At 43.4% G+C, this 251,791-nt stretch overlaps 5 protein-coding genes across 7 annotated transcripts; 1 reads left to right on the forward strand and 4 right to left on the reverse strand.

Moving 5' to 3' along the window:
- Positions 1-811: 811 nt before the first annotated feature.
- On the forward strand, positions 812-10,309 carry LOC139383843 (synapse differentiation-inducing gene protein 1-like). Its single transcript, XM_071128419.1, has 4 exons — positions 812-1,244; positions 3,135-3,630; positions 8,418-8,555; positions 9,408-10,309. Exons 2-4 carry the CDS (start codon positions 3,199-3,201, stop codon positions 9,567-9,569), a joined length of 732 nt encoding a protein of 243 aa, XP_070984520.1. The 5' UTR covers positions 812-1,244; positions 3,135-3,198; the 3' UTR covers positions 9,570-10,309.
- Positions 10,310-25,933: 15,624 nt separating this feature from the next.
- Positions 25,934-32,400, reverse strand: LOC139383716 (visual system homeobox 2-like). 2 transcript variants are annotated; one of them, XM_071128271.1, is made up of 5 exons: positions 31,794-32,400; positions 31,305-31,389; positions 30,056-30,179; positions 27,371-27,551; positions 25,934-26,957 (listed from the first exon to the last, which is right to left on the reverse strand). In XM_071128271.1, the coding sequence occupies exons 1-5, from the start codon at positions 32,206-32,208 to the stop codon at positions 26,644-26,646; spliced, it is 1,119 nt and encodes a 372-aa protein (XP_070984372.1). In that variant the 5' UTR covers positions 32,209-32,400; the 3' UTR covers positions 25,934-26,643. The 2 variants fall into 2 exon arrangements, with proteins under 2 accessions (XP_070984372.1, XP_070984371.1); XM_071128270.1 differs by having other exon boundaries at positions 25,934-27,020.
- Positions 32,401-37,694: 5,294 nt separating this feature from the next.
- LOC139383486 (protein lin-52 homolog) lies at positions 37,695-57,084 on the reverse strand. The gene is made up of 7 exons (XM_071128044.1): positions 57,053-57,084; positions 56,593-56,683; positions 54,594-54,668; positions 54,451-54,488; positions 54,286-54,352; positions 54,115-54,198; positions 37,695-38,295 (listed from the first exon to the last, which is right to left on the reverse strand). Exons 1-7 carry the CDS (start codon positions 57,053-57,055, stop codon positions 38,240-38,242), a joined length of 414 nt encoding a protein of 137 aa, XP_070984145.1. The 5' UTR covers positions 57,056-57,084; the 3' UTR covers positions 37,695-38,239.
- A 400-nt stretch (positions 57,085-57,484) lies between these two features.
- LOC139383850 (protein-O-mannosyltransferase 2) lies at positions 57,485-66,337 on the reverse strand. 2 transcript variants are annotated; one of them, XM_071128430.1, is made up of 20 exons: positions 65,359-66,279; positions 65,179-65,263; positions 64,931-65,035; positions 64,724-64,832; positions 64,403-64,511; positions 64,119-64,278; positions 63,909-64,015; positions 63,703-63,785; positions 63,342-63,518; positions 63,179-63,239; positions 62,969-63,047; positions 62,697-62,848; positions 62,497-62,588; positions 62,295-62,371; positions 62,138-62,209; positions 61,982-62,041; positions 61,798-61,903; positions 61,575-61,715; positions 58,730-58,841; positions 57,485-58,508 (listed from the first exon to the last, which is right to left on the reverse strand). In XM_071128430.1, the coding sequence occupies exons 1-20, from the start codon at positions 65,652-65,654 to the stop codon at positions 58,403-58,405; spliced, it is 2,289 nt and encodes a 762-aa protein (XP_070984531.1). In that variant the 5' UTR covers positions 65,655-66,279; the 3' UTR covers positions 57,485-58,402. The 2 variants fall into 2 exon arrangements, with proteins under 2 accessions (XP_070984531.1, XP_070984532.1); XM_071128431.1 differs by having other exon boundaries at positions 57,663-58,508; positions 66,198-66,337.
- A 4,173-nt stretch (positions 66,338-70,510) lies between these two features.
- On the reverse strand, positions 70,511-216,786 carry LOC139384042 (latent-transforming growth factor beta-binding protein 2-like). Its single transcript, XM_071128676.1, has 41 exons — positions 215,913-216,786; positions 210,798-210,871; positions 185,505-185,781; positions 146,946-147,160; positions 145,782-145,958; positions 137,348-137,551; positions 135,999-136,240; positions 134,345-134,447; positions 113,419-113,493; positions 104,556-104,678; positions 104,280-104,444; positions 101,293-101,769; positions 100,565-100,584; positions 100,395-100,431; positions 99,666-99,764; positions 98,590-98,715; positions 97,957-98,085; positions 97,457-97,576; positions 97,007-97,126; positions 93,934-94,056; positions 93,619-93,741; positions 93,385-93,507; positions 93,121-93,246; positions 92,799-92,924; positions 92,588-92,713; positions 91,833-91,958; positions 90,438-90,563; positions 89,816-89,935; positions 89,514-89,648; positions 86,381-86,503; positions 85,585-85,713; positions 77,208-77,342; positions 76,784-76,918; positions 75,503-75,694; positions 75,249-75,335; positions 74,482-74,610; positions 74,233-74,373; positions 73,877-74,050; positions 73,442-73,759; positions 73,177-73,326; positions 70,511-72,088 (listed from the first exon to the last, which is right to left on the reverse strand). Exons 1-41 carry the CDS (start codon positions 216,374-216,376, stop codon positions 71,907-71,909), a joined length of 6,396 nt encoding a protein of 2,131 aa, XP_070984777.1. The 5' UTR covers positions 216,377-216,786; the 3' UTR covers positions 70,511-71,906.
- Positions 216,787-251,791: the final 35,005 nt, after the last annotated feature.

Below are 251,791 nucleotides of genomic sequence, written 5' to 3' on the forward strand. Positions count from 1 at the left end.
GTGTGGGGCCAATTATTACATGTCGTTCAGAATTGTATTTACTGGCACTAAACAACTGTTGGTGCTGATGTGGTTGGATTTAGCGATTTGCATACTGTAAATGGTTAAGTCATTGCCTAATAGATTCTCCTGGTGACATGTCAAAAGTATCAAAGCTTAATTCCAGTGTGTGGAATTTGTCACAGTCAGTATTTTGCTGTGCTTGCATTAAAATCGCATCTATATTAATGTTATGTAAACACTATTTACAATGATAAATTGAAGGCATGAAATCTTAAGCAGCTTAGGAGGGCATTAAGGTCAACCAAACTGGCAGACTTATAATAAATTCATGAGCTTCATCTGAAATATTAACCAAATGTAAATGCAAGGATATTAACAATGTTAATTCGTTTCTGATGTGATGCGGCACCTGAATAGTAGGGTTGATTTATTCTAGGTTTGATCATGTCCTCGAGCTCAGACTCAGACATAGACCATTTTGAATAGTAGCTCATGAAAGTCACAGTAATAAAAACAGAGACAATTGAAAAGACTCCACAAATTCTATAATGAAAATGGTAAATAATAATGTCACGTCATTGTTAAGAACTAAAAAGGGTAAAGGGACGTTATACACAGAAGTAAAATGAGTACTGATCCTACAAACGTCATGCTCACCAGACCAGGGATAAGAACATGGAAGGCTGTGTCAGTCTGTAGGACATCAAGATCTATCTTCTTCAAGAGGAGTGTGTGTATACGATGACGCTGGACATAGTCATCCGCACCTCGCCGTGTAACATAGATGAGCGGTGGTGATTCTACCATCAAGAACGCTCTGTAGACTAGGCTACAACAGACTTTGTGTCGCAAAGTGGATGGAAGATATATCTTCGATGTACTTTATATGAGCTATAGCTATTACTGATAGTCATTTAGAGAGTGATTGAGGAAGTGAACCTAAGCGGTGAGTGTGCGTAAAATCTAGACTTTCTCTCCAGACTGGGTTCAATACGCAGCGGTCTGTCTTCTCAGCAAGCGGCACACAACATAGAGCGTGCCGTCAGTTCATGTTTCAACAGAGAACGAAAGTGACCTGCAAATTGGTCCTCGTTTTGTTTTATCAATTTTTCAAAATTTATGATGTGAACTTATATGAGGTACAGGGGTATGATTGTGAGCCCAATTCGCTTTCCATCGACTCTTGGACAACTGTAAAGGGAATGCTATTGAGGCAGTCTGTGGCAGGATCTTATACAAAGGTAAGATCGATGGACTCAATTGATTACCTTGAATTGTTTTGATTTGCAGTGCATACTGTCATGGATTTTCACTTTGTATGTCATTGATTGTTCATCTAAGTTTCCCTATAATTCATGATTTGTAAATGTATCTTGAGATTCTGATTAAACATTAAGTGTAAATGCCATTAGATATAAATAATGAATGTAAAATGTATAGAGACCGACTGCTATTGATGAATATGTGGAATAGGAATGTGACATTTCCGAATTGGCCATTCAATTAGCCATAGTTTTATTCCAAAATGGACTAAGCACTGTAAAATATTGTTAGAAGTGATTTATCATTTCAGATAGTTGTCACCTCTCAAAAATGTATTATATGATATTAATCAGAGAGAGAGCAAGAGAGAGACAGAGACAGAGAGAGAGAACAGCTCATGAGCCCTCCTCATACACACACCAAACTGTGCTCTCTAACCACAGACTCATACAAACATAAGTGCATGTCACTGTCTGTCTGATAAATTATTAGTGGAGATGAAATGTGCTTTTTGTTGTGTAATGTACTGTGAAATGGAATTTCCTCTATTCTGAAAAGCAGCAAAGATGCATCCTCAAAGGCATATGAGAATCACTTTGTAATTCCATATAAATATCCTCTGGAGATACTTATATAAAGGGAATGCAAATCTTAATTGATACTTTGCTTTGATGTGTAGAGGAGAAGGAACTTGTCTGCTGTGGGAATCTTCCCTAATGGACATGATTTTTCATAGAGTTAAAGGTCCACGCTGAATTAACAAGTATTGCTACAGCCCTTAGATAAGCTTCTTACTGTACATTATCTGTGATATTGCTCCTGGGTGAATCCCCAAAAACATATTCCTAGAAGGAAGGATAAACTATTACTCAGAATTCCGTCCCACTATGCCTTCTTCCACACATAAACCTCTACATGACGACTAATCTGACATAGCCACCTTAATGCCATCATTCCATAGTAGACCTATAGAATGCTATGACTATGCTATAGGATGCAGGATATAGGCAACTCACTGGGTTTTTCCATTGCATGCCATGCGAGACAGAAAATATCCCATCACGTACCAGGATTAAGCTGATAGGTTCTCCTTTCATCAGAACCTCAGTGAGTAGGCTTGGGTGGAAAGATTAAGAAGGTATTTTCATAAACTTCCTCTGGGACTGACCTGGTCCGCTTCTATTGGCTACGAGTTTTATTTATGCTAATTTCCCTGTCTGATAGTGATAGAGGGAATTGTGGTGAGTTTTGCCAGCTCTTCAGAGCATGTGAATCATACTGCTTAAAACAACAAACTAGCTCACAGGAAAACATGTTACCCTGGTGACACGCTCCCCTGATGGTGTTATTGTCATTATTGAAATAGCCTCTTGAGAATACACTTACCGTAGCATGAAAATACCTTTGCTATTTGCTTTTGGTGCTTTGTTTTGCTTGATTTCATAGAGCTAAAGTGACTACAGTCAACATCACTGGAGCTTATTCATGACCTATGAGAGGCTTTCCCCCTCTTCTAGAGCAAGGTACTCCAACGATGCAGTGATGAGTGTAGCTCAGCACTCTGATCAGTATGCATTGCAAAATCCTTAAACATTTGTCTTCATCTTACTTGGTTGGAGGGAGCTTGGAAAATGATGAATGACTTTTTACCACCGTTTTTATATGAATTTAGGGGCATGAAATGTGCAACAGTGACAGATGGTGATTTGGTGGTTTAGGTGTGGGTGAATGCCATTAGTTTAATACCGTGTGAAGAATATAGCAGATTCTATTGTCATTGCATTGGCAAGAGTTTCATACAAATTAATGTCATTACATATCATACCTCATCCCACTTTCCGTAACTCTACCTGTCTTTTCCCTTCCAGCTCGTTATCAGTGTTTGCTGTCTATCCACTCTGATCTCCCTGAAGTCCCTCTCTGTCTCCCACCATGGAGAGTCTGAGTGAGCTGCAGAACCCTCTTCTAGATAAGACCAGCAGTAGACACGTGGTCCACAACGACTACCAGGCGTACCAGAGTGACTACCCCAACCACCAGTACCAGGAGAACATCATTGGTTACTTTGTCACAGGCAGCAACGGCAAGACTCAGGCCCAGCAGTTCCTGGATGCTACCTCTCTGCACTTAGCAGTGGAGGCCTTCTATAGGCCCAACTTTATCCTGTATAAGGACAATGTCAGCCTCCAGAGCAAGGACTCTAAGAGTGAGAGCTCCGAGACCACGTTCACAGAGAACAAGGACAGTGTGTTGGGAGTGGATGGAGCCCCCATAGAGGACCCTCAGGACAAACTAATGGGAGAGAAGGATGTGACGATCCAAACTGTGTCCTATGAGGTGGAGGAGGAAGGACACGAGTATGAGGTGAGAGATCACACAGAGGGCAACTATAAATTACCAACTACAACTTTGGATTTGGGATGTGTTGATGCTCATACAGGCTAAACAATGAGCATTGTTCAAATCAAAAGGTTCTTTTTTTATTAGTAGAGAGCAGTTGGACATAAATTAATAGGACGATTAAAATAAAAAGGTTACATGTACCTCAAATTGTGTGGATTATAATAGTGAGTTGCAGAAATCAATCACAGAATAATGGGTCACGGCACTCAATGCTTTTCATGATAACTATTTCATTTCCAACAAATCTCCCTACCTCTTTCTAATAGGCTGCTAAAGCAGCCAGCATGATTCATGCCTATTTATTCCACCTAACTGTCTGCTCACTAAATGGCCAATTTGGTGTATTTTATAGCAATCTTACAAATCAAATACAGGGGTAATTGTGCTGTTTTTCTCTTCCATAATTGTTGGCAAATCTCCCTGTTCATCTTTGATCATATCACTCCAGTCCTTTTGTTATGTTAGGACAAAACTGTGACTAAGCACTCCAAACTAAAACGGTGACAGTGGGAGAGCACCTTCTTTTGAAAAGTGGAACAATCTCATTTCATGCAGCAAGGGTTGTAAAATACCCATTGTCGTGAGTTGGCAGCGGGGGGAGTGCATAGATCCCTAACTGGACTTACGATCAGTCCAGCTCCTGTCACTAGGAGCTCAGCAGATGGATAGATTCACAGCAGAGACGGCCATTAATGCCATAGCTAATGCAGTGCTTTGAGAGTATTAGAGACTGGGCTGAAGCATGGCCCGACACAAAATGGCCAGCAGATCAATTATTCCAGGTAGATTCAAAGAACAAATGAATCTGATTAACACACAGGAGATGAAAGTTGGGCTTCCAGTTGGAACTTGAGAGCTGGTTCTCTTGGTTAACCCTCTGTCTAGCATTTGTGTGCATGTGTGTGTGTGAGTGCGCGTGTGTGTGTCGGTAGATCATTTCATTCTTGGATGTAGTTCCAAGAATTGGAGATGAAGTGAGTGTGCCAGCCAGGTGTGTGTTGATGTGATACAGCTCTCTACAGCTGGAGATCAAAGCTCTGTAGAAGGCTTTTAAAGTGAACATGCTCTCAACACACTTAGACAAGAGGGAAAACGCTGGACGATAATTCTTACACGTCAAAGTCAGTATCTGCTGTTAGTTCTTCTATACATGTTGTTGTGTTTATCATAAGTTATGGAATTTCTCTTGGACAGATCTACAAGAAAACGAGCAGCTGTAGTTCAGGTGTTTGTGTTTTTCCTCACTGGCTTTTTGGACAAATCACGATTTTGCAGGTGTTAGCATCTTTCGAATTTCAGAAGGGGACTGCCCGTAACTGCACAGAGAGAGGGTGGAGCTCCTCGTTCCAGTTCCGCTCTTTGCTCTAGCATCTCTTCATCTCTTCTCTTAACACGTATGGAGCCGAAACTTAATCGCTCAGCTGACCAATTACTTGAGACATTAGTTCTGTGTTAACCAAGATAAAAGATTATGTTGAAAACCCTGCATCTGTATGCTGACAACATGGTTCTCAGTAGGCATATGATGGCATTAACTGTTCCACACAATAACACATGACTGGACCATGTCCTCAATGACACCCATCTAAATTCTTTACTCAGTATTTATTTTTTGTTTTGGTGAGCTCTGTGCAATGTTTAATATCCATATTTGTAGATGAAAAGCAAGTTTTTCCAAAATGCCAACAGTTTAGTCCCTCTGCCAGCGTTTCCCACCAGATGTGATGGGGAATCAGGATACTGCTGGTGTGTAAGGGGTAAAACAAGACTCAGACCTGGGTGTGGGTGAATATCCATTCCCTAGTGACTGGGGCCATGGCTGTCTGTGTGACCTGTGGGTGTGCCCAGTGTCCCCTGCCGTCATTAACGAGCCCTCTGGGAGTGCAGTCTGAGGATAATTAACAGACCAGTGCAGTGGAGGAGTCTCATCAATTACACTGGCCTCAAAATGCCTGCCGCTACTGGCTGACTGGCTAACTCTCAGATTGGCTTTAGTGTAATGCACCACTCTCTGTCCATATTCCCATACCAAGTCTAGAAATCTATCCACAGCGACATGGGCATTCATTAGAAATGTGGTTGGATGTAGAGAATCTCACCTGCTGCTACAGGTGTCCACCAGGAATTATTTCACAAGTCCATTGTGGGCCAAAATCTCTTGGCCATTGGTCATGCATGTGGGTCTCTGTGTGCAACTTCATACAAAATTGACATAGCTTCTGTAGCTATATAATCGTATGGATGTAAAGTATTATGTAATAGATTTTAGATCCTCTGTTACTTTGTTCTCTCTACAAGCACAGTACTTGTGGCATTTAATGCACAATGCAAGAGCACATCAATATGTTTATCACTCTCTCTAACATGTTTGCCAATGGGTGAGAAGGTGATATGAGGGTTTTGCCGCTATGTCCACTTTGTCTACATGCTGTATAATTGGCTGGAGAGCTTTGACAGACACTCCCTCTGCCCGCCTCTCCGCCTCTCCTCTCGTCCTCTTTAAATTGGCTCATTTATTTTCGGCCCTGAACATCCATTTCCATTTCCTCTCTTCCCTCAGTCGCCCAGGTTTGTTTGATCCCTGTGAGTAACAAGACTAACAAATGAATCCGGTCCTGATGGAGGGCCATTCATTTAATCAAACAGCAGCTCCCTCTCTGGGAGAACTGCAAAGGTGAGGCTTTCTCTTCTTAAAGGTCATCCCAGAGATGTGGCTCTTTGTGTTTGGCTCTCAACTTTTGTCCCCGTACCAGAGTGCCCACAGCAGCGTCAGACTTTTCCATTCATTAGTCCCTCAGCTACCCAGGGGCCTCTGAGGAGGATCAAGGCACAGCATGAGTAGAGACCACACAAGCCCTCAGAACATTCACAGCCTCTCAAGCAAACAGATGAGAGTTGATGGCACCTTAATTGTGGAGGACAGGCTTGTGGTAATGGTTGGAGCAGGATAGTATCAAATACATGGTTTCTATGTGTTTGGTGCCATTCCATTTGCTCCATTCCAGCCATTATATATATATTTATTTTATTTATTTAACTAGGCAAGTGAGTTAATAACAAATTCTTATTTATAATGACAGCCTACCGGGGAACAGTAGGTTGTTCAGGGGCAGGACGACAGATTTGTACCTTGTCAGCTCAGGGATTCGATCCAGCAACATTTCGGTTACTGGCCCAATGCTCTAACCATTAGGCTACCTGTCGCCCCATTATGAGCCATCCTCCCCTCAGCAGCTTCCTGTGGTGGAGGTGCACATGAAGGATGGGGGAAGGGTCTTTCTCGTGCTGTAGAGGCAATTTAGCACATAAATTACACTGTCTTTTTCCCGTTTCCGCTGTCACCTGGTGATGATGAAACAGTCCGTTAATCCAGCGGTATCTGTCAGGTCGCTTATGGGTGTTGACAGAAATACAAATCCTCTCTGCCTGGCTGAGCCCATCATGTCCTACATGTAAGCAGAACAAGGGCAGAAATGCCTGGGGGTGTTTGTCATCAACTATCACACTGTTCACAGTATGTCACAGTGTGTCACATTATGTCTGCAGTGCAGAGTGACTTGCCTGACAAGTTCAGATCCATGGAACAATGTTGTAGAATCTGACCCTATAATCTTGCAGATGTTTGTGTTAGAAACAGCTTTGAGGTACACATATTGATTTAAAAATGCATTAAAATGTGTAAGTAGATAATCTAGCATGAGTAGCTCATCGACAATTAACTATTGGCGGGAGGATGGGGAGGGCCCTGGCGATGGTGAGGCCCCTAGTGGAGCCAGGAAAATAACCTCTCCCTCAACGTCAACAAAATGAAGGACCTGATCATGGACTTCATGAAACAGCAGAGGGAGCACACCCCTATCCATATCGACGGTCCACCCACACAGACAGTGTGGTGAGAAGGCGCAACAGTGCCTCTTCAACTTCAGGAGGCTAAAGAAATTTGGCTTGGCACCTAAAACCCTCACACACTTTTACAGATGCACAATTGAGACCATCCTGTCGGGCTGTATCACTGCCCAGTACAGCAACTGCACCGCCCGCAACCGCAGGGCTCTCCGGAGGGTGGTGCAGTCTGCCCAACGCATCACCAAAAGCACACTGCCTGCCCTCCTGGACACCTACAGCACTCGATGTCACAGGAAGGCAAAAAGTTAATCAAGGACATCAACCATACGAGCCATGGCCTGTTCATTCCACTATCATCCAGAAGACGAGGTCAGTGTGGGTACATCAAAGCTGGGACCAAGAGACTGAAAAACAGCTTCTATCTCAAGGCCATCAGACTGTTAAATAACCATCTTTAGCCGGCTACCACCCCGTTACTCAACCCTGCACCTAGAGGCTGCTGTCGTATGTACATAGACATGGAATCACTGGTCACTTTAATAATGGAACACTAGTCACTATAATAATGTGTACATACTGCTTTACTCATCTCATATGTATATACAGTATTCTATTATACTGTATTTTAGTCAGTGCTCATCCTAATATGTATATATTTCTTAATTCCATTCATTTACTTTTAGATTTGTGTGTATTGTTGTGAATTGTTAGATACTACTGCACTGTTGGAGCTAGGAACACAAGCATTACGCTACACCCGCAATAACATCTGCTAAATATATGTATGTGACCAATCAAATTTGATTTGATTTGGCGTCACCATAATGTAGTTGTTCAGACGTACACCAACCGTGACTATCCCAACTGACTGGCTCTTTCCTGTGCCCTTCCCTCCCTCCCAGAGTGACAGCTCCAGTGACAGTGAGAGTGAGGACAACTTCATCATGCTACCCCCCAGGGACCACCTGGGCCTGGCCATCTTCTCCATGCTCTGCTGCTTTTGGCCCCTAGGGATCGCAGCCTTCTACTTTTCCCAGAGGGTGAGACCAGGACCAGTACACTTTTACACCTACTACCCTGTTATTAATGCTAATTACCCCCAGAACACTCTGCAAGTTCAGTAGGCACAAGTGCTCTCTCACAAGTGTAACGCAGCTCATTTTCTACATCCATCGGCCCATACCAATTCTTACAGACCATTTACTGCTTAAACTGTATAGGTACCCGCCCCTATTTACTCGTGTGATCACAAGCAACCATACAGCAGAGAGCAAAGGAAACTGAGTACAGCTCAAACTAAAGGATGATTGTGCCGCTACATATTCAGTATATTTTATTTTCAATTATGGTCACATTTAGCCAATCAAATACCTCAACAATAAATGTTATTTTATGTTAGCAATACATTTCCCAAGGGAGTATCTAGCTGATACTATTTACATGTCTTTTTCAGTAGATAATGAATAGACAGGATAGCTGCTGCCCCCAGGACTGTCTCACCATTACAGTGATTATACTGAACCCCAGGTCTATCTATAAATAGCAGCACTTTAGTGAGCAGGTTCTGAATGCAGCAGGTCCCCTCCCTGCCCCCTAATCCAACTACAATTTATCTCAGTGGTTCGCAACATCTCTCAAACTAATTGCAAAGACAATTACATTGTAAAATGACCCAAATAAATGTGTCAAAAGGACAAATGGGTTATGTGAGGGTCCTTTCGGAGGGATACAAAAACATCCAAACAGCACATTAGTCACTTTCAAAACGGTAGTGACATAATTGCCATAGCAACTAATGTCTTGTTTTCTCGCTCTACAGTAAATGTACACCTACTCACATTTTTCTCAGTCATATTTAATCATGACTCATTTCTCTATCTTTTGTCTCTCAGACTAGCAAGGCCATTGCTAAGGGAGACTTCTCCAGGGCAAGCAGTAGCTCCAGAAAAGCCCTGTTCCTTGCTGTTCTCTCCATCACCATCGGGGCAGGGATGTACGTGGGGGTGGTGGTGGCCCTCGTAGCCTACCTGTCCACGTCTGGAGGACATGTATAGCAGCAGAACCACGGCCACAGGGGAGTGCTTAGGAAGCTGTCCCTTCTATGGCAACCCTGAAGCACCATCCCCTATAGATGTGGCTCTGTCTGGATGTTTGGGTTGAGGAGCAGCAGAGAGGATAGAGGAGGAGAGGAAGGAACAGAGTCAGTGTTTTGAAATGTTTACCCTGACCAAACAATGTAAACCACAGACGTATCCATCTGGATTACACCCATGTCTATTTCCCAGCCTCTTCTCTCTAGGTTTATCAGCCTGATAATGATGTTCGAGGTTCACAAAGTAATGAGGAAAACATCAATGGAAAGAGGAAAATGCTATTTTCCCCCAATGACTGTTCTGCTCCTAGTAAAATTAAAGTGATGATACTAATTCCAGAGCTAACCTCCTCCACTGATCTTCATCATTATCATGGAGGCCCCCATCCATAATTTTTGCGGTTCTCTGTAAATACTTCATGTGCAAATGATGTTTTTGTTCTTATTGATTTCCATGCCACAGGGAGTCATAGTGAGCCAGTCATTGTGTCTGAAATGCTACATCAAGAAGGCTTACTTTACTGATTATTCATCAAACTGCTCGCCAGTCCAGGTTCTGGGAAATTAATCTGCCATCATCAGTCAATCGACTCTCAACACAGAAACCTATCGGAGAATGTAGATAAAACTGGTGAGCAGTGATCAAGAGGAAAATGTGTTTATTGTGCACTGTATCTCCTGTCAGAATAAATACATTTGGCATGAATAATTTTCCTGTTGCCTGTCTTTCTCACTTATTCATTGTTTCCTTGAGGAGTGTGGAGAGGGGCATTTCTGACCGTATAATAGAGGGATGTCAGAATGCATTGTTGGCCACTGTGAGTTATATTGACAATTTGCTCGCCTCCTGGCTTCTCCCCTCACTGGCACTGCTTCTCTGTTCTCTGTGTTTGGCATCACTCATGGTCTCGCCTTGAGGTGACTTTAACTGCCAGCAAGCTGAAAGCTCAGGAACAAAGCATACATTTTGGAGTCAGGATGGCAGAACGAAACGAGTGCAGTCTTTCATTCACCTCGAGACTGTAGAGCCATCAAGTCCATCTCTCGCCCTCTCCCTCCCTCCCCCTCTCTCCCCCTTCTTTGTCTGGCATCTCATCAGCACCACTCAAAGCCAGCAGAATGACTCAAATACACAGGGAGACGTTTGTTGTGACTTGACGTTTAACATTAATCTGAAGACTGTTATTTATCTAATTACTAACTATGTTTAATTGTTACCCGTAACAATGACTCCTGTAACAATGAACTCATTAGGATCTGGGGCACCACGAGAGCGGTTCTTTAAAGAGTTACCATTTCCTGAATGAAACTCTAAAGTTCTTTACCTATTGCATCTATTAATCATAACCTTGTATCATATCATCATTCTGAACAGTCGTAACGTCCTGCATCTGCAAAAAACCCAGCCTTACTTATGATTCAGTACTACACAAATTGGTTTAATAATTTATTTACTAGCTTAAATAAATGGTAACACAAGATAAACATACAGACTTAATACATTAGAAACAGATCCCTAGCGGACCGACAACAATATGGCTGCTTGTTACAAAATACATGGAGAGGGCGAAAGAGAGAGAGGGACAGAGACAGTTAACATTGTTACATTTAAAAACTACTCTCAATTACACTACTCCTATACTTGGAGTAAGAAATATGGATATATTTATGTAGAAATGCCTTGGTTTGCCGCGGTTTATGCCTTTTCATGGTGAGCTCTAACACCAATGTCCTTGAGTTCCCTCTGTGTTTTTGAATAACAACATGAACCATAGGAAATTATATAATCTTTGAACTCAAGGATGAATAGAAATGACGTGTGCATACAGTATACCTCTTACTCAAGGTTGGAAGTAGATACAGATCTGGTATATGGTTAAGGGAAGGGAAGGTTGCTGGTATTACAGTGACCTCATCTGTTCCCTTTTCAGCTCCCCTCCCGTTTCAGTATTTTAGGCCTCTAATGGATGGAATGGTCCAGTGGGGAGGATGGGGGCGAAAGAGCTCATCAATGAAAGCTGTATAGGGTAGTGAAGTGTGTGAGAATGAGTGAGTGCAGCATGTGTTCCCTGTGTCTGTTCAATAGGGAGGAAAGTTCACCCACGCTCTCAGCATCCGCAGCTGAGCTCAGACCACCCGAAGCAAACTGGAGTCATATTAGTCATCCACCACCCTGGGAATAAAACTTTGTAAATTACTGCAGGATCTATCTGAACTGTGGGAAATCATTTATGTATTTTGTCAATTCCTATATTTTGAGGAGAATAAATATGTAGAATATAACTCATATTTATTCAAAAAATCATAGATTTGTCTGTATTTGTATTCACTTTGTTTTGCATATTTAGTCTAAAACATGTCAAGCCAAGGCATTGTGAAGTTGTTTGATTCAGACAGAATCCTATCACTGCTGCTTAACTGTTTGATTGCATGAAAATGAGTGTGTAACATCCAAAGACCTTTCATTTCCCTCTAGAAAATGACAGGGAGGAAATTGAATGGGGCATATCCACATGTGACTGAGGGAAGAAAATCAGAGTGATAAATGGAAGAGAACAAAATGGATAAGCAACTGTATAGGAGTGGAATGACAAAAGGTCATTAGAAAGCCACTATGTACATTAATAGTTGACCGTTCATACATCCGGGACCCATTTTCACTGTGTGTCATGACTGTGATTGAATACCTGTCATAATTGCCTGCATGCGGACAACATTGGCCTGCAAATGCCATCCTCTGTTGCTAGCATGTTCCTGATATCAGTTACTCTCACAATAGTTAGCTGTGTTGATGAATTTCACTATGTATTTACATGATTGACCATGTCTTATTCTTCACAGTGCTAAAAGCCTTAAAATATCACCTGCAGTGAAGCTAATTGGTTTTGAGTTCACGGAAGAGTCTCATTTTTTTCATCTAAATTATACAATTGCCAAGTATAGCTCTGAATTCTGCAGTTTTGACCTTCGCAATGTTGGCTGAGAGAGTCAATGTTCTCACGTCTGTTTTATCAGCTATTACAGAAGCATAGGTCATTCTGTGGAATTCTTTCTTCAGACACAATTTTTTATTGCCTGAGGCATATTACATTACCAAGGATGGTTTCAGCAACATTGGGAAAACCTAATGAGCCTCATCATTAACAAACTGTAGCAGCTAACTCTTCATCTCTGTGGCAACAGTATAACGACAGATATCTTGTGAAAACATCCTCCTAAAAAAGGGTGAATTGTGAAATACTGTCTTATTAGTGTGATAACTGCAAACTTCACAACAAGCTATTCTGTGAAAATGTAGTTGTATAGATTACAGACACTGTAATGCTGTTTGATGTTTATCCAGAGATGATTATTTTATGCTAGTGTCATTTAATGTATATTTAATTATTACATTAATGTTACACAGTGATACATTCAAGGTCCATTGCAGTGGCGACCCGTCATTCAGGGCAGAGCCCCACCTGTTTTGAGCCCCGCATTTTTAGCAAAAGCAAATTTATAAAAAAATATATATAAACTACCGTTCAAAAGTTTGGGGTCACAAAACAGAGCAAACTGTCTCTAACCAGAATAGAAAGAGGAGTGGGAGGCCCGGTGCACAACTGAGCAAGAGGACAAGTACATTAGTGTGTCTAGTTTGAGAAACAGATGCCTCACAAGTCGTTAACTGGCAGCTTCATTAAAAAGTACCCGCAAAACACCGGTATCAATGTCAACAGTGAGGAAGCGACTCCGGGATGCTGGCCTTCCGTCTGTGTTCTTTTGCCCATCTTAATCTTTTTTTGGCCAGTCTGAGATATGGCTTTTTCTTTGCAACTCTGCCTAGAAGGCCAGAATCCCGGAGTCGCCTCTTCAATGTTGACGTTGAGACTGGTGTTTTGTGGGTACTGTTTAATGAAGCTGCCAGTTGAGGACTTGTGAGGCATCTGCTCCTCAAACTAGACACTCTAATGTACTTGTCCTCTTGCTCAGTTGTGCACCAGGGCCTCCCACTCCTCTTTCTATTCTATTCAATCACAAGGACAGGTGAAACACATTGACACTCTTTTTTTTGTTTGAGTAAGGCAGCTCCAAAATGCAGGTTTTTCTACCTAGCTCAGTGCTTTATGTGGTGGTGGGTCGATCCAGCAGAAAAAAGGAGCATTACGCCGTTATAGGCTCAGTGTTCTGTCACTCATGGGAACAGTACTTAGTCGCCAAGTTTAAGTGCTTAGTAAGGGTAGACACCCAAATTTCAGCCCTTTGGGTCCTGCCATAGTTATATTACAAGTGCCCTTCCAAGGAGGCTCAAGGTCATTGGCCACAAATAAAATTACGTCAAATCACGTTATATGTACAGTAGCTTTGATTGGACTGATCATGTCAACATCTTACTTTCAAAGTCTTAGCTAGCAGTCTTCATCATGAATCAAGTCGACAATCTACTGGCAAATCCTTTTTAATCCTTGTCATATGAAGAGAAATAATGAAGAGAAATTATAGATAAAACGTGTCGGTGCTCCATTGGACATAAAGATTACACAACAAGTTGGAAATGGCAAATTCAACAATTAATCTTTTAGAAAGAATCCGTGGCTAACTGCAAGCATTGCAACACAACCACTAACATTAGTCTGCTACTCCAATGTCGATATTCAAGTAATAATAAGGAATTCCCCTCGACCACGACCACAAATTGGGGAACAAGCAATCTTTCCCATTGACCCCCATTGAGCCAACTTCGCTGTCAATTCTGAGTTACACAGAAATACAGAAAAGCTGCTGTGTTGTTCAATGCACATGTAACCAGGCCAAAAATCCCAACCTAGAGTTTGCATTGCTCCCACATAAGGAAATAGAGCCCATGAGAAGAGCCCTGTGGCTTCAGGCTACACACCTAGTATACCAAACATTAGGAACACCTTCATGGTATTGAGTGGCACCCACCCCTTTTGCCCTCAGAACAGACTCAAATCGTCGGGGCATGGACTCTACAAGATGTCGAAAGTGTTCCCCAGGGATGATGGCCCATTTTGACTCCAATGCTTCCCACAGTTGTGTCAACTTGGCTGGATGTTCTTTGGGTGGTGGCCCATTCTTGATACACCCGGGAAACTGTTGAGCGTGAAAAACTCAGTAGCTTTGCAGTTCTTGACACAAATCGGTGTACCTGGCACATACTCCCATACCCTGTTCAAAGGCACTTAAATATTTTGTCTTTCACCCTCTGAATGACACACACACAATCCATGTCTCAATTGTCTCAAGGCTTAAAAATCCTTCTTTAACCTCCAATTCATCTACACCAGTGGTTCCCAAACTTTTTATAGTCCCGTACCCCTTCAAACATTCAACCTCTTGCTGCGTACTCCCTCTAGCACCAGGGTCAGCTCACTCTCAAATGTTGTTTTTTGCCATCATTGTCAGCCTGCCACACACACACTATGCAATACATTTATTAAACATAAGAATAAGTTTGTGGGAAGTGACAAAGAGCTCGTATAGGACCAGGGCACAAATAATAATATAATAATAATCAATAATTTTGCTCTTTATTTAACAAATAAAACCGTATTTGTTCATCAAAAATTATGAATAACTCACCACAGGTTAATGAGAAGATTGTGCTTGAAATGATCCACATAACTCTGCAATGTTGGGTTGTATTGGAGAGAGTCTCAGTCTTAAATCATTTTCCACACACAGTCTGTGCCTGTATTTAGTTTTGATGCTAGTGAGGGCCGAGAATCCACTCTCACATAGGTACGTGGTTGCAAAGGGCATCAGTGTCTTAACAGCGCGATTTTCCAAGGCAGGATACTCTGAGCGCAGCCCAATTCAGAAATCTGCCAGTGGCTTCTGATTAAATTCAATTTTCACAGAACTGCTTGTTGCAACTTCGATGAGGCTCTCTTGTTCAGATATCGGTAAGTGGACTGGAGGCAGGGCATGAAAGGGATAATGAATCCAGTTGTTTGTGTCATCCGTTTTGGGAAAGTACCTGCATAATTGCGCACCAAACTCACTCAGGTGCTTCGCTATATCACATTTGACAATGTCCATAAGTTTGAGTTAATTTGCACACAAAAAATCATACAATGATGGAAAGACCTGTGTGTTGTCCTTGTTAAATGCAGACAGAGAAGAGCTCCAACTTCTTAATCATAGCCTCAATTTTGCCCGCACATTGAATATAGTTGCAGAGAGTCTCTGTAATTCTAGATTCAGATAATTCAGGTGTGAAAAAACATCACCCACATAGGCCAGTCGTGTGAGAAACTCGTCATCATGCGAGCGGTCAGACAAGTGAAAATTATGGTCAGTAAAGAAAACTTTAAGCTCGTCTCTCAATTTAAAAAAAATGTGTCAATACTTTGCTCCTTGATAACTAGCGCACTGTTGTAAAAGTGTTACATGGTCGCTGCCCATATCATTGCATAGTGCAGATAATACACAAGAGTTCAGGGGCCTTGCTTTAACAAAGTTAACCATTTTCACTGTAGTGTCAAAAATGTATTTCAAGCTGTCAGGTATTCCCTTGGCAGCAAGAACCCCTCAGTGGATGCTGCAGTGTACCCAAGTGGCGTAGGGAGCAACTGCTTGCACGCGCTTTACCACTCCACTATGTCTCCCTGTCTTGGTTTTTGCACCATCAGTACAGATACCAACACATCTTGACCAGCAAAGTCCATTTGATGTCACAAAGCTGTCCAGTACTTTAAAAATATCCTCTCCTGTTGTCGTGGTTTCCAGTGGTTTGCAGAAGAGGATGTCTTCCATAATTGACCCCCCATAAACATAACAGACATATACCAGGAGCTGTGCCAGGCCCGCCACGTCTGTTGACTCATCCAGCTGTAACGCATATAATTCACTGGCTTGTATGAGAAGCAGTAATTGTTTCAAAACATCTCCTGCCATGTCACTGATGCGTCATGAAACAGTGTTGTTATTTGTCACATTTGACTGTGTAAAACTTAGCAGTACTACTTATATCTCTGAGAGTGAGGTGAATATATAGCCTTCTGCAACAAAACATGATTATTTGTCTCTCTGAAAAGAAACCATCAAGTGATGGATTTGAACCAAATACATAAACAACCCCATGTCATGATTAGATTGTGAAAAAACACACCAATTTCTTTCATAAGTTCTTTAAACTGTAAAAGCTAATTGACCACAATTTCTGAAAATGTATGTTTAGCGTTTTGGAATTAAAATGTTCAATTATATGATGTTTTCTTCACACATTCAACATTATTATTGAACTGTTTTATGATGTTATTTCCAGATAAACTGGGGCTGAGCAGACCAAATACAATGTTAAAGCATTGTATGCAATGTTAAAGCATGCATCCATGTTCATGGTTTGGAGAGCAGTCATATTATATTTAAATAATGTTATCATTGAGGATACAATGAAGGTTCTATTGTCAAATGGGTGGATAGACAGCATATTGAAAATATAAACTACTGCAGCCCTATTCTCTACACATCAATCTAATTATGACTTAAATCCAGCAACATGACACCCTTACCACCCCAATGCGTTTAGTTATCAACCAACTATTTTCAACCAGCCAGACTCAAAGAAAAAGTAACCCTCTTTCTTACGTTACGATTTAAAATTCATAAAATGTCACATTTGGATTTATTCAATTAGTTTAGGTCTTGGAAACTCCTTGGCAGCTCCTATTGCTGGCCTCCTAATGACAGAAATCTAAATAAAATGGAAATTTGCATGGCACTGTACTGTGGCCCCAGTATTTGCTTTATCTTTGTGAGACACACAACTCAAGAATTCTCTTTGGTTTTGAAGCCAATCAGTACTCCCCAAACACTCCATCCTCTTTAGAAAGAAGGAAACAAAGACATGCAGATTCAGCAGCCCAGCTATCAGCATCAGTCTCTAATAAAGCCCGCTTCTTGTGAGAGCCACAGCTTCACTTCAGAGTCCAGTGCGTCTTTGAACATGTTCACGTGCATGCTTATCTGCCCTCACACCTTTGTCGCACAGCAACATGTTCCTCTCCATGGCGACAGCATTAGCCGGGACACTCTCTGGGCAGATAACAGGCTAGCAGCACATCTTGGGCTTTACTTATCTCTCCCAGGCAACAAGGAAACTCTGTCTATCTCTTTTAGCTTTTTATCCTTTCCATGATAAGCAGAGACTGGACACTTTTGTGCTCTGAGCGTCCCCCCAAACTGCTGTCTTATGCCAGCTGTGGAGGGATGAGAGTCTAACGCAGCCGAGAGATAAGAGGGACAGAGGAATGGGAAGGTTTCTGATTACCTGCTACTATTACTATGATTGAGTTAGCAGCACACATCATGTCAAAATGAGGCTGGCATGGTGGATCAGGTTTTGGGTGATTTATTCTTATAAGGTATTATTGAAGTGAACTGGAACTAACACTCTTTTAGTCTGGCAGATGACACAAACTGGCTCTCAGAACTGCCCACAGATGGCCTGCTGAAAATACCCAGCTCAGAGGGTTTTTGCTGGGGGAGGGAAAGGAGGGCTGCTGGTGTCTTGCCACACATCATAAATCTTTCTAGGCCATGCTGTCAATGCTAACTGTACAAGATATTTTCATGATTCAAGTAGTGGTAGCTGAGCTGTGTAGTGGAGGTGGAAGTTATCCAGGGACAGAAGCCCTACTTTCAATTCAAACATGATTAGATTACTGTCATCTTATCCATTCACCATATTCTCACATCCATAGTGTGACAATTAGAAGGTAACATCAAGTACCACTGCCTGGGAAGCTTATGGCTACATAAGTAGACTAAAGTGAACCTTCACTCTGTCTCTTGACACTAGTTAGGGTTACTCACTTGTTTGATTACTGTATGTCCCTGTTCCTTCCCCTTTTATAAACAGTCACCTCTGTCATAGACTCTAATTGAAAGTACTGAAAGGCTAAATGTTAAAAAATACATAAAAAATAATTAAAGTGTTAAAGCTGACAACAAACTCTGAATATTAAATTCAGTGTATGGAAAATGTGGATTGTAATACAAAAAGTGTCCTTATTCAGATATCATTGTCTGATCCTGTCTCCATGTCTTGGTAAAATAACCCCTGGAAATTAAGACAGCCCTGATCTCAGACAACTCAATAGTTATCCACATGATCTCAGACAACGCATTAGTTATCCCCCTGATCTCTGACCTCTACGGACTACTATGACACGAGGAACACTAACCCTAACTTCATGTCCACACCCCAGCTCAAACCTAACCCTAGCTTCATGTCCACACCCCAGCTCAGCCCTAACCTTAGCTCCATGTCCACACCTCAGCTCAAGCCTAACCCTAGCTTCATGTCTAAACCCCAGCTCAAACCTAACCCTAGCTTCATGTCCACACCCCAGCTCAGTCCTAACCTTAGCTCCATGTCCACACCTCAGCTCAAACCTAACCCTAGCTTCATGTCTAAACCCCAGCTCAAACCTAACCCTAGCTTCATGTCCACAACTCAGCTCAAACCTAACCCTAGCTCCATGTCCAAACCACACCTCAAGCCTAACCCTAGCTTCATGTCCACACCCCTGCTCATCCCTAACCTTAGCTCCATGTCCAAACCACACCTCAAGCCTAACCCTAGCTTCCTGTCCACACCCCAGCTCAGCCCTAACCTTAGCTCCATGTCCAAACCACACCTCAACCCTAATCCTAGCTTCATGTCCAATCCCCAGCTCAGCCCTAACCCTAACCCTAGCTTCATGTCCACACCCCAGCTCAAACCTAACCCTAGCTTCATGTCCCCACCCCAGCTCAGCCCTAACCCTAACCCTAGCTTCATGTCCAATTCCCAGCTCAGCTCAGCCCTAACCCTAACCCTAGCTTCATGTCCAATTCCCAGCTCAGCCCTAACCCTAGATTCATGTCCAATTCCCAGCTCAGCCCTAACCCTAGATGCATGTCTAAACCCCAGCTCAAACCTAGCCCTAACCCTAGCTTCATGTCCACATCCCAGCTCAGCCCTAACCCTAGCATCATGTCCAAACCTCCGCTCAGCCCTAACCCTAACCCTAGCATAACCCTAACCCTAGTCTTATGTCCACACCCATGCTCAACCCTCACTTTAGCCATAACTCTAAACCTAATCCTAACCTTAACCCTAGCTTCATGGAGTACCTGGTTCATTAATTCATTAGAACATGAGTATCAATGTATGGCTCAACCCTTACCCTACAGTGTGGCAAAGTAAATACACAGAACAAACATATAAACACAACATGTAAAGTGTTGGTTCCATGTTTCATGAGCTGAAATAAAAGATCCCAGAAATGTTCCAAACACACAAAAAGCTTAATTCTCTAAAATGTTGTGCACAAATTTGTTTACATCCCTGTTAGTGAACTTCTTTCCTTTGCCAAGACAATCCATCCACCTGACATGTGTGGCATATCAAGAAGCTGATTCAACAGGATGATCATTACACAGGTGCACTTTGTGCTGGGGACAATAAAAAGCCACTCTAAAATGTGCAGTTTTGTCACACAACACAATGCCACAGATGTCTCAAGTTTTGAGGGAGCATGCAATTGGCATGCTGACTATAGGAATGTCCAGCAGAGCTGTTGTAAGATAATTTAATGTTACATTCTCTACCATAAGCCACATCTAGCATGGTTTTAGAGAATTTGGCAGTAAGTCCAACCAGCCTCACAACTGCAGACCGGTTTGCTGATGCCAAACGTTGTGAACAGAGTGCCCCATGGTGACCGGTGAGGTTATGGAATGGGTAGGCATGAGCTACAGACAACAAACACAATTCATTTTTTTATCGATGGCCATTTTAATTTTATCAATGGCAATTTGAATGCACAGAGGTACCGTGACGAGATCGTAAGGCCCATTGTCGTGCCATTCATCCGCCACCATCGCCTCATGTTTCAGCATGATAATGCACAGCCCCATGTTGCAAGGATCTGCACACAATTCCTGGAAGCTGAAAATGTCCCAGTTCTTCCATGCCAGCATACTCACCAGACATTGAGCATGTTTGGAATGTTTGGCTCAACGTGTACGACAGCGTGTTCCAGTTCCTGCCAATATCCAGCAACTTGAAAAGGAGTGGGACAACATTCCACAGGCCACAGTCAACAGCCTGATCAACATCAACTCTATGCAAAGGAAATGTGTTGCGCTGCATGAAGCAAATGAGGATCACACCAGATACTGACTGGTTTTCTGATCCATGCCCCTACCTTTTATTTCAGGTATCTTTTTCCAACAGATGCGTATCTGTATTCACGGTCATGTGAAATCAATAGATTAGGGCCTAATGCATTTATTTAAATTGACTGATTTCCATATATGAACTACAACTCGGTAAAATTGGTGAAATTGTTGCATGTTGTGTTTTTGTTCAGTATAAAATACTTTTTATGTATTATGCAATTTACATAAATAATTTCCAAAGACAGGTTCTCAAATGTTTACTGTTTTATGTAATTAATTCCATTTTCCTTTTGAATGTCATATTTAGCTCAAGATGACCACCTTGTGGTCAATGCCACATATTTAACCCTTCCTTTCTAGGATCCATTTTCTCAAGCTTCTCTTTCCACCTGATGGACAGCATTTTTTAAAACTAGGCAAGTCAGTAAAGGACAAATTCTTATTTCAATGATTTCCTAGGAACAGTGGGTTAACTGCCTTTTTCAGGGGCAGAAGGACAGATTTTTACCTTGTCAGCTCAGGGATTCCATCTTGCAACCTTTCGGTTCCAAGTCCAATGCTCTAACTACTAGGCTACCTGCCGCCTCACATTGTAACATATGAGGAAAACAATCATACATTAAAAAGTGTGATTAATCTCAACAGTGTTGAAAACAACAAGCAAACAAAGAACAGCAAGCTTAGGTAGAATTCATACCTAGCCGGACATATGCATGAGGTTGAATGTTTAGCTGGACTTGATTATTTTGCTCCCTCTGGAGCATATTGACCACAAACAGACATATATTATAAGAGTATAAGAACTGTAGTCCTCCAAACCCTTCATCCTACCATCAGTGAAACACTGTTTAGATGCATGCCTTCCCCAAAGTACCCAACAGAGGGCAGAATAACATTACATTTAATTCCATTGGCATATAGGGCTGCGGTCACATTATGTCAACTCACAAGAAACTGCATATAATATAATATAATATAAATATAATTCACAGATATAGCAATGATTTTATGAAGTTTACATTAGTTTATGAAGTCAATTCACTTCAACCAACCATAAAAGGGCTTTCTGAAGTTCCAGCTGCTGACTATAAGGCCAGTGATAGACAGATAGTGAAGTCTGAATTGCTCTTGTGATGAACAGGGGTCCAGAATGTTTAACCCTCTCTTTGCAGTGCAGTTTATCTCCTAAATGAACAAACTGATGGAATGAGATGGTGGACTGGAAATGGGTTATTGACATATATAATGATTTTGTAACAGTCACTTTCACATGCTGCTGTTCTGAGCTGCTATGTGCAGAGCTGTTGCCATAGGAAATGATGTTGGTTTCATCTCCATTCAACCCTAATGTGCCATTTGTAACATGGTTTATGAGCCTTTTCTCATTGATTAACTCCACTTTTTTTCTTGTACTTGACAAAGACAATCACTCAGAAGAAATTGTGTTTTTAATGTTGTGTTAAGAAGACTATTTTTACATAAAACCTCTTATCTTACAGTTTAAAGAACTGGAGTTTCATCTTTCCATCAGGAGAAATATGATAAATGACATATCTAATATAAACAGCTTTCTCGTCAACAAACATGATCCCTCATAAGCATCCATTGCACTTTCAAAGGATTAAATAGCTTTACACTTAAATGAATAATCTTCACTCTGCGTATCTCTTAGCCCAAGTCATTTAATTTGTGAGTTTATGTATCCTGGCTAAGGGTCCAGTTCACTATTTGCTATACAGTATTATAGGATTCTGAGGATCCACAACGTGTCATTGCACTATTTTGTAAACTGTCTTTACAGTTTAGAGGGACAAAACAGTGCAATGACACGTTGTGGATCCTCAGAATCCTGTAATACTGTTGGAAGAGCCTTATAGCAAATAGTGAACTGGACCCTCAACAACAAGCTGTTCACATAACGTTTATGACAGACAAATATCCTCTCAAATAGCTAATGGTAAATCTCAGCTCCACAGCAGATGTACAAACAAAGTGATGAAACTTTTATCCATTCACTTTTTTGCCTAGTTTTAAAATGCAGGATGCCAACTTCATTTTGTTTATCTCTCTGAGTGTTTTCATTTAGATCCAGCAAACAGAAACCAGAGTGGATATTAAGATTCCAAATATTCCAAAGGTTTAGATGTGTATAAAATATAATTTGTTGGATGTGATCTGAAGTTTCTGGCATTTCTAATAAACTGATCCACTGAATCAAGAGTGACACATATGAATGAAAGGGATGTTTCCTAAAACATAATTTTGTTAACACAATCCAGGCATTATCACACCAGATGTCATTGAATTGATTACACTGATGCTAAGTAAATTGATGTAAATTAGGGTTGAATTTACAGTGTAAATTTAATGAGTGTCACTATATACGGTACACCATATTTTCCCTCTCCTGTGACATGATGACTGCATTTAGGCAGCCAATTCTGATATTTTTCAACTAGTTGGTCTTGACCAATCAAATCAGCTATTTTGTTAATAATTGGGGGGGGGGGGGGGGGGGGGGGGGGGGGCATATGGGAAGCATCCAGTGTGCAAATGTCATGATGCCTACTGACAGCCTACTCATCTGCCTGTTGCTCAATGGAAATGTTCTATATTTGCTATGAATGGCTTGGAATGGTTCATTTCATAAAGGAAGTAATAAAAGATCCACCCAAGAGATACAAAAAGGCTTGAAATATTCAAACCTCTGGTTTAGAATAGTATACAGTAATAGATCATTTAATAGATCATTCGGAGTGAATCTTAATCAACATGCAATCTGTGGGATTCTGTCTTGCATCCAAATCTATTCTAAACTGAAATCATGTTGACCTAATATGAACCAATGAATGTAAGACAGCTCAGCATTTCAGCTAGCAGTATGTGCATACTTAAAAAAGCTGGATGGATAAGTGATCTAAACATCTAGAATAACAGGATAAAACAGCATTAATGGAGACAGATATGGTTCTGGCTAAGTAACAGAGCAGGTGCCTTTAATACAGGCTGAGAGCACCTCATCTGAGCTACTCTCACTGGCTCCCCTCTCCGATATGACCCTTATGCACTGGCCCCATACTTTAATCTGAGAGATTGAAGCCTCTCTACTTCAATGGATTACAGGCAGCAGAACAAAATACTGCACTTGGCTTCCCTGGGAACAGGCAGAGCATGCAGGTATAGGACCAGCTAGCCACCTTCTAATCAGCATGACCAACGGAGCATCTTGCACAGGGAATGACAAGGACAAAACGGCAAATGGTACCAACAGGCTCCGAGACAGATTCTACCCCCAATCCATTAGACTGCTAAACAGCCATAAGACTGCTAAATAGCTAATTAAATGGTTACCCAAACTATTTGCATTGACCCTATCTTACACTGAGTCTATGCACACTTACAATACTATATATACACCATATGTATACACTCTCACACACTACACTGACACTCACACAAACCCACACACATTCACATACACTACATACGCACACACACGCATGTAGGCATGCATGCACACACACACACATCATAAGCTGCTCCTACTCTGTTCTTTATTTTACTATTTCTTATTATTTATCCTGCTGCCTAGTCACTATACCCTGCCTTTATGTACATATCTACCTCATATTCTGTACCTCGTACCCCTACACAGTGACATGGTACTCCCAGCTAGCACATTTGGTTCCTTGGAAGTTGTGGGTTTGGGTTTCCCATTGGTTCTGGGAATAAAGCCATATGTTTTCTGACCGATAAAATATAACGTTTTTTAAACGTTCTGAGAATGGAAGTGAACATTTTGCCTGTTATGGGAATGTACATTTTTAGTTGAAGGCAGGTCCTGAGGACATTTTACTACAATTACCTGAAAGTTCTACTGGGAGGTTTTATCAACGGAAATTATAGGTTATTTTGAGTTTTTTAATAACTTCCTTAAAACATTCACCGAATATTTCAATAAGACTTTTAATAACACTGCTGGCTTAGTTTAGCTCCAAGCACAGATAGGACACATGGAAATTAATTTGCTTAGGCATTAATCATGCAAACATTGCAGCATAGCATCAATGAGATTCAAACCTATGATCTTCTGTTCTATATCTATGGAATAAGACCACTGAGCCACCTGGATGGACCTAGTATACTATGTTTTTTTTTACTCATGCGAAACTGTTCATTTTGGTCTATTCAAACGGACCCCATTTCAAAGTCAACTGTTATACTGAAGTACTGAAAATCCCACAAAATAATGTTTTTTTTAACGTTCTCTGAACCTACTGAGAACATGTCTTTAAAGAACCACGAGAAAAAAATTGCAGGAAATGTTATGCTTAAAAGATGCACTATGCAGAAATCGCTCTGCCATTTCCTGGTTGCTAAAATTCGAATAGTTCGCATAATTTCAGTTTATGTGACAAAACATGCATGTAGAGTGTAGAGTGTAGAGAATCATTGTACCATCTAAACTGCTGTGAAATATATTACATTCCCAATGTCAAACCAGTTGGAAAACGTTCCTAGAACATGACCAAAAATGTAATTAAATGGAACCATGTTTGAAATGTTAGGAAACTGTATTTTAAAGTAATGAAATACCAAGGAAAGAACATGATTTTGTCCAGCTCTCGCCAAGTTCTAAGAAATGTATGGTTCTGTATATAACTTAATCTTTGTGTATTTTATTCCCCTTTTCTTACTATTTTTGTATTACATTTTTTTGCATTAACTCTGCACCTTTGGGAAGGACTCGTAAGCAAGCATTTCATGATAAAGTTTACACCCATTGTATGTGACAAATAAAATTTGATTTGATTTGAACTCTGGTCGTTTTTAGAGCCTCCATTGTCTGGTACAGCAGTCCAGGACTTACTACTACTTACTGAAGACAGAAATAGCATAAGTATGCCCAGGTAGTGGACAGGAGAAAAGACAAATATAGTGAAGAATATACTGTAGATAATTATTTGAGCTACAGCTTCTCTCTTGCAGGTCCACCTGGCCACTTGGCTTTGTGTTTAGGTAAAACACTAAATCAAGCAACAGCAGACCTCATCAACAAAACTAATTATACTCTGTATTGCATATTATTCAGACTATGAAACAAAAACGCAAACATTTAAAGACCACATAAAATGATGTTTTAACAGTGCCTTTGTGAGCTATCTTTCTTTATCTTTATTATATACAGCATAATAACAAGGTAAGATAACTTTTTAATTGTCGTGTTCCTAATAATTAAGAGAAAATTGTTTTCCCTCTCATACATCATCATCCCAAAGAAAAATCTTGAATATGAGTCTTCAGGGAGCGACTATACAAGAAACATAGTCAGCATCAATATTATGGATGCTGTGAATTCAATGTACAGTATACTTTCAAAGATTGGCTACTTATATATCAACAAATGTCCTAATTGGCTCATTCTAACAAACACAAGTATGCACTTTGCATACTGAATGAGTAGTTTAAGAATATTCAATGAGAGACATGTGTAAAGTGGGTATCTTCTAGTTATAGGGGTTGTCAGCAATATACATATGTATGTAGTGTTAACCCCCATATTAAACACGTTTTAACAATATATAAGCAACAATATATGTATGAATGTCGGGGAGTAAGAAAGACAGAAAGTGCATTGGTGTTTTTCTTAGTCAATAAGAGACAAATTCAGTTATCTTATCTCTCCAATAGGAAGACCAGTTTAAATAAGGTCATTTTAAAACAGCATAATAGAGATCTAGGATGAGTTCAACATGTAAAAACCTCAGGGAACACTGAATAAAACTGATAGATCTAGTTGAGTCCATACAGACGTTTAGAGAACAGTCAAGAGAACTGCAAAGTCTTTACAAAGTGAGGGTCTATGGACTCTTGGGCTCTTCCACTGGACTCAAAGGGCCACTAGATTTTTCCTCTGCTGCCTGTCTCTCCACTTTGCTCTCTGGTCTCTCACATGTAACAGTCCCGAGCACCTTGGCACTGTGCTCCTGTGCTTTTGCCCTGAGTGCTGCGATGCTGTTCTCCCTCAGTTCCTCTTTGGAGATGGGTGACTTGCCCTCCGGCCTCTTCTCCTCCACGTCACATTCTTCTCCTCTCTGAATGGCTGGCTGCTGGGGTATGTCGAACTTCCCTGTTGGCTGGACGACCGTGGTCTCCATGGACTTTTTGTGCATCCCTGTAAAGAATTGGGGGTATTCGGATTTAGAAAAGCGTCTGCTGATTGGAAAGCCATCTTCAACTGAAAATATTAAACAAAGAAATAGTTCTGATTTAGCTATAGGAATATGATCTTCAAATTGAGGATGCATAATAAATGTAGACCAATAGTCAATACTTGCTGTATAGTTTTTTCCCCCACTACGCAAGAAGTAAGCCTACCAAATATAAATGATGATATCTTGATAATTTCAGAGCCATTTGATGAAAGGATGAAACCAATAATAAAGTATTTTCCCTCTGTCCTGAATGACGAGGAACACACCCCACCATCACAAGTAGAAAAGTAGAATGTGGAGAATATATGAGAGCAAGAATTAATTCAAAGCATGGAGGATGAAACCTGCTGTAGATTGAACATTAGTCTCATACCAAGCAGCCATGGGGCACAAGAGTCCATGATGCCATCCTTGGCAGACTTGAGGATGGAATCCGGTAGGGGGATGGAGTGACGGACCATGGCTCCATACAGCCCATACTCTGCCATCACACTGCTGCGTCCCCAGCACTTCTCCCTCTTCCTCCATTTGGCCCTGCGGTTCTGAAACCAGACCTTTAACCCAGGAGGAGTCATTAAGTACCACCTATCAACACTGAATCTAGCAATATTCAGACACACTGACACTAGCAGCATCAATGAGTCTTCTGACAGACACCACCACCTTAAAAGGCTTTAGCACTACCATCACATTGCGCCACAGTGTTCCAACTCTTGAAAAATTGTTTGTATCATTTTTGTTGTTTTATTGGTTGTATATCGTTGTATTCTACATTTGTGTGACTGTCCTTGTCTATCAATGTATCAGTGTTTGTTACTTGTTATGTTTTTTTTTTTTGTGGACGCCAGCTGCTGCTTTTGGAAACGCTAATGAGATTCCAAATAAAGACCCAATGGCCCTTCATGCCAATTCTGTTCTATAATTTGTGAAAACAACATAACTAAATCTGGTTTTATTTCAGTCACTCTAGTGTTGTGTTGTTTTGAGAACTCTGTAAGACCCCTTATACAATGTTTGGCTATCTCCACCCAGTCTGAGGTAGTGTGGAAGAATATTCAGTGAAACATCAACTTGCCCAATGCCAAATGTGGAACTCCATGACCACTGGTTGGGGCCCCATGCTATATGTCAGCTCAGTGAGAGGCCAAATTGATTTCATAGCACAACACAGAGCTGTTAAACAGCCTACTTGGCCACATCTGATGGCTGTGTGTAAAGTGCAAAAAACAAAAGAGGAGGTGCAAGCACAGAGATGTCTCGACTGTGGAGGGGAACCAGACATTAAATTGAAAATTAACAAAACCATTTCAAACCTTTTTCTGTTCATTCTAATGATAGCCCTTATTTCATACAATATACTTTTTTTATAAGAAATTGCTTCTCTGGCCCTCAAAGGAAGCTGAGGGGGAAGCTGCGAGCAGAAGCGACCCCTAGGGCACGCCAAGACTGATTGAAAACTAAGTTAATTTCAAGCTCAATCGATGGTGGACAGGCGGGCAAATATCACGGGAAATTAAACGAGCGGGACTCCGGGGAGCGGCACTATTGACCCGTGCTAATAAATTCAATGTAGTTATATCATTTGAACTCCCCGCGTCTCGAGCCAGCTTCCCCCTGGAACAAGGCATGCTCATCTGATTCAACTAATTAGACTGTATGAGAAAATTGGATGTTAATTTTATTTAGGATTGGAATACAGTTTTTTTTCCTTATTATTTATTCGCGGCGAAGAGCCATAATGAGAACGAAATTAAACGCCGCTCGGGCAGATGGATGGTCCAGGTCACACCGCAATCTTCTTCTGCCTTGATAGCTTGATTAGGTCGTTAGTGCTCCTGTCCGAGAACAAATTGTTTCACATCCAACTACACCTAATGAGAGATTATCTGGCGAGGATGCTACTAGAGGTGTCTTTGTTCAGACAGGTAGAGAGGCATTATTGTTCGATTTATGTGGGCTCACTTTGCCTCCTCCGTAAAACATTAAGGAGCTAACTATTTCGTCAAGTGCAGAGTAAGCCTATATCACTTTACTTTTCATTTTCCACGCCATTCATTGGTTATTAGACGCCTGCTTTATAACCTAGGCCCAGGCTATTTAAATGTCAAGGTTAAAGCAACAAAGGTAGACCTGCCTATAGGTCTACACAGCATAAACCTATTCAGGTACCAATGTCCTTTATTCTGGCCGGGGACGCAAAAAACACCTGATACCATAGGCCTTCTTTGTGAATGACTGAAATTGTTTGTAAGAGACTTTATCTGAATTATTATAATACATATCAAACGCAGATTATGGTCCCAATGTACAGTGGCAGATGTCAGTATTGGTTTAAAGGGCTACTTCGGGATTATGACAATGAATGTTGGACCTTTATCTACTTGCCCAGAGTCAGATGAACTCGGATACCATTTTGATGTCTCGCCATCCAGTATGAAGGAAGTTAGAGGTAGTTTCGCAAGCCATTGCTAACTAGCGTCAGTGCAATGACAATTGATAACTAGCGTTAGCGCAATGACTGGAAGTATTTGGTATCCACTAGCATTCGCTAACGCTAGTTAGCAATTGCACTAATGCAGGTTAGCAATTTACCTTCAAACTACATGCAGAGACATAAAAATGGTATCCACCAGTTCATCTGACTCAGGGAAAGTAGATAAAGGGCTTAATTTACAAAATCCTGAAGTATCCCTTTAGTAGTGCTTGCTCCAAAATAAATGCAGAAAAGGTGTTTAAAAAAACTATTGTGTCACTGATAATCACATCTCATTGGAGAAATACATTTTACAATTAGCACAGGTTCTCCTGTAGGAAATATTTTGGAGAGTAACATAATAAGTACATTTGAGTTTCTTGCAAGGGACAATGCGAATTATATAAAAAACTATATTTGACATGATATTCCAATCAAATAAAAAATATTATTAACATGAAGAATGCTGTTTTGAGACATTTAAATGCTATTTAGGGGAGGAAGAACTGCAGTTACAAAATACATTTCCCCTGACATGATACAATAACAACAGTGCCAACAATAGGCTATAACCTGTAGTCATACCTGTATTCTGTCCTCAGGAAGCTCTGTTTTCATAGCCAGCATCTCCCGTGCATACACATCAGGGTAGTGGGCTTCGTTAAAGGCCTTCTCCAATTCCTCGAGCTGGTAAGATGTGAATATGGTTCTGTAGGAATATGAAATATGTGTAAATTGTGGACATTGAAAAATGTTCGAAAGGCGACTAATAGGCAAGCTCGGTTGGCTATTATTTATTTCAAACAGATCAGATGCACAAATGCACACCTTCATTTGTATGGTGGCAATGCATTCCATTACATCTTATCTATCCAAGGTGTCTGTATGCATTTCATCTTAGGTACATTAACAACAATGGTGCATTTTAGAAATAGACCTACAGTAGACTAACTCACATGGCCTCCAAAAGCAGCTGCTAGATTTGATGATTTATTCTCTTATTATTTGTTTACAATAATTTTAAAAAGGCCTATTCAGTAGCCGATTTGAGGCAGTGCATGTATCCCAGAAGCCAATGTGTAGGACTATAAACATGCATTCAGTGAGTAGGCTACAAAAAATAAGGGGATTCATTAAAAAGGTTAGCAAAACATTTTTTTGCAGGGTCTATTCCTTTATAGGGATATATGCTGGTATAAAGGGAATCATATTTTTCCATTTCAATGTCTGATCACCCTTATTGAATAAGAGTATTCACAGACTAAGCCTATCTCCATGAAAGGTTTTGACATAGCCTACTTGTAGGCCTACACTCGATGGTTAAAATAGGCCAATGTTTTCACACCCCAAAACAAATATACATAAAAATATATGAAAAAAGACGGACATGTTAGAGTAGGCTAGCCTGCAAATTCACGCTTGAAATAAAATACGAGGTGTAAATATTATGTATTTGCTATGAAACATGTCAAACATTTGAAACCAAGGGCTATTGGGAAATAAGGCAATGCGTTGCCTAATTGCGTTTAATTAACTTGAATTTCAAACATATAGGCCTAGACCCTATTCGATTTAATTCCATGTTTGTTAGGTATATACGGTTATTGATAGCCTAATGGCCACTGACAACCTGTAAATCATCTCAGTAATTAGCACAGGCTACTATTTCAAATTATATCCTAGTCTAATCTTGTTGTTGAATTAAGACAGTTCAAAATGCCTAAACAATGTAATATTAAAAAGGAGTGTTAGGCCACACCAAAAATTATGAAACATGCGAGCTTCAGAAATTCTGATAAAACAATAATATAATGTGTTGGAATGCAACGCTTACCGGTGCCGTCTTTTCTTCCGTTTCTTGCTCTGGCTTAATGAGGTCTTTGAGAGTTTTCGTTCGTTTGACGAAAAATCTTCCGAGTCTGTGAATATTAGAAAACGTGACAACGTGAATGACTCGTTTGAGACATTAGATAATTTCCAATGTGTTATCACAATTGTTAGTGATGACATTGAGTACAATTTCTCCAACACAAATGTTATCGTTGTATTTTGTTACTGTTATATTTTTTAAAACTATGTTTTATTTATTTTACCTTTATTTAACTAGGCAAGTCAGTTAAGAACAAATTCTTATTTACAATGACGGCCTACTTACTGACATAAGTAGCCTATTGCTATTATTGTATATTATTATTAGCCAATGGTTATCCATTGTCCCTTTATAGCTCAGCCTAATAATAATATTACAATTATTATTCGAATAAATACAAGCATATATTTTAAGTCCTTATTTCAGGCTAATGACAACGACTGAAATTCCTACCCGAACTGGCGGACTGGCTGTGGTCCAGAGGTCCCACAGTTCTATTGTGGGGCTGCAAGTGAACGTTCTGCGCGTCCTGCAGGACCTCCAAAAACGCTGGTTGGCTGTAGAACGACGGAATCCCTCCAGGCCCGATTAATCCCATCCCAACTCCGACACCAGCGGTACCAAGCATTGACCTGGCGGCAAGCAGGTGCGCCCCAGATGGCAGAGACTGCAGGGTGCTCCTCGGGACCGCCGAAGAGTCTTTATTCAGCCCTAAAATCTCCTGGATCCCGAATCCCGTGCATCTGGGAGGGTGCGTGGCGCTGTTCTTTGATTGTTGGTGCAGACTGTTACCTCCGTTAGCACCGAGAGTGGACGTTTTGGATATATTCAGCGTTTCAGATAGCACAGCTCCTTGTTTACCTGTCATGGTGTCTTCGATAGTATTCCCTATTTTTAGCGGCTCGCAGGTCGGTCCCCAGTGCACGAACCACTCTGTATTACTCCAGACTCTTGAAAATGGTTATTTTATCAAACAGGTCCACCCCAACAAGAGTCAGAGCCCAGCAGCCAATCAACTACTAGGGATTTTTCGGGATTCCTGCGCATCAAGCATTACGCGCCTTTGGAAATGGTTTATTCGCTAAGAACTGATATATTAAGGCTATGGGCACAAAACCGAGAGTGTGAGGATACCCAAAACGCCTGCGGATAAAGAGAATGAAACAGGTGCACGTAGTTAAAGCCATGCTATTCATCCAATCTATTGAAAACAATTGCATCAATGCAGCCACAGGCCTTTTGAAATGTTTTTCGTTTGTGGGCTAGCGTGTGTACTCGTTTATACTGTATATTGACTATAAAAATGATTCTGGTATTTAAACGTGATCTCGATATTATAATGCCATGCAGAATTAAAACTATATGAAGCGGATTGAATGAATCCGGGCCTGGATTTAGTTACCATAAAAATAGTTTAGTTTCATAAAAATAAAACGCATGTTTCAGTCCATCTTTTTTTTACCTATATTTAACTAGGCAAGTCAGTTAAGAATGAATTATTATTTACAATGACGGCCTTGGACCAGTGGGTTAACTGCCTTGTTCAGGGGCAGAACGACAGATTCTTACCTTGTCAGCTCGGGGATTCGATCTAGCAACCTTTCGGTTACCCAATGCTCTAACCACTAGGCTAACTGCCGCCTCTTCTAGTGCTATTTCCATCTTCTATGATCGCTATGTCCATCCCTTGCCTCACACATGGACGGATAATTGATCCGAGGCAAGGAAACCATCACATGGACATCAAAGCCTCTCCATAACGACAGCTGGACGCGAAAACACATCCCTGCTTCGCTAGAGACTGATCTCACAGCAGCATACAAGACGGAGATGGGCATTTCGCAAAATAAATGGAAAATTAGGAAAGAATCTGGGCTACCAACGTGTAGGCATTAGAAGCTATTTACTAAACAACGTTCACAAATTAATTAATGCGAACAAAAACAGCATTAGGCCTAGCCTATATCACTCTTAATCGTTTAGAAAAGGATAGTTATTGATGCATGGGGTCATTTGGGGAGCATGCCAAGCATGTTCATAAAGTGCAATGACATTAATAAAGATGATTACCATTATCAAACATTGCACCATTTTATCGGATGTTTAATGTGTTACATCATTTTCTTTAGGCCCTATTTGTCTTGCTAATGGGTTTTATCCAATCCACATTTTAATCCCCGTTGCAATCCTAAACAATTTAACTCTGTGTGGAGGCTTTGTAGTTTATCTTTCTATATGCACAAGTCGCTTAGTTTAGATAGTCAGTTTATGTTTCATATTTTAATGGGGAGAACATATAGCCTATTGTATTTTAATGTAAAAATGATCTATTTCGATTTTTTTCCCCTATATCTTATCGAATTTGCCTATTTGAAAAACATTGATTTGGTATAATTAAATTGACGTTTTTCTTATAATTTAAAATGTTCATCAAGGAATTATATATAGCCACCCTTTTATACTTCCAATATACTTCTTTATCCTAAATATTAGGAGTCTTTTCCGCTAAATAAAATAACAATAAGGCCTACATTTGGTGCAATTTACAAAGTAGCCTATACTTGGTTAGTTTTGAATATAATGAATAAATAATTAAATAGTTTGACATGTTTAATCACATTCTATTGGGCATTTGCAGAGTACCAGAATAATGTTCAAATGTAAACAACAATTTGGAAAATATTTAGATATGGCAGCCTTCTTTTGTCAATACTGCCTTGGACACAAATAAATGCCCTAATGAGGAGCATATTTACGATTAGGCCTACTTGTGAACAGCTCCATGGGTCAAGAAATTAATACAAACATTTTACGCATAGAGACTGGGTGAGTTTTGAGGTGTGTGTGGCACAATTTGAACATCTGCACAGATAATTACACCAAGATCATTTATGGAAATGGCCTGAAACTATTTGAGGGGGACAAAGCAAACTCAGATCTTATCTAAGTGCCATGTGGTAACAGATGAATACATGTCCTGGTTTAAAGGGGACGGGCAGAGAATCAGGCGGGCCAGAGGAAGAAAGCAATGTTGGCGCGTGGCAAAAACAGTTGATAAAAATCTAAAATCACGTGACTGACAAGGTTTTAGCCAATGAAACACAATGGACAATTAGTATGCCTACTTAGTTATTCCACAACAAGAAATTACATGCTGATTCTATGGGAACTTGTTATTGTGGATGTGAAATTTACGTATGATGTCCAGCCATGACTATTGACAGAGAGATAACCCACACCAGGCATCAACGGGATTATCAGATTTATAAGCAAGACATTACAGACTGTATCTGTTTTGTGTCATGCTAGGACTACATCTTACACATTTGAGGAAAACACCCTTTCGATGTAGATAAATAGGCCTAGCAATTAGGGTGTTGCAATTTGTGCGCCAGAATGCATACTTCTAGTGAAATGGCAATTCTGACATCCTATTTTGTTGTTGAGTTAATCTACAGACCATTTAGATTTCGTTCATATCTGATCTAGTCGATAGGGTGAGAGACACAGAGGTTAAAACAAAATAAATATTGTAAACTATAGCCCAGACCTAAAACGAATCTGTTCAGCAAAATCATATTTTACATCAAACAGTAAAAATTGAGCCACAGATTAAGAGGGAGAAAAAAATTACCGACACAATTACTCGATGACCAGTTGAAACTAATTAGGAGGCTATTAAGTCAAAATTTCATTACGGGTAATGAAGAAATCAATGTTATCGGGAATATGCTAATGACGCATCAGCCAGTAGAGATAAACCCATCTATTCACATGGAACCGTGAGTCAGGATGACCTGTCAATTATACCGCGGGTTCCTGCCCTCACTCCACCACCACTTCTGTTGCAATCTATCACGGCTTTGTTGTTTATTGTTGCTGGAGACCCTCTCTCTCTCACTAGGCTTTAATAACCCATCTCCATATCAAAATGACTCCACCCTGATTTGCATGCAGATGAGCGAACGGTCTAATAGGGTTCTAGATTAAAGGCAGTTTTAGTTCACTCATTCGTGTATATTGGGTTTCCCATCAAAGACCACAACATCCAAAGGCTGCAGATTAAATGGTAAACAAACAGCTGTTGCAAAAATGTGTTTATCTGTTGTTTCCCCCTGTTCCCCCTGTTTCCATCTTGCTGTGGGCGAGTTGTCATGTTGTGTAAACCAGATTGCCCTCAAACAATGGTATGAGAAACACTTCTATAGTTCAAGATCCCAACTCAAGTGGATGGCCTGAGGATGATATAAGGCTGAAAAGTGGAATAAATAAACAAATGTGGGCTTTAGCTTTAAAACACATTACATATCCATTCCAAACATGATTTTCTAGTGTGTCCGACAAACTGATGTCCTGCGGTAAAAAAAAAAGAAGTATTGACCTCTATAGGCTAGAGGTCAAAGCAGAGGGTGTTAAACTGCATCTTCCCATTTCCCCAGGCATCTAAATGTTGCAAATTAAAACCTCCCCCTTTGAATAAATACCAGTTGAGTCTTCAGTCTGCAGTCATTTTGATTGGAAAGGCTTGAAGTCTATTTGTAATAATGAATAAGTAAATAACTTTCAATCCACAGGAAGGTCACTAGATAATGGGCTATGTGATGGGCTGTATCAGTAACATAACTATGCATTAGCCCAACCCCTGCAGATTGCTTGAGCTTGATATTTCATACTATGCAATCAAAATGAAGGATCACCGACGCTCCCCAAGCACACATCTGCAGTCGCGCTATACTGTGCAGCAGATATGAATGAAAGCAGCATTTTTCTACTCTAAGACTGCCAGCAGGTAAATCCAACACATTTTGTGATTCAGCCTGTTATAGTGCTGAATCAAGCCCGGGCCCCTAACTCTATAGCTGTGTTGAAACAGTGAGCCAGTACTGATGACAGCACACATCTTGTGCCGAGTCAGAGGAAAACTAAAACACTGCAAGAAGGTCTGCTTTTTTTCTTTCCCCAAAGCGCTGTCGAGGGCTTGATGACCCCCTGATGCAAAGTGAGTTTGCTAGTTCCAGTTCTCATGGCTCCTCTACAATGGCGTGTTTGGGAGCTGCCTGCCGGCATTGCTTAACTAGGCGAGGAGTTGATTAATTTGCACTAATTGACAGCTAATTAAAGGCCTGAGGGAACATCGAATTGACGTTTGTCTGGGCAGTGAGGCTCGGTGAGGCCAGGGCGATGTATTGTTGACGGATGGAGGAGTTTGTTCTCTCTGAATAGACGACCCCTCCATGGGGAATGACCCGTTTCTCGAGGAGCATCCAACGGACCGGAAGCCTCGCATGAGATACAGCCACCAGTGATTGCACCATATTGTGAACGCCAGGTCACTTACTGTGTCAACACTCAGTAGACTGATCAATGTACATCAGTCAATATCAACAAGTGTTAACCAGCCAACACAGCAATAGGCCATGTCAACCAGTCAGCTCTACACTACCTGAGCTACATACTCACTTTTCACCCCTAAAATGATATAAAACTTGTGTTATAAGGTACAGTAGTGGTTCAATTTGACAGAAAATAAACACTGTACACTAGACTAGAGCAGATAAATTAAACAGACTACAGGAGACTATAATAAACCCTGATGCAGTGGGGGTAAAATAAGTAGCTTGCCCTCCTCCGCCAACTTACATTCCTGCCCATCAGGCCATGCTGTACTTCCACTCCCCACACCCAACCCGTCACAGGAATCTCCAGCACACACAGGAAAACACACACGCTGTCTGGGAACGGGGAAATTATATAAATAATCTGTATTTTGCAAGAGGTGAAGCTGGGTACGTGCGAGAGGCAGGGGGTGCAGCCACTTGGGCAGTGGCTGCCTCTGTCCGTGTGACTCGGAAAGACAATTAGGGGCTTATTAGCGGCCTGTGGAGATGTGTAACTTGTGGAGAGTGAGCGCTCCCCAGCGCGGCCAGAGCCCCTGCGACATCTCCAGCCGGGAACAGTCTGAGGCATTGTCTCACCTAATTATGTTGGACGGACTTCTTTTTGTTTCCCATTCAGCATGCCTGTCTGATTTCCTTTTTGCCTGGCCGCTAGCTCCGACGTCGCTGGAAGTGTGCTAATTAGAAAAGAAATGGTCCTAGTAATTATGTCAACTCTCATTAAAAGGGATGACAATGAGAAATATTATTTTTACGCAACGTTTTGTGTAGGGCCTCTACTTCCTCATTAAATGAAAAAATGCCCTTGTAGCAGGGAAGCACTCTCATGTCACAGCTCCTTACATGTCCAAAGCCAGAGAGGTGCTCTAACAGAAAGCGTCTATGGAGTGGCACAGGCATGAAGTTATTGCCCTAATTAAAAGTTCGAATCCCCCCAAAAAACTGTTGCATCATGGAACCAGTTTCTGAAGTGAATTTAATTGTATCCTAAACCATTGAAAGATGAAATTGTATCCATAGATGCACACTGAGGGTAATTACCAATTACAAGGACAATTAATAAACATGTTATAGCCTAAAAGAGGGAGCAATTTATTCCATTTTTTAAAGAATTACACAATTTTCTTTGACAAATTGCACTTTTTTTTTTTAGAATGCTCCAAATAGAAAAATAATAAATACAGAATATACACATTTCAAAACAGTCCTGCAAGCTAGCTAAACAGGAAAGTAATTCACCATTTCAAATCATTATAAAAGTAAATGGAACTGCCTTTGAGGACAAAAGAAATGTACAGGTCAAGGGGTGAAAAGTGTTGCAGCCCTTTGACTCGAGGGGAACTCCGCAGTGAATGAATTTAGTGTCAATATTCAAATCCAGGGACTTGATGGTGGTAGTAGTAGTATGAGTGTATACATAAAGGCATAGGTCTGATTCCTCTTCTGTCTCAAGTCAGTCGTCTGGGTGTTGTATTACTCTCTGTGCAGACACATCCTGGGTCTTCACTTTTTGGGTCTCTCCAGGATGTTCAGGAACTTTCCCCTGGTCATCTCCCTGGCTGGAGAATGAACAAATGATACGATGTAAATATCAACTGTACCTTTCAGAAATCAAACCTTTTTGAGCACCTCTTACTCAAGGATGCTTGAGGTAACCTACCTAAAAACAATTGATTAATTGAAAGTATTTCCACTGACTTCTGTATAGTAAACGTCTGGGTACACTACAACCTACAGTGGCAAGAAAAAGTATGCAAACATTTTGGAAATAAACTCAGCAAAAAAAGAAACGCCCTCTCACTGTCAACTGCATTTATTTTCAGCAAACTTGTGTAAATATGTGAAAATATTTGTATGAACATAGCAAGATTCAACAACTGAGACGTAAACTGAACAAGTTCCACAGACATGTGACTAACAGAAATGTAATAATGTGTCCCTGAACAAAGGGGGGGGTCAAAATCAAAAGTAACAGTATCTGGTGTGGCCACCAGCTGCATTAAGTACGGCAGTGTATCTCCTCATGGACTGCACCATATTTGCCAGTTCTTACTGTGAGATGTTACCCCACTCTTCTACTAAGGCACCTGCGAGTTCCCTGCCATACAACAGACCTACAAGCCCTCAGTCCAGCCTCTCTCAGCCTATTGCGGACAGTCTGAGCAGGAGGGATTGTGTGTTTCTGGTGTAACTCGGGCAGTTGTTGCTGCCATCCTGTACCTATCCCGCAGGTGTGATGTTCGGATGTACCAATCCTGTGAAGGTGTTGCTACACGTGGTCTGCGACTGCGAGGACGATCAGCTGTCCATCCTGTTTCCCTGTAGCGCTGTCCTAGGCGTCTCACAGTACGGACATTGCAGTTAATTGCCCTGGCCACATCTGCAGTCCTCATGCCTCCTTGCAGCATGCTTAATCCACTTTCATGCAGATGAGCAGGGATCCTGGGCATTTTGTCCCCCAGAGTCAGTAGAAAGGTCTCTTTAGTGTCTTAAGTTTTCATAACTTTGACCTTAATTGCCTTCCGTCTGTAAGCTGTTAGTGTCTTAACGACTGTTCCAGAGGTGCATGTACATGAATTGTTTATGGTTCATTGAACAAGCATGGGAAACAGTGTTTAAACCCTTTACAATGAAGATCTGTGAAGTTATTTGGATTTTTACGAATTATCTTTGAAGACAGGGTCCTGAAAAAGGGACGTTTCTTTTTTTGCTGAGTTTACCTGGATTTCTGCATAAATTGGTCATAAAATTTCATCTGATCTTCATCTAGGTCACAACAATAGACAAACACAGTCTGCTTAAACTAATAACACACAAACAATTATACGTTTTGATGTCTTTATTGAATAAGCAGCCCCAAACCATGATGCTCCCGCCACCATACTTTACAGTTGAGATGAGGTTTTGATGTTGGTGTGCTGTGCCTTTTTTTCTCCACACATAGTGTTGTGTTCCTTCCAAACAACTCAACTGTAGTTTCATCTGTCCACAGAATATTTTGCCAGTAGCGCTGTGGAACATCCAGGTGCACTTTTTCAAACTTGCAGAAATGTTTTTTTTTTGGCTTCTTCTGTGGTGTCCTCCCATGAACACCATTCTTGTTTAGTGTTTAACGTATCGAAGACTTGTCAACAGAGATGTTAGCATGTTCCAGAGATTTCTGTAAGTCTTTAGCTGACACTCTAGATTCTTCTTAACCTCATTGAGCATTCTGCACTGTGCTCTTGCAGTCATCTTTGCAGGACGGCCACTCCTAGGGAGAGTAGCAACAGTGCTGAACTTTCTCCATTTATAGACCATTTGTCATACTGTGGACTGATGCACATCAAGGCTTTTAGAGATACTTTTATAACCTTTTGCAGCTTTATGCAAGTCATCAATTCTTAAGCTTAGGTCTTCTGAGATCTCTTTTGTTCGAGGCATGGTTCACATCAGGCAATGCTTCTTGTATATAGCAAACTCATATTTTGTGAGTGTTTTTTATAGGGAAAGGCACCTCTAACCAACATCTCCAATCTAATCTCATTGACTGGATTCCAGGTTAGCTGACTCCTGACTCCAATTAGCTTTTGGAGAAGTCATTAGCCTAGGGGTTTACATACTTTTCCCAACCTACACTGTGAATGTTTAAATAATGTATTCACTATAGACAAGAATAATACAATAATTTGTGTGTTATTAGTTTAAGCACACTATGTTTGTCTATTATTGTGACTTAGATGAAGATTTGATGACCAATTTATGCAGATATCCAGGTAATTCCAAAGGGTTCACATCATTTTTATTGCCACTGCATGCTGTCAAAACTTATGCTTCAACCATGGATTTAGACTCAAACAAGCTACAGCACTCCATCACCCAGTCCCTCACTTCAGAGCAGAATCACTTATCAATGCAAAGCATGCATTTCATTTGTGAAACATCTAACGGGGAGGTAATTTATCCAAACATCTGTTCATTCTGGACACGGAAAACAACATAAGACGCAAACTAGCTACTAAAGAGACACACACCCCTTGTGATTGCCTTATCAAGGCAGCCAGATACATGTATTCAAGCATCTCAGTATGTGCATGTATAACTGTGTTAAAGAAAAAGATGGGGGGAGTGAAAGGGGGATGTTGTCTGAGAGATACCGTTCTCTGGAACGCAAACTAATCAATCCACAACTTTCCATGGTGCCTTATGTCTAAGAGACTATGGCCATAACCACATGTCTTCTCACTGAATACACTTAGCTACCACTGAATGACCGTCGTAAGAACCGAAGACACTGATCAGATAGCACTCACAACATAAACCATGAAGGTTAGCTAGGAAAGCCCATGAAAATGGGAGATGTACTGTACGGAGACATAATGAAGAGCACTTGGTGGGGGTCTACAAAACAAGCTCTGCACAATAGTTCTGGATCTGTGCCAACCCCATTGCGTCGAAAACAGATTGGCCCCAACTGAACGCCTTGTCACCTTGCTTCTATCTGGTAAGGAGCGTATTCCAGGAGGTTTTCAGTCAACAACAGCCAGGTTGTGTCACAAGGGAAGCTACAGGGATGTTCCTCCAGCATCAGAGCCACCCTGGAGAGGCCTCATCCAGGTCCAGTAATTACACTTTGTTCCTGATAATAGGAGGAGCAGGCTCTTAGCATCAGTACAGAATCAAAGCTCAGGGCCAAGAGGGGAGCTGGGACCACCTCTTTAAACGTACACAAAAACACCAGCTTCATACAGTTGATAAACATACCCACCAGGACACGAAGAGCATTACAGGCCACACTGACAATTCTTGTAGATTTTTGGAAAAACATGCAAACACATGAGTGTGTCTGACTGTCCCAAGCCTTCCCACCCACACAGAAGGTTTACAGTTGTACAACTGTCTCTCTCTGCTTGTTGAACCAGACACTAGAGCTGATGAGCTGCCTAGGTGTTTGTTGGGCTGTGCAAAGCGGTGAAGAGGTTAGCGGCACCACGGCGGCTAATGAAAAAGCAGGGTGAATTGTAATTTAGATGAGCCGCCCTCCCTGGAATGATAATGCCCCGGCTGGGCACGGGCCGCTTCACCTTGAGGCGTCCATCATCAGGTTCAACATGATGCTAATTGGATTGGGATTGATTAATTTTGCGCGGTGCTGTGGTCTCTTCGAATAACACTAAACAAAATAATTAGTGCCCCCGGACAGACCGACATACAGGGTCTTAGATGGAATGAAACCATCAGAATCACGTGGGATGTAATGAATTAAGATGACACAAAACTACTGGTGCACAAATATCATTTCCCTATTAGGAGGAGTTGGGTTTAGTGAGCCAAAGGCTATCACAACAGTGCTCTATATATCTAGTTAGACCTATACTCAATCTTGGGGCATGGAGAAAGAGAGATCTACATGTTAAATAGAGAAGAGCATAATTAAATGTCTGCTTTGACCTTGCATTTGATACTAAATGAAAAGACAAGACTGTAGATAAAACTATAACATAAAATGATGGAATTATCGCTGTATCGCGTTCCCAAATACAAATGGCATTCTCTCCAAACGTTATGCTGATGGAGACAGGACCTTTAGAGAATCCTATTGAGTCATTGGTCTCCTAATCCCAGGTTTGTCTTTCTGATCTCTCTGCTAAGGGCTTGTTAAATGGACCACTGGTTTCTGGAGAGGCCTGCTAAATGGGACAGACTGGTGTCTCTTCCTCTGTATCTCTCCATCCCCCAACAATAAAGTAGAGCAGCCTGGTCTGTGGCTGTGCCCCTCACCTCCCCCAGAGACCCCCTCCATCAGGACTCACCCCTCTGAGCCACTCATTAATTAGAGTTCCGTTTAGCCTCCCCCTCTGTCTGACAGATAGAAACTCATACGATTTGCATTGTAAGAGAAATATTAAAAGTGGGAAGAGAAAGGACCAGCAAGCCAGCCCCCCTCAGGCAACTGGACTCACACACACGGACTGAAAGACACCCACATAGATCTCTGTCAATGAGGTCTGCCTCGTGCACACAACAGTCCACCCCCCCCCCCACCTCAGAGCACACACAGATGTGAGTGCACATGCCCACACATACATGTTGTTACAGGCCAGGAGTGATCAATACTGATTAGAGGGAGTGAGAGATGTGTTTAGTTGATTAGAAAGGTCAATCCCTAATTCTGTACTTTGTTAATCAGCGACTTGTTACAGCTGCCATTATACTAAATGACACATTTGGCTTATGGATTGTGAGGGCCTTGTCTTAACCCTGTTGATTAGTTGCTCTCTAATTATCATTGAGCCCTGGCTGGTCTGGGGATGATATCACAACCTGATGTACACAGGAAAATACAATTACACAATGTCCCCCTCAACCAGATGAATATCCAAAACTGAATACAATATTCATTCACCGGCACTTCTCAAAATGATACTCTCAAAATGTAAATATATAGCCTAAATGTGTGACATCACCTTCCTACCGTTTGGAGTGAGTGATCTGGGTGTCAGTCACATCATCTTGTTTCCCCCTGCGCCCCCTCCCGTGTGTGGAATGGTAGTAATCATGGTGAGGTCGCTTCACCACTCCAGGCACACGCCAGAGGAGCCAGCCAGACCCCTGTTAGCCCCAGAGACAGATGACCACCTGGGTTAACTGGTGTCCCAGCCTCCAGCCCTGACTGCCCCAATTCACTTTCATTAAGAGTCAAGCATACTAATCTGACCCCCACTGCCCATCTTCAAGTGCCACTCAGCTATTACTGTCTGTAAGCTTTATTTAATGGATTTAACATCCATTCTCACTGCCCACTTCCCCAGGGACTGGAGAGGCACAGAGGAGATGACACCCCCCCCCCACACACCCCTCCTCCTTCTGCCATCAACACATTCACCCCCCCCCCCCCCCATATAACCCCCCGCCTCACAACACATACACCTGACGCTCATGTTTGTGTTCAAAATTCAATTACCCACTTATTGATACTTCACAGGGATATTTAAGATGCAGACACGACCAGTGATTTCCCAGGGGAGCCACTGGTTCCTCTTTATGTCCCAACCGAGCGCGCTCCTCTCCTCCCCCCTCTTCTCTCCCTCCAATGTCTTCCTGCCTGCTGCCTGTGTGCACTGACACACACACACAAGCTTGCGCGCACAAACAAACATCTACACCGCCTCACCCCTGCCACAGCCTATCCCTGCTCAAGAGGTGTCCTTATTAATAGGCAATCAGTCAAAATTCATTCATTAAAAAGCCTAAAAGGTTTTACACCGCCAAAATGATTAGCTGGGAAATAAAAAAATCCAATGAATTCTTAATGCATTTATGGAAATGAGGTGTCATTTCCGATCTGATCAGGGAGGCGGAAGGCAGGCAGGGCTGAGAAACAGGCGGTGTGTGCAGCTCTCCCTCCCTCTACCATGATACACACATAATACTGATGCAGAAGATACAGCTCCACTGCTACTGGGTGATCAATTGACTTGTTTAGACAATCTTGATGAAACTCAATTATGATTGTTCGTACGATTGCGATTCAGCAACAACTGTTGCTTCATGCTGCAACAGCTACACTAAACCAACAGTCAGGAACCTATTCTGCGATAACCATGCAACACTGGTTTGAGGCTTCTGGAATAACTTGATACATATTTGGCTGAACAAACAAGCTTTTCGGGGACAATTTTCTCATACCAGCGATTTCATCTCTTCAAGCCACACAATATTTCCCCCAAAACATGCATCTCAAATCACACACAAAAAAACAACAAGTTCCAACACACAATAATAATTTGATACAGAAAACTGATCAACACATACACAGCATCGTTGATGTCCTATTTCAGTTTCCCTTCATGCCAATCCTAACAACTCTCTGGCGAAGGGGAGCTGCCATTCGTCTCCACTATGAGCCCATAAAGCAGGCCGGTGCAGAGAGAAGAGGAGGACAGAGGAGGAGGGTCCCCTGTTCCTCATTCAGAGGCTGTCAGGGAGCAGCACTTCATAACGGCCCGCCCCGCGGTCACTCAGGTCGCCCTGGATGGATTGATGGAAGCACATTAGCACTGTGGGCCAGTGTGAATGCAATCATATTCAGCAGCACAGGCCTGTTTATAGGCAGGAGATTGATGCTGAGGAGGAGAGGAGGCTGTGAATGTTGGGCCATTAAGAGCTGTCTGCGCTGACCTTCAGCTTCACCTCCACATAGACAAGGATGTGGGTGTCATCCTGGTTCTACTCTGGTGGTGGCGGCACAGTGGAGTACATGCCAGCTCTGTGCCACTGCCAGCCAATACTGAGCAGGACTGGTCTTGACTGGCATTCCTTCGTATCAAACCAAACCTGGATGATCATGACAGCCTCATTCTATTTCCAACAATAAATCCATTGCAGTGAATAATCAGGAGGCTCAGTCGGTACAGTTCTTTTCATAATCTAACTGAATAATTATTTTAAAAAATACTATCACTACACTTAATGGTCTCTGCATAGGGCTGCTTTTGCAGTGACACAAAGGGCTGCCTTTGCAGTGATACAAAGGTATCACTGCATTACCAACGAGCCAAGGCCCAGTCAGTCAGTCAGCCAGTCAGTCAGTGGTGGTGGTGATCAGTGAAACCTACAAGTGTGTTAGAGCAGCAGCCTGAGACATGTCCCTCAGGACCACTCTCCTTTCAATTACCTCCAATAACATCACTTATCACAGTAGTCAGTGCTCCCCTAGGACCCAGGGCCTGATGCCGGGCTCAGCGGCCCACGACAGGGGCATTCATCACAGGGTGGGGAAGCAGCTGGGGTCTGGGGAGGAGGCACACGCCAGGCCCCCGCTGGGACCCACCCGGGCAGCGTCACACAGCCATGGGGATGTGGAGCCCCCTCCCCAGGGGACAGCCTGCCACACACTTATACTAACACATAGGCATATATAAATACACATCTACACAAAGTGCTGTCCCACATGCCTTCTAGTCTTGGGGTCTATGATCTACAGGCATAATCTGCCTCAATCTCCAAACGTTACATTGTCATTTCACATTAGGCCCATCTTCATATTTATATGTTTTAGTCATTTAATTTAAAAAAAAATTCTGAATGGCATCTATAATATTGCCATGGTAGTGTTCCAAGTCCTCCTGAAGGGCTAGGTGAAATCAGTGTCCTCTAGGTGAGAGGTGTCTACCTCTGGCCAGTCCCCTTCCTCCTCGGGCCGCAGGGCGGTGTGTTTTCACTGGCTGATTGTGCTCTTCCCATTAAACAACCCACAGTTCAATGGGCCACATGTTTAAGGGGGATAGTAAATCCTGTCCCCTGCCTTCATGCTCTCTCTCTCTCTCCGCTTCTCTCTCAGGTGGCTTGTTTACGGGGCACTGAAGAGCGCACAAACATGATGAAAAAGTAGCTGAGATTTACAAGGCCTCCCCTGACAGCGGGAAAAGGAGAAAATTAAACCAGAGCACATTAAAGAGGCTCCAGTACAAGCTGCTCTGAGACCTATAATAACCATCATTGTGTTGCGTCATCCCGAGGTACATGACATGGTGGCAAAAACAACGTCCCTTCCTTTATGCCAGATAACAGCTTTATAAGAACCAGCTACAACACGTTCTTGACTAATAAATACGTGGTATGGTAGACAACATGAAGCATTGAATTAAAGCTCATTAACAGACCAGTGCATGCTCAGGCCATGAGTCGAGCTGATCTGAAAAATGTGAGGGACATCAGATAGCTTCATTTGGCCATAAATGCCTGTAAATGAAGATTATCACGTTTGGGTGAGATTGGTCCCACAGACCCTGGATCAGACTGTATGATCAGTCTGTTTCATTTTGTATTTAGCAGGAATAATATGCTAAAATGTGTGTGGTAGACAGAGGATCCTGACCTGTAAATATGAGCCTGAAATAAGCAGATAACACATTTCATCTATGCTGAAGTCAATTACACTAATCTGAGCTTTCATAATGCCTGCGACATAATATGTGGGACATTCGATAGAGCAGTGTCATCCCCACCAAGTCTACACGCATTTTGAGGCAATTCAAAGTCATTCAAGCTGTCAAGTCATACTCTATATCTTGGTGGCAATATTCTGACGTGGCATGCCTCCTTGATCTACTCAAAAGTTGCCATTAAATAAAAATATATTTCTCATTTTTCTGAGTGAGCGGGGCAAAGCCCAGACAAATCATGTTTGGCATAATCCTCTCCAGAATGAGCCTACTTTAATCATCCCGTCTTTATGGAATTTGACAAATCAGCGTGGTGCTCGCTGTGGCACGGGACGTATCAGCCCTGTACCAACTCTGCATAGCAACATGCTCTACATCTCTAAGGATCGCAAAGAGGGGCAGAGGGTTCTTGGTCCCCATCGTACAATATTACAGTTTCTGTTTTAAGCATTGTATGGAGACTAAATCCACTCCAGATTTAAGGGAGAACTCCCACCACAAAGCATATATATATAAATCTGATTGTCAGGGAGTGCGTTACTCTACAAGCGCAAAACAATTGAAAAGGAAAGTGCAGTCAACATTAAAAGCATGCAGTGTGTCAGAATTTTACAATACTGTTATTTTGGAAGCAACCATACAATTTTGAGAGGAAACATTTCAGTCTGTATCAAATCGCTCTTTCTGGGTTTGTGTATGGTGTGCTTTGTCCATAGTAAGCCAAGTACCCATCTTCCTCTTAGGAAAAATATGAGCACTTAGCTATATCTCTCTAATCCACATGTTAAGGATTAGGACAACAGATGCAGAAAATATGTCAGACCACATTTTGCATCCATCACATGCTTCAATCGTTGATGTGTTATGCTTATGTGAGACCTTCCCCCACTTCACAAGGCTTCTAAATGCACTCTCGAAATGCTGTTGTTTTACGCTGAATTACCAAACCATAATCAACACAATGAAAATAATAGATTCATACGTGCAGTGCTCCAACTGTTTTATACACCCGATTAGACAACAAGATAGTACCAGTACCAGTCAAAATTTGACACACTCATTGAAGGGTTTTTCTTTATTTTTACTATTTTCTACATTGTAGAATAATAGTGAAGACATCAAAACTATGAAATCATGTAAATCACATTTTATTTGTCACGTACTCATGGTTAGCAAATGTTAATGCAAGTGTAGCAAAATGCTTGTGCTTCTAGTTCTGACCATGCAGTAATATCTAACAAGTAACCTAACAATTTCACAACAACTACCTTATACACACAAGTGTAAAGGAATGAATAAGAATATGTACATAAAAATATATGGTTGAGCGATGGCCGAACGGCATAGGCAATATGCAGTAGATGGTATAGAGTACAGTATATACATATGAGATGAGTAATGTAGGGTATGTAAACATATAAAGTGGCATTGTTTAAAGTGTCTAGTGATACATTTATTAGATCCAATTTTTAATTATTAAAGTGGCTAGAGATGAGTCAGTATGTTGGCAGCAGCCACTCAATGTTAGTGATGGCTGTTTAACAGTCTCATGGCCTTGAGATAGTCTTGGTCCCAGCTTTGATGCACCTGTACTGAACTCGCCTTCTGGAGGTTAGTGGGGTGAACAGGCAGTGGCTCGGGTGGTTGTTGTCCTTGATGATCTTTTTGGCCTTCCTGTGACATCATCAGGTGGTGTAGGTGTCCTGGAGGGCAGGTAGTTTGCCCCCAGTGATGTGTTGTGCAGACCTCACTACCCTCTGGAGAGCCTTATGGTTGTGGGCGGAGCAGTTGCCGTTCCAGGCAGTGATACAGCCGGACAGGATGCTCTTGATTGTACATCTGTAAAAGTTTGTGAGTGTTTTTGGTGACAAGACAAATTTCTTCAGCCTCCTGAACTCTCTGTGGGTGGACCATTTCAGTTTGTCCGTGATGTGTATGCAGAGGAACTTAAAACTTTGCATCTTCTCCACTACTGAACCATCGATGTGGAGAGGGGGCTGCTCCCTCTGCTGTTTCCTGAAGTCCATGATCATCTCCTTTGTTTTGTTGACATTGAGTGTGAGGTTATTTTCCTGACACCACACTCCGAGGGCCCTCACCTCCTCCTGCAGGCCGTCTCGTCGTTGTTGGTAATCAAGACTACCACTGCAGTGTCGTCTGCAAACTTGATGATTGAGTTGGTGTGCATGGCCACGCAGTCATGGGTGAATAGGGAGTACAGGAGAGGGCTGAGAATGCACCCTTGTGAGGCCCCAGTATTGCGGATCAGCGGGGTGGATATGTTTCCTACCCTCACCACCTGGTGGCGGCCCGTCAGGAAGTCCAGGGTCTCGAGCTTGATGACGAGTTTGGAGGGTACGATGGTGTTAAATGCTGAGCTGTAGTCGATGAACAGCATTCTTACATAGGCATTCCTCTTGTCCAGATGGGTTAGGGCAGTGTGCAGTGTGATTGCGATTGCGTCGTCTGTGGACCTATTGGGGCGGTAAGCAAATTGGAGTGGGTCTAGGGTGTCAGGTAGGGTGGAGGTGACATGGTCTTTGACTAGTCTCTCAAAGTATGATGACGGAAGTGAGTGCTACAGGGCGATAGCTAAGGTAACTGAGCTAAATGACTTTCTTGGGAACAGGAACAATGGTGGCCCTCTTGAAGCATGTGGGAACAGCAGACTGGGATAAGGATTGATTGAATATGTCCGTAAACAAACCAATCAGCTGATTAAAAATCCTACAATGTGATTTTCTGGATTTTTTTTCTCATTTTGTTTGTCATAGTTGAAGTGTACCTATGATGAAAGTTACAGGCCTCTCATCTTTTTAAGTGGGAGAACTTGCACAATTGGTGGCTGACTAAATACTTTTTTGCCCCACTGTACCTCTCGTATCTGAGCCGTTGAATTGCAACTCTACTTTGTCTCTATACTGACGCTAAGCTTGTTTGATTGCCTTGTGGAGGGAATAGCTACACGGTTTGTATTCGGTCATGTTTCTGGTCGCCTTGCCATGATTAAAAGTCGTGGTTCGAGCTTTCAGTTTTGCGCGAATGCTGCCATCAATCCACGTTTTCTGGTTGGGGAAGGTTAACAGCCGATGCAAGGTTAACACCGATGCACTTGCTAATAAACTCTCTCACCAAATCAGCGTATTCATCAATGTTATTGTCCGACGCTATGCGGTACATATCCCAGTCCACGTGATCGAAGCAATCTTGAAGCGTAGAATCCGATTGGTCGGACCAGCATTTAACAGACCTGAGCACGGGCAAAACCTGTTTTAGTTTCTGTCTATAGGCTGGGAGCAACAAAATGGAGTCGTGGTCAGATTTTCCAAAAGGAGGGCGGGGGAGGGCTTGTATGCATCGTGGAAGTTAGAATAACAATGATCCAGTGTTTTGCCAGCCCGGGTCGCGCATTAGATGTGCTGATAGAATTTAGGGAGCCTTGTTTTCAGATTAGCCTTGTTAAAATCCCCAGCTACAATAAATGCAGCCTCGGGATATGTGGTTTCCAGTTTACATAGAGTCCAATGAAGTTCTTTCAGGGCCGTTGATGTGTCTGCTTGGGGGGGAAAAACATGATGGTGATTAGATTCAAAGAGAATTCTCTTGGTAGATAATGCGGTCGGCATTTGATTGTAAGGAATTCTAGGTCAGGTGAACAAAAGGACTTGTTCACACACACGTCTCGTTAATCATAAGGCATACACCTCCGCCCTTCTTCTTACAAGAAAGATGTTTGTTTCTTTCGGCGCAATGCGTGAAGAAACCAGGTGGCTGTACCGAATCTGATAACATATCCCGAGTGAGCCATGTTTCCGTGAAACAAAGAACGTCACAATCTCTGATGTCTCTCTGGAAGGCAACCCTTGCTCGGATTTCGTCTACCTTGTTGTCAAGAGACTGGACATTGGCGAGTAGTATATTCGGGAGCGGTGTGCGATGTGCCAGTCTACGGAGCCTGTCCAGAAGACCGCTCCATCTGCGGCGCCGTTGTTTTGGATCTGATCCATTGTCCTGGGTGGTGGACCAAACAGAGGTTCCGCTTCGGGAAAGTCGTATTCCTGGAGTTGACGTTGCTCTTATATCCAATAGTTCTTCCTGGCTGTATGTAATAAAACTTAAGATTTCCTGGGGTAACAATGTAATAAATATTAAATAAAAAAAACAAAATACTGCATAGTTTCCTAGGGACGTTAAGCAAGGCGGCCATCTCTGTCGGCGCTGGAAGCGAACCAAAAAAGTGTTAAACATATCTAAATATATGTTATATTTGCCTTGAAGACAGATTTGCACACTCTTGGCATTCTCTCAATCAGCTTTATGAGGTAGTTGCCTGGAATGCATTTCAATTAAAAGGTGTGCCTTGTTAAAAGTTAATTTGTGGAATTATTTTCCATCTTAATACATTTGAGCCAATCAGTTGTGTTGTGACAAGGTAGCCCTATTTGGTAAAAGACCAAGTCCACACAAGAACAGCTCAAATAAAGCAGAGAGAAATGACAGTCCATTATTACTTTAAAGACATGAAGGTCAGTCAATCCGGAACAGTTCAAGAACTTTGAAAGTTTCTTAAAGTGCAGTTGCAAATTCCATCAAGCGGTATGATGAAACTGCCTCTCATGAGGACCGCGACAGGAAAGGAAGATCCAAAGTTACCTCTGCTGCAGAGAATAAGTTCATTAGAGTTAACTGCACCTCAGATTGCATCCCACATAAATGCTTCACAGAGTTCAAGTAAAAGACACATCTCAACATCAACTGTTCAGAAGAGACTGCGTGAATCAGGCCTTCATGGTCGAATTGCTTCAAAGAAACCATTACCAAAGGTCACCGATAAGAAGAAGAAACTTGCTTGGGGCCAAGAAACACAAGCAATAGACATTCGACCGGTAGAAAGCTGTCCTTTGGTCTGACGAGTCCAGATTTGAGAGACGCAGAGTAGGTGAACGGATGATCTCTGCACGTGTGGTTCCCAACTTGAAGCCTGGAGGTGGTGCGATGGTGCTTTGCTGGTGACACTGTCTGGGATTTATTTTAAATTCAAGGCACACACCAACATGGCTACCACAGCATTCTGCAGCGATACGCCGTCCAATCTGGTTTGCGCTTAGTGGGACTATCATTTGTATTTCAACAGGATAATGACCCAACACACCTCCAGGTTGTTTAAGAGTTATTTGACCAAGAAGGAGAGTGATGGAGTGCTGCAAATCAAATCACATTTATTTATATAGCCCTTCGTACATCAGCTGATATCTCAAAGTGCTGTACAGAAACCCAGCTTAAAACCCCAAACAGCAAGCAATGCAGGTGTAGAAGCACGGATGACCTGGCCTCCACAATCACCCGCCTCAACCCAATTGAGATGGTTTGGGATGAGTTGACCGCAGAGTGAAGGAAAAGCAGCCAACAAGTGCTCAGCAAATGTGGGAACTCCTTCAAGACTGTTGGAAAATTATTCCAGGTGAAGCTGGTTGAGAGAATGCCAAGAGTGTGCAAAGCTGTCATCAAGGCAAAGGGTGGCTACTTTGAAGAATCTAAAATATATCTTGATTTGTTTTACACTTTTTTGGTTAATACATGATTCCATGTGTGTTATTTCATAGTGTTGATCTCTTCACTATTATTCCCACAATGTAGGAAAAAAAAACTTTAATGAGTAGGTGTGTCCAAACTTTTGACTGGTACTGTATATAAATTCAGCAAAAAAAGAAACAGCCTTTCACTGTCAACTGTGTTGATTTTCAACAAACTTAACATGTGTAAATATTTGTATGAACATAACAAGATTCAACAACAGACATAAACTGAACAAGTTCCACAGACATGTGACTAACAGAAATTGAATAATGTGTCCCTGAACAAAGGGGGGGTCAAAATCAAAAGTAACAGTTCGTATCTGGTGTGGCCACCAGCTGCATCCCTGCAGTGCATCTCCTCATGGACTGCACCAGATTTGCCCGTTCTTGCTGTGAGATGTTACCCCACTCTTCCACCAAGGCACCTGCGAGTTCCCGGACATTTCTGGGGGGGGGGGTGGGGAATGGCCCTAGCCCTCCGATCCAACAGGTCCCAGACGTGCTCAATGGGATTGAGATCCGGGCTCTTAGCTGGCCATGGCAGAACACTGACATCCCTGCCTTGCAGGAAATCACGCACAGAACGAGCAGTATGGCTGGTGGCATTGTCTTGCTGGAGGGTCATGTCAGGATGAGCCTGCAGGAAGGGTACCACATGAGGTAGGAGGATGTCTTCCCTGTAACGCACAGCGTTGAGATTGCCTGCAATGACAACAAGCTCAGTCCGAGGATGCTGTGACACACCGCCCCAGACCATGACTGACCCTCATCCTCCAAATCGATCCTGCTCCAGAATACAGGCCTCGGTGTAACGCTATTTCCTTTGACAATAAACGAAAATCCGACCATCAACCCTGGTGAGACAAAACTGCAACTTGTCAGTGAAAGAGCACTTTTTGCCAGTCCTGCCTGGTCCAGCGACGGTGGGTTTGTACCCATAGGTAACGTTGTTGCCGGTGATGTCTGGTGAGGATCTGCCTTACAAGCCCTCAGTCCAGCCTCTCTCAGCCTATTGCGGACAGTCTGAGCACTGATGGAGGGATTGTGTGTTTCTGGTGTAACTCGGGCAGTTGTTGCTGCCATCCTGTACCTGTCCAGCAGGTGTGATGTTCGGATGTACCAATCCTGTGCAGGTGTTGCTACACATGGTCTGCCACTGCGAGGACGATCAGCTGTCCATCCTGTCTCCCTGTAGCGCTGTCGTAGGCGTCTCACAGTACGGACATTGCAATTTATTGCCCTGGCCACATCTGCAGTCCTCATGCCTCCCTGCAGCATGCCTAAGGCACCCTGGGCATCTTTCTGATGGTGTTTTTCAGAGTCAGTAGAAAGGCCTCTTTAGTGTCCTAAGTTTTCATAATGTGTGACCTTAATTGTCTACCGTCTCTTTAAGCTGTTAGTGTCTTAACGACCGTTCCACAGGTGCATGTTCATTAATTGTTTATGGTTCATCGAACAAGCATGGGAAACAGTGTTAAAAACCTTTACAATGAAGATCTGTGAAGTTATTTGTATTTCTACGAATTATCTTTGAAAGACAGGGTCCTGAAAAAGGAAAGTTTCTTTTTTTGCTGAGTTATACTCCATTTACAATCTATTGATGTCTTATTCATAACAAAAATATTCAGAAAGATTGAATTAGAAATACATTGAATCTTACTAAGAGGTGTCTGTTGCGTGAAATATAAATGAGTAGAATTACTATCACCAAATACTTGAGATGTTCCTTGACTGTTCAGACATAAATTAGCCATAAGGCTAGCAGCACCATCTAGAGGTAGTGTACGGAATGACAACCTAGACCAAATAAGTGGTGAGTGCGGGTGTCGTTCTTGTGTGTGTTGTTCATGTGTGTGTTTCTCAGGTAAATACTTACACTCCTCAAGGCCCAGCTGGTAGGCCAAGTTCTGTAGCCCTTTGACCTTCTCCATCAGGTTGGCTGTGGTCAGGCTCCCCAGCTCTGTTGGAGGAATACAGTTAGTCAAAACATTGCCTACCTGTGAAAAGACTACGCTCAACAGTGTAATATGATGCTACTGTAATTTACCTTTTAACATTTCAATGTCCTCACTCTCCAGTTCAGCCATCCATTTGGGTGGAGAATTGGTAATTGGCTGCAATGCAAAACAAGTAAATAAGATTGTGCATTCTCTCTAACATTGTAGGTCAATTCATTTATCAATGCTATAGATCTTTTTTTTTTTTTACTTACATTTTTGCATGATGCAGCAAAATCTGCGACTCCTGGCACTGTGTGAGGGATGACAGCATGAAACAGGCAAACCAATCAAAACCAGGAATGAGTCAATTGCAATGATAGTCTTTATGAGGCTAACACAGAGAAGACACACTTACATTGCTCTGGCCATAGGTCAGGAGATGCTCTATCCAGCTTCTCAAAACTCAGCAGAGATGATTCAAAATCATCACCTTACAAAGTTGAAATGGAGATTTTAGTCATCATCAACAGATTGAACACTATTAAATATGAAAGTGTGCTGTACAAACTAAGTCAGAGCTTGCTAGCTACATCAACAGGGCTCATCTACAATACCTTGCTAGTGGTAATTGGATTTGAATTGAAAATAATGTTATGAAAGGGGTCATGATCCTTTCTTCTCAATATACAGTGAGATTGCATGTAGACTATTGCTTAAGGAACTAACGTTAGCTAGTAGCTACCTAGTACCATAGTTAGACAGCTAGCTAGAAATATAGTTATTGTCAGATGTTTGACAGTATGGAAGTTATTTTTACTGTATTTCTAACATTAAATAGCTAGATATCAGTTATTTTTCACCCATCCCTTGTTATGTCACAACGCATTAGCTAGTTGGCTACGTTAACATTAGCTCACATTAATTAGTTAGAGCTACTGTTCCTTTGCTGGCCACCTAGCTAGGTCAGTGTCCATTTAAATGCACTTCAATTTATTGTTAAATTGGATAGGCCTAGCTAGCTAATGGTTGACAACCGGCATAGCTACACTACATGGCCAACATGTTTGTATACACTTGCTTGTCAAACATCTCATTCCAAAATCATGGGCATTAATATGGAGTTGGTCCCCACTTTGATGCTATAACAGCCTCCAGTCTTCTGGGAAGGCTTTCCACTAGATGTTGGAACATCGCTGCGGGGACTTGCTTCCATTCAGCCACAAGAGCATTACTGATGTTTGGCGATTAGGCCTAGCTCACAGTCGGGATTCCAATTCATTCCAAACGTGCTAGATGGGGTTGAGGTCAGGGCTCTGTGGAGGCCAGTCAAGTTCTTCCACACCGATCTCATCAAACCACTTCTGTATGGACCTCGCTTTGTGCACAGGGGCATTGTCATGCTAAAACAGGATAGGGGCATTCCCCAAACTGTTGCCACAAAGTTGGAAGCATATAATCATCTAGAATGTCATTGTATGCTGTAGCGTTAAGATTTCCCTTCATTGGAAATAAGGAGCTGAGCCAGAACCATGAAAAACAGCCCCAGACCATTATTCCTCCTCCACCAAACTATACAGTTGGCACTATGCATTTGGGAAGGTAGCGTTCTCCTGGCATCCTTCAAACCCAGATTAGTCTGTTGGACTGTCAGATGGTGAAGCGTGATTCATCACTCCAGATAGTCCTATGGCAGCGAGCTTTACACCACTCCAGCCGACGCTTGGCATTGGGATCTTAGGCTTGTGTGCGGCTGCTCAGCCATGGAAACCCATTTCATGGAGCTCCTGATTATTTTTTTTACGCTCTACGCACTTCAGCACTCAGTAGTCCCGTTCTGTGAACTTTTGTGGCCTACCACTTTGTGGCTGAGCCTTTGTTGCGCCTAGTTTCCACTTTACATTAACAGCACTTACAGTTGACTGGGGCAGCTATAGCAGTGCAGGGCAGAAACTTGAAAAAAAGACTTGTTGGAAAGGTGCCACATTGCAAGTCACTGAGCTCTTCAGTGACGCCATTCTGACAATGTTTGTCTCTGGGGATCGCAAGGCTGTGTGCTCGATTTTATACACCTGTCAGCAACGGGTGTGGCTGAAATAGCCGAATCCAGTAATTTGAAGGTCCACATAATTTTGTATATATTGTGTACCTTACCAAGTAGCTAGCTAACTAGCTCATTAACTGTTAGTTAGCTACTGTAGCTAATGTAAGCTGTGTTATTTTGGTTTGGCAGACAAAAACATTTGTGTGAGCAAAGCCTGGTAAAAACAAACGTGATGCATTATTTGTACAAAATATAAACTTATCAACTCAGAATGTTTCAGCAAATAGATAGGAAACATACACGTTGAATTAGCACCTCGCTCTCAAAATGTACATTTATACACCCAACAACAGAGTAAAGAATTAGAATTTACCTCCATTTGGAGACGCCATCTTTCGATCCACACACGTGATATAATGCAACCAATGGGTTGACGTGTCCGCACCAAGCTGCACTGCAAACTTCTGTCAACAGGTGGCACATGTATCACAGTGCCACATAAATTGCATCAAATATTCTTATCGATAAATCCGTCTCTAAGAAAAAAAGCTTTCCTACCTCCATCTGTGACTGTATGCTCAATTTCTTGAAAAAAAATCTAGATGAACCTCTGGGTGATTACATAGCAGTAATATTGATTCTACAATATCAGCCTGTTTCTATCTAGCCCTTGATAACGACTCTCAGTTCCATTACATTACACACAAGAGTCCTTGGACAAAGGCAACTTCTGTACGGGGGATTTTGTTAAGACCCCCGACTCTCAAATCTTTACATTAACACGCGACGCTTGCAGAACCGTTTTTGAATCATTAGGACCTTATCAAACATACCATGAAGAAAAATGTTTGTGTTCCCACACGGCCATGTGTTACAGCGCTTGTTTAAGGAAAAATAGACAAGACCAGAGGCGACCACCTGTGCTAATTAGCTATCTAAATGAGTGTCCCCCGAACACTTGTGTAACTCGGAAGTGTAGTTTCGTCAGATGGCGGTACGCATAGCTGTATCTATCTGTGCAAAACTGCTACAGTCTGTGTATCTTTTTTATTTGAAGGATTCTTTCTCGCTGATGAAAGACAAGGTCCATATGTTTCGAAAGCGATGATAATTATATAGTTTCTAAACGTTAAAACACAGTATTGTAGTTCACATGAGCCAGTCGTGGGCAAAGCTAACGGCTGAAAACTGTAGCGAGAAGGCAACATTTCTCAGAGTTTGAGAGATTGTTTCGACCTAGAAATAAATATGCATGCATGACATTGTGGTGCTTTTCTGTATTTGAGAAGTATGACGATCATGTCTGTAAACTTGTCACAAATGCAAAAAAAACTAATTATTAAAATCATACCCACACATGAAATAAGATCACACATTGCAAAAAATATATATAGGACACTGCAGGAGAAACAAAAGGCAATGAATGTGCACTATATACAAAGGTTGTTTTGGAGAGTTGTATTGAAAAGTAACAGATTCCTTTCTTTGAGAAAGCAAAATGCGGAACAGACAGTCATTGAAAGCACTGTATCTTGCCAAAGATGTATACAATACTGTGCACACTAAGATCGAGAAAACATTACAAGATAATTTGATATAATGTAACGGAAACAGGTTAACTCATTCCCATCATAAAACTTTTAATTAGAATATTAGATTCTCATAAGTATTTAAAATTGATTTAGTCCCTAGGCACTTAGCTCATTATTGCAACTCAGTCAAGAAAAAACTAAAACATGTTAAGGCAGTACAATAGACATCATTAGACGTCACTAACGGTCTCAATTAAATAAACACATCATTCACACATTTCAACATCCACCTAATGCATTTATCACGTTTATTTATCACGTTTTTATCTCCCAACACAAAAAGAGTAGGCTATGATTGTTAACAGTATATTCTGTTCTTAGTATTGTTTCACAATGCACTGCTGCGCAATTCAAGTGTAGAAAGTCACTAAAATATTCAGTTTTCAATGTTGAATTAAAACACTTAGAAATATTTGGACGTAACTGACTATAAAATACTTTAATGTTAAATATTTAACAATCCATAGCTATGCACATTATGAAAAATACTGAAGTTCACATAGTGTATAAGAAACAGACACTTGCATGTCTGCTAAAATACCACTGATACATCACTATGTCAGTCAGAACTCTCCCTGACTGTTCACCTGCCTAAAACTCCCAGGAGTCCATCCACTTCAGGCCAGCCATGGTACTATCAGGGTCATGGGCAAGCGGCCCTCTCATACCATAGGACAGAGGGTGAAACATGTAAAAGCTGCATGGTTTAGAAAGGCAGAGAGAGAAACAGATGTAAACTGAAGATGAGAAGAGAGAACAACCAATTTCAAAATTCTTTTTTGGGTGTAGATGAACTATTGCGCCAATGACATACAGTGAATGTGAGATATATATAGCCAATAAAGCCAACAGAAAACTTCTATGTTTACAATTTAAATCAGGTTCAAAGGCACAGAAGAGGTCTCATGTTTATCTCACCTATCAAGGATGGCCAGGAATAGCATTGCCTGTCCTCCTCTGAGCAGCCAGTGAGAATAGGGTGGGCGGAGCCATAGGTCAGCACTCTGCAGCAGGGTGTCCAAAGTAATCCCTGAGACAGAGATGACAATTCAAGATCTTTATAAATATAACTGGATTTTTATTTATTTCACCTTTATTTAACCAGGTAGGCTAGTTGAGAACAAGTTCTCATTTGCAACTGCGACCTGGCCAAGATAAAGCAAAGCAGTGTGACACAAGACAACAACACAGAGTTACACATGGAGTAAACAATAAACAAGCCAATAACACAAACAAGTCAATGACACAGTAGAGAAAATAAAGTCTTATACAGTGTGTGCAAAAGGCATGAGGAGGTAGGCAATAAATAGGCCATAGGAGCGAATAATTACAATTTAGCAGATTAACACTGGAGTGATAAATGAGCAGATGATGATGTGCAAGTAGAGATACTGGTGTGCAAAAGAGCAGAAAAGTAAATTAAAAAAAAACAGTATGGGGATGTGGTAGGTAGATTGGGTGGGCTATTTACAGATGGACTAAGTACAGCTGCAGCGATCGGTTAGCTGCTCAGATAGTTGATGTTTAAAGTTGGTGAGGGAAATAAGTCTCCAACTTCAGCGATTTTTGCAATTTGTTCCAGTCACTGGCAGCAGAGAACTGGAAGGAAAGGCGGCCAAATGAGGTGTTGGCTTTGGGGATGATCAATGAGATATACAAGGCTTTGCGACCTTTTGCCACATTTCAGGCTTCAAACATAAAGATATAAAACTGTAGAATCAACAACAAGTGGGACACCAAATGATTGGATATTCCAAACTTTTTTAACAAATCAAAAACTGAAAAATTGGGCGTGCCCCCTTAAGTTAATACTTTGTTGCACATCGAGAGACTGACATTTTTTCCCATTCCTCCTTGCAAAACAGCTCGAGCTCAGTGAGGTTGGATGGAGAGCATTTGTGAACAGCAGTTTTCAGTTCTTTCCACAGATTCTCGATTGGATTCAGGTCTGGACTTTGACTTGGCCATTCTAACACCTGGATATGTTTATTTTTGAACCATTCCATTGTAGATTTTGCTTTATGTTTTGGATCATTGTCTTGTTGGGGATGACTCCATCATCAAAATGGTCCTGAGATATACCTGCTGGAACGTGTGCTACGGGTGGGTGTTTTTATCGTGACCAGTGAACTGAGATTATGCTAGGTAAAGCTCCGCCTTGACTTATAGATGACCTGGTACCTGTGGGTCTGGCGACGAATATGTAGCGAGGGCCAGCTGACTAGAGCATACAGGTCGCAGTGGTGGGTGGTAGAAGGTGATTTGGTAACAAAACGGATGGCACTGTGATAGACTGCATCCAGTTTGCTGAGTAGAGTGTTGGAAGCTATTTTGTAGATAACATCGCTGGCAACGAAGTCGAGGATCGGTAGGATAGTCAGTTTTCCAGTTTGCTAGAGGTAAGTTTGGCGGCGTGAGTGAAGTAGGCTTTGTTGCAAAATAGAAAGCCGATTCTAGATTTGATTTTGGATTGGAGATGTTTAATATGAGCCTGGAAGGAGAGTTTACCTAGGTATGTATAGTTGTCCACATAGGTCGGAACCGTCCAGGGTGGTGATGCTAGTCGGGCGGGCGGGTGCGGGTAGCGAACGGTTGAAAAGCATGTATTTGGTTTTACTAGCGTTTAAGAGCAGTCGGAGGCCATGGAAGGAGTGTTGTATGGCATTGAAGCTTGTTTGGAGGTTAGTTAGCACAGTGTCCAAGGAAGGGCCAGAAGTATACAGAATGGTGTCGTCTGCGTAGAGGTGGATCAGGGAATCGCCCGCAGAAAGAGCGACATCATTGATATATACAGAGAAAAGAGTCGGCCCGAGAATTGAACCCTGTGGTACCCCCAGAGACTGCCAGAGGTCCGGACAACATGCCCTCCGATTTGACACACTGAACTATGTCTGCAAAGTAGTTAGTGAACCAGGCGAGGCAGTCGCCAGAAAAACCAAAGCTATTGAGTCTGCCGATAAGAATACGGTGATTGACAGAGTCGAAAGCCTTGGCCAGGTCAATGAAGACGGCTGCACAGTACTGTCTTTTATCGATGGCGGTTATGATATCGTTTAGTACCTTGAGCGTGGCTGAGGTGCACCCGTGACCGGCTCGGAAGCCGGATTGCACAGCGGAGAAGGTACAGTGGGACTCGAAATGGTCAGTGATCTGTTTATTAAGTTGGCTTTCGAAGACTTTAAATAGGCAGGACAGGATGGATATAAGTCTGTAACAGTTTGGGTCTAGGGTGTCACCACCTTTGAAGAGGGGGATGACCGCGGCAGCTTTCCAATTTTTAGGGATCCCGGACGATACGAAAAAAAGAGGTTGAACAGGCTGGTAATAGGGGTTGCAACAATGGGGGCGGATAGTTTTAGAAAGAGAGGGTCCAGATTGTCTAGCCCATCTGATTTGTACTGGTCCAGGTTTTGCAGCTCTTTCAGAACATCTGCTGTCTGGATATGGGTGAAGGAGAAGCTGGGGATGCTTGGGCGGAGCTGTTGGCCGAGGTTGGAGTAGCCAGGAGGAAGGCATGGCCAGCCGTTGAGAAATGCTTATTGAAATTTTCGATTATCATGAATTTATCAGTGGTGACCGTGTTACCTAGCCTCAGTGCAGTGGGCAGCTGGGAGGAGGTACTCTTGTTCTCCATCGACTTTACAGTGTCCCAAAACCTTTTGGAGTTAGAGCTGACTGCGTGTATTGGTTCCTGATGCGATTTCATGTATTCTGTCTGTAATGTGCGAAAAATGAGCATGTGTTTGGGGTAGACCCACTTTACCTGTTAGCATGCTGCTGAAGAGCATGGCAGGGAAGTAGTGGTGGTAGTAGAGGATGCGGCCCATGGTGTAGAAGGGTACGTAGTGCAGCAACCAGCCCAGGAGCAGCAGCCCTCCACCTTCCATCAGCACGCGACAATGCTCTGCACACACACATCACTGTTAGAATCAAGTACTCAAACGAGTTACTCATGAAACTGACAGGGAAGTTCTAAAAGCTCCTACCAATTCTTCTCTTGTCCAGCTGGACTCCTCTGCGGAGGGCCAGAGAGGCCACTGCCACCATAACCACATACAGGCCCAGACTGACCAGGTTCAGCCACCAGATCACCTGCAGAAGAAGTAGATTTAACTATATTGTAGCAGTGTTATGTGTTAGCATACTCAGTGAGTGGAGAGAGGTACTTACAGGGTTCCCTAACAGGTAGACACGGTATTCAGTCTCATTCACTCCAGAGAACCTCAATCCCTTTGCAAAAACAGAACAAAGGCACAGTAATAAGAGACTATTTCATTTTGTGACTGTCCAACCACATTGAAGTCATGGGGTATTCAACATGCAAACCTGGTAGTTGATTGGCCAATGCCAGGGTTTAGAGTTCATTTCATTGTCTTTGGGCTTCAACCCACTGTTACCCTGTAAAAAGAGACACATTTAGTTGTAATCAATACAATAAGTGTGTGGGAGAATTTGGCACACTTGTGTTGTCTTGTTCTCTCACCCTGATCATAACGATGTGGGACTCCAGCAATATCTCCAGGAAGTGGGGCTTCAGCACTGAAAGGCTAATGTTGGGCACTATCAATGCACACACACAAACAAAAACACACACCTTTAGGTATTAAGTAAACACACAACACCATCACATATCAAGCAGTGGGCCATGGGAACACATTTTTTTAAATGCAGGAATGGAGGCGTACATTTGGTATTGATATGATCCTCAATATTCCATTGAGAGTTTGGGGTCTCCTTCAGATATGGGCTACATGTAATCTCCACCTGTTCCCAGCCCCTGAACAGAGAAGACACAATTTGACACTGTCATCATCGGTAATGTTAACGTTTGTAAATAAAGATATTAGAAAACTTTAGAAGAGTAGATCATTCCTCCATTTCTTACCATTTGGGGAGAGTCTTGCCAGAGGAGTAGAGCACACAGCCAGTTGCTCGGTGCAGGAAGCGTACTTTGCTGCGTAACACCTTGACCAGGTCGCCCTTCCGACCCCCACACACCTCCACCTGCCACAGGTCATTAGGGTCACCTGTTCCATTCTGAAAGCACCAGAAAGGAATGATACTGATCAACATTTAGGCTGAAGAATGAAACCTCTCTCACACACAACCTATCAATAACTTCGGAGAACCGTGCAAGCATTGTATATGCTTACTCACGATGCCATAGCCTGTGACCTGGAAGTGTTTTTTAGTGAGAGGTGCCTCGTGGAGGTGACTGTGAAGGTTACGGGTAGTCCTGGTGGACACAAGAGAATCAACCATTATTGCATTGAAGAATTTGTTGTAATGTCAAAACAGGTACAGCATGGGTGCAGTACAATGATACGCTTTCAAACAGATGAGGGGTGTCACTGTCAAACCACTTACTCTTTGTGCTCCAATTGAATAATGTCACCATGACGAACAAGGTCAGGTTCTCCTGATTGTGCTGGACAAAAAAAAAGAAGAACAAAATACATCATAATAAGTATGTTGCAATTAACCTTTATGAGTGACATATTCTGACTGCACAACAAGACTGTCCTCTCACCATCACTGTCATTGGATCTATGCACCAGCCACATGTTGTTATAGTCCTTATGGAGGTATGCTGTGACCTGCTGCTGCTTTGCTCCGACACCCTCTGGGTACAGATGCCAGTGAGAGTGGAGGTATCCTCCAGCGATACGCAGGTTCTTCACAGTGATGATAGAGCCATATGCCAGGTCTGTAGGAGAGCACAGGCCACCATCATAGTAGAACAAGGAGGACAGATCAGCATTATTAGAAGCAAGGGGTTACTTAGGACATTATTTGAATACACGTCATTCAAACTGACAAGTGGAAATATACTGTAAGGCACCACTATGGTAAAGACAAAAACGTAGAAGATGCTATTTAAATCAACTCACACTCAGGCATGGATGCATTGTGTAGGTTGTTTCCAATCAGACGGGACTGAAAAGCAGAGCTGAAGAAGCCATCTCCTGGACCGCTGGAGACAAGGGACAATGGAAACACATTGTGTAAATGTGATTAGACATTATTTAGGGGCGAATCAATTTAAAGCTTTCCAATAACCCCACTATAACAAAAGCATAGCCAATAATCACCTTACCTTTTGTTCAGGACAGCAAAGTGGACTGCAAATATTGTAACATACAGGAACAGGGGAAGCAGGATAAGCCCAAACACCCTGGACAACACGTGCTTCCCAAAATCAATCTGGTAGAACGAAGAAAAGGGAGAAGGAGTCAGTGTTGGCCTCCAATGTAAGTCAGTTTGGTACATCAATATCATAAGTGATTCATAATCAGTTGATGAGTACCAGAGAGAGGTGCAGATCCCCCAGCAAACTCCACAGGTCCCAGGCTGTGTTCATTCCCACCAGCAGGATGACAAACAGCCCCACAAACTTAACCCCCAGAGCCCCAGACAGGTTCACCCCTGTCAATACCAGCCAGAACCACCAGGGTGTGCTAAAGGGCCTGAATACCATAGGAGAGAGCATAGCAGCATCACTATGTACAAATAACAAGTCCCTTTAATCTGATTCTAATGACTTAACTGACAATTCAGATGTAGGTTTGCTCTGCTCTGGAGGTTCCTTACCTATATCTCTGTCGATTAAACTTGACCATGCTGAGCACTGCTCCCATTATAAAGAACATGAGAATGGGGTCGAGAAGGATGTACTGAGAGATGGTTATGCAGCCAGTGTCTGAATGGGGGGGGGGGCACAATCCAAGGTACAAGTTATTTAGATTGTGATATAACACAATACACATCTTAAACTTCACCACAGTTATAACATAAGAATGGTTGACCAGTCCATACTCAAGTCTGTTTGGCAAGGTAATTGGCTAAAGTAAATCCAGACTCTCCCCCAGGCTGTCTCTGGTTACTTTGTTAGTGCTGGTGGTACATACTCACCAAAGGCCAGCACTGCAGCAGTGATGAGGGCAGCTGTCGGGGACTGGGACAACTCCAGCACTGTGAGGTAGGCAAAGGGGGGCAGACAGGAGCCCAGAGATGCACAGAACTGCACAGAGGCAAAGCACGTTCACAGGTCAAACTAGTACTGTGGAGCATGACATTATTCACACAACATAAAAACCATTCTGTCTTTGTAGGCCTTACCCCTCTCATCCCCCAGTAGTTGTGGTGCTCATATCTGTCCCCAGGTTTAAGGAAAGGGTAGGTGCCATCGTAGCCAGTCATGTACCCAGCTAGCCCAATCAGCATCTGGCATAGGGGGAATGGTTACTTAAAAACACATACACATTATGTAAATCAAGATACTTATCAAGTTATGGAAGTAATGATGACTGTAGAAAGAGATATTCTAAGAATGTTTAGAATGCTAAAAGACATTGGCATTGTCTTACTTTGCCAAGTGGTGGGTGGACATCAAAGAAGAAGGTCCTGTTAATGTAGTAACTCCCCATTTTCCCAAAGTGGGTTTCATCCCAGCTAAAACAGATAGGACCACACAATGAGATGATACATAAACACACAGTGACTTCATGAGGGAGCCTTACAACGTCTCTTGGGGCACCATCACTCACCATACATGAGGGGGTTCCATGATTTTGTAAAGGCGTGTGGAAAAAGAGAGCAACACCACCAACAGAAAGAAAGCTGTGCTTTGTGCCTCATTATTTGGAGAGTAAATGCCCTGGTCATGTTGTGCTGATGTCCCATTTAAGGATTGGCTGTCACCTTCAGACAGTCTATCATCCTCCTGGGTCGACTCATGATGGGTTGAAACAGGGCTCTGCTCCCCTGTATTCATCTGGCCTCTCCGATTTCGTAGCATTGAGCATTCTTCGTTGTATTGTGCAACACATTTTTTCTTTGCCATTAGTTAAAACTTAAACAAAGTTTTTCAATTTAATTGGTATTCTTAGAACAGCCCACAATGTCCATTGAAAGCTTAAGAAATAGGAATATTTTGTCAGTGGAATGTTTGTGACAGACTGCTACAACAAAGTAGCTAACAAGCAGCAGCAAAACAAGTCCCGTTACATTGTAGATTGGTCTATGCAGGGAATAGCTAGCTAGTAACAATGTCGCATAACAACGTTGCAATTAATATATATATATATTGTAATGTTATCCGTACACTAGCTAGCATTGTAGCTAGCTCGCAGTAGCAGCTGTCAGACAGCTTTGTGAATTTCCAACCAAAATTATTATCAAACTAATCATTCCTGTTTTCACCTGATATTCCGTAGGTAACGTAATGCATTAAAAGCAGGACTTTGCTGGTTACATTTTACGCATTTGGAAAACAAGCATTTCTAAAATTAAACTACTACTCTGGCATACACTCCTGACGGAATTTACGGTGCACAGATTTCAAAGCATCTACGGGTATTATTGTAAAATAAAACAAAACATTTACCCGATGTGCTTCATGAAATATCTGCAAAAAGTGCGCAGCACGCGCACAATGTAGTCGAATCTCAACAATCCATTTTTAGCCAGGCACGTTGCGTGGTTTCTGGGATCTGTATGCTTTTCCATTCTTCATTAAATCTATGACACGGGAATACGGACACAATTTCCCAGTATACAACTGAAATTCAGGACAAGGCTGGGGATCAGTGGGAAACGCCTTCCACAATGTGGTTGTGCTGTACGCATAGACATTACGGCCACTGGGTGGCGAGAGAGCACAATAAATCACAGGCTCGCACACCACACATGCTCACAACACGTAAAATCCTCTCTGGTATGGAGGGTGATAAGTGCCAGTTCGAAAATTCAATGCTTAAATGCTGAATAAGAATGTAAAAATGATCAATGTATTTTTATTTTCATATCAGTGTGCATGATTCATTCCACGATAAATTGCAAAGTTAAAATGAAAATAGAAAAATTTGAAATTATACAAATTTGAAATAAAAATGGTAATGATCAATGAAAAAAGCCAAATGGTAAACAGAAAATCGCTAAATATTATTTGAAATTGAAAGTGGCTGTTTTAATTTTCCATCTACCCAATTAAGCGTTTTCTATTTCAATTTGCATTAGAATTTTCAAAGTGTATGCAAATTGATTTTTGGAGGCGTGGACCTGGAGAGCAACACAACACCCCCATGTAGTGGTACATCTCTCTGTACATTGATTTTAAACTAGTGTAACCAACCCAGGTCTCCTGCACACCAGAAAAGCATAGGCCAGCTTAGCTGAAGCCAAGGCTCTGGGAGCCAATGCAACTCTTCAGGTATCAGACAAGGTTACTCATTATGTGAACAGCTAACCAATGTGACCACGCACATATGAGGAATAACTTTGCCTAGTGTTGAGTAACTTTGCTAAGACCAGAAAAATTGCATTGGCTCCCCAAGCTACATTTCCTAGGCTTTGGCTAAGCTGTTCTTCTGGTGTACAGGACACCAGGTTCAAACCCTGTCAGTTACACTAGTCTAAAATGAATGCACAGAAAACATGGCATGGCTAGGATGTATCACTGCATGGTGGTATTGTGTTGCTCTCCTGGTTCATGCCTCCGGGAAGCAATTTGCATACACTTTGAAAATGAAAAGAGTAAGTACTAAATTGGGCAGTTGGAAAATGTAGACATCCACTTTGCACATAGCATTTACCATTATCTGTAAACCATTTGTCATGTTGTGTTTACCATTTTCATTTATAATTTCTATTTACCATTTCCAATTTTCAATTAGCCATTTTCGATTTTCAGTTTAACATAGCATTTTCACTAGGTCATGAATCATGCGCGCTGATATATTATATTTCTCAAACTGGCATTGATCACCCTCCATACTCATGCAAGTGCTCCATTTGAGTCGAAAGTATATTTGCATTATAAACATTTGGTTTCGAAATTAGGATATTATTGTATCGTGATGAAATGTATTACTGTGTAATGTGTGTAGAATATTCCACAGATTAGGGAGACAAATAAATATTGATATTTTCAAAGTTTATTTTGATGACAGATAGTGACTACAGTCAAGAGGTAAACAAAAGGAATGAACATGATATTTTCATTGACCACAGCATACATCACATCCTACACCACAACTTGTGGTTTACAAAGCTTTAAATAATATAAAATACATGTTCACAATTTGTTTAACCTCAATGTAAGACTTGTGGAGGGATGAATCATACAGTATAGATAGACTGATAAAGAGTACAGTGAACATCTCTTTGAATGCAGGTCAAGGGCATCAGTCATTGAAAAAAGGCATCCTCCAAATATGTGTAAGATAGGTGCTGGCAAGATACGCATTTCTCTTAATGGAAAATTTGAAAACATGACTAATCAGCAATCATATGTTTCTAGAGTTGAATGTGAAAGGACAACAATGTTAAATGACGAATAGTGTTCACTATATTGATTTTAAAAAAAGGTCACCAGAATGACATACTGTTCCCAGTAACATTATTTGAAAGGCAAAAAAGTTGTGTTTTAATGGCACAAAGAATAATGCTTGCATTTCAGAAGGCATTCTTCTTTGTATTGTACTTGTAGGATCAATGGCACCACATTGTGTTTAAAAAAGTACTGCCATTCCCCAACATTACATTTCAATGTCTGCTCCACAGGGCAGGATACATACACTTTCTCTGGTACAGTGTAAACCACTTTTCTCATACATAAAGATATGTTTTTTTTTAGTTTTTATTTTACAGAAATATATAAATCTAAATGGCTAAACTGTAATGCTGGATTTTTTAGATTTTTTTTTGTCAAACAAAAATATTGGCTGCACTATATGCATTATTAGAATGTAACAAAAACATTAATACATAGTACTAGATCTGTACAAAATATCCTAAACCTCGTCAACAAAGCCTTTACTCACAATCAGAGATGCATTAATGGGAATGTTCTTACATGGGATCTGAAGTCAATTGTGAATGTGAATGTGATTGAATGTAAACATAAAAAAATTGCTATGGGACAATATGTTTGCTTAACTACTCTCTTGACTAGTGGGAGAAGGCTAGTGGAATCTATACAAACATATTACATATTTAATCATATACAGTACCAGTCAAACGTTTGGACACACCTACTCCTTTAAAGGTTTTTCTTTATTTTTACTATTTTCTACATTGTAGAATAATAGTGAAGACATCAACACTATGAAATAACACACATGGCATTATGCAGTAACCAAAAACAGTGTTAAACAAATCTAAATATATATCATATTTTTGATTCTTCAAAGTAGCCACCCTTTGCCTTGATGACAGCTTTGCACACTCTTGGCATTCCCTCAACCATCTTAAACCTGGAATGCTTTTCCAACCATCTTGAAGGAGTTCCCATATATGCTGAGCACTTGTTGGCTGCTTTTCCTTCACTCTGCGGTCCAACTCATCCCAAACCATCTCAATTGGGTTGAGGTCGGGTGATTGTGGAGGCCAGGTCATCTGATGCAGCAATCCATCACTCTCCTTCTTGGTCAAATTGCCCTTACACATCCTGGAGGTGTGTTGGGTATTGGTCCTGTTGAAAAACAAATGATAGTCCCACTAAGTGCAAACCAGATGGGATGGCGTATTGCTGCAGAATGCTGTGGTGGCCATGCTGGTTAAGTGTGCTTTGAATTCTAAATAAATCACCGACAGTTTCGCCAGCAAAGCACCCCAACACCATCACACCTCCTTTATGCTTCACGGTGGGAACTAAATCAAATCAAATCAAATTTTATTGGTCGCATACACATATTTAGCAGATGTTGTTGCGGGTGTAGTGAAATGCTTGTGTTCAGAGCTCCAACAGTGCAGTAGTATCTAACAATTCACAACAATACACACAAATCTAAAAGTAAAATAATGGAATTAAGAAATCTATAAGTACAGTAATGTATTTCTACTATGTATTTTTTTATAACTACACATGTGGAGATCATCCGTTCACCTACTCAGCACCTCACAAAGACTCGGCGGTTGGAACCAAAAATCTCAACTTTGGACTTATTGGGCCAAAGGACAGATTTCCACTGGTCTAATGTCCATTGCTTGTGTTTCTTGGCCCAAGCAAGTCTCTTCTTGTTATTGGTGTCCTTTAGTAGCAATTTGACCATGAAGGCCTGATTCACGCAGCGTCCTCTTTTTATTTATTTTACTGTTATTTTACCAGGTAAGTTGACTGAGAACACATTCTCATTTACAGCAACGACCTGGGGAATAGTTACAGGGGAGAAGAGGGGGATGAATGAGCCAACTGTAAGCTGGGGATGATTAGGTGGCCATGATGGTTTGAGGGCCAGATTGGGAATTTAGCCAGGACACCGGGGTTAACACCCCTACTCTTACGATAAGTGCCATGGGATCTTTAATGACCTCAGAGAGTCTGAACAGTTAATGTTGAGATGTGTCCACCCCTACCTTGTAACAACACAACTGACTGGCTCAAAAATAAATTGCACAATTTAACTTTTAACAAGGCATACCTGTTAATTGAAATGCATTCCAGGTGACTACCTCATGAAGCAGGTTGAGAGAATGCCAAGAGTGTGCAAAGCTGTCATCAAGGCAAAGGGTGGCAACTTTGAAGAATCTCAAATATAAAATATATTTCGATTTTATTAACACTTTTTTTGGTTACTACATGATTCCATATGTGTTATTTAATAGTTTTGATGTCTTCACTATTATTCTACAATGTAGAAAGTAGTAAAAATAAAGAAAACCCCTGGAATGAGTAGGTGTCCAAACTTATTATTATTATTTTTTTTAAAAATTTTACCCCTTTTTCTCCCCAATTTCGTAGTATCCAATTGTTGTAGTAGCTACTATCTTGTCTCATCGCTACAACTCCCGTACGGGCTCGGGAGAGACGAAGGTTGAAAGTCATGCGTCCTCCGATACACAACCAACCAAGCCGCTGCTTCTTTAACACAGCGCACATCCAACCCGGAAGCCAGCCGCACCAATGTGTCGGAGGGAACACCGTGCACCTGGCAATCTTGGCTAGCGTACACTGCGCCCAGCCCGCCACAGGAGTCGCTGGTGCGCGATGAGACAAGGACACCCCTACTGACCAAGCCCTCCCTAACCCGGGCGACGCTAGGCCAATTGTGCGTCGCCCCACGGACCTCCCGGTCGCGGCCGGTTACGACAGAGCCTGGAGGTGTCCAAACTTTTGACTGGTACTGTACATTTATAGCCTTTCCAAGCCCATATTCAATTCTCTCTCTCTCTCTCTCTCTCTCTCTCTCTCTCTCTCTCTCTCTCTCTCTCGCTCTCTCTCTTTGTACTGGCAGCAGGTCAAAGCAACATTGTGATAGCATATGAATCTGGTCTGGACCTTGTTTGATCGTAGTTATTGCTCTTGAGACAACCTTGCCAACAGAGGAGCCTCTTTGTCTCGAGGATGAGGACTGTAGGATTGCACTGTTATAAGAAACACAGAAGACCAGTGGAAGGGGTGGTTGGTCCTTTTAAAGGCCTTGCTGACAACAGAAGCATCCCAAATACTAGTAAAAAGTGGTTTGAAAGTAACTTTCCCTGTATAGCAATGTGATTATTATGTTATAATATGAATATAACATGTGGCATGCTTACGACAATAAGCTTCCTCCAGGCTTAGTTACCAAACTTCAAAAACTATTCACACTGTTTCCCCTCATCGTTAGTAAAGTATATTGGTCTGACAAATAAGACAATATACATCCTATGCCCTCTTACTTTACAGAGCCTTGTCATGTACATGAAATAAATAATCAACCAAAAAGACACATGGAGAAAAACAATGCAGAAAAAAATGTATGTATGCATACCAAACTGCCTGGGATCACTGAATAAAAGGTCACTCCTCAGAAAATCCCTTTAGGCAAAATATAAATGTTAAGAAATAGGATATCCCATGGAATACATTCACTGGATAGCTCCTGGTCCCCTGTGGAAATGTGAATGAGTATGTGTGTGATAGAGAGAGAGAAAATATGAAAGAGTCAATAAGAGTATGTGTGTATGTGTGTTGGTGTGTGTGTGTTTAGGGGACAAGCGTGGACGTTTCAGTGTTTTTTGATGGAGGTTTAGTGCCAGGCCCTGTGAGAGGGCGGGGGGGGTAAGGGTGTGGGGTGGTGGGGGGAGGAGAGAAAAAGCTCCAACAGGCACACCCTCATTTCCCTGCCACTCTCTCTCTAAAGCCAGCCACTGGGACCTCTGGGATGCATTCATGGGGCTTGGCAGAGGCCTGGAAGCCAGGCAGGCAGGTGCACTTGTACGACCCCTCGGTGTTGGTACAGGCCCCGTTCTTACACAGCGCCACGTTGTCACTGATATCCTCACACTCGTTTATGTCTGCAGGAAAAGGAGACACGCAGAGTTAACTGAGGAGACCGATTTCACAGCAAATGCAGCTGTTCATGCCACACGTCCTGTGTCAGAAGTCCCACATAGTGGCCTGGTCAGTATGGGTGGTAGGATGGCTCCACAGTCAGGTGCAGTAGATGTCTGGTGACAGTGGAGGCTAGAGGGATGCCTAACTCTCAGTACTTGAAGTAAAAACTGCTTTCATCGCTCTCTCTCTCTCTCTCTCTCTCTCTCTCTCTCTCTCTCTCTCTCTCTCTCTCTCTCTCTCTCTCTCTCTCTCTCTCTCTCTCTCTCTCTCTCTCTCTCTCTCTCTCTCTCTCTCTCTCTCTCTCTCTCTCTCTCTCTCTCTCTCTCTCTCTCTCTCTCTCTCTCTCTCTCTCTCTCAATATTATTTGGAAGGCAGCAGCCAAATGTCCTTTCATTGTTTGCCTTCAAGTGGTTTCTATTTTCTATTATAAACTGGGTGTTTCGAGCCCTGAATGCTGGTGTTTCGAGCCCTGCACAGTTGTGGTCTATCAGACCGTATACCACGGGTATGACAAAACATTTATTTTTACTGCTCTAATTACATTGGTAACCAGTTTATAATAGCAATAAGGTACCTCAGGGGTTTGTGGTATATGGCCAATATACCACAGCTAAGGGCAGTATCCAGGAACTCCGCGTTGCGTCGTGCCTAAGAACAGCCCTTAGCAGTGGCATATTGGCCATATACCACACCCCCTTGGGCCTTATTGCTTAAATCTGACATGGGAGGTTTGATTGTAATTTCTCTGCAGCCAAACTCTGCGTGATATTGCATGGCGAGTTACCTCACTAAAGAGAACCCCAAGACCTGTCTCCAAAAGGCACAAACCTAGGGAATGCTTCCTCATTCTGAAGTAGGGTTTGATCTTAGCCCCAAACCATATATCATTTTTAAATGTGGAAAATGGAACTGATCAAAAGGTTATCTGAATTGACTCATTTCTTTCTAGGAATTCCAAAAGGAAATTATATATCTGGTAAGAACACAGAGAGGAGAGTCTGACTCTGACTGCAGGTGGACATTATGAGACACTGGGAGAGGAACCTACCAATGCAGGCCATTTTGGTGAGGTCAAGCTCGTATCCATCAAAGCAGTCACAGGTGTAACCTTCCCTCACGCGGACACACCGGCCATTCTCACAGCCGTTCAGGATGCCACACTCCTCTGCTCGCAGGCCCTCGAAGCCATCAAAGCGGTCTTATTGGAAACAGAATATGAATGAAGAAGGAGTCCCTACAGAGGTAGCATTTCACCATGCATTAGCAATAATATTAATTGATGTGTATTTTTTGAATGATTCTTATGAGCTTACCATTATATGAGTCTACAGGGCGAGGCTGGAACTCTCTTGGCCGGTGGACAGGGACACGTAGTGGCGGCTCTATGTCTCCCTCTCGGGAGCCATAGTCGTTGGTGTTGTCTGTGAACAGGGGGATGCCCTGGGTGTCCTCTGGGTTGTAGTAGGTACCCCCAGGCCCAGTGATGGGCCCTCCTCCATAGTTGTCCCAGTAGGGGGGGACATAGGGCCCATCAGGACCCTCAACCCCAGGACCGTACTCATAGCCTGGCCTCTCTCGTAGACTGTCAGACCCCCCTCTCCTTGGCAGGTTACACACTGCTGCGTAGTCATCTGATCGAACACAAACAAACACACAGGTCAGTGTTTTAGTGAGATATGTATCACATGTCACTTCTACATTTCAACTGAATAATAACAGCATGAATGTTGACTAGCTGTGTCCCTTACCAGAGTCCCTCATGGGGCAAAAGGCACACTGTTCGCTCCAGGCCACTCCATAGAGACAGCAGCACTCCGTGTAGGTGGTCCTCCTGCCGATGAGGGGCTGGGCACACATACGCTCATCTACCAGGCCCTGCCAGCAGATGTCCAGGTGGATGTCCTCCTCAGGCTCATGAGTCTCTGTGGTTCAGGGAAGGGAGAAGAGAGGGAAGGAAGGAGAAGGGAAGAGTGATTCACAAAAGAGGAAAGGAGGGAGTTTCTACTAATTCTATGTTGTTAATGTTGGACAGCTGAATCAATAATCTGGCTGGTAACGGTTTCATCTGGATAAACTCTGAGATGTAGGAGTGTGTGAGTCTCACCCTCGGTGGTGTTGACGCTGACGCAACGACGGCGGGTGGTGTCCAGGACCAGAGGGGGACTGCAGAAACAGTCGAAAGAGCCGGCAGTGTTCACACACACCCCATCCACACACTCCTTCTCTGTCAGGCACTCGTCATAATCTGGAACACACACACACACACGCATACGTCAACGACTGAGTCCCATAGTTGAGAGTTGGAGCAGGTTTGGTGGAACTGATTAAAGCAGAGACAGTGGGCGGCCCTTACCCACACACTCCAGACGGATGTTGTCGTAGTAGAAGCCTGTACGGCAGAAGCAGGAGTACGAGGAGAAGTTGTTAGCGCAACGGCCATTCTTACAGATATCTGGCCCAAACATCTTACACTCGTCCACATCTGGTGAGAGAGAGAGAGAGAGAGAGAGAGAGAGAGAGAGAGAGAGAGAGAGAGAGAGAGAGAGAGAGAGAGAGAAAGAAAGAAAGAAAGAAAGAAAGAAAGAAAGAAAGAAAGAAAGAAAGAAAGAAAGAAAGAAAGAAAGGTGACATCGGTTGATAAATTCACATACCATTCATCCAAATCACCTTGTCTTTAATATATCACCTCTAGAATCAGCCTAAACTTTGTGAAGGCCTACTGTGTCTGTAGAATCTCAATATAACCCCTCCATGTGCTGTAGCTAGCTAGACCCCTCAAATCCTGGCCCCTACTGTAAAATGAGCACAGCACCTTGCTTGAGACAGCCTTCTCTATAAGGTCAAGCTGGTTAGTGCACAACACTTGTGCTTAATTAGCTAGGTATGCAGGTATCCCGTCACGGTGTAAAGAGCTAGCTTTAAAGAGAACCATAAATTTGGTAGGAAATTACGCAGGACTTTTTTAACGGCTGCCATGGGTGTAAATAAAAGGGGAGCTGAAACAGCCATTTTCTTTGTGTTGGTACAAAGTTATGGGAGAAGGAAAAACTGTGAAACCTCAGGTATACCGACTCTTAACAGTAGCCAGTGGGTTGAGGAGACAACATGGGAGTAAAGTACCTTTGAAACTCTGCTGTTCCAGGCTGTGGGAGAAAACAGCTTGGGGCAGAAGACCACTTCCATGTGGACACAACTGGTCATACTCCTCTGGAGAAACAAATAAGAATGAATGGACAAACATACTTTCTCCTTACTGTAATAATGTATTATACATCGTGAAGCAAAAAGGAGTGAGTATATGTGAACAGTTGTATCTGAATATCTGTCTCCTAAAGGTTGATCATTCAATCCCTCTTGGGAATCTCACAGCTTACCTCTCCCTGGGACTGGGCAGGGGTGGATCTCACAGTCGTCCCCCCAGCCGGCCCCCACCGTGCAGCAGCACTCCTGCTTGGTGGTGTTGCGAGACAGCACGTTGTCACAGAAGTTAGCATCGTTCAGGTTGTAGTAACACTCCTTCCTCTGTTCCTCAGTGGGTGAGGCTGGCTTAGGAGGAGCATCTTCACCTGTAGAACACGTAGGGAAATCACACCTCTCATGTGGAGAAATAGATGCAGAGGGGAATAAATGGAGGGGATTTGCAGAACAAATTGTGATACTAGTTGCTACTTTCAGGGTTGAATTACTACAATAAAGACTACAGCCATTACCACTACGAATAATATTTATTGCCATCATGATATCAGTAAGAATCAGTCTACTGGCCCCATGTCTATTAGCATAGTGAGTGCCACTGTGTTTCCCTGGGTCAGGAGCTCCACAACATACAGTAGGGCAGGCAGTAGGCCTGAGTACCTTCAGCTGACACTGCTGAGGCTGCTCTTTTATCCACAGACATGGTCTCAGGCATTCACAGTTAAGCAGCGGGCTTAGCCAAATGGAAACACTGGCATGTGAGTCAACACACCATTCATTCTCACATGATTGATTACCACACGTCAAAAGCAAACAGCGGAATGGGGTCAAAGTACACAAGGCATACTTGGGGTTTAATACAGAACGAGAACAAAAACATCCCCGTCGAGAGCATGCTGCTTATTAATGTAAATATGGCTCGCTTGTGTGTACATGCCCATGTCAAGCTAAAGACAAGCCAATGCCACAGACTCAAGGTAAGTTTGACATTGTATTTCAGTAATCTGTTTACAGTGAACACTGTTAGTGTTTCTGAGAGAGATCTTTCCATGGCAGTTTTGCCAATAGCTATACCTTATCCTTGTTTGTCTTTGGGGGGAATTTGACTTGGGGAGATTTGACTGGGGAGATTTGACCATGAGCGAGAGCTTGGAGTTGTGCTCTGAGCACAGCAATGGCTGGAATAGTTTTTCTGCAATTTGTTTTTTGCAGACTTGAACTGCAATGCATTTATCCTTGTAGGGATAAAACATGACTCTCCATTCATCCAATAGCATGGAGTCAAACTCAGCAGAAAGGTTGTCCAATAGAAACATCTACTACAGGGAACATGCAAACCACTCGCTAGTTCCCCAGATGTCATGATAATATGAGATGCCTCATTAAGACAGTGAAAACTCAATCTCGCATAGACAGAATGAACCCTTAAGTCCCATAAGTCCCTGTGTGTGGTGTGTTACCCTGCGGGCGGCACTGGCTGGTGATGGGATCAAATTCCTCATTGTCGCTGGGGCAGATGCACAGGAAGCTGCCATCCACATTCTCACACAGGGCCTCTCCACACAGCGCCGTGCTCATCTCACACTCGTTCACGTCTGCACAGGACGGGACGGGACGGGGATGGGGGGGTAAATTTACACACACCGATGCACAGCACGTACATATGCACACTGACAGGCACGAGTGGGCTTACACACACACACACACACACACACACACACACACACACACACACACACACACACACACACACACACACACACACACACACACACACACACACACACACACACACACACACACACAATACAGTACATACTGCACATTGGTATACAGTCACTGACCATGCTAACCAGTGAAGTTTATAATTTAACAGTTACTTACCCACACAGCTATGGGCCCTGGCATCACCAGGGGGGTTGCTGTAGCCCTGGTCACACTGACAACGGTAGGAGCCATCTGTGTTCTCACAGAAGCCATGGTCCCCACAGATGGTCTCATTCACACACTCATCAATATCTAAACAAGAGAGCACCCAAAGGTGAGCATAACATAATGCATTCCAATGTTTATCTTCTACGCATGTATAACTGTACTATTTCAAGACTGGCTTGCTAATGACCGTGTGTTGTAATACTAAAATAAACACTACTACCGCTACGACTTACAATAACAATAACCATCATCATAACATGTCAAACAGAGAAAATGAATACAGGAAGAGAATGGGATAGTTTACAGCTTCGTGGGGACCCAGATCATTTGATGGAACCCATTCTGCTGACCCCGATGGCAATCAATTAAAGAGGTGAAAGGTCTGTAAGGGCTGCCTCTCAGCATGTCTACTCTAAGGTTTCCTCTGTTCTAAGGGTTCCTCTGTTCTAAGGGTTCCTCTGTTCTAAGGGTTCCTCTGTTCTAAGGGTTCCTCTGCTCTAAGGGTTCCTCTACTCTCTGCTCTAAGGGTTCCTCTGCTCTAAGGGTTCCTCTGCTCTAAGGGTTCCTCTACTCTCTGCTCTAAGGGTTCCTCTGTTCTAAGGGTTCCTCTGCTCTAAGGGTTCCTCTGCTCTAAGGGTTTCTCTGACACACACACACACACACACGCACACACACGCACACACACGCACACACACACACACACACACACACACACACACACACACACACACACACACACACACACACACACACACACACACACACACACACACACACACACACACACACACACACACACACACACACACACAGATCACAATTGCTGCTACCAGATTCTTATTTACTATTGTTAATACTGTACAATTTAAACACTTGCACCCCCTTCCCTGATACATGTGTACATATTGGACTATAACTTGTGCCTTCCTGTATTTTACTTATGCTAAAATGCCTATTCTATTCTACTGAGCCATTTACTTCATGTTCGTATTCTTATCTTTTATTATTTATTTTTGTTGTTTCATTGTTGAGAAGGAATTTGCAAGTAAGCATTTAGTTAGAAAGTGTATACCATGTGTATCAGTGGAGGCTGCTGAGTGGAGGACGGCTCTGAAATAATGTCTGGAATTGAGCTGTGGAATGGCATCCAACACATTGAAACCATTTGTTTGATGTATTTGATACCATTCCACCTATTCCGCTCCAGCCATTACCATACGCCCGTCCTCCCCAATTAAGGTGCCACCAACCAGCACAAGCATTTCGCTACACTCGCATTAACATCTGCTAACCATGTGTATATGACAAATAAAATTTGATTTGATTTGATTTGACCTCCTGTGATGTGTATCCTGTACATACAGTACGACTAATAAAACTTTAAACTTGCTGGGGTCTATGGAGTGAGAAGTTCTTGTCACCCACTTACTGGTCCAGTGAGGTCTGAGATGATGTAACAACATGGGACTGACTGGCTTCCACATCCACATAAGCCACTTGAGAGATATTTTGTCCAAATGGCTAGGATAGGATTTCCATTTGGCTTGAATGAATGTACAATTTGTCCAACAACTCTGACTGGTCCACATTGTTTCCTATTTTAATCAGTTAACCTATTTTGACTTATTTTACATCTTACTTTTGTAATTCCAAAAATGTGTCGCATGCAACAAATCTAAGCAGGAGGGCTGATCTGGACTCATTCAGAAGATGTTTTGGTTTAAAAGGAGGAAGAGGCCGATACCTGGAAACCATGTGCAGCCGCTCGCATGCACAGCCATATATCATAAAGCATGTTTAATGAAGTCAGGGGAAAGCCTTGTTATGTGTACATTTGGATGCGTGAGGAGAGGTAAAGCACAGAACTTAGAGATGGTTAACACTGAACCATGTAACACTGATTGATTCCCAACCACCCTCTGTTTAAATGTAACATTTGTTAGCAATTTCTTACAGACATAATTTAGTATTCATTGGAGTATGGTGCATGGTGCAGAGGTCAACGACAGACAATGTTAGAGAGGCCAGGCTGATTATAATTGTTTAAAAAAACATATGGTTTGATCACACTTCAGTCATCTACGGTTGTTCTCTGGTCAATCACATAAACCGCTGGTCAACTTTAACCTGCTTGTGCACTGACCACCTTCCAATTCACCAGGTTCTGTGACACACAAACAACCATTATTATGTTCCTACATCATCGCTTATGTTATCGCGTGCTTCCTCCAGAGATCACAGAAAGGTAAAATGCGCACAAAAGCCACATTCAGCAGTGTTCTCTTTTTTTTTTGGAAGGGCACCTTTGTTGCGGAATTTGAGGGAAGTTTGCCAAGTTCTCCTTTGTTAGAGACTCCATGCTGTGTGTGTTCTTTTCTAATTAGAATGAAAATGGCTGAATCAGCGAAAGAGAATATTTTACAGGACATTTGCAGTCGTGGGGAAATGGAGGAGTATTTGGTATTATTTTCTCTATATGTTGCAAAGTTATGGGCATGACATAATGACAGGAACAGTAGACAGTAAAGTATAAATCACCTTCATGGCATCTAATAGCCCTGTATGTCTTATTAAACATGCTAACACATCAATTGGAATCAAATGGAAATACAGTTGTGCCAATGATTCATAACGTTAGTCGATTTGCTAAGGAAAAAAGAACTGACATTCACATATTGTCTAGCAGCAATTTATTCTGTCTCCTAGCTCTCGTAAATGCTCCATCATTCGGGGAAGGAGAAGAGGCAGCCAGAATGACTGGGCTTGGCTTGGGCCCTTGCTGTACAGTTACATTACAGACAACTGCATTCTGGGAGACCTGACTGTCCAGCCACCCCGAAGATGGTCCAAAATAGTGCTTCTAGTGATGTCAGCCAAATGGCTCTGACACGATGAAGACAAAAGTTGACGTGGGGACATGAGCCACCAAAATACAAACGTTGTGTTTACAAACTCAGTAGAAGGGGCCGTTATCAAAAACATGTAGTTGTTTCCCCATTAAAATGTTCACTTATTTAAATGTTTTAAGTAGCTATAGTCCCTCTGCACCGTCTGGATTCTGAGGACTTGCTACAGACTAATAGTAATGGGAGGTGTATACTGTAACACTGAAGAACATTTTAGCATGTGTGAAAAGCTGAAGTGGGGTTTGGGATTGTCAGTGTGAGTAAAGCAGACAGTTGGGAGGTCTCTCAGGAAGGTCATCTAAACTCTCAGCTGCCCCGCGATTTTCATCCATCTGAAACATGGAAGCAATGTTTCTTTTTCCACATGTGTAGCGGCATATATGACGCTATCAAACCATCATCCCAGAAAGGAAGGGGACATTGCTTTAATGGTCTTTCCATGGATGTTCTGAAGCACTGGGACTGACAGCCTTACTAAACTCTTCAATTAATCTGTCCAGCCAGACCGTGAGCATGTTAATCACATGCTAAATGGCCTGTGGGAAATGCATAATGTATGCTCTAACTCTAATAATACAGGCACTGTCAGTAACATACAGCAACATGAACACTGACACAGTACAGCAGGAAGCTGAAACCCCTCTCCTACACTTTCCAAGTCATGATCACCATAGTAACAACAGGAAGCATGTGAGACGGAATTGCTCGAGGGGGTGGATTTGAGGTGGGGTGAGAAGTTAACTTTAGATGGGAGTTTCTGAGCGGATGGGCCATCTCCTCCATTACCCACACCCCACCCCCGTCTCTCATAATGGTCTGACCCAGGAGCCCCTTCCTGAGTGTAAATCAGCCTGGGCCGGTAATGGTTCAGGCCAGATAAGGTGAGCATGTTAAGTGAAGGTCTCGGTGCCGTGTTGTAATGTGGAGCACATGGTGGGCCTGTGTGGCTAGCTGACTGTTGGCACACCCTCCACACTTCTCCCCTGTGTTCCCTGGGCAACCCATGGCCTGATTGGACCCATATGCAGGCCAGGGTTATTTGACACATAGGATTAGCCAGGGATGAGGAGGGATATTTATTTTACAGGAGCGTTTTTCTCTGTTTCATCTGTTGTTTCATTCCCCAGCCGAGCCCGGCCACCTCCAAGATGAAGCCGTGTTTTATAACCTGTGTGTACTATGCCCATTCCCCAACATAACCCTACATCTGGACAACAGTGTGCTAAATGTCTTTTCAAACACATCACATTTCCATACATTCGTGTAGGAGCTTGAAGAGAGTTTAATAAAGACAAGTTGTAGCCACACAAAATGTATAGCCAAAACGCCGATCTGCAGCTGGATCAAAATGAGATACGTGTTTCTTTTCCAACACAAACACATTGACACGCACACACTGTTTTTCCCCATACAGTACCCACAGTTTGTCTCTATAGGCTGGCGTAGCAGGGATGAGTGAACAACTGAAATGGGCGGAGGTAGAGCGCATTTGCAGCTTAAGACTGTTTCCCCCTTTTGTATTATGACCACAAAATGAGTTTGGCGAGCAGAGCCAAAGACAACCGCCACCCCATCGGAGTAAAAATAAAACAACGCCCCTCGAAGAAATGGCAAATTACAGTGTCTGGCCTCATATTTGATGATTTTTACAAGCAGACATAAACGCCTCAGAGTAATTGAGCTCCCTCCCCAGACACTTTATTGGGGTGACGGCAGCATCTCTCATAACCTCCCATAATGCCCTGGAACAAGTGGCCATTGTGCTGAGATGCTGAGCTGTGGAGGGGAGAGAGAGAGGCGAGAGGGCTTGGTCCTCAGATCAGCGGGGGATGGAGGGGAGAAGTTCTGAGTCAACATCTGTGCTGCTTTGTGTGGATGTACCGAATATATGTCCCAGGAAGATGCTGGGGAGCCTGGAAGAGAGGAGGAGAGGCACCAGAAAAGAAGTGAGGAGAGAACGGGTCAGAGATGGCCATGGCTGGCTGCACCACTGGACTGGACCAGAGAGGCTGGAGCTATTTTGACTTGGACTTGGGCTGTTGCCTTTGAACAGGTTCAGCCTAAAGCGTGTGTGGGTCATGGCCCACAATGTGTGACCTCTATGGTCAAACTGTTGTGAAAAAAACCTTGTTGGTGGTTAGATAAGTGAGAGGAGACAGTTACACAACAACATGGCTATTGTGGGCGCCTAATGCAATAACCAGCAGCACCTATTTACATCACACAACTTATTCAGACTATATTGAACTGAGCCTATGCGAGCAGGAGACAGGCCAAGTTGATGGTAAATGGTAAAACAGGGGAGGCTGTGAGCAGCTGTTATGGATCTGGCCAGCTCTCACAACAGGCCCTCCACACTGGGATCCAGCCACACAACATCATGCAGAAGAGAGAGGGACACACCAAGCCAGGCTCTGTCATCGGCCAGGGTGCTGACGCTCAGCTAGGCTCTGCTCTCCACTGTGAGTCAAATAAAGAGGCATGGCGATGAGAATATAACAGGCTGCTCGACGTTCACCACATCTCAACACCCTCTCTCTCTCTTTCAGGCCGCCCCATCTGGGGCTCTTTCCACTAGATCACAACTCTCTCCCCTTCAGGGCTGGCCCTGCCGGCTTGGAAGCCATTTTGATATGAGCAAATACTTGGCCTGTATGTTTGTTGAATGTCAGATATGCCTCATATAAAACCAACTTAATCATGTAAGCGGTAAGCGAGAAGTTTACGGTAAGCGAGAAGTTACGGTAAGCGAGAAGCTCACCGGCAAAGGCGAACAACAGCGCCAGCCATGGCCTATTCAACCTGCTTGGAAAACGGGTGTGCACCAGCATTAATCAAACACTTTTCTGTATATAGTAAAATGATGTTCATCTCTCATGGACACACATACACAAACTGATGGTCTGTCCTTGCCAGTAAACACATAGGCGCTCTTGTTTTCAATTGTCATAGAGACGGTGCTCTTCTGTTGTTTTTGGACTGATGTTATAAACTGTCAAAATAAAAAACTTGCACATTCCATGTATAATCTCCCAGCAATTTAATTGGTATTTACCAATGTTTGGGCATCACTGTGTCTTCCTCAGGGTAATGTCATGAATACTTGTACCAGGATATGTAGACACACAGTGCAATTAGTGTAACCAATGACATTAGTGAGGGGTGTGTCATAATGATTAAGTTAATTAAAATTAATTAGTGAAAATTTAAAAAAAAATTGTATATGGCACATTAAATATACAGTCGTGGCCAAAAGTTTTAAGAATGACACAAATATTAATTTTCACAAAGTCTGCTGCCTCAGTTTGTATGACGGCAATTTGCATATACTCGAGAATGTTATGAAGAGTGATCAGATGAATTGCAATTAATTGCAAAGTCCCTATTTGCCATGCAAATGGACTGAATCCCCCAAAAAACATTTCAGCTCTGCCACAAAAGGACCAGCTGACATCATGTCAGTGATTTCTCGTTAACACAGGTGTGAGTGTTGACGAGGACAAGGCTGGAGATCACTCTGTCATGCTGATTGAGTTCGAATAACAGACTGGAAGCTTCAAAAGGAGGATGGTGCTTGGAATCATTGTGCTTCCTCTGTCAACCATTGTTATCTTCAAGGAAACATGTGCCGTCATCATTGCTTTGCAGGCAAGGATATTGCTGCCAGTAAGATTGCACCTAAATCAACAATTTATCGGATCATCAAGAACTTAAAGGAGAGCGGTTCAATTGTTGTGAAGAAGGCTTCAGGGCGCCCAAGAAAGTCCAGCAAGCGCCAGGACCGTCTCCTAAAGTTGATTCAGCTGCGGGATCGGGGCACCACCAGTACAGAGCGTGCTCAGGAATGGCAGCAGGCAGGTGTGAGTGCATCTGCACGCACAGTGAGGCAAAGACCTTTGGAGGATGGCCTGGCGTCAAGATCGTTTGGGGCATCCGGAAAAAGCTTGTCCGGAGAAGACAAGGTGAGTGCTACCATCAGTCCTGTGTCATGCCAACATTAAAGCATCCTGAGACCATTCATGCATGGGGTTGCTTCTCAGCCAAGGGAGTGGGCTCACTCACAATTTTGCCTAAGAACACAGCCATGAATAAAGAATGGTACCAACACATCCTCCGAGAGCAACTTCTCGCAACCATCCAGGAACAGATTGGTGATGAACAATGCCTTTTCCAGCATGATGGAGCACCTTGCCATAAGGCAAAAGTGATAACTAAGTGGCTCGGGGAACAAAACATCAATATTTTGGGTCCATGGCCAGGAAACTTCCCAGACCATAATCCCATTGAGAACTTGTGGTCAATCCTCAAGAGGAGGGTGGACAAACAAAAACCCACAAATTCTGACAAACTCCAAGCATTGATTATGCAAGAATGGGCTGCCATCAGTCAGGATGTGGCCCAGAAGTTAATTGACAGCATGCCAGGGCGTATTGCAGAGGTCTTGAAAAAGAAGGGTCAACACTGCAAATATTGACTCTTTGCATCAACTTCATGTTTTTGTCAATAAAAGCCTTTGACATTGATGAAATACTTGTAATTATACTTCAGTATTCCATAGTAACATTTGACAAAAATATCTAAAGACACTGAAGCAGCAAACTTTGTGGAAATTAATATTTGTGTCATTCTCAAAACTTTTGGCCACGACTGTATTATGCTATTGTTATCATATAGAAATATAATGGAATATTGTACATCGTATTAGCATCAACGTACATTATTGTTTCATTCAATTTCACATAATAATTTTGTATTTCATTACATGTAATCTTTTGGTTCAACCTTACAGATGTTAGACACAGATTTATCGGTCATCTACACTCATCCCGGACCAGGTGACCACCAGAACGGGTGTCTCAAGTTGCAGAGACCTGAGGAGGTTGAGGGCCGGAGCGGGTGGCTGGATGGGAGGGGTAGGGTGCACCGTACGTCCCATCAAACGACAGCCTTGCCCCACTTAGAGAGGGGAACAGCTGGGATCAGGTTACACCCCTGGCCCCTGCCAATAGGGCTCCATTAGCCCCATTGTCTGGAGGATGAGACCTGGCCCTATTATCAGACGGGCCTCAAACACTGCCTCGGATGACACTGCTGCTCCCTTTCTAAATGGCCCAATTTCAGGGTCCATTTCCCCTTTCTATGCTCCCCTGGCCAGGAAGGCCCAGTGCACTTGATAGCGTTTGATTCACACGAGCCTCTTTGTGTATGCGTGCCAGAGTGATATCAGTATCTCTGTATGGTGGGGGTGAGCTGGGAGGCTATCGAGACAATGCAGAGTGCTTCTTTCAGACCACTGCCCTGTCCTCTCCCGCCCCAAGGTAAATGAGCAGTGAGGCTGATACTCGGGTGCCTTCAGCTATCCATTAAGTAAGTACATTACCTGTTGACTAAGCACAGTGCCTGTGTGTCCACTGACTTACCACAGTCTGGGTTGTCCTGTCCATACAGGCCAGGCTGGCAGCCCATGAAGCATCGGTATGAGCCAATGGTGTTCTCACAGCGCCAGGTGCCACACACTGAGCTACCAAACTCCTTACACTCATTCTGATCTGTGGAGAGAGACAGAAGGTGTTCTAATGTCATACACATATCAATCCTATCCTCCACCTCTCACAGCAGCATGGATCTCCAGCATGAGTAGGGCCGGCCAGGAGCCCTGAGATAAACATGTGCTTATGTCATACATGCATGCACACGCACACATGCACTGACACACAGCAACCCCACTCCTCACAGGCAGCACAATAGCTCCCCCAGCATGAGTAGGAGGCCTGTGGTGCTGCTCAGCAGCAGCATGGCCAAGAGCAATATTTTGGAGCAACTGAAAAACGTGTGAAGGAGCAAAGGGAGACGTTCCAGAGGGAGAATCACCTCCATCCCACAATGGGTTAATTCACCCCACAAAGGGGAGATGGGAAGGAGAGCTCCAGTCACTTGGAGCTCTCTTACGCAAGGCTACAGCCAGAGGAAAGCCTCTGAGCCAGGATTGGACTCTCTCACTGAGGGAACGTCACCACTGAAAACAAACTGATTACAGCTACATAATCGATCACAGGCAACGTGTCACACCGTGGTGCGAAATCTGGTCTAAATGGACCAGAACATTCTATTAACTCTGCTGAAATGTTGTGAGAATGTAGTTTTTCAGCTGGGGCAGAAGCAGTGGCTTGTTGTGGGAAGAGTGAGGGAGGCATGAGGTTGGTAGAGTGTTCTTACCCTCACAGTCGGCTGTGTCTACAGAGTACTTGAAGCCAGTCTCACAAAGGCAGATGTAGGAGCCATCCGTGTTTAGACACTGACCATGGGAGCACACGCCATCCTTGCTGCACTCATCAACATCTAGAGGAGAAAGGAGGATGAGAGGGGGGAGAGAGAGAGTGAAAGAGACAAGAGAAGAGTGCGACGGAGAGAAAAAGAGACAATGGGAGAGGAACGTGTGAAAGGCAATGATTGTTAAGTTTTCTTTGTTGATTACAGTCTTGAAGTATTATCTCCTTTGGTACAATATGAATCAGTCCACCCATTGAGAATCTCATTCTCTTTTAGCATGAAGAAAAATGATGTGTGCAGTCAAGGGTTTGTCTGAGAGTAAGATACACTGCCCATTTGGAACACTTTACTGTACTGGCAAACAGGAAATATGAAGAAAAAAAACGATGTACCTTCCCAGCAAACCAGAATTTGTTCTAGGCAAGTTCCCAGAACATTAGTTAGGATCTGGCAAATTTTCTCATAACACAAAAACTGTCCAGTCGTGCTGATGATTATACAACGAGGGTTGATGATTATAAAACAAGGGTTGGTAATTATACAATGAGGGTTGGTGATTATACAACGAGAGTTGATGATTATACAACGAGGGTTGATGATTATAAAACGAGGGTTGGTGATTATACAACGAGAGTTGATGATTATACAACGAGGGTTGATGATTATACAACGAGGGTTGGTGATTATACAACGAGGGTTGGTGATTATACAACGAGGGTTGGTGATTATACAACGAGGGTTGATGATCTTGCTGTAGATCTGAAGATTGCAGGTTCAATCCCACATATTCTTTAACCATGTTCTTTTGAAGGGAAAAAAACTGTGATATTGAAGCTCAGATATAATCTACTAGAAGAGAGGATGTCTTTATTTCATTTAGATATAGAAGTCCAGGCAGAATTTAGATTTAACTGTAGAAAATAAAACATTCTGTAAAAATGTACTGTTTAGCTTTTTCTTTTAACACACCCGATATAATTCATAATTTGAGAAGCTTGATATGGTCCCAGCTATCTTATTTTTCATTAGCTAAAAAAACAAAGTGATCCTAGATCAGCCCTCATAGTCTTGGATACCTTGTAATTATGGCCCAGAAGTAGGTAGCATATAAAGAGTCTGGGCGAAGTGATGGTGAATAACCCAGTTAACAGTATATCCCTGGGTTAGTTATGTCTAAGAAGGCGAAGACGACTGACCATACTGACCATACTGCCATGGTTATATACTGAAAAAATACGATTTGGTTGTCAACAATTTTCTTTTAATGTTTTTCGGATGTTATAATCCTAATGTTAGATCAAATCCTTACTAAAACTTAATGGGAATCTTAGATAATGTCCTGGGATTGTTCCCGGTTTGCTGGGTTAGCTATTGGTCTGGGAACATTCACTCCGACTAGTAAAACATTTATAATGATGGCTTTATGCTTGATTAAATGTAGATTGGTGGATAATTGCCACATTACAACATAACTTACCAGGTATTTGGACTGAATAATAAGTGGGGGGGCAAGGCAGAAAAGCAACAAAAATAGAACACGAATGAAAAGCCCCTCTTCTTCTGCCAAGGGCTGATAATGAGACAAATCTCTCAAGGTAGATAGTAAACACATGTATGGAGGTACAGGGAACAAAACAGTCTGAGAAGTGCCTAGGTAAACACCTTAATGTATGTTCCAGTTTAATAACTATGTGATTCAATAACAAAGCATTTATAGCAATGATTTATCTCAAACAGAGCTGAATGGCAGGTTATACTAGATTGACAAGTGATTAGTTCATCTTTGTGATTTATATTAGTCCTATGTCCACTGTTGAGTCCCAGACAGTGAAAGTGCCCATAGCCCTGTAAGCAACCATCTATTCAGCCAGTCCAACTGTGTTCCAACCAGAAGACCAAACACTTTGGGCTCCCCCTCCTTCCCATGTACCCCCTCTCCACTCCCTGCAGGGCCCATGGCAGAGAGGCCTGGCTTTCATTGTGTCAGCGCTGCACACACAACAGCAGACGGCATGAAAATATACCCAGCATCTGATTTATAGGACAATTAAAGGGAAATATTTGCTGTGGCAGAGGGCCAGGGGAGTGTGCAGGTTGGGTCTGCCTTGCTCACTGGTGTGGTGCTGTAGGACATGGCCAGGGGACATCAGGGAGAGCCCAGCCATCAGCACTGGGTACTGGGGAGGGGATGCCTAGAGTACGTATGGGGCGGTAGGTAGCCTGGCGGTTACGAGCGTGGGGCCAGTAAACGAAAGGTCGTTGGTTCGAATCCCCAAGCTGACTAGGTGAAAAATCTGTTGATGTGCCCTTGGATAAGAGTGTCTGCTAAATGACTAAAATGTAAATGAATGGCTGGAAGAGGTCTCGGGCCCTCATAACCCCCTCCAGGATCTTCTACCCCCAGAGAGTGGCCCTGCTCTATGCTTACCTGCTTCACATCACTCTAGAGGGATAACATGCTCAGTGCAATGCCCAATGTTTTTTCATCCAGGCTATGCTAACTTTAGGTACCCTTCAGCAGTAAACTATACCAGAATCAATAATACGCAGATCAGACATTTAGCCTGAGTTATGTTCCCTTCATATTGATTCTCCCAGAGGGTTCCATTCCTCTGTATTTTGACAGCTAATGCTCCAGAAGGTTTCAGTGAAAGGCTAGCTAGTTCTCTTGCCAACAATTAGGAGCAGCATTTTCCCCCCTCTGTTGTGACCAGGGCAATGGGTGCGGCTGGAATGACATCAAACCTGGTCCAGTGGAGCTGAGAGAGGGGGAGCAGTGAGACGGTTGATGTCTGGCCATGGCCTGTTAGAAACAATGGCTGTTTTTTATGACTGCTGCCTAACTGGTCTGGGGAACAAGTGGACACCCAGGCACCCCAGAGCAGGAGCAGGGGGGGGGTGTCAAGGGGGAGAGGGGTCAGCCCTGAGAGAGACAGGGTCAGGGAGTACAAGCTGCCCTCTACATGCACTGTATGCCCTCGCCCAGACAGGAGTGGGGCTTGTGGCTTGTCCTAATTGTGGTAATACATTCAAACAAGTTGGTAGTTAGTTATAAACAGTATATTTTGTTCTCTCTCACCTTGGCAGCCAATTCCATCTGTGGTGCCTGTTGTGCCTGTGGTGTATCCATCAGGGCAGATGCAGAGGTAGGAGCCCTCTGTGTTTAGACAGTCCCCATCTCCACAGATCCCCCCAGACTGACACTCATCCACATCTGTAATACATACACACACACAGAGGCAAACATGACAACATGACAGGCTAATCGGATAGTTAATCAAGGACAGTTCATCAATACACACACAGCTGAACAGGAGAGGACGTCACCCCCCCCCCCCCCCCCCCCCCCCATCCTAAGAGAGAGGGTGTGAGTGTGTGTACCTCTGCAAGATGTCCCGTCCACCATCTCCAGGCCCGATGGACAGGAGCAGCTGTATGAACCAGGGTTGTTGGTACACTGTCCTGCCAGACACAGACCGCGGTCCTCACACTCGTTGATGTCTGCCGGGGGACACGTAGGGAAAACAGACACACACAGTGCGTAATGTAGTGTGACACATTCCCACCACAGCTGGGAGGTCATTAGGTCTTAATCCAAGTGGGTCCTCAGTTTGTCCTCCAAATAAAGCGGACAAAACTTCAAGGAAAGTGTCACAACCTACCACATGAATATACATCATTTTCATCTTTTACATCAGGGAATTATGACGACTCAAATCGCATCTACTGCAACGGAGGCTGGTGGCACCTTAATTGGGGAGGATGGGCTCGTGGTAATGACTGGAGCGGCATCAGTGGAATGGTATCAAATACATCAAACACATTGTTTCCAGATGTTTGATGCCATTCCATTTGCTCCGTTCCAGCCTCCACTGATCTGCAGGTACTCGTCTACCACGCAGAGTTGTGACTGACTACAAATAAAATCATCAGCATAAGAGGTGAACTTCCCTATGGATTGAAGGGTCATTAGAGTTTAGTCCCAAGTAAAAAAAAGTAGTACCTTCACAAGTGAGCCCATTGGGCGCCAGCGTGAAGCCAAGGTCACAGGTCATACAGGAGTAGGAGCCCTCTGTGTTGCTGCAAACGCCCATGGGACAGGCCCCTGGGGACAGGCACTCATTTATGTCTGAAGGAGAGAGAGAGGGGGGGGGGGGAGACAAAGAGAAGAGAGATGGAGACAGAGACAGAGAGAGAGAGAGAGAGAGAGAGAGAGAGAGAGAGGAGAGGAGAGGAGAGGAGAGGAGAGGAGAGGAGAGGAGAGGAGAGGAGAGGAGAGGAGAGGAGAGGAGAGGAGAGGAGAGGAGAGGAGAGGAGAGGAGAGGAGAGGAGAGAAGGGGAGAGGAGAGGAGAGGAGAGGAGAGAATGAAAGAAAGAGAGGAGAAAGAGAGGAGAGAGAGAGAAGAGAGATGGAGACAGAGGAGAGAGAGAGGGATAGAGAGAAGAGAGAAAGATGGAGACAGAGAGGGGGAAGAGAGAAAAGAGGGAGAGCATCATAACATGAGTGAGGTCAGATCTAGCCTAAGGAGCCAGTCTCTCAGTCTGCCTATGGCCTGACAACATGACTCATGACTGAATACAAGGAGCCAGTCTCTCAGTCTGCCTCTGGCCTGACAACATGACTAATGGCTGAATGCAAGGAGTCAGTCTCTCAGTCTGCCTCTGGCCTGACAACATGACTCATGACTGAATACAAGGAGCCAGTCTCTCAGTCTGCCTCTGGCCTGATAACATGACTAATGGCTGAACGCAAGGAGCCAGTCTCTCAGTCTGCCTCTGGCCTGATAACATGACTAATGGCTGAACGCAAGGAGTCAGTCTGCACGTACAGTAAGCAAAGCCTCCTTTATTAGCTTGCACTGACAGTGCTTTATTAAAAAGGGTGGAGAGAAGTATGCGGGACAGGCATCTATTCCAAAACAGCAAGCTATTACAGGTGGTGTATAATTACTGTATCAACAAACACTCATGGCTCTCTGTTATGTGATCATTGGAAATTCCTTGCTCTGGTACAGATTGTATTTCTTACAGGGGAAATAGTGAAGGCCATTGTTAAGTGAATGGAATGGCTTTTGGTTTGCCTGTGGGTCAACAGAGGAGTTCCACAGTTTGTGCTGGCTGCGTAGGAGCTGGGGAGTGGTTGGTTTCATTTCAAATTAAGCCGTTAATCTTTCCCTGGCATGAAGACATCCATTAAAATCCAATCAAAGTCTGACTTGGACTTGTTTTCAGGATTTTCCCAGGGCAAAAACATTTCAAAAAAGGAGATCTTCTTCCTAGTCTCGATCCACCCTTCCATTAAATGACATTAGAGTATGAACTGGATCTGTGCTGTTCATCTTGGGGAGAAGAATAGGAGGGCGGAGGTGAGTGTGTTCCAGAGGTTAGACAGTCTTACCCTGGCAGTGGGAGCCGACCTCAGACAGGGTAAAGCCAGTCCCACAGCTGCTGCAGGAGAAGGATCCAGGACTGTTCCGACACAGCTGGCCTGGGCACACGTTAGCCACCAAGCACTCATCCACATCTGAACAACAGGACAGAGAAACAGAGAGAGAAGGCCAGTTAACTACATACCTGAACTGTAGCAGAGGATAGAATGCCTGGTGGAAAACATGACCACATGCCACATGTAATCATTTCGATCCGTTTCTAATTGATATGGCATAGAGTTCCACTGTCAACACATCTATCTCTCCAGCTGATCTATCAGTGGGACAGGCTGACTTCACTGTGTTTTATTTGAAGCCCATGTCTCTTTCTTTTGAACGCGGATCAGATGGATGGTGCCAGAGGGAGAGGGATGCAGGATCCAGTTATGATGTGATGTCTGGGAGGAGTATTTTGGGATCTTTAGCTAAGGAGAGGGGCTTTGGGTCCAAGCCGTCACACCTGACATCATTTACAGACAACCTGAGCCTGCTGTTAACAAAAGGCGATGTGGGAGAGAGGCCTGACTGGACTCACGCGGGGCCCAATGGGGGCGTTACCTGGCACACTCACTCACATCTGTCACAGGCAGGGCAGAGGTCAGAGCCTAACATGCTCATAGAGCACTCGGTAACACACGGCCTGCTAACGCACACAAATGCACAAACTCAGGCACGCACGCACACACCAACTCACATGTACGCAGGAAATGCGTCCAAGACTCACCATCACACTCCAGCCCATCCTCAGTCACTCTATAGCCTGACCCACAGGTGGTGCAGGTGAAGGAACCCTCAGTGTTGGTGCATGTTCCCCTGGGGCACGTAGTGGGCAGCTCACACTCATCAATATCTGTAATACACCAATACAGTCGTTTAAGTAAAACACCACTCCTTTGATGGACCATTAGATGTGGTTTCAGGGAGAATGGACCGACCTTCACACAGCTCTCCGTCTAGGGAGACGCTGTAGCCTGAGGGACAGGTGATGCAGGAGAAGGAGCCCTCAGAGTTCAGACAGATCCCATTAGCACACACAGACCCAGACTGGCACTCATCAATATCTGGAGGAGACACCAGACCAGCACAGACATTAATTACTATTGGCAAACAAACTATATACAAGTATTGTGTTACAGTTCTAAGACACACCTAGATCACAGTAACAGAGACAGATATACAGTTGATGCACGCAAAGGGCATCCTTTACAGAAGGCGTGGGTGAATGTTCCAGCTGGGGAAGGCTTTGGCTGGACTCACCCTCACACCTCTGCCTGTCCTGGGACACCCTGTATCCGTCTTTACAGCGGGTGCAGGTGAAGGAGCCCTCTGTGTTGGCACACACCCCTCCCAGACACACGTCTGCCTTGGAGCACTCATCCACATCTGGAATAAAATGACAGATTGACATGAAGAATGAACAGTAGGAGGCTACACACTGTCTGAAATGCTTTATCTGTCTATGGTGGATGATGATCCTTCAGTGTGTTGCCTGAAATGCCAAAGGTTGTACGGGTTCCATACCTTCACATCTCTGTCCATCCGCTGATCGCTGGAATCCAGGTCGGCAGTTCTTGCATGAGTAGGAACCTTCGGAATTGGTGCAAATTCCCGCGGGGCACACAGGTGTAGCACATTCGTCAACATCTAATAAAAACAACAATGAGGCATTAAAAGAGCCATAGAGAGCTCAGAGCTCGAGGAGAACAGCAGCATGCCGTGAAGGGTCGTATTCCACACATCTAATCTTTTACAGACCTTCACAGGCCCTGCCGTCAGGAGCGCTTTGGTAACCAGGGTTACAGCTGCACCTGTGGGAGCCATCCAGATTGACACACCTGCCATGGAGGCAGGCTCCAGGGAGCAGACACTCATCCACATCTGGAGAAAAGACCGTATGTTGGAGGACCTTGTTAAACCACCACTCCTCCTCACTGTTAACAACATTTATTAAAACCCCCTGGGCCTCAAAGGCTTCTTCAGTAGCACCATTTCCGCTTCAGAGAACTGTTTATTTTAATACCGAAACTGGAGAATGAATGATGTGGGACTTATGTTTTCACAAACAAGTACCTTGGCAACTGCTGTTGTCCAGAGAAGCCTGGTATCCTTGGTAACAGCTGCAGCTGTAGGAGCCCTCGGAGTTGACACACCTACCGTGGGCGCACGCCGATTGGTCCAAACACTCGTTGACATCTGAGGGTCAAGACAGGTCACCAACATTGAGGTCACCACGCACAAAGACACATGAGTTTCACTGTGACAGATTTCAGACAGTAAAACACCCAGAACCCACAACATGATTAGTTGGAATATACTATACCCTGTGAATGTTTGTTATTATCTATTGCCCCGCCTTAATCTTTTCCAATTCATGCTCTAAGTCAATACTCATGACAATGTCAAAAGCAAGTTATTTTTGTGGAAGAAATCATACAGAAATGTTGTTTTAGTGGACTCCAAAAGGCATAAAACAAAGACTATATTTCATGGCTCTCTAAGAATTTGCCAGGCAGCTCCTTTCTCTGTGCGTGTGATAGAGAGCATCTGTGTGTCTGTGAGTGTGTGAGTGGGCAGAGTACAACTCTCTCAACACAGTTGTGTGGGCAGGTTCAGTGTGAGGTGAACGACACAGTAGAAACAGAGGGCTACTGCACTGAAAACATTCAGTGGAATACAGGCAGGGCTTTGTGTGTCTCGTCTCACGATGGCTCTAGCCAGACGTCTGTCAGTACGGCCCAAAACTTTGTTTCTGCAATCTCCTGGCATCTCTCAGTCCTCTACGATAAGCCCGACATGAGGCTGGAGCTGTTCTCTCTATCGCACAACCAATTAGGCTTATCCACAACGCAGCCAATTGGGCTCCAACTACTGTGCTACAGGCAATTGACTGAGGCAAACACTGGAAACAAACATAGAGAACACACACGCTGCTTGCATACATGGTCCCCCGTTTTAGTTGAGTTCCATCACCCATGTGGATATTAGCCTGTTAGTGGGGTTTTGAACCAACTGTATTTAGCTCCTCTGTTCCACCTCATTTCCAGAGGAAGTGCAACTCAGCAGCTAGTCATACTCCACATCACAATATAGAACGCTATGAGTGCATTGATTGTATTTGTTTAAAGACCTACCAGCAGAAAATAATGGAGCCCATGTAGTGTTTTCTTTGAAGGGAAAGTAATACGACTGGAGTAATCAAAGAGCCTGCAAGGTCGAGCCTTCTTCCATCATAGGAGTCATTGGGAAGAAGTTGTAGAACGGACCAAAAAACCTGCCTGGATAAGTTCACCTTTCACAGGCCAGCTCAGTCAGGGAGGACTTGACCTTTACACAATAATCACCTCAGACGCTAAAATATACAATATTCTTTTGGAGGAGGCGAGAAGGAGAAGATGTCACAATACCAGCCTGGAGCGTCTTACGTAACAGGAACACCTCAAGGTTGGGTGGGGGTTGCTACACTGGGACGATGGCTCGTTCAGCATGCTACAGACCTTGTATAGTGTGTCATGCATTGTGTATTGAAGCCCTATAAACCCTCGTAGTGGTTTTATAGTGTAACAGAGGCAGTTATATGGGTGACTAACCACAACCCTTTTTGTCTGACAGGGCCTTTTAACAGTTGGGTAATATTGACCCCTTGACCCCTTCATACATCTCAGTCATCACTCCAGTCCTCTCCCATTGACCCAGTAATAAAGACATAGCCCCGCTGGGCTCCACTGCAGAGGCCGGAGCCATCCAAAAATAATAGGCTGTTTGTTTAAGGCTGAGGCCAAGGGAAAATATTTTGACTCTCACAAATTGAAGTATTACAAACAATCTTTTACAGCAGCAGATGATATGAAAAGATCAGCAATAACAAGGGTGATATGTTTAACCCATAACAGTCTAAGCACTGTCTAAGCCAGAGGGGGGTTCTACTAAGCTATATGGAATTGTTTTAAGAAGGTCATACCAAGGATCATTTTGCTATTTCATTTAGAATTTAAGTATGTTTTTTAATTTTTATTTGGCCTTACTGCTATTAGCCCATACAAACGCATTGAATAACAGATTCACTACACGGAACAACAGATAGTCCCCCCAAAAATAAAAAATAAGTTACAGGTCTGTGAGAGCCAGAAATCTTGCTTGTTTGTAGGTGACCAAATACTTATTTTCCACCATAATTTGAAAATAAATATATAAAAAATCTTACAATGTGATTTTCTGGATTTGTTTTCTCATTTTGTCTGTCATTGTTGAAGTGTACCTATGTTGAAAATTACAGGCCTGTCTCATCTTTTTAAGTCGGAGAACTTGCACAATTGGTGGCTGACTAAATACTTTTTTGCCCCACTGTACGTGTTCATGAGGGTCTCACCTTTCCACAGAGGGGTCATATTAGTGTGTGGCCCAAATCGTTCGGACGCTACAGACGATATTGTGAGAAGACCGGTTTGGTCTGACAAACATCTGTCACCTTTCACTGCAGATGCGGAAGTGAGACATTGGCATATTAAGACGCATTCAATGTAAAAAGATTTTTATGGAGATTTTTTAATTATGCTCATAAAATTTCAGCGGGGGCGTGGACATCGACTCTAGGGGGTTGAACAATATGGGTCTGGCCCTGGGGGCTAGGGATTGGCAGATATTACAAAAATAATAGAGCGAGGGAGAGTGAGGGAGAGAAGGACCTAGCCTATGAGTCACTAAATCACTGCCCACGCTATGAGAGAGCCATCACTCAAGCCCCGCCAAGGCCTCTCCTGCGAGCGCTGTGGTTGGGGTGCTGTGGTAGTCCCCTGCACATAAAACATCCAATATTAACCCCTTTGAAAAGAGTATAACAGCATGAAATACGTTTTCCACTATACTTAATGACTCCAGCACTTAGAGCAAAGCCATAAGTGAAAAATCTAATTCAGACAGCCCAATTTGGTTGCAAACTGTAGAGTATCAGGCCTGTCAACATGTCCTTAAGACCATTCACGGTTGCACTGATGACATCTTATTGGTAATTTCTGGTGTTGCCAACTGTAAGCTTTGCTTACGTAAAGTGTGCCAGGCAGGCTGGGGGAATATTATCAAATCATAAAGAAGTTTAAGAGGGAAACCCAGCTCATTTCCAGGCATGGCCCCTAGAGGCCCATCTTACCCAGACATCTCCCGCTGGCAGCCCTGAACCCGGGGCCACAGGCCTGGCACTGGAAGGAGCCTGGGGTGTTGACACACCTTCCACTGGGGCACGGACTGGGGCCCTGGCACTCATCTACGTCTGGCAATGGAACAGGGGAGGGAGAGGAGAGAGTGGAGTTGAGGAAATACCATTAAGATAAGCCTGGATCTAGTCTCTACATTTACAAGGACACTCGCACGCTCACACACACACCAATAATCATGCCCATATCCTCCCTCTGGTATTGCCTCCTATTTAAAGTCTACACTTTGTTTTTCCCCTGGCTCAGAGCTGAGGAAAATACAACAATGTCTGTTCTGTGGCTGGATTAGATATGAACCCAGTGCAGCCAATAAACACCCATGGCCAGCATTGTGATGTTCTGAAAGTAAAGAGTATCAAGGTTGTCTGTCTCTGTGCTGGATTCACCTTCACATGGCCCTTTCCAGGACTTGGCGTAGCCACTCTTGCATTCACAGGTGTAAGATCCCTCCGTGTTGACACAGTCACCATCCTGGCACTTGTTGGCCATGTCACACTCATTTATATCTGCACAGAATCCCCGGAACAAGTCAGAGAGAGAAGTAACAAAGAGTGGCTATTGTTCTATGAATATGGGTCATTAGAGAAACATTGCTAGTCTGAAGTTGGCCTTAAATTGCCTTGAAATACAACATAAAAGACTGTTTGAAAATGATGACACATTACACTTATATAGCACGTTTAAAAAGCTCAAATGTGTCTTCTTAGAGCATCATTCATATTTAAATCTGTCTCTCAGTTCCCCTGGTCGCTCTGGGGAGGGCTTTAGCTAGTATTCTCGTGTGAGATCACCAGCTAGTACAGTATTTATGTGAGCAGTGAGAACATCACTGGGTGAACATCCCTTCCTAAAACTACAGCACCCAGCATGCTTTTCCCCATCTCACCCTGGCAGAACTTCCTGTTCTGGGTGATGACCTGGCTGTAGCCGCTGTAGCATTGGCAGGTGTAGGAGCCAAAGGTGTTCACACAACGGCCCTTCCCTCCACAAGGGTCCCCCTCACACTCATTCACATCTGGACAGAGACAGGGAAGGAGGGAGACAGACAGAGAGGGAGAGAGAGAGAGGAAGGGGAGAGAGACAGAAATACACAAATAAAGAGAGAGATAGACATAGAGAGAAAGAAAGAGGGGGGAGAAAGGCAAGAGTGTTCCATTTCAGTTCAATTTCACCACTGGAGACCTTGTCCTTTCCAACCCTTCATTCTGGAGCCCCTCCACAGTGCAGAGTGGAGTGCAAGCATTCCTCAGTGATGGGCCAGAGCAGGGTTTGGACGGCGACTGCAGAGTGAGGTAACGGATCACAGCTCCGTGGCAGCTCTCTGGATTGCTCCGACCTTGTTGTCAGGCGTCGCATAAAGGGTCAACATAAACACAGGGATCGCTTTCACTTGGCTCTTGAGTTCTCAAGGCCTCTGTGCTTGTATCGTATGTGGAGTGAACGGCGAGGCTCGTGTTAAGACAATGATATGGAGAGCTGACAGAAGCCCCCTTTGCCCACCCAGCTATTCCCGTCTTACCGATGCAGTTGGTCTGGAGCGCGCTCAGCTTGTAGCCGGGGTCACAGTAGCAGGTGTAGCCTGTCTGCACTGGCACGCACAGCCCATGGCCACATATGGTTGGAGTGATGGAGCACTTGTCAATATCTGTGAGGAGATACTGACACTGACTTACCTGTGTGAACATTCAATACAATACAATACAATAAAATACAATACCAACAGACATGCCGTGTTCGTCCTATCCTATTAAGTTGTCTTTTCCACACAACTCTTCTTAAACACTATCTACTCCAAAGAAAGTTTACTCGTCCACCACGTGTTTGTCTCCATGGAAACGCGCAGGCTGTTTTATGGCAGGCTGCATGGAGGGGACACGTTTTACTGCGGTGTAGTGTTCAAACATGTGGCAGGGGGTGCTCACTAAGAGTCAGGATGACAGGGAGGGGCCATGCACTGTTAAGCCTGTCATTGGACTTGTCAGTTGTTTGTTTCAGTCCAAAGTGGTTCATGTAAACATGAGCTGAGGGTGGGCTGCTGTGTTTGACTCAGAGCTCTGACCCTCTCCATAGGATGACCGCGAGTCACAAACACACAGTCTTCTCTCTCTTCTTTTCATGCAGGCCTGGCGTCTGTCCAGTTCAGACAGTTTCCTCTTCCAAAATGCACACTCTCTCTGGTTTCTCGCCCTCTCGCCCTCTGTGCTGTTCGGAAGCCTGAAGCCAAGTTGACTTGGGGGAGAAGGTCCACGAAGAGGACAACACATCCTCTGCTTCCCCTTGCTAAACTACGGGTCAGCCCTAAGAAATGTCTATCAAACAGGCCTGTTGGACATTCATAAGTCACAAATGAACTGAGAAATCCCATTTGTATCTAGAAAGCATAAAGTTTAATTGCAATTCTACATTTAAATAGTTATTGGGGAGCATTATGAGTAGACTGTTCCAATTCATTGAATTACCAAAGCTTGTCACCCCATTAAATCAAACTAAATCTGCGTCTGCTAATGCACTGTACTCATCTAGCATCAGTGGATGTTGAGGCACAGTGGCCAGTGCAGTCGAGACCATGAAGTGTATTGTGACCATGCCTCTCACCTGTGACCTGAGTGGCCACATTGATGGAGGCTGTGTCCTTGCCCTCAGATTCAGGCCCCAGGTTGATGGGAGAGTCAGGAGTCACTTTCTCTACCACATCTACTGGAGACAGAGTTGGAGGACAAGAGAGAGACAGAGAGACAGAGAGAGAAACATAGAGAGAAAGAGAGAAGAAAGACAGAGAGCGAAAGATAGAAAGACGAGGTGTCAATGGGCCAATGGGGAGAGCACACTGGATATCCAACAGCCTTGGCTGCTGCTACTTTCCCCTGAGTGACCCAGTATCTGCTTTTCCAACTGGCAATGGCATGACAATCACTCACAAGGTCCTCCTACGGTAGCATGGCAGTGATATAAAGATGAAATATGCCCTTTATGCTTGCTAAAAACAGATAACAGACATCAATCAGCTGGACCCATAGATGGACTCAACCTACAGACTGTCAATGTTTTCATTGGCAGGGGAATCCCGGGGCAGGCTGCCTCTGCTGTGTGCTTTGTGTGAGCAATTTATAGAAAATGGATCAGGACTCCATGTGCCTGACTACTTGATGAATCTCTGTTTTCTCTGGCACTCTCATTGGTTTTATCAATGCACCATGAGGTGTAGGATCACTGTGTAAAAACACCACAGTAAATTACAGGCTGAAACTGTGATTATGATTTATGAATATGAACAGACACCATTGTGACGAGGTTCTTTGACGGATTGGGATTTAGATACATTACCTGGGTACTTCAGTGGGGAGTCAGTCGCAACAGGACGCTGTGGAATAAGCAAGAATAGGTTAGAATTTGGTTATAACAAAATTTGTTTCTCTCTTTTGACAGTTTTTACCATCAATGTATTTTTCATATCTAACATAAAAAACATTTTTTCTGAGAGAAGAGGAACTCACCGGGTTCAATATTTCCACATCTGTTTGGAGAGAGAGAAGCGGCCGTGTTATCAGTAGAGAAAACTGACATTCGGTTAGCATTACCATGCATTGTCATTGAGATATCAATCCATGTTCTCATCGGGCGTTTTACTGTTTAGACGCCATCTTAAGGTCTTTGTTTCCAATAAAACTCATCTTACAGCACATTTATCCCTAAAGCCAGGGAGAAGACCTTGACTCTGATCATGTACTATAGAGCCTATGGAAACATTTGAAACAGATATCTCAGATAGTGAAGACACAATCCCTAAATATTTATGGTCTCCTTATATAAATAATTTTGCTCGGGCCATGCCGATAATTTATCTCATAACTGTAAATCAGAAGAATGTTTCACAGAAGATCCAGAGGTCGCAGATGTTTGACCTGTGTGGATTAAGTACTCTGCTCAAATGCTTATGGGAGGTGTATTCTGACAGATAGGGGAAGCGAATACTGTTTGATATTTAGTAGATGAGGATAAACCTGTTATTTGTGGAGATAAAAACATCCTGTTGATGTTTTCGTCTGTGTAAATAGCTACTTTATCCTCGTCTACTAAAAGGTTTTCCATTGTGTAACCTCGTAACTTCAGACCCATTTTAATACAGTATGTTGTAGAAATAATATTATCAATGGTCGACTTGCTACCTTATTTGGACACAAATACCTCAATAAAATATGCCTAACAATATAATTGTTCTCACCTTGAGGCTGGCTGGGGGTCTCCCCAGCTGGATGCTGGGTGTCTGGGTCTGGATGGAGAGGGTGTTGTGGTTGTTGGGGGGTGTGAGGGTACTGGGGGATCTGGGGAGTCTGGGGGAGCTCTTGCGGGTACTGTGGATGGTGGGGTTTGTGGGATTGATGAGGGTACTGTGGGATCTGGGGGTGGTGGGGTTTCTCCTGTGGGTGTTGTGGGTGTTGTGGTTGGTGGGGGTGTTGTGTATGCTGTGGTTGATGTGGTTGGCGGTGGTAGGGGTACTGTGGGATCTGTGGGACGTGGGGCAGCTGCTGCGGGGGCTGAGCTGGCTGCTGGGGCAGTTGGGGGTGGCTAGGGTTTTGGGCCTCCCAGGAAACGCCAGTCCTCCTCAGCTCCTCTTCCTCCAGCTGTCTCAGGGAGATCTGCACGTCGGAGCGCGAGTATGTGTAGCCGTGGCCAGCGGGACAGATCTCCTTGAAATGGTCTGCAGGCGTACAGGGGCAAACAAAGAACCATAGAAAACATCATAAGGCCATATTCCCCCCTTGGGCTCCTGAGCTAACATGAAACGCTGCCAGACAGTAATTATGGGTCGTATTTCTGTCTGGTGTTCGCAGCAATACCAAAAGCCATCCATGTAATACCATTATGTACAGCATGCCATACTGTAGTCTCTCCTCTGTGAAGGAGATTGGGTTTCATCCATGGCCAGGGAGGGAGCTGCCAGGGCAGTGACAGCCGTCAGAGAGGCTATCACAGATGGGATGTGGATGTGTCAGATGGGTGTGAACGTTTAAATTAAATTGGGATCGTTAGCGTTTAGAAGAAATTTGTGTAATTGAAATAAAACCAAAGAGGAAGACGTGAACTTTAGGCTACTTTAGTAATATGCGCGATACATATTACCAAGACACATGCAATTCTTTCTGCCTGCCCACTCCTCTCTCCGTCGCGGTGGCTCGCTTGCTCTTTCTCTTTGCTCATGATGTGAATGTGTGTTCAGTCTTCGGTCTGTTGTGTGTAGAATATCCTAGCCTATTCATTGATGATAGGGCCCTGCTTTACTGAAGTTGCGAGACACATGCAAGCCAAGAAATTGCGAGATACAGCATTCCGTTTGGAGTTGACTCTCCACCACTACGTCACTATCGTTAACAGTTGGGAAAATGGCAGAGAAAGGCAAGTGACAGCAGCGAAGTCCTGTATGACAATAATTTGAGAAGGTAAATGAGAAGGTGATAAAATGCAAATGTACAGTAAATGTAGTACAGGTGCAATGCTTAACCATCTGAAATGGACGCACCGTGAGACCCAGGGATGGATGGACGGAGTAGCCATGACTGAGGTAGATGGAACTGCATCAACCCCTAGCGGTCATATGCAGGACCATATTTTGCCTTGTGAATTCACATGCAATTTCTTTTTTTCGTAGCATTTAAACTAAGAAAAAAATATATGTTTAAAGATATATATTTGTTTTTCATTTGTCACATCCCTAGTTTCAGACACAGGCTCAGGGCAGTGCCAGTGGGGCAGTGTCAGGGGGGGAAGTAGAGGATCATGTAATACTAACTGACCTTTGAACTCTGGGCAGGAGAAGAGTGAGTAAGCGAGCCAGTGCCAGTGTGTGGAGGACTGACTGAAGAAATAAAAGGAGGGTGATTGCATCTCTTTGTGTTGGAGGCCAACACATTTCAACAGGGTTGAATCTATTACAGTTAAATAGTATTGTACCCTGCCTGACCTGGAACACAGGCCTCTATGACAATTTTATAATGGACAAATAATCTCTAGAATATAGATACCAATACTGACAGCACTGTGGTTAGGTGCAACTGTAAATGCAAGAAGCATGGATACGATGAAGTCTCCTAACTGATCTGTCTAATGCGGATAGAGATGGGGATTTGTGCTCCAATTACGACTAATAATGAGTCTGGATGCTCTGTGTTCAACATGGCTCTAACAGCTTGTCACGCCATACAGATGTAGGATCTTAATTAGATTCCCCTTTTACAGGACAACTTCCTGCAATGCAGGAAATGTAAAACATGTATCGTATTTGAGGTTTAAAAAGGCTTCTGAAGTTTGTAATTTCCACTTGGAAATTTCAGACTTGATTTTCCCTTAAGAAAAATGTATCAACCCCTACAAAAATACCCATGAATTATAATCCACATTATAATTCACATCTCCTGTAGCTGCAGTATTATTTTCCTGCTGTAGCAAACTGTTTCACATGAAGATGCTTCATCTGTACAAAAGTCAGTGTCTGGCGATGACAGGGTAATCAGGCTGTATGTGGACTGCATCTACACATAGAGCAGAGCACTAGTCTGGCATAGCACCATGGAGGTCTGGCTCTCTGATATCGGATCTATGACAACCTCCATGAATCACTTGCCAAAACGGTCACTGCTCTAAATAATGGCCTTTTCTTTGACTTTGAAGATAAAATCGGCAAGAAAAAAAGAGGATGACAACCACAGCCCATGTTTGATTTGGCTTGACTCGTTTTTCTTTCTTTGGGAGACATAGCTGGACTATAACTGGCGTTTCTCTCCAAGGGCCTGTGTGATAACACACCATTCACTCCCACTATTATAATATTATACAGTCTCAACATATAAAGGTTCTGTTGTTTTGATCTTATTCCACATCAAACACATTGGGTTATCTTTGAACTGCAATACATGACTGGCTATCCAGGCCAGTATAATATAGTGAGTGAAGCCTGAATGACTGATGTGTTGAGTAGCATGTACTGTATGCTTTCATTAACATCACAATACGCAGCCTAAGATCCCACATTTCGTCCCGCTGTTAAAATCCAACCCAGCCAATGAATGTTCACCAAGTGTAATCAAACTAGAGATATTTAACAAGTTCATCGAGGTTGTAGTGTTGAGAGAGAGATAAGAGAGAGAAATAAGAGAGAGAAATGAAAGAGAGAGAAGTAAGAGAGAGAAATAGAGAGAGAGGGTGTGTGGGTACCTGTGTCTGGCAGAGGGCACCTCTCGCAGGCCGTGCCCCAGGCCTTGCCCACACGGCTGCAGCAGCAGATCTGTTTGGTGATGTGCTGAGCGAGAGGCAGAGAGCAGATCCCCGCTGACGCTGAGCGGTAACACATCCCCCTCTGGTCCGACACAGCCTTGTCCGCTGTCCGAAAAAACATATACAAGCCTCCATGAGACAGACCTCACAGACCAAGGAAACACCATAAGACAGACAGACCATCAGACGTAACAGGAAGGCAGTAGGAGTACTCACAGACACAGTGGCTCCTGGCAGGGTCCAGCATGTAGCCTGGTTTACAGGTGCATCTGTAGCTTCCTCTGGTATTCAGACACTCAGCGTTCTTACAGATCCCGTTCATCAGACACTCGTTGATGTCTGAGAAAAGAAAACACTCCATGGTAGTACAGTATCTGATTGTTGGGTTGTCATCGTGAAACAGGAAAGGGTCTTCCCCAAACTGTTGCCACAAAGTTGGAATCACAGAATCGTCTAGAATGTAGTGTAAAGATGTCTCTTCACTGGAACTACGGGACCGAGCCCGAACCATGAAAAACAGCCCCAGACCATTATTTCTTCTCCACCAAACATTACAATTGGCACCATGCATTTTGGTAAGTAGAGTTCTCCTGGCATCCGTCAAACCCAGATGGTGAAGCGTGATTCATCACTCCAGAGAACGCGTTTCCACTGCTCCAGAGTCCAATGGCAGTGAGCTTTAGACCCCTACAGCAGACGCTGGCATTGTGCATGGTGATCTTGGCTGGTGTGCGGCTGGTCGGCCATGGAAACCCATTTCATGAAGCTCCCGACGAACAGTTATTGTGCTGACGTTGCTTCCAGAGGCAGTTTGGAACTCGGTAGTGAGTGTTGCAACCGAGGACAGACGCTACATGCTTCAGCACTCGGCGGTCCCATTCTGTGAGTTTGTGCGGCCTACACTTTGCCGCTGAGACGTTGTTGCTCCTAGACGTTTCCACTTCACAATAACAGCACTTAGAATTGACCGGGGCAGCTCTAGCAGGGCAGAAATTTGACAAACTGACTTGTTGGAAAGGTGACATCCTACGACGGTGCCACGTTGAAAGTCACTGAGCTCTTCAGTAAGGCCATTCTACCGCCAATGTTTGTCTATGGAGATTGCATGGCTGTGTGCTCGACTTTATACTGTACAACTGTCAGCAACGGGTGTGGCTGAAATGGCCAAATCCACTAATTTGAAGGGGTGTCCACATACTTATAGATGCCCTAGATAACATATGATAGATGCCCTAGATGACATATGATAGATGCTATAGATGACATATGATAGATGCTATAGATGACATATGATAGATGCTATAGATGACATATGATAGATGCCCTAGATTACATATGATAGATGCTATAGATGACATATGATAGATGCTATAGATGATATATGATAGATACCATAGATGACATACGATAGATGCTATGAATGACATATGAAAGATGCCATAGATGACATATGATAGATGCTATGAATGACATATGATAGATACCATAGATTACATATGATACATGCCATAGATGACATATGATAGATGCCATAGATGACATATGATAGATGCCATAGATAACATATGATAGATAACATATAATAGATGCCATAGATTACATATAATAGATGCCATAGATGACATATGATAGATGCTATGAATGACATATGATAGATACCATAGATGACATATGATAGATGCCATAGATTATATATGATAGATGCCATAGATGACATATGATAGATGCCATAGATAACATATGATAGATGACATATGATAGATAACATATTTTAGATGACATATGATAGATGCTATAGATGATATATGATAGATGCCATAGATGACATATGATAGATGCCATATGATAGATAACATATGATAGATGCAATAGATTACATATGATAGATAACTTATGATAAATACCATATATGACATATGATAGATGCCCTAGATGACATATGATAGATGACATATGATAGATGCCCTAGATGACATATGATAGATGCCCTAGATGACATATGATAGATGACATATGATAGATGCCCTAGATGACATATGATAGATGACATATGATAGATGACATATGCTAGATGCCCTAGATGACATATGATAGATGACATATGATAGATGCCCTAGATGACATATGATAGATGCCCTAGATGACATATGATAGATGACATATGATAGATGCCCTAGATGACATATGATAGATGGCTTTTTTTAACAATATAATACATCAGAGCAGAGTGGAGTGACATCACTAGATAGTGTGAAATGCATGTGAACTGTGTACACACACACACGCTCTATTGTATTTGTTCTTGGTATCTTATCAAATCTTTTTTTATAAAACAGAGCAGAGATGGGTATGTCTTAGATTAGCATCCCTGTTCCTACAGTTTATTTCCCACACTGTGACCAAGGTCAATGCATCCTATAAGCTCACGTTAGGAAATATACTGGAGGCAGAGAGTGTTTTTCCCCCTCAACCATGTGTGGAAAGGAGGAAAGATAGCGTGATGGTGAGTGGCGTTTGTTTATGTGTCCATTCAACAGCAGAGAGCTGTGCTCCTGAGTCACCCAGCCAGCCAGAGGAGGTAGCTAGTGGCCCAGGCAGGAGGCAGGAGAAGAGCACCACATGCCTCAGCCTCTTAGTCATGCCACCACATTGGGACCATGCAGGGTTTGTTTTTTCACAGAGTTAAACAAAGAGTAAATCATTAGGCCTTTTCCCATCGCCGTGACGACTGGAACCTGACAAGCTGCCATGGCAAATTTTCCCAATAATAATGTATCTGCTCTTGTTTTGCTGGTGTGCTAGCTGGTGGAAATAGTGAGCTTATAAGGGAACAGGCAGGGTCTGGGGAGTGATGGGAGGCAAAACAAACTATCATGTGAGTACAGGCCTCTCTCTCTATATATACTGTATATACAGTCAGCTCCAAAATAATTGAGACAGTGACACATGTTTTGTTGTTTTGGTGCTGTACTCCAGCACTTTAGATTTGAAATGATGCAGTAACTATGAGGTTAATGTGCAGGCTGTCAACTTTAATTTTAGGGTATTCTAATCCATTTAGAAATTACAGCACTTTTTGTACATTTTAGGGGAGCAAAATTTTAGGGGAGAAATTTTAGGGGAGACAAATTCCCTTATAAGTGTATTAAAGTAGTCAAAAGTTTAGTACTTGGCCTCATATTTCTAGCACGCGATGATTACATCAAGCTCGTAACTCTACAAACTTGTTGGATGCATTTGTTGTTTGTTTTGGTTGTGTTTCAGATTATTTTGTGACCAATAGAAATTAATGGTAAATAATGTATTGTGTTTTTTTTGGTCACTTTTATAGTAAATTGAGCATTGAGACAATTGAGACATGGATTGTGTATGTGTGCCATTCAGGGGGTGAATGGGCAAGAACAAATATTAAAGTGCCTTTGAATTAGTCAAGAACTGCAAACGTTGAAGTTTTTTTCATGCCCAACAGTTTCCTGTGTTTCTCAAGAACGGGTCCACCACCCAAAGTAAAACTTGACACAACTGTGGGAAGCATTGGAGTCAACATGGACCAGTATCCCTGTGGAACGCTTTCAACAACTTGTAGAATCCAAGCCCCAACAAATTGAGGCTGTTCTGAGGGCAAAAGGGGGTGCAACACAATATTAGGAAGGTGCTCCTAATGTATTATACATTATACACTGTATTATACACAGTGCATTTGGAAAGTATTCAGAACCCTTGACCTTTTCCGCATTTTGTTACATTACAGCCTTATTCTAAAATGTATTAAATAAATCATCAATCTACATACAATACCCCATAATGACAAATTGAAAACAGGGTTTTACAAATTTGTATGTATTAAAAATGTATTAAAAATAAAAAACATAAAAAACATATTTACATAAGTATTCAGACCCTTTGCTATGAGACTCGAAATTGAGGTCAGATGCATCCTGTTTCCATTGATCATCCTTGAGATGTTTCTACAACTTGATTGGAGTCCACTTGTGGTGAATTCAATTGATTGGACATGATTTGGAAAGGCACACACTGGTCTATATAATGTCTCACAGTTGACAGTGCATGTCAGAGCAAAAACAAAGCCATGAGGTCAAAGGAATTGTCCGTAGAGCTCCTAGACAGGATTGTGTTGGGGCACAGATCTGGGGAAGGGTACGAAACAATTTCTGCAGCATTGTAGATCCCCAAGAACTCAGTAGCCTCCACCCGTCTTAAATGGAAGAAGTTTTGAACCACCAAGACTCTTCCTAGAGCTGGCCACCCGGCCAAACTGAGCAATCGAGGGAGAAGGGCCTTGGTTAGGGAGGTAACAAAGAATCCGATGGTTACTCTGACATGGCTCCAGAGTTCCTCTGTGGAGATGTGATAATCTTCCAGAAGGACAAGCATCTCTGCAGCACCTAAAGACTCTCAGACCATGAGAAACAAGATTTTCTTGTCTGATGAAACCAAGATTGAACTCTTTGGCCTGAATGCCAAGGTTCACCTTCCACCACGACAATGACGCTAAGCACACAGCCAAGACAACGCAGGAGTGGCTCCAGGACAAGTCTCTGAATGTCCTTGAGCGGCCCAGCCAGAGCCCGGACTTGAACTCGATCGAACATCTCTGGAGAGACCTGAAAATAGCTGTGCATCGACGCTACCCATCCAACCTGACAGAGCTTAAAAGGATCTGCAGAGAATAATGGGAGAAAATCCCCAAATACAGGTGTGCCAAGCTTGTAGCATCATACCCAAGAAGACTCGAGACTGTAATTGCTGCCAAAGGTCCTTCAACAAAGTACTGAGTAAAGGGTCTGAATACTTATGTACATGTGATATTTTAGTTTTAAATTCTTTACAAATGAGCAAAAATGTATAAAAACCTGATTTTGCTTAGTCATTATGGGGTATTTGTCTGTAGATTGACAAGGAAAAAAACTATTTAATCAATTTTAGAATAAAGCTGTAACGTAACAAACTGGAAAAAGACAAGGGGTCTGAATACTTTCTGAATGCACTGTGTGTGTGTGTGTGTGTGTGTGTCTGTGTGTGCCTGTGTGCGTGCATGTGTGTTGGTGGTATGGGGGATTAAAAGGGGAACAAGTTTAAGGTCATAAATAGCTGACTCCCCCATGACTTATCCCCAAGCCCCTCTGTTAGTAATGATGTAAACAGGCCGACTCAAGTGTAAGCAAATGGGCGGACATTGTTTCCTGTTTGGGTGAGCCATGGGGCACATAAAGAAGACGCAATGGACAACTCATGTCATGGGGTTATACACTATGAGCTCTGACCAAACCATATCTCTTGGGGAAACGGAACTCTGCTAGCTCCCACTCAGAGAGACAACAACACTGCTTGTGGAGGCGACAGGGACTATAGGGATGTAGAGCTGAAGGCTGAAGTTTAACGTTAGGCTCAGCCTTCCTTCATCACATGGGGTCTGTAATCCAGGGTCAGGTTGACTCCAGATTAGTGTTAGTGGTACAGTCTGGTCGGGGGTAAGAGATTGGAACTGACAGCCTGTCATGACCTGCACTAATCTCAACACCTATCTGACTTCATGGTTGGTCGCTCACTCATTCTCCAAGAGACATTCTCTGTTATTATATACGCACAGATGGAACACACATAGACGTCCATCAGAGCCCTCCGACAGGTTTCTCATGACGCCATTGTTATTGTAGTAATGACGCGGAATGATGACTCCACCCAAAGAGTCCCCTGACTGCGCTTAAACTGACAACCTGCCGGCCCTGAACTCACCCGACTCGCCATTTCTCACTTTATGACGGCAGGGCCAAAATAAGCTTGTAGAGGATTCACATAAACAACCAGGATAATTATTTACTGTCATTGTAAAGGAAATATCTAGTACTATTGGAGTGGGGACTGGTGGGTCCTCTGTGAAGACTGAGGTGTTTACATTTTTTGAGTCAGACACTAAACATAAGTCAAGAAGCGAAAAACCCATCCATTTGAGGATTTGGGAAGAATAAGTGTTCCTTTTCCAAATCTTCTCAGATACATGTAAGAACTTGACCGGTCCTTAGATGGAACATCTGTCAAATCTCAATCCATAATGTGAGAGTTCAGTGACCAGCCGGAGGAAGACGACACGACAGCACCATCCTCAGGGGACAGGTACTCAGTGTAAAGCCAATTAGTACACAGCTGGGCCCACTAATTGCTTTGTGTCTTCCTCTATATCGGTGTGCCAGGAGAGGAGCTGGGGGACGATTGGGAGTAGAGACATGGGTTTTTCCTACCTCAGAGAAAGCGTCTGTGTATGGGGCACCTTGTCTCTCTGTTAACCAAGGCAGGCTATAAGTAGAGAGGAGTGTTCCTCTTGTAACTATTATGAGTAGACGATAGTCTAAAGACAGGAGTAGCCGTTTGTTGTTTTTGTTTTGCTTTTTTGGCCACGGCCTTTTGGTCAATGGCTTAGTTTATGTTTATTTCTTTTGTTACGCAGTTGTTTCAGAGTTGGACGCTCCCTGCACGGGAGTTATTTTTGTCAGGTGAAAGAAGACCTGTTTAGTAAACAATACAAGAGGAACCACAACCACTGCCTCTGGTCTGTTCATTTTATACCTCCCGCCTGTGTTAGGGTGCTTCGGCAAGCTGATCCGTTCACAATAACATCTCGATATAGGCTAACTAACAATATGACCTGCTGTCTATAGAGACTTAAGCCCCCACTCACAACAGAAACAGCACATACTAAGTTTATGGCAATGAGGCCATAGATGTTCCACTACATAAGCAGCCCTATATATATTCATGGTGACTCCAGCTGACCCAGTTTCTCTGGATAAGGATAAGGGCCTGTCCGGAGGTCACAAAACAGCTTGTGTTTCCAGGGGGACATCTTATCTGTGACGCGATGTCCACTGTATGCCACCGAGCCCAGCAGCAGGGGTAGAAAGAAAGAGCAGGGTGAATCACGTCTGTGCTCAGACACAGGGTAGGACACAATACTTTTTCTCCTACTCTGAAATACAGAGCAAGAAGCTCAAGGCGAGGAGTCACGCTTTGGCAAGGAGGACACCCGTTTGATAATAATGACAGAATCACTGAAAAATCAGCTTTTTGCCTCCTTGGCAGTTGTTCTGAGGGGTAAAATAAAATAATTTTGTGGAATGGAGCTCCAGCTGAATTGGAACAAGACTTTGAAGCTGGCCAGTAAATATTGTGAATATCTGTCAGTTTGGTTTTCCAGCCTCCAAAAATGAGGGACTGTGAGGGGAGAACATCTTGAAGTGATCAGAAAAAGCCAGCTGAATTAAAGTCAGATAAATTACTTTACTGGCAACTCTTGACACCCTTTTGGACAGCATAAAAAGTGTCTTTGTCCACCGCTTTTTTTTATATAAATATGAGGAATGCAAAATAATTTAGCATATTAATAACTCCATCACCACAAATAAGAAACACCCACAGTATCCACAATACACTCTACTACAGTAGTTGCCGTGCAACTCAGAAAACTTGTTGGAATTTACTGTTGATGATGACCAATCTAATAAAATAAAACGAATATTCTTGTTTAACATTGTGTGTATTTTTTTGTTGTCTGTGATGTGCATTTCAAACCATTATAACATCTAAAATGATCTGTTGATGATGGTACACTCCATAAGATTAAGTGTGCAATGTCATCCAGATTAAAAAAACATAAATCAAGTCTTTGGAAGTTGGGAGTGGAAGAGCTGGTCATAAATCTAACTGATAGTCCTTAGCACTGACAGAAACTATATTTGGAGAATAGCACGAGAAACATCCAGAAATCACTGATGTATGAGGTAATGCATATATCTTCAGGCCAAAATAGACCTATTGATCTTTGAATTCCAATATGATTTAACACCATCTTATATGTGATTCTCTCCCTCTTTGTGGTTGTCTACAGCAGTGTTTCCCAACTCTGGTCCTCCCGTAGTACAATTTGTTTTCTGTATTCCCGGACAAAAACACCTGATTCAACTTGTCAAGGGCTTGATGATTAGTTGACAAGTAAAATCAGGTGTGGTTGTCCGGGGCCACAACAACATATGTACTGTTGGGGGTACTGGAGGAAAGGAGTTGGGAAACACTGGTCTACAGTATCTACAGTATCCAGTGGATGTACGTTGTGGGAGGATATCTCTTCTATAGCCACCAGCAGGCTGACAGGGCCCACTAAAAGGCAGTGAGGAGGGAGGCATCCAACACATTCAGGGACGGACGGACACAGTTTGTTTTCACACACAGATGGATGGGTGAGCTGGAAGTCACGCCGTCTATCCCCCGCTGACAGATTGAGTGGGAGTGTTGAGAACAAACTGTAACAGAAGTTTAACAAAAGGCTTTGGCAATATAGCTCCATACAGACCTCCACAGAGCAATTAAAAACACCACTCCCTCCTGGGGCATATTAGGGCAGCTGAACTCTGACCCAGGCCACAGCTTGTTGTACCCATGACCCTGTTCCCAGTGGGCTAGACATATAGACAGGAATACTTTTATACAGGCCCTGGGGGTTTATTAAGCATGGTCATGTATGGGCAGTCACTGTACAACTGTTCTTATCACAATACAGACATAACGTTTTGAGAATAGGGTGTGGTGGAGTGTGGCTGCAACACAATGCATGTATGGGGGTTGACTTGGGTCATTTGATTTCAATGCAGACATGTTGTTAGAATACAATCTGCTCTCTGCTCTCTGTTCATCGCTTCTGCTACTCTCTGTTCATCATATATGCATAGTCACTTTAACAATACCTTCATGTACATACTACCTCAATAAGCCTGACTAACAGGTGTCTGTATATAGCCTTGCTACTCTTTTTTCACGTGTCTTTTTTACTGTTGTTTTATTTCTTTACTTATCTACACACACATATACCTTTTTTCCCCCAGCACCATTGGTTAGAGCCTGTAAGTAAGCGTTTCACTGTAAGGTCTACACCTGTTGTATTCGGCGCACGTGACAAATAAACTTTGATTTGATTTGATCTATGAGAAAAAATTAAATGACAGTTCTTCAGGCACTATTGGTATTACTAAACACAATCAAACAACAAGACATCTTTCATTCCCCTTACCTTGACAATGAGTCATGTTCATCCTTTTGTAACCCTTAGGGCATTCCACTTGTCCGTTCGCAATCACTGCATACGCTGCGGGAAAAGGAAAAGAAAGAAGGTGATGAGTGAGAGCACTGATTAGAGAAAGAGAAATTATCACACTGCTTGTCTACTTTAAAAAACATTGCATCCATATGACACAAAGGGAGAGAGGGAGGGAGGGAGGGAGGGAGGGAGGGAGGTGGTTCATGTGTAGCATGGGAGCATATAAGTTACAGATGTGCTGAGCTTGGCAGGGGGAGAAATGAGACGGGGACCCACAGCTGGGCCCTGCGGGACACCACAATGCTGCCATGTAAACGAATCCCCATTAACTACAGTTATACGACAGCACTGCCATCACGCACAATCATCAACACCGCACGTCATTTTTAATCATATTACCCAGAGGTCCACAGCCCTGGGGACACATACACAGTGAAAGAGTATATCTGTACCTGTACCTGTATATCATAAATTGTTTCGAGAAAACACATGCCACAGCCATGACCTGTGTCACCAACCACGGCGAAAATCCACTTAAACACCAGACTAATGCTTCATGTGTACACGCCAGGAATGATGAGGAATGTAGGTTAACTGGGGTTCTTACGAGGATGCTGCACATATTTTTTCTTGCTTGTTCTACTATAACAATAACAATCTCCTCATGTAGCATGTCCTTCAGTGAGGTACTTTAGAGGTTCACAGAAGCGGTGTTGTAAATAACGCTCTGTGTTCGTTCATGCCCCCGGCGTGGCCATACACTTGCTGACAGAGGCCTGAAAACATGATGTCATTATTCATTCTGCACCCAGTCAGGGTGCAGGGCATGCTCAATTAGTTGTTGGGACAGGGGAAGGAGGCTATTCTCAATATCAGATGGCCAGGACTGAGGCTTCACTTGTGGGGAAGGTAGGGGGTAATCAGAGCCGATTGCTGGACAGAATCAAAGCGATTAGTCACAGATTTCACAGTTATGGAAAGGTGAAAGAGGAGACGCAGGAGAAGAGTCTCCTAGAATATCATCAGACACATGTTGAAAGGAGAACGGTCCTCTTCATGATTTAGTAGTGTCTGGCTAGGGTGGATTTTTCATTTCAACATAATGGGACAGTAGTGTATTCACTCCCTTTACATCCAGCGGAAAAGCAGAGAATGTTTTTCATGTGACTTCCAGACCATTCTTAGCTTTTCTAGTTCATCAGATTGTGAGCGGAAGCACACAATTGACAAGCCTTCAAAAGAATGTTGATATCTCATACGTACATTTGATCTCATTTTCAGCATATACACTACCGTTCAAAAGTTTTAGAACACCTACTCATTGATGGGTTTTTCTTTATTTTTACTATTTTCTACATTGTACAATAATAGTGTAGACATCAAAACTATAAAATAACACATATGGAATCATGTCGTAACCAATATAGTGTTAACCTTTTTGGGATAGGGGGCAGCATTTTCCTTTTTGGATGAATAGCGTGCCCAGAGTGAACTGCCTCCTACTCTGTCCCAGATGCTAATATATGCCTATTATTAGTTATATTGGATAGAAAACACTCTGAAGTTTTTAAAACTTTTTGAATGATGTCTGTGAGTATAAATGAACTCATATGGCAGGCGAAAACCTGAGAAAAATCCAACCAGGAAGTGGGACATCTGAGGTTTGTAGTTTTATAAAAGCTTTGCCTACCGAGTACACATTGAGATATTGATGAGGTTGCACTTCCTAGGGCTTCCACTAGATGTCAACTGTCTTTTTGAAAGTTGAATGAGGATTCTACTATAAAGGAGAGGCTCATGAGACCTGTTTGAGTCAGTGGTCTGGCAGAGAGCCTCGGTCTCATGACGCGCGCTCCCGACAGAGTTACCTCGCGTTCCAGTGCTTTTTCTGAAGACAGAAATTCTCCGGTTGGAACATTATTGATGTTTTATGTTAAAAACATCCTAACGATTGATTCCATACATAGTTTGACATGTTTCTAAAGGACTGTAACAGAACTTTTTGAGTTTATTGTCTGGATGAAATGCTCGCACCTCATGAAGATGGATTACTGGGCTGAACACGCTAACAACAAGTGGCTATTTGGACATAAATTACGGACTTTACGGAACAAATCAGTCATTTATTGTCGAACTGGGATTCCTGGGAGTGTCTTCGGATGAAGATCATCAAAGGTAAGTGAATATTTATGGTGTTGTTTCTAACTTTGTTGATTCCAAAATGGCGGCTATTACTCTGGCTGTTTTGGGTTCTGAGCGCCATTCTCAGATTATTCTTTTTCAGTAAAGTTAAAAAAAAATCTGACACAGCGGTTGCATTAAGGAGAAGTCTATCTTTTAATTCTGTGAATAACACTAGTATCTTTTATCAATGTTTATTATGAGTATTTCTGCTAAAATCACCAGATGTTTTGGAATCAAAACATTACTGCACGTAAGGCGCCAATGTAAACTGAGATTTTTGGATATAAATATGCACATTATCGAACAAAACATACATGTATTATGTAACATGATGTCCTATGAGTGTCATCTGATGAAGATCATCAAAGGTTAGTGATTAATTTTATCTTTATTTCTGCTTTTTGTGACTCCTATCTTTGGCTGGAAAAATGGCTGTGTGTTTTTGTGACTTGGCTCTGACCTAACATAATCGTTTGTTGTGCTTTAGCTGTAAAGCATTTTTTAAATCGGACATGATGGGTAGATTAACAAGATGTTTATCTTTCATTTGCTGTATTGAACTTGTTAATGTGTGAAAGTTACATATTTAAAAAAGTATATTTTTGAATTCCGCTCGCTGCCTGTTCAGCGGAATGTTGTCGAGGGGTTCCCATGTGCTAGAAAGGTTAAACAAATCAAAATATATTTTACATTTGAGATTCTTCAAATAGCCACCCTTTGCCTTGATGACAGCTTTGCACACTCTTGGCATTCTCTCAACCAGCTTCACCTGGAATGCTTTTCCAACAGTCTTGAAGGAGTTTCCCACATATGCTGAGCACTTGTTGGCTGCTTTTCCTTCACTCTGTGGTCCAACTCATCCCAACCATCTCAATTTGGTTGAGGTCAGGAGATTGTGGAGGCCAGGTCATCTGATGCAGCACTCCATCAGTCCTTCTTGGTAAAGTAGCCCTTACACAGCCTAGAGGTGTTATGGGTCATTGTCCTGTTGAAAAACAAATGATAGTTCCACTAAGCCCAAACCAGATGTGATGGCGTATCGCTATCGCTGTGGAATGCTGTGGTAGCCATGCTGGTTAAGTGTGCATTGAATTCTAAATAAAATCACAGACATGCGGAGATCATCCGTTCACCCACACCGCGTCTCACAAAGACACAGCGGTTGGAACCAAAAATCTCCAATTTGGACTCCAGACCAATATACACATTTCCACCAGTCTAATGTCCATTGCTCGTGTTTCTTGGCCCATGCAAGTCTCTTCTTATTATTGGTGTCTTTTAGTAGTGGTTTCTTTGCAGCAATTCGACCATGGAAGCCTGATTCACACAGTCTCCTCTGAACAGTTGATGTTGAGATATGTCTGTTACTTGAACTCTGTGAAGCATTTATTTGGGGTGAAATTTCTGAGGCTGGTAACGCCAATAAACTTATCCTCAGCAGCAGAGGTAACTCTGGGTCTTCCATTCCTGTGGCGGTCCTCATGAGAGCCAGTTTCATCAAGGCGCTTGATGGTTTTTGCGACTGCACTTAAAGAAAGTTCTGGAAATGTTCTGTATTGACTGACCTTAATGTCTTAAAGTAAGGTTGGACTGTCGTTTCTCTTTGCTTATTTGAGCTGTTCTTGCCATAATATGGACTTGGCATTTTACCAAATAGGGATATCTTCTGTATACCCCCCCACCTTGTCACAACACAACTGATTGGCTCAAATGCATTAAGAAGGAAAAAAAATCCACAAATTAACTTTTAAGAAGGCACACTGTTAATTGAAATGGATTCCAGGTGACTACCCCATGAAACTGGTTGAGAGAATGCTGGACCACAGAGTGAAGGAAAAGCAGCCAACAAGTGCTCAGCATATGTGGGAACTCCTTCAAGACTGTTGGAAAAGCATTCCAGGTGAAGCTGGTTGAGAGAATGCCAAGAGTGTGCAAAGCTGTCATCGAGGCAAAGGGTGGCTATTTGAAGAATCTCAAATATAAAATATATTTTGATTTGTTTAACTCTTTTTTGGTTACTGCATGATTCCATATGTGTTTTTTCAAAGTTTTGATGTCCTCACTATTATTCTACAATGTAGAAAATTGTAAAAATAAAGAAAAACCCTTGAATCAGTAGGTGTTGTAAAACTTTTGACCGGTAGTGTATGCACACACACACTCATTAATAGCTTGCAATATGCACACAGTATGGCACACTACATGTGAGCTCCATAAGTACCTTCAATATCTTTGCTCTTACACAGTATCTATAACGTCATTTGGAGCACAGCAGGAATTTCGCCACCAGTACCAATGAAAACATGTTCTCTTCCCTCCAGGCTTTTCTCCGGCTGAGTGGGCCCTGAGGGGACGTTTATCTTCAGGCAACGCTGCAGCAGATTGCAGGGTGTTGATCTGGAGGCCTGGGAGTGACAGACAGTGGTGTCGCAGGCCACCTGGCAGACAGTGGTGTCGCAGGCCGCCTGGCAGACAGTGGTGTCGCAGGCCGTCTGGCAGACAGTGGTGTCGCAGGCCGCCTGGCAGACAGTGGTGTCGCAGGCCGCCTGGCAGACAGTAGTGTCGCAGGCCGCCTGGCAGACAGTGGTGTCGCAGGCCGCCTGGCAGACAGTGGTGTCGCAGGCCGTCTGGCAGGTAAGCAGATGGTGGGTCAACAGGGCCTGATAAGAGCCCCTCTCATACAACCCATCAATCTAGACACCAGGGCAGTGCAAATAGGTCCGGCATCCCCTCAGCCACAGCAGCACATCTGCCCTTTACTCAGTGTAGCACTGATGTAAAGCTGACCCTGCAGTCAGCCTTCCTTCTCCTCTGTTTTTTTGGGAACCCCCCGTCATTTATTTTCCTCTTCCTACACAGGCGACAAGCTGTTAATTGGAAAAAAAATTGTGGAATTCTGATTCCAGATCCAGCTGCCAAAGTTGTCTCCGTTTGTGGTACTGGTGAATCTCAGTTCATCAACAGGCTATCAATATCGCAGGGAGGAGAAAGAATAGGTTGAGATCTTGTAGTCTACCTGGAATGTGCCATCAATCTGTCTTATTTATGGTGTTTTCCCATCTGTGTTCTGAGTGGTTGTGAGAGTCTAACAGTATGAGTTCATACTGTTGGTCATGACGTGACTCAGTGATCACTGAAGGAGGCAGTAAGGCTGTAGTATCTGCAGGTTCACACAGCAGATCAGAAGTGGATCAGACCAGACGGGAGCTCCCCTGCAGGGTCAGGGTCGGGGATAATCGTGTCAAAGCGAAGCGGCTGTTCCGGTCCCGCCCTGCACCCCTGGAATCCCCAGAGAGGCCTCTGGGTAATGAGCTGTTGTGACAGGGCGGTGGGAGAGGCGGGTGTGAACCCCTATGAGAACAGGATCAGTCTGCCCTGATTGAATGCAGGGGCACATGCCAAGGGATGCCTGGCAGGGCGCAGGCCTCCTTACAAGGGAAAACAAGTTATAGGCCAGTGCAATGGACAGCAAACCCAAAGAGTGAAATGTACTGGAAGCTATGTATCTAGGATATATGCTAGTTCAGGATGTTTTGTAACCTACTGTGGGTAGAATGCCACTGTGGAATGGACGTGCCATGCCGTCATGCTGACCCAGACAATGTTCATTGTCACAGATCCCAATGCAGTGAAACGCAAGAGTGACCTCGCTGCATCATTAGTGTTCCCCTTGGTTACGTGGATGCTGGGACAGAGACCAGACTGGCCCATCTTCATTGTGCTTTACAAAGAGGAAGTACAGGGACACAGACTGTTGGCCTCACTTGTTCCCCTCCATTCATTCATTGCACTTTACCAAAAGACTTTGTCACCCTTGACTGATTTGTTGTACTTCACCAGTCATCTCTAAATTGTGTCAGGCATTTTATTTGCAACCAGCAATATTTGCTTGTAAACAGTTGAAGCCTCATATAACATTTCTTAATAGGTGGCATCACTTTCTTTTGAGAGCCTACTCTAAAACAGGAGTCAAAGCTAACTCAGCACGTTCTTTGAAATAGGCTTTTTGAGATGTGGGTGTTTACAGAGGGAATGAGAGAGGAGGATAGGCAAAAGGGGAGTGAAGGTAAGAAAAGAGCGAGAGGGAAGGAGTCTGAAGGGAAAGGAGCGCGCCTAGTCAAATGGGTTCTGCTTGACAGAAATCTTTAATTGGTAATTTAGTGCAATCATTATGTGGACCACCTGGCCTGAGGGAGGCTTCTATTCGCCTGCTTAGACGTACGAGTGCCAGGCACACCCATCACAGGCTGAGAGCACGGTACTGAACCCACAATGTACTGTACTGCCTCAACCCCAATATACTGCTCCTCCATGGGGCCTGCCCCGAGTCACCCCCTACTCCCAGGCTTATCCCGGAGCCTAGCTGGAGAACCTGAGAAGAAGTAGTAGACCAGAGAGGGGAAATGGATGTGAGTCACAGGAGGATGGGAGACAGTCATCTCTATCCATTCCAAAGTTAGCCATTCTGTAGGAACACAGCAGACATGAGTACCAAGAACCTTTAAAACCCTTTAAGCGACTTGCTTACTGAGAACAGACGGCCATGGGACAAACTGGTGCCATGGAGGGGTAAACCCAACACAATCCTTTAATCACAAGGAGTTGTTTCATTCCCTTTGAGATGAAGATGAGAAAGAACCCATGTCCCTCTGGCCTCCAGGCCAACGACTGATTACAGAAAACAGCTAAGGGGAAGTCATTTGCTTTCAAAGCAGAACGTCTCATTGGCACAAGCCAAGTTTGCCATTCTGGCACGGCCCATATCACGAGCCCTGTAAATAAGCCCCAGCTGCCAGCCAGTCAAGCGCTGGGGCATCAGATGAGACGAGACAGCCACATGGACCTAACATCAACATCCCCATGATGAGATCAGCCTCAGACACCACACACTCATGCAAAGCTAACATTTGCTTTCTTAAAAAGCTCCAGTATACCAGCTTGGAGTTTGATATGGGGTAAATGACATTCCCAGCTGTGTGTTCATAGGCACAGACAATTACCATGTTTTGACAGACATTGTATAAAGACAATGCAGCTGGTCCGATCAAGGCATTTATTTCATCAAATGAAATCAACTGTATTTATAAAGGCCTTTTCACATCATGAGATGTCGCAAAGTGCTTCTCCCTCATGTTCGGCTTGGCTTAATCCTTCTTCAAAAACATGATATTTATCTCAGTTTTTAACATAATTTGATGCTTTTTGCATCTGTTTGTAGTTTGACCGTTTTTAAAATGTTGTTCTGTCCTCCCTTCTTTACGACGCCCACAGCGGTGTGGCTGTGACCTCCCATTTAAATAGACACACATTCTCCCATAATCTCCCACTGCCGCCACTTGACATGAAATATTTACCACTGGGGGCGAGGCCAAGAGATGAAATGGTATAGTCCATACCCCATGATGAACAGGCTAAACATGTATCATATCCAGCCATGCAACAGAGATTTCATTTCCATGTGCCTCCAACTCACTGGCACGGTGCCTTGAACTTAGCAGTCCTCTCCGGGCCAGATAGATAGATACTGTATGTCTGCATTGGGATGCATTCCTGCTCGCAGTCAGGCCCAGTCAGCCCCCATTAGCCACACTGCTGTCTAGCTAATAGATTCCATCACACTGTTTGTACCCGGCATTAAGCTAAATCAACACAGAGCGAATCAGAACCTGTCAAAGGATGGCAACGTCTCTGTCTAATCACCATGAGAGAGGCTGCAGTGGCAGAGAGAGAGAGCAGCCTGGAACCTTGGCACGGACTACAGCACATGTTCAGCTCTGTCTGTGTTGTTCTGAACAAGTCGCCCCATCACTGGGTTTGAATGTTGGTCATTAACAAGTGTTCAATGTTTGATCACTGCTAATAAAAAGTACTAGGCACATGCTTTGGTCTTAAATGGGCAGATTCAATAGTTCTCCATGGGACTGGAAGGGATGATCTCATGTAGGGTGATTTGGAACAGGGCCTTCTTCTCCTCCTTCTCATCTTATTTGATTAATCTGATGCTCAGGAATAACATTCCTATGAGAGAGAGATAGTAGAGTCAGAGGGAGGTTGCTCCCTCAGTATGGGGCGGGCCTGCTGGTGTGGTCGGGGTTGAGGAAGGAGGGGCAGAGGGCTGACATCATCATGCTGTGACATCATGCTGTGACCTCGGTGGCCTGGGGAGGTAGTGGCTCCAGGGCCAGAGGCCAGGGCTCCTGTGGGTGTGTCTGTGATTTATGTTGGCCCCGGGGAACTCTGTTCCTGCTCCCTGGGAAGCAACCCGGAGTGGGAGAGTCACTTGGAGGGAAGACTTCCTGGAATGACAGATAGGGAGACGACCGGAGCCATGCTTTATGGAATTGAATAAGCCATGGAACACACTGGTACAGATGGCCACTTAGAAATAAAATGACTATGGGTGGCCAGCTACTCCATTTAAAGTCAGAAACCGCCATGCCACTCTCGCACCAGGTCATAGGGTCACACTCAGGGCAGAGGCAGTCACACTTTTTCTTCTAAAGTACCTCAGATCAGTTTTCACATGAACCTTTCACTTAAAGTGATCCACAATGCAGAAAACCCCAACAAACAGTCTGAATGACACTGATCTACCTATCATTGTTCTGATCTACTGTATCTACAAGTAGCTGGATTCACTTTATTGGGTACGTTTCCCAATATACTGTACTTTGAAAGCAAATTAGCTGTCAATCAACTCCATACCCCACATTGGCCTTGCCTCATCCAATCAGGTGTCATCTTGCAGTCTAGGGGGACAAGCAGCTCTAATTGCTTACATCTCCTCTCCTGTCAGAGGACACACTTCAACATTTCAGCCATAAGCCTGAAATTTAAATAAGGTCTGGCGCTGTTTTCTCTCAATTCAATTCAATTCAATTCAATTCAAGGGGCTTTATTGGCATGGGAAACATATGTTAAGTTAAGTTAATGTTAAGCAAGTGAAGTAGATAATATGCAAAAGTGAAATAAACAATAAAAATTAACAGTAAACATTACACTCACAGAAGTTCCAAAAGAATAAAGACATTACAAATGTCATATCATGTATTTATACAGTGTTGTAACGATGTACAAACGGTTAAAGTACAAAAGGGAAAATAAATAAGCATACACTGGTTGACCTTTTCTTGTGGTCTCTCTCTCTCTCTCTCTCTCTCTCTCTCTCTCTCTCTCTCTCTCTGCCTCAGCCTCATATGAACCAGAGAGAGAGGAGAGATGGACATATGAACCAGAGAGAGAGAGGAGAGACGTAAATATGAACCAGAGAGAGAGAGGAGAGATGGACATATGAGCCAGAGAGAGAGAGGAGAGATGGACATATGAACCAGAGAGAGAGAGGAGAGATGGACATACGAACCAGAGAGAGAGAGGAGAGATGGACACATGAACCAGAGAGAGAGAGGAGAGATGGACATATGAACCAGAGAGAGAGAGGAGAGATGGACATATGAACCAGAGAGAGAGAGGAGAGATGGACATATGAACCAGAGAGAGAGAGGAGAGATGGACATATGAACCAGAGAGAGAGAGGAGAGATGGACATACGAACCAGAGAGAGAGAGGAGAGATGGACATATGAACCAGAGACAGAGAGGAGAGATGGACATATGAACCAGAGAGAGAGAGGAGAGATGGACATATGAACCAGACAGAGAGAGGAGAGATGGACATATGAACCAGAGAGAGAGAGGAGAGATGGACATACAAACCAGAGAGAGAGAGGAGAGATGGACATATGAACCAGAGAGAGAGAGGAGAGATGGACATACGAACCAGAGAGAGAGAGAGGAAAGATGGACATACGAACCAGAGAGAGAGAGAGGAGAGATGGACACGAACCAGAGAGAGAGAGGAGAGATGGACACATGAACCAGAGAGAGAGAGGAGAGGTGGACACATGAACCAGAGAGAGAGAGGAGAGATGGACATATGAACCAGAGAGAGAGAGGAGAGATGGACACATGAACCAGAGAGAGAGAGGAGAGATGGACATATGAACCAGAGAGAGAGAGGAGAGATGGACATATGAACCAGAGAGAGAGAGGAGAGATAGACATATGAACCAGAGAGAGAGGAGAGATGGACATACGAACCAGAGAGAAAGAGGAGAGATGGACATACGAACCAGAGAGAGAGAGGAGAGATGGACATATGAACCAGAGAGAGAGAGAGGAGAGATGGACATACAAACCAGAGAGAGAGAGGAGAGATGGACATATGAACCAGAGAGAGAGAGGAGAGATGGACATATGAACCAGAGAGAGAGGAGAGATGGACATACGAACCAGAGAGAGAGAGGAGAGATGGACATATGAACCAGAGACAGAGAGGAGAGATGGACATATGAACCAGAGAGAGAGAGGAGAGATGGACATATGAACCAGACAGAGAGAGGAGAGATGGACATATGAACCAGAGAGAGAGAGGAGAGATGGACATACAAACCAGAGAGAGAGAGGAGAGATGGACATATGAACCAGAGAGAGAGAGGAGAGATGGACATACGAACCAGAGAGAGAGAGAGGAGAGATGGACATACGAACCAGAGAGAGAGAGAGGAGAGATGGACATATGAACCAGAGAGAGAGAGGAGAGATGGACATATGAACCAGAGAGAGAGGAGAGATGGACACATGAACCAGAGAGAGAGAGGAGAGATGGACATATGAACCAGAGAGAGAGAGGAGAGATGGACATACGAACCAAAGAGAGAGAGGAGAGATGGACACATGAACCAGAGAGAGAGAGGAGAGATGGACATATGAACCAGAGAGAGAGAGGAGAGATAGACATTTGAACCAGAGAGAGAGGAGAGATGGACATACGAACCAGAGAGAAAGAGGAGAGATGGACATACGAACCAGAGAGAGAGAGGAGAGATGGACATATGAACCAGAGAGAGAGAGGAGAGATGGACATACAAACCAGAGAGAGAGAGGAGAGATGGACATATGAACCAGAGAGAGAGAGGAGAGATGGACATATGAACCAGAGAGAGAGGAGAGATGGACATACGAACCAGAGAGAGAGAGGAGAGATGTACATATGAACCAGAGAGAGAGAGGAGAGATGGACATATGAACCAGAGAGAGAGAGAGGAGAGATGGACACATGAACCAGAGAGAGAGAGGAGAGATGGACATATGAACCAGAGAGAGAGAGGAGAGATGGACATATGAACCAGAGAGAGAGAGGAGAGATGGACATATGAACCAGAGAGAGAGAGGAGAGATGGACATACGAACCAAAGAGAGAGAGGAGAGATGGACACATGAACCAGAGAGAGAGAGGAGAGATGGACATATGAACCAGAGAGAGAGGAGAGATGGACACATGAACCAGAGAGAGAGAGGAGAGATGGACATATGAACCAGAGAGAGAGAGGAGAGATGGACATATGAACCAGAGAGAGAGAGGAGAGATGGACATATGAACCAGAGAGATAGAGGAGAGATGGACATATGAACCAGAGAGAGAGAGGAGAGATGGACATATGAACCAGAGAGAGAGAGGAGAGATGGACATACGAACCAAAGAGAGAGAGGAGAGATGGACACATGAACCAGAGAGAGAGAGGAGAGATGGACATATGAACCAGAGAGAGAGAGGAGAGATGGACATATGAACCAGAGAGAGAGGAGAGATGGACACATGAACCAGAGAGAGAGAGGAGAGATGGACATATGAACCAGAGAGAGAGAGGAGAGATGGACATATGAACCAGAGAGAGAGAGGAGAGATGGACATATGAACCAGAGAGAGAGAGGAGAGATGGACATACGAACCAGAAAGAGAGAGGAGAGATGGACATATGAACCAGAGAGAGAGAGAGGAGAGATGGACATACAAACCAGAGAGAGAGAGGAGAGATGGACATATGAACCAGAGAGAGAGAGGAGAGATGGACATACGAACCAGAGAGAGAGAGGAGAGATGGACATATGAGCCAGAGAGAGAGAGGAGAGATGGACATATGAACCAGAGAGAGAGAGGAGAGATGGACATATGAACCAGAGAGAGAGAGGAGAGATGGACATATGAACCAGAGAGAGAGAGGAGAGATGGACATATGAACCAGAGAGAGAGAGGAGATATAGACATATGAACCAGAGAGAGAGAGGAGAGATGGACATATGAACCAGAGAGAGAGAGGAGAGATGGACATATGAACCAGAGAGAGAGAGGAGAGATGGACATATGAACCAGAGAGAGAGAGGAGAGATGGACATACGAACCAGAGAGAGAGAGGAGAGATTGACATATGAACCAGAGAGAGAGAGGAGAGATGGACACATGAACCAGAGAGAGAGAGGAGAGATGGACATATGAAAAAGAGAGAGAGAGGAGAGATGGACATATGAACCAGAGAGAGAGAGGAGAGATGGACACATGAACCAGAGAGAGAGAGGAGAGATGGACATACGAACCAGAGAGAGAGAGGAGAGATGGACATACGAACCAGAGAGAGAGAGGAGAGATGGACATATGAACCAGAGAGAGAGAGGAGAGATGGACATACGAACCAGAGAGAGAGAGGAGAGATGGACATACGAACCAGAGAGACAGAGGAGAGATGGACATACGAACCAGAGAGAGAGGAGAGATGGACATACGAACCAGAGAGAGAGAGAGGAGAGATGGACATACGAACCAGAGAGAGAGAGGAGAGATGGACATATGAACCAGAGAGAGAGAGAGGAGAGATGGACATATGAACCAGAGAGAGAGAGGAGAGATGGACATATGAACCAGAGAGAGAGAGGAGAGATGGACATACAAACCAGAGAGAGAGAGAGGAGAGATGGACATATGAACCAGAGAGAGAGAGGAGAGATGGACATATGAACCAGAGAGAGAGAGGAGAGATGGACATATGAACCAGAGAGAGAGAGAGGAGAGATGGACACATGAACCAGAGAGAGAGAGGAGAGATGGACATATGAACCAGAGAGAGAGAGGAGAGATGGACATATGAACCAGAGAGAGAGAGGAGAGATGGACATATGAACCAGAGAGAGAGAGGAGAGATGGACATACGAACCAAAGAGAGAGAGGAGAGATGGACACATGAACCAGAGAGAGAGAGGAGAGATGGACATATGAACCAGAGAGAGAGAGGAGAGATGGACATATGAACCAGAGAGAGAGGAGAGATATGAACCAGAGAGAGAGGAGAGATGGACATATGAACCAGAGAGAGAGAGGAGAGATGGACATATGAACCAGAGAGAGAGAGGAGAGATGGACATATGAACCAGAGAGATAGAGGAGAGATGGACATATGAACCAGAGAGAGAGAGGAGAGATGGACATATGAACCAGAGAGAGAGAGGAGAGATGGACATACGAACCAGAGAGAGAGAGAGAGATGGATACAAACCAGAGAGAGAGAGGAGAGATGGACATACGAACCAGAGAGAGAGAGGAGAGATGGAACCAGAGAGAGAGAGGAGAGATGGACATATGAACCAGAGAGAGAGAGGAGAGATGGACATATGAGAACATAGAGAGAGAGAGGAGAGATGGACATATGAACCAGAGAGAGAGAGGAGAGATGGACATATGAACCAGAGAGAGAGAGGAGAGATGGACATATGAACCAGAGAGAGAGAGGAGAGATGGACATACGAACCAGAGAGAGAGAGGAGAGATGGACATATGAACCAGAGAGAGAGAGGAGAGATGGACATACAGAGAGAGAGAGGAGAGAACCAGAGAGAGAGAGGAGAGATGGACATACGAACCAGAGAGACAGAGGAGAGATGGACATACGAACCAGAGAGAGAGAGGAGAGATGGACATACGAACCAGAGAGAGAGAGAGGAGAGATGGACATACGAACCAGAGAGAGAGAGGAGAGATGGACATATGGACATATGAACCAGAGAGAGAGAGGAGAGAGACATACAAACCAGAGAGAGAGAGGAGAGATGGACATATGAACCAGAGAGAGAGAGGAGAGATGGACATACGAACCAGAGAGAGAGGAGAGAACCAGAGAGAGAGAGAGGAGAGAGATGGACATGGACATATGAACCAGAGAGAGAGAGGAGAGATGGACATATGAACCAGAGAGAGAGAGAGGAGAGATGGACATATGAACCAGAGAGAGAGAGGAGAGATGGACATATGAACCAGAGAGAGAGAGGAGAGATGGACATATGAACCAGAGAGAGAGAGGAGAGAGATGGACCATGAACCAGAGAGAGAGAGGAGAGATGGACATATGAACCAGAGAGAGAGAGGAGAGATGGACATATGAACCAGAGAGAGAGAGGAGAGATGGACATATGAACCAGAGAGAGAGAGGAGAGATGGACATACGAACCAAAGAGAGAGAGGAGAGATGGACACATGAACCAGAGAGAGAGAGGAGAGATGGACATATGAACCAGAGAGAGAGAGGAGAGATGGACATATGAACCAGAGAGAGAGGAGAGATGGACACATGAACCAGAGAGAGAGAGGAGAGATGGACATATGAACCAGAGAGAGAGAGGAGAGATGGACATATGAACCAGAGAGAGAGAGGAGAGATGGACATATGAACCAGAGAGATAGAGGAGAGATGGACATATGAACCAGAGAGAGAGAGGAGAGATGGACATATGAACCAGAGAGAGAGAGGAGAGATGGACATACGAACCAAAGAGAGAGAGGAGAGATGGACATACAAACCAGAGAGAGAGAGGAGAGATGGACATATGAACCAGAGAGAGAGAGGAGAGATGGACATACATATGAACCAGAGAGAGAGAGGAGAGATGGACATATGAACCAGAGAGAGAGAGGAGAGATGGACATATGAACCATATGAGAGAGAGAGGAGAGATGGACATATGAACCAGAGAGAGAGAGGAGAGATGGACATATGAACCAGAGAGAGAGAGGAGAGATGGACATATGAACCAGAGAGAGAGAGGAGAGATGGACATATGAACCAGAGAGAGAGAGGAGAGATGGACATATGAACCAGAGAGATAGAGGAGAGATGGACATATGAACCAGAGAGAGAGAGGAGAGATGGACATATGAACCAGAGAGAGAGAGGAGAGATGGACATACGAACCAAAGAGAGAGAGGAGAGATGGACACATGAACCAGAGAGAGAGAGGAGAGATGGACATATGAACCAGAGAGAGAGAGGAGAGATGGACATATGAACCAGAGAGAGAGGAGAGATGGACACATGAACCAGAGAGAGAGAGGAGAGATGGACATATGAACCAGAGAGAGAGAGGAGAGATGGACATATGAACCAGAGAGAGAGAGGAGAGATGGACATATGAACCAGAGAGAGAGAGGAGAGATGGACATACGAACCAGAAAGAGAGAGGAGAGATGGACATATGAACCAGAGAGAGAGAGGAGAGATGGACATACAAACCAGAGAGAGAGAGGAGAGATGGACATATGAACCAGAGAGAGAGAGGAGAGATGGACATACGAACCAGAGAGAGAGAGGAGAGATGGACATATGAGCCAGAGAGAGAGAGGAGAGATGGACATATGAACCAGAGAGAGAGAGGAGAGATGGACATATGAACCAGAGAGAGAGAGGAGAGATGGACATATGAACCAGAGAGAGAGAGGAGAGATGGACATATGAACCAGAGAGAGAGAGGAGATATGGACATATGAACCAGAGAGAGAGAGGAGAGATGGACATATGAACCAGAGAGAGAGAGGAGAGATGGACATATGAACCAGAGAGAGAGAGGAGAGATGGACATATGAACCAGAGAGAGAGAGGAGAGATGGACATACGAACCAGAGAGAGAGAGGAGAGATTGACATATGAACCAGAGAGAGAGAGGAGAGATGGACACATGAACCAGAGAGAGAGAGGAGAGATGGACATATGAAAAAGAGAGAGAGAGGAGAGATGGACATATGAACCAGAGAGAGAGAGGAGAGATGGACACATGAACCAGAGAGAGAGAGGAGAGATGGACATACGAACCAGAGAGAGAGAGGAGAGATGGACATACGAACCAGAGAGAGAGAGGAGAGATGGACATATGAACCAGAGAGAGAGAGGAGAGATGGACATACGAACCAGAGAGAGAGAGGAGAGATGGACATACGAACCAGAGAGACAGAGGAGAGATGGACATACGAACCAGAGAGAGAGAGGAGAGATGGACATACGAACCAGAGAGAGAGAGAGGAGAGATGGACATACGAACCAGAGAGAGAGAGGAGAGATGGACATATGAACCAGAGAGAGAGAGAGGAGAGATGGACATATGAACCAGAGAGAGAGAGGAGAGATGGACATATGAACCAGAGAGAGAGAGGAGAGATGGACATACAAACCAGAGAGAGAGAGAGGAGAGATGGACATATGAACCAGAGAGAGAGAGGAGAGATGGACATATGAACCAGAGAGAGAGAGGAGAGATGGACATATGAACCAGAGAGAGAGAGAGGAGAGATGGACACATGAACCAGAGAGAGAGAGGAGAGATGGACATATGAACCAGAGAGAGAGAGGAGAGATGGACATATGAACCAGAGAGAGAGAGGAGAGATGGACATATGAACCAGAGAGAGAGAGGAGAGATGGACATACGAACCAAAGAGAGAGAGGAGAGATGGACACATGAACCAGAGAGAGAGAGGAGAGATGGACATATGAACCAGAGAGAGAGAGGAGAGATGGACATATGAACCAGAGAGAGAGGAGAGATGGACACATGAACCAGAGAGAGAGAGGAGAGATGGACATATGAACCAGAGAGAGAGAGGAGAGATGGACATATGAACCAGAGAGAGAGAGGAGAGATGGACATATGAACCAGAGAGATAGAGGAGAGATGGACATATGAACCAGAGAGAGAGAGGAGAGATGGACATATGAACCAGAGAGAGAGAGGAGAGATGGACATACGAACCAAAGAGAGAGAGGAGAGATGGACACATGAACCAGAGAGAGAGAGGAGAGATGGACATATGAACCAGAGAGAGAGAGGAGAGATGGGAACCAGAGAGAGAGGAGAGATGGACACATGAACCAGAGAGAGAGAGGAGAGATGGACATATGAACCAGAGAGAGAGAGGAGAGATGGACATATGAACCAGAGAGAGAGAGGAGAGATGGACATATGAACCAGAGAGAGAGAGGAGAGATGGACATATGAACCAGAGAGAGAGAGGAGAGATGGACATATGAACCAGAGAGAGAGAGGAGAGATGGACATATGAACCAGAGAGAGAGAGGAGAGATGGACATATGAACCAGAGAGAGAGGAGAGATGGACATATGAACCAGAGAGAGAGAGGAGAGATGGACATATGAACCAGAGAGAGAGAGGAGAGATGGACATACAAACCAGAGAGAGAGAGGAGAGATGGACATATGAACCAGAGAGAGAGAGGAGAGATGGACACATGAACCAGAGAGAGAGAGGAGAGATGGACATATGAGCCAGAGAGAGAGAGGAGAGATGGACATATGAACCAGAGAGAGAGAGGAGAGATGGACATATGAACCAGAGAGAGAGAGGAGAGATGGACATATGAACCAGAGAGAGAGAGGAGATATGGACATATGAACCAGAGAGAGAGAGGAGAGATGGACATATGAACCAGAGAGAGAGAGGAGAGATGGACATATGAACCAGAGAGAGAGAGGAGAGATGGACATATGAACCAGAGAGAGAGAGGAGAGATGGACATACGAACCAGAGAGAGAGAGGAGAGATTGACATATGAACCAGAGAGAGAGAGGAGAGATGGACACATGAACCAGAGAGAGAGAGGAGAGATGGACATATGAAAAAGAGAGAGAGAGGAGAGATGGACATATGAACCAGAGAGAGAGAGGAGAGATGGACACATGAACCAGAGAGAGAGAGGAGAGATGGACATACGAACCAGAGAGAGAGAGGAGAGATGGACATACGAACCAGAGAGAGAGAGGAGAGATGGACATATGAACCAGAGAGAGAGAGGAGAGATGGACATACGAACCAGAGAGAGAGAGGAGAGATGGACATACGAACCAGAGAGAGAGAGGAGAGATGGACATACGAACCAGAGAGAGAGAGGAGAGATGGACATACGAACCAGAGAGAGAGAGAGGAGAGATGGACATACGAACCAGAGAGAGAGAGGAGAGATGGACATATGAACCAGAGAGAGAGAGGAGAGATGGACATATGAACCAGAGAGAGAGAGGAGAGATGGACATATGAACCAGAGAGAGAGGGGAGAGATGGACATACAAACCAGAGAGAGAGAGAGGAGAGATGGACATACAAACCAGAGAGAGAGAGGAGAGATGGACACATGAACCAGAGAGAGAGAGGAGAGATGGACACATGAACCAGAGAGACAGAGGAGAGATGGACATATGAACCAGAGAGAGAGAGGAGAGATGGACATATGAACCAGAGAGAGAGAGGAGAGATGGACATATGAACCAGAGAGAGAGAGGAGAGATGGACATACTAACCAGAGAGAGAGAGGAGAGATGGACATATGAGCCAGAGAGAGAGAGGAGAGGTGGACATATGAACAAGAGAGAGAGAGGAGAGATGGACATACGAACCAGAGAGAGAGAGGAGAGATGGACCAGGATCTTATTTTATCTGGAGTTCATTACTCACTGAAATGTGCAGCATGTGGGTTTATAGTGCATTCGATCCTAAAGGGCTGAACGGGGCTGGTGCTGGGGCTTCCACAGTGTCACTGTCATTACCTCCATTACGTCAACTTCCCTCCCAAAAACACACACCCGTTGGTTTCCCCACCGCACTGCGGCTTCCTCCACTCCATATAACAATAATAATACTTTATCTGCCTAAAACAACAGAGTAGTCTGGCAGTGTCTTGGATTGATGTCTTTCACTGAATCAGTCAGAGAGTTCAGTGATTCCCTCCCATTGGATAGAGGGAGAACTATAGGAGAATAACGTGGGAATGGTGTGGAGATCACAGTCAGGACTGAAGCCAAGATAGGCAACAGAGAACGAGACATCCTGGCACTTGGATCTGAGCAGAGGAGACATTAAAAGGTTCCGGGAAACAGTAGGTCTGGATTTAGCATTCCTTAATGGAACCACATTCTAAGCGACATAGTTCTCAGTGTCTACAAAATATGTTGTTAAGAGGCTCCTGTTGCGGTGACACTTGTTTTCAATGGCCTGTATGTTTTACAAACAATAATAAACTGACGGGTGTTGCGTGAGTCACACCCAAAAACAAGCTGGGCATTATGACCTCAGCATCACAAGCTCGGAGAGGTGAGACACAAGCCTCTCTCATTGAGGTAAATGACTAGTTTCCAGATACTTGTCATCAAGCCATCAACTGACCTGGCTGGGAGCAGTCCAAGACAGATGTACGGGATGACAAAATGATTACTCTTCATTAGCGCGTGTCCACTTGTTTAAGTTACTACATAGTACACAAAGTATAATGAAGCCAGCTAAAGCGGGTTCTGGCCATATTTGTATACAGGGAACCATAAGACTGGAAAGGAATGCCAAGTAATTCCCTATAAAGTCCTTCAAAGTATGCACCAATCAGCATGGGACATACAGTATGTGGCTTCATCTTTCCCTCTTTTGTCTTTCATTCTCTCATCTCCAGCAACTCTGCGTGTGACCCGGGACCAGGGCCCAAGCTGCCCCGAAACAACTACACAATGAGAGAATGGAGGGATAGTTCTGTTTCTCCCCACTTCAAAGGACGGAGGAGAGGAAAACATCTGTGAGTCAAACGAGATGCTGGTGTGGGAGAGAGAAAGAAAGAGATAGAGAGAGACAGAGAGAGTGAGAGAGAGAAAGAGAGAGAGAATAAGATAGAGAAAGAAAGAAAGAGATAGAGAGAGTGAGAGAGAGATTCTGGCACAGAGAGAAGAGAAAAATAGATGTTTGTCTATGATGAATGGACCTTAGATGAGATGATGTCTGCTTGTGATTAGAGCTCCGGCAGACAGACACTTCACAGGGAAGGGGCTATGACAGCACCCTGTGACAGGCTATTGACATCTACCGCAGCCAGGCCTCTTCCTGATAGGATTAACAGGGAAGAGCAGGGTGGGGACCGTCCCTCCTAACCACCAAACAACCCTCGTGGGGAGCTTCAGTAGGGCCTGGAGGCCCTTCGGTGGGGGTCATCAGGGGCCCGGAGCGCTCCTCTATTTAAAACATAATGAAGAAACGCTGCCAACAACTTGACTGAGAGTCTGCTGCCTCCACACACAGAAAGAGGGGAAGAACCACCCAACAGGCACACGGCTGCTTCTCAAATCACAGCAGCAGCACAGGCAGCTCTGGTCAGGAACCATGGCTGTCCATTTCTCTTCTGTTAGCTATAGTAGAGGCAGAGCTGGCCTCTCTCTCTGCCTGATGGCAGGCTGGGTGGCACTCCTGCCAGTCATGCTAAATGTGTTTTCATTTGGTGCCTTGTTTTGTTTTTAGAAGCGAAAACAACTACATTTTACAATGAGACGACAAGTGATGCCAAAAGTTGAGGCACGATCCTTCTAATCTAGGATACAAAACTCAGTAATCATCCTGAATTATCACCCCACTGTTAAAGGGATTGACGGTTCATTTCAGAGATAGATTGGGTTCACGATTGACGTAAAATACATTGTTTAGCCAAATGAACACATCATAACATAACAGAAGGAATAGCCCGGGAGGATCTAGCTTCACTGGTTTAGTGTGTTCAGGATGTGAGGGTAAAGGGGACTTACCTGGTTTGGTTGGACACTCTGTGCACTTGTTCAGGCCCCATGAGGCACCCACACTTCCACAGCAGTCATCCTGTTTGGTCAGGCCCGGAAGAGGCTTCCCACACTGCAATTTCAACACACACACACATCTCAACACACTCGCACAACACAGGACACATCACCGACACCTTCCCTTTTTCCACTCTGACAGCATGTTGTTTAACCTGACTTTATATACTGTATGTGTGTGTGTGTGTGTGTGTGTGTGTGTGTGTGTGTGTGTGTGTGTGTGTGTGTGTGTGTGTGTGTGTGTGTGTGTGTGTGTGTGTGTGTGTGTGTGTGTTTGCGTGTTTTAATTGGACTGTGTGTGTGTGTGTGTGTGTGTGTGTGTGTGTGTGTGTGTGTGTGTGTGTGTGTGTGTGTGTGTGTGTGTTTTTGTGGGTGTTTTTGTGGGTGTTTAGCAGTTTGTGAGTCTTCTCATCTGAATGAGGACAGAGTAAGCTGAACTGAACACATCTGAGATTGGTTAGGCCACAGCAGAGGACATAAACAGGCTGAACCAGGAATAGCTCTAATGCTGCTCTTGGCTTGGCTCGTTAAGGAACTTGGCTAATTGTGGAGATATTATTATCAAACATCACTGAATTCTGCCTGACAAATGGTGCCTCATGGAGCTTTGGGAAAAGAGTTAAGGACACATTGCTATGGAACACCTAATTGGTAAAGTCAGTCAAGACCAAACAGAGATCTTCTTTTTTGGGGGGAGGACCAATGAGCGGCATGAATCTGACTGTAGGTTATTTTCAAAATGGCATGGACAATGAAAGATCCCTTCCAGCACGAACATACTCTGCTCTGCGTGTCAAGTAGCTGATAACACATAGTCTAACACTGGGCTGGCAGTAGCTCTACAGAGGACACTACTGTTAGAGTTGGAAACAGGAGGCAGGGAGAATAACAGCATCTCTCACAGCCAAGCCAACAGATGCTGCCTGTACAGAACCTACGATGAGGAGCTCTCGTTACCAGTGGAGGTAGAAATCTGAGGAACGGCTCATTGGAACGGCTGGAATGGAACGGTATCGTAAACACATGGTTTCCATGGTTTCCATGTGTTTGATACCTTTCCACATATTCCATTCCAGCTGTTCCAATGAGCCGTTCCTCAGATTTCTACCTCCATGGGTTCCTCCAACCACCACCACTGCTCTTTACTCTCTATGTGTGAGATATGAGATATAGAGTGTGTGTGTGAGAGAGATGAGAGTGTGGTATGTGTGTGTGTGTGTGTGTGTGTGTATGTGAAGGAGATCGCTCTGTGTTTGAGACGTGGGTTGGATTTCAGCCTCTCGCTTTAGTCCTCCCTCTCAAGCCTAACTCATAACACGTCTGTGGGTGTTGGGAGGGGAACACGAGATGATCAATGTGTTGAGAGCTTATAAATCCTGGCTGCAGTATAATTCAAAGCCACAGACAGACCTCCTGTCCCAGACACCTACTATCAGACAGACAGAGGAGGGAAGACATGAATGCTGCCCTGCCGGACGGACGGTAAGGCACATGGAAGCCAAATCTGGTCTCCACCCCAAAAGACTGCTAAGATCATCATCAACTATAATGCACTGTGTTCAGAGTGTGCCACTCAAAACATCATACTCAGCGGACCGTACTATACCTGTCCATCAACGGTCTCTTGGAAGCACCTCCCCACATATCCGTTCTGCCGGTTGTGTGGTCTGGTGTGCCCATGCCCATTGCCGATGCCATTGCCAGGTTGGGAGCGCTGCTGTACAGAGTGAGCCCCCTCAGCCGCGGGGGGTCTCTGGCCAGGCTTGACCCGGGCAACTTGGTGGATCTGCACCTCAGCCTCGTGGGGGTGCTGGATGTGGACATTCACCATGGATGGGTGCAGAGAGGCTGGACAGGACACAGAGCGCACAGCACAGTCTGTCAGGCAACACTCTACTACCACATTCAGCAGAAACACATTGAGCCCAATCTGTCTGGACATGGGAAAGAGCATGATGAACAGTCCTGGACCTGACCTTGCAGTGATGCTTCTCAAAGGGTGTTCCCAAAGTCAGGTCTTAACTGAGATACAGTACAAACGAAAAGACACTTAAAACACACAAAAGTTGAATTCCATTATTATATGTTTATGACCCGAGGCAGGTTGAAGGAATTGCAGAACTGTTGTAATATTGAGGACATTCTCCTTTGTCCATGTGACACCAGAGCACATCCATATTCAGGATGTGCCGAGGAATTTCCCAGGAATTCTGACATACTCTCCCCTTTCATAAATCACAGCTCCACAAACAGGCCCTGTGTTTGATATACTACAGAGAGTGAGAGAGAGCACATGACTTTACCATGGCCTTGTAGTGACTCTCTCGACACAGTCAGACAGACAGGCAGAAGCCTGCCCTGTGATGTAACAACCCACACATGTGGTCTGTCATTAGATTAGCATTATAAAGTCAGGAAGGGCTGGGGAAAAAATGGAGAATGGAATTCAAAGGAGCTAAGTGAGAATCTGAAGAGAGAGCTTCTGCTTCTACTTACAGCAGGCCAAAGAGAAGCCAGGACAAAAGGGGAATGTTGCTCTAATGCTGCTTATTTTAGCGGCTCTTCATGGTTAGGGCATGCTCTGTTTCTAATTCACTATAGGGTCTTCTAAGAGGGAGCACTGTGTGAACAATATGGGGAACTCCAAAGAAACACCCCTTTACATATTCTACTGAGAACCCATTCTGACTTTCACTGCTGGTTCACGAAGGTAGAATTCAGCAGAGTTACTAACTGGGCTGTTGCACGTCAACAAATAAACCTGAGTTAGTTGAAACAAAACCAGCACAGTTGAGAGGGCATGATGAATCAGATGAATAAAAGACAGCAGTAAAATCAGCAGAACTGGAGGACACAGTGTGACTACAGGAGACCTAGCTGAGGGAGGTCCTGGAGACCTGGCCAGAGACTGTGTTCCTATGTCCCATCCAGCCAGACAGACGGCTAGGTGATCACCTTGTTGATTGGACAGCGGCAGGGTGTACATGGAGTGGGAGGACGAGTTGTGTCCGGCCAGGCTGCCGTCCTTCCTGCTGGGGGTGGGTCGGGCAGGAGGGGGGGCTGGGAGGTGGCAGAACTTCCCAGAGGAGTTTGTTGGGCACCAGCACTGGTCCCTGCCAATGCAGCGCCCGCCGTTCAGACAGGGGATCTGACAGAAGACTGCAGGGGAGAGAGGAAGGGGGGAGGTTTGTTAGTGTAAGGAACCGCCAGATTGAATTAAGTTGATTTATGCGTCCTCATATGCTGGGGCCCATACACATAATGAGAAGCAGGAGAGAAAATTCCAATAGGTAGTGTAGACTGAGACTTCATATGGACAACTACTTTCCTGTTGCTCACATAACCGTCACCACATTCACTAGCAGAAACCTCATTTGACATGGGTTTATGAAGCTCCAACTTCACCCTGAGGTAAAACACACTTCAAATATAACCTCTCCCTATTAAAGAGAAGATTCACCCATTTTGAATGTTATATTGTTTTTGTACAGCTCTGAGTGATGTTCTATCGATTCCTGGGGTCATTTCATGTTTTCAGGAGTATCTGAGCTATTCGGTGTTCAAGCAGGTAGAAATACATTTGGTATGAATTTTGCATGATGACATATCACTAATAAGGGGGGTTGGGGGGTCACGACTTTAAACTGATTCATACATGATTTTAAATTGATTCAGACACAATATTTAAGATACTATTAGCATGGATGATCAAACTGTTTCAATCTCTAATGTAGGACACTAAGAAACAAATGTGTAAAAAGTATTTATTTAATCTTTTGAATCGGGCCTTATTGCCATTATCTCAATGAAAGATATAGCACAAAGATAAGTCAAATCAGGTAATGTCAAATTTCTGTTTTGAAGGAAGTATATGCTTTTTGAAGGAAGTATGCTTTAATCTATTCATTTCCCCAGTTATACAGATTCACTACCCTCCCTTCTAACGAGTCCTGCACAGTTTATGTACGTCGTACATGGACGCGTTTCTGAAAGTATTGGCATTCAGGAATGTGGTTAAATTCTCTAAATAGCTTCAACTGTTCAAAAGCTATAGCCAAATTCACATTAATATTACCACTCCATTTGTCCCAGCAGCTAATGGTGGATATTGAAGGTTACTTACGTAACCACAGTTCTATAAACTAATTAGGCGGTGCATTCAGCTGACTGAGGAAATCAACTTGCACAACACATTCATTCAGATTATTGCAGCGAGACACTAATTAAGTTGCAGTGAGACACATGCGTCTTGCGAGTCGTGAAATGACTATGGCTGACAAATTATTTTAAATTTGTATTTAAAAAAAATATATATATTTCACCTTTATTTAACCAGGTAGGCTAGTTGAGAACAAGTTCTCATTTACAACTGCGACCTGGCCAAGATAAAGCATAGCAGTGTGAACAGACAACACAGAGTTACACATGGAGTAAACAATTAACAAGTCAATAACACAGTAGAAAAAAAAGAGTCTATATACATTGTGTGCAAAAGGCATGAGGAGGTAGGCGAATAATAAAAATTTTGCAGATTAACACTGGAGTGATAAATGATCAGATGGTCATGTACAGGTAGAGATATTGGTGTGCAAAAGAGCAGAAAAGTAAATAAATAAAAACAGTATGGGGATGTGGTAGGTAAAAATGGGTGGGCTATTTACCGATAGACTATGTACAGCTGCAGCGATCGGTTAGCTGCTCAGATAGCAGATGTTTGAAGTTGGTGAGGGAGATAAAAGTCTCCAACTTTTTGCAATTCGTTCCAGTCACAGGCAGCAGAGAACTGGAACGAAAGGCGGCCAAATGAGGTGGTGGCTTTAGGGATGATCAGTGAGATACACCTGCTGGAGCGCGTGCTACGGGTGGGTGTTGCCATCGTGACCAGTGAACTGAGATAAGGCGGAGCTTTACCTAGCATGGACTTGTAGATGACCTGGAGCCAGTGGGTCTGGCGACGAATATGTAGCGAGGGCCAGCCGACTAGAGCATACAGGTCGCAGTGGTGGGTGGTATAAGGTGCTTTAGTGACAAAACAGATGGCACTGTGATAAACTGCATCCAGTTTGCTGAGTAGAGTGTTGGAAGCAATTTTGTAGATGACATCGTCGAAGTCGAGGATCGGTAGGATAGTCAGTTTTACTAGGGTAAGTTTGGCGGCGTGAGTGAAGGAGGCTTTGTTGCGGAATAGAAAGCCGACTCTAGATTTGATTTTCGATTGGAGATGTTTGATATGAGTCTGGAAGGAGAGTTTACAGTCTAGCCAGACACCTAGGTACTTATAGATGTCCACATATTCAAGGTCGGAACCATCCAGGGTGGTGATGCTAGTCAGGCGTGCGGGTGCAGGCAGCGAGCGGTTGAAAAGCATGCATTTGGTTTTACTAGCGTTTAAGAGCAGTTGGAGGCCATGGAAGGAGTGTTGTATGGCATTGAAGCTTGTTTGGAGGTTAGATAGCACAGTGTCCAAGGACGGGCCGGAAGTATATAGAATGGTGTCGTCTGCGTAGAGGTGGATCAGGGAATCGCCCGCAGCAAGAGCAACATCATTGATATATACAGAGAAAAGAGTCGGCCTGAGAATTGAACCCTGTGGCACCCCCATAGAGACTGCAAGAGGACCGGACAGCATGCCCTCCGATTTGACACACTGAACTCTGTCTGCAAAGTAGTTGCTGAACCAGGCAAGGCAGTCATCAGAAAAACCGAGGCTACTGAGTCTGCCGATAAGAATATGGTGATTGACAGAATCGAAAGCCTTGGCAAGGTCGATGAAGACGGCTGCACAGTACTGTCTTTTATCGATGGCGGTTATGATATCGTTTAGTACCTTGAGCGTGGCTGAGGTGCACCCGTGACCGGCTCGGAAACCAGATTGCACAGCGGAGAAGGTACGGTGGGATTCGAGATGGTCAGTGACCTGTTTGTTGACTTGGCTTTCGAAGACCTTAGATAGGCAGGGCAGGATGGATATAGGTCTGTAACAGTTTGGGTCCTCGGGTGTCTCCCGCTTTGAAGAGGGGGATGACTGCGGCATCTTTCCAATCCTTGGGGATCTCAGACGATATGAAAGAGAGGTTGAACAGGCTGGTAATAGGGGTTGCGACAATGGCAGCGGATAGTTTCAGAAATAGAGGGTCCAGATTGTCAAGCCCAGCTTATTTGTACGGGTCCAGGTTTTGCAGCTCTTTCAGAACATCTGCTATCTGGATTTGGGTAAAGGAGAACCTGGAGAGGCTTGGGCGAGTAGCTGCGGGGGGGGGGGGGGGGGGGCGGAGCTGTTGGCCGAGGTTGGAGTAGCCAGGCGGAAGCCATGGCCAGCCGTTGAGAAATGCTTGTTGAAGTTTTCGATAATCATGGATTTATCGGTGGTGACCGTGTTACCTAGCCTCAGTGCAGTGGGCAGCTGGGAGGAGGTGCTCTTGTTCTCCATGGACTTCACAGTGTCCCAGAACGTTTTGGAGTTGGAGCTACAGGATGCAAATTTCTGCCTGAAGAAGCTGGTTCCTGACTTCCCTGAACAGTTGCATATCGCGGGGACTATTCGATGCTATTGCAGTCCGCCACAGGCTGTTTTTGTGCTGGTCGAGGGCAGTCAGGTCTGGAGTGAACCAAGGGCTATATCTGTTCTTAGTTCTGCATTTTTTGAACGGAACATGCTTATCTAAAATGGTGAGGAAGTTACTTTTAAAGAATGACCAGGCATCCTCAACTGACGGGATGAGGTCAATGTCCTTCCAGGATACCCGGGCCAGGTCGATTAGAAAGGCCTGCTCACAGAAGTGTTTTAGGGAGCGTTTGACAGTGATGAGGGGTGGTCGTTTGACTGCGGCTCCGTAGCGGATACAGGCAATGAGGCAGTGATCGCTGAGATCCTGGTTGAAGACAGCGGAGGTGTATTTGGAGGGCCAGTTGGTCAGGATGATGTCTATGAGGGTGCCCTTGTTTACAGATTTAGGGTTGTACCTGGTGGGTTCCTTGAATATTTGTGTGAGATTGAGGGCATCTAGCTTAGATTGTAGGACTGCCGGGGTGTTAAGCATATCCCAGTTTAGGTCACCTAACAGAACAAACTCTGAAGCTAGATGGGGGGCGATCAATTCACAAATGGTGTCCAGGGCACAGCTGGGAGCTGAGGGGGGTCGGTAGCAGGCGGCAACAGTGAGAGACTTATTTCTGGAGAGAGTCATTTTTAAAATTAGTAGTTCGAACTGTTTGGGTATGGACCTGGAAAGTATGACATTACTTTGCAGGCTATCTCTGCAATAGACTGCAACTCCTCCCCCTTTGGCAGTTCTATCTTAAAAATACCCCATAATGACAAAGGGAAAACACGTTTTTAGAAATGTTTGCACATATATTGAAAATTAAATACAGAAATACCTCATTTACATAAGTATTCACATCCTTGAGTAAATAGTTTGTTGAAGCACATTTGGCAGCAATTATAGTTGTGAGTCTTTCTGGGTAAGTCTCTAAGAGCTTTCCACAACTGGATTGTGCAACATTTGCCAATTTGCTCATTGCTAGACAAACAGTTTCAGGTCTTGACATAGATTTTCAAGGAGATTTCAGTCAAAACTGTAACTCGGCCACTCCATGTCTTCATGGTAAGCAACTCCAGTGTAGATGTGGCCTTGTGTTTTAGGTTATTGTCCTGCTGAAAGGTGAATTCATCTCCCAGTGTCTTGTCTGAACCAGGTTTTCCTCAATGATTTTGCCTGTCCTTGGCGCCATTTTTTTATCCTGAAAAACTCCCCAGTTCTGAATGATTACAAACATACCCACGCAGCCACCACTATGCTTAAAAATATGGAGCGTGGTACTTATTTAGGCTTGCCATAACAAAGGGGTTCATTACTTATTCACTCAAGACATTTCAGCTTTTAATTTTGTACATTTTCAAAAAACATAATTCCACTTTGACATTATGGGGTATTGTGTGTAGATCAGTGACATTTTGTTTTTTATCAATTTAAAATTCAGGCCACAGCAAAATGCGGAAAAAGTCAAGGGGTGTGTATGCTTTCTGAAGGCATCGTTATATATATATATATTTTTTTTAATTGCAGTGATGGCGGTGCATCGCTGCTAAATGCAAATAGGGGAAACACTGGAATACAAGAGAAAAGAAATCTCACATACCAAAATAACAGCTTGGATAGAATTTCAATGGAGTGCGGCAATTGGTTCTTAAGCATTTAAGACTATTGAATCCCTAGCTGACATTGTCTTTGCATATAGTTTGATTTACGCCCTGCAATCTTCCAGTAGTGATGACAGGTTCCTCTAGAAGGAAAAGCAGCTGGTGTTTGACAGGTTGCTTTCACAGCCTTTCATTCTGCTTATCTCTTGGCAGAGGTGCCAGTGTCCTACATACCTGCTCTATATCAGGATCTACAGAGACGCTCAAACCTTAACCTCAACTGACTCAAACTTCAAAGCCTGGAAAATGAAAAATCGATAACAGCCTGGCACAATAAAAGGGAATCTTCTATAGGCAAAAAAGAAAAAATATCTATGCCTTTTTTTATAATGCATATTTGGATGCCGTTATCCTGACCCCTGTGATGAGGCAGGTTTCTAAAACAGCAGATGAAAGAGAGTTGTATCTGTGGCATTAAAGGCTTCGGACCCAATCATGTTGTGGCGCTATAACCCTTGTCACAGACAGACAGACAGACAGACAGACAGACAGACAGACAGACAGAGACAGACAGACAGACAGAGAGAGAGAGAGAGAGAGAGAGAGAGAGAGAGAGAGAGCGAGAGAGAGAGAAGGAAAGAGAGTGGTGGAGAAAGAGGGGGACATGGAGCCAGTGTTCAGGCCCACAGGAAGCCCCCCTGTGATTACACATGCTGGCTAAATTATCAGCTACAAAGGGCCATTAATTCTTAACAATCTGGGGAGCAGCCCTGCACAGGCCTGAACAGCCTCAGCCTCGGCCTCAGAGTGTTGTCTTAGCCTCGGACTCAGCCTCAGACTCAGCCTCGCCTCAGAGTGTTGTCTCAGCCTCGGCCTCAGTCTCAGCCTCAGAGTGTTGTCTCAGGCTCATACTCAGTCTCGACTCAGAGTGTTGTCTCAGTCTTGGCCTCAGTCCCAGACTTGCCTCAGAGTGTTGTCTCAGTCTTGGCCTTAGTCCCAGACTCGCCTCAGAGTGTTGTCTCAGTCTTGGCCTCAGTCTCAGACTCAGACTCGCCTCAGAGTGTTGTCTCAGTCTCGGCCTCAGAGTGTTGTCTCAGCCTCGGCCTCAGACTCAGTCTCGTCTCAGAGTGTTGTCTCAGCATCGGCCTCAGTCTCAGACAGATTCGCCTCAGAGTGTTGTCTCAGCCTCGGCCTCATACTCATTCTCGCCTCACAGTGTTGTCTCAGCCTTGGCCTCAGTCTCAGGCTCAGACTCAGTCTCACCTCAGAGTGTTGTCTCATCCTCGGCCTCAGCCTTGCCTCAGAGTGTTGTCTCAGCCTCGCCTCAGAGTGTTGTCGCAGCCTCTGCCTCAGTCTTAGACTCGCCTCAGAGTGTTGTCTCAGTCTCTGCCTCAGACTCAGACTCGCCTCAGAGTGTTGTCTCAGCCTTGGCCTCAGACTCAGGCTCAGACTCAGCCTCACCTCAGAGTGTTGTCTCAGCCTTGGCCTCAGCCTTGCCTCAGAGTGTTGTCTCAGTCTCGCCTCAGAGTGTTGTCTCAGCATCGGCCTCAGTCTCAGACTCAGCCTCACCTCAGAGTGTTGTCTCAGCCTTGGCCTCAGCCTTGCCTCAGAGTGTTGTCTCAGTCTCGCCTCAGAGTGTTGTCTCAGCATCGGCCTCAGTCTCAGACTCAGACTCGCCTCAGAGTGTTGTCTCATCCTCGGCCTCATACACAGACTGGCCTCAGAGTGTTGTCTCAGCCTCGGCCTCAGTCTCATGTCAGCCTCGCCTCAGAGTGTTGTCTCAGCCTCGGCCTCATACTCAGCCTCGCCTCAGAGGGTTGTCTCAGCCTCGGCCTCAGGCTCAGTCTCACCTAACTCACCTCAGCATGGGGCAGGAATTATTCCTAGACATCAACCTGACCTTTTTTCTCATCTACCCTTTACCTCCCATCACACATCTATTCAGACACCAGACAGACAGGAAGACTCATGCCCGTGCCACACACTCACACATCCCCAGCACCAGCCCCATCTGCCTTTAACATGCATTGTTGAAGGGTTTCTCTAAGTCACTTGTCTGAGTAATGTCAGGGTTTAGAATAACTGTTCAATGTTGTGAATCCAGGGAGCCCAAAAGTGGAATGATGCAATCCACCCAGTTTTTACTGCCCCACGTTGGGAACATAACAACAACATGACATAACTGTTTGCTGTCTACTTGACATTCCTTGAGGAGGAGCATGCACTTCCGCAACAACAAAATGCCAGCTTGAATGTTGAGTAATTTCCTTTAACGGAGTCTTTTTTACAGATGTTTTAATGATCAGAGATTTCTTTAAAATAAAATCGGGCATAAAAACAAACTGCTTCTCAGGATCACCCAGAAGTGCCAGAAATGCATTGTTGTGCAACGACTCTGCCAAGTCATTGTGTTTGGAGTAGCTTTACATTTTCCAAAAACCTATTAATGGGAGCATAAATCTACAAAACAACCTGTTTATCTATTCATAACTCAGCCAGTTCCTCCCATGAGGAGTTTAGTGTGTTAAGTGTGGGGCGGCGGCAGCCTGTGTTCATGTGTGTGTGTGGTATGGGCACCCTTCACTTTTAATCAGTTTGAGTGATTACTGTAAGCCTTAGCTGTATGGTAAGGGCTGAGGGAAACACTAAGGGAAACAGGGCCGGGCCCCCAGTATTGGTTATTGTTCTCCCCCACATGGAGAGGCAGAGAGGGAGACTACTCTCCTGTGTGAGTTTGTAGCAAAGCCCACGGATAAATAGCAGCTTTAATGTAATCCCTATAAAATCCTATTCACTCTGCAACTCCCTCTCTCTCCCTTTCTCTTTGTCTCTCTCCCCCTCTCCCAGTGAGCACATTAAATGGTTAACCGTGGAGGTGTAAACCACAAAGAGACCGGGCTAACTGTTGGGAGCGTGAGAGCGGTCCTTCCACGTGTGTGGTTAGCCTCCACTGAGTCCTGCGACACGAAGGGAGGGAGACCTGCTCTTAATCTCTACCCCTCTCTCTCTCCCTCCCTCTACCCCTCTCTCTCTTTCACACTGCTCCCAGGCATATAATCTCCCCCACTCTGTCACCTCTCTCTCCCCACTGCCTGGCATTCAGTGTTGACAGCTCCACAGTGGGAATGGGTCTATCAGGAGCCCCTCTTTCCCCCTCTCACCTCTGGACTACATTCAGACAGCGTAGGAAGAGAAATGGGTGGAGTGAGAGAAGGAGAAGGAGAATTAAAAAGGGGGAACACTCACAGAGTCTGAAGCCCTGGGTCTTTGCCGGCTGATGCTGCTGCTGGTTCTCACTGTAGACGGTGGTGGTGTCACCCTTCTCACAGCTGTTGTAGCAGCGGCCGCCGCTGCACACCCTCCGACACACCATGGGGGTGAAGACAATCTTGATGCGGTCAAGGCTGGAAGTGAGGTTGGCCCCTGGAGCACAAAGACACACAGAGACCTGGGTGAACAGGAGCAGCACTGCACTGGAGAAGAGCTGCATCTTTAATGGACGACAGACAGACACAATCCCCGGACCTGCTGCCTCGTCAGCCCAGCAGAAGGGGAGGTTTATATGAGTTTGAGTGTGTTTGGACGTGTGTGTGTGTTTATGCGTGAGTGTGTGTGCCAGTGTCTGGGCAATGGCACTGTGCAGCTGAAAGGAGGATGTGTCACTGGGCATGCCTGTGGAGGGGTGGGGGGGGGGGGGAATCTAGTTAAGCATGGGGGCTGGCCTCCAAGCCTTTGTCATTGGGATAAGGTGTTCTAGATGTGTGAGTAAACCTTGTGTAATGGTGGGAAGCTGTTCAACACCCGTTGCCCTGGTAGGATGGAAAAACAAGAGAAACTTGGACAGCAGACAGCTTTACAGAGGGCACTGTTCTGTTCTGAGAGGGTTGGAGGGGAGAGGAGTAGGTCATTAAAAGGTTTTGTTTTTGGAGGTTTCTGGTGGTGGGGGGGGGGGGTTTCTTTCGGGTGTGACCTGTCATGGATCCAAGGTGACAGTGAGGACCGTGGTGCCTCCCCCCTCCTCCCACCTCCCTCTCTGGGTCTACAGAGAGGGAGCAGGGCTGTCCTGTGTCTGCACACTGGAGACGCTCCAGAGCATAGAGTGGAGACGGCTAACCCCCCAGGCACACGGCTGGGATATCAAACGTCTGTCGCTCGTGTGATGAAAACCACAGGGAGGGGAGGGAGGGAAGAGAGGGCAGAGGGAGGAAGGGAGAAGAGAGGGGCCTGGGACAGAGCCAACAACACTTTTCCCCCCAAATCTAATGTTACATTTAGTGAAGACAGAAACTCACTGTGTGTCATACATGTCATTTTTCTTCTTTTTTCCCCTTCTTTTTTGTCAAAGCAGGGCAATAAAGCAATAAAGAACCGTTGTATCATCTCGGGTGAAACATTCATTCTGGTCATTACCTGCTGGCGCCACTGCATTGTTGGCGTGGCCATTGGTGGTGGCTCTGTGGCCGTTACTTGAGTGTCCATTGGCGTTCCCAATGTCATGTCCGTTCCCATTAGGCAGAGCGTTGGATGTGATGGGGCCAGTGGACGATGGGTATCGCTTGACGGTGCGAGACGTCCCAGTCTGCTGAGGAGACGATGAGTCGGCTGGTCCTCGCCTCACCTGGGTCCTGGTAACGAGACAGATGACACCAGACCCTTCAAACCTCTCCCTCGACAACAGTCACTAAACATACACGACCAACATAGAGAAAACCAGCGTATAATCCACTTACACATGGTCAACATGTTAAACCTAACACCGCATGTCTGAGAGAGTGTGAAAGACAAACAGCATTATGTCTGTCTTAGGTCATAGCATTACTTAGTTTATTTTATAGATGAGATTCCATGTTTTTTTTATATAATTGAATCAAGAATATCATATCGTACTTAGGCCCTATAGTGATCCACTTACTCACATCTGTTGCAAGTCAGGGCAGCATGTGTGTAGCAGAGTTGGTTATGTTTCCACTTGCCACTGCAGAAATATGTATTCAATGTTTATGTATTTCTATTAGTTGGTGTTATGTCATTGGCTACGCTTGCAGATAGGGGGAGACTGCGAAACGTCACTTCTTCCCAGTCTGATTTTGACATGCAAGCAGTAGGTCATTTTCAGAAATGTTAGACTAGTAAATATCTATTTACGTATTTACAATGTGTACGAGTTCACTATGTACATTTACGGACAAATACAGTGCCTCCAGAAAGTATTCACACCCCGTGACTTTTTCCAAATGTTGTTGTGTAACTAGCCTAAATGTTTACAAATGATTAACAAATGAAAAGCTGACGTGTCTTGAGTAAATAAGTATTCAACCCCTTTGTTATGGCAAGTCTAAATAAGTTCAGGACTAATAATGTGCTTAACAAGTCACATAATAAGTTGCATGGACTCCCTGTGAGAAATGATAGTGTTTAACATGATTGTTGAATGACTACCTCATCTTTGTGTCCCACAAATCTATCACAACACATCACTTAGAACTACTCTTCATATTTCCTAGCGTCGGTATGCTTGTCATCGGCAAGGACTAACAATAAACGGAATAGAGCTAAGCACAGGCAAAATCCTAGAGGAAAACCTGGTTCACCTTTCAACAGGACAATAACCTAAAATACAAGGCCAAAATATACACTGAAGTTGCTTACCAAGACGGCATCGAATGTTACCGAGTGGCCTAGTTAGAGTTTTGATATAAGTCAGCTTGAAAATGTATGGCAAGACTTGAAAACGGCTGTCTAGAAATGATCAACAACGAAATTGACTTGAACTTGAAGAATAATAAAAAATAAAATTGAGACTCTCAGCTGTAATCGCTGGCAAAGGTGATTCTAACAGGGGTGTGAATACTAATGTAAATGAGATATCTCTGTGTTTCATTTTCAATACATTTGTAAAACATTATAAAAACCCGTTTTCACATTGTCATTATGGGGTATTGTGTATAGATGAGTGAGATTTTTTGTTGTTGAATTGAATCAATTTTGAATTCAGGCTGTAACACAGCAAAACGTGGAATAAGTCAAGGGGTATGAATACTTTCTGAGTGCACTGTATATATGTGTACAGTACCTGTTAGATATTAGGGGCTTCCTGTGATGTGTATGTGTATGTTTTTGATGTAAAAGGGAGTTAGCTTGCATGCTCGAGATGTCATTTTTTAGGCCTTGCTAATGTATTGATATTCAATTATTATTACATTCTAAAATATCTCAGAATAATGTGGACAATGCCTAAATAGATTGGATGCATGAATGGCGATTGTTCTGTAACCTATGTGGCCGACACACATAATAAAGTAGTGAATAGCGCGGTAGCATTAATCTCACCATTTGAATCTCACCGTTGCTGTTTTTATAATGAGAAAGTGACCAAAAAACAGGATTTGTATACTAATAACCACGCGTGGTTTTACCGCAACAGAGTAGATACTCACCCTTCCATTGAAGCGACGGTAAACAAACAAAAAATCTCTCACAAAAACAATGAAATCACGGATAATTATAAAGGAGCAGGAGAACTTATAAATTGGCTACAATAATTACAAGGACTTTTCAAGCACCAAATTTAGGAGATGTCTGATTTTCAAGGTAGGCCTATTCTAGTAATTACATTTCTGAGCTCCAAATTCAAGTTCAAGTTGGCGGCCCCTTGTATTGTTTTAAAATTGCAGGTGTAACATGGAAAACAAAATGCATTTGTCATGTTGTTTCTTAACAGATCATATTGTGAAGAACCACACTAGGCTGTGTAATTTGTTCTCATTATATCCAGAACAATGTATAGGAATAGTGTTGGGTGTTGCACAATAGTCGATCCTACACAACTGCGCACAGTAGACTCGATGTCCAATCCCAGGCACAAAAACATATGAAAACATGAAGACAATACCTTCATGCTTCCTCTGTTAAATCTAACGAGACCCTGCTGTAAATCAAGCAGACAAGAAGAAATGATCAACATCAACCCATTAGGGATATTAGATCCAACATGGATCCAGGCACAAATGAGACACCAAAATATTCTGGACATTCCTCCTGGACACCTTCTTTCAAGCACTGTTGTTGCATCGCATGCACTATCACAACCATAGCCACGCTAAGTAGTGATGCTGAGAATGATGCAGCACCCCCTGAAAAATTCATACAAAAATGTATAATTCATAAAAATACTAAATAAATATTTGTATATATATATACACTATACATATATCTACTCATGAAAAGGTTTTTCTTAATTTCTTACAATTTCTATATTGTAGAATAATAGTGAAGTCATCAAAAATACAAATAAAACATATGGAATCATGTAGTAACCAAAAAAGTGTTCAATCTAAATATACTTCTTCAAAGTAGCCACCTTTTGCCTTGATGACAGCTTTGCCCACTCTTGGCATTCTCTCAACCAGCTTTGAGGAGTTCACCCGCCATTTCAGGACAGTATTTGACATGTCCATCAGGCTGGACAACATGCTGGCTACTCGTGGACGTCTGGATCGGGGTCTGGTTGTTCCATCCTCCCGCGCCCTCTCTCCTGTACCCATGGAGTTGGGAGGGATGGTGCGCAGGGAGACCTGAGGGGGTTCCCGCTCGAGCACCATATGTGGTTGCAGAGGTCACATTGCTGGTCGGTGCTGGGTTGGTTCCTCTGGGAATCAAGGCAGCAGGCAGGGCACTCTGGCGTCACCCCAGGTGAGTAGGCACCATTCTCATCCAGAGCCCTCTGTTGCACATATGTTTGTCTCTGTCACTTTCCTGAATTTTCCCCGCGTTCCCAGTATTTCCCCCCGCTAGTAGATTCAGGCGAAGCTGGGAATTTCATGAATAAAAGTTCAGGTCTCCACCGGGCGCATTCCCCCAGAATATGCCAATTTGACTCTCGCCTTCTGTAAAAAGAAGGCGACTCAATTACCACCCCATCGATGGGGTTGTGCGATAGATCTCCTGGTAGATGCTGCATTTCCCAGGAGTCACGTGTATCCCGTCGCAAGTGGAGACGGAGGCAATGGAGACATATGTCTCTGAATCCCTGCATCAGGGGTTCATTCAGCCCTCCATTTCACCCGTCTCCTGGAGTTTATTTTTTGTGAAGAAGAAGGATGGCGGTTTGGTGTTTGATGGCGCCAGTAGTGTGGGAGCTGGACACGGACATTGAGCGGGCGTCAGGTGCAGAGCCCTCTCCCCCTCAGTGTCCAGCTGAGCATCTGTACGTTCCATCTGCTGTCCGCGACCGACTGATCTATTGGGCCCACACCTAACCCCCTTCTGTTCATCCTGTGATAGGTCGGACGGTGCGCTGTCTTGATGGGAGGTACTGGTGGCCCACTTTAGCTAAGGACGTGAGGATTTATGTTTCCTCATGCTCAGTGTGCGCCCAGTGCAAGGCTCCTAGACACCTGCCCAGAGGTAAGTTACAACCCTTACCCGTTCCACAACAGCCGTGGTCGCACCTGTCGGTGGATTTTTTAACTGATCTTCCACCTTCACAGGGTAACACCACGATCCTGGTCATTGTGGATCGTTTTTCTAAGTCCTGTCCTCCCTTTGCCCGGTCTCCCTACGGCCTTACACTCAGTTTGATGCGCCTGACTTCCCTGCCACCTATACACACGACTCTTACAAGATAGCCCTGCGTGTTTGTTATTAGCAGTACTATAGATAGCCCTGTGTATTTATTATTATTAGTACTGTAGATAGCTCTGCGTATTTATTATTATTAGTACTGTAGATAGCCCTGTGTATTTATTATTATTAGTAGTACTGTAGATAGCCCTGTGTATTTATTATTATTAGTACTGTAGATAGCCCTGTGTATTTATTATTATTAGTACTGTAGATAGCTCTGCGTATTTATTATTATTAGTACTGTAGATAGCCCTGTGTATTTATTATTATTAGTACTGTAGATAGCCCTGTGTATTTATTATTATTAGTACTGTAGATAGCTCTGCGTATTTATTATTATTAGTACTGTAGATAGCCCTGTGTATTTATTATTATTAGTACTGTAGATAGCCCTGTGTATTTATTATTATAAGTACTGTAGATAGCCCTGTGTATTTATTATTATTAGTACTGTAGATAGCACTGTGTATTTATTATTATTAGTACTGTAGATAGCCCTGTGTATTTATTATTATTAGTACTGTAGATAGCCCTGTGTATTTATTATTATAAGTACTGTAGATAGCCCTGTGTATTTATTATTATTAGTACTGTAGATAGCACTGTGTATTTATTATTATTAGTACTGTAGATAGCCCTGTGTATTTATTATTATTAGTACTGTAGATAGCCCTGCGTATTTATTATTATTAGTAGTACTGTAGATAGCCCTGTGTATTTATTATTAGTAGTACTGTAGATAGCCCTGTGTATTTATTATTATTAGTACTGTAGATAGCCCTGTGTATTTATTATTATTAGTACTGTAGATAGCCCTGCGTATTTATTATTATTAGTAGTACTGTAGATAGCACTGTGTATTTATTATTATTAGTACTGTAGATAGCCCTGTGTATTTATTATTATTAGTACTGTAGATAGCCCTGCGTATTTATTATTATTAGTAGTACTGTAGATAGCCCTGTGTATTTATTATTATTAGTACTGTAGATAGCCCTGCGTATTTATTATTATTAGTACTGTAGATAGCCCTGTGTATTTATTATTATTAGTACTATAGATAGCCCTGCGTATTTATTATTATTAGTACTGTAGATAGCCCTGTGTATTTATTATTATTAGTACTGTAGATAGCCCTGTGTATTTATTATTATTAGTACTGTAGATAGCCCTGCGTATTTATTATTATTAGTACTGTAGATAGCCCTGTGTATTTATTATTATTAGTACTGTAGCCCATCGTGTATTTTAATATATTATTTTTCATTTCATTTTCTCTGGTCATAGGAACAGCATGAATTTGTGCATGAGGCTGATGAGTTGCGACTCGACTTTCGCCATCAGGTGAAAGACGGTGTCCCCTCTCTCTGGTCAGTCTCAACGGAAGAAAGGAAGGCTTGCTGAGCCTAATGTTGTGTTCAAAACAGCTTGGAACTCGGAAATCTCCTACTTCCGACTTCAGTCCGTCCAAGACAACTATGAACTCAGGGAAAAAAAACGAGATCTGACCAGGAAAACTCGTTTTGTCGAGTTTTGAAATAAAGCTTGAGTTTTGAAATACTATATGGTCTGATAAGAACAATATTGGCAGGCCAGTCATTTAGCCAATATGCTGTGGTAATGTATTAGGCCTACTGCACAAACCTAATTCTTACATAACTATTTGTATTAGGTTCATGTCAAATAAAATAAAATGTAAGTCATGTGTTAAAAAGATTCTGAGCGGTAGATTTCGGCTTGCTTTTTGACTGAAAAAGTGGTTTAGCACATAAAACGTGGTAATTAACTACAATGACCATAATCCTTTGGGCATCTACTTGTCCGGTCTGTGTATCATTTACGCCTGCTATGGAAGAGACAACAACGCGTGATTGTGAGGGCATATAGATAGCAGCTGACGCTTCTCAAGGTATCTCTACCTGAAAATACATGATCAAAGTGATTGACAGTTGTTCATAAAAGTATTCCTTATTTACTTTGAAGAACTAAAAAGTAGTAATTTTGTCAGACAGCAGCTCTATAACGATGAGATGATGACTTGGAATGAAATAGTAAAGTCATGAAGTAAAACAAATGCAATATACCCAACAACTGACAGTAAAGTAATGTGAATGGTTAATAAGTGATAAGCAGTAATGGTCAGTCACTAACATCGTGGGACTTTTATTCATTGTTTATTCTGTGTTACAGCATTCAACCCACATAATGCATTGTTCATTTAATAAAAAAATAGATCATTTTAACTGAAATAAAAAAAGTTATCATTTTTTTAGCATCCAGCAATTACGTGAAAAACACTCATGATTTCCCTTTGGATCCATCTGCACCTGTCTGACTTACAGAAGGGCATCAGCCCGAGTGTAAAACAGAGCTATAAGAAGTATGAAAAACCGTGTGGAATAACAAAACAACCACACTGCCTTTGTGTGGGAAGCCTGTTTCTGCCTGTGCTGTCAGCATTTGAGTTGGGCTAATTACAAACCTTGAATAAGCTAAGTAGCCAATATTTATTTTATTTAACCTTTATTTAACTAGGTAAGTCAGTTAAGAACAAATTCTTATTTGTAATTATGGCCTACCAAAAGTCAAAAAGGGAAAAGGCCTGCTGTGGGGATGGGGGATAATCAATTATAATATATATATATATATATATATATATATATAGAACAAAGCACACATCACAACAAGAGAGACAACACAACACTGCATAAAGAGAGCCCAAAGACAACAACATAGCAAGGCAGCAACACATGACAACACAGCATGGTAGTAACACAACATGGCAGCAGAAGAACATGGTAGCAAGCACAAAACATGGTACAAACATTATTGGGCACAGACAACAACACAAAGGGTAAGAAGGTAGAGACAACAATATATCACTCAAAGCAGCCACAACTGTTAGTAAGAGTGTCCATTATTGAGTCTTTGAATGAAGAGATTGAGATAAAACTTTCCAGTTTGAGTATTTGTTGCAGCTTGTTCAAGTTGCTAGCTGCAGCGATCTTAAAAGACGAGCGACCCAGTGATGTGTGTGATTTGGGGACCTTTAACAGAGGTGGCAAAGAGAGCAATAATTTGTCTGATTCTCCGTAATAATGGTCTGATGAGACAAAAGTATTCACACCCCTTTGCTATGACATTCCAAATTGAGCTCAGGTGCATTCAATTTCCTTTGATCATCCTTGAGATGTCGCTACAACTTGATTGGAGTCCACCTGTGGTCAATTCAATTGTTTGGACATGATTTAGAATGAAACACCTGTCTATATAAGGTCCCACAGTTGACAGTGCATGTCAGAGTAGAAACTATATCATGAAGTCCAAGGAACTGGCTGTAGATTGTGCTGAAGCATATTTCTGGGGAAGTGTATAAAACAATTTCTAGAGTGTTGAAAGTTTCCAAGAACACAGTGGTCTCCATCATTGGGAAATTGAAAAAAAATGAAACTACCCAGATTCTGCCTAGAGCTGGCCGTCCAACCAAACTGAACAACAGGGCAAGAAGGACCTTGGTCAGAGAGGTGGCCAAGAACCCAGTGATTACTTTGACAGAACTACAGAGTTCCTTGGCTGAGAGAGGAGAACCTGCAAGAAGGCAAACAGTTTCTACAGCACTACACCATTCTGAACTTCATGGGAGAGTAGCCTGACGGAAGCCACTCCTGAGATGAAGTCACATGAGAGCACACCTGGAGTTTGCAAAAAGGCACGTGAAAGACTCAGAGCATGAGGCAAAAGATTCTGTGGTCTGATGAGACAAACATTTGACTCTTTGGCCTGAATGCAAAGCACTATGTCTGGAGAAAACCAGGCACAGCTCATCACCTGTTTAACACCATCACTACTGGGAAGCATGGTGGTGGATAGTGATGCTTATCAGTGGCAAGCGCAGGGAGACTGGTAATGATAGAGGGAACAATGAATGGAGCCAAATACAGGTAAATCCTTGATGAGACCCTACCCCAGAGTGCCAATGACCTTAGACTGAAAATGTACGTTCCAACAAAACAATGATCCCAAGCATACAACCAAAGCAAAGCTGCAATGGCTCCAGAACAAGAATTTGAAAGTCCTTGAATGATATAGAACACTGTTAAACCTCCCAATTCACAGATTTATTGACACCGATTCAATCTGAAACGGATCTTCGTCATGTCAAACAAACTGAGTGCTCACATCCCAAAATATCCACATTTCACTTCACATGACCATTGCAGACATGACGCATGGTGGGTGCCAAAACAAATTGTTTATCTAATAATTTAATAACAATGAGATGGGTACATGCAGTAGTTCCAGAAAATAATATATATTTACAAAATGACCAAGTGGGTAAACTGGAAGGCAAGACAAATCAAAGTGCCATATTCATATAAGAAATGGTCTGATATCAAACTCTAGGAGACATGGTACAAAACCGGTGAATCCAATACAATTCTCTTCTCAACAATAGATTATCAGTATCTCCCCCCTCCTAGGAGTCTTACCATGTTCGATGTCAATGTGTCTCAAAGAGCTAATGTTCTGACGAGCTTCCATTAAATGTGCAGCCACAGGGTTTCTCTGGTCAAGTGTCCTGATATTACTCCTGTGATCTGCTATCCTTGTTTTCAGAGCTCGTTTTGTTTTTCCTACATAGCATAGACCACAAATACACTTGATCCGGCATATTACTTTTTTTTAATAGAATAATGATGCCCTTAATCTTAATGGTCTTTACGAACATTGTGCATTTGTTCATAAAGTTACACTGGGTACATCCGCCACATCTATAGTTACTGTCCAGCACTTGTCTAGAAATTTACCAAGTGAAGGAAGCATTGAACGTGGTTGGTCAGGAAGGTGGGGAGGTTTGGGCGTGAGGCTGTCATCCTGGGTCATATTTTTATAACGTTCCCTTGCGTCCTGCAGCCATTCCTCTGGGTAACCCCGCTGTCTGAAACGCTCATCCAGATAGTCGGCTTGGTTGTCATTGTCACTGTGTGTTACAAATCCTGGGTATGCGACTGTTTTGAGAATTCCTGTCCGTCGGCTTTACCCCGCCCCCCTCCCACTTAATCAAAATGTCCAGAAAACTTGCTTCATGTGCATTAAAGGTGAATGGGCATTTCAAATGTTCACTGCTTGTATTGATGAAGGAGTGGAATAGATAAAGTTCCTCTACTGTGCCCTGGAATAGAAGGAATACATCATAAATGAAGCGTTTCCAGAGTCTGATATGGAGCAAGAATGGATAGTTAGGGCTGAAAATCACATTCTTCTCAAACAACCCCACATACAGATCGTCATAATTTGGTGCCATTTTACTACTCATAGCAGTTCCCTTCTGTTGAATGAACATGTCATTTTCAAACATAAAAAAGTTCTTAGTCAGAACAATCTCAGCAAGTCTAACAATACAGTTAGTGCTAGGGAGTGTGCCAGTGGGTTGTTGACTAAGACAGTGTGCCAGTGGGTTGTTGACTAAGACAGTGTGCCAGTGGGTTGTTGACTAAGACAGTGTGCCAGTGGGTTGTTGACTAAGACAGTGTGCCAGTGGGTCGTTGACTAAGACAGTGTGCCAGTGGGTTGTTGACTAAGACAGTGTGCCAGTGGGTTGTTGACTAAGACAGTGTGCCAGTGGGTTGTTGACTAAGACAGTGTGCCATGGCTTCTAGGCCTCCCTGGTTGAGGATATTAGTGTACAGTGATTCAACATCAAAGCAAGCCATAAGCATCTCCCCATGGATATTGTGCAATGTCTTGAGGGTGTTAATCATGTCCGTAGAAGTGCGTACATATGCTGGGAGTGACACCACACTGGGTTTTAGAACGAAATGTACAAAAGCAGAAATATTTTCAGTCAGTGAGGCTGAAGGCCAGAATAGGTCTCCTTGGTGGCTTATCCAGTCGTTTGTGGATTTTTGGTAAAGCATAAATAATGTTCCTGATTGGAACGTCTCCACTTTCCACAAGAGACTTTAGCTTGCAGTGATCTCATCTTTGAACAGTGGTGTGGGGTCACGTGACAATTTCTGATAGAAAGTGATGTTGTTCAATTGTCCCCAGATCTCATTCACATAGTCATCACGGTTTAACAACACCACAACTGCGCCCAACATTACGCACTATCAAAGTGGAATAATTTCTTAAACATCCAACGCTTGTCTCTGTTCTTAAGGGAGATACTTGTAGACTCTGTATTCGCATTTCTTATTCAAAATCTGAGACACATCTTTTTCCACCAATCTGCAGTTTGTTTCTAGGGAGGGATTTCTGTATCTGGGCAGACAAAATCATATCTAATCAAATCGAATTGTATTAGTCACATGCACCGTATACAACAGGTGTAGACCTTACAGTGAAATGCTTACTTACGAGCCCCTAACCAACAATGCAATTTAACAAAAAATACGGATAAGAATAAAAAATAAAAGTAACAAGTAATTAAAGAGCAGCAGTAAAATAACAATAGTGAAACTATATACAGGGGGGTACCAGTACAGAGTCAATGTTCCTGGGGCACCAGTTAGTTGAGGTAATATGTACATTTAGGTATAGTTATTAACTATGCATAGATGATAACAACAGAGTGTATCAGCATGGTAAAAGAGGGGGGAGGAAATGCAAATAGTCTGCGTAGCCATTTGATTAGATGTTCAGGAGTCTTATGTCCAAGCCTCTTGGACCTAGACTGGCACTCCGGTACCGCTTGCCGTGCAGTAGCGGAGAGAACAGTCTCTGACTAGGGTGGCTGGAATCTTTGACAATTTTTATGGCCTTCCTCTGACACCGCCTGGTATAGAGGTACTGGATGGCAGGAAGCTTGGTCTCAGTAATGTACTGGGTAGTTCGCACTACCCTCTGTAGTGCCTTGCGGTCGGGAGGCAGAGCATTTGCCATACCAGGCAGTGATGCAACCAGTCAAGATGCTCTCGATGGTGCAGCTGTAAAACCTTTTGAGGATCTGAGGACCCATGCAAAATCTTTAAAGTCTCCTGGGGGGGAATAGGTTTTGTAGTGCCCTCTTCACGACTGCCTTGGTGTGCTTGGACAATGTTAGTTTGTCGGTGATGTGGCCACCAAGGAACTTGAAGCTCTCAACCTGCTCCACTGCAGCCCCGTCGATGAGAATGGGGGAATGCTCGGTCCCCTTTTTCCTATAGTCCACAATCATCTCTTTGTCATGATCATGTTGAGGGAGATGTTGTTGTCCTGGCACCACACGGCCAGGTCTCTAACCTCCTCCCTATAGGCTGTCTCGTCGTTGTCTGTGATCATTATGTTTGCCAATGACACAACAGTAGCAAACATAATGATGGTGTTGGAGTCGTGCCTAGCCGTGCAGTCATGAGTGAACAGGGAGTACAGGAGGGGACTGAGCAGGCACCCCTGCGGGGCCCCTGTGTTGAGGATCAGTGTGGCGGATGTGTTGTTACCTACCCTTATCACCTGGGGGCAACCCGTCAAGAAGTCCAGGATCTGTCCCAGGGTCCTTAGCTTATTGATGAGCTTTGAGGGCACTATGGTGTTGAGCTGTAGTCAATGAATAGCATTCTCACATTGGTGTTCCTTTTGTCCAGATGGGAAGGGGCAGTGTGGAGTGCAATAGAGATTGCATCATCTGTGGATCTGTTAGGGCAGTATGCAAATTGGAGTGGGTCTAGGGTTTCTGGGATAATGGTGTTGATGTGAGCCGCGACCAGCCTTTCAAAGCACTTCATGGCTACAGACGTGAGTACTACGGGTCGGTAGTCATTTAGGCAGGTTAACTTAGTGTTCTTGGGCACAGGGACTATGGTGGTCTGCTTAAAACATGTTGGCATTACAGACTCGGACAGAGAGAGGTTGAAAATGTCAGTGAAAACACTTGCCAGTTGGTCAGCGCATGCTCGCAGTACATGTCCTAGTAATCCGTCTGGCCCTGTGGCCTTGTGAATGTTGATCTGTTTAAAGGTCTTACTCACATCGGTTGTGGAGAGCGTGATCACACAGTCTTCCGGAACAGCTGGGTGAGCGTTTTGGCCTCTGGGTGAGCGTTTTCTTGTTTGCTTATGGCGGAATACAGCTCATTCAATGCTGTCTTAGCGCCAGCCTCAGTCTGTGGTGGTAAGTAAACATCTACAAAAAATACAGATGAAAACTCTCTAGGTAGATAGTGTGGTCTACAGCTTATCATGAGATACTCTACCTCAGGCGAGCAATACCTTGAGACATCCTTAGATATCATGCACCAGCTGTTATTTACAAAAATACATAGTCCGCCACCCCTTGTCTTACCAGACGCCACTGTTCTGTCCTGCCGGTACAGCGCATAACCAGCCAGCTGTATGTTGATAGTGTCATCGTTCAGTCACGACTCCGTGAAGCATAAGATATTACAGTTTTGAATGTCCCGTTGGTAGTATAATCTCTGCGTAGGTCATCGATTTTAATCTCCAAAGATTGCAAGTTTGCTAGCAGAAATTAAGGAAGTGGGGGTTTATTTGATCGCCTACGAATTCTCAGAAGGCAGCCCGCCCTCTGGCCCTTTTTCTCCACCTCCTCTTCACGCAAATCACGGGAATCTGAGCCTGTTCCTGAGAAAGCAGTATATCATTCGCGTCGGGCTCGTCAGACTCGTTAAAGGAAAGAAAGGATTCTGCCAGTCCGTGGTGAGTTATCGCAGTCCTGATGTCCAGAAGTTATTTTCGTTCATAAGAGTCAGTAGCGGCAACATTATGTACAAAATAAGTTAAAAAATAAGTTACAAACAACTAAAATAAACAAACAAAATAACTAAATCGGTTGGGGACATGTAACACATCAGCCTTCTTCTCCGGCGCCATTGTTACATGGTGGTTTTGACTCGAAAATGGGTATTCGTTCTGTGGGGAATGTCATTCTCCATTGTGTCACCCAACAGTCGTCTCACCCATACTTGACACATTCACATTTGGAATCTTATCATTTATGAGACAAAATAACTCCCAAAGTCTCAGTGCAGTTGTAATCTCACTGCTTGTATCTTCTCACGTATTCCACCCAAGCTAAGCTATTTCCTGGATAATGAGAGCCATGAAATCAAATGAGAATTTTTTCATAATTTGGCACCACTGGTCACAGAAATTCTCAATCTCTCTGCCAATTGTGGGTGCCTTCTGGATACTAAGGCCTCGTGTAATCAATTTCTTGTGCAAAAAGTTGCTCAAAGTGACAGCGTTGAGATGCATATGTGTCTCTCTGTCATATACTGTAGGTGTTTCAGTCTCTTTTGTAGTGATTCCGTTGTTTCAACTGGATCACCATGATTGTCCTTGAGTGGCCAGGTCAAAACCCAGACTTGAATCCCATTGAAAATCAGTGGAAAGACTTGAAGATTGCTGTTCACCGCCGCTCCACATCTAACTTAACAGAGCTTGAGAAATTCTGCAAGGAAGAATGGAAAAAAATTCCCTAACCCAGATGTGCAAAGCTGATAAAGACGTCTCAAAGCTGTAATCGCCACCAAAGGTATTTCTACTCAGTATTGACTCGGGGGTTTGAATACCTATGTAAATGAGATATTTCTGTATTTAATTTTCAATAAATTAGCAAATAATTCAGAAAACATGTTTTCACTTTGTTTTCATAAGGTATTGTGTGTATATGGGTGAGAGAAAACATATAGTTGAAGTCGGAAGTTTACATACACCTTAGCCAAATACATTTAAACTTAGTTTCTCACAATTCCTGACAATTAATCCTAGTAAGAATTCCCTGTCTTAGGTGAGCTAGGATCACCACTTTATTTTAAGAATGTGAAATGTCAGAATAATAGTAGAAATAATGATTTATTTCAGCTTTATTTCTTTCATCACATTCCCAGTGGGTCAGAAGTTTACATACACTCAATTAGTATTTGGTAACATTGCCTTTACATTGCTTAACTTGGGTCAAATGTTTTGAGTAGCCTTCCACAAGCTTCCCACAATAAGTTGGGTGAATTTTGGCCCATTCCTCCTGACAGAGCTGGTGTAACTGAGTCAGGTTTGTAGGCCTCCTTCTTCATTTCTGCCCACACATTTTCTATAGGATTGAGGTCAGGGATTTGTGATGGCCACTCCAAAAACTTGACTTTGTTGTCCTTAAGCCATTTTGCCACAACTTTGGAAGTATGTTTGGGGTCATTGTCCATTTGGAAGACCCATTTGCAACCAAGCTTTAACTTCCTGACTGATGTCTTGAGATGTTGCTTCAATATATCCACATCATTTTCCTACCTCATGATGCCATCTGTTTTGTGAAGTCACCAGTCCCTCCTGCAGCAAAGCACCCCCACAACATGATGCTGCCACCCCCATGCTTCATGGTTGGGATGGTGTTCTTCGGCCTGCAAGCCTCCAACCTTTTTCCTCCAAACATAATGACGGTTATTATGGCCAAACAGTTCTATTTTTGTTTCGTCAGACCAGACGACATTTCTTCAAAAAGTACAATCTTTGTCCCCATGTGCAGTTGCAAACCGTAGTCTGGCTTTTTTATGGCGGTTTCTGAGCAGTGGCTTCTTCCTTTCTGAGCGGCCTTTCAGGTTATGTCAATTTAGGACTCGTTTTACTGTGGATATAGATCCTTTTGTACCTGTTTTGTTTCCTCCAGCATCTACACAAGGTCCATGCTGTTGTTCTGGGATTGATTTCTTTCATCTCTAGGAGATGCGTGGTCCCATGGTGTTTATACTTGCGTACTATTGTTTGTACAGATGAACGTGGTATCTTCAGGCGTTTGGAAATTGCTCGCAATGATGAACCAGACTTGTGGAGGTCTACAATTTTGTTTCTGAGTTCTTGGCTGATTTAGTTTGATTTTACCCATGATATCAACCAAAGAGGCACTGAGTTTGAAGGTAGGCCTTGAAGTACATCCACAGGTACACCTCCAATTGACTCAAATTATGTCAATTAGCCTATCAGAAGCTTCTAAAGCCATGACATCATCTTCAGGAATTTTCCAAGCTGTTTAAAGGGACAGTCAACTTAGTGTATGTAAACTTCTGACCCACTGGAATTGTGATACAGTGAATTATAAGTGAAATAATCCGTCTGTAAACAATTGTTGGAAAAATTACTTGTGTCATGCACAAAGTAGATGTCCTGACCGACTTGCTAAAACTATAGTTTGTTAACAAGAAATTTGTGGAGTGGTTGAAAAACAAGTTTTAATGACTCCAACCTAAGTGTATGTAAACTTCAGACTTCAACTGTATGTTTAATCAATTTTAAATTCAGGCTGTAACATTTTTGAATAAGTCAAGGGGTATGAATACTTTCTGAAGGGACTGTATGTGGTTTCCAGACACACACACCTTCAGTCGGGCACAAACGAACACAAACACACAGTGAATATGCGTCATGTGACGTCCATTTCTCCCCAAACAAAGGGACTGATTGTTTGGTACAAACATTGCTCGTGAAATTAACTAGGAATATGCTATCGCTAGTCCCATCAAACATTGTGCTTGATATATTGACTGAACAAACACCAGAGAGTCAAATTACCTTTACCATTTATTTGGAAATGCTTAGCATTGTATTTATTTTGTTTGGATTAGCCAACTTGCTACTTACCATCGCTGTGTGAACTGTCTTGAGTAGCTTCCTATGTGAGTGCACACCAGCCAGCCAAGGTTAGCTTTAGCTACAGGATGCACACCTACCAATAATCTGTTTCTCCCTTTTCGGGGTGTTTTCATTGTTTATCATTAACGCTCATGTTTATGCTAATACAACTTCATTGTATCGTGGAATTGAGAATTCTCAGCAATTTAAAGTGTGAATGGTTTATGTCAGTTGAGGGTAGGTCATTTTAGGATACCTATGCTCCTCATTCTTGGAGAGCCAGAGAGGATGGAAAACCCTCTTTGAGCTGCTTGTCTAGGTAACATGCTGTTACTTTCTGCCATACTCAGATGAGGTTATCAGCGATTAGCCCTGTGTTTGAGGGTATTTTGCCAAAGTCATCGAGTCGAGATTATTTAACTATTGGCCAAGTCAGTTTGTTTTTCAAGTTCATTATTGTTGTCAACCATGTTTCATAACTTTCCTGTATTTGTAAATTTTGTACATAAATCATTAGATCCACTTCAAATAACACCTATTTTTAAAACCTGATCCTCTGACTCCATCGGAACTATCTTAAAACACACACAGCGCCTCAGGTGTTCTGAACAGCTCAAGACTCAGCATGCAAACCACATTCCTGCTGCCAGCGTAACAAGACACTTAGTGAAAAGGAGAAATAGAAACAAACAACATTTGATATTGGTCCTTCAGAAAGACCACATGCACCTAGCTGACAGCTGTTGACCCAGTAGTTCCTGACACTACTAGAGACCCTCTCTGTAGGAAATGACAATGGGGAAACAAGATGTGCTTGTATCAGTCATCAATCAGAGGAGAGGTGCATGGCGGTGCTGTGGCCAGCCCAGTCCAGGCCATTATGTTTTTTTCCCCGTTCCTGAGTGTGTTACACCTGGCCAGCACCCATCCTGCCTCACTTCACTTCCTGGGCCAGACCAGATGTTTCGCTCCCAATCGCAAACTATTTCCTCACAGCATTTGGATCAGGGGGTGGAGGGGGCAGCTCATTCTGTACGTTTGATGTCATCATTACTACTTCAAGGAGTTGGGAGGATTCCCGGCCCACCATGTTATGGGTGAATGAAAAGCTATTTGAGGAGCCCTCTGCCAAGATTACGTGAAACATGCTTCAATGGAAGACGTAAAAAATCAGTATCGAATAATATACTATGACATTTTAATTAAATCAGTATCTGCCACGAAAGGGAGGGAGGGCCACATTATCGTCATGATGATGAGGAACAAAGACAGCAATGAGAAATGATTGAATTAGTGGAAACACATTTATTGAATTTGCACTTGCCTTCCACAGTCCAATATAGAAACACACGCTTGTGTCTGATGTCGCCACTCACACACAGACAAGTGTTCCTGAAATCTATGGATCAGGCTCATAATATGAGCCTGGCTGGTGGCTCTTAGAGAGCTGTAAATAGGGCTCCACGACTAACACCCGACTGAACAACTAACAACGAATTACCAACTGAACTGTCCCCAACCCTCATTAGACCCTAAACACTTGAGTACTTGATGATGGGAGTTATCATGTGAAACCAAATAATTACACTTATCACTCAGCAAATTAAATGACAAAACTTTCAGGGCCATACTAAAGGAACGTGTGTTTGCATGCGTGTGATATGTGATGTAAGGTTGTATAGTCACATACGTCGTTGTCATAACAAATGAAAATACACTCCAATTCTGGCTTTACCTAAGTTTACCCTATGCTTTCACCCTTCAGTTACAGTACACTGCAGGTTGTGAGATCCGGAGGGCGACAAGGCCTGGTCCGAACTGTCTTAACCCATTCCCAGCAAGGCCTGCTTCTACATTACAGCATTATCAGTGTAAATCAAAACTCTGGCGGATCTCAGAGGACCTTAAACACACAAGACAATCTATGCTCAAATACCTGGTGAAAGCCCTGGGATGATTAGCAGGGAATCGTTCCGAGCCAGAAGCACGGCTTGGCAGTGACTGCTTTCGTTCATCATTCCACTTATGTGGGAGAGAATTAGAAGTTATCACGTCTGGGAAATCACTAATCACTGTAACATTCTAGTCCTGCTTGATAGAAACACACATATTGTACCCCTTCCAAAGCATTACACTAAATGCCTACAATTATTTTGGCAAGGGGTTGTTATATGCTGTATCTTCAAACCCATTTCAGCATTACGACACAGGTATAACACGTCTAATAAAAAGTGACAGACAATGTGATTGGCTGCTCCTGACGTGTCCTTTGACAATAATAAGAGAGGGCTTAGGGGCCAATTAGGGGTCATCCCTGCTGATAGTACTGCCCAATCAAAACAGAGGACAGAACCAAGAACAGTCTAGAGGGGTAACGCGGGTAATCTCGTAAATCGTGTTGTTAATAGCTCTCAATGACATAATATTGCAAAGCAAAATGGTAGGCATTCTTTGAAGAGGGGGGTATAGTAACTGATGCTTCCGTTGTGACATTCTGCAAGGTGGCTTTGATATGCTGCCAGGAACAGCCAGATACTAGGGGGTCTCTCAAAACAGATCACTTCCTATCAGCCTAATATTTCTCAATCTGTTGTTTCTGCTAGTGGTGCCCTCTCGAAACTGCAGCCAGCTAGACAGCACCTGATCCTCTGATGCTCCCAGACCCACTCCACCACCACCCACCTCCACCCACCACCACCTTCCACCCTGACTCAGCTCCCCATCTCAAACTAACCCCTTAATCATCACAGGCCTACTGCACACTGTCAACCTGGAAAACATGCAAAATGTATCCATAGTTCAGTATGATACAGGGAGTACTGTAGCATCTTCCACAATTCTGTTTCATCACTGCTAATCCACACTATATCAGAAGTTAGTCAGTTAGAGACTAATGCATTTCAATAGCAGAATATTGTTTCGTTGGACTTGGAGTGCCAGGTGGCCTGGAAAGAAGCACAGGGTGTATATATAAAAAAGATTTATACAGCTCTCTCAGCGCTTTGAGAGACTCAGTTCCACACAACTGTTTTGCCCTGGCAATAATAATTTTTCATCTAGATTTGTTTGAAAATACCATACTCAGAACCCACATCTAATGGCCTGGCTCTGGCTTGTGGCAGGCAGCTTAACGCAGAAAATATACTGATATGAAGACTGTCTGGATTTTGGAAAAAGCCATTTGGCTTTGCATCGACTGTCTAAACAAGCTTGTCTGACAGCAGGCAGAAAGAAGTGTCTGGCATGGCCGTCCCAGTCTGGGTCTGGGTCTCACCACCACAGCACACAGCTCAGCGCACAGAGGCCAACACTCAGCCACACTGCCTCCTTTGTACAGCCCTTATATTTAGCCTCGCATGGAACATGACCCCTAGAAAGAAGAGTGACATGCCCCCAGGGCCAATCTATAATGCTACAACACATCACCAGAACAATAGCTCACACTATTAAGGGGAAAATAACCCAGTGATTACTTTTCTCTTTATTTACACAGAATGCTTAATGGCTAACTTTGAACCTCTTTCCAAAAGTGACCCTAGTCAAAAATGCTCTTGTTGCATAATGGTCGCTCGCAATTAGCAGCAATTTGAAGTCTAGTTGGCAAATAGGAAAGTAAATGATAGTCATTAAAGATCTAGTGGAAATCCAAGTTTGTTCATCTCATTAGGAGAAAATAGAAGAGAGAGAACTTCACTTCACTGCTGAAGATTGAATATGTAGATCATCAGACTAATTTGGAGGAACAACAGAAACCTGGCAAATTGGTCAATTGTTATTGAATTGCACATATTGTCAACAGTGAGAACACTGTAGTACTCAGTCAATGAAAACGCCCTTTTTTTGGCAATCAAAGTAGAGACGATTTATGAGTGTATTGTGAGAACGTGGAGGCCAAAGGAACGCACACCTTGTTAGGCGAGGTGCTGGCTAGCGGAGTAGAACACGTGAAGAAGAGAAGGAGAGCTGCACACTCTAGGAGCTCAGATGCAATAATTGAATACCATAATTGAATGTATGGTGAGAATGCACTTGAACAGTGAACTAAGAAGGTCTTTACTGTAATCTTTTTAAACACATAGTAGATACTGTGTTGCAACAAGAAATGTTTTAGACACAGTCAAACTACATAAACATTATGCTTTTACATGTATCTCCACACATTCCAAAGCAGCAATAAAGGGAAAGGCATTTGGACAGAGAACACATGTGATATAATTCTAGAGCATCTGGCCAACAGAGTTTTTCAACAACAGAATATCTCTGAAACAATGAAGCACTTTAGAATGGGCATTACAGAGCCTGTCTACATTGTTAAATGGTTCTCAAGTTTCAACAGATGGTACTTCAGGTGAAGTGTAGAGAGCATTCACAGACTGTAACATGGACAGCATAGCGTGTCCTCATAGAGTGCAGTGTACAACTTGAAACAGGGCCCTGGCGTTGTCATTCAAGTACCTAACACGATGCTCGACTAAGTCAATGTTTTAGTATTTGAAACACTGTTGTGTAATGAATGACCATAATGTTCCTGGAACGAACCAACCAAACTATAACACAGAGGAACCTTTCCAGACTGTCCATCAAGATGCTATCATCTTTCTGCAGAATGCAATCCTCTGAACCTCTCCTTCAAAATAGGATTTCATATCAGATAAGCTTTCACAAGGTTTGATCAGCACACAGGAATTCAAACTTGGCATTTTCAGAAACAATGTTATTTTTTCATGATGGAAGTTTACCTTAGATTTGATTCGATCAGGTTTGGTCTAATTCTATCCCATCTCCATCGATCCATGTGTTCTAAGAAAACTGATACATGCCTCTTATTTGTCTGGAAATTCAATGTAGATTCAGTTGGGTGGATTGAGAAGCAGTGAGAAGAGAGGTGGCTGGGACTTGTGAAAGCATGAATCCTTCATTACTCACACAGAATAGCAGCACAGCTGCCACCACAGTGGTCAAATGCAGCTCCAGAGGCAGATCCCATTTCCCTGGCTTTATTTCTAGAGCCCATATGCAGCGGGTGCATTGAAGTCTCTCTGTGCTCCTTTCAATAAGACCTCAAAGCTTGACACTGAACAGGCTATAATAAATATAATACCCTGACAGCACTGGGCTTATTTCATATTGTTGTTGCTTATTCCTCATGGCAACATGAACAATTCAGTGAGTGGCGGAAGCGTTGGTGTTCATTGGAAAACTTAAAATAACTCAGAAGTCTCTGTCACATCAAAGCCTGACCTATAATTATAGCCTCTGTGAAAGTTTAATCTGTGGTGGTCAGTCGTGTAAGCCGGGCCCTACAGAATGGCTGGGTTGTGATGTGAACTGAAGGCTTGGAGAGAAAAAGCAATTGGCCTGTTTTCAGAACTGGCACTGAGCTGTTGCTCCTCCACCGCAGCTTCTCTGTATGTCAACCAAACATGACATCTTCTTCCAAAAATGACATAAAACCTTATCAGTTGTTCCTTTGAAGACAGGCGTTAGCAATTCATCTTTATTGACATCTGCCTCGCTCTTACATAACGGGATGTAAGGAGACAATGTCCTCATTATCAATTTACCATGTAGTAATATTTTACCAGATACATGTGGATTCAATCAGGAGCGAGGACACGGGGGACGCGGGAGCGTTCTCAAGTGAGCTCTCATTACGACATTATCCAAAACACTTTTTTATGGGACCAGCAATAGAGCAGTTGAGGAAGCTAACTGAGAGTTTTATTGGAGTTTCTCCCTCTCCTGGCTGGAGATCGGCACCACATTAAAAAGCACCAACAAACTGTTGAAATAAATGACACATAGCTATGTAGATAGAAGTTGTACCACTGACCTCCATGTTGGAAACAGCCTGAACAATGCTGCTGAACATCCACCATGGCTGCACATCAGAGCAAAAACCTTCCTCTACCCCCTGTAATTCACACGCATGCTCAAACCTAGGATGACTACAATTCAAATACCAAATCTTACAACACGTCTTTGTAAGTTTTTCCTATGTTTTTGATGAAACCCTAACTAACCCTGTCTCCTGAAACTAGATGCAACTCTGAGGAATTTTCTCTGGAGTACATGCAAGCAGTATTAGTGCTGTTGTTTGTCCCATCTCATAAGAGAGAAACACCAGGTTATCGGATATACAGTGTAACAGGGCAGAGTTCAGGGTCTTCTCGTTACACAGTTGAACAGGGCCAAACATCAGTGAACAATTAAAACCCAGATTGGCCTATTGTGTTTGATAGCATCTCTAGTCATTATGGCTTGGCTAATTGTGGCTCCTGGCAGATTATTTTCCCCTCATGAAAATCTGGGTGCGTCACAGAGTGAATCGCACCAGACGTAGAGGCTGGATTAAATCATGTTCCTCCTGTCTAGCCTTCCAGGAATTCAGTTAGGAGCAGCCATGGCCTGGACACAATGAATTAGAAAAGAGTTAGATTAAATCCCTGAGCTGCATTGAAGTAGCTCCATGCCAACTCCTACCTCAGCCTTTATGTGCCCCAGGGGACAAGGCTTATATCAGAGGACAAACTGTGCCTTCCAGAGGAGAGCGAGCACAGCACAGTCCACTTTCCTCTCCACAAGGTACTCTAATGGGTTTGATTTAGGTGCTAACCACATAGAACTGAAACCAGTTTCTTCATTTTCCCCCTCATGATTTGCATCAGAATATACTTTTTCTAAACTTGATTCCAACGAGGTCCACAGATGCTCTATGTGCAAGTGAATCACTATATTTCTGTCTACTATATTTCCGGCCAAAAAGTTGTGAAATAAACTGTTGTTTTGTCCCCCCTGGGGGGCCATATTATGTGAGACCCTTGCCAGCCCGTCAATTTCCACCTCGGTTCTTGGAGAGAGTAAGGAGTGTTAGGCTGTGAGAGGCAGGCTAGTGAGCTGGGTCTGGACGCGAGGGGAGGAGATGCCTGTGGTTTGTGTGGTTCAGGGAAGATGCCCAAAAGGCCTGCAGACATTTGAAACTGAGAGGCCATTCAAACCTCTCCAGCATATTACAGTCGCTCTGATCATTCATTTCCCAAATTATAGCGAGACAGCTAAGCAGGAAGAGGTGTTCTGTGAAGCCAAGTCCTAATAACATAAAAACATAGTTTAGCTCTGAAATAGGTTTTCATACTTAAAAGGGGGATTTTGATAGAGCACAAGGAAGTTAATTGAAAAGCAATACGAAACATTTATTTACTGAGAACGACCTAAAACAGCAAAAGAAAAGCCAGCAAAGGTCGTTTTCCGATGTCTGGAAACAAGAAACTGCGATAAATTATATTTTTTTGTGGGGGGCCCAGACATGTCAAATATCTATGTAATCACCTATTGCGTAGGATAAGTTAGCTAGTGCTCACCAAGGACCAGAGGCTGACATTGTTGGATGTTTTGAACTGTAAGTTGAACTCCGCTGCCTCAAACCTCAGCGATCAAGCTCTCTGACCTCTGCCTGCATTAACTGGGCCAGCAGCATACCACCCTAAATCCCACTGCTGGTTTGTTTCTGAAGCTAAGCAGGGTTGGTCTTGGTCATGGTCAGTCCCTGGATGGGAGAACAGATGCTGCTGGAAGTGGTGTTGCAAGGCCAGTAGGAGGCACCCTTTCCTATGGTCTAAACAAATATCCCAATTCCCCAGGGCAATGATTGGGGACATTGCCCTGGGTAAGATGCTGTCTTTTGGATGGGATGTTAAATGGGTGTCTTGACTCTCTGTGGTCACTAAAAGATCCCATGACACTTATTGTAAGAGTAGGGTTGTTAACCCTGGTGTCCTGGCTAAATTCCCAATCTGGCTTTTATACTATACCATCATGATCACTTAATCATCCCCAGCTTCCAATTGGCTCATTCATCCCTGTAACTATTCCCCAAGTCTTTGCTGTAAATGAGAATGCGTTCTCAGTGAACTTACCTGGTTAAATAAAACTGGTCCCATGCACAGCCATACTGGTAATTCATGTTTTCAACACCAAGCCTCATCACGGGAACTCAGCCTGACCAGTGTGGAAGGGACACTTAGTTCCCCAGAAATGTTGTTGTCTCTGCGAATGACAGCTGCATCACAAAGGCCTGCTGGTTGATGTGATGGATTTGGCTTGGAACCTGCAGTCCGCCAGGCCGGGAACTGTGGCATTAAGTATGTGTCTGACAAGGCCCTGGAGAGCTTGACGGACGGAGAGAGAAAGATCTATCTTTCCTGCGCTGCCAAGCTTTCTAAGACCCTGTGGCCTGAGAAGAAAGTCAACCACTCATGGGACTTTGTTGTCCTTATCTTTGCAACAGGGGAACAAACTCTGATCCCTAGTCTTACTCTGCCAATATCACTATCTTGTCAAAATGCTACTTTCTTTGTGTGAAAAACGTTGAGTTTTCTAACCTTGTAAAATAGTTGAAAATACAATATAGCATTGTATCCCCACCACTGTTAGTACATGGCACAATAATTACCATGAAAATATCCCCAAAACATTCACATTTCCTGTTTCCCGTTTTCTTCCGTTTCCCTAAATTTCATGTAAAATGTCAACTTTGACTGAAATACAACACTTCCATTAAATATGTATGTTTCTAGATTTCTATTGAAAAAAAATCTATAATTAATTACAATATGAGTGAAATAGTTCAAGTATGTTAAAGGCAGCTTTTCTGTGTTGGAAAGGTGTGGGTGTACCCCAACAACAGAATGGTGTGGGAGTACACTGGTCATTAAAAATATTAAAGGGAGTAGAAAGCTGAATGGCCAGCTCAACTTCCTCAGGAAGATGACATCAAACGGTCTGTTTGAGATAAGCGTTTTCTTCTCCAATTTAAGCTTTTCCCACAAATATGAGTATGGGACGAGTCAACAACATTATTTGGGTATGAGTTCAAATACTTTTTAAAAGTGAGTTTCTCCCTGGACAGTTACTTTAAACATGGCAGCTGGTTTTTACCCAATCCCCCAACCATCCCGCCCCTTCCCATCCCATCCCAAGCCCCACGAGGGTTCACATGAGTCCAAGGTAGCCTCCAGAGCTGAGTCTGCACTCTTTGCCATGTTGATGTTCTATAATCCAGCGTTAGCAGAGAAACACAATTGCCTGGACACTCCTAAACCATTGCAGAGGATGTCACCAGTGCTCCGGAAAGCCCTTACCCATTCACATCACAAGTGAAAGTGATCATCAGGGACCAGGGTCGAGCCAGAGGTCAAGTTTGTAGCATCAGCACAAAGACAAACCTGTCCCTCCAGTACACTGAACACTGAGCCTGCTCAGAACTCATTCATGTTCATTCACACCCACACTAGTGAAATAGATCAGGGATCCCCATGCTACAGTCCCTATCCTAGTTCCTATCCTTTCAGAGATTAGAAAGAACAGAAACGGGTAAAGGTAAAACTGTTATGACATATGGGAATTAACACTCCGAGTCCGAGCCCCCCCCCCATAGCCCTCTATTCCCCCAACTCAAGGCATACTCTTTTAGCTGTAGAATCTGAGGACAAGGGGATGACTCTTGGTACTTCCTCTCTGATTATGATAGCAGACTACCAGGTGGCAGGATAACTTTCCCAGTCAGAACGTCTTACCATAACCACTTAGCATAAAGAGCATGCAGGCTTGAAAGTGTCAAGAGTATTAGGGACCTAAAGTTAGTAGGATATTTGCTATTTTGAATTTTTCCCCTTCTGTGTTATGAGAAACTGTGAGGAAAAATGTCTTCCCTTACTTTCAACATTAAAGTTACCATTCCACCACAATTGCTACTATTACCATCACTAGGCCTCCCACCACAGCTACTGCTATTACTATGCCTCACACTGCTCCTAATTCTATTACAACTACTACAGTATATTACAGAACAACAATAATACTTCTGGCAGCTTCCGTGAACACCTACTAGGGTATGGTGACAGTAGCTTCCAGCAGTGAATATATCTGGGGTTAGGCTAAAAGGGATGACTGTTCAATGATTAACACGAAGAACTCCCTCACTGACCACAGTTTCCTCTGAGAAGTTACTGTGTGGTTCAATGTAAAGCCTAGAGTCAATAAGCCCCGTAACCACTAGGCCTATTAGTCACCAGACAACAAGTGTGGGCCGATATGAGGAAACCAGTCACTGCCTACTGTAAGATAAATATATCACCATCATTCACTTAAGGGTCATTTTGCTCCGTGCACATGGCTGGTTGCCTTGCCCTCAACATCGGTCCAATACCTTACATGATATGGCTGAGTAAATTGAGCTGCCTTAAAGGAAAACTCCACCTCAAACATTTTATTTGGTATTTGTTTCATTAGTTCATTGTTGACATAGTCCCAAAATGTTTTGCTTGTCAGTAATCAAGATTTCAAGATATGTAACCTTCAAAATACAGAAATGCATCATACAGGGATAATTCCTGTCAAAATGTTTTACTTGGTTCTTCAATGATAGGGAGAACAGATAAGGTTAACTTTGATTCTTTACAAGTAAAGATGAACAAAATCCAACTTATCACATGGAATGTGTACAGGCTCCATGACGAGGAAAAAACATATGGTTCTCAGCAGATTCTTGTAAGAGTTACATAAAAAAGAGAATTGAACATTTAAAGAGTAGCTGGATTGGAGAGGCCTATGCTCCCACCTACTGTCATAACAGCAGAGGTGTAAGCATCCTGATAAATAAGAATATACCATTTTCTCTTATATCCCAGCACAAGGACCAAGAAGGCCATTTTATGATGGTGGACATTCCTGCAGTCAGCATGCCAGTTGCAAGCTCCCTCAAAATTTGAGACATCTGTGACAAAACTGCACATTTTAGAGTGGACTTTTATTATCCCCGACACAAGGTGCACCTGTGTAATGTTCATACTGTTTAATCAGCTTTTTGATGTGCCACAACTGTCAGGTGGATGGATTATCTTAACAAAGGAGAAATGCTCACTAACAGGGATGTAAACAAACATTTGAGAAAAATTATATTTTTGTGCGTATGGAACATTTCTGGGATCTTTTATTTCAGCTCACGGAACATGGGACCAACTCTTTACAAGTTACGTTTATATTTTTGTTCAGTATAATAACACACTTATAAGCAGACTTGATACGTATGAAACAATCAAACAGGGTTTATTAACAATAGACACAAACAAATACAAGGACATGTTTCAATTTAACACAATACGCAAGAAAACAAGATATAGATTTATTAATAATGGCTGTTGATGCCAAAAATTATTTTAAGCCATCTTGAATGGCCTTTTCTATTCAAAACTTTGGAAGCTTTTAACTAACTTTCCAACTGAAATAATACATTTAATTTAAAAAAATCTTTACATGTCCTAAAGCAAAAACATACAAAAAATGACATTATCTGATGAAATTGCTTTAGAAAAGGGCACAAGACAGGGATGTCTCCTCTCTCCCATCCTGTTTGCACTGGCACTAGAACCGCTTGCAGAAAGAATTAGACAGGACCCAAACGTAACAGGTACTGGTAAACATTAATATAAACTAAATTTATTTGCAGATGATCTCCAGATATACCTGATCAATATTGAAAATTCAATGCCCCCTTTCCTAAAAATATTTTCAGAATACTCAAAAAATTCAGGATATAAAATTTTACATTAAAAAATCTTGATAATTGCAAAAAAGAATACAATCAATCTACAGCAATCATTTAAGTGGACCACAAAAAAATATAAAACACACAATAAGTGTCAACAAACAACAAATATATAAAGATAACTTTAATCCATTAATCAACAATATGAAAGCAGATCTAATTTAATTGAAATATCTTCCCATAAATCCTACAGAGAGAATAAACCTCTTTGGAATGGCAAGTCTCCCAATTGTTTTGTATTCATTTTCGGCAATAACAATTACCCCACCGAAGACATTTGGTATTCTCAGTCATAACAGACTTTATATGGGCTAATAAAATTAATAGAATAAATAGGAATGCTTTAAATCTTTCTAAGGCTAAGCGTGGTTTTAACCTTTAGACTTGGAATTGTATCAACTCGCCACCCAAGGCTTTTACTACAGGCATATAGTTAAATGCCCTAAAGAGGAACAATGGGTACATATTGAAGATTCACATGCTCATCCCCAGACTCTTTTTGCATGTCTATTTTCAAAAGATAAAGCTAACAACATTAACAACTTCATGGTTAACAACACTATAACAATACAGTGCATTCGGGAAGTATTCAGACCCATTCATTTTTCCACATTTTGTTACTTTACAGCCTTACTCTAAAATGTATTACATTAAAAAAAAAAAAAAAATCCTCATCAAGCTACACATAATACCCCATAATGAAAAAGTGAAAACAAATTTTTAGAAATGTTTGCAAATACCTGTTTCCGTTGATCATCCTTGAGCTGTTTCTACAACTTGAATGTGGTCCACCTGTGGTAAATTCAATTGATTGGACATGATTTGGAAAGGTACACACCTGTCTATATAAGGTCCCACAGTTAGCAGTGCATGTCAGTGCAAAAACCAAGCCATGAGGTCGAAGGAATTGTCCGTAGGGATCCAAGACAAGATTGTGTCAAGGCACAGAACTGGGGAAGGTTTCTAAAAAAGTACATTGAAGGTCCCCAAAAACACAGCGGCCTCCATCAATCTTAAATGGAAGAAGTTTGGAACCAGCAACACTCTTCCTAGAGCTGGCCACCCGGCCAAACCGAGCAATCGGGAGAGAAGGGCCATGGTCAGGAAGGTGACCAAGAACCCAATGGTCACTCTGACAGAGCTCCAAAGTTCCTTTGTGGAGATGGGAGAGCCTTCCAGAAGGACAACCATCTCTACAGCACTCCACTAATCAGGCCTTTATGGTAGAGTGACCAGACGGAAACCACTCCTCAGTAAAAGGCACATGATAGCCTGCTTGGAGTTTGCCAAAAGTCACCTAAAAGACTCTCAGACCATGATGAAACTAATATTGAACTCTTTGGCCTGAATGCCAATCGTTACGTCTGGAGGAAACTAGGCACCAGTCATCACCTAGCCAATATCATCCCTACAGTGAAGCATGGGGGTGGCAGCATCATGCTGTGGGGATGTTTTTCAGCGACAGGAACTGGGAGCAAGGGACAGATGAACAGAGCACAGTACAGAGAGATCTTTGATGAGAACCTGCTCCAGAGTGCTCAGGACCTCAGACTGGGGTGAAGGTTCACCTTCCAACAGGACACCAACCCTGATCACACAGCCAAGACAATGGCTTAGGGACAAGTCTCTGAATGTCCTTGAGTGGCCCAGCCAGAGCCTGATATAACACCTCTGGTGAGACCTGAAAATAGCTGTGCAGCGACGCTCCCCATCCAACCTGACAGAGCTTGAGAGGATCAGCAGAAATGAATGGGAATTTGAGATTCTTCAAAGTAGCCACCCTTTAACTTGATGACAGCTTTGCACACTCTTAGCATTCTCTCAATCAGCTTCATGAGGTAGTTACCTGGAATGCATTTTAATTAACAAGTTTCCCTTGTTAAAAGCAAATTTGTGGAATTTCTTTCCATCTTAATGTGTTTGAGCCAATCAGTTGTGTTGTGACAAGGTAGGGTTGGTATACAGAAGATAATCCTATTTGGTAAAAGACCAAGTCAAGAACAGCTCAAATAAGCAAAGAGAAACGACAGTCCATCATTACTTTAAGACATGAAGGTCACGTAAAATGTCAAGAACTTTGAAAGTTTCTACAAGTGCAGTCGCAAAAACCATCAAGCGCCTTGATGAAACTTGAGGACCGCCACAGGAATGGAAGACCCAGAGTTACCTCTGCTGCAGAGGATACGTTCATTAGCGTTAACTGCTCCTCAGATTGCAGCCCAAATAAATGCTTCACAGAGTTCAAGTAACAAACACATCTCAACATCAACTGTTCAGAGGAGACTGCGTGAATCAGGCCTTCATGGTAAAATTGCTGCAAAGAATCCACTACTAAAGGACACATGCCCAGAAGGCCAGCATCCCAGAGTCACCTCTTCACTGTTGACATTGAGACTGGTGTTTTGCGGTTACTTTAATGAAGATGCCAGTTGCCAGGACTTGTGAGGCTGTTTCTCAAACTAGGCACTCTAACTAATGTCCTTGTCCTCTTGCTCAGTTGTGCACCGGGGCCTGCCACTCCTCTTTCTATTCTGGTTAGAGACAGTTTGCACTGTTCTGTGAAGGGAGTAGTACACAGCGTTGTATGAGATTAGAGGTTGACCGATTAATCGTAATGGCTGATTAATTAGGGACGATTTCAAGTTTTCATAACAATCGGTAATCAGCATTTTTGGACACCGATTATGGCCGATTACATTGCACTCCACGAGGAGACTGCGTGGCAGGCTGACTACCTGTTATGCGAGTACAGCAAGGAGCCAAGGTAAGGTGCTAGCTAGAATTAAACTTATGTAATAAAAAACAATCAATCTTAACAGGGAAATTGTGTCACATCTCTTGTGTTCTGTGCAAGCAGAGTCAGGGTATATGCAGCAGTTTGGGCCGCCTGACTTATTGCGAACTGTGTGAAGACCATTTCTTACTAACAAAGACCGTAATTAATTTGCCAAAATTGTACATAATTATGACATAACATTAAAGGTTGTGCAATGTAACAGCAATATTTAGACTTAGGGATGCCACCCGTTAGATAAAATATGGAACGGTTCCGTATTTCACTGAAAGAATAAACGTTTTGTTTTCGAAATGATAGTTTCTGGATTTGACAATATTAATGACCTAAGGCTCGTTTTTCTCTGTGTTATTATATTATAATTAAGTCTATGATTTGATAGAGCAGTCTGACTGAGCGGTGGTAGGCAGCAGCAGGCTCATAAGCATTAATTCCAAAATATTGAAGACTCATGTTAAAAGGAACCACCAGCTTTCATATGTTCTCATGTTCTGAGCAAGGAACTTAAACATTAGCTTTTTTACATGGCACATATTGCACTTTTACTTTCTTCTCCAACACTTTATTTTTGCATTATTTAAACCAAATTGAACATGTTTCATTATTTATTTGGGACTAAATTGGAAGTTCACGTTTGTTCTTTTGTTTGAGTGTTTTTTGAATATTAAAATCATGAACACTTTCCACGCTGCGTCTTGGTCCACTCTTCATTCAACAAACGAGAGCCGCTACAGAAGATCCCACCAGCAAAGGACCAAGCAGCGTGGCCAGGAGGAGCAGGGATCCTGGGCCTGGGAGAAAAGTGAGTGGATGACATCCTGGACCTGGGAGGAGGTAATGGCAGGGGACAGGACAAGACCCTGCCATGGAAGCAGGCGGAGGCAGCGAGTGAGGAACGGCGACGATACGAGGAGTTAAGACAACGACGGAAGCCCGAGAGACAGTTCCAAAAAAATTGGGTGGGGGGGGGTGGCACACGGGGAGATGCGGGGATGCGGGGATGCGCACGGTGTCTGCGGGGATGCGCACAGTGTCTCCAGTGCGCATTCACAGCCCAGTGCGCTCTGTTCCAGCTCCCCTCAGTTGCCGTGCTAGAGTGGGCATTCAGCCAGGACGGATTGTGCTGGCTCAGCACTCCTGGTCTCCGGTGCGTCTCTTCGGCCCAGGATATCCTGCGCCAGTTCTACGCACGGTATCCCCAGTTCGCCAGCACAACCCAGTGTGGCCTGTTCCAGCTCCCCGCACTTGCCGTGCTACAGGGGGTATTCAGCCAGGACGCGTTGTGCCAGCTCTTCGCTCCAGATCTCCACTGCACCTCCACGGCCCAGTATATCCGGCTCTACGCACTATGCCTCCAGTGAGCCTTCATAGCCCAGTGCGTCCTGTGCCAGCTCTCCACACTCACCGAGCTAAAGTGGTTATCCAGCCAGGACGTGTAGTGGCAGCTCCACGTACCAGGCTTCCAGTACGTCTCCTCAGTCCGGTGAGACCTGTTCCGGCTCCACGTACGAAGCCTCCAGTGATGATCCATGGCCCAAAGCCTCCAGTGATGATCCATGGCACGAAGCCTCCAGTGATGATCCATGGCACGAAGCCTCCAGCGATGATCCGTGGCACGAAGCCTCCAGCGTTGATCCGTGGCACAAAGCCTCCAGCGAAGATCCCCGGTCCGGAGCCTCCTGCGACGTTCCCCGGGCCGGAGCCTCCAGCGACGGTCCCCGGTCCGGAGCCTGCAGTGACGGTTCCCGGTCCGCAGCCTGCAGCAACGATCTATGGTCCGGAGGCCCCGGTGACGATCCTTGCACCAGAGGCGCCACCGAAGTGGGGGGAGCCCCGCACCGGAGCCCCGACCGTGAGTAGATGCCCACCCGGACCCTCCCCTATAGGTTCAGGTTTGCGGCCGGAGTCCACACCTTTGGGGGGGACATGGCATATGCGAGTGTAGTGAGACCCGTTGGGCTGGATTGTCAGGCCCTGACCTTAGAGATCCTTTTTATTCTCTATGTTTGGTTAGGTCAGTGTGTGACTCAGGTGGGAAAGTCTATGTTTTCTATTTCTTTGTTTTTGGTGTGATTGGGGATCACATATAAGTTGTCATATTCCTTTTGGGTTTTGTGGGATCTTGTTTTCTGTTTAGTGTCTGTGCCTGAGAGAACTATGAGCTTTTTTTTTCACGTTTGTTATTTTGTTTAAGTGTTTTTTGATTATTAAAATCATGAACCATTTCCACGCTGCGTCTTGGTCCACTCTTCATTCAACAGACGAGAGCAGTTACATGGATGATTATCTTCTCATCACTCATCTTGGAAAAAAAGTGTATTAAAAACTTGGAAATCAATTAATCCGCCATCATTAACACAATGGGAAAATCAAATGATTTATTATTGAAATATTGAAATAGCATGGGCGACCAAGAAAATCTAATTGGTACAATTTAAGGACATGTGGCAAACAATGCAAGCACTAGGGATGGAGGTGTGGGAATTTGGGTCTGGGCAGAGGAGATGTAGTTGATGTTTGTAAGTTGTTGTTCGTATGTATATGTTTGTATTTTTAAAATCCAGTACTGTTTATCAAGCTAGCTAGCTGGTTCATCTTGGAGAATTTCAGTTGAAACTTTACAGGGTGAGGTCTGGGTACATTTCAATAAATATATATATTGAATGCCAGACAATGTCCATATATCATGACTGTCAATGATGTGAAGAAGTTTGCATGAACCTCCCGTTTGGCATGTGTCTTGATGTAATGGCCAACCCTTTTGCTCCATGCTGAAGACCTAGCTAGACAGTTACTAGCTAACGCCAGACACAGATGAAAGCTGAAACCTAGAAGTATCTTTGCCTTAGATGAATAGGGGAAACCTCTTATTATATTTGCTGCCGTGCTGCAGTCAAAATGAGAGGCTTTTTGTGCTGTCACAAAAAGACCTTAATAATCCTGCGTTAATCCCGACCTCCTGAATCCAAGTGTATTGTCATGGGGGAGGGGACAAGTATAATCAATTGTACTTTGATCTGGTTCCATACAAATATCATCCAAGTTCATGAAAAACATGATTTTGACTGTTCGGGATCTTTAAGTGAAACAGCTTTGCATGGCCTCACAGCAAGGTCACCATTGTGTTTGTGGAGTAAATTATCATGAAGCTTTGGCTGAGAAAGCAATACAGTACATGCTCCAACAATGCAACCTGCAGTTAGCATAACCATTTATATTAGTCCAGATAAGCTAGCACAAGTGTAGAGACCATTAGATGGGAAGTTGTTGCTGTGCAGAGTCCTACAGTACAATCCAGGTTCCTCCTCTCTCCATGTTTGATTATGTAACCATGGAGCACAGAGAGAAATCACCTTTGGAAAGATGACTGCACATCCTGCTCTGCCCTGCCCCTGGCCTGGCCCCGTTTCCTGTGGAGACCTGATGTCAGAGAAGGAGAGAGGGACGGGAGAGAGGAAGAACCCAGGGGAGGCAGTGACTGTGTCCTCCATGCCGTACTGTATCACTGATCCAGCTGTATCACCGATCCACCCATTCGGACTGGAGTGGTTCAAGGCTGGCCCTGACCCTCATAAAACGGGCTGACAGACTGGCTGTGACCACCAGGATATCATGCTGGCAGGGAAGGACGTTTCACTACTTAAGCTGAGCAAAGCCCCCCACAGGAAAGCCTGTGTTACGCTGAACCTCTGTCGAATCCCACTGCAGGGGTGACGAACGGGGCGGACGAGGGACGGCATGGGGGGAGAATGGATTATTTATTTGGCAGCCACGTAAGGATGTACTCATTCTGAAGTGTGGCGCAGAGACCTGGCAATCTCTAGCCTGCCGTTAGACCTGGCCAGACCCTGGGAGGTCCACACAGTTCACTATAGGTGAAGGGTCGGAATAAAGGGGAGTAGGTGGGAGTGTAGGGGAGTAGGGTGGGAGAGTTGGAGAGTAGGGGAGGACAGTGGGAGTGTAGGGGAGGACAGTGGGAGTGTAGGGGAGGACAGTGGGAGTGTAGGGGAGGACAGTGGGAGTGTAGGGGAGGACAGTGGGAGTGTAGGGGAGGACAGTGGACGTGTAGGGGAGGACAGTGGGGGAGGACGGTGGGAGTGTAGGGGAGGACAGTGGAGGTGTAGGGGAGGACAGTGGGAGTGCAGGGTCTGACAGTGGAAGTGTAGGGGAGGACAGTGTGAGTGTGGGGGAGGACAGTGGACGTGTAGGGGAGGACAGTGGGGGAGGACAGTGGGAGTGTAGGGGAGGACAGTGGACGTGTAGGGGAGGACAGTGGGAGTGTAGGGTAGGACAGTGGAAGTGTAGGGGAGGACAGTGGGAGTGTAGGGTCGTGGGAGTGTACGGTAGGACAGTGGAAGTGTAGGGGAGGACAGTGGGAGTATAGGGGAGGACAGTGGGAGTGTAGGGGAGGACAGTGGGAGTGTAGGGGAGGACAGTGGGAGTGTAGGGGAGGACAGTGGGAGTGTAGGGGAGGACAGTGGACGTGTAGGGGAGGACAGTGGGGGAGGACAGTGGGAGTGTAGGGGAGGTCAGTGGACGTGTAGGGGAGGACAGTGGGAGTGTAGGGTAGGACAGTGGAAGTGTAGGGGAGGACAGTGGGAGAGTAGGGGACTAGAGTGGGAGTATGGTCAAGGTGGACACAGTAAGTTTGCATGATCTCGATTTATGATTTTAGCTACAAAAATTGTGAACACACTTTCTTTACTGTTTGATGAATAATCTAAACGGTCTGTGTTTGACCTCAGAGTACTCTGCACAGGCCTACTGTAAACTGAGTTAAACACAGCAAAAGTCTACACCTGTTTTACTGGAATGTCTTACAGACCGTCCATGTCTTACAGACCGTCCATGTCTTACAGACCATCCATGTCTTACAGACCGTCCATGTCTTACAGACCGTCCATGTCTTACAGACCGTCCATGTCTTACAGACTGTCCATGTCTACAGACCGTCCATGTCTTACAGACCGTCCCGATATTCCCAAGTGTTGACAAACCACTTCACAAAATACAGCAGACAGTATTCATTTCCCATCTGCTGCGGACACAGTGCACACAGGGTGATTTCATTACCGCGGGAGGTTAACTGTCAGGTCGGGAGAGCAGGCTGTCTGGACTCCCAGACCGCTCCACGTTGGCCAGCCAGACGACCCCTCATGCCCTTATCATTGCCGGCCAACTTGGCCCATCTTAAGCCCAGCTCTGCTTGGAGCTGCTGCATAATGCCTGTTTTCTTGGCGCGACCCAACAGGTAATAGAGGTAAAGTCAGTAACAAGGTGCTACTGGCGTAACGACCCAAACCTGTTTCCCAGACGGAGACATACCTCACACCTTCCCTCTTAGGGAGAACAGGAAAGGCCTGGACAGGCTGGAGGCAGGAGAGTAGAGGCAGCGGAGGCAGGGGCAGGGGTCTGCGGCGGTTGTTGTTGAGAGTGGCCCTTTCTCCCCGGCCGGAGAAGAGGACAGGGGTAAAAACAGCAGGATGTTCTAATCTGTGCCGAGGCAGCTCTCCTCACCCGTTAATTTGGGCTTGGCACCACTCTGCACTCTCTCACTGACCTCACATTGCTCCCGCGCCTCTGGCCACAGCACAACCAAAACCTGATATCTGAGACAAAGACCTGGGTCCACTACTGCTCCAGGGGTGAACTTGTTCCACCTCTGGTTTACAACAGGGCCTGAATTGAGAATGGTGCTCACTAGAACTGGACCCACACATACAGTACATTACACAAACATCTTCTGAGAAGAAGTATTCTAGTAGCCTGAAAATACAGACACGTGAGCCTGCCACTCTCTGACTGGGTTATGTGAATAATCTTTTCCAAATGTCCACACACTCACTGTTTTCTATACTTCTCATAGTTTGGGCCTGTTTCTGGCTTCACAACCCCATTTTTTCTAAACGTCTGTGTTTGCCAACTCATCCACAAGCGTTCATTTGAATGGTTGGACAGGCTCTGGCCAGGCTTGTGTTGTGGAGTAGGAAATGGCTCATCTTCAGATGAACAACACCTGCTGCGATGTGTTAGTCAGCTCCATTAGAGACACGCGAGATCAAGCTGCTCATCGCCAGGTTGTGTGTGACTCAGTAATGGTGTCTGCCTCTTGTAATGTCAAATATGCAGCTTTGCTCTCTTATTTGTCCCAGACCTGTGACTCAGGTTGCAAATATGTCCACTAAGTCAATATCAAAGCAACCATAAGCATAGCAACTGTGCACTTCAGACACATGCCTTGTATTGATTACAAACTAAAGATTTATCGTGACTAAGAAACAATGCAAGGGAAAAGAATTTAAAAACTGTTTTCGGGAAAACATCTGCCAACACATTGACTTGGGTTACTTCAAGCTACTACATGCATCGGAGTGGTTTTGCCAGTGTAATTCCATAACACCAACAGAAATACAATGTGACATAACTGCAAAAGGCACTCTCGGTTCTCGCAATTAGATCGTACTGGACCATAAATGTCAACTGTAATCGAATACACTGCAGAGATTTCAGAGAACGATATTACCCAGATGACACTTTGGCTGAAAACAAAGGGTGACCTCAGTGCTCAAACAAATGATGGCACTTAATACAACTGCAGGAGGATTAGAAAACCATTGGGCTCTCATCCAAGGCAGAGAAGCATTTGACAAGATAAACTTTTCCCATACATAACAAAAAAATCGGCCTGCACAGTCATAGACACAAACAAGCATCACCTTTCAACACCCTCAGTCGGAAATACGGTTCAAACCATAACACGACCATAATCAGAAGATTTGGCAGTGACCTCCAAGCTTAACAACGTACTTAAGCAAACAGTGGAGAAAAAAATACAATCATTTTTTAGCAGAAATGCACAAGTATCATTTCCAGAATGATTGCGAGACAAATAGAATGCTGTCGAAGCCAAAAGTCTGATGCCATTCTCTGGTCTGATTAATGGTCTTTGGAGAATAGCTGAATGTTTAGTGAGATGACCTAGTCGGACCAGTTGTCACGATATGTGCATCGGTAGTCATTGTTAGTCTAGTCCAATTAACAAATTGACATTTTTATAATGTTACACAACCCCAAAGAAAATACATTATTCATTCAAATCTGGTTTCTATCTTCACAGCAAATGGCAAGCGTTACTGTGGCAATCCTATGTGGCAAATCAGACGTTGTTTTCCTTCACACTTGTTGAACTTCACGTGAAGTTCATGTTGAACTTCATGTTCTTCGACCATGGCTTCTTAACCCCCTGTGGAGTTCATATGGAGCAGCTCTTTTAATGGAAAAGAAGGAAAGTCATGCTAGGTTGTTTAGCTCTGGCTCTACAGAGAATTAAGAATGAAGCATGAAACATTTAACATATGGACCCGCTCATCTGCTATGATTCGACCCAATGACAAACACACATCATAGTGCATACCAGGATAAAGAACTTCTGTTTTGCACACGCCGTATGTCGTACATACACATCATAAAGCGTATCATTGCACTTGCTTCTCACACTGTCCAGGTGACTGTTGTAGTAGTTCAACTCACGGTGGTGTGTACAGTACAGTGCCTTTCTCCTTCCTCTGCCTGCTCCTGTAAGACTAAGGCTGATTTTGAATAGATGCGAAATTAGACTTTTATCTTCTTACTGTAGAAATGAGGAGCTTAGAGGCATAACCCCCCCCCCCCCCCCCCCCCCCCCCCCCCCCCCCCGAATAAACAGCAGAATCTACACTTGAGTCCAAGTTTGACTGTGAAACGAATTCCATGTTCAAATGAAGATGTATATCAGTGTGCCATGACACTGGGCCAAAAACATTTCATAAAGCCGCAGGGCTGCCATGCCCACATGTCAGACTGCCATCATAGATCAAAAGAAATGGCATCGGAGGTTTAAATCCTCTTCTGAACTCAGCGATTATATTACAAAAATATCAGATGTCAGTGGTCTAGCGCCAGAAAATCAGTTTTGATTACACTTCAAAGGCCTACTGTACTCTTGGATTGGAAACCAATAATATTTTACTGTCACCCCACTATTTAGTGTGTTACAGATCCAGAATGCATGCATCTGATCAAATACTGAAACTTCTGTAAGTCCAGTATTCCATATTCAGTGTCTACTGAGCTCCTCCATTTAAGTTGAAGGCATTCAGCTGTACAACGGACTAGGTATCCCCCTTCCCTTTCCTTCCCTCTTAAAGTATGTTTAAAGCATAAAGCATGTTGAACACAAACAATCAAAAGATAATTTACATTTCTTTCCTTGCTTCTGTTGGGAAAACACATAGTTCCTATAGCTAAACAGAGATAAATTAGGTCAGTGTGTAAAGGTCAGTGAGTAACCATCTTTAAATGTGTAAATACTCCAGCAGGAAGTGGGTACAGTGCAGCGGTGGACTTACACAGGTTGAAGAGGCTGTCTGGTGGTATCAGGTCTGATTGTCTGGGCCCTGGGGCTGGGGTTGTCTATGGCCTGCCTCTCTGTAGGTCTCCTCCTGGGCTGCTCTTTCTGGAAGGGGTTAGTGCCTGGCTGGATGCGCCTCAGGGACCCTCCGGTGTGGATGTACACCTGCTCTGGTGCTGCCTCCTCGCAGCGGGCCCCCTGGAACCCCGAGCGGCACACACATGTGTGGGGCCTACTGCAGGAGCCGCGGTTATGGCAGGGGGGCTGGCAGTCGGCTGCGGGGGGGGGGGGGGGGGGGGGGGGGGAGATCATTAGCGGTGTCATGTTAGAACATGTGGTCTTTCACATAAAGGAGCAGCTCCAGACATGGCCTACATTATCTCAGCATTGGCCCAGATTGACTTTAAGTGATTCAATCAAGGGGGCGATTAGTTGTGTGTCTCTGCCCTTGCTTTTCCTTATAGTACAGAGCCTGGAGGGAATGTCATGTTCAATTTCACCTGAGCCCATAACAGCCTTGTTTAGTCTAAATGTATGTGATCGCTTACATTTAACCCTTGTCCAATTTCTCAAATGTTTTACTTCAGCTCCTTGGCGGTGTTTAATGCTACTGGCGTTCCAATGCTCAGCAGTTTTCCTAGAAATACCTTTCATTAGTGATTCCAAATCGAATGTGTGTCATTGCCATTATAAAGACAAACAGCTTAAAAGGGTCATAAATGAAGCACATAAAAAATGAGCGAATGGGAAACTAGATTCCACAGGCCGACTTGGAGCCTAACTTGAGTCTGACTGTAAATGCCTCACCTTTCATATATGGCATGGCTCGTGCTCGCAGATATTCCTATATTTGAAAAACAAACCAATCTGTTTTCCTTGTCTGGTCAAAGATTGATGTATAAACAATATTTATCAATTGTCTGAAAATACAGTGAGTGTTGAGGTAATTTTATGGTCATGGCAAAACAATGCACACACGGCCAACCCTGGCCCCTCCCTGCACCTCACTCCAGCTACGTGAACACTATTCAAAGGCCTGTGGCATGCGATTCAAAGCAAACAACCACTCCATCTTGTGACACAAATGTATGTACTGGATGGCACTGCAGAATTTATGACATTGTCCTCAAACACTAAATCAGGTCGCTACTCTCTGGTGGCTAAAGCAAACACCAGTGCTCCGTCAACAGTGGTGGAATGCTATTGACACAGATGCTGTGGACACTGACAGATCGCAGGCAGGAAGGCTTCCACTGTTTCTGGCACTGTGAAGAGAGCTGGTAGCTAAGGGCTGCATGGTCTACCTGCTGTAGGCTTCCTGTTATTGTTCAGACACAGGGACCAGTTTGTCTGATGTGAGAGGAGAATGGACCTCCTACGTGTCCTCTATGGCATGAGGAAGACTGAGTCCTTGGCTGCCACACCGAGGAACATAATTATTCTACTGTGTAGCTAACAGCTTGGCTTCAGTCTCTTGTTCTCTCGCTCTCTCTAATTGTATCCTAACAGTAGACATAAAATTGCCATGAAAAGGCAGCAAACTAGCACCACATGGTTTTGAATTCAGCACCACAACTTTCTTACAATATGATGTACATTTGTTAATTGAGAGAGTATGCATTACAGTCAATCATTGCAACTTGATGGCAAAGGGGAACAAACGCTAAATTAAATAATAGTCCTTTGACCAAATTCCTGTGGTTTATTGTTAAGTCTATTCTATTTAAACCCAACAAATTCGCTAGAGCATTTCGTTTTAACTGCTTAGGGGGGAAATATACCCATGTCTGATGAAGTGTACACAGTCAGGGGAATGTGCTTGTGGAGTGTGGACTCATATAACTTGGTATGTGATCCTAGTTTTCCAGTTTCCACCATGGGATAAAATAAGAATTGCCTGGTCTCTACTTGGCAGGGAGTTAAATATATCATCCACTAACTAGACTTGAGGCTGGCCTGGTGCCACAGCCTTGTTCAACCTCAAAGATTACAAGGGTTTGGGGAAGACTTTGAGGATCAAAGAGTCTGTTGACATTATGAGGGAGAGTTCAGTAAATGAGTGGCTCCCACTCCCCACCCCACCCCTCCCAATCATTGACACCGTACCATCTAAATTGGAACAATTACATATACTCACTTATCAATTTGTGCAACTGGCCTAGAAAATGGCCTAATCATCAGTCTGTATGGTTGGTACATGTCAGAGTCTGTGTATGTGACCCTGAATATGTGACCCTCTTCAGCTCTGTCGCCCAATAGCAGTCATTAAAGTGACACAATGTGGCACCAAACATGCGTTCCATTGACAATGGACTTGGCTGGGCAGTGGACACTGACCCTGGTCCTTTTGACTCTGACTAGAGCTCCACACAAGCCTGACTGCTGCAGTGTCACTGTCTGTCTCTCTTCCCTGGGTCTGGCCTGGTGCAGTGTCACTATCTTTCTCTCTTCTCTGGGTCCGGCCTGCTGCATGGGGCTGGCCTGCCTGTCTGGCTGCCTGGCTGGTGAACACTTTGTCGCAGTAATTGCTGTCGTGCAGATTTGTCTTGCACATCATTAAAACTAATTGCCTCACATTCCGTCCATTTCACAAATATGTGGTTTAATTATTGCATTGGGGAATAATAAAATACGAATTTTCTTTGAAACACTAATAGAAATGGGAAACATTCCTGGCAGGGTCATTGTTGTGCTTAATTATGACTGAGGCTGAGGACCAATCTTAAGAGACAGAATCCAGAGCCAGTCATCTGAAAAGTGCATAAACGTGGGCATTATTGGAACTTGTCATGCGATGGAAGCATACACTCCGAGTCTCCATGCAAGACTCTGTGCATTAATCACATTCATGAGCTTTACTTTGTGAACTCAGTTCCAACATCTCATATGGGCAATTCCACAGTAACAGAATGATGCTTAGACTCTGACTTTTCACTTTAAAAATGTATGTCAAACGAAACACAATGATTGCAAAGTTAAACAAACTAGGACGACATTAAACAATTTCCACAGAAAATGTGTCCAAAAACAGATACGTGAAGAACAGTTCAGATGCATAACAGAATGATGGATTGTGCTGTTTGTGCCGTCATCCTGTCACCAAACGTTCGATCTGCAATGTTCAAGTAAGTGTGTTTGTGCAAAATGTTCTGCGTTAATTATTTGTCAGCATCATTTTGTTACCATGTCCTTGTCCTTGTTTTTGAAAGAAAAGCACATGTATTTTTTGTCCATTAAAATAACATCAAATTGATCAGAAATATAGTGTAGACATTGTTAATGTTGTTAATGACTATTGTAGCTGGAAACGGCTGATTTTGAATGGAATATCTACATAGGTGTACAGAGGCCCATTATCAGCAACCATCACTCCTGTTTTCAAATGGCATGTTGTGTTAGCTAATCCAAGTTTATCATTTTAAAAGGCTAATTGATAATTAGAAAGCCATTTTGGTATGATGTTAGCACAGCTGAAAACTGTTGTTCTGATTAAAGAAGCAATAAAACTGGCTTTCTTTAGACTAGTTGAGTAATCTGGAGCATCAGCATTTGTGGGTTCGATTACAGGCTCAAAATGGCCAGAAACAAATAACTTTCTTCTGAAACACGTCAGTTTATTCTTGTTCTGAGAAATGAAGGCTATTCCATGCGAGAAATTGCCAAAAACTGAAGTTCTCGTACAACGCTGTGTACTACTCCCTTCACAGAACAGCACATACTGGCTCTAGCCAAAGTAAAAAGAGGAGTGGGAGGCCCCGGTGCACAACTGAGCAAGAGGACAAGTACATTAGAGAAACAGACGCCTCACAAGTCCTCAACTGGAAGCTTCATTAAATAGTACCCGCAAAACACCAGTCTCAACATTGACAGTGAAGAGGCGACTCCGGGATGCTGGCCTTCTAGGCAGAGTTTCTCTGTCCACTGTCTGTGTTGTTTTGCCCATCTTAATCTTTTATTGGCCCATTTGAGATATGGCTTTTTCTTTGCAACTCTGCCTAGAAGGCAGAACATCAATTTGAAGTTATTTTAATGGACAAAAAAATGTTGCTTTTCTTTCAAAAACAAGGACATTTCTAAGTGACCCCAAACTTTTGAACAGTAGTGTCAGGATAGTATTCAGACCCCTTCTAAAATGGATTAAAACAAATTGTTCCTCATCAATCTAACGACAAAGCAAAAATAGTTTTTTTAAACATTATTCCAAATTTATTAAAGATAAACTGAAATATCACATTCACATAAGAGTTCAGACCCTTTACTCAGTACTTTGTTTAAGCACCTTTGGCATTGATTACAGCCTCGAGTCTTCTTGGGTATGACGCTACAAGCTTGGCACAACTGTATTTGGTTGGTTTCTCCTATTCTTCTCAAGGGGGCTGTCATGTGTTTTTCATGGTCTGAGAGTCCTTTAGGTGCCTTTTGGAAAACTCCAAGCTGGCTGTCATGTGCCTTTTACTGAGGCGTGGCTTCCGTCTGGCCACTCTACCATAAACGCCTGATTGGTGGAGTGCTGCAGAGATTGTTGTCCTTCTGGAAGTTTCTCCCATCTCCACAGAGGAGCTCTGGAGGTCTGTCAGAGTGACCATTGGGTTCTTGGTCACCTTCCTGACCAAGGCCCTTCTCTCCCGATTGCTCAGTTCGGCTGGGTGTCCAGCTCTAGGAAGAGTCTTGGTGGTTCCAAACTTCTTCCATTTAAGAATGATGGAGGCCACTGTGTTCTTGGGGACCTTCAATGCTGCAGACATTTTTTGGTACCCTTCCCCAGGTCTGTGCCTTGACACAATCCTGTATCGGACAATTGTCTCTACGGACAATTCCTTCAACCTCATGGCTTGGTTTTTTCTCTGACATGCACTGTCAACTGTGGGACCTTATATAGATAGGTGTGTGCCTTACCAAATCATGTCCAATCAATTGAATTTACCTCAGGTGGACCCCAATCAAGTTGTAGAAACATCTCAAAGATGATCAGTGGAAACAGGATGTACCTGAGCTCAATTTCGAGTCTCAAAGCAAAGGGTCTAAATACCTAAGTACATAATTATTTATTCATTATTTATTTTAATTATAATAATTTTAATAATAATAATAAATAATTGTAATAATAATAATGAATTATTTCAATACATTTTTTTTTTTCAGTCAGGGAGTCGAGTGAGGAACTCGACGAAAGATTCCGGAGAGAGGTGTTGGCGTTGAGAGCGCTGCAGAGCGGGCGTGCTGAGGAGCATGACACCAGTCCGGTGTCATATGCACCCGTTTCAAGCATCTGGCCTCCAGTGCGCCTCCCCAGTCCGGTACGTCCTGTGTCTCCTCCACGCACTCGCCCTGAGGTGTGTGTCACCGTTCCGGTACAATGTGTGCCGGTTCTACGCACCGAGTCTTCAGTGCGCCTCCACAGCCCAGTGCGTCCTGTGCCAGTTCCCTACACTTGCCGTGCGAAGGTTGTCATCTGTCCAGGACATGTTGTGCCAGACCTTCAGTGAGCCTCCACAGCCCAGTACGTCCTGTGCCGGCTCCATGCACCAGGCCTCCAGCGACGGTCTGCAGTCCAGAGTCTCCAGCGACGTTTCGCAGTCCAGAGCCTCTGGCGAGGGTTCGCAGTCCAGAGCCTCCGGCGATTCCCAGTCCAGAACCTCCGGCGACGGTCTGCAGCCCGGAACTTCCGGCAACGATCCACGGTCCGGAGCTTCCGGCAACGATCCACGGTCCGGAGCTTCCAGCGACGATCCCCGCACCAGAGTCGCCACCGAAGATGGCGGTTCCGCGAGCGGAGCGGGGTCTACGTGCCGCACCGGAGCCGCCACGGAGGCTAGATTCCCACCCGGACCCTCCCCTATAGAGTCAGGTTTTGCGGCCGGAGTCCGCACCTCTGGGGGGGGGGTCCTTTTTATTCTCTATTTTGGTTAGGTCAGGGTGTGACTAGGGTGGGTAGTCTAGTTTTTTAATTTCTATGTTGGCCTGGTATGGTTCCCAATCAGAGGCAGCTGTCTATCGTTGTCTCTGATTGGGGATCATATTTAGGCAGCCTTTTCCCACTGGGTTTTTGTGGGATCTTGTCTATGTCTAGTTGCCTGCGAGCACAACATTAGTTTCATGTTTCGTTTTGCGCTTTATTGTTTTCTGTGAGTTTCATCCAATAAACATGTGGAACTCTATGCACGCTGCGCCTTGGTCCATTAATTAAACCAACGATCGTGACATTTTGCTTTGTGGTTATGGGGTATTGTGTGTAGATTGATGAGGAAAAATGTGATTTAATCAATTTTAGAAACGTAACAAAATGTGGAAAAAGTCAAGAGGTCTGAAAACTTCCCGAATGCACTGTATCTAGGAGCAAAAACAGTATGCATGTGAAATTCAGTCCAAGTTCTGTCCTTAAAACCAATCTCCAGTTGAAGTTATCTAAGGACAGTCTTCAGGAAGGGAGAATGGGGGAATGTCAGAGGGATAACAGTCCTGAACAAATCCATGACAGCTGAGGTCTACCCCATCATCCCTGCTTTCCAAACAACATTCACTCTGTGGCCAAACTACACTATCAGTCATCCTTCAAAACAGACCATAAAACCTATTCTGAAAAAGCAGAGCACATTTGAATATATTGTACTGTATGAGTTTTTGATTGAATTAGTGGTGAGCATACTAAATTATGAATATTAAAATAAGCCAGGGCCTTAATTTGGGTAAATAGCATTCTTAGCTCCCACAGCACAGCAGGCCTGAGGGAAGCCTTTACTTCAGTGGAAGGCAGCAGGCAGCAGCCCACATCCACTGTATGGAGCCGGGCTCTCGTTTCCAACAGAGTGGCTGTCTCCAGTCCATTACTATTCACTAGATATTTGCCCCCTCTCTCCACCTCAAAGTAATACAACCCATCAAACTTTTACAATCCTCTCATTCAGGACAAGCAATTTGAAACCAAATATTTGACATAACTCAAACACATACAAAATTGTCTCCATTTTCTTTCCCAGGTCAATAATACTACTTCCGCTAACTTGATATTGGTGCTTTTGAAAATGATATCAATAATGAGAACGGAATCGGGATAATCTTGGGTACCCCTCTCTGTACGGTTGGAGGAGATGATGTGCCATTAAGAGATTTATGGCCAGTGAGCCGTTCTACAGATTAGGATTCAGGGACTCTTTGAACAAGAGAACACAAATAACTAAAGATCTCACCACCAAGGGCCCTTTCAAACAAAACTAGAACACTGGAAGAGGGGGTGGGGGATAATCATTTTTGTGTTTTGAGTTGGATTTTCAAAATATATGGAAATGTATGGAAGAATGTCTGTTCAAAGTTAAGAATGGAAACATGCTAAACTCTGGGACACAAAGCCATGTGTGTGATATCAGAGAGAAACCATAACACGTGGCCCTAACTTTACCACACTCTCTCACCTTCTCCATTACAACAAAAAATCTGCTCCCAGGAGGTTTTATTAAACCCCATTTTCAGCACTATCCAACATTGGACAAACTTAGGAAAATACTATTGTCTTCTGCTAGTCAACAGATGTCTTTAAAGCTAGTTAAACGGTAGGCCAAGCTTTGGAGGGTGAAATCATGTCTAAAATGTTTTCTACAAATAAGTAACAAAATTGTGGTACACTGGTATTTCAGCCTGATCTTGATCAGAGTATTTATGTTATTCAATGGCACAGGTTATATTGTTTTCAAAAGTGAGCATTTGCACATTTCAGTACAATCAATCAACCCTCCTAAGAGATTTGTCACTGTCCATTGCCCAATATGTAATCCCTGTCAGCCTCCCTGTCACCCTACCTGTCACCATCTACCATCTAGAAGCCTATTAATTACCAGCAGTAGAAGTGAGGGAGCTCAGCTCAGGACTGACTGATGACTGGTCCTTTGTGGTAGTTCTGTGGTACTTTCTAGTAAAGCCTTATGGGGTAACATTTCAGAAAATGGAGGTGCCCCTTTCATATCTTTTCACTTTTTCTGTCACAGTGCGGTTTTTCAACCTAATACAGTAGTCTGGGCTTTCACTCCCTCTCCACTCAAATTGGCATGGGGATTTAGGTAACCTGAGGCTGACCCATGACATTGTGTACATTACTTTTAGCCATGCTATACTGTACCTCTCCACCTACACCTCCTTCAGCCTTTAATGAGCAATCTTCTGGGGGGATATCTGGGGGTATGTGCCCACTAGTGTATGTGTAATTTCGACTCCATTCTCAAGGGGATAACATCACAACAGTTTCCATATGGCCATAAGGCTATCGGGTACAGAGAGGTGGGAGTGTTTACCATTTGGTGTTGTACTGTATGTGACCCGGTCAATCAAGCAAAGTCTTGCAAAGTTCTCTAAAGTCTCTCTGTTAAGATATCTCTGACAGATCCACTCTCTCCTTGCATCACGACATCAGTTACATCGCGCTTAAAGAAACAGAAACAGTCAAATGTCATTGAACAATGTATTAGACCCGTCAGACAACCCATGGCTAGAGCAGAGTAGCAGCATTCTACTTCCGTCTCTAGTGGCCCTATATCAACAGGGGCTCGCCAACCAAAACCAACGCGTAAACAGAAAAACAAACCTTTCACCTCCTCATCCACAGCCAATGCAGTAACTCATTCTAGCTATGCTGTGGTCCATGGTAGCAATTAGAAAAACATGTGGCCAGAGGAGGCCCAAACAGAACCTGATTGCCACCTCCAGACAGACAACAGCTGGTGAGGAGAAGGGAGGCCTCCTGGTTTGGGGAGTGTCCATCCCAGTGTGTGGGTAATGATAGGGCTCTGTGAACATGGTGTGTGTATTGATTACAGGATCTGTCTAATAGCCCATAAAACCATCCAGACTGCCAGGGAGAGTTATGCCCCTGAACGGTGAACTGTGTAACCCCCTGCTAATCCGCAGTGCGCCTGTAAAGCAGGGACGGCCTGTCTGTGTAGCAATTACTTCACCCCTGACTGAACAACGTCACCAGAGAGGCCAGTGGTTTAAATACCTTCCAGTGGTCCTGTAAAGAAACAAGCCACGTTTCTAGGCAGATTTGATCCTTATCAGCATGCCCTATATACATGAACTGTTTATGCCTAATTCACTTTTCTTTCAAAGAGATTTCAGGCTAAACTCTATGTGTGTGTGATGCTAGATGACAATACATGGCAAAGACATTTTCAACAGTACTGTATATTGGCTCATAATGTCCTTCAAGCCTGATATTTAACTCTTCCATACAGCTAATGCATTTAGCAGTGTATGCTCTTCAAACAATTGAATGGAACATAAACATAGTTTCTCCCAATGAAAAATGAAAATGACAGGTGACTTGGCTCACAAGCAGATTTGGTTTTGATAAGGATGAGCAACTGGCCCACAGCCATGGAAGCAATGGAACACTGTCAGATTCAATGATAGGCTTGAATATACAGTGGTTGAATGCAAAGACAGTCTTCACACTAAATCATGAACAGTGTTTGGACTGTAGCAATGCATGCCCAATGCATCTGGAACAAAATAGATATTCAAAAAAGCACCAGTACCACAAGCCAAAAAAAAATCCCAAAATGCTCACACATGTATGTCCTTGATGCTTTACTTTACCAGCTGGTGGACACGTGTTTATGTGAGAGGAAAGCATATTACAGGTGGACTCTGTTTTACAACAAGGTATAGTCAACCTGAACTCACTCCCCCTGAGTTGACAGGGCCCCAAATGAGAGCTTCAGTAGGATGGTACATAGCCCCATGTTATCAGAGGCATCATACTGTATACCCTGAAAAATCTGAGGGGGCAAAAAGTATGTGAGGATGACTGGGGGTTGGAAATCTACAGCCATAATCATTATGCTTAATTCTATTTTTCTTCATATATAGGCATACCTCTTGAGCTGTCTGTACCCTCCTGACTGGTGTTTCTTTATTTAAAGAAACAAAATATGCTTCTCCGCATCTCTGCCAAAATCTGGATAAAATATTGAAAGGAATATAAGTCTTATTCAGTATATTTAGTTATTGCTTACTTTTCTAAAGTCTCCCAACCTTACCAGCAGGCATGGTTAGACAAGCTAGCTACTCCAACTTGAATGATAACCTGCAATGGCTTCTTAGCTAGGTAGCTAGATATGAGGTTTGGTGATTGGGAACCTATCTGGGCTAGCTAAAGCCAACTTCATAAAAATGCTAACTGGCTCATCATGTTCATTTAAAAAATACAAAAAATACCAGAATCTGAGGGGGCATGTGCCCCTGTGCCCCCTATGGGCATGACACCTCTGTAGGTTATGTAGGATGAGGTAACTACAAAGTACGTAATTCTGATTTTGGGCAGCACAGCTTGAAACAAAACATACATCATTCCTAACGGTGTCTCCAAATCTGTCCGCACTGGAAGGCTTTAATCTATCCCTAACAGCCGTGAGGATATGATGGAATTAAAGAAACATTCTACATGCAGGACATTTTTGTTTGGAAAAGGAGAGAAATAGCGAGGAAGGGGGGAATGAAAGAGAGAGAGGCAGACTTTCTGCATGAAGAGTTATTTTAGGTTTGGATGGGGCCCTGAGCAGCACAGCAGGCCAAAGAAAGCTGGAAGGAAATCAAAAAGAAACTCCTTTCTACCGCATTTCACTCTGTCAATCACTGGCTGCTTAAAAGGTTGAAAACAACTTCATTTCTCTTCAAGAATGATGCACCTTTCATCTGCCCTCTCAAAGACAGCTACGGATTTAAACCAAGAGCCATTATTTCATGGCTGATTATACTTATTGCATGTTCAAATACATTCCATGTCCCATTTGGTCTTCACTACAGTATGTGCAGCAAGTATGAATTCAACTGCAGAAGACATCGATAAGTCTTTGTGCCATGGCACTGGGTAAACTCACTGTGTTGGGGTGAGATGGTCAGCGAGACACAGTATGCACTGTGGGGAGTCTCCCTCCTGTGAGAGGCATTCTGCATTCAGTCCTAAATTCAGTTTGTGTTCAGCAGACCATGTCATTAATCCAATTAACAAAGAGACCATGTCAGGAGGAGAAGCCATCACAACCCTAATGACACTGATGCATAGTGACCCGGGCGGTATGAATGCAAAGGGCTAGCCCTCTCTCTATGGCCGGTGAAGTCCGTCTTATGATCATGACGAGCCAAACTCAGTGTGTAAACACCTGTTGGTCAGGATTTAAATGGCAACTTTGATATGTGAGGATTAAACCTTCTAACCAACCAAAAATAAACACTACTAATAGGAGATCTGAATAGTCAGTTGACTCAGATCAACTTTGTGTGATACTGTAGCCCAGATAATGTTCACTGCGAGATGCCTGCTGTGAATCTTACTTTGAATATCACAGTCCATAGATTAGAGTGAGATACCAGTAGAACAAGAGAGACTATTTTCATCTATAAAATACTGGAGTCCAATTCTGGTACAGTAGTGACAGTCAATAAGTAAAATAAAAGTGCTTCCACCTAATAAGGTGACCTTTTACTTCCTCCTCATTTGATTCAGTTTGGCCTGCCGGAGGTTTTGCTATTTTGGAAACATGTTTCTGTGGCTATTTACGATACAAATCAGAGGAATTCCAGTAATTCGATGTTCAGTTTCCCTTTTTTTTGCAATAATTGGTCATCAAGGTGGACTGCATTCCCACTACTTATCATTCCTGGCTCATTTAATGAATGACTGGTTTGCTGGTGAAGTGTTCATTCATTCTGTGGTTTAAAAAGGTGTATTGCGATTGTGAATGAATATTGGAAATATTCAGAAAGTATTCATACCCCTTGACTTATTCCACATTTTGTTGTGTTACTGAATTAAAAATGTATTTAAAAAAATACATTCTCACCCATCTACACACAATACCCCAGAATAACAAAGTGAAAACATGTTAAGAATCTTTTGTACATTTATTGAAAATGAAATACAGAAATATAATTTACATAAGTATTCAAACCCCTGAGTAAATACTTTGTAGAAGCACTTTTTGCGGTGATTACAGCTTTGAGTCGTCTTATATCTGTATCAGCTTTGCACATCTGGATTTGGAGATTTTCTCCAATTCTTAGTTTAGATGAAAAGCGGAGGGACACAACAATCTTCAAGTCTTTCCACAGATTTTGAATGGGATTCAAGTCTGGGCTTTAACTGGGCCACTCAAGGACTTTCACATTCTTGTTCTGTAGCCATTCCAGAATGTCTTTAGCTGTATGCTTGGGGTCATTGTCCTGTTGGAACGTAAAGTCTTTTCCCCAGTCTAAGGGCATTTGCGGCAGGTTCTCATCAAGCATTTGCCTGTTCATTGTTCCCTCTATTCTTACCAGTCACCCAGTCCCTGCCACTGAAATGCATCCCCATAGCATGATGCTGCCACCACCATGCTTCATGGAACGGATGATGTTAGACGGGTAAAGCGCTGTGCCAGGTTTCCTCCAGACACATTTTTTCAATGAACCAATGATGGAGAACACTGTGCTTTGGAAACTTTCAACACTCTAGAAATTGTTTTATACACTTCCCCAGATATATGCTTCATCACAATCTACAGCCAGTTCCTTGGACTTCATGATATAGTTTCTACTCTGACATGCACTGTCAACTGTGGGACCTTATATAGACAGGTGTTTCACTGTAAATCATGTCCAAACAACTGAATTGGCCACAGCTTGACTCCAATTTAATTTATTAAACGTAACCTTTATTTAACTAGGCAAGTCAGTTTAGAACAAATTCTTATTAATAATGACGGCCTACTCCGGCCAAACCCGGACGAAGCTGGACCAATTGTGCGCCACCCCATGGGACTCCCAATCACGGCCAGATGTGATACAGCCTGGATCCGAACCAGGGACTGTAGTGGTGCCTCTTGCACTGAGATGCAGTGACTTAGACCACTGCGCCAATTAAGTTGTAGTGACAGCTCAAGGATGATCGAAGTAAATTGGAAGCACCTGAGCTCAATTTGGAGTGTCATAGCAAATGGGTGTGAATAATTACAGAATCAGTCAAAAGTTTGGACAAACCTAGGTTTTTCTACAATGTAGAATAATAGTGAAGACATCAAAAATATTAATTAACACATATGGAATCATGTAGTAACCAAAAAAGTGGAAACAAATAAAACATATATTTTATATTTGAGATTCTTCAAAGTAGCCACCCTTGGCCTTGATGACAGCTTTGCACACTCTTGGCATTCTCTCAACCAGCTTCATGAGGAATGCTTTTCCAACCGTCTTGAAGAAGTTCCCACATATGCTGAGCACTTGTTGGCTGCTTTTCCTTCACTCTGCGGTCCAACTCATCCCAAGCCATCTCAATTGGGTTGAGTGTGATTGTGGAGGCCAGGTCATCTGATGCAGCACTCCATCACTCTCCTTGGTCAAATAGCCCTTACACAGCCTGGAGGTGTGTTTGGGGTCATTGTCCTGTTGAAAAACAAATGATAGTTCCACTAATTGCAAACCAGATGGGATGGCGTATCGCTGCAGAATGCTGTGGTAACCATTCTGGTTAAGTGACAGTGTTACCAGCAAAAGCACCCCCCACACCATCACACCTCCTCCTCCATGCTTCACAGTGAGAACCACACATGCGGAGATGATCCATTCACCTGCTTCGCATCTCACAAAGACACGGTGGTTGGAACCCAAAATCTCAAATTTGGACTAATCAGACCAAAGGACAGATTTCCACTGGTCTAATGTCCATTGCTCGTGTTTCTTGTCCTAAGCAAGTCTCTTCTTATTATTTGTGTCCTTCAGTAGAGGTTTCTTTGCACTAATTCGATCATGAAGGCCTGATTCATACAGTCTCCTCTGAACAGTTGATGTTGAGATGTGTCTGTTACTTGCACTCTGTGAAACATTTATTTGAGCTGCAATCTGAGGTGCAGTTAACTCTAATGAACTTATCCTCTGCAGCAGAGGTAACTCTGGGCCGTCCTTTCCTGTGGCGGTCCTCATGAGAGCCAGTTTCATCATAGCGCTTGATGGTTTTTGAGACTGCACTTGTTCTTCAAATGATGGACTGTCATTTCTCTTTGCTTATTTGAGCTGTTCTTGTCATAATATGGACTTGGTCTTTTACCAAATAGGGCTATCTTCTGTATACCACCCCTAACTTGTCACAACACTGATTGGCACAAACGCATTAAGAAAGAAAAAATTACACAAATTAACAAGGCATACATGTTATTTGAAATGCATTCCAGGTTACTGAAACTGGTTGAGAGAATGCCAAAAGTGTACAAAGCTGTCATCAAGGCAAAGGGTGGCTACTTTGAAGAATCTCAAATATAAAATCAATTTTGATTTGTTTAACACTTTTTTGGTTACTGCATGATTCAATGTGTTATTTCATAGTTTTGATGTCTTCACTATTATTCTACAACCTGACATGAGTAGGTGTGTCCAAACATTTGACTGGTACTGTATGTAAATTAGATTTCTGTATTTAATTTTCAAAACCTGTTTTCACTTTGTCATTATGGGATATTGTGAGAAAAATATATTTAATCAATGTTGAATTCAGGCTTTAACACAACAACATGTGGAATAAGTAAAGGGGTATGAATACTTTTGAAGACACCGTACATGTATAAGTTCATTTAATTATAATTCCTAAACCTGGTTCTGGCAAAAAGAGGAATCCGCAGGTCTTCTTTTTATCATGGAATAAATGTGTGGAGGAGTGTGGGGGGCGTTACAGTAAAACACATTGGAAGATGAAAAGTTCATTTAGAAGTGTGTGTGTGTGTCTTGACAGAAGCAAGTTGTGCAGACATGTCCACATGCAGTCTGTCTGTCTGTCTGTCTGTCTGTCTGTCTGTCTGTCTGGGGTACATCTGGCCTTCCGTTGCTCTTGATCTCTGGGACTGAGGGTTTTTTGGTCAACAGATGTGAATCTGGCAAATTTACTAAAGAGATGACCCCCAAACCAGATGCACCCTTTTGGATCCGTGGGGCATAGTTATGCTAAATGCTGCTTGTAAATAAATATGAAGGTAAGCTGGGAATCTTCTATAGCCATTGGCCACAGTTACACCTGGCATCACTTTATGGCTTTGGCCAACCTAAGCAGAAATAACCACAGAACTATGTGCCTTATGACAACCATCAATAAAACCAGTGGTTGGATCAGACAACACTGACAAACACAGACTTAAAAGCCTGATCAGAATGTATATACATAACAATAACATAAGACATTTTCTCAACAATGTATTATTTTTAATGATGATACTTCAAAGAACATTTACTAAGGTGACTTTCAAGCAAAAATAATTACAAATTATTGCTCAGTATTCTATTACATAACAGCAAACTCTTTTAGACGGATGTTACTTACTAAACAACACAAAACAGAAAAAACAACTGTGTTTACCATCCATCTTCTACAACAACAAGGCAGAATCTGAGCCAAGAGCAAACCTTGGGCCAAACCCACAACAGGACACCCAGATAGCACATAACGTTCTGAGAACCTAATGTTTCTCAGAGCTTGGTGAGACCATAGTTGTCCTATGGTTATTTTGTATACAACCTTCCCACAACTTTATGTGAATGGTGCAGGATAGTTACTTGGCCATGGAACATTCTCAGCACATTTAAGAAACTTTGAAACATCCTCATTTAAGGAACTTAGTAAAACAAACGTAATTTTCTTAGTTTTCAATAATTTAACAGAACATTTCCAAAAAGCTCAAACATGGTTACATTTAATTTCAATTTTGGTCATGTTCTAGGAATGTTCTCCAACAGGTTTGACATTGGGAATGTTTTCAAATATTTCAGAGAATGTTAAGAAACAACGTTCTTCTGTGGGAATTTCAGCACTTCAGCATAACGTTTCCTACTGGTTTCTTCATGGTTATATTTAACGTCATGTTCTCAAATTGTTCTGGGAACGTTAAGAAAACTTTCTATAAAAAAATCACCAGAAAACTTTAGTAATGTTCAGAAAACATTCTAAGACTGTTATTTAAAAACATACATTTCGTTCTCAGAACGTGAAGAAAACTTTCCATAAAAACCACAATAAAACTTTAGTAATGTTCAGAGAACCTAAGAATGTTATGTTATTTTTCCCATTATCAATCTACACACAATACCTCATGACGACAAAGTGAAAACAGGTTTTTTGAAATGTTGGCAAATGTATTAAAAATAAAAAACTGAAATACCTTATTTACATATATATTTTGACCCTTTGCTATGAGACTCGAAATTGAGCTCAGGTGCATCCTGTTTCCATTGATCATCCTTGAGATGTTTCTACAACTTGATTGGAGTCCACCTGTGGTAAATTCAATTGATTGGACTTGATTTGGAAAGGCACACACCTATCTATATAAGGTCCCACAGTTGACAGTGCATGTCAGAGAAAAAAACAAGCCATGAGGTTGAAGTAATTGTCCCTAAAGCCCAGAGACAGGATTGTGTCAAGGCACAGATCTGGGGAAGGGTACGAAACAAGTTCTGCAGCATTGAAGGTCCCCAAGAACTCAGTAGCGTCCATCATTCTTAAATGGAAGAAGTTTGGAACCACCAAGACTATTCCTAGAGCTGGACAATCGGCCAAACTGAGCAATCTGGGGAGAAGGGCCTTGGTCAGGGTGGTGATCAAAAACCCGATGGTCACTCTGATAGAGCTCCAGAGTTCCTCTGTGGAGATGGGAGAACCTTCCAGAAGGACAACCATCTCTGCAGCACTCCACCAATCAGGCTTTTATGTTAGAGTGGCCAGATGGAAGTCACTCCTCAGTAAAAGGCACATGACAGCCCGCACAAGATTCTCTGGTCTGATGAAACCAAGATTGAACCCTTTGCCCTGAATGCCAAGCGTCACGTCTGGAAGACGCCATCCCTACTGTGAAGCATGGTGGTGGCAGCATCATGCCGTGGGGATGTTTTCAGCGGCAGGGACTGGGAGACTAGTCAGGATCAAGGGAAAGATGAACGGAACAAAGTACAGAGTGATCCTTGATGAAAACCTGCACCAGACTGCTGGTTCACCTTCCAACAGGATAACATCCCTAAGCACACAGCCAAGACAACACAGGAGTGGCTTCGCAGGAGTGGCTTTGGGACAAGCCTCTGAATGTCCTAGAGTGGCCTAGCCAGAGCCCGGGCTTGAACCCAATCTGACATCTCTGGAGAGACCTGAAAAAGCTGTGCAGTGACGCTCCCCATCCAACCTGACAGCACTTGGGAGGATCTGCAGAGAAGAATGGGGGAAACTCCCCAAATATAGGTGATACAAGCTTGTAGCGTCATACCCAAGAAGATTTGAGGCTGTAATCGCTACCAAAGGTGCCAAAGTACTGATTAAAGGGTCTGAATACCTATGTAAAATTGATATTTCATTACTTTTTTACTTAGCAAAAATGTCTAAAAACCTATTTTTGCTTTGTAATTATGGAGTATTGTGTGCAGATTGAAGAGGGGAAAAAAACAATTTAATCAATTTTAGAATAAGACTGTAACGTAACAAAATGTGGAAAAAGTCAAGGGGTCTGAATACTTTCTGAGTGCACTGTACATTGCATTCTCAGCATCAACAAAACAAGATAAAGGATAGAGAAAGCGGCCATTAATTGGCCACACGTGATCTTAATGAGTGCTTGTTTCCTTTGAAATGGGGTCTGTTTGAATTGACTAAAATGAACAGCTTTGTATGCGTAAAAAACATAGCATGCTAGCTCCATCCAATTCCATGTGTAGAGAAAATAAGATGTGTTTAAATCTCACAGATGCCATGTCACAATAAAAAAGAAATGTGTTTGCATGATTAATGCCAAAGGAAATTAATTTACATGTGTCCTATCTGTGCTTGGAGTTCATAAAAGTTTACCCAAAATGAGATTGGAGTGTTATTAAAAGTCTTATTGTAACATTTAGTGAAAGTTTTAAGTAAGTTATTATAAAACCTCCAAATAGCCTATAATATCCGTTCTCAGAGCGTTAATAAATCCTCCCAGGACAACTTTCAAGAAACCAGAGTAAAACGTTCTCAAAACCTTCCTGCAAAATAAAAATGAATGTTCCCAATACAGGCAAAATGTGCACTTCCGTTCTCAGAACATTTGAAAACGTTTCACTTATGGCTTCATTCCCAGAACCAATGGGAAACCAAAAATATACTTTCCCACAACTTCCAAGGAACCAAATGTACTAACTGGGCAAGAACTCTGAAAACCTCTTAAAACCATATCTTGATTCCATACCAGACCAGACACACAAAGACCCAGACATTTCTATAAACATAGCATTTACAAATCCTTGTAGGCATTCTCACTGGACAACTGTCAAACCAATTCCTGCCATATATTTGCTGTGACATCAACCTGATTCAACAAGGACGTGTTGTTGAGAAACCATAACTCAAGACACCAAATCCGCTCTCCCGGTTGAAGCTTACGGCCGACAGTTTTAATATTAGACATTACTTCAATCCCGTCATATATAATTTCCAAGACGTGGCTCAGTGAGGATATGTTTTTACATATTGCCCAGTTGACAGGTTTGTTCCTTTTCTTTCCCCCACTGTGAACATGTTTTCTCATGCGGCCGCCCCCCACTAGTTATACCCTGTTAGGGTCTGCAGTAACACACTCAGAGAATGTGATAGTCTGAGTTAGTGGGGGGGTTTCCACCACCACGGTGGAAGTCTCCATAAGGGAGCTCCCAGGGCAGGCTGGCTGGGGGGCTTGTTTTGGCTCCAGGCCAGGGCCCGGCCTGGGGTCGTGATGTGGAGTTCACTACACAGCTGATGGTTCCCTACCCTCCAGCCACACCTGGGTGAGGGCCAAACTCCTAACAGAGACCAGATGGTGGTGGGATGGAGACCTTGCCTTCTTAGATGGTCTACTGTGTTTAACATGACTGGTTTAGAAGGGACATGTTACTTTCTGGCAGGTGAAATTGTTTACCCATCTGATCTGGGTAACTCCTGCTTCATCCTAAGTAATTTACACCTCTGTAAGTGTGCCTTTAGCTGGGACTTGAAAAAAAGGAGGCAGAACCAGCGGTAGTAATTAGGAGGCTGGCGAATGAGGAGGTGACTTCATTTACTGATGGGCAAACAACTACAGCTTTTGTATCGTGTGACACTGTGAGTGTGCGTTTGTGTGCTGCTGTCTAGTTGCTGTGGGAACTGTTCTAGCCCCGAAATGCAGGTTGTGAGTGTGGGTTTCACATTCTGTGCTTGTAAAACGTAAAGATAACTCTTTCTAGAACATCCTATAACCTGTTATTTCAGTCAGCAACATGATGACAGACAAAAATAAAAGGAGAAACATTGTCAAAATGTTTTGATAGGCTATAGAAAAGCTTTGATAATATTTGTAACCAGGAGCTGCCGAGCTAACACTTAAAGTCATGTTCTCAAATTGTTCCAAGAACGTTAAGAAGTAAAGTTCTTCTGTGTGAATTTCAGTACTTCAGTATAACGTTTCCTACAGTCTTATTTAAAGTAATGGTCTCAAATTGTTCTGAGAACGTTATAAAAACTTTCCATAAAAACCACAAAAAAAAGTTTAGTAACATTCAGAGAACATTTTAAGAATTTACTTAAAAATATACATTATGATCTCAGAATATTAAGAAAACTTTCCATAAAAAGCACAAGAAAACTTTAGTAACGTTCAGAGAATGTTCTAAGAATGTTATTAAAAACATATATTTTGTTCTCAGCATCAACAAAACTCTCTCTATCCTCTATCTTGTAAGTGTGTTCAGGGTCATGTTCAGTTGCCAAACATTCCTGAACGTTGCAGATAGAAATGCCATGAATAGAGCCGATGTGATTCCTTATTCTACATATCAGAGAGGTATTTTTGATGTACATACACTATTTCTATCTGAATGTTCCAAAACATTCAATCCTGCTGAACGCGCCCAAAGGTGTGTTGGCCGCGCCCACTAATTGGCCACACCTGATCTTAACCCTTTACAGTGTAAGCCCTGTCTAAACCGGGGGAGGGGTTCTACTAAGCTATGACTGCGTCTTTTTAAGAAGGTCATACCAAGGATAATTTAGCTATTTGATTTTGAATTTTAATACCACTTGAAGTATAAACAAATATATACATAAAAAGTATGACCATTTTCATTTGTCCTTACTGCTATTAGCCCATACAAACGCATTGAATAACAGATTCACTACATGGAACAACAGATAGTCTCCCTCAAAAAATCTAAAGGAAGTTTGTTCTGAGGTGTCTGTCCTATATCTGAGAGAGAAAAAAAGTTACATTTATAAACTCAGCAAAAAAAGAAACGTCCTCTCACTGTCAACTGCATTTATTTTCAACAAACTTAACGTGTAAATATTTGTATGAACATAAGATTCAACAACTGAGACATAAACTGAACAAGTTCCACAGACATGTGACTAACAGAAATATAATAATGTGTCCCTGAACAAGAGGGGGGGGGGGTCAAAATTAGAGGTTGACCGGTTAATCAGAATGACCGATTAATTAGGGCCGATTTCAAGTTTTCAATAACAATCGGTATTTTTGGACACCGATTTGCCGACTATTATTATTTATTTATTTTTTACACCTTTATTCAACTAGGCAAGTCAGTTATTAAAAACACATTCTTATTTTCAATGACGGCCTAGGAACGGTGGGTTAACTGCCTTGTTCAGGGGCAGAACGACAGATTTTTACCTTGTCAGCTCGGGGATTTGTTTTTGCAACCTTACGGTTACTAGTCCAACGCTCAAACAACCTGCCTTACATTGCACTCCACAAGGAGCCTACGTAGCAGGCTGACTACCGGTTACACGAGGGCAGCAAGAAGCCAAGGTAAGTTGCTAGCTAGCATTAAACTTATCTTATAAAAAACAATCAATCTTAACATAATCACTAGTTAACTACACATGGTTGATGATATTACTAGTTTATCTAGTGTGTCCTGCGTTGCATATAATCGATTGCGCCTACTTCGACAAACGGTGATTTAACAAGCACTGTCGTTGCACCAATGTACCTAACCATAAACATCAATGCCTTTCTTTAAAATCAATACACAAGTATATATTTTTTAAACCTGCATATTTAGTTAATATTGCCTGCTAACATGAATTTCTTATAATTAGGGAAATTGTGTCACTTCTCTTGCGTTCCGTGCAAGCAGTCAGGATATATGCAGCAGTTTGGGCCACCTGGCTCATTGCGAACTGTGTGAAGTCCATTTATTCCTAACAAAGGCCGTAATTAATTTGCCAGAATTGTACATAATTATGACATAACATTGAAGCTTGTACAATGTAACAGCAATATTTAGACTTAGGGATGCCATCCGTTAGATAAAATACGGAACGGTTCCGTATTTCACTGAAAGAATAAACGTTTTGTTTTCGAAATGATAGTTTCCGGACTCTACCATTTTAATGACCAAAGGCTCGTATTTCTGTGTGTTATAACTAAGTCTATGATTTGATAGAGCAGTCTGAATGAGTGATGGTAGGCAGCAGCAGGCTCATAAGCATTCATTCAAACAGCACTTTCGTGCGTTTGCCAGCAGCTATTGCGCTGTTTATGACTTCAAGCCTATAATCTCCTGAGATTAGGCTGGTGTAACTGATGTGAAATGGCTAGCTAGTTAGCGGGGCGCACACTAATAGCGTCTCAAACGTCACTCGCTCAGACTTGTAGTTGTTCCCCTTGCTCTGCATGGGTAACGCTGCTTCGGGGGTGGCTGTTGTCGATGTGTTCCTGGTTCGAGCTCAGGTAGGGGCGAGGAGAGGGACGGAAACTATACTGTTACACTGGCAATAGTAAAGTGCCTATAAGAACATCCAATAGTCAAAGGTATATGAAATACAAATACAAATCGAAATACAAATCATACAGAGAGAATAGTCCTATAATTCCTATAATAACTACAACCTAAAATTTCTTACCTGGGAATATTGAAGACTCATGTTAAAAGCAACCACCAGCTTTCATATGTTCTCATGTTCTGAGCAAGGACCTTAAACGTTAGCTTTTTTACATGGCACATATTGCACTTTTACTTTCTTCACCAAAACTTTGTTTTTGCATTATTTAAACCAAATTGAAACTGTTTCATTATTTATTTGAGGCTAAAATGATTTTATTGATGTATTATATTAAGTTAAAATAAGTGTTCATTCAGTATTGTTGTAATTGTCATTACAAATAAAAATTAAAAATCAGCCGATTAATTGAACGTCGGTATCAGCTTTTTTTGGTCCTCCAATAATCGGTATTGGTATCGGCGTTGAAAAATCATAATCGGTCGACCTCTAGTCAAAATCAAAAGTAACCGTATCTAGTGTGGCCACCAGCTGCATTAAGTACTGCAATGCATCGCCTCCTCATGGACTGCACCAGGTTTGCCAGTTCTTGCTGTGAGATGTTACCCCACTCTTCCACCAAGGCACCTGCAAGTTCCCGTACATTTCTGGGGGGAATGGCCCAAGCCCTCACCCTCCGATCCAACAGGTCCCAGTGTAACACAAATTTCTTCAGCGATAAACGCGAATCCGACCATCACCTCTGGTGAGACAAAACCGCGACTCGTCAATGAAGAGCACTTTTTGCCAGTCCTGTCTGGTCCAGCGACGGTGGGTTTGTGCCCATAGGCGACGTTGTTGCCGGTGATGTCTGGTGAGGACCTGCCTTACAACAGACCTACAAGCCCTCAGTCCAGCCTCTCTCTGCCTATTGCGGACAGTCTGAGCACTGATGGAGGGATTGTGCATTCCTGGTGTAACTCAGGCAGTTGTTGTTGCCATCCTGTACCTGTCAAACAGGTGTGATGTTCGGATGTACAGATCCTGTGCAGGTGTTGTTACACATGGTCTGCCACAGCGAGGATGATCAACTGTCCGTCCAGTCTCCCTGTAGCGCTGTCTTATGTGTCTCACAGTACGGACATTGCAATTTATTGCCCTGGCCACATCTGCAGTCTTCATGCCTCCTTGCAGCATGCCTAAGGCATGTTCACGCAGATGAGCAGGGACCCTAGGCATCTTTCTTTTGGTATTTTTCAGAGTCAGTAGAAAGGCCTCTTTAGTGTCCATAGTTTTCATAACTGTGACCTTAATTGCCTACCGTCTGTAAGCTGTTAGTGTCTTAACGAACGTTCCACAGGTGCATGTTCATTAATTGTTTAAGGTTCATTTAACAAGCATGGGAAACAGTGTTAAAACCCTTTACAATGAAGATCTATGAAGTTATTCGGATTTTTACGAATTATCTTTGAAAGAAAAGAGTCCTGAAAAAGGGACGTTTCTTTTCTTGCTCAGTTTATAAATATATGTAAAAAAATATATACTGTATGTATTTAACGCCTTATTTTTTACAGTCTCCATACATACATACATAATTTTAAAAAACTGGGACCTGGGGACCTTCAGACGAGTCTTGTGAGGACTGTGGGCATCCTAGAGCAAAACAACTGACATATATGTGTTTGTGAGAGTCTCATTTTTTTAGTGTGTAGCCCAAACTGTTCGGACGCTACAGACAGAAGTTGGCAAATCGGCTGTGCCGTCTTCCGACGAGTCCCAAGACGCTCGTAGAGCAAAATGGAGAACACCATCGTGTTCGTGAGAGTCTCATATTTTTATAGAGGGTCATAATAGTTTGTAAGCTAAACTGTTCGGATGCTACAGACGATTTTGTGAGAAGACCGATTTTCGGAACAAACACCGCTCTAGCTCTGTCCCCTTTCACCGCAGACACGAAATGCGATATCGGCGGATGTGGTGGATTGAGATGCATCTAATGAAAAAAAACATATCTCTGGCTTAAACTGACAGATTTAAGCCAGAGGTAATGATGCAAATTACATTTCCACGGTGCCACGGAAATCGACTCTAGTTTTTGAGCGCTTGAAATGAGGTCTGTTTGAATAGATTTAAAAGAACAGCTTTGTATGTGTATAAAAACATGGCATGCTAGCACCATCCTGGTGGCGCAGTGGACTAATTCCATAGATAGACAACAGAAGATTATAGATACGAATCACACTGACGCCGTGTCACAAAAAATAAATGTGTTCACGTGATTAATTCCTAAGGGAATGAATTACCATGTGTCCTATCTGTGCTTGGAGTGTTTTTTTTTATGTAAAAAAAAACAAGCTAGTAGTGTTATTAAAAGTCTTATTGAAACGTTCAATTAAAGTTTTAAGGAAGTTATCAAAAACCTCAAAATAACTTGTAATTTCCGTTCTCAGTGCATTAATAAAACCTCCCAGGAAAACTTTCAAAGAACCAGAGTAAAACATTATCAGAACCTCCCTTCAACCGATAAATAAACATTCCCAGACAGGCGTAATTTTCACTTCTGTTCTCAGCACGTTTAAAAAGCTTTTAGTTTAACCGGTCAGGAAACGTATGGCTTCGTTCCCAGAACCAATGGGAAACCAAAAACGTATGTTCCCAAAACTTTGAAGGAACAAAATGTGCTAGCTGGGTGGTTACTAGGTCATAATTCTCTCTTAAAAGGAGAGATTGTTTAAGGCGCCTGCCCCCCACTAGAAAACATACAGAACACTTCACAACCCACAGAACAGTAAAAAGGCCAAAAAAACTTTCCAAATGTCAAGAATGTTACAATGGTAACACTTGTAAGCTATTAAGATTCTGCAAAAATTGTGCTTTAAAAAGTGCCCAATTATTCACTCACCCCCAGTATCTGCCATTGAGTTTTTAATTATATGGTAGTTAAGATATCCTATATTGCTGTGGTCAAATAAAGAAAGTGCAGTTACACCCATAATTAAGGGCTTGTGTCAAACAGAGCGAGCCAAGTGCTAAGCACTGGTCAGTTCCATGTTAGGATTTTATATGAAAGAGCATGCTAATCTACATTAATAACATGACCATGGAGGTAATAATGACACACCGGAACACTTCCTATAGGGCAGGGGTAGGCAACAAGATTCAGCCGCGGGACGGTTTTTGTAGGAGCGAATGGTCAAATTGACCCACACCTAAGCCCAAAAAGAGATTGTTTAAATTTTGAAAGCAATCATTTCATAATTTCATTGAGACACGATCATATCTATTTTGTTTTATTTGTGGGAATATTTGGGAACAGGTTTCCTAAATTTTACAGTCATTTTCTTAAACAAAAACAAAAATTATATATATATTTTTGATTTCAAACTTTGGGGGGCCAAAGTTGCCGACCCCTGCTATTGGGTAAGACAATATGCTTAAACTATTGAGAAGGACGGTTAAGAGACAGTCATGCCAAAGGATAGAGATTATCATTGATCATTGTTTACCTAAGGCATATGGTCAAAGATGAATACTTACGCTTTATGCAGCGGTTGGTGCCAGAAGCCACAGCCCATCCAGAGCAGCACTGGTGACCTCCACATACATTAGGCCTGCAGAGAAAGAGAGGGAGAGAAATGGGATATGTAATACTGTATGGGGATATGTAATACTCAGCCTCCAGTATCTATGCTGCAATAGTATATGTGCCAGGGGGCTAGGGTCTGTCCTATCTGGTGAAATTCTTCTGTCTTATTTGGTGGCCTATGTGAACTTAAGTATGCTCGCTCTAATTCTCCCATCGCTCTCTCTCTCTCAGAGGACCTGAACCCTAGGACCATCTGGCCTGATGACTCCTGGCTGTCTCCAGCCCACCCTGTTGTGCTGCTGCTCCAGTTTCAACTGTTCTGCCTGCGGCTATGGAACCCTGACTTGTTTACCAGACGGACGTGCAACCTTGTCCCGCACCTGCTGTTTTCAACTAACTAACTAACTGAATCTCTCTCTCTCTCTCTCTCACCTGCGGTCTCAACCTCTGAATGCTCGGCTATGAAAAGCCAACTGAAATGTACTCCTGAGGTGCTGACCTTTTGCACCCTCAACAACCACTGTGAATATTATCTGACCCTGTTGGTCATTTATGAACGTTTCAATATGTTGAAGAACGATATGGCCTTAATGGTAGTGTACTCTCATAATCTTCACCCGGCCCAGCCAGAAGAGGACTGGACACCCCTCAGAGTCTGGTTCCTCTCTAGGTTCCTGCCTTTCTAGGGAATTTTTCCTAGCCACAGTGCTTCTACATCTGCATTGCTTGCTGTTTGGGGTTTTAGGTTGGGTTTCTGTATAAGCACTTTGTGACATCTGCTGATGTAAAAAAGGCTTTATAAATACATTTTATTTGATTTGTACGTAATAAATGGACAATTCATAAGAGGAATAATGTTTTGAGTGTTCATGGTCTCAAACCTTAACATTTCTATCTGAGATTTAATTCTGACCCCATTATAGTCTCATATCCCTTAATGTGGTTGGCCTATTGAAGGAGCACCTTAGAGATTCAGAAATAATTGCATTTTATTCAATAACATTTGCAGGCAAATCATGAAACTCTATCTGTGAGTGTAGAGCCACACACCCCTCTCTCTCTGTTATGCATGGAGTCCAGAGGGAAAACAAATAGGCTAGTGGTTATCTGAGCCTGGGAGGGAACAGGAGAAACACATGAAAAGCACCCTTTGCTCACATAAATCTCCAGGAAAATGAAAGATGACAAGTTTCAAACTATAATAACTAGATTCTTTACATATTTTACTCTGCAAGAACAGCGCTGGCCAATTTGAACAGCGAGATGCATGAAAAGGCAACACACCACAAGAGCAACTCCAGGGCAAATTCAAACCACAAACAAGAGTTCTGGCATAAATTGACTTGCCATCTTCTTTCCACGAGATATTAATGGCAATGAGTTGAGTGAATGTATGTATGGCTTATGCAGATACAGTACGATATCTGTTCTGGGTCAGGAGATGACTAGTAAACTGTTAAAGGGTAAACACAGGGTGACAGTAGTACTGTCTGCCTTCTGTCAACACCACCTGGTCAGTCAACTGGGGTGTATTCACTAGGAACCAGATCCAAACGGAAGGAAACGGAATGAAATGGGGAGGGACCTACCAGAATTTGTCTAATAGAAACTCTTGTTTCCGTTGCAAAACGGTTAAGACTAACGATTACATCCGTTTTTTTTTTGTGGTTTGAGAGTTCTTTAGATGGATAGATTACTCTCTATGTAGAAAAACACTGGATGGAGACCATTGACTCTTTTGCAGATTTAGGACGTGTTCCTATTGTTAGACGTTGCTGATGCCTGACAGATCTTACAATGCCTGGATAGGTATTTTAAGAATCAGTTAACCACATCTGCTATAGCAATTTGTCAGTCGATGACACAGTCGATGACGTGCCACGCAACCATTGGTTGTTGTGTCGCTTTGCCTTAGCTGTGAAATGCTAAGGCAAACTGACCATATTCACAACCATGCATCAACTCCTGAACTCTTCTGACAACTAACAAACATCTGACCAATCAGACTAGAGCAAAGTAGTTAGTAGGTAGTTAATCAATTACCTTTACAATTGCAAACAGCTGATTCACCATATTTTAACTATCCAACAGTGACTTAGAAAACAATAATATCTCCCAGAAATTATGAATATGAACCATACAAAATAGACCAGCAGGTCTGTGGGGAAGTTGATGCCTATAGGGATCATTCCTGATAGCATCATGAAGAGTAGAGTACCATGGTAAAAGTATTCAAGTTCTACATAACAAAACCTTTCATAAAAGCTCTATAAACATCAATGATGTCATATTGCACTCATAATGACCCATTTTATGCAGCCAGGTTGAGCAATTTTCCGAGCAAGTTGGAGCAGTCCTGGGTCTTCCTGACAGACTGAGCTCAAGAGGGCATGACAGGTACGCCGTGTGGAACTCCCTATCCCAGAGGGCTAACCAGAAATCAGGGAGTGAGTAAGGAGACAGTGGGAATTCCGAGAGGAAATGTGTCATGCAAGCACACGCTCTCTAACGACAAGCAGATAATTCATTTCAAGCTAATGAAAGAGAAAGAGGTGAAAAATCGTGAATTACACAAGGTTAATTAATGCCTCTGAAGATTTATGGCACCTTTACTGTTACAATCCCTTAAAGGGGCAGGTATTTATTTCCACTCAATACGGTTTAAATAATACTGTGAAATTGTGAACATTATGATAATGCCCTTTTAGTGTTTGAGCGATTTGAAAAGATGGTGGGATGGAGTTTTGGCCTGCCTGGCAACATCACTAGGCAGTATAAGTTAATAGACCAATGACAAAGTTTCAAACCTATCTGCCAATAACAACTAGTTTTCAGGTTACATATCCCTCCCATTAGGGTCCTCCAATTAGGTCCCTCACTCAGACCACTCCCAGACAGTCCCATCAAAATTCTTGTTTGAGAAAATGCTTTTTGCTAATGTTTATTTTTGACCATTTTAATTGAAACAATCACAGTAAGGTACTTAATTGTTACACAGAAATTATTTGATATTGAGATAAAAAACAGCTGCATTGGACCTTTAACCCCTACAAATCTAAGCCGAGCTGACAAGGTAAAAATCTGTCGTTCAGGGGCAGAATAAGGCTGAACCCACTGTTCCACAGTAGACCGTCATTGTAAGTAAGAATTTGTTCTTAACTGACTTGCCTAGTTAAAAAAAAAAAAAACATTTAAAAAAAGATGTGGAAGGCAACATAGGCGGATGCCGTGGATTGAGACGCAGCCCATACAAAAAACAGATGTCATTCATAAACAGACTGATTTTCATGCTGATTTGGTATTATGTTAATTAGATTGACGCGCATACCCTATTCAATCAAACTAGTAACTAGGTTCCTGGATATATATATATTTTTTAATAACACTTATTCTGTGCAGTGAGAAAGCATGTTTAAATCCACATGGGTTGGATTATATTTTTATTCACATTGTTTTGTAACATAGGCTTGTTGAGTCCATGAATCCAAATGTGCATTCTTAATGCACAAGAAGTAAGATGTTTCTGGTTACCGTACAAGTTTGATGGAATCTAGCCCATTGTGTTGTGTGGATGTGGGGGCGCCACATGAATTGCTTTCTACAGCAACTCAGCAACAGTAATAAAGACATTGGTGCTGAACACACTGATACACTAATATCTCCAAATCTCCTATGGGAACCATTATATTAGGTTGACTTTTCTGGAACCAAGTGACACAAGCCTACCAGTGCAAGATATTAAAAGGAGAACGGTGGTTGAAATCAGGGCACTCAGACTATCATCCCAGATCTTTCCCTACTCACCTCCTCCTAACCATAACTGTCAGACATTACACAGAGTGTGCTAGGCATTCCTCACCTTATTCAGCAGAGTAAGGTTTGTGAGTACACCTTTCATCCCCCAACATGTGTTTCTCCAATTAGAAGGGATCATCATACTGTTCATAAAGTGTCCCTCAGAAACTGACCATATAAATAACCTGATTCCCATAGGGTCGTGTGCCATGCATGTGTACCATGCGTTGTCCTATGGAACAAACAGGGTTGGCTGCATGAGGGTTCATTTACTAAAAAGAATCAGCTTTTAATGGAAACAACTGATGGTTCTGTTTTGAGTAAAGAGAAAGAGAAAGAACTCCAGGTATTTGCAGCACTGAGAAAAAGCCTCCAGGAAAACAGGTGTTTCTAATCACTAAGTGAATTTGCAAATGTGGGCAAGGGCTTTTGTAGAACCACTACATGGCCATGGGCAGCATGTGTATTCACACAACACACACACACACATACCTAGGAGTAGTCTGAGGACATGGTAACTGTACTGCTTTCAAAGTTTTCTTAAGATGAAATGATAGCTCTTTCAATAAACTGCTCTGCATAAACTGGTGACAAAAATGGGGTTTAACACTTGTCGTTAATGAACAACTTCCTAGTCCAGAGAAACATGTTGTGTTCACTGTTCTGATATGAATAAAGGGTTTAACCTCTACCAATATAGTTCAAGTCCTGCCATGACCCCACATGACAAATTATCATTCCATTCAGAGAAATGTCACTGAGGAATTCAGTGTCAGACTGAATAAAGGAGAGGTCCGACTTTCACTTCAGACACACTGGAGCCATGGGATGGAATTATTTAATTCATTCATTAGGCAATATAGCAATATAGCCAATGTTTTCCATCCTGTGTGAGATATAGGGGAAAATAAGAGCAACAAAACATCTGTAGCAGATAGAGGGCACACAACTGCATAGGCCACTGTTGAAAGTCATTCACCCTATAATACAATCATTATTGTGTAGCAGACAAATAGCAAGTGTATCAACTAAGCAAATGTTTCACTGTAGTAGGCTAGTGTTCATTCATGACACGACACAATAGCAACAACACAAATCACAAACATCAAAGATGATAATAAATAATGTAACCTCACAACCCCGGGAGGAGAAACAGCAGGATTTATGTAAAAAAAAAAAAAAATACATGTTTAATTTGTAGACAAACTCAAAAGTACTCCTGCGGGCAGTACATATTTGTTCAACAACAAAAAACAAGCGCTGTGTCTTACCCTGCAAGGCGCCTGGTATGCGTTGAGCTGGGTTTGTTGCTTTGTCTGGAACTGATTCGGGGTCTTTGCTGTGATGAGTGATGGGTGCCGAGCTGTATCGCGGCCCTACGCACAGCATCTCGTGGGACCGTGGCATCATCCGCCCGGAGGGAAGCTTCCGTACTGGGAGCTGGAACTGGTTTAATTGCCGTCGCGTACCTGTTATCTCGTTGAGATGATGAGCTCACCGGAGCCCGGCGACCGGAGTGCGAGACATTATGAGAGAAGTTGAGCAAGCTTTCTCTGGATGGTATGTCGGGGACAGCGTCCTTAGCTCCCACTGCGGAGTGACCTTGGCTCCTCGCTAGCTCCCGGAGCTGCTCCCACATCTCCTGTCTACCACCTGTTGAGTCCTTCTGGCAGTCACACATTCGTACTAGTGCAATGGTTAGAACCACTAAAACTGCAATCCATAAACGGTCCATATTTGTGTCAAAAATGGAATTGCTGCTACGTGTAGGCTGGTCACTCAAGATTCAGTTGTGTCGATAGCCACAAGCAATATCGAGTGGTTGAATGGAGGCGAACAGAAAGTTTCAGCAATACTGTATCTTTTCCCAAGCATGCAAAATGCTTTGATGTCTCTTCATAATGTCCAGGTAAGCATTACGCAGGATGGATTCAAAATCTTAAACCAATTCACAGCTTTCGCATATTCTCCTAAAATTGAAAATGTAAAGCTTACCTATAGGTTACTTACAGAAACAGGTTTATGTCAGATACGTTTTAATCCATTTGAGTTCATGTTAAGAGCGCGCGCAGGCAGCAATGGGATTTTGTCTGAAGCCGCAGTCCTACTAGAAGTGAAAGTTCTAGAGTATGTATGGTGCTCCGATGGATATGACCACCTCCTTGAATCTGAAGTCACCGGGAATTTGTGGAGGCTTTTCATGCGTTTTACAAGTAGAAAACTCCCCCTTAGTGGTCTTATTGATGCCTACGCTCAGCCCCCCCAGTCCAAGCCGCCAAGCTACAGCACGAGATCATACACAAACTAACCCTGCGCTCCTCTTTGCTGCGGTTGCATAAACGCACATGTAGCGCACAATGTGGATACTTGCAGGATAGTATTAAAAATGCAAATCAAGTAAATGTTAGATTGAGTATGCTAGGTAAGGTCAACTTGTCATATAATATAGCACATTGATAAACGTGATTGAGTAATTAGTAGGCTCGTAATTGAACATTGACATAACAATATGATATTTATGTCACACAACATGGAGGATATGGGAAGTGCACACACGGTTAAAGCTACATTTGAGTTCTTGGAAAACTATAGAAGTTATATAACAAATCCCATTCATCTTCCCCTCTCTTCCATGCTGCATCATCAGTTTCCCTGGACTGCCTGGAAACAACACATTTCTTTTCTCCCATAAGATCTTAAACAACCCAAAGAGAGTTGGCTGCCTTATCCCATTCAACCCACAATGATACACTTCAGCTTGGTTCACATTGGCAGTTTGAAGTTACTCAAATCCAATGTTTTTGCATATACATTTCAAATCTGTTCTGCAGTCTGAAAAGCCAAAAAGCACATGGAATCAGCTTGATTTGAAGTCAGATAAAAATCTGATTCCTGGCCATGCGACTTGTGTCGGAATGGTAAAGTCTTGTTTATTTACCCCCAAGTGGTTTTTAGACTGCTATTTGGCATATTTTGTTGCTTGCTAGCTACTCTGTTGACAGTTTGACATGAACATGACATGGTAGCTAACTAGCTTGCTGATTGGCGAATTAGTGAATGTGCTAGAAAGCTCAACAGCTACCTTGCTAGCTAGTTGACTGCGGTTGCTAGATAAAAATGAACTCATTGTGAAAGTTGGATCATCTTATCCTCTGAGGATTTAAAAAGGTTGTTACACTATGATTTTGAACATTCAAAGCAACTGGGAAACATCCATGGCAGGCATTGTTGTCACCTTAGCCTTTGATGGGAAGCAGGAGCACCACCACCAATCAGCCTACACCACTGTGCCCTCACCCATCATTACTATGACAACTAGCGTCTGATTGTCAGTAATTGTCAGCAATTGACTGTCTGAACACACAAATCCGATTTGGTCACTTGTAACTTAACATAACTAACTGTTATGACAGTCAGTACTCCAAAACGGATTTGAAAAACAAAACTGATTTGAGCATTAAGACCTGCAGTGTGAACAAGCTTTATTCAATCTGCATTGTAGAAGTTTAGCTTTACAGCATGATTTAAATTTAAAGGCAATGTTATTGCTTTAGCGACAAAGCTGCAAACTGTAAATGCTGTATGTCTGCTCAATCGGAAATTACCTTAAAATTTCTATCGCAGAATCTGTAACGCTTCAGCACCTGCCTACAATTGTTAAATAACCCATCTGCAACCACCCAAATAAAATAAAATAGTATTTGTCACATGCAAATACAACAGGTTCACCTTACCGTGAAATGCTTACTTACAGGCCCTTAACCAACAGTGCAGTTCAAGAAATAGATTTGGGAAAATATTTACTAAATAAAATCAAGTCGAAATAACAAGTAACACAGTAGAACAATAATGAGGCTATATACAGGGGGCACCGGTACCGAGTGAATGTGCGGGGGTACAGGCTAGTCGAGGTAATTTGTGCATGTAGGTAGAGGTAAAGTGACTATGCATAGACGATAAACAGCGAGTAGCAGCAGTGTAAAAACAAAGGGGGGTGGGGTGTCAATGTAAATAGTCCGGGTGGCCATTTTATTAATTGTTCAGCATTCTTATAGCTTGGGGGTAGAAGCTGTTAAGGAGCCTTTTGGACCTAGACTTGGCGCTCCGGTACCACTTGCCATGCGGTAGCAGAGAACAGTGTATGACTTGGGTGACTGGAGTCTTTGACACATTTTTGGGCCTTCCTCTGACACCGCCTGGTATATACATTTGAAGTCGGAAGTTTACATTACTTAGGTTGGAGTCATTAAAACTCGTTTTTCAACCACTCCACAAATTTCTTGTTAACAAACTATAGTTTTTGCAAGTCGGTTAGGACATCTACTTTGTGCATGACACAAGTAATTCTTCCAACAATTGTTTACAGACAGATTATTTCACTTATAATTTACTGTATCACAATTCCAGTGGGTCAGAAGTTCATATACACTAAGTTGGCTGTGTCTTTAAACAGCTTGGAAAATTCCAGAAAATTATGTTATGGCTTTAGAAACTTCTGATAGGCTAATTGACATTATTTGAATCAATTGGACGTCTACCTATGGATGTATTTCAAGGCCTACCTTCAAACTCAGTGCCTCTTTGCTTGACATCATGAGAAAATCAAAAGAATTCAGCCAAGACATCAGAAAAACAATTGGAGACCTCCACAAATCTGGTTCATCCTTGGGAGAAATTTCCAAACGCCTGAAGGTACCACGTTCATCTGTAAAAACAATAGTACGCAAGTATAAACACCAAGGGACCACACAGGAAGGAGACGCCTTCTGTCTCCTAGAGATGAACGTACGTTGGCGCGAAAAGTGCAAATCAATCCCAGAACAACAGCAAAGGACCTTGTGAAGATGCTGGAGGAAACAGGTACAAAAGTATCTATATCTACAGTAAAACAAGTCCTATATCGACATAACCTGAAAGGAAGAAGCCACTGCTCAAAAACCTCCATAAAATAGACAGACTATGGTTTGCCACTGCACATGGGGACAAAGATCGTACTTTTTGGAGAAAAGGTCTGATGAAACAAAAATAGAACTGTTTGGCCATAATGACCGTTTGCAGGAAAAAGGGGGAGGCTTGCAAGCCGAAGAACACCATCCCAACCGTGAAGCAAGGGGGTGGCAGCATCATGTTGTGGGGGTGCTTTGCTGCAGGGGGGACTGGTGCACTTCACAAAATAGATGGCATCATGAGGTAGGACAATTATGTGGATATAGTGAAGCAACATCTCAAGACATCAGTCAGGAAGTTAAAGCTTGGTTGCAAATCGGTCTTCCAAATGGACCCCAAGCCCTGACCTCAATCCTATAGAAGATTTGTGGGCAGAACTGAAAAAGCGTGTGCGAGCAAGGGGGCCTACAAACCTGACTCAGTTACACCAGCTCTGTCAGGAGGAATGGGCCAAAATTCACCCTCTTGTTGTGGAAAGCTTGTGGAAGGCTACCCAAAACGTTTGACCCAAGTTCAACAATTTAAAGGCAACGCTACCAAATACTAATTGAGTGTATGTGTAATGCGATGCTACTGGCGGCAGAGAAGTCAGCCGCAGGAGAGCAGAAACTGATTTACAACGGTTGTGTTTAATAACCATAAACCACCGTCAATTTTTACGAGGATTAAATGTCAGGAATTGTGAAAAACTGAGTTGAAATGTATTTGGCTAAGGTGTATGTAAACTTCTGACTTCAACTGTAGCTACCGTGTCCTGGCGATACACAGAAAAAACAGCCAGCTCTATATTATCCGTGTATCAGGTATGAAGGTAAGACCCAGATGCAGACAACGTCGAATTAACAATGGTTTAATAATCCAACAGGGGAAGGCAAAAGACAGGTCAAGCCAGGCAGGGGTCAGTAAACCAGAGGTGGGGCAACGGTACCGGACGGCAGGCAGGCTCAGGGTCTGGGTAGTCAGAGGTCAGTAATCCAGAGGTGGGGCAAAGATACAGGTCGGCAGGCAGGCTCAGGGTCAGGGGCAGGCAGGGTGGTCAGGCAGGCGGGCTCTGAGTCAGGACAGGCAAGGTTCAAAACCAGGAGGGCGAGAAAAAGAGAGACAGGGAAAAGCAGGAGCTGAGATACAAAAACGCTGGTTGACTTGACAAACAAGACGAACTGGCAACAGACCAACAGAGAACACAGGTATAAATGCACAGGATATAATGGGGAAGATGGGCGACACTTGGAGGGGGGTGGAGACAATCACAAAGACAGGTGAAACAGATCAGTGTGTGATGCCGTTCAGCCACGACTCGGTGAAAGATAAGATATTACAGTTTTTAATGTCCCGTTGGTAGGATAGTCTCGACCGTAGATCATCAAGTTTGTTTTCCAGTGTTTGTTTTCCAGTGATGGCAGGTTGGCCAATAGAACCGATGGTAATGGCGATTTACTCTGCCATCAGAGTCCTGGGTTCGCGCCCAGGCTCTGTCGTAACCGGCCGCGACCGGGAGGTCCGTGGGGCGACGCACAATTGGCCTAGCGTCGCCCGGGTTAGGGAGGGCTTGGTCGGTAGGGGTGTCCTTGTCTCATCGCGCACCAGCGACTCCTGTGGCGGGCTGGGCGCAGTGTACGCTAGCCAAGGTGGCCAGGTGCACGGTGTTTACTCCGGCGCATTGGTGCGACTGGCTTCCGGGTTGGATGTGCGCTGTGTTAAAGAAGCAGCGGCTTGGTTGGTTGTGTATCGGAGGACGCATGACTTTCAACCTTCGTCTCTCCCGAGCCCGTACGGGAGTTGTAGCGATGAGACAAGATAGTAGCTACTACAACAATTGGATACTACGAAATTGGGGAGAAAAAGGGGTAAAATTAAAAAATAAATAAATAAATAAAATCAAAAAAAAAAACAGTTGGTTAGGAGCCCGTAAAACTGCAGTCATCCCATCCGGCGCCATAGTGAAAATCTGAGGCCCGCACCCGATGTCCTAACCTGGAAATACAGAAAAGGCGCTGTACAGTCAGAGATGGCGGAGTTATTTTTTTAGGCCTATGGTCTATGTTTCTGCTTATAATTTCAAAAATTTTGGAAGGCTATTTGTTAGTCAACTTGTCAATTAATAGGCCTACATGCAGCTTCTGTTCTGTCAATACTTGTTGCCCTAGAATACTAAACAAACACTTGCTCACCAAAATAATGTAATAAATCGATAGAATCAATGCTTCAATCTAGTTGGCATCGGTAAAGCATCTCTGCTTCTGTTCCGCCATATTTAAATGTAACATTTAAGTCATTTAGCAGACTCTCTTATCCAGAGCAACTTACAGGAACAATTAGGGTTAAATTCCTTGCTCAAGGGCACATCAACAGATTATTCACCTAGTCGACTCTGGGATTCGAACCCAGTTACTGGCCCAATGCTCTTAACCGCCGCTCCAAAGCAAAAACATCTAGGAACCGGGTAGAAAATGCAACTGGAAAGATTTTCCGTGCTAACTTTCCGAATGACATCAGTTGGACCGGTTATAAGGAAATTAAAATATTTGAAAACTACCCAAAATGTTTCTGATAAGATTTCAGTTCGGCTTGGATGCGTATTTTATTTAGTTGAAATACTAATCAGCTTTTATAATGCTGTTAAATATAGCACCTTTACAGACAGTATGAATTGCACAAGAAGTATACTTTTATGGACTTTTTTATGCATTGTTTTTTCTTTATTCAACCTGCCTGCCACCCTACCGCAGTAACCGCGGGGCCTGCGGGTTAGCAACCTGCACATCACTAACACAGTATGTCTCCAATCTCCTGTCTCCACCATGCCAACACCATTACCGTTACACACACCTTCCAAAAATGTCAACAGGAGTTGGCTAGTGTGGTCAGCATGCATGGTTTGTCCATTCATTTTCTATCCCACCCATAAGGGAAGTAAGTTTCTCTTTCTTTGGCCAAGTTTCATGGGAATTAATGAACAGAGGTTATCACATGCAGGGAAATCATCATAACTTCACTGTGGAGTTTAAGTGTGTTGGGAGTAGCAAGCCAGCTGTCCTTCCTCTCATGGGCAGACTGGGACCAGAAATCGTTCCTGGCATTTCTAAAACACTGGACGATTTTTTCCCTTGAGGCCCCCACACCGGCCCATTTCTTTCCTTGAGGCCCCCACACAGGCAAAATGTTTCCCGAGGCCCCCATTATTAGACAGATAATGATCATTTTGCGCAAATGCCAGATAGGCTTGTTCATGTTTAGCCCAGTGGGTCTAACTTGTTGTTTTTTCTGCGCAAAATGATCATTATCTGTCTAATAATGGGCCCGCAAGAGAAGAAAATGTGCCGGTGTGTTAGAAATGCCAGGGACGATTTCTGGTCCCGTTACGCCCCTGCTTCCGATGAATAACAGCTGAGAGAGAAGAGCATCGGACCCACCACACTCGCCCTTGCTCTGCTTAGCCGCTCCCCTCCAGAATCCAGCCTGTGTGATGATTTCCAACCCAAACATGTCCGGTGTGTGAGGAGTAGAGAGCAGGGCTGACCAAGGTTGTGTAGTGGAGATGTACTGGAGTTGATTAGCGCTCCTCGTCCTCCTCTTGCCAATGGGAAATCTAATTAGAAGGGAAGCTGCAGTTGTCTTATGACTCTGGGGTCGACTCGATGGTGCTCATTCCGATCCCCTGGTGTGTTGCCCTGGGCATCAGGGGGGTTGACCTGCCTCTGGCCTCTATTGTCTGGGAGGCCCCCGAAGGTTGCTTCTGAAATCAAAGATATAGAACATGTTATATTGTCTATGCCTGAAACACTCCTGGTTAATTGATCACCATCATCTGATAAAGCACTGGTGATACGTGTATTGCTAGGTCTGTAACATAGCCTGAGATTGGTGGTAGAGTGTTGTGCATTGGAGAGTTGATATGAGTTCAGAGGGGCAGTTAGTAAGGTGTTTCTCTGCTACTTTCTGCTGCTCTGTAGGAATGTGTTGTTCTAGAAGGGATTCTCTCAATTTCTCCACGCTATTTACAGCCCACATGTTGCGTGTGTTTAGGGGATCTTTGGAGTAGCTATCAACGTTATGAAAGCTTGCCTTAGTCTGGCCCAATTTGACACAATTTACAGCATCTGGAGTGACTCAGGAATGAATACCAGGAGGATCTCTCTGGCTGCGACCAAGGTTTTTACACAAAGAGACCTCAGAAAACTCCAGCGTGACAACCAAGCCACTCCTATCAATTTTCAAATAGAAAACAAATTATAGCTGTTCTGTGAACAAACAGTACAGTTACTAAGAACATAAATTACAATTACAAACAGTGCACTATTTAGTGTTTTGTATGGGTGGTTACAGCCATGAATGCTGATTGGCTGACAGCCGTGGTATATCAGACCGTATACCACGGGTATGACAAAATATTTATTTTTACTGCTCTAATTACGTTGGTAACCAGTTTATAATAGCAATAAGGCACCTCGGAGGTTTGTGGTATATGGCCAATAAACCACTGCTAATGGCAGTATCCAGGAACTCCGCGATGTGTTGTGCCTAAGAACAGCCCTTAGCCGTGGTATGTTGGCCATATACCACACCCTATATATACCGTGCCTTCATGCTTAAATGACATACCTGTTAACTTTTTTTAAAGTGTTTTATTTTTCAAAAAAAATGACCCCCTTTTTTCTCCCCAATTTCATGGTATCCAATTGTTTAGTAGCTACTATCTTGTCTCATCCCTACAACTCCCGTACGGGCTCGGGAGAGACGAAGGTCGAAAGTCATGCGTCCTCCGATACACAACCCAACCAAGCCGCACTGCTTCTTAACACAGCACGCATCCAACCCGGAAGCCAGCCGCACCAATGTGTCGGAGGAAACACCGTGCACCTGGCAATCTTGGTTGGCACGCACTGCACCCAGCCCGCCACAGGAGTCGCTGGTGCACGATGAGACAAGGATAACCCTACCGGCCAAACCCTCCCTAACCCAGACGACGCTAGGCCAATTGTGCGTTGCCCCACAGACCTCCCAGTCACGGCCGGTTACGACAGAGCCTGGGCGCGAACCCAGAGTTTCTGGTGGCACAGCTGGCGCTGCAGTACAGCGCCCTTAACCACTGCGCCACCCGGGAGGCCCTCCTGTTAACTTTTTATAGAAATATTCATACAAATTGATATACATATATTACATAACCTGTGCATGTTTACTTTGTGTGCATGTGTGTGTGTGCGAGCGAGCGAAAGAGAGAGAGTGCATGTCTGTCTCTGTGCCTTTGCTTTGGGCCTCACTAATCCCTTCATTGAATGATCACTCTGTGCTGTGAATTGAGAGGCCATTGAGGCTGTGTGTCACCATGAGACAGCATTGTGGGGCCATTGAGTTGTCATATCCTATGGGTTTGACACCTCCTAATCAATTCTATCCGGGGAACAAAAAACGGAGGATTTGCCTGTCAGTGGAACTGTCCCAGGAGACACACATTTGCGTTAGTTTGGGCGAAGGCACAATGATTGAATGGCCCGTCACCATTAGAGTGCTGCCTTGGGGTCAGAGTTCAAGTGTACCCATTAGAAACCCAAACAGTATCATTACGCTCAGAATGTAGGGCCCTCATTCTAACCAAGTATCAACAGTACATTCTAAGCCATGGCTCCGGAATTTTAAGTGTTCCATTTGAATCGTCCTCTGTGAGTGCCCTTGATGGAGGCGACCATGAAGAATGTCAATCTCTTAGCTACTTTTTGCCATTTGTACCAATGTCCTCAGCTCCCTTTTCTCTGTCCAACTGCGAACATAATACACATATTGTTCAGGCTGGGCAGCAGTCAAGACCTGGGAAAAAAAGGAGGGAATACAAATCTTATAAGCTAAAGAGAAATGGGACTCGTTTTGGCAGAATAACATTTTGTCGCAGCCTAAATTGCATATGGGTTCTATTAATGTAGTTTCTTTCATTGAACATGGCAGCTTCTCCTTGGAGCGGATATCATTTAAACCTCCATCGTGTTTCACTACAGATTCTTTTATTTATTTATTTTGAACATAAAACAGGCATCTCCTGACCAAGAGGAAACAGTGGAAGATAGAGCAGAATAACAGTAATGTGCTTAGACTAAGGAGTCCTCCCAGCTTGTACTGAATGAATGAGGTGCTGTCAGCTTAGGGTAATGGAACTAGGTCACATGGGTGTTAAGACAGCCACGTCCACTTCTTTCATGATACTCATACTTTGCCTTTTCATTTTTTTAAATGTGGAATTAGGAGTACTGGCTTGAGAGAGCACTACACAGAAAATAGATAGATAGATAGATAATATTCATTTGGTAGGTGCTTATATTTGTCCTAGTTCACACATGTACAAGTGTGTATTATACGCAGGTGTGAATTGGAAATGTTTGTTTATTTCATATCCCAACTCCCCCTGATACACCCTTGGAGAGTGGGGTCACGGCCAGGGTCAGCCATTATCAACGGCGACCCTGGAGCAATTAGGCTTAAGTGCCTTGCTCAAGGGCACATTGACAGATTTTTCACCTTGTCGGCATTGGAATTCAAACTAGCGACCTTTCGCATACTGGCTCAATGCTCTAACCGCTGTGTGTGTGTAACAAAAGTGCACGTGTACGTGTGTCTAAAAGCCTCCTAAAGACTCACCACAGATTCATTGTTCACTTCCTGGATTGCTGGAGAAGTAGTGGAAAAATATCTCAACTTTGTTCAAATGAGAGTGGGAGTCCAGTAACACTTCAAAGTTACACAGACCTCAGAACCCTTGGCAATGTGTTTCAAATATGTCATCCATTACTGGCATGACATCCACACTGCATTATTTACAGATGAATGATCGTTTCATTCATTAGCGGGTGTGAGTAGTTTAAGATTTACAAAGACTTCATGCACTAGACACACAGGGATGATGTAATTCATGAACCATTTTAAAATCAGGAAATAGTTATTAGGATCAGATTAAGAACTTCAGAGTGGAGCTCCCTCAAATCTACAACCTCTTAAGACAAATCACCCTTTTGACTCTCCCAAAGCTTCATCACTGGACAAGTGCTTGCTCTTAACATCTTCTTGGCAAAGGCACCGCCAGTACATAATGCACATGCTACTCCCACAGCAAAGTGTGTGATGTGGATGACTCCTGGTAGTGTAATAGGGATCCAGGGGCCAACTGCAGAAAATGACATATGGCCTGAAGTCACAAGCCTTTCTGCAGATAAACAAAATGACTAAATTCCTCCCAAACATACATTTTCCATGTTTTATGAGTCGTGTTTGTTAGGTATACGTACGTATGCATCAGTGACCCTGCTGACCGTCCAGGGTCCAGGCTGATCAGTAAGGTTTCTGCCTGACTTGAGGGGGGCTATGTGTTTTAAGCGTAGAGCTCAGAGGCTTCCTTGTCTTGTTCCTGATGTTTGGGGTCACCCGGCAGGGGCTAAGCGACGCTGTTTGTGTGTCTTCGGCCCATGTAATAAACTGTGTCTATAGTGGACAGGGGCCCTTCCTCTGAAGTCATACCCTGACACAGAGACACCCATGGTGCCAGTGTTTCAACAAGCCAGGCTTCCCTCATAGACTCATCTCTCACTCTCCCTCCTGAGAGGTCTGCCTGGGGAGCCCAAGGGAAGGTCGGGCCCGCCTGCTGCCTGCCCTGCAGAGATTGAACTCATCTGTGAGCTGGAATGCAGAGGGCTGAACGTAAACAGGGTCTCCCGCCGGTCCCATCCAGCTCCGTCGGCCCAACTCTCAGAGACGCTCGTTTACCAAACATAACGACTTCTGCAATTTGGAATGTGATCAGGGCAGCTGCCTCTCATTAGCATAAATCACAATGATAAGGTGCTTGAGATTTAATTGCCTTGCTCCATACCCTCATTCGTCTGGTTTTGGTTCAGATGCTGAGGTGAAGTGTGTTTTGGACCAGGGGACTTGGATCAAGGGCAGTAGAACTGAGTTTACAACCTCTGACATAGATCACCATGAGTTTCATAGTTTTATAAGCCTGGTTGTGGCTAGATGGTATACAGCTTTGATTGGAAGTGACACACAAATAGTCAAAATCGTCATTTTTTAGTTGTTTCGGTGAGAATTTGAGCATTTTAACTGACCCTAATTTTCCTAAACATAACCTAATTCTCCTAACCTGCTACGTTAATTATCCTAACCTGCTGAAAAGTTCTCCTAACCTGCTACGAAAAGTCAATTATGTTCGTAGAAGTATACCATCTAGTCCTTACTATTTTATTATGACCTATGTCTTAGATTTAGCACATCAGAGTTATTTTGTCCGTGGCAAACCAGGTGGGCCCTTAAAACATCTGTTTATTTCCTGCCTGGCTAGAATGGAAACATTGATCCAAACTCCTCTCACACATTTTGAATGGTTTCTTAAGTCACCACCTCAGCTTGTCCCTGTTGCATATGGTGGGGAGGCAGGCAGTTGTCACGTCTATAGACATTTGATTTAGAAGTGTCCCTTATGAACAATGCTCTGCATGATGTCATGGCCCTTCATCATAAATGCCACTGGACCCAATTCAAAGGGCGGATCACGCTGGCGGCCAATTAAGCCAAGAAAGACCCTGCAGCCATAACTTTCCAGCAAGTATACATTTTCCAAATTTGAGAGGCCTTCCATTCATTAGTCTGACTTAGCCTGAGACTCTCTCATACTCACATAAAATCAGTCACAGCATAAATCTATAGAGAAACTATTTAACTAGTAAATAAGGGGGGGGGGGGGGTGAACTCCAAATACTTAGTGACAGTCATGTTTTGATATGCTTTTACCAGAGCCCATTGGATGTGGTGGATGGGCCTGTGAACCCCTTTCCCCTATGGGACCCCCTCCCTTCACCCTCTGCACAGTACTCTTACATACCCTGTGGCACAGCCCCATGGGAGTCCTCTACACGGCCTCTCCTGTGACCTGGTCAACTGTGCAATTTGGATTGGGTCCACTGCTTGGCCTCCACTGGGCCCCTGCTTCCACGTAGGACTGTCCTTTTGCTCTCTGAAGCTGCCATTTGCTCTGAGGGGGTGAAAGATGGCCTTTTCGAATCACAGCCTTGCTCCCCATTCACGTTGTTCCATGGCGTCTACACCAGCAGAGCATGGAAAATCAGGGTCAAGCATTTTCTACATTAGCAGCTTTACTACCCGGGAGGATAGAAATTAGTATCTGCCGCGTTGTAATAACTCCTCCCAAAAAGGGATACTTTGGGATTTTGGCAATGAGGAACTCTATCTACCCCAGAGTCAGATGAACTTGTGGATAACATTTTTTATGTCTCTGTTGTAATGAAGGACGAAGGAAGTATGAAGGAAGTCCAGTATGAAGGAAGTTAGGGGTAGTTTCTCGACCCATTGCTAACTAGCGTTAGCACAATGACTGGAAGTCATTGTGTCTATGAGTGTCTACTAGCATGCTTCAACAAACTCTGGGGAAGTAGATAAAGAGCCTCATTGCCAAAATCCTGAAGTATCCATTTAACTCAGCGCTAAACACAACACACTTATCAGTCCCAACAATAAGCCACAACTAATGGCAACCGATGTCTCTATTCAACACAATTTCATAAACCCTTACTGTAACTTCATAACCAATGGCATGAATAACGCATATTTGGGAGTCCATTAGAAGGGGGATGTCTTACTGTAAAATAAATGGGGGAAAGGTGAAGTCAGAAGTTGCAGCACATACTGTAATTCTAATGTATTTCCTTTGATCTACCATCCAGGTTTATTTCACAGAAGGTGTAAACAATCACCTAATGTCTTAAAAAGACACAAAGCTTTTAAATTGTAATTCACTGCCTTGCAGTTTGTTGTAAAATAACATGACCTAAAGCTTCCACTCCAGTTGGAGAAACATTGACTACTTCCCTTTCATTTAGTTCAGATTTTATACCTGAATCAGGAGCAGTAAAATGCCTTTTAATACCATTTCTTGATAATCTCCAGAAGGTTACTCACATTTCAGCACGTTGCTGAAGGAGTAAATGTAGAGGTCAACTTTTTTTTAAACGTTCCCTTAAAATCTCCACATATTTACAACACTGTGTCAGCCTACATCATGTTTATGGAAGGATGCAAGCATCTAGATTATTTACATGACCCGCAGAAATAATTTAGCCCCTAAAAACAAACACACGTGCTGCTGTAGTAGTAATAACGCACAAACACAAATTACAGTTTACAGTTCTGCCCTGACAGTAATTGTGATCTACTGAGGCTGAAACATGTGTATTGTAATCAATCATAGTCTGTTGGTTCTTCACAGCAATTGTCTCTGAGTGCTGGGTAAGACAGGGGAAATGCAGCAAATGCGGGAAAGGATTTACCAAACAAATCAAAATGTCAATTCTTTTGATATTACTAAGCATTGAGTCAGTTGAGTAATGAACGTAAAAGTGTTTTGCTTCTGGAAAATAGATGAGGCATTCACCGTGTTTGGTGGTTGACTCATTGATGAGTACCTCTCTTACAAGCAGAGGCAGGAAATCAACTTAGTATTTTAGGATACACTTACTGGAAGCCATGGAAGCCATGTTATCTTATTATTTGTCCTGGAAAGGACTTGTGCTTGAGTGGAGGTTCATCATGTGCTCTCTTCAGTGCCCATTGGTGAATCTCAACCAAGTATAAGCCTCTTCATTTAACCCAATTAACAATGTGGTTTTACGCGCCAGAAGGTTATCAGATTTACCCCCCCACGAGGTCAATTTGACCTTAATAGGTTCCCATTAAGCATGATAAATGTGTTATTTTTCAGACCATTACACCTTTACATAGCCTACTTAGGCCTACTCAGCACAAGCTGCTGACTAGGTATACTTGAGCTCTGTTAACAGGGTGAATCCATACTTAAGACACATTTTCACTTAGTCTTCCATTGACATCAATGCTTGATGAAGTGAATTGACTTGAGTGAAAGTTAGGATTCGCCCTCTGAGAGCTTGCTTACGGTAAAAATGGATAACACCACAAATAAGAGATCAACAGTACGACAGCTGTGCTAGAATCATGAGGTTTGGTACAATTCTATAAATGCAGACAGATCATTTGTTCATTTGACGTGGTGGAATTTTTGTGTCGATAAAATTAATTATGCAAGAAATTATGCCGGCCTACCCAGGCCAAACCCGGACGACGCTGGGCCAATTGTGCGCCGCCCTATGGGACTTCCAATCACGGCCGGATGTGATACAGCCTGGAATCAAACCAGGGTCTGTAGGAATGCCTCTTACACTAAGATGCAGTGCACCACTCAGGAGCCCCAAGTAAGTTTAAAGCCGGACTGAGTTCCTTATTTTTTGTGTGCACTATGGCATCACGCACTGATTTTTTATCTTGCAACAAGTCTGTTTGGTGGAAATACCACTTGTGGGAAAATGAGCATATTTTCTTCATGCAGATTTTTGAATATTCGCATGAAAATCTGTCGCCAATTGGATGGAAACATAGCTACTAACCATAACTAATCATTAGACTGCAGGAAGGTAACGCCACAGATAGAACAATGACAGATATTTCACCGGATGTATAAATGTGAAGCATCCGGTTGGCGTTTCCACTCACTACTAAATATGGTGGTGAGAGGAAGCCAAGTGGCCGGCAGCGGGAGAAGATGGAGCGAGATGGAATTTGGTCGACATTCTGATATTTTTCTCATCGGTGAAACATTTGATATCAACAAAGTTTTCTGTTTCCAGAACTAGATCGGTTACAAACAGAGTGGACTAAGTTTTGTAGACTTTACCCTTTGCCAAAGTTAAGAAAATTATAATGTTTAGGAGGAAAATGGAATTGTTTAGGAGTGCAAGGGCGAATTGAGTTATTGCACACGTGCACTTGACAGAGTAGGCATTCCCTAACAGAAATATGCAAATACTTGCTAGAATGCGACAATAGGCTCTCGCTAGCTCTTGGTTGGCTCTCCCTTCCTCCTTGCTTGTACTGCCCACTGATTAATTTGCTCCCTAACCCCTTGACTTTTCCCCCATTTTGTGACGTTACAGCCTTATTCTAAAACGGATTAAATAAAACAATTTTCTCAGCAATCTACACACAATACCCCATAATGACAAATTGAAAACAGGTTTTTGGACATTTATTAAAAACAAAATACAGAAATACCTTATTTGCATAAGTATTCAGACCCCTTGCTATGAGACACAAAATTGAGCTCAGGTGCATCCTGTTTCCATTGATCATCCATGAGATGTTTCTACAACTTGATTGGAGTCCACCTGTGGTAAATTCAATTGATTGGACATGATTTGGAAAGAGCCCCGAAACAGGATTGTGTCGAGGCACAGATCTGGGGAAGGGTACCAAAAAAATGACTGGAGCATTGAAGGTTCCCAAGAACACAGTGGCCTCCATCATTCTTAAATGGAAGAAGTTTGGAACCACCAAGACTTCCTAGAGCTGGCCAATCTGGAGAGAAAGGCATTGGTCAGGGAGGTGACCAAGAACCCGATGGTCACTCTGACAGAGCTCCAGAGTTCCTCTGTGGAGATGGGAGAACCTTCCAGAAGGACTATGGGCTAAGGATCTCTGAAGGATCTCTGCATCACTTCACCAATTAGGCCTTTATGGTAGAGTGGCCAGTCAGAAGCCACTCCTTAGTAAAAAGGCAGCCCGCTTGGAATTTGCCAAAATGCACCTAAAAACTCTCAGACCATGAGAAACAAGATTCTCTGGCTTGATGAAACCAAGATTGAACTCCTGAATACCAAGCGTCACGTCAGGAGGAAACCTGGCACATCCCTACGGTGAAGCCATAGTGGTGGCAGCATCATGCTTTGGGGATTTTTATTTTATTTTTAATTTTACCCCTTTTTCTCCCCAATTTCGTGGTATCCAATTGTTTTAGTAGCTACTATCTTGTCTCATCGCTACAACTCCCGTACGGGCTCAGGAGAGACGAACCCAACCAAGCCGCACTGCTTCTTAACACAGCGCGCATCCAACCTGGAAGCCAGCCGCACCAATGTGTCGGAGGAAACACCGTGCACCTGGCAACCTTGGTTAGCGCGCACTGCGCCCGGCCCGCCACAGGAGTCGCTGGTGCGCGATGAGACAAGGACATCCCTACCGGCCAAGCCCTCCCTAACCCGGACGACGCTAGGCCAATTGTGCGTCGCCCCACGGACCTCCCGGTCGCGGCCGGTTACGACAGAGCCTGGGCGCGAACCCAGAGTCTCTGATGACACAGCTGGCACTGCAGTACAGCGCCCTTAACCACTGCGCCACCCGGGAGGCCTTTGAGGATGTTTTTCAGTGACAGGGAGACTAGTCAGGATCGATGCAAAGATGAACGGAGCAAAGTACAGAGAGATCCTTGATGAAAACCTGCTCCAGAGCACTCAGGACCTCAGACTGGGGCAGCAGGATAGCCTAGTGGTTAGAGTGTTGGACTAGCAACCGGAAGGTTGCAAGTTCAAAACTCCCGAGCTGGCAAGTCTGTCGTTCTGCCCCTGAACAGGCAGTTAACCCACTGTTCCTAGGCCGTCATTGAAAATAAGAATTTGTTCTCAACTGACTAGCCTAGTTAAATAAAGGTAAAAAAATTAATAAAAAAGACTGGGGTGAAGGTTCACTTTCCAACAGGACAACAACCCTAAGCACACAGCCAAGACAACTCAGAAGTATCTTCAGAACAAGTCTCTGAATGTCCTTGAGTGGCCCAGCCAGAGCCCAGACTTCAACCCGATCGATCAGAGAGAGACCTGAAAATAGCTGTGCAGCAACGCTCCCCATCCAACCTGACAGAGCTTGAGAGAATCTGCAGAGAATAATGGGAGAAACTCCCCAAATACAGGTGTGCCAATCTTGTAGCGTCATACCCAAGAAAACTCAAGGCTGTAATTGCTGCCAATGGTGCTTCAACAAAGTTGAGTTAAAGGGTCTGAATACTTAGGTAAATGTGATATCAGTTTTTCATATTTTATAAATTTGCAAAAATGTTTTAAAAAGTTTTTGCTTTGTCTTTCTGGGGTATTGTGTGTAGATTGATGAGGGGAAAACAACTATTTAATCAATTTTAGCATAATGCTGTAACCTAACAAAATGTGTAAAAAGTGAAGGGGTCTGAATACTTTCCTGAAGGCACCGTTTACCAGAGGTGGGACCAAGTCATTGTTTTTCAAGTCACAAGTAAGTCTCAAGTCAAGACAGGCAAGTCTCAAGTCAAGACCGTCAAGTTCTGAGTCCTAAACAAGTTGTGCTCTTCACCAAATGTAGTACCATTTCATATTTTTAACAAGAGTAATAGTATATTACATTTACGCAAATCATGAATGCTTTTAAAAATATCTACATATTTATTACTTTCCAAATAAACGTTATATTTCCATGGAAATACATGGGTAGCCATGAGAAAGACACAGCCCCCAATAGTGATCGACTATCGCAATCGGGCGATGTAGGCTTGTACACACTCTCTGTGTGGTGACAGTAGGCTAATGTATGTCAGTGGTTTTAGGAACAGCAGTAACATCAGGCAGGATTTAGGCTACCAACTGCCTAGCTAGTTGTAGCTCAATCTTGGGTGCAATGATTACGTTCCCGCACTCACTGACTGTGTGGAGGCTCATTGATTTAACATTGTTAGCCTACATGATAAACCAGTAAGGTAATAAAATATATAGCTGTCGGCTATATTAGCCACAACTTACCTTTCTTTGTGCAGCTTCAAATGTCGAACAAAGTTGGAAGTTGTTGCGCCTCCGTCTGTAATTTTTCCCCCGCATGTTTTGCAAGTTGCAATCTGTTTTTTATTGATATGTCGTCTTTATAGCCGAAAATAAAAATGTTGGGAATCATCTTTCCAAGGGCTCCATCTGAATTTACCCGCCGATGTTCCTCTGCACTGCCACGCGCAACTTTTTTTCCGCTGGCACAATTTGATTGGCTGCTGTCCGATTCAAACTTTAATGCGTTAAATGAAGAGTTGATGCGCTGCACACTTCTTTTAATAGCATCATTTTTTATATTTGGGCTTGGGGAGGGTATCAAGTCAGGTCGAGTCATAAGGCTCAAGTCCAAGTCAAGTCACGAGTCATTGGTGTTTAAGTCAAAGTCGAGTTGCAAGTCATCATATTTGTGACTCGAGTCTGACACGAGTCCAAGTCATGTGACTCGAGTCCGCATCTCTGCTGTTTACCATGCAAAGAAAAGGAAACATAGGAAACATACATCCCCTCCTATCAATAACTATGCCTTCTCAACAAGCACATATCTGCATAACATGAAGAAGAAACAATCACGTGTGTTTACTGTACTGCACTGTGTTTATATTATGAGAACTTGATATCAAGATATTTGTATCATAATTCCCCCATGCAGCCTATGGGGGCTACAGAGTTGAGCAGTCAGGAGAGAGCAGGAAGAGAGGCCTTGTGCTGCATGGTCTCGGCTCCTGAGCGCTGCTGAGCACCCAGCGGGCTTCAAGGGCGAACGGTCATTAAGGAGCCAAGTTTTAATAAGCCCGCAGACAGACATGCTGCTACACAGCCCAAGTGCCAGGAAAGGTGATTTTCTTTTGTGCACTCAGTCACTACATTCTCCCTCATGACTCCAGATATCTTGAATGACCTGCAGCCAAACATCTCTCTGTTTCAAACAGTCACCCTTAACAAAGACTGATCTGTAGCTTTTCCGGATACTTTGTCAATGTCCATTGTCTTACATGTATGGGTTGACCCAGTAGTCATGAGATGGTAAGGGCCTTCCTTATGAATAGAGGAAGGCGGGGTGGTGGGATCATGGACACATCATGACATGGGTTATCAGTCTGCCCCGTTACCAGTGGCGTACCAGTTTCACAGCAAGGTCTGAGCAAGGCCCCAAAACTGCTAACTTTCTACAATTCTACACATTTTGCCATGAGGCTGAGATAATTTTGCATTTTTAAAGCTAATTTCCAGGAATTCTACAATTGCATGGGACACAGAGAAAAACGTGCAGTTTTATAGCTAATCTCATGATATTCTACATGAATAGCATGAGATTACGTGGACTGGGATATGTTCTGGGTAGCCTCAGACAATAACATCAACGTATACGCTGACTCGGTGAGTGAGTTTATTAGGAAGTGCATTGGAGAGGTTGTACCCACTGTGACTATTAAAATCTTCCCTAACCAGAAACCGTGGATTGATGGCAGCATTTGGGCAAAACTGAAAGTGCAAACCACCGCATTTAATCATGGCAAGGCGACTGGAAACATGTCCGAATACAAATAATGTAGTTATTCCCTCCGCAAGGCAATCAAACAAGCAAAGCGTCAGTATAGAGACAAAGTGGCGTCACAATTCAACGGCTCAAACACAAGACATATGTGGTAGGGTCTACAGTCAATCACGGATTACAAAAGACCAGCCCTGTTGTGGACATCGACATCTGGCACCCAGAAAAATAAAATTACTTCTTTGCGCGCTTTGAGGACAATACAGTGCCACCAAAACGGCCCGCTACCAAAGCCTGTGGGCTCTCCTTCTCCATGGCCAACGTGAGTAAAACCCTCGCAAGGCTGCAGGCCCAGACGGCATCCCTAGCCTTGTCTTCAGAGCATGTGCAGACCAGCTGGCTGGTGTGTTTACGGACATTTTCAAATCAATCCCTATCCCAGTCTGCTGTCCCCACATGCTTTCATATTCCACCATAGTTTCTTGGGAACAGGAACAATCGCCCCATAGCACTTACTTCTGTCATCCTGAAGTGCTTTGAGACTAGTCAAGGATTATATCTCCACTCTACCTGATACCCTAGACCAGCTCCAATTTGCTTACCGCCACAATACGTCCACAGACGATGCAATCGTCATCACACTGCCCTATTCCATCTGGACAAGAGGAATACCTATGTAAGAATGCTGTTCATTGACTACAGCTCAGCATTCAACACCATACCCTCCAAACTCATCATTAAGCTCGAGACCCTGGGTCTTGACCCCGCCCTGTGCAACTGGGTCCTGGACGTTCTGACGGGCCGCCCCCAAGTGGTGAAGGTAGGAAACAACATCTCCACCCCGCTGATGCTCAACACTGGGGCCCCACAAGGGTGCGTTCTCAGCCCTCTCTTGTACTCCCTGCTTACCCATGACTGTGTGGCCATGCACGGCTCCAACTCAATCATCAAGATGCAGACAACACTACAGTGTTAGGCTTGATTCCCAACATTGACGAGACAGCCTACATTTAATAATGTTTACATATCCTACATTACTCATCTCGTGTATACTGTATTTTATACCATCTATTGCATCTTGCCTATGCTGCACTGCCATCACGCATCCAAATATTTATATATACATATTCTTATTCCATCTCCTTACATTGTGTGTATAAGGTAGTCGTTGTGAATTTGTTAGATTACCTGTCAGATACTACTGCACTGTCGGAACTAGAAGCACGACACAGCATTTCGCAAACACTCGCATTAACATCTGCTAACCATGTGTATGTGACCAATAACATTTGATTTGCTCACTCACACATTTACACCAGATGTGCACCATAATCTTCACTCCTCAAGAATACTTTGCATATCTCTCCATTTAGATTCAACTTGAAAATACACACACTCTAAAACCCATGGTAAGGAGGGAAACGCAGAGACATGCCAGATACAGGAGTGTCATAGAACTGTACTAGAGGAGTAGCTAGGATCATAAGAGCCATGCGTTATACTGTTTGCAATGATGGCAGAGGGATAGTAAGAGAGGAAGACAATGGGGGAAAGATAAGAGAGAGGTTGAGTCAAAGGGAAGTAGGCCGGATTAAAGGGTAGTAGGCCCGATTAAAGGGAAGTAGGCCGGATTAAAGGGTAGTAGGCCGGATTAAGGGGAAGTAGGCCGGATTAAAGGGTAGTAGGCCGGATTAAAGGGAAGTAGGCCGGATTAAAGGGAAGTGGGCCGGATTAAAGGGAAGTAGGCCGGATTAAAGGGTAGTAGGCCGGATTAAAGGGTAGTAGGCCGGATTAAAGGGAAGTAGGCCGGATTAAAGGGAAGTAGGCCGGATTAAAGGGAAGTAGGCCGGATTAAAGGGTAGTAGGTATTTCTGCTGACACTGTAGACGTGTGCAGGAGGCTGCGGCATTACCTCTAGACCAGCCAGGTCATGTAGGAATCTTTCTGATATTAATCATGTTTCCTTCATATCGTCGTGATCTCAAAACCCTCTCCTGTAAAAGTGAGTCACCCAGTTTCAGTCCTTTCACTGTCCTTTTCAGACTTGGCCCATGCAGGACATTGTTCTATTGAGACTGTTGGGAAAAGTTGAATTATAAAGGGCAGGGTGACAGCTGAGGAGAAAGGCACCTGACGACAGACATCACAAATATCAGGACCTGTGAACGAACAAGATAGTATTTCACGATTATCTTTCAGCATTTGGTACTTAACTGTGCTGGCTCCTGGAATGTGGGCAGAAAGCAGGTAAACTCTGAGTAATTAAACAAGCATTTTATAATGTTCCATCGTTTTGCATACATTTTTCTCACATATTTTATATAGATCCTCAGATAATGTACCTTCCTTTTGCAAATGAGAAGAGTTACATAAACAGGGTGACGTACTATAGAAATATAATTTACTGTCTGGAAGGTGTAGAGTTAATGGTCATTAGCTGCCCAATGGCTGTTGGGAATCATACTTTTCATTCAGAAAAGTGTGTCTCTTTGGAAGTAGACCATAAGGCAGTCAATTGTTTCACAAAATATAGTGTTTTGAGTGAGCTGATGAAAGACAGTCAGTATTCACAAATTAGCACAAGGACTGGTCTGTGGCACTAATATACAGCCCTGTTTACCATGGATGTATCCAGAGCATTCTCCGGCTCCCTTTGAAAATAAACACAGACTCTGTGGCGTTTGGCACCATGACTATGCACATTCTAAAAAGACAGAATTTCCTCACTCATGAAACAGACAGCAGAGGAGAGTTGGCGGAGAATCCAGTGCTTTCCATAAGGGTTGAATTACACTAAGGGCTGTAGTAGTGGCCATGTTTGTGTTCATCCTGCTGTTTCCTTCAGCCACATTTGTGTTTTCATTCCTCTTATGGATAGTCTGTGACGAGAAGCTGAATAATTTCTGGCTGTGATCCCTTGATAAGGGGTCCAACCATCTGCTCAGCAGTCTACTGAGGAGAGGAGAAGAATGACTCCATGGTTGCTGCTTGTAGACTGATGTGCTTATCAGATCACTGCATCATGTTTAATGATGATGGATGTTGTCAGATAAAATGTATCTTTTAACTTGGAAATCTTTACAAAGTATTATTCATTATTCAGAAAGGCATACAGGACCACATCTGGAAACAACCTGTTGTGTGCACTGTCCAAGGCCTATCTAAATATAGAACACTCAAATAGCTTTGGCAAAGGTGCAAAATATCAAAAGTACTGCATTAGGTCACTTGTTAAAGTACATTGTTATGACATCTTTGTTCGTGAGCGAAGGGATGAAAGAAGTATGGAGTATACTGTAGAAGCTCATTCTGAAAATGAGAACTGCAATAAGTGCTGTACAGGTAAGTCATTTGGAATGTACAGTATGCTTTTCATATCATAAGATCATATTATATCCAAATATGTAGACCAAATATATAATATGCAACACACAGAAGCCAGTTTCATTGAAATAAGGACATGAATCACCACGGTCACTTCCAAAACTCTGTCACATGAGTGTTGCAGTCTAGAAATAACTAACTGGTCATGCTCATATCCTAACCGTAGCCTATACAATACAACTATAAACTTGGATTAAAGTAATGGCTAGACGAATGGCATTATGTCATAAATGTATTCGTTCAAGTTCATTTCCATGCCAAACCTCATTGAAGAAGCCTTTATGGTCAAGGGCTGTTCTGATATGTTTACTCTGTCGCAGAAAGCTTAGTCTTGCCAGAGTTCTCTTAAGACTCAACACACAGATCAAAGATTGATTAATCAGATGGAAAATAAAATGTCCAAACCATGGTGTGCATGCACAGTGTAGCATATCTGACATTTTGAATCTCCCTCCAGGCTGAGCTGTCTGGCTGGGCTGACCTGATGCTGAGAGCCAGGCTGAGGTTGACAGACCCTCTGTGATGGCAGCAGTCTGGAATGGGATTCTTCAAAAGGTAATGGGGCTTCCATGACGTTAATTAATTATCGCTGCTAATTGGCCCTGTGAAGAGTGACACTGGGAAAAAAGCAGAGACCGAGAGAGAAAGGGGTCAAGTCTGTGATGTCAGCGACGTCAGAATGGCTCCATCCTGCATGAATCAGATTTCAGATTTGATTCATATAGCGTATGGGGAGGCTGTACTGGATTACATAAACACTGTGTGTGTGTGTGTGTGTGTGTGTGTGTGTGTGTGTGTGTGTGTGTGTGTGTGTGTGTGTGTGTGTGTGTGTGTGTGTGTGTGTGTGTGTGTGTGTGAGAGAGAGAGAGAGAGAGAGAGAGAGAGAGAAAGAGAAAAAGAGAGGGAGAGAAAGAATTTACAGTAAACTCAATCCATCCCTGCTACAAATCATGAATCATAACTCACCTACTGTCCACTCAGTTATGGCCTCCAGCAGCTGTTACTAGTTCCTTTCCACCTGCCACCCCACAATGCCTTGCAAATCAACACCCATCTGATCAGGTTCTGGGTCTCTGCATCCTGGAGAAGAAACACCAACGGGCCTTCCTGAACTACAGCCCTGTCCAAAGGAAGCAAACAAATCAGGAGCCTGTCAGACTCTCCTCTTGTCCATCAAGAATATATGTAGATATTATTGTTGTTGTATTCTACCCTCTTTTTTTCTCCCAAATTTTGTGATATTCAATTACGATCTTCTCTCATCACTGCAACTCCCCTACGGGCTCGGGAGAGGCGAAGGTTGAGTCATGCGTCCTCCGAAACAACACCCGCCCGCTTAACCTGGAAACCAGTCATACCAATGTTTGTCGGAGGAAACAAACCGAAGTCAGCCTGCAGGCGTCAGGCCCGCCACAAGGAGTCGCTACAGCGCGATGAGCCAAGTAACACCCCCCCGGCCAAACCCTATGGGACTCCCGGTCACGTTCGGTTGTGACACAGCCTGGGATCGAACCCGGGTCTGTAGATAATCTCTCAAGCACTGTGATGTAGTGCCTTAGACCACTGCGCTCAGGAGGCCCTAAATATATGTATTTTCTATTCATGAACTCACATGAAGTGCATACTGACATTTCTTCCTCTTTTGGACATCAAGATGATGCCATTTCATTCTATTCATCTGACGTTGATGTTTTCACTGGTAATTATTAGAGTAATAATACATTTTTTTATGTTAAGTCATCTCCAGATGTTTCTCATCTTTGATGTCTGATTCATGGATATTCTAACGCTCAAATCAGTCAAAATGTCTGAGGCATGTTTGAAATTACAACTGCTTTAATACATAAGCTAATAACAATGCCGTCTCTCAACCTTGCCACATTTTTACCAAGGCTTACTAAAATGTCTGAAATCTGTCCAAGAAACGTTTCTTGGTAGAGAAGAAGGAAGCTGTGAAAGTCCCAGATCATCTAACTGAAAGCGTAAAGGTAGTGGTTAAAAAGGCATACGTTTACAAAATTCTCCCTGATATTCCTGTTCGAACAGTGTTACGACTTTCAGAGGACATCCGCTGCTGAGGCTTCTCGTCCAATCCATTAAAAAAATATATACAGCCAGCTCTTCTCATGGCTCCCACCCCGAACAAAGTCAACACTGTCTGCCATGGCTGTGGCCCTTCTCATGTATCTGGCCTTTAATGTCCTCCCCAGAGTGCACTGGATGTTATCCTCATTATCCTATTGGGTGGCTGACACTTTCAAACAGGAAGAGGCTCCTGTACTGACCCACAGCACTAACACAGAAAGCAGAGAGGATGGTGGGAGTATTACATCACATCCTGATGGCACCTGGTAATAACTAAGGGGCCAACAGTGTCATAATGTGTTGAGAGATGGAGAGAAGCATGGAAATGATCGACCTTTGCCCTCATACAATAATCAGGTATTAGCTCAACACAGAGGACAGTGGGGATCAAGGACATTCATGAACAGGTTCATTTTCTAGTGAAATAAATACTTCCAAGCAGTGAGATTGCCCCCCCCTTTTATACACTCCAAAAAACGAACTGATACATACGAACAACAACGACATAAACAATGACTACATCTCATTTGTCCAGACCATTGTGAGATTATACACATGCTACCTTACCTTGCATGCACCCTCAAAATACATTAAACTGTCAAGCTAAAACATTTCTGAACTACCCTATACGTGCAGACAGCCTTACCACACAGCCCAGCCTCAGCTAGATTGAGTGGTGGTGGGCATGGAGGCAGTAGTACCTAATAGCACTCCGTCAATCTTCCAGTCGTGTTGAACAGAGCCTCGCCCTGTTCTCTGTTACCCCACGGCCAGGATGGTCCCATGGATCTGCAGGCTGTTGAGAAGGCTTGGCAGAGGATGCTACTCACACCAGGGCCAGACAGACAGGAACACACTTCACTCACTCAGCAGTTTTCAGCAGGTGTATTCCCCCTGGTTCCTCTGGGAACCCCTCAATCTCACCCCACCCATCCTCCAACCAGCCCTTCGGTCTCCCAGCAAGGCAGGTCCGTCAGTTTCGCCTGCGTAGCTTCAGGACTGCTCAGTGTGGCACCATGCCAGCCCAGTTACATGCACCACTGTCCTGGCCAATCTAGATGCCAGCCTGAGCAGCTACCTTATTTGGCAAATTTCTACGTCCTGTCGTTGATGCTCCTTTTAAACCCCTGTCCTTTTTTTCCCTTAGTCCATTCCCCCCTGTCTACACTGTGTATGATTGAACTAGCAACAAAACATTACCATTACTGACTGACCCACACAAAGAGGTCTGATAGTGGGCTTATGAGACATGGTGATACATGTGGTTGCCAGACATTGCTATTGAAGTGGTTGTTCAGTTGTTGTCATACGTGTCCCTCAATTTTCCACAGACTAGATCAACTGTGTGATATCAATTCTCACAGAGACACTGCTCACTCCGCTCTCTGAAAGAGGCTCCCACCACCACACCACATCTCCTTGACATGGAGAGCCTCATGCACAGATGACAGCACAACCACTGTGGTCTGTCTGTGTCAACAGTGGAGAACCAGGCTCAGGCTCTCCATGAGGAACGGGTGAAATAATCCAGGCAGAGTAGGCTCAGTGACAAGAGACAGAGAATGTATATCTCACTCATTTATGACTGCAGATTGCACTAAATCTAATTTAAACCAACACTATTTTGAATTTCCATAAAACAAGGTTCCCGGTAAGGACAATGTTCATTGTCATCTACTGTTACAGCAGTACCCCATTCCAGGGGATTTACTGAGGCTAGTAAAAAAAATGATAAATTAACCCCAGTGTGAGTGTCACCAGGGGAACTGCAACAGAAGCAGGAAATTTACAACAGCACCATATATATATATATAAAATACACTGTAGCCTACTCTCTCCATGCAGATCCATGACTGGAGACATCCACTCTCTCATACAGTATTTGTGTTTAGTCTGAACAAATCTCTTTGAAGAGTAGCAGTGCTCTCTTCAACCTAGCTGGGTTCAGGTCTGGCTGAGTGGCCTGGATCATTCTGTAAGCCTGTAGTCAGTCACAGCGGTTGGAAAGGGGGCTGGTGCCAAACCCATTCCTGGGCACTGCCAGCCAGACCTTGGCGTGTGTCAAGGCCCTGAGAGATGTGAACATACCCTCAACAGATCCCTCTGAAGGGCCCTTCAGAGGGATCTGGTGAGGGTATGTTCACATCTCTGAGGGCCTTGACATACGCCAAGGTCTGGCTGGCAGAAAGGCTCTCATTGTTCAGACTGAATTCATGACACTGACTTTGACCTTCAGCAGAGCCCTCCCCCTCCAATGGCTTCGCAGCAATGTCCCTGCCATTCACACACACCAGGAGGAGACGGCCTAAACAGTACCATGTCCTCCTGCATGAGTGAAGATGTATAGAAAGTGTTTTAACATGCGTTTGCAGTAAAAGGGACAATTTGACATGGCCATGTTTATGGGACCAGGAGAAAACACTGTGCCGTTCCGCGTTGTTTGTTTTCCATACTTTTACATGAGTCCTGTTCCCAAAGACGGCGTGGACTCCACTTTACAACCGATTCATACCTGATATGGCGGTGGCGGGGGACCCTGGAGAGAGAGATGGGGATGGGGGGGTCATCAAACAATTGAGGACTGGGCTTCAGAGAGCCAGGCAGTGCAGAGGAAATATGAGGACTGTAAATGTTTCCCGACAAACTGAAAATAATACGGCTGCACATCCCAGCAGGACCACTAACCCCCATGAATCAAGGTGGCTTACTGTAACACCATATATAACACAGACAGCAGCAGACTGGGGAGCACTCCATCTACCTCCAAACATCTTTCCAAGTCCATTCCTAGTTTTTTATATTTTGAATGAAAGAGGATGAACGATTCTGTACATGTCTGACCTCAGCCTACAATATGTAAACTATAGGGTTTATGTACATTTTCAAAACAGGTCTCGCATAACACGTTGGCTGTTTTGTTTTTTAAGGAAGACGAAGGCTATATTTCAGTGAGAACATTAACATTCAAACACCCTAAATATCTCACATTCTGTAGACACTAGTGACTTCACCTCCCATGGATTGATATCAGATATCTCTGTATTTTAAAGCATTCACAGCCACTTGCATCACCCATAGTCTATCCTATGTAGGCAAGTTGTGGTGGTGAAGCTGGTATGGAGATCTCTCATCCTTGTACAGTGGGAAGCTGCACGAATGGTCTCTGCTCTGGGCCTCGTTCAGATTGGAGTCGTTCAGAGCGTCCCAACATGGGTAATGAGTTCTAGGGGGATGAGTTCCAGGTCTCAGTGCAAACCAGAGATAGACAGTCATATGTAACAGAGATATAGAGAGAGTGAGAAAGAGAGAAAAGGAGAAAAAAAAGAAAGGGAGACAAATCCTTTAATCAGCAGCATCCCATGCATACATTCCACCCCCAGTGATCTGCCAGAGTGCTGTCATCACCCGGCCACCCATCTCCCCCAGGGTCACCGTCATTTCCCCTTCAATCCCCCACAACGCCACACTGTCACCATGTCATAAAACCACACACTGCTGGCCCTGGCAGTGGTGCAGCAGGAAGACCTGAAGGGGACAGAACCGGCGGTGATAAATATCCACTAAAGTAACTTAGTCAATCCATCACCTTGTCAGAGCTGTTGTGACTGGCCGGCCGCTGTGCTCTGTTACATGCTGAGGGAGAGCGCTTTTGTTCTCGTTTTGAGGAGGATGCTCCGTGCGGCTGACGTTTGCCAGGGTTTTGGACCCAGGCCTAAGGGACCGATCGCACGTAACATGAAGTCAGTCTTCCATGGGGCCTTCAAGGATAGGAGGATGGAAGCCCATGAAGAAGTCTAGCCAAGACTGCTCCTGGAGAGAGAGAGCATGTCTGTCCTTCAACACTGATTGAAACTGGCCCCTCAATCAGCTCAATCAGCACGGATGATAAATACCTACAGCCAATCGAGTTGCCAGTTAATCAGCGCCATCCAATCAGGTAATCAGGAGCCAATGTTGGAATGGGGAGCAGAGGGCCCTGAGGCTGTCCAGCAGGAGGAAACATCAGTCATGTTCTACAGACATTAAGAACTGCCAGGCCACACTTCTGTTCTCTGTCCCACACGGCACAGTACTGTCTGTGCACAATTATTGTGAAATGGGCTAGCAGAATAACAGATAACCATTCTATTCCTGAGGGGAAGTCTAAGTCAGGAGAGGAAATGGAGCTCAACACATTCAAGGCAATCCAATGGTTTGAGCTAACCACCCACAAGTGCTCGTTTAGGCCATTGCCTGAGAATGGGAACATTGTCGGAAAGTGATGACGTCCCACAGGATTTCTACTGATAAAGATGATTCTGTGACTTCATCATGTACTTAAATTATCTCCATATTAAATTTCTCATGGGAGGGGACTAACAAAAAACAAACAAACAAATATGGTACAATATCTCTGTGGAGGGCCAGAGGCATCCATCTTGATTTGTGGTCCTTGTTTATCGAGCATTCCTGCAGGGAATTTGAGAGGGACCATTATGCAAATACCCAGGTGCATGCCAAGACTGAGGGACTGAACTCTTGTTTCCAAGTGCTTCAAGATGCCTTGGCCTTGATAGGGTTTACACAACAATGGTGGGAGGCAGCTTGTGAGCATGTGGATGGAGTGTGGAGGGCCAGGAGTTCTGCATGTCTGGAGTACTCCCCATTCCAACAACAAAACCATTAGATACTAGGCTTGGCTCTGCACTGGATATCTGCAAAGTGATGGTCATTGTAACCGGCCATATTAAAGCCACAATTTTACATTCAACCCTTATTTGGTCACCAGTTATCACTTCTGTATGTTTTGACTGAGGGAAGCTAGGTTGTCTTCTTTCCCCTCTCTCATTCTCCACTTTCTCCACTCAAGTATCACATTCCAGTGCACAGTAGAACACTCAATTGGTTGACTTCATTAAGTCTTTAACTGACGGGAAACCAGTGCTATTGAAAGAGGCGTATTTATTTTTAAATGTAATGAGGTGTGAGCAGGGTCGTTCGCCAAACCATTTGAACTCACTAGGTAAATAAACAAGACATCTGGATACATTATCATTGGACTGTCTTTGACTCTCCCCCACACTGCATAAGTGGAGATATCAGGACAGGTGTGGTGGTCAGTTGAGGAGAGGAAAGCCCCATCATCATCAGTTACTGTGGGATCTGTCTCTACTCTAGGGTTAGGGATGGATCGACATTTATAGAATGGTTAGCCTATCTGGAGGAAAATGGGGGTCATGCTTGTTCAATTTCAGTCAAGGGGAGGGTTTAGTATTTTTTAAATCTAGTTCAAGGGAGGTTCATGTAATTTGTAATTTATGAAATGTTAATACTTCTCAGTGTTTTAGAATTAGTTGCTTATTAGGCTATATATCGATGTGTGCCGCCCCTCATCTCTGATTCTCCTCAGCGTGCTCAATATCAAGTGGGCATGTAAGCTATTTAGTGTGGTCTTAAGCAAATGATCCATAGCTTATAGGCTACGAAGTGCATGCCCGGAGAAGCACAGTCACAGAGCAAAGTTATATTGCTAAGATAGCTGCTAGGATGGTGTAAATACAACTGGTCTGCATTACACACTGCAATGGATATTCCATCCCTAAGCCCCAGCCTGCTCTGCTTTTGCTGATCCCACACTTGTTTGTGTGCTGCCTAACCAATGCTGTGCTGTGTAGGCCTATGGTGCCAGTTCAGGAGAGTCAAAGGCCTCTCCCGAAACATATTTTTTTATTAGACCTAGTCCAAAAAATGCGGGTGTACTAGCCGATTGACCTCCAGAACATAGGCTATGTTAATACTTTGCTACGACTACAATTGATTTGATAGAAAATAGAGTTATTGACCTCACAATAAGTCAGATTCTAGTCATATACGTTGTGGTGGTGAAACTTGAAGCTGCAGCCACGGCACAATCAACCGGAAGGGGACAGCTCATGGTTCTGAAGATAGGCAAATTCGAGTAGACATAATTCATTTAAACCGTCTTCTTTTTAATTAGACTTTACCAACAACAATAGGGCTTTGTGTAGGCCTATTTCTTCCTATGTAATAAATAATTAGTAGGTCTACCTGTTTGACAGACAAAATGTATGCTTTAGGTTGCTATATCCATAGATGTGTCTGTCAATTCCACCACCAACCATGCACTCTTTAAATAGACTAACTGTGTGTCAGTGAAGTGATGTTAAGTTAAAACCAAGACTCAAATTGAGGGGGTATGAGAGGGTATTCCATAGGCCTAACTTGTATTAAAGAAAACAGAGAGAAAAAAAACACCCCTTGTTAGCATAAGATTTTGAAGAAAATAAAACGGATTCGATTATATGAAGTGATCTATAAAAGGCGCTTTGGTCCACAATGCTTTATGCTAGAAACAAGCTGTAAAATACCCGGGGGAAAAAAGTGACTCCGAAGCTTATGGGAATATCATGGTTTAGTTTATTTGACATTCAGCGGCTGAGCTACAACCTATAGCCTTTGCTTTGCTTGGGAAGCAATCTAATTCGGTCACTATAGAAGATGTTTAAACCCAGACAGGTTTTAGGGAAACACTTGTGACCTTCCCTCGTTGGGTTAAGCCACAGAAGAAGAGTAGCCAGCAGTTAAATCTTAACATGTTCTGCATCTACACAGAACCCAAACCGGTTGCGCGCGTGCATACATTTATTTTGCCCCCCTACACCAAACACGATCACGACATGCAGGTTAAAATATCGAAACGAACTCTGAACCAATTACATTAATTTGGGACTGGTCAAACCGCATTAAACATTTATGGCAATTTAGCTAGTTAGCTTGCACTTGCTAGCTAATTTGTCCTATTTCGCTAGCTTGCTGTTGCTAGCTAATTTGTCCTGGGATATAAACATTGAGTTGTTATTTTACCTGAAATGCACAAGGTCCTCTACTCCGACAATTAATCCACACATAAAACGGTCAACCAAATTGTTTCTAGTCATCTCTCCTCCTTCCAGGCTTTTCATCTTTGAATGTACACTGCTCAAAAAAAAAGGGAACACTAAATAACACATCCTAGATCTGAATGAATGAAATATTCTTATTAAATACTTTTTTCTTTACATAGTTGAATGTGCTGACAACAAAATCACACAAAAATGATCAATGGAAATCAAATGTATCAACCCATGGAGGTCTGGATTTGGAGTCACACTCAAAATTAAAGTGGAAAACCACACTACAGGCTGATCCAACTTTGATGTAATGTCCTTAAAACAAGTCAAAATGAGGCTCAGTAGTGTGTGTGGCCTCCACGTGCCTGTATGACCTCCCTACAACGCCTGGGCATGCTCCTGATGAGGTGGCGGATGGTCTCCTGAGGGATCTCCTCCCAGACCTGGACTAAAGCATCCGCCAACTCCTGGACAGAACCACACAGGGGGACCTAGTGAATGACCTGCAGAGAGCTGGGACCAAAGTAACAAAACCTACCATCAGTAACACACTACGCCGCTAGGGACTCAAATCCTGCAGTGCCAGACGTGTCCCCCTGCTTAAGCCAGTACATGTCCAGGCCCGTCTGAAGTTTGCTAGAGAGCATTTGGATGATCCAGAAGAAGATTGGGAGAATGTCATATGGTCAGATGAAACCAAAATATAACTTTTTGGTAAAAACTCAACTCGTCGTGTTTGGAGGACAAAGAATGCTGAGTTGCATCCAAAGAACACCATACCTACTGTGAAGCATGGGGGTGGAAACATCATGCTTTGGGGCTGTTTTTCTGCAAAGGTACCAGGACGACTGATCCGTGTAAAGGAAAGAATGAATGGGGCCATGTATCGTGAGATTGAGTGAAAACCTCCTTCCATCAGCAAGGGCATTGAAGATGAAACGTGGCTGGGTCTTTCAGCATGACAATGATCCCAAACACACCGCCCGGGCAACGAAGGAGTGGCTTCGTAAGAAGCATTTCAAGGTCCTGGAGTGGCCTAGCCAGTCTCCAGATCTCAACCCCATAGAAAATCTTTGGAGGGAGTTGAAAGTCCGTGTTGCCCAGCAACAGCCCCAAAACATCACTGCTCTAGGGGAGATCTGCATGGAGGAATGGGCCAAAATACCAGCAACAGTGTGTGAAAACCTTGTGAAGACTTACAGAAAACGTTTGACCTCTGTCATTGCCAAAAAAGGGTATATAGTATTGAGATAAACTTTTGTTATTGACCAAATACTTATTTTCCACCATAATTTGCAAATAAATTCATTAAAAATCCTACAATGTGATTTTCTGGAGAAAAAAAATCTAATTTTGTCAGTCATAGTTGAAGTGTACCTATGAAGAAAATTACAGGCCTCTCTCATCTTTTTAAGTGGGAGAACTTGCACAATTGGTGGCTTACTAAATACTTTTTTGCCCCACTGTAGGTCAATCCTCTGTCCATTCTTAGCCTGTAATGTCGGTAATTTGTGTGGTATTAAAAAATATTCTGCTAATATGTAAAAGGACGTAGAATTGCATGAAATGTTTAATAAAAAGCATTTTTTTTCTCAGACCTGTAAATACGATGATAGATTAATGTAATGATTAAACTATAAAGGAGATCTTTCCACCCCTACTCTTGTCCACAGTGGTCTGCGAACCCACAACCTTCTGGCCTGCAGCCCTGTGCGCTATCAAAATTCATGCTTTACCATGTAATGAGTATATGACACAGAACCGTTCCTAAAACTGCTTATCTAAGGTTCTGGTCTGTCCAGTCCAAGAAGTGAGGGTATCCATGTTCTCTGCTATCCATTTTGATTTAATAATTATTCTGGCTATAGGGTAGGGTCACTTGTTTTTTTAAGTGTTTAGGGAGGGTTTAGGTCAAATATATTTGCTGAAGGGAGGGCCATCCGCTTTCATTTCGGAGCGGTCCGATTTTCTCCATGTAACCCTTATTATAAATAACATTCACTCTCTTAGTGGTAACCTGTGAAGTCTGCTGACTGGAGGGAGTGTTTCCATACTGTTTCTGCTTTGCTTTACATGTAGAAATACTGCCCACTTGTGTCTGAAAGAACATTACAGTCATCTGAAATCCTGAGAGTTGTAGCCTATCACAGCAGGGTAATGGTGCACTATTAAACAAAACATGCAAGTCCCACAAATGATAGACCATCCTAAAATCATAGTAGGACGAAAGTGAAAGGAGTCTGGTAGCCTACTGAAGGCTCCAGTCCAGGTGAAGAGCAGGCCTCCAGATATTCCCAGCATGTGCTAATCATGCACCATCTGGTTGCGCTCTTCATGTAATCTCAATGAAATGCTAATGCAACATGAGGCCTTCCCATTTTAGCACCTGTAGACAAGACCTTGTCTGTCTATGGGAATCACCTTTAGTTTTGTGCTGTGGCAAGAAAGGCTGGTGCGTCTGTGTTGCAGTGAAAGGGCATATACTATAGTCACTAGCCAGGCTGCTGCAATTATCACTGTCATGTACACAGAGTGTACAAAACTTAGTTATTTCCATAACATAGACCAGGGATAGGCAACTTTGATGGGGGCCACAAAAAACTGAACTAAAAAGAGGGCCGCCGAGGCTCGTGGGTCTGCATAACCACATCCATAGCCCGGTCGGTAATTCAACCATACTTATTACAAGTTTAGATAGCTGGCCGCTAGACTAATTCATCAATCTAAAAAAAATGCCTGGCTAATTGAGTGACTGCTGATGCACAATCAAAATTGCACAATATGTATTCTATTATTCTGGCTCTCAACAGGAAGTTCCAACTGTGTTCCTAAAATAAATACAAATATATCTATATATTTTTGGTGTGAAATTGGTCCGCAGGCCTACAAAAGGGGAGCCAGTTGGCCATTCCTGACATAGACTGACCAGGTAAATCCAGGTGAGACATGGACTGTGTGCCATTGAGGGTGAATGGGCAAGACAAAATATTTAAGTATCTTTGAGCGGGGTATGGTAGTAGGTGTCAGGCGCACCGGTTTGAGTGTGTCAAGAACTGTAACGCTGCTTGCTGGGTTTTTCACACTCAACTGTTTACTATGTGTATCACGACTGGTCCACCACTCAAAGGACATCCATTCAACTTGACGCAGCTGTGGGAAGCATTGGAGTCAACATGGGCCAGCATCCCTGTGGAATGCTTTCAACACCTTGTAGAGTCCATGCCCTGACGAATTGAGTCTGTTCTGAGGGCAAAAGGGGATGCAACTCAATATTAGGAAGGTGTTCCTAATGTTTTGTCCACTTAGTGTAGTTCCCCCACACTCAGCAGTCAGAAACCTGGGGTCTGGTTCTACATGATCATTCTGACAGCATTGGTCACACTCCCCATCAGAGAGAGGGTCAGGCCCAGGGTTCTCCTATAAGTCTGGAGTCAGTAGTCGGGTGGCCATGTTGGACTGGTCAGACACATCCAGATCCCGGACTTCATTTGCAACGTTAACAATGTTTTGATCACTGAATTACACCGGAATATTGTTCAAATCTGATTTTTCTGTTTCAGCATCATTTCCCCCCTCATTTTTTTTATCTATGGTATTTGCAATGAAGGTTAATATTATTTGAATTGGAGCATACTTGATTGATATGTAGCTGTACAATAATGGAG

This window comes from Oncorhynchus clarkii, chromosome 25, assembly GCF_045791955.1.
Source record: "Oncorhynchus clarkii lewisi isolate Uvic-CL-2024 chromosome 25, UVic_Ocla_1.0, whole genome shotgun sequence".
Taxonomy (NCBI): domain Eukaryota; kingdom Metazoa; phylum Chordata; class Actinopteri; order Salmoniformes; family Salmonidae; genus Oncorhynchus; species Oncorhynchus clarkii.

Coding starts and splice junctions, on each gene's coding strand:
- LOC139383843 (XM_071128419.1), top strand. CDS start 3,199: ATGGAGAGTCTGAGTGAGCTGCAGAACCCTCTTCTAGATAAGACCAGC. Junction 3,631..8,417: donor AGGAAGGACACGAGTATGAG/GTGAGAGATCAC, acceptor CCTCCCTCCCAG/AGTGACAGCTCCAGTGACAG. Junction 8,556..9,407: donor CCTTCTACTTTTCCCAGAGG/GTGAGACCAGGA, acceptor TTTGTCTCTCAG/ACTAGCAAGGCCATTGCTAA.
- LOC139383716 (XM_071128270.1), bottom strand. CDS start 32,208: ATGACAGGTAAACAAGGAGCTGTGCTATCTGAAACGCTGAATATATCC. Junction 30,180..31,304: donor CGGAAGAAAAGACGGCACCG/GTAAGCGTTGCA, acceptor ATATTCCTACAG/AACCATATTCACATCTTACC. Junction 27,021..27,370: donor TTGTGCCCCATGGCTGCTTG/GTATGAGACTAA, acceptor TAATATTTTCAG/TTGAAGATGGCTTTCCAATC.
- LOC139383486 (XM_071128044.1), bottom strand. Junction 54,669..56,592: donor GATGGCGTCTCCAAATGGAG/GTAAATTCTAAT, acceptor CAACTTTGTAAG/GTGATGATTTTGAATCATCT. Junction 54,489..54,593: donor TGACCTATGGCCAGAGCAAT/GTAAGTGTGTCT, acceptor TCCCTCACACAG/TGCCAGGAGTCGCAGATTTT.
- LOC139383850 (XM_071128430.1), bottom strand. CDS start 65,654: ATGGCAAAGAAAAAATGTGTTGCACAATACAACGAAGAATGCTCAATG. Junction 64,833..64,930: donor ACTACTGGGGGATGAGAGGG/GTAAGGCCTACA, acceptor GCCTCTGTGCAG/TTCTGTGCATCTCTGGGCTC. Junction 62,849..62,968: donor AGGTCACAGGCTATGGCATC/GTGAGTAAGCAT, acceptor TGGTGCTTTCAG/AATGGAACAGGTGACCCTAA.
- LOC139384042 (XM_071128676.1), bottom strand. CDS start 216,376: ATGGACCGTTTATGGATTGCAGTTTTAGTGGTTCTAACCATTGCACTA. Junction 89,649..89,815: donor GGACGGGACATCTTGCAGAG/GTACACACACTC, acceptor TATGTATTACAG/ATGTGGATGAGTGTCAGTCT. Junction 75,336..75,502: donor CTGCCCAGTCCCAGGGAGAG/GTAAGCTGTGAG, acceptor TTGTTTCTCCAG/AGGAGTATGACCAGTTGTGT.